Below are 207,485 nucleotides of genomic sequence, written 5' to 3'. Positions count from 1 at the left end.
TTTCACCCAGTGTGAGTGGCATGACTATGGTGGTAAATGCAGGGCCTTGTGAGACACGAAAACTTTGGTGTTAGTCCAGCTCCACAATGTACCATCCTGCTCTTCCATGACTTTGATCTCTTGCTCTTTTGCCTCATCTGATACGACTCCCCATCCTGCCTACATTAGAAAGCTGGAGAAAAATCAAATATCTCATTTGTAAAAACACATGGGAGAAGTACTGCATATTACTAATGTAAGACATAATTTATTAGCTTTTTAACAGATATGTACCCTGAAACTTTGCTGGAACACTAGACCCTCATTCATTAGTATCATATTATATATACCAGGGATGCCAAAAAATGTATACAAGTGGACACTTTGGTCAATGTTCGCCATACTCAGAAGTGTCTAGATGCTGATGGTAACCACTTTGAGCACCTCTTGCAACTGCAGAAGTCAAATGTGACTTGTATTCATCTTTTGTTATCCGTATGTATTGAGTATTACAATTTTAATACAGTTTTCCTTTCTTAAAATGTGTAAATGTGTGTGTATATATATATATATATATATATATATATATATATATATATATATATATGTATGTGTGTGTGTGTATATATATATATATAGGCACCATATATACATATATGTGTGTGTATGTGTGTATATATATGTATTTTCTCCATTTTGCATTATACAATTGAGATAAGTATCTTATGGAAGTTTATGCAATTTGAACCTAGGTCTCTTTTTGTGTGTACTCTCCATTCCACCAACCTGTTTTGTCCATATTTTTTTTCCTTCATCCAACATACCTTAGTTGAGTGAAAAGTGGTGTGCCACCCAAGGTCTGCTTGCATCCTGAAAGCAAGAACTTATGTTACTCAGCATTTTATCCAGGCATGTATCACAGAATGGAGCACATAACAGTCATCAATAAATTTTTAGTGAAGGCAGAAATGAAGGCTCTTGGCATTTAGAAATCCATGATCTAGCTGAGGAAACAGAAATATACAAATAAACAGTACGTCCTTGGGATGTCCTAATAGGTAACACCTATTGGAATGAAACAGCCTGAAGCCAAACATGTCTGGCTTTTGCAGAGAATTCCTAGTGAGAGCCTGACTGCTGTCCCACATCTGCCCATGTGGACGTGGTGCTCCAGCCAGCATTGCTCCCCGTGACAGGATGGCCCTGCCTCTCCAATTCTCTTACACATTTCTCTCAAGGCTCTTGTATCGGGTTCCTGGGGCTGCTGTAATAAATTACCACAATCTTAGTGGTTTAAACCAATAGAAATGTACTATTTCACCGTTCTGGCATTTAGAAGTCCAAAATCAAGGTCCTCAGCATCAAGGCAGGGCCTTATTCCCTCTGAAGGCTCTAGGGAATAATCAGGATTAGGTAACGTAGAGCTTGATGGGTCCAGTGGCTGTTGGCTCCTGGTGTTTCTTGGCTTGTGGCCACACTACTCTCTTCTCTGCCTCCATCTTCACATTACCTTCTCCTCTTCTCTATGTGTCTCTTATAAAGACGTTTGTCACTGACTTTAGGGCTCACCTGATAATCCAGGATGATCTCATCTTGAGATCCTTAGCTCAATTATATCTGCAAAGACCCCTTCTGCAGATAAGGTCACGATCGCAGGTTCTAGAGATTGGGAAATGGCCATATCTTTTCAGGGACCATTGTTTAACCCCTTACCAAACTTTGGCCAATTTCTCTAGGGAATTCTTCTAAGATGAAACAAAACTAAGCTTGAGACTCTCTCCCTTGTTCACTCGAGGCATTCCCAAAAATGACTCTGACAGCTTCACGAATTTTATCTGGCTTCATTTTCTTTCTTAGCAACAACAAAATGGTGATGTTTACATTGTACAACAAAACATCATGTAAGGATTACTGTTTATTTCAATGACTTCACATATTTTTTTTTGCACATCACTTCTCTAGCAGTTCCATTTTTTCCCCTCCAGGAATATGAGAATGAGATGAAGGTAAAATTTTTTTCCCCACCTACTGTACCCTCTTTTGATGCCACCCTATGTTTAATAGCCCCTGATATAATGTAGGGAGCAATCCATGGCACTAAAACAATATTATGGAATTTCACACCAGTGCCAAACTTAGACGTAAACTATGACTGTCGATATACAGATTTGTCTTATTCCAATGCCCCATCTCGTTCCCTTGGAACACAGGAATAACCTGTGTGAGAATGGAAGGTTAGTTTCTAGTCTGTCCTGTTACTAACTAAGCCCCTTAGTTCCGTGATCTTGGGTATTCTAGTTATTATTGATGCATAACAAATCACTATAAAACTTAGTGGCTTAAAGCAACCAATTTACTTAGCTGAAATTTTGTGGGTCAGGAATTTGAGAAGAGTTTTGGCTGGACAGTTCTCACTTGAGGTCTCTTCTGTCATTGAACTCAGATATTGACTGGGATTAGACTCATCTAATGGCTCAGCTGAGCTGGATGTGCATGATGCCTCACTCTGGAAGTTAATGCTAGCTGTCAGCTGAGACCTCTGCTGGGGCTATCATCTAGAACACCTGCACATGAACTTTCCAGCTGGCTGTGTCAGGGCAATAGAGTTCCTGTAAGACAGCTGACTTCCTCTAGGGAGAGCATACCAAGAGAACCAGGCAGAGACTGCATGGACATTTATGAGAGTCTTGAAAGTCAGATAACATCACTTCTCCCATATTCTACTTAACCAAGCATTTGCAAGTCATTCAAATTCAAAGCAAGAGGACATGGTCTTCCACCTCTAAATGGGAAGAGTGACAGGGTTTGTGGTAGTACTTTAAAACCACCACAAACACTTTACAATATGTGGGTCTCTGTCTTTCATCTGTAAAATGGTACTACATCATTTCCAAGACTCCACTAGTACTTAAAGACCTTGAAATACTTTCCTTTAATTATTTTCATTTATTCCCATCAGTGTTGATATGCTATTTCCTTTCTTTTATATTATAAAGTGGTTGCATCACCTAAAATTAGGGGAAAAATCAACAGAGAAAAAGGTTTCCACTTCAATATGCTTCCAATTCTTTTATACGTCTTTAGAGCTGTTTTCTATGCGTATGTGTTTATGTGTAGTGTTTATGTGTCTGTGTGTGTGAGTGTGATGATCTCGCCAGTTCACCATTTTGGAATCTTTTTCTCAGAATTAAAAGAGCCAGAAAGACATTCTGGAATCTTGTTTAAGAGGCATCAGTTGTCATTATAACTAAACATGCTATGTAGCTGTAAAATTTAATATTCTAATTAAATTGTCGTGGTGATAGTCCTCAGATTACAAAACTCAGGTGTGCAAGAAATGTCGCATCTTATTTTTCTATAAACCTATTTAATTTTGATTCTGAACCCCTATCCTGCTGGGCTGGGGGAAAATTCAGTCCTTATTATTGGGACCACCTTCCCCACTAACTCCTGAGGTTTTACCATTGTTCCAGGTTTTGTACAGTGAGAACAAGGTGCCAGGGGTTGGGGAGTTCTGGTGCTAGGTCTCAGTGAGGCCTGATCCCCCTGAGTGGCCCATTATCCCACTTGCTAGATTTGTTCAGGTCTGCCTCTCCTCTGCTTCCTTGCTGTGCTGGGGACTTGGTATTATTCTTGGGAGAATCTGGGTGCCACAGGTCTAGCTTTGCTTCCAGGTATACCAGGGGCTATTCCCTTAAAATACACCATGCCCTCAGATCCCTGTCTGGGAGCAATAAGCAGGGACCCTCCTCTCTAGAGACCTCCACAAATGTCGCTCCTTCAGGTCTGAGAAAGTCTCTACCTCCCACCTTTTCCTTTGCCCAAGCTCTGCTCCTGTCCTTTTCTCAACAGTTTTGTTAGCCTATCAATTTGGAGCCTGAATTATTAGCAACCAAATAACTAGTTCATTTAATCTTCAAACCTTCCCTGGAGAGGGAAATATGTGCATTCCCTCTTTCTATTGTTTCAAAGAAAGGGAAGGAGAACCAATTGATTATTGTTCTATAATAAGAGCGAATGTTCACATCCTGCCACAAAATAATTCATCAGGCTTATTTATATGCATTGCATACCCTCCAGTATAATAAAGGGAATCATACTTCCATCTGATAGTTTTCCTGAGTCTGTGTTCAACCATTTCCTAAATCTCCTGGGTCTCATGGGAGAACAGCTTCTTTCACAGCTGAAGACACTAAGGAAATACCCAAAAGAGAACAAAATGGAGGACACAAGGTATTGCCTTCATTAAGAGCTTTTTCTTGCACTGCTTGTGCCAACAGCAGAAACATTCCTTGCAGTAATCATGACTTAGTATAGTCCCTAGGGGAGCCCTAGTGAAGAAGCAATCTAACAAAACCAGTTCTGTTCCAAAAGTAGGGTCTCTTCCCCTGACCAGAAAGAGCTAGAGAAAACATACTGCTTCCTCGGTTTTGGAAGATATTTTCAGCTGTTTCCATTCCATCCCAGACAAGTTCAAGCGTGGAGCTGGAGAATCTGAAAGGAGTTCAGCTAAATACCACCACTATTATCATTCTAGGTATCCTGTGTCTACTCTCCAACTTGAAGGGCTCCTGAGTGCCCTGGGAAATTGAATTATTTGAGGTCACACAAGACCTCAAATAATGAATTGTAGTCTGTACTTCACTTTCAAATAGTTTAGCATATATGTTTAACATATGTATATGTGTATGGTGACTTTAATATACATTGCTAAAATGGATAGCTGCTCCAATATAGAACAATGTTCCACGGATGGTGAGTTCATATATAATCAAAAGTCACACTCCAGTGACCTTTATTACAAGTATTTCACCTACCTTTATTTATCAATAGGAGAGATTTTGTTTATTATATGTGTTCAATCGTGAAATTGCTGGGTTCAAGACATGTGAATAGGCTAGAAATATTATGAAGATTCTATCTTCACATGAACAGAATCAAGCTGATCCAGAAGTATGGATTTTTCAGAATGGTATTTTAGGTCTACTCCTAAAACAGTGTCTAGGTGCTGATTTGAAAGATTCTGATTGTCTGATTTCAACTGTAAATTTGCTACAATTCCCACCTCTAGAATATTGCTGATTTTGTCTCAAATATGAAATATGGTGACATCACCTAAGGAGAGATTTGGGACTTCTTCAAAGTTATGGGATAGTGTGTGTGATTGCTTTTGTGCAATCTGAGAATTGCTTTCATTCAAACCTGCTGGTGAGGTTCTTGGGGAGAACTGTAGTCTTAACCTGCTTCTCATAATTGGAAGCTACTGATTCCCAAAAGAGTCTGATAAATAAGATGAGCAATCTTGACTTAGATTAATTCACAACAGATGAGGTCTGAGACAAGTCTCTTGGGACACTGGGGGCACTCCCTGTTGAAATTCGGTGTGCAATAAGCTCCTATGGATGGGAGCTTCTCGCCATGCTTAATGTGAGACTATTGATGTACTTTCTTGGCACAGAAGACATGTGATGCTCACTTGAGTAGATCCTGGAATTCAAGAGTTTCTGAATTAGTATACACATTGTTCCCATGGGCTGTTAATTTCACTCTACTGGGGGCTGGGTGTTCTCTGGATTATGATTTAGCTTAAGCCTGCGTGGTTCCTCCAAGTCTATAGCACACTGGTCCCCAGACCGATGGACATCTTCCCTCATTGTAGTCCCTTTATCTCCCTTCCACTGGGGAATTTTGACTAGATAGTGGTGTGGACAAAGGAGCCTTGCTCTGATATGACCTGTCTTCCTCCTTGCTTTGAGTTCACTGCAAGCTTTTGTAATTCAAAATGGCCCTTTCTTCTCAGTTTAACAAACCTATCTAGAAATCAACATGCCCCACTAGATCATTCCCCATGATCTAGCTTCAATGGACAAATGAAGAAATATCATGAATAAGAAACTTACTGATACACACACACACACACACACATACACACACACACACATATCTCAAAATTTTTAAAATCAATAATACAGAAATGATTAATTACTCAGAGGATAATCATGTAGACAAGTTATACAGACTACTGTGTGTGATCTAATATTAAGTTGAAAAGCATCATGGAAAACATATAATTTTTACCCTGTTTTAAAAATATTTTGCCTTACACATGTATCTATGCTCATTAATTTATTAATATCATTCCAACATTAATCTGTTCAATTGTTTCCCATTTTCCAGCATTATGAATATTGCTGCAATGAATATATATAAATTGGTATTTGTACATTTTGTATTTCCTTAAAACAGATTACAAGAAGTTATGAATATTTTTATGGTTCTTGTCATCGTTGGCCAAATGATTTCCCAGAAGGATTATCTAGTTTTCTTCCCACAAACAATTCATGAGAACATGTATTTCATAGCACATTCACCAACTTGAATATTACCACTCTTTGTTAATTTAATATTCCACAATTATACATCATTATTGTTACTACTTGAATTTATTTTAGTCATAAAAGGTTGAACTTTTTCATATATTTGTTTAGCTATTGTAGTATTATTGCATAAAATCATTTAGATAAATGCCTATTTATCTATTACACCTAAATGATTTTATGAATTATATATTTGCCACAAACACTTTTCCAGCTTTTATTTGCCTTTTCATTTTGTTAATGTGTACTTAATACATCCAGATTTTAAAATATGTATGGAATCAAATTATTTCCTTATGAATTCTCCTATTGCATTCATATTTAGAAAATAACTGTCTTTTTAAAGATCCAATAAATGATTCTATTTCCTTAAAGATTTTCTGTGGCATTATTTTTATGAGTTAATTGTATGTATGTTCTCTCTAGAATGTATTCAGGCATATGGCATGGACTTGAGGAAAGATCGTTTATATGTTTTCTAATTGCTAAACAGATGCCCCTGCATCATTTAATGTGGGCATGAGGGTCAGAAATTTTCATGTATGATTGACTTGTGTCACTTCTTTAAGGACGCAGTAGATTTGTCCCTGAAATAGAAACTACTTCTGAACTATTTTGCTCCATTATCCAGATTTCAGTATAAGTCTGCTATAGATAATGTTACTGCCAATTAATGTTTATAATTGTCACATCCAGATTTTTTAAAATGTTATAGTTTTTTGGTGTTGCTGTTGACTTATTTTCTCATGTTTTTTTGTTGCTGTTCTCATCCTAAATTATTTTATTATGAAAAGGGTTAAAAATCCAGCACATATCCAGGCCTATACCATATATCCAGAGTAAATAGATGTGTGTCATCATATTTGATTCAGAAATTAGCTTTTCATTTAACAAGAAATAACACATCACAAACATATCATCACCATCTGTGGCACTGTACTGAGTCCCTAGTCCCTGTCCTACTGACTTTCCCAAAGTCCACACCTCTCATAGCTTAAATGTGAATCCTTCCCATTTATACGTGTACCTACAATCTAGGGTGTTATCTTTTGTGTGTGTTCTTTTTAATTTACGTAAGTGGAACTCTGTACATATTGCTCTAACCCCCACTTTTTTTTTTACTTAAGATTGTTTTTGAGATCCATCTATGTTGACGCATATCTACCTTATATATTCGTTTTAACTGCTGTGCAGTGTTTATCAAATGTTCAAGTAATCCAACAAAAAGGCCATTAGACTGACGTGGCCCCAATGCTTTGGTAGCCCACTAGATCTAAAATATGCTTGACTCTTATCATCCCGAGCAGCGATCGCTGAGTGCTCTTTCCTTATTTTCAGAATTTAATGGTTATTTTTATGGACAAGACAAAGAAGGGATTTCAGGGACAATTACTCTTAAAATTAGGGAAAGGCTTTAGCACTCAGTGAAGCTCACAATGGGTCCAAAGTCATCCAAATATACAGCTCCGGCTGTGAATTCAGCAATCTCTTTGTTGAACATTCATTGGATCTTTTCTTATTTGAAAATAAGAACCAAAGGCAATCCATTCAGATAGGATTAGGTCCAACACTGGAAGCCATTCAGTTATTATTACAGCAGGCAGCACCGCACAATACTCAGCTAACGTGGAATTGGAGATCAGTAACAGTGGCACAAATGTCAATCATGGGCTTCTAATTACCAACCACGTTTTAGAAGACAGCAGTTGGCATAGGGGCTGGTAACCCAGTTTTTCTTCAGTTTTTGTATGCAATGGTAATTTTATGATTGTTGGCATATTTCAGTATTCTGAATTGTATTACATTCCTCTTATTGCAAGCTACTTGCTTATCCAAAGTCAGATTCACCTACCTGCCTGCCAAGCTAGCTCCCCTTCAAATTTTTCTGGTAATGCCCATCATTTTTCCCTTTACTCAAAATTAGAGACTTGCGTCAATCTTCCACAAATGCTGTCACTCCTAGTAGCAGTGCACCCTGACTTTGGCGCTTTAGAAGAGAGCAGCCCACACAGACATCACCTACCTTAACCTGCTGCCTAGCAAAGATGAAACGCAAACATCAGCTAATATTCAGGTCAGTTACCTTGGTACCAACTTGATCACATTTAGAAGTCAAGTGTTTGCAGCTCTAAGATAGTAGAGAATTCCAAGCAGATCCTTATAATTTGCACACCAGATGAGGAGGAATATGTGTGCTCTTGCCTAGCAGACCAGTGTGTCTCTATAATACGAATGTAAAACCTCCCTGGAAGCCATGCAGGTTGGGTTGTGTAGCTCTGCCTTAAGGATGTGAGAAATACCAACATTTATGCACAAGCTGCAGGGTATCAGTCGTTAAAGAGTAAGTTGGAGCTGCTGGTCCCTGGATGACAAAATTCCCCTATATAGACACAAGTCTGAGAAACCTTAGGGAAACACAGTGTTTGGGTTCTTGAACCTTGGGCTTAATCATTCAACTAAAAACTCAACTCGCATGGTGAGTTAAGCATGATATGGAGGACATCTTTCTAGATTTAGCATAGGTTTTTAAATCTGACAATAGTGTCCTGTTCCAAGAGCAGCAAGGGAAGGAGCTAATGAAGTGTCCTCAAGTGTACATTGCTCACCCCTGTCCCCACCTAGGCCACCAGCACAAAGGGATTCCACCTGCAGAGAGAAGAGCTGTGTTTCCATTATGGCTTAATAGCTTTCTCATCCCTTGTTCTCCAGCAGAGTATGGCTTACCCAGACACCTCAAAGCCTTCAAATAGCAGAATAAAAATTGTTTAGAGCTCACCAGCCACATGAACCGCAGTCTGCAGAGTTCTACACTGTCATCGGCTATCAGTAGGAATGGCAGAATGTGTCAAATGGGAGTGTTCTAGGCAGTGTTAGTGAAAAGCTAACCAACCCATAACTTGTGATGACTTAAGGTTAGGTTATGGCTCTAGCCTTACACTCTCCTGAGGGAATACTTAGAAATCAAAATCATACTCATCCAAAGAAGAAATGTTTTTCTGCGAGAAGTCAAATCTAAATTCATTGTTAAGAGGAAAGTTTTCTTTTTCTTCAAGGCCACATTTATTAACCAGAACATTTAACATCACAGTTTGTAGCATGTGTTTTAAGATTAAAGGTTACTTGGGCGTTTTCTCTAAGGCATGGGTTAGTGGTTTTACATTTCTGTATCTAAGTGTTCCCCTAAATAAAGACGTTCTCTCCAAAGGCAAATGACTGTACCTACCTGCCAACCTTCCTTACTTTCACAATTATTTATTGAGTGATTATTATGTGCTAAGTCTCTAGGGGATGTTACATCTGAATTTAAATAATGCACAGAGATATATAATTGCAAATAGTGATATATATTTTTTTAAGAAAATGACAGAGAGCTTATATTGGTGCAGATCTCCTTTTGGCAAGATGAAGGGCAGGCATAGAAGGCATCCCTAAGGAACTGAGAATCAAATGGAAATCTGAATTGTAGCAGAAATGTAATTAGGGGGAAAGAGCATTCTAGGAAGAGGGACTACTACATCCAAAGGTTCCGACATGCAGGGTTAAGAGGAGGGTGGGATCTGAAAGAAGACTCATTTTTCTGGCCCTCAGCAGGAGGAGACAGCACAACAGAAATCTAAACTGTGTGCAAGTTGGAAGGATGCTGGGCCCTGGCAGCCCCTTGCAGAATTTGATCTTTATCCTGAGAATTGAAATCACTTGCCTCTGTGTAGCGTAACTATCAGGACTGAGATCACTGAACATCAACATGATTTAACTGTTTGTTTCAGGAGATTCTAGCTCAGAAAGTTAAGATTGTAAATCAATGAACACCTTTACTGTTTGCTTTAGCACATTCTTACCAACGAATTTATCCAGACAAACACTTGACTCATCTCTCCCACCAGGACAAAAGAGTGCTCACCTACAGAAACAGCTTGCTTATCGCACAACGGTTCATTCATCAGGATTTGAGTCAAGACTCTCACCTTGTGTGCCCACCAATCCGAAACTATTACTTGATGGACTATGTCCCAGTCAGCTGGCCTTGAGAGACCCACCTTAACCCACTGGGGCACAGACCTGAAGCCTGTAAACATCCTCCTCCAACTTCCCCCTTCTGCGACACCACTAAGGGCCTTCCCAGGTGGTGCGCTTCCAGGACTCAGGGCTAATTCACTTAGCTTTGCTTGACCAACAGGCTTTCTGATGGTTGTTTGAAGAGTTCTCAGTTGTCAATCCTAATAGTAAATAGGAAGTCATTGAAAGTTTTTAAGAAAGTGAGAGATAGGATCAGTTTTGTGTTTTAATGTGGTGACAGTTTGGGGAGTAGATTGGATGAAGCCCAGAATCAGTGTGTGGGTGCAGTCAGGGTGTGTCACGCAAGGTCTCATGCAGGGTCTCTGGTCCCGCTCCCCACATAAGAACGCAGGACATGGTGAAGCCAAAAAGGAACACCCATGGAGCTATAGGTAGGGGAGTTATATCACTATAGTCTCGCTGGCAGCTGGGTTGGAGAAACAGGAAACAGAAGCCACATGATCCGCAACCCTCACTCCACTGCTTGCTAGCTCAGCCACCATCTTCTTGCTAGCCCCCATTTTTCTGCTAGCGTAGCCACGGCAGTTATATTAGTGCCCAGTGGCTCACAGGTTACAGCTGACGGCCAACTAGCCACAGCTGATGGCCATCCAATCTCAGTTGATGACCACTTACTTCCTGAGCCAGCACCTTTCCACGTGAGGCCAAGAGCCTAGAAACTGCACTCCTGGTTCTGTCCGCACAGGGTGCTATTGCTGTAGTCCAGAGGAGAGGTGATAGAAGCTTGGAATTTAGTCATGACAATGGAAATGGGACAAATGGATGGATTAGAGATGCGTTTTGGAGGTAAATCCAACAAGGCCTGCCAGCAGATTGGATAGCGGGGGAGAGAGGGAGACAAAGGTGTCAAGTACAAATTACGTGTATAAATTTGGGTTTGCTAAACTGGACAGGAAATGGCATCATTCACTGGGGGGGAAACATGAATAAAGAACAAGGTTTGAGAAGGGAGGTGGGGTTGGGAAAATCATGGGTTAATTTTGGACATGCTGTATTTGAGGTGTCCTTGAGATCCCCGAATGGAGTTGTCAAGTACGCATTTGCACATGTGGCTGTAGAACTCAGAAAGATTGGAAACAAAGCAATGGCCACATACTCAGAAAATAATGATTCTCACCTCCACTATGGTCCCTGTTAAAATTTCTTATTATTTCAACTCAAAGGCTCTCTATAATGCTGCCCTCCAACTTCTTATCTGACAAAAAGCAGATAAGAAAATTCCTATATTCTGGTTTTGAGAAATGGGCCATGACTGTATAATCCAGGGGTGCCAAACTGCAGCTCGCGGGACACCTGCGGTCCGCAATCCATTTTTAATTGGCCTGCAGCAAATTCCAAAAATATATTTAGTTTACTTAAATAAACCAGGTGAGGCAATACGTACTTCACCTCGAGTGAGTGGCCTGGCCGTTTGTGTATTTTACCGCATATGGCCCTTGGTGAAAACTGTTGAAAAAAGTTTGGACACCCCTGGCCTAATTATTGCCCTCTGAGACCCACCTGGTTCTTGCTACTTTTGTTTGCTAAGTCACTATGGGATGCCAGACATAGTTAGATTGCTAGGATTAGTCCAAGATGACTCTTTTCTCTCCATATAGTTAAAGAAAAGTGAAGAATTTTAGGTGAATTTAGATTTGACTCTTGGATCCAGCACTCACTAGTTTGATAATCTTGGGGAATTTTCTTATTAAACTATGTGAACCTCAGGTTCCTCAATTGTAAAATGAGCATAGTAATAACTTCTACCTGTTGGGGTTTTGTGAGATGTAAATAAGATGATGTAAATGTACCAACTGGTGCAGTACTTGGCATGTAGTATGGACTCAGTCAACGTCAGCTATTATTACAATCATCCTCGGTTTTCTGCATTAGAGGATCCTCAAAGATGTGGAATGTGGCCATAGGAATCATCAGAACTGTAGGACTAATGAAACAGGAAACGTATATTATTTTTCTACTTTTGGCTATACTCCATAGATCCCCATTCCCTGCCCTCTCCCCCACCCTCCAGGTCTTTATTTCAATGGTATGTGTATCCAATGCTTCATATGTTGTCTTCCTTCCAGTTAGGAAGGAAGTGGAAAACAGAATGAGGACTGAGAGCTCTCGTTTTTCTCCACCTGTGACTCCATTTTAACCTGGGGTTTCCTTTGTGCTGTTAGATGAGTTTTCTCTGAAGAGCAAGTCAAGAGTCCCCTTACTGTAGTCCTTCCACTAGACTGTAGTCCCTAAGGCCAGGAACTTTCTGAAAAGGAGGATTTTTTATGCATCCAGTTGGATTAAGCAAGTTTAATCCAATTTTCCTTGAGTTAAACTGTATAAAATCAATCCTGTACAAATTGGAACAAATCAAACCAGTTCTAAATGGTTGAAATGAATTTCCACAAGATCAAGGTAGCTCAAATGGAATGTGATTGAAGCAGAGAGACATAAAATTGCTTCAATATGTAACTAGGCCAGTTCAAATTATGTTAGGTAAGTTCAGACCAGTTTGAGGTAAGAGGACTCAAACTGGTCCTGAAGAGGTTAAATTTAATGTAAATTTTTTCCCTTTCAAAATTGGCTCTAATTGAGTTAAGGGGACTGAGACATTTTAAGTTGCATCAATCAATTTCTTGTTGGATCAGATAAATGTGAATGGGGCAAAACTAACTGCTCAGCTTGAACCAGATCAACTTGAACTAAACTGGATTCCAAGCAGTTTAAAAATGGAATCAAACTTTATCAATCTAGGTTAATTTCTGAGCTACCTGGAAAAAAAAATTGCTTTAAGAATTGGTGCCACCCAATGCATGTGTCACAGTGGCAAAGACTACAAGTTACCTGCCATCATACATTCTCATATTTTTCTTTATTACTAACAGACCTGCTTATATGGTCATGAACATTGATATATGCAGTTAAATAAATACATAAATATAAATAAATAAATAAATAAATAAATAAATAAATAAATAAATAAATATTTAAAAACTACATTTCTCAGTCTCCCCTGAAAAGAAGTGTGGCAAATAACGGGTTGGTGAATGGGCTTCTGGGAAAGTTCTTTCCTATTTCTTGATGCCTGAAGTGTGGAGGAGATGGTTAGAATCACAGTGCCAAATTGAAACCATGAGTGACACTTGATTATTGCATCCCTTTCTAAGGATGGCAGTGTAAAAATACAGAAGGATCTGGGTTCCTGACAACACGATGGATGTACTATCGATCCATTTGTTACAAAAGTCATCAGTGCCCCTCCCAAATCTCAACACTCACCAAACCTGCTGAAGGCTTTAGTGGAAAGTGCTTACTCTATCTGAAGGCTTCCTGGGCCATGGAAGTGTGGTCAGGATTATCAGGCAGCTAATAATTGTCCTTCGGCCAGTCCTCAACCAGTTAATTCACCAATGGATTACTATCTCATTTTCCTCACCCCGCTGTTGGGTAATCTGTCAGTTATGTTCTACACCCTTTCCAAGAGATCGTGGGCAGGATCCAGCCTCAATTGTCCATAGCATTAATTTGCTCATTAATGTTCATCATGCTGGTTTCCTTCCTTTCTCTGTCTCACTTTACTCCTCGAACAATGTTTCCTGAGATTACCAAGTAAATAGGCTGCTTGCTCTCAAATCCTTGTCTATATCTGCCTACAGGGTAACTGGATGTAAAACATCATCTCTAGATGGTGTATCTTGGAACTTCTTTTGAATAAAGAACCATAAATTACTGTAATGAAACCACGATTATTTGGGTTTTCTGTTATATGCATTAAACCTCATTCTCTCTGCTCCAATTAGCAATGTGATACTTCCTTAAGCTTAAATCCCTTTATGTTATTGGATCTTTTTCAGTAAAGAACTATTGTTGAATACCAAAAGCCAGAAGAGGAATTTAAAAGTCTTTTGGTTGAATGAAGTCTGGTGGCTACTAGAAGAAATATTGAAAATGGTATTCTAAATGCTTATTTTTAACAAACAATTCCCACAAATAAATGGCTTGTACATTGCCAATTCTAAAGTAAATTTCAGTTCTTACTTGAACCATCCCCAGCATTTAACATGATTGGTCAGTCCCGCCTTCCTAAAAAATGTTCTTGACTTGGCCTATGGCAGCTACTCTCTCAGCTCTTTCTCTTTCTCATTGGCTGCTCCTTTTCAGTCTTCTTTGCTGGTTCCTTTTCATCTTGATCTGGTATCCCAGGGCTCAATTCTTGGCCGGCTTCTCCTTGATGTCTACAAATACTCTCTAGACGATAGCATCCAATCCCATAATTTGAAATAAAATCCCTATTACGATGGCTTTTAAATTTATATCTTTGGCCCCAAGTTCCTCCCTGAAGTTGAGACTCATAAGCAATTACTTACAGCATATCTGGTTGACTTATAGACAGGTCAAATTTACCTGACCAAAACCATGTAAAACTACTCTTCTGCACTCCTCATCTCAGTAGATGGCAATTCCTTTCTTATCACTGCCCAGGCTCAGAGTATATGAAACTATTATTAATTCCTCATTTCTCTCTGAATCGTGCACTCCATTAGCCAACCCTATCAACCTACCTTTAAATGCCTCCAGAATCAGACCTCTTTATACCACTTCCTTCACTACGACATTAGTATCAACTATCATGATTTCTTGTTTGAACTGTTGCTATTGCCTATTTGACAACCTAGAGTCTACTCTAGCCAACATACACCCTATTCTCCAAACAGAAATCAGAGTGAGCCTTTGAAAGTATAAGTTGACTCACTCAATACCCTATTCATATTTTCTAATGTGTTTCCATTTAACTCAAAGTCTCCACCTACAGGGCCCAGTGTACTGACTCCCAGATATTTCTTTGACTTCCTTATCTACCACTCACCCCATCATTCCCTCTTCTCGAGTCATGCTTACCTCCACGTTGGTCCTTGGAAGTACCGTGATTACAGCTCTTCAGGCCTTTAACTTACCATGCCCTCCATCCGGAACACCCTCTCCCCAGATATCCTCATGGTTCTCTCCCTCATTTCCTTAGTCTCCACTCAAATGGTACCTTACAGAGAGACCCTGACTAACCAACTTTTCTTCAACAGCACACCTCACTCTCACTTTCATACTATATCCCTTTACTCCCTTTAATTTTCTTCAAAATACGTATTACCACCTGATTTGTTGATTGTCTGCTCCAACTAGGTTGAAAGATTCAGAAGAGCAGGGATTTTTTCTATTTTATTTCCTGCGTATCCCCAGAACCTAGATGACTGTCTGTAACATATAGTAGGCACAACTATCAATGTATTTAATGAGTAAATGAATTATAATTAACCTTTTATCAAAAAAATTATTCTTGACCAGTCAATATCTGATTGGGTATGGTATATCTTGACATTTTAAGAAAAAAAGAATGAGATTTTCAAAGTATCTGGTAGCAGTTGTTTTTTTATTGATCAAGAAACTTTCATCTCTCAAAAAAAAGGCACAACTGAAAGTGAGCTGTGGCTATTGAGTTGTCCATGGCTTGCCTAGTAGATGAAGAAAGACTAAACAAGAGGCAAATCCATACTATAGGCAAATCCATACTATAACTGCTTTTTCCATTTTATTCAAGGTGTTTACTAAAAAAACAGCTGGTAACCTGATCTCTCAATTATTTAGCTAAAATGCCAACCACACCCAATTCACCTAAAATGTATTGATTGGTACAGTTCAGTAAAGAGGAGATAACAGGAAAAGAAAACACTCATTGTGTGCTAATATTGTTTTTTATTTTATGAAACCAAAATTATTGCAAACATCACTTTCAAGAACATTTTAGAAAGACATTAAGACAAAAAGGCAATGAGAAATACAACACACACACACACACACACACAAATACCTATTACCAGAAACTGAAGTAATTCAGAGAAAGATTAAAATGTTCTTTGACCAATGGAGATATTAAGAAATCGCACACTCAAAATGAAAATATGGCTAAAGAGCATACATCTACTTTTTACTCTTCAAAATTTAAACAACACAAGTTAATGATGAAGTATTAAACAATTATTGAATGAGCTAAGTCTAATACTTGAACACTCTTCAATAATTTGCCTTCCAAGTCAGAGCTCTAATTACACTCATAAGTATACCTTGTTGAACTCTGAACCCACAACTCTCAATTATGTTTATTTCTTAGTCAAATAAGATTCTCTTAGAAATCACAACCAGGATCAGAGACAGAATTACAATCATCTACTCCAAGGCGAAATGGAGGAGGTGTTTGCACCGAAAGGCCTCTAATTCCCAGATTCTCTGCCCAATATAAACTACTTAATAGTCTACACTGAAATTTCAAATCTTGAGAAAGGGAATGTTGTATCACCTTGGACTTCATTCTGGTTATTTCCTACAAGCAGAGAGCAAGCTAAGCAATGGGCCTTTCAAGCTAAAAGAGGTGCATCGTTAGAGACGTATATGTCTAATGTCTTTGCCCAACTAATGACATGATAATTTTGAGAAGTAAATTAGGACTATTGCTTTGATTGAAAGGGCCATGCTACAAAGTGTCTGACTTTTATCTTATCTCTAAATAATTTAGAGTAGATAATGGTTAATTTTAACTTTCGAGAATAATCATTTATCTTGCATAAAAGATACATCTTTATAAAGTAAACATCTTATATAGCTTCTCTTTTAAAAAACAGCTTTGATACACTCCTGATGTCCCTAAACATTTGTGCTACCAATGCTACAGCTATATCTTCAAAGACTGGCTCAGGGACCACTGAAAACACAGGCCCCACATGATACTTAAACTCTCCTCCATTCCCTGTCCCAGGGGCAACCCTTGATAAAAACCCATTTTTCACTCCCTCTTTTATAGAAACAGTAGTGTGTAGGCAGCTAAAGAATCCTCAACACTATTCACTTAGCGTTTTGGTTTTGTGGGGCCTGGATGGGACGTCTTTCCTATTTCTCACCAGAAGAGCTGCAATTCCCTATGTGTCCCCAGATGCCCTGGATCTGTAACCCTCCCCACGACAGGACCCGTGACTCTGGGGGACCAAAAGCCACAGCTACATGTCTCTACCTAGGAGGTCTATCTCATCCAGCAGGAAGTCCATATCCTCACGGCAAACTTGAGGGCTGATGACCACCTGGCGGAAGAAGTTGACCTTCCCCCGGTGGGGCTGGTAGCCCAGCATCAGGCTCCCCTTCTTCATCATCCTCTCCTTAATGGCGGGGGCCACCTGCATGGGTGAGAGGATGCGTGGAGGTGAACGACCAGAACAGCGAGGAATTACAACTCATTTTACCCAGTCATTTGATATGTACTGGGTGCCCACCGGCGCGGCTCCATTCCTGTGAATACAACAAGGTCAACATTAATAATAATAATCTATTGAAAACTTATGACATATGAGGACTGATTCAAGTACCTTAGATAAAATATGAATTCATTTAATCTTCACAATAACCCCAAGAGGGAGATACTATTAAAATGCCCATTTATCGATAAGGAAATTGAGGGGCATGGCGATTATATGAATAGCCTGAGGTTTTGTGTTCAGTAAGTGGGACAGCCAAGATTTAAAACCAGGCAGTTTCCCCCAAGCACACACTCTGAAACCTGAACCGTCATGCAATGCTGCCTCATTAAAAATAAATCAGGTGTCCTCTGGGGTCACACTCTCAAGTGGTATATTCCCAAATTTGTCTGAACTAAAAAAATACTCCGGTTCAAGTATCGTGAAAAACAACAACAACAACAAAAACCTCCATAAATGAGGGAAAATACCACAAAATAACAGCCTTGTATTGATAGTCTACCAAAAAAAACACTAATACAGGTATTATGTGCAGTTCTATTTTGAAGACTAACAGTTTATTAGTTTATTAATAGGACATATGTGAAATATAAATACTCTGTCTGTTATTAAGAGGTGTAATGTTACTCCTAAAATTAGGGAGCCCGTATTTTAAAGATTTCCAGCTAACGTGAGAAGAATGGCCCTGATAATCCAAATGCACACATTTTTCTGAAAGTTTAATGTTCAAAGAAATTAGTCTAGTTTAAGAACCACATGAAAAAATGAGTCAATTTTCAAATCAGTAGTGTGACCACCCAAGAACTAGGTTATAAACTTAAAAAAAAAAAAAAAAAAAGAATGAAGAGAGCACTCTTCCTGGCTTGGAAACGCAAGCAAAGTTTTTTCCATTTTCATTTTAACTCTTTAAAAATTTCTGAGCATGTCCTACTGAATTATGTGGAAAGGAAATATAATGCGTTTCTGTCTTCGTCTTCTCAGAAAGATGAGATTTAGCTAACCCAGAAAGAAGAAATGCATACATAAGTAACACCAGGCACAAACGTGCTTTAAAATTCCTTAAGTGACAGGCGTAAACGTCAGTCAGTTCCCATGAGCCTCTTCCTGAGTGTGATCACCCCACACCGCTCTAGTTTTTAAACATACCTATGTTTTGTCAGATACCCCCTGAAGACATGCCAAACTACTTCATTTGACATTCAACATAATGTTGATGTATTCCAAAGCTCATGGAAAAGTTGGGGGTTTTAGACCTCTGGAGATAAGATGTGTTGGACTCAGCAACAGCTTTCTCAAGGGATGTTCAAGGATAATTTGAACTAAGTACATTTTTCCTTCTGTGCTAATTTTGGAACATAAATCTTGCAGAACGTGGAGGCTATGCCTACAACAGCAGAACAAACACAGATTGAATAGAATCTATTGCCATTGGAGCAAAGGGATGGAGTTCTCTCCGAGTATAATCAGACATGAAAAGACATGAGCATAAAAGAAAAATAAAATGTAGAAAAGAAGATGAAGTCAGAGGTCAAGTTGGGGGAAAAATGTGAACCAAGTTCTATAAATATCTGGAAATGTGTCAGACATTTTATTCTGAGCTGTTTAGAGATTAAAAAAACGCCATCTCCAATCTCCTTGCAAAATTTAGCGACACCTATTCAGTGGATGCTGCCAGCTGGTAGCTAGCAGGTGACTCTCTACTGTGCCTATGCATATCTGTTTGAAACTCTTGAATTTGAATGCTCCAAGCATCAGCTGAGCTTTCTTCCAAAGCCCTTTCTGCAAGTATCACTGGTTATTACAATTATAAAATTTAGTGAAATAATCTGTAAGCTAATGGAAGGTGAGTGCAAAAAAAGAGAGTGGTTTCCATAAAAACTAAGTTGAATCCTTTGGAACGACTAGATAAAGGGGAACTGCTAACCACTGCTGCAAGTTAGGAGTGGTAAGAGACCTGCAAAAGTTTTAAGACAAAACCTTGAAAGTCCAAACTGGTTCTGCACACAGATGGCTACCCAGGGCCTGCTCATTCACCCACTTAAAGAAAGTGAGCTGGATAGGACCCACGACCCCTGAGGAGTGTGGTTTATGCAAGCACAGCGGAGGCTTTCTCTCTAATCATTAGACCTCTCTACTCAAGAAAAGCCTCACTTGCTTTTGGAAAATATTTGGAAATCTTCACTTGATGGGAAAAAAACCTTTCCATCAGAAGGTGGGGAAATAAAGGCACATAGATGTGTTTTAAGTGAAAATGTTTAATTTAAATATGCATCACATGTTTCTCTAGGACCATTTGCTTTAACTGATCAATCCTTATCACTTTAGGTAGGAGGGCTTCTAGAGTGGATGTGGATACAAATGGATGTATGTGTGTGCACGTATGTGTGTGTGCACGTGTATATGAGCACGTATGTGTACGCAGGTTCACATATGTGTATATGCCTGTGTGTGCATAACCACATGTGATTTAAACTTCAAACCACCATTTATCGTTTACTGCTCTTAAAATCCTCCTATTTGGTCACAGAGCAATGCAGCACCGTGGTATAACTTAGGCTCATGGCAAAGGCACATTTTTTTAAATTCAAAGAACAAGAAGTCTATTGATGTAAACTGAAGGAATGAGAGAAAAACAATAGCGCCAGTCCTGGGCCTGGTTCACCTGGGACAAATGTCTGGCCAGGAGAGTCACATACTATCAGTGTTAGAGCTTACAGACTGTGGTTCTGTAATTTTTTTTTTTTTTTAAATCAACAATCCTTTCATATTTATCTTCATCCTCTTCTAGGTACCCAGGGCATAACTGGCTCTGGCTTATAGCCAATTTTAAATTTAAAACAGGTATGCTCTTGGCTCAAACCTAATTTGCATTGTCTGTTTCTGTTTACTTTTCAATATCTCTATTGTTCGCCGAAAATGGTATTTTATGCCTTACTTTTGGAGAGCATTAGAATTTTGATTCCAGCTTATAAGGTGTCAGAGGCTCACATGAGGCAATTTTCAAAATAAATCTCTTAGGTTTGCTTTTCTTGTAAGCAAACCAAAAAATACTTTCTAATGTGAATAAAAACGGTAAAAGAGGGCCCCTAAATATTTCAATATAGAGATATTTTTGGCCTTTACAGTCTTCCTCTTGTGTGAGGCCTAAGAATGTGCTTCCATGGACAGAACAATGAATGGCATAAAAACCAAACTTTTAAGCCAAATTTTGTCACTGACTCTCAAAACTTTTAAATAAATGACTAAATATCTATGAGACTCAGAGAACCAACTAAGTGAGGGTTTGTTGAACAATACAGCACACATTTTGTTTATGTATATAAGAGTCTTACGAATATAAGTGTAATTCCTAGAGGTATTTTACTCGGAGGTGAGAAGGGAAGGCCTATGAATAATTCATAGGGGTAAAAAGCCTAAACAACACCAAGGCTGACATTCATTGGATCTCTGTCACAAATTATAACTGTAGTGGTAGTTGTTATTAACAAATATTTAATCAACTCTTTACAGTTTGCAATGTGCCTTCCAATGTCTGATTCCCATGAACTCAAATTAAAGCTTATTTGAAAGAAACCCACGTTTTTGCAATTTAGGGACCAAGAATGTTCTCATTACCAGCCAGCTTATCACCTTTGAACTTAAAAAATCAACGATTTCCCATTTATAAAGGTCCAGGCACAATCCCGTGCTAGGTAACTTGAATAGATTCTCTTTTGCTGATCACAGCAGAGAACAGTCCTAATCTGACAGGATGGAATATTCACAGGGGAAAGAAAATATGCAGAAACTAAATGTGAGTATCCAAATAGCGTCCTTAAATGGAGCATGCATGAAGGAAAGCAATTTGGCAGGAGTGAGATTTCTTTCCAGCTCTCAATTATTTTACTGCTGGTTTTCCTTCAAATTGTAAATCAAGTTCTTTTCTCATACCTCAGTGCACTGTTCCCTGCATCTTAAGTGGAGGAGGATCCTGACATTTCTGTTTGGTTGCACAGGAACTTAATCAACACGTTTCTGTAGGATTGCTGCTTTTCCGCCTTCAGTAATGCTCCAGCAATGATTTAGTCATTTAAACAGAATTTTGTTGTCACACCCCTAAAGCACTAAGTAGCATTTGATATTTAAAAGTTGCTTCAACCCAGGGGGAAAAAAATAAAACAACTCTTTCATTCTGGCCAAGTGCAGTAATTTGATAACAAGTAACTGACCAGGGACCATCATAGCCTCTTATTAAAATAAAATTGTAATGTTCACAACATGACATTTCTTTTCAAAAATGTGTTACATACTTAATATTAACAGCAACACATTTCTTTTGATATATAAAGTGTTTTCTCAAATTAGCCAAGGCATTACGTACATCGTTTTGTAAAATACAATAAACATGAATTACTAAATGAGATTGAGTTACTAAATAAAAGAGAAATAAAAGACATTAAAAAATACGAGCCCGATTTTGTTCTTTTATTTTTAAATTCAACAGTAAAGTGACTCTGTTGTTATAAAAGTTTCTAAATAGCAACTCTTGCTGTCCATGCTTTTCTTATTTTCTTACTGCAGAATGGTATGGCCCAGTTTATGGATCTGTATGGGCCTGGAGACCACACTTGGAGGAGTGATGCTCTCTTTTAACTGCCTTGGCTCCCTGTGGGTGTATATTATTTGAGTCATGAATCTTGTTACTTTGCATACTTATTTCTGCTTATTGGCATGGTCTCCATTCCATTTTGAACGGTGTTTTGTACCGCACCACACCCCTGTGCCAGAGTTTACCGAAACGTTTCCCAATGGTTAAATCTTGGAACTGCTTCAGTTATGGTGGCATTTCAGGGAATCCATGGACCCAGTCATGAAACTTCTAAATCAGTTCTTCAAAGTCTAGTTCAGAGGTGATAACAGTAAATGATTCAAAATGTCCGAAACTTCGGGATCTTTATACAACTTTTCCCATCATTTGCTATGAGGGTGAAACAGTCACATTTTTCATCTGTAAACACGAGGCAGCATAATATCCAGGGTGGCTGAGAATACAATCCCATAATTAAAGGAGGTGTTGCTTTTGTAGCAAATACGAGGGAAAGGACTACATAAATTTCCACCATGACTTTAGACAGCAATACCATTCAGAGCTTCTAATAAATCCAGAGAGATTTGTGTTTTACTAAATTCTCCTCTAAACCATAAACCATGCTCCTCAAACTACAGATTTGAGAGTTGTCCTCTCAATTTCAGTTTCATTAATCTACATGCCATTTTCTCCAAGGAAGCAATGATTCTTTGAGGAGTAGGAGGCTAAACTCATAACGATTTGCAAATCTTGTGGGTAGAACATGGGGTGGGCAGGCAGAGAAAAAACTGAAGAATAAATTATGAGAGTTCGATTACAATTAACATTTTTCTCTAAGATTATCTTGCCCAAAAGAGAGTTGTATCAAATGTGGAAAATTACGTACAATATTTTTTCTCCCTATAAAAAGTCACTTGAAAGAGTTTTTAATTACCCCATATCTACACTAAACTTCATACATATTTGGCCTCTTCGGTATTCTCCAAAAGTTTATAGCCATACCAAAGCTATTCATTGCAATACATGGTTAAGCAAATAAACACTGAGAAAGCAGTATAGTGGGGGCTAATTCAGCTGCTATAATTGAATGTTAGTTGTTCTACATCTGAGGTGGCAAACTTTATTTTTCTATAAAGCATCAGGTAATAAATATTTTAAACTTTGTAAGTCCTACAATCTCTCTTGCAAATACTCAAGTCTGCCACTATAATAAGAAAGCAGCCCTAGACAATATATAATCGATTAAGCATGGCTGTGTTCTAATAAAATTTTTAGGGACGATGACATTTCATATCATGTGATTTTCACATGTCATAAATGTTATACTGCTTTTGATTATTTTTGATTCACTTAAAAATGTTAAGGCCATTTATAGCTCCTAGGCTACACATGAATAGGTGAGAAACCAGAGTTTGCTTTGGATACCATATACTCACTCCCTGGTCAAGATGAAAAAAATATGTTGTGATATGTAAAATGCACCCACTTAAAGGAAAAAGTACATAGAAAATTATGTTCATTGGGCTTCTTTCAGAAATTCTGCATTAAGCCAAGAAATGATAAAGGCCTTTTTGACTCTTTTTCTTCAGCAGAGCATGAAACTAGAGCCACAGATGGGTGGGCGGGGTTGCCGCTATGACTTTCTTTCAGCACAGTTATTCTCTTGAACAATCACAAAAAGTAACTTGCTTTATATTCTTTCTTCCGAAATCAACTGGGTTCCAATAAGCCCCACCCTCCATGTTAACTTGAGGAGGGGTCTCCTGAGTAGGATATTAAAATCTAGCTCGTGGAAAGAGTTAGCATGAAGTGTTCACATTTTACACCTGGCACCCAACCCAAAACTGTTTTCTGAGACATAAAATACTACATAACTCATTTCCTCATTAAGTCATTTTTTTTTTTTTTGTAAAGTTTGGGAACCTCTCAGATGTTCTGGGGTCAGATAGAGATGCAATGTGAATCGAGGTGGGGGTCAGAATTCAGGGCATAAACAGCATCAAGGAACAGAACCTAAATGGAAGGATTCCAGTCCAAGAGCACAATTAGCATGTCTAAACCAGTCAGAGACCTTAGATGGGGCTTTCCACATTCCTTCCTTCCTCTGAGACAGGTACAGTTCAGTGCAGTAGCAGTCTAGGAAGCAAACAGAGTTTCCCCTGCCTCAGTGAGCTCAGGAGACAGTCCACACAATTAACCATCTGAGAAAAGCTACCCTGGAAAAAATGCCCAGATCTGCAGATATAGAGAAAAAAAGATGTAATTCCTTTATTTGTTCATTAATTCCCCTGATATTTATCTGTATAAATAAAACATCATGATGGTCCTTTCATGAGCCAGTGAATGGAAGGTCATCAGAATACTCATGCTGGATCATAAAGTCTAAACAAAGATTTACATCTTTTTCCTTTTAGCATCAAAGTTTAAAGAAAGTATATCCTCCAGTGGAAAAGTGTATTTCATCAATTTCTGATCATGAAAGAGCTCAATAATATGACACATAATGGGGATTTCCTAAAACTTAAATGGACATTTTTATCTTTAAACCAGGTATCTGGGTTTCCTGTAACTGCACATAAGAAGTGGCTTTTCCATTACACATATAACTCAGAAGATGGAGAGCTGAAGTGGGTTTTGAATTCAGCTAAATGCATACCCTCCAGTTTATAACCTCTGTGTTACCCAGGGTGGTGGTTGTTAAATGAACAGCTGTTGAAATAAAGTATTCCGTATGGTCTAAACATACTATAGTCCAAAGGAGAATGATTTTTTTTTCAGTCATATATAAAAAATTCTTTGTGGTAATGGTTAGCTTCACATCTTTAAAATGTAGTAAATGGAATCACTCGACACAAATGAAACAGTTGTCACCTTACTATACAGAAACCTTTCCTTTGTATTTCCAAATACGTTTGAATAATTTGTCTCATGCCAAATGTGACATTCTATATAGAATAGGCATTTGGCCTCCCAACACAGTTTTATTTCGTCTAAAATTGTTATGAGGTCACAGAACAATTTTTAAATTTTTTTGGTTATGCCTGAATATATAGGCAGTCTCCACCTCTTATCAAGGAAGAAAGCAGTACCCTCCAGACAATGCTACGGCCCTTCCACATTTTTTAGAGTGTTTGGCAGTATAAAAGGGGGAAACTATAGCCTTCTTCATGTACGTCCTGGTACCTTCTAAATCGCTGCTTTTATTTATTTTATTTTTTCTTCCCGATTGTGTCTTAGGTAAAATGATCCTATTTCTCTGTCATTTCATCAAGTTACACATTTTCCTTTTGGAATAGGAAATAGCTAAAGAATGCTGTCTTTTGTGGATAATGACAAGTGCACTAGAGGCTGATTTTCTCATTGCTTTGCATAACAGGGATCATATTATACAATTTAATGCATTACCTTCTGGGGCAAATATTTGTTGATGCAGGATTTAGAATATTTTCTTAAAATCCAAAATAAAATTAAATTATTAAATATGTTGTTTCTCTTACTTTTTTTAAAGTAAGTATTTTGGTCATATAGCCCTAATAACAAAAGAGATGCAAATGTTTATAACAACTTTATTCAAAAACAACACAGATGCCCTTCAGCTACTGAGTGGATAAATAAATGGAGGTACATCTCTACCATGGAATATTACTCAGCAATAAAAAGGGATTAAACTATTGGCGCAACATGGATGAATCTCCAATATATTATGCCAAGTGCAAGAAGCCCAACGCAAAAGGCTGCTTACCATATGATTCCATGCATGTGGCATTCTGGAAAAGACAAAACAACATGCATGGAGAACAGATCAGAGGGTGCCAGGGTTTAGGGCTTGAGGAGAGGATTCGACTACAAAGAAGCAGCCTGTGGTCACTGTTAGAGGTGATGGAACTGTGCCATGTGTTACTGCGGCGGTGAATTCATGACCATTGAACCCTAAATTCTGTCCAAGGCTGGGCCTTTACCTGATTTTTCTCTGTAGTCCTTAGAGCCTGATAGAAAGCCTTGCCAGTAGCTAATGCTATGCACTTGTCAAAACTCACAGAACTTAAGAGGTGGCTTTTACTTCTATATGAATTTTAAAGTGAACAGATGAATTGATTTAAAAAATCAAAAGAGGTCCTGAGAGAACATGAGAGCAGATGAATAACTGGAGCTCCTAGTGCCCAGTTTCCTTATCTCTAGGCAGGAGATAATGATAATAGTACATTACTTCTTCATAAGATGGATAAAATATAGACTATGATATTGGAGGTGCAGCATGTAATGCTGTGGACAGATAGGACATTATGGAGATTATTCTTATTCAAGAGAAGTCTAGAGCACAAACTCTAGAAAGGACATGGAGCTCTGAACTGGGATGTTTCTTTCTAGTTCTGCCACGAATTGCATGTCCTTAAGCAAAACACTTAATTTCTCTGTAGGTCTGAAATGATAAGGGTCCACCCTTAGGTGCAAAGAATGATGGTATTTTGGACACGGTGACACTTGAAGTTTTTCTTCATGGTGGGAGTGTGGACCAATGGAAACTGTACCCCTCAAGGCTTTTTGGAGGCTCTACAACACATCAGATCAAATATTCAAATGCACCTACCATACATATTAAATGTAATTCACATGTAATTGTAGAAGATTTCTGTTGAACTATGGTGACTAAGTTAATATAATCTTTCATTATGTTTGATTTTGCTGTATTTCTTTTATATTTCAGAGCCATTTTTTAAAACTAGCAAATATTTTTATATGCCCCTATTCAATTCCTATGACCCCCGTGCTTATTTTTCCTGATAGCTAAATAAAATAGCTTGCTTTATACTAGTGACCAAATATCCAATTTCCTCAGGACAGACTAAATTTATACCTGCAATTATCAATAGAACCCTTTCTCTCTATTATAAGTGAATTTAGATGTTAAGTTATATAGTTTAGACTAACCAGATATAGACCAACAAACCAGGGCACCAACTCCTGAAATTCTATGTGACTTTGGGCAAATATTTAACTCCTCTGGGACTAACATTCCTCTTCTATTAAGAATGGATAATCCCTTGTAGGATTGTTATGTGGACTAAATCAAATAATATATATGTATGCAGCAAGCATAGCATTTGGCATCTGCTAGGTACCTAATAATATGAACTGGTATTACTAATTTCTTAAAACAAATTTGTTTTTAATCAATTTACCCCTGGTCTTTTATTACACTACTCATTATTATCTCTTGAGACATGAGCATTTGAAAGTGTTGTGAAAACATGACTTGTGATTTATTCTTTCTCTCAAAAGCATCTAAACTGTATTTAGATAATTCTAGCAGCTTTAGAAATCAAATCTTGTACCTCATGTATGCCACTTCTCTATTAATCTTCTATTTAAGTTCCAAGCTTTTCCCAACATTGACAAAGTAAACTTGTTTTCCCTTTAAAATGTAAGACAATTGTTGATCATCTTGGCAGTTTGGTGGGGGGCAGGGGCCAGAGGAGGGGAGTGAAGCTTTCTATTGAAATATATTGTGTGCAGGGGCGAGTTTCTACTGTATTCTAGAAATGTCTGTGTTGTGTGTTTTGTAAGTGTAAGTATTTTCCAGAATACAGAAATATTTTATAATTAAAAATTCACTTCTTTGGATATGTGAAAAGTCATATACTGAAAAAGTCATTTCTCCCAATATTCATGAGCTTGTGACCAAAACTGTACGATCTCTTTGTGCTATTCTGGCACTTACAGTTTTATCAAAGGAACCCTGTCGAGCAGTATTAGGTGCTTCCCAAAAGTGCCTGAAGATGCGAATCTCCAGCATCCACTAGAGTGAACCTCAGTGGGATAGTGCTGGTGGTCTATATATTTTTACCAGACACCTCACGTTCTTGTTTTCATTATGCAAGTTTAGGAACATGGAGAACGACAGCCTCTTAATGACAACTTTGAAAGGGGTCATGGTGGGGTGGGAGATGAGGGGTGTTTTAGACAGGAAACACAATTTCAAGAGAAGATTGGGAATCTCCCTTTCTCAAACCGCTTATGTCAATGTTACAATAAAGTAAACAGTGACCTTCAAAGAAGTTGCTGGACAACTTTTCTGTTAATCATAAAACCTGATAAAATGTTCACAACACTGAACCATGGCTCAGGGAACAATAAAACTCTTTGCTTTGATTGCCTGAAGAATCAATTTGCCTCTTTCGATATATTTTCCACCATCCCTTACCTGTTCAATTTGTCTCTTACTCCTTTGCAAAATTCTCAGTCATTTCCCCTGATATATGCCCCCTATAATTTAGAGGTGAGGCTGCATTGGTATAAGTCTCCCATGCTTAAATCATATAAACTTGGTGGTCTATAGCCCATGAAATCATATGTATCTAAGAGATCACTTCAGCTTGATAGATCATAGGGAAATAGACTGCACTTTGACTGGACATACCTTTTCTCAAGTACAGATATTCCCCCTTATTTTCCTCCAGAATATATCTCAAAACCAGACACGCACAAAATAGAACAGTGCTTCAACATAATAGAGCTTCCCTGTTTTACCCTTTCCAATGCAGAAGAGCAAAGCCACAAAAACAGAGTTTAAAATTCCAGAAAGACTAAAGAACAACAGCTTCACATTTGGTGTTTACAACGTAGAAATGACGATGACAGCAATTCCAATAAACCTAATGTCGGTCATATATTCAAGGCAGCCGAAATGAACAGTCATAAAAACACACCAAACTGAACTGAACGCTTTAGCTGAAGAATGGACACAATAAACATTTTACACACTCTATAAAGCAAAAATTTAATACTCAATTGTGTCACAGCAGCCATCTCTGCTAATAGCATCTCACTAACTGTTGTGGGCCAACTCCCAAATTTTAGCCCCCCTTGAGAGATTCCTACCTTGTTCCTTTAAGGGAAAATTATTTGAAAATTCTCAGCCGGGGTGGCACCGACCCTCCAGGGGCATTTGAAAAGGAGTCTAAGCATTCTGGATTGTTACAATGATTACAGGGGGGTTTATGCATTCGTGCGTGAAGATCAAATGTGCCAAACACTTCACAACGCTTACACTAAACATGCCCAAGAAAGACTCATGTTGCCCAAAATGCTACGGTGGCCCTGTTGAGAAACACCAGTCAGGAGCCCCATGTGCTCCAGGCATGTGGTCTACACCTCGCCTTGACACCTCTGGATCCTTTCAGTGTCTCTCACAAGTTATCAACCTTGCATTGCTGACTAAATTGATGGGTCCGCAAAGTAAATGGGACCTGTAGAGACAAGAAGTATTTATACTTTTTTTGTTGTTTCTCTTAGATTCTTTTTGTTCTTTTATTTGTATTTTTTATTTTCCCAGCTTTATTGAGGTATGATTGACCAATAAAAATTGTACATATTTACAGTGTACAATGTGATGTCTTGATATATGTATGAGGTCTGACAATTAAGTTCGCAAACTTGTTGCAATGATGTTGCTAACCTTTTTTGATATCAGAGGGATTATTCATTAGGAATTTGTACCAAATGGACAAACAGTTAACCAAGTTTACTATTTGGAAGTGCTGAAAAGGCTGCGTGAAAAAGTTAGACGACCTGAACTTTTCGCCAACAATTCATGGCTCTTGCATCACGACAATGCACCAGCTCACATGACACTGTCTGTGAGGGAGTTTTTAGCCAGTAAACAAATAACTGTATTGGAACGCCCTCCCTACTCACCTGATCTGGCCCCCAGTGACTTCTTTCTTTACCTGAAGAGAAAGGAAATATTGAAAGAAGACATTTGGATGACATTCAGGACATCAAGGGTAATACAACGACAGCTCTGATGGCTATTCCAGAAAGAGTCCCAAATTGCTTTGAAGGGTGGACTAGGCGCTGGCGTCGGTGCATAGCTTCCCAAGGGGAGTACTTCAAAGGTGACCATAGTCATATTCAGCAGTGAGGTGTGTAGCACTTTTTCTAGGATGAGTTTGCGAACTTAATTGTCCAACCTCATATACATTATGAAATGCTTACTCAAAGACCCTTAATGTGTTCAAAGAGTATCACTCAGTCCAAAGGAGAAAATGGGACAATCTCAGGCTTCTCTCCAGGTCCTCTGGACTGTGGTCCAGTGTTTCTAACTACACATCCGGACATTTCAGCAAGGACTCGATTTGGAGGCCCTCAGGTTGGTCCCAGCACAACTGCCGACTATGGTGTGGGTCCGGTTCCCTAGAGTTTAGCCACACAGACACTGCACTCACATCTCACCCACACCCTCAGTGACATAAGAAGCACCTGAAAAGCATTCTCAAGATGATGAAAATTCTGATTTCTTTTCCCACAGGTTTTCTCAGGGTAACTTTCCCGGAGAATACTATCCTCTTTCAATATTTGGCAACGGACAATTAGAAGCTGAAATTCTGTCTTTGGACTCATTCCATGCCAACAAGTCTCTAACAGCCAGTGAGGCTGTTTGGGGCATAAATGCGAACCCCCGATAGCGGCACAGGCACAGATGTGGGAGGCGGTCCCAGTGTTGGCACAGCAATAATTTTAAGGTGCAGAACCTGTGTATTAGATTTGGGAGGCTTGGCTTTCTGAGTAGCAGAATTATTGGTTTTTAGCGTCCATTCTGGGGCCTGACAAGGCAAGGAGTAACAAAGGAAATAATCCCACAGTTCATGCTGCTACATCCTGACAACATCTTTCTCTGCCAATGCATTTGAATTATGCCTCCGTGAGAGTTCCACCAGCCTAACCCCACCCTCCTGCAATCATCTACCTGCAAACTCCTACCTGCATCTTTGCCTTGTTTATAGTTTTTTTTTTTTGCATTGATTATTTGTTTCCAGAGTAAACTGAAGTCCAAATTGTCTTTTTGACCTTTGTGGGTTGAATACAGATGTCCATTGTGCATCCAAGGGTTAGCTGCACATATAGGATATACTCCCACTTTTCCCTATGACTTTTGTTTTACGTCTCAATTTATAAGTAGTTCTCATATCACTGCATGTCTTTATGCAGCTCTAGTGCATCCTAAAATGCCTGGTGTTTCAACCACAGAGGCCAAAGCCTGAACTCTTAAAGTCACGTTTCATGTACCTTACGTTACTTTTTTTTTTTAACTGAGTCAAAGAGGCCTACCATGAGGATATTTAAAAATAATTATTGTTCCTGTATTACTCATAAAAATACTGAGAAAATGTTAAGTGTTAGGTGTTCCTCGTTGAAATCTGTATAAATACTCATAAAGGGTTTTTACAATTAATGCTGTAAATAGTAAGCAACAGCTTTTAACACCAACCCAGACAGTTTACTTCAGTAACAAAATGCTTTAGGTTGCATGTTTTGAGTAATGTAACAAAAGTGAATTATATACTCTTCCTTATGGAGCATGCTCAACACTTTTTTTACCTAGTGCCTAAAACTGGAAGTTGCTTTTGCCTCAAAGGCATGGTGTCCCAACTGTGTTCCGGGGGCTACAGGCTACAGAGTGTTGCAGTGGGGAGAGGGGTTGCCACAGGGGGCACAAAGGAGGCCAAGGGGACAGGGCCCTATTTGGCCTAAACCAAGCTCCACTTCACTACCCTATATATTGGAGTTCTATGTAAGAGTTTGACAATAAGGACTCTGCCATTTAAAAGACCAATTGTGAATTAGATTGAAAATGTATTTATTATTATTAGTCAAGATCTATCATCTTGGAATATCTGAAAGATAGCCCTCAAGATGCTGATTAAGGCAATTGTTCCTATGTGCCCCGTCTAAGGGAAGAAAGGGGCTCTTGGAGTCTGCCATTTTTGAACAAGTTGGGGCAAGGGGTTACAGAAAAGCATGCTGCTTTGCTAAAACCATGCTTCTTTTGCTTAAGAGTTAAGAATAAGTCATAAAGTCAAATTACGTTCAAGTATAATAATAATAAATAGCCATTTTGCATAATTGAATCTCAAGTCTGTCTCCAGTACAGCTGCGTAACAAAGCCATATGGACTTCCAATCAAAGGGCTCCTTTGCTTTTCTTAGGCAATCATTGTTCCATTCCTGTGCTCTTACACCAAGTCCCCAGGGTTCCAACTTAGCCACTGGCCATTTGAAAGTCTTCCTTTTGTGAACTGTTTGTTTACGTTGTCCATTTTGGGAGATCATCTTTTTCTTACTGATTTAGAAGAACACTTTATTATTAAGAACATTAGCCATCTGACTACTTTACATGTTGCAAGTTATTTATCTGCTCTTAATTTTGTTTCTAGTTATTTCATGTACAGTTTTACTATTTATATAATCAGACTTATCAATCATATATGTATATTTTTTTTTCCAATATCGGTGTTATACTTACAAAGCCTTATCCACATAAAGATTAAATAATCATTTGTTTTCTTCTGATTTGATTTTGACACAAAACTTTTAATCCATTTTAACATTCCATTTGAATCGTGCATAAATTAGAGACATATTCCTCATACTCCCACATTCAACTCAGTAGTCTTAACACTTTTGATGGAATAAGCCTCTTTCCCCAGCATGTATTGGGAACAGGTATGATTCCTATGAATACTTGGATCTCAGATATCTATCCTGTAAAATTGATATGTCTATTCTTAGAGTAATCCAAGCTGTTTATTTATTGAAATCTATAAGATAACAAAGGAATCCCTTTGTTAATAATCATCCTTTTCAAAATCTTTTTATCTATTATTACTCACGTCTTCTCTTAAGTGATATCTAGAAACACTTTGAAAAGTTAAAAAAAAAAAACCCTTCTGTTCATATGATTAGAATTATATTAGGCCTATATATTAATTAGGGAAAACTGGTCTTTTCATCTATAGAATTATGGTGGCTTTCAATTTCTAAATGAAGTGGTTTTAAAAAATACAGCTGCACATTCTTTGGCACTCCCTCAAAGAGATTTCCTGAACTGGCAGGTTAGTTAGCAGTAGGATGCAGGGGAGGCTGCCTGGCCTCCATGGCGAGGTCAGGAGAGGTGGGGAGCAGTGGCCAGCTGTTCCTTAGGACTCTCACTTTATGAAGTCCAACTACCCTGAGCCCACCATGCTATATATTAAACCCCAGGCCATCTGGAGAGGCCTCATGTGGGTGCTGTGGTTTATTGTCCCAGCCAAGGGCCAACATCAATCATAAAACATGTGAGTGAAGATGCTTCCAGAAGATTCCAGCCACAGCCATTGACTCACCCTCAGCTATTTTAGTCTTCCCAGATGAGGCTCCAGACATCCCCTTCCCTCTGTGCTCTGTCTGAATTTCTAACCCACAGAGTCCATGAACATAATAAAAAGGCTCTTTAAAGCTGCTACATTTGGAATAATTTGCAAAACAGAAATTGTTACTGGAACATTAATTTTTTGTGTGTGGCCTTAAAATTTTTATAGTTTTCTTCTATAGGTTCTATGCTGAAGTTAACTCTTAGTTATTTAATATATATTTTGCCCTTGTGGTGATGAAATTATTCTGACTGAAAAGCTGCCTTCTGACATCAATTTCAATTTTCTAGCTCCTAGTTTCTTAGTCTTTATGTAAGAAAAAAAAAACTTTCTTCGATATTCCGCTTTGTACACCTGCTATAACAAATTTCTAGATGATTTTAATTTGATGTCCTTGGGTTTTACAGATACATAATCACACAATCTAAAATGAATGCATTTGGGTCTTGTCCTTTTAAATATTTAAAGCTAATGTCCCTTTCTGGTCACTGCATTGGCTGGCACTTACAGAACACCATAAACTCACAGCAGTGAGAGCAGGCGTTCATAATTTGTTACTGAGTTTAACGAGAAGGAGTTTCATGTTTAATATATATATTCATCGAATATATCACATAAGCAAACAAAAGAATATACCCACAAGGTAACCTCTATGCGTTATCATTAATTTTGAGGGCCATTTGACATGCGTATGTATTTTTTTAATATCTAAGTTTTTTTTTTTCTTTCTTCCTCCATTTTAAGTGGGAGAAATAATTCTGGATTCCTTTCTTGATTTACTTCTTCAGAGACAGGTAGAAAGTGATGAAAATGTTTTTTAAAACTTGCTCTTGCTTTGGGTTTTGAAATGAGGAAGTTCTGTTGAATGGAGCACTAAAAATGGAAGGTGCACCAGCACCGAGCAGCTACCCTGGCTGACTCATCCATCTCCCTGACAGTATTTAGGAGCCCAAAAATGCTCCATACATTATGTTTTTCAACCTGTGCAAGTGGATTATTGTGCGGCTTCCTGAAATAATCCTCTCATCTTTTAACACAGTTCTGACCCAGTTTGGGGAAATATCTTTAATATCTTGTTCTGCTTCACCGACCTCCAGGCAGAAGAGCCAAAGAATATCTGCATTTAACAGACACCTTTCATCTTCAGCCTCACAAAAGGGTTAGCTTTCTGTAAAAAGGAAATTGAAACTTGTATCACCAGGCAGCTTTTCAGGTGATTTTACTTTCTGCTTTAGAACCCTGGCAAATAGAAGGTACGGATCTGGAGTAAATGAAGTGCCTCAGAATAGTGTGTAAATCACAAGCTGCTGACGGGACCTGCTTTTACCTCACCACTGATTATTTGTCAAGTCATAGGCACTCACCCCAGAAAGAAAAACAGAAACACATGTGTGGACGATGAGGTAAGGCTGGGTTGCCAGAACAAAACACAGAACAATAACCCACCCAGAAGAGGAGCAGGATAGTGAAGTGCTTACGGAAAGCAGTAACGCAGAGATTTTATGACACGTTCTGGTTACCTAAGAGATGGTTAGGAGGATGGAGGTTTCCTAGTTGGCAGATGGAGGATTGATTATGATGGCCTATAATAGATTTTACTATTGTTCTCAATTATTCAAATGTCCTTGCTGTAAGAGCATGCATCCTTGCCTTTGCCTGGTAACCTGTAGTGCCTCTGTATAGCAGGATTCTACATCACCGTCCTATGGTCATGTGACCAGTTCTGAGCGGAAACTTTAAGAGCTGCTGTGTGTGTGTGTGTGTTTCCACCAGCCTTTCTCTCTTTTGCCTTTGCTGTGAGGATGGCATGTCCCAGAGGGGCACCTCCTTCAGCTTGGATGCGGGGATGAAGACCATAGGGCAGAGTAGAGCTGCCACTGACCCACAAAAGCCATGAAATGTGATCAAGAAATAAAGCTTTATCATAAACCACTGAGATTGGGAGGATGGGGGCATTGCTCATCTGTTGCTGGAGCATAACTAAGTGAGACCTAATGAATATGACTCAAACTAAAGTGTATTCGTTTAGCTCTAGGATGAGTCCCACTTTAGAGAAACCCAGGTCACTCCTGTTTGTTTGGAAGTTTGGCTCTAGCTAATCTTCCTTGCGTTAGTCATGGGAGACTAAAGCACTCAACCCTGAGGATACCATGTACTTGGATTTCCATAGGCAAAGTCAAGGCAACAACTTGATGATTCTAAGTTATTAGCCAATGAGTATCTACCATCATAAAAGCCGTTTAGTCGTATACAGAGAGAGTATCAATCTACAGCACAGGACTTGGCAAACTTTTTCTGTAAAGGGCCATATAGTAAATACTTTAGTCTTTGAACACCATACAGTTTCTGTTGCAACTACTTCGGTTGTAAGTGAAAGCAACCACAGAGAATAGAAAACACATGAGTGTGGCTGTGTTCCAATAAAACCTTATTTACGAAACTAGGCAATGAGCTTGAAACTTGTATCACAACGAAAATGAAACTTGTATCACAATGAGCTGGATTTGGTCCACAGGCTGACCTCTGCTATAGCATAAGAAAACTTAAACACACACACAAAGAAAAAAAAAAAATCCTGAAACAAGCCTAATGTTTTACAACCATATTATATTGTTTTAACATTAAAAACTACACAGTGGCCACTGAAAGAGATGGATAATTCCTTGTTTTTCCCCATATATAAAATAGAGATAATAAAAGCTACTTCCTAAGGTTTTTGCAGGAATTAATTAAAATGAAATATAAATTGCCAGTGAGTAAGCACTCAAGGAATTTCATTTCCTCTCATATTTCTTTGTCCTGCTACACAAGACTCAGCGTGGATTCTCAATGAAGGCCTATTTAATGCATGCCAAGTTCATTAATGAGGTCAAACAGCAATGAGGCAAAGCAGAGAATTCTTGAAATCAACATTTGCTGATCAATTGGTTTGATAAGACAAACTTATGATAACTAAGAATAAATATTAATATATGTCATGAATTACATATCTATTAATTAGGTTCCTAATTATATGGACCTGACATGGAAATGCTTTATTTACAATTCAGGGGTATATTTTGGATGATGGATAATAATTCTGTGTTCTACATCAAAGTCATGAAATTCCCAAAGTCTTGCATTAGAACTCTGTCCTACATGGACAAAGGATAGAAAACAAAGTCTCAGTGCTATCTGTTAAATTAAACAGAAGTCAATTTTGTGAATTATTGAACTCAGACTGGGAGGTCAAGTTTTCTTTCAAAAAGCAATGAATCTCAGTCTGTGCTCTATGTTCTGTTAAATGTCTCCTGTCATAAATAATGAGTGTGACACGTGCTCAAGGAGCCCTTGGACAATATTCACCATAGGCCATAGTGATAATTGTTGAGAAAACTGCACCACCTTTTTCTCCCTGTAAATTTAAATGCCACCAGAGGAAATTATATTTAATTTTCCAAACCATTTTCTGCCTAATTTAACATCTTAAATTTATCTTCCAGTCCTCCTCTTGGAGTTCATCCTGTCCTGAAATACTAAATTACCCTCCACTTCATTCTTTCCATTTCCTCTACTACCAAAATAATGACCAATTCATTAACAACCACTTAAAGTTTTGTGTTTTTGTTTGTTTTTGTTTTTTCCCCACTAGATGGATAAGCTGAGATGCATCACAAAGTTCCCTCACAAGACACCAAGGCAGGTACGAATACCTTCCTCCTGTAAAAATAAAGGTAGAAATATTCTTCTGTCAAATGTGGGTGTGTGCTTAAGGAGACCTCTTCCTTATTCACAGAGTAGGGGAGATTTTTAAGGCAAGTAGAATTGCTCTGAGGTGATAGATAGTATCGGTGTGTGCTTGAGTAAACATGTGGGGAAAGGAGTATGGAACACAGAAGTGCCTTAATATTCATTTAATCCTGATGTTAACATAACTCAAGTACAGTGGTAAGTGAAGACAGTAGCCTTTACACTTGCCTCACACTGTCTAGGGCTTCTGGAATGTGGACAAATTGCCTTAGAATCATCTGGGGTTTCTTGTTAAAATGACAGATTTTAGGGTACCACTCACTGTAGACCTACTAAACCTCCATGTAGGAAGTTGAGCCTGGAAACATGATTTTTAACAAAATCCCCCTATGATTCTAAATGATTCTAATGTGAAGCCAAGTATGGGAATCTCTTCATTAAAGGAATATTAAGATCACAAGAGATGCCAATATTCTTCACCATCAGTATTTTCATGGCGGCATGGAAAATAGCACCAGGGTATATCTCATTGGTCAATAAGGTGACAGGTGGGCTAAGAGTTCTTGTGAGAAGCTTCTTTCTCTTTCTACTTCGTACTTTTTTCTCAACTGAGAAAAGTATCTAAACCTGGGTCCTTAGACTTCTCAAACTCAGGAACATGAACAGATAAAAATGAGGTCTGATTTTGGTAAGGGAAAAACAGTAGTCACTCAAATAATTGTCAATAAAAATTGCCACTAAAATATTTGGAAAAAAAAACGAACCAGATACATTGCATGTATGGAATCATTTTCTATAAAATCGGTGTTGCATTTCGGTGTTTCTGAGGGCCAGCAATGAAAGGGAATGAAAATGACGTATTGTGAGTTTGCAAGGATGCTGAAAAATCCCCCAATGAAAAAAATGCAGTTTAGGACAGGAACTTTCTCCATTCTTCATCCTCACAGGCACTTTTGGTACGTTGTAAAATTATGGCAGCTATATAGGGATTTTTCTATAACATGGCATCTTTCAGGTTCCTGCCTTTTTCTCTGCTCCTCAGATGATTTTCATTATCACAGGCCAGAACTAAGCCTTGCACATGAAACATATCATCCGATCAGTCAATTTGAATCTGGCTCTGCTCTGTTTATGTTGACAGCCAAATGATCATGAGTAGAATCAGGCCATTGTTCCCTCTCAGAGATTTGAGCACCCAACTCACGGGTTGTCTGAAAGTTCTTTTTCTCCTGAAGCTGCCTCCAGACCTCAAACATGTCATGAAAAAATGCAATCTCCTTGGCTACTGACGATAATGAATTAACTGCATATATAGCTGTCAAAATGGTGGTATGTTTAGCTATGTGAATAATCTATCAGGGTGAAGAGGAGAAAGTGAGAGAACTGTGAAATTAAGTACAATGTGAAACTAAATACACTCGATAATTGTGGTAAAGGGTAAATTTTATCTACTCATATATCTCTTTGGACAGTTTTACAGAGTCCTCAACTCTAGTTTCTTTTTGAAATATAATCTCCAGTATCTTTTGTGAACCAAACGCATTTTTCAGTATTTTAAAACAACGACATTAATGTATCATTTCCTGCGTAATGAAGACTCTAGACATGGCCATATCTAAGGGAACATGGACTGAAGGTTTACATAAGCAGGCACAGGGTGTATACATTTCCACTGGTCTACCATAGTCTGTAAATATTTTCTATTCATTACTCGTCTGTCCATCCCACTCCCTGAACCTGGATTTCAGTTTCTGCCAGGATTGTGGCCTGTGGTTTGAACTGACTGTCTTCAGCAGGAAGTTAAAATAAATTTGTACCCAATTCGATTCACAGCACCAGCTAGTTCACTGGGGCCACTAATGATGGGTCTAGCAAAGCTGCCTGCCAATCACGCAGAAATGCTTCCTGTCAAAATCACTCCCAAAATATTGACAAGTGTGGCCGGCAAAAAAAGTTCAACAATAGGCAGACCTAATCACTCAGTGGATAGTGAAAGTGTCAGTCAGTCTTGAAGTCAGAGGAAGGTAGGTGAGTCACAGACGGCTTTGTGTTTCCCCCACTTTTTTCTGGACCAAAACAATGGAATAGAGACTATGGATTGATATGGAACACCATCTAGTGAAGGATTTTAGGAAGTGCATGAACATAGAAAAATTCCCAAGTCAAATTCTGATTCAATTGATTAAAGGCTTTCTTTCCGACTATTTTAAATGGTTCTGAAATAAATGATGGTGTGATTTTTGTAAAAGCTGGGTCAAAAGCAAAACAGAATGACTGGGTATATACTCCAGCAAAAATCAAGTGGCACATTACCTTGTGTGCCACTTGGGATAGAATGGCCAGGTAGCGTCTTCTAGCAGTATTCTCCCACTGACAACAGTAAGAATGTAAGAAAGCCTCCATGCAATCAGCCCAATCAACAGTCTGCATCTATCAGAAAGTCAGAATCTGGAAATGGCACGAAAGGGTTTGGGGAGAATGATGCAAGGGCACCAGAGTTTTCAGACATGCATCTCTTAGCCATGGTGTTTTCAGTTAAACAGTATAAGTGTCAGAGGTCTCAGCTACCAACAAATTAAAATTTTTTTCTGGATCTCAATAGCTTTTATTGCCATAAAATCAGTACCAACAATAACTATCTCACAGTGTGCTGCACAGAAAAAGTGCTCAATAATATAACATTGTTTAATAACTCGTAGTGACAGCTAGAACTTTTAACCTGGGAAGAAAGTTGAATATAATTCAAGTATTAAATTTTGAATTCTTCGATATAAAACTGTTATTTATTTGTTTGTTCATTTGTTCATTTCTTTTGAACTTCTCAACTCTACCTTTCAGTGTTACACCCCTTGGTATGTTGATTTATGTGCTCTTGGCATTGAATAAACGTTATGTGACTATCTCTAAACTTACAGTGGTGGGGGAAAAGAAAGAGAGCACAACAAAGACCCCAAGCCCAACCTTGTGGTGCTTTTACTATAATTAACTACCAATAGTTTCTAACAAATCTTCATTCATCTTATTCTGACTTTCAGAAAACCTCACTGCGCCATCTGGATGGGATGTTTACTTTGTCCTTTCTAGCTATCACACAGCGAGTTTGCCATCACGGTTTCTATGAAGAACTGATTCTAGCTACTCTACATAGAAACAAATGCTGTATTTGTGTTGCTTATGTTGCTGGGTAGTCCTTTTTAGATGAAGAAAAAAGCCTCCATCAGATCTCCAAGTATTAATTTGCAGCCACTAGAAAGACAGTGACTTTCCATCATCCCTGTGATCTTCTCTCTCTCATCAGAAGAAAAGAAGACCACACAGCATGGTGGGTGGCTCTTTCACTTTCTCTTTCTGACTCTTCCATTGCTTGACAAATGGCTAATTAGCTATTATTATCTAAATCCAGCCATGCACTGACTAACCCATGCTTATTTTTAGGAACAGGTAACTCTTAGGACATTTCTCCAAGAAGCCAACACTTTCAAGCAACTGGACTTACTTTGAACTTAGAGAATAGTTTTCAACCATTTCAACTGTGCTATTGATCACATGAGGTGAACGCTGCTGTCAAGTGTCATCCAACGGAAGCAGCATGTCGAACCTTAGTAACAGTGTGTGACCAATTTCAACTTGTTCAGTGCAGTCAGTCAGGTATAAGCTACAGTTGAGAAAAGGTGTGTTTTAACGTGTGCCATAAATCATCCTCCATCATGACAACGTTCCATGTCACATATCGCTTCTGGTACAGCAATTTCTGTCAAATAAAAACATTATGGTGTGTGCTCATCTACCTTATTTACCAGATCTGGCACTACGTAACTTCTGGCTCTTCCTCAAAGTCCAAACGACCATGAAATATAAATGTTTTGGAACGATTCAGGACATTGAGGCAGCCATGACAGTGTGACTAAAGACACTCATAAAAGAGCCCTTCCAAAATTGCTTCAGAAAGTGGCAAGAATGATGGGATAAGTGTGTTCAAAGCGAGGGGGAGTATTTTGAGGGGGATTAATGGCAATTAATGTCTTTTACTGTAATGAAATTTTTTTAACTTAAACATTCACCGTATGTTTTGATCACACCTCATATATATTTGCGATCCTTTAACTAACAGAGAGGGAAGGTTTCTACCTGGCAATAAATCCTCAGTCTGTTAGACATTACTTGAGAAGCACCTGCAGGCAGGCAGAATGGTAGGACGCCTCTACTTAGTGGTTTAGAACTCCACAGTCCATTGTCACTTGCTCTAGGTCAGCACCTTACACAAACATGCCATGGAGGCACTCTAATGAGGAATGACTAGGAAAAACCTATCACCTCTCAGAGAGGGGTAAGGAAACATGAAAACAACTATCATATGAAACGAAAGTGTTAAATGCCATAACTGAAGAACAAGATGTGACAGGGATGTAAGACATGGCATTGCATAGCCAACGATCAGGAATGGAGGAAAAGAATGCTTTGGGTGGGAGATCTTGGACTTTAGATAAGGGTCCAGAGACATTGCTGGCACACAATGAGTTGTGTGGCATGTAGGCAAGTTACTATTAATCAAGTTGAAGCACAATAATTTGCAAGTACGTCCTCCTCCTTCTCCTCCTCTTTCTTCTTCAAAGTGGAGAGTCCATATAACTTCTGTCTCACGCTTGCTCTGACACACTTTTATGAACAAGAAAGAAAGAGTTAAAATCACAGTCAGAATAGCACGTCACTAGGGATGCTGGTTTGCTCAGAGGAATCCTGATTTATGTGTGCTTTTCTGGTGTAGTTATTAATAGCATTCACTTCACTTTCAAGTGTTCTGAGTTGGGCAATGCATTTTCTGGTCACTAGACACATAGACCAGTCTGTCTTATGAATGCGATGAACGTGGCATCTGCTGGCATCACTAGCACTGTCGGTCTCTGTTTGGGTTTTGAAAATGCGAGGTCTACAGAGAGACCCAACAACATTTCAAAGGGGAAGCTGTATGAAATCTCATAGTAACTATTGAGAGGGTATTGATTTATGTTTTCAAATGATGGAAAAGTTCACTGGATAAAAACCCCCATCTCTTCCTTCCATTCCCCCTGACACCAATCTTTTGCCACAGCTGTTACAACTAATTGCCAATGTTAACAACACACACACACACACACACACACAATGCATATATGTATTTTTTGTGCAATTTCATATTATGTGATTTAAATTAGTATCCTCTTCGAACTCATTTATTTTCAGCTTGATTCCGAAGAAGGGCTAATTCATTTGCCTGACTTAAGAGAGCTCATTTTTTATTTACAGTGAGCATCAATGAGGCCCTGGTGGAGCCTGTAATAAATAGAACATTATATTTTTTACATATTTTGGGAAGACCCAGGACATCATCTGCACCACAAGGTCAACTTTTGTAGCAAATGTAAGAAAACGTGTGTTTTGGTGGAGAAAGAGGTAAAGAGCTATTTCTTAGGCAAACTGAATACACGAGGCAGAACAGAAAAAAAAGCCCTCCAGGTTTTGAATGGAGGTATCTGTGGAAAATAGGCTAATATAAAAATTGAAAGAGAAATTATTTGAGGGACTGCTTATCTTCCCCCCCTCCCCAATCTATTTTTACTACAGTTGTGTCCCACGGGCATGGACATATGTACGAAGAAACTCAATTAGATTTCTGTTGCACTGGCGCCCCCCAACGGTCTCACCATTTCACTGCTCAGAGTTTTAGAGGAAAGCCCTTTGAAAACTTGTTCACAGGCTGGTGTAGGATTAAATGGCAAGGCTAAGCCTAGTTTCCCTCTTAACTCCCAACCAACTTCGTCCCCCTCTCTTTCCAACAAGTGAATGGCAAAGGGTAATGAGGCCAAGGATGAAACAACAACAATAAAACAACAAAAAGACTCGCTGTGGCTCTCTGAATAAGATAGGCTGAGATTCTGAAATTAAACCCAGCAGGCAGAAAGCTCGCACAGGCCTCCAGGCCCGTCTGCTGAATCCTCTTTCATTAAAGCGTTGTGATGGTTTCTCACTCCACACACACAAAGGGACCTGCCTGAGTGCTTCACTGAGAAACTGGAGCCAAAGATCCACGCTGATGCGGTGCTGCTTATCGGGCTTTCTCAGATAATTTTAGGGTTATTACCAACAGCTCTTTCTCCTTTTAAATGTTCACAAACTGATTACTAGCACAGGCTGACATAAGACAAAACTTAACTTTCTTTCATTTCAGATCTGGTAAGGCCTACCTCTGCCTATCTGACAGTTACAGGGTGTGATTTGAGCACAAAATCCATTTACGTGGGGAGCTTTGCATGGAAACGTAGAAATCTGTGGTGCAAGATGACAGGATAACAGTGGAGTCTGTGCCACAGCCAGCCTCAGCTTTTAGATAACGCCCTGTATCTATTACTATAGTTACTGTGAATTTATGACAGCCTGGGAGATGAGGACGACACGGGACACTACCTGGTTCTTTAAACCCCCAGAACCACTCAGAAACACAGTCTCAAGAAGTTATAAGTGACTCTTTCCTTATCCTTTCTCTATTAACCACTTCCCCTTAAACGTCTGATAGCTGCAAGAAAATGATGTTTGGGGCACACTCCACAGTGGGATGACAGCATCGGAAGGGCAGCATGAAAGTTCTAGAAGAAACTTCCCTTACCTCTTAGTTCATTTGTGGGTTTCTAGAAAGTGTTGGAACCCAAAGATTTGTTTGCTAACTTTTGAAAGATGTTAATGACATTTTGAAACAACTCAAATGTTGGGAGATTGGTGTTTGCTCTATTTAAGTTAATAGAATAATTCTTTCTTAAAGTCTCAAAAAGTAAGTGCTAAAAAAGGTAAATTAAAATCAAATTAGGATAAGAGGGTGACAACAAACTGGTAGGGTCCTTGAACTCAGCTGAAAAGGGAGACTCTTCATTCTCACTAGTTCAGGACACTCCATCACAGTACATGCCAAAGGATTTATGTTTTAAGTACATTCAGATTCTTAAAGGAGAGTCACAGTAGACACCTTCTTAAACCAACTTCTCTTTAAAAACAACTGTTACTGACAATAGACTAATGCAATGTTTTCTCTTATTGGCGAGACAGTGATGTACTGCCTCTGTGATATCAATCTGCTAAGTAATCTTGTGAAATATTAACCATATTCCAAAGCCCCACCCATGATTGCATGCAAGTGGAAGGAAATTGCCTTCAGATGTATGAGTGGAGACAGTTACAATTTACATTACATGCTGTATACATTACAGCATTTTTTTTCTCTGACATTTATTCCTTTGATTTAGAAGTCCTTCCTCAAAAGCAGCTTCCTAATTCCAAATATATCTTTAAAAACACCAGTGACAGGTTGGCATACAGTATGCATTTTGCTTACTTATCTTAATTAATGGCGAGGTTGTTTATTGTTCATTTTTATAGTTTCTTAATTTTAATTTTTAGGGAAATCAGAGTATGATACTCTTTCAGGTAGTCATTTTTTAAATCTAAAAATAAACCAAATTACTTCTGTTAAAGGTGTGTGGTTTCTTATAGAAGAGTGATTAATGAGAAACCCTTTTCCCCACCCACCGTTGAGTTCATCCAACAAAACAATCAAAGACCAACAGACCTTAAAGAATATCTTGTCATTCCTTCTCCTGAGCAGTACTTAAATACAACCTCTTAACCCCATGTTTAACTGTGGGGTGAGGCTTACAGGAGGTCCCAACTGATACTTGGTAATAACTTGAGGAAACCAATGTGAATCTAGTAGCCCAAATTAAAACTACCATAAAAAACACACAATGAAAACCTCATTTGCTTAACTATTAAACCTATAAGGGCATGGGTTCCTCTGAAAGCTTTAGCTAAGTCATAAATTGCAAGAAAATAGGCTAAATTTCCTGGTACATTTTAAACCACTTATGAGATCCCTCACTCAGCACCTTATGAGATCCCTCACTCAGCACCCTGCGACAAAGGTAACTGGAACATTGAGTAATCAGAGAAGAGGAAGCAATTGTTTAAAATGACATCAGCGTTCTATTAGGAGCACACTAAAAGTCATGGCCATCCACAGAATATCCCCAGAGGGGCTGAGGGTCACGTGCACCACCAACTTTATTCTCTATGTTCCACCTTCCAGTGATAAATTCGAGTAGTGACACACAGGCTCCTGCAAAAAAGCATCTGATTGATATGTGGCCTCTAGATGAGTAAAGACAGTTTAAATAAAAAGAGAAAAGGAGGTATATTGGTTTGCATTTGAAGTATGACTCCATCCATCCTTTTTCTCTTTCTCCATGGGTTGCAAGTCCAGGGTAGTATATGGGGCAGGATGTCCACCATTTATTTTTATCAAGACATGCAAGCCTTTTGGGGAGTCAACTATAATTTTCCCCAACTGGTGAAATGAAAGTTATCAAGTAATATTATCGGACAAATTCCTTCAGTAAAGGAAAATGGAGTATGCTGCAGCTACATTTTGAGAGTCCATTCAGCCACAGTGATAAGCACTATAAAGCCCAAGACCTACAGGGATACGGAGGAGGCCAGCTCCATAGGCATGCCAGTGACAAACTGAATCTACAGCCGCCTGGGAGCACCAAGATCATGGAGTCCAGCTTCTGCAGCTCTGCTGACAGATGATAAAGAGTGTATTATCTCAATGGCTACACATTTAAGCTTCATGGAGTGGAAGATATTTGACGGTAAATAAGCCAAGAATATGAAATTAGAAGGAAAAAAAAACCAGCCTGTGAAATTATACTACAGACATAAAATCTCGACTGCCTAAGAGCTCCAGTTTTTTAAAAGCCATGGTTGACAGAGCAAATTAAGCAGTGAGATGTTTACCATGTTTAACGGAGATAAACTGGCACATGTAGAAGGTGTAATAACCCAGCATGTTTTCCTAAAAATGAATCTTAACTCTGTGCTATAAGGGGGCAACTCTGCAGGGCACTGGTTTGTTTTCTTTCTTTTTTTTTCTCTCTTTCTAAAATGTAGTCTCTCATGCGCTTAAGAAGAATTTAAATTTTTTTTTGAGTAACTAATAAGATGGTCCAATATGGAAAGAACAAGAGACTTCTGCTGACAAAAGGTGAACCACTTTAGCACTAAAGCATCTCTGAAGAGGATTTCCTGGATGAAGAATACTGTTTGAGCTAGCGAAATATCAAGAAGATTTGAATTTCGACCAAAGACTAACATTTACCTTACTGTAAATTATATCCTAACTAGATTTGTCTTGTACATAATAGGAGATAACTATTTATTGACTTGATGGTATATACAGAGATATTTACATGATAAAACCATCAGCCCAATTTATAAGGAAACTGGATGTTTCTTTCTTGGTATTAAACAGCAACAATAAAAGAGCTCAGTTCCAATTTAACTCTTGGAAGAAGATAACCACTCCAAATAATTTAAAATTTCTACATAGTAAAACTTGGAATAAGTCAAAAATTTCTCTAAGCCAACACTAGAGTAAATAGTGTTACTCACACATTAAAAAACACATTAAGCTAAAGTCTAGGGGAAGATCCCTCTTCTCCTTAGGGCATTTCTTGGGTCTGTCCTAGAAGCGCTACCTTATTCGCAGTACTGTTAAGACAGGTAATTGTCAGGTGTTTTTGTTAGGGTGTGGCAGTTGTAGGAAATATATACTTGTTGAATGATGGTAATGTTACAGTGACTTACAAGTTTATCTGTATATATGGATTTATATGCACATATATACACATACACATGTACATATATGTGTTTATATAGTATATTTATGTTTTTCTGTATCCCCCATTAGACTCTAAGCTCACTGAGGACAGAAAGCCCTCTTAGAACAGTGCCCAATGTATTAAAAAGGCTCAATAAATATTTGTTAAATGAGTGAAATCAAAACTGAATGTCCAGAAACATATGTTATGATAGAAAATTATTTAAATATGTGCCAAAATACTCCCTCTTTTCCTACTAAAAGAGTGTGGAAATAATCATCAGTATATCCAACATTCATATATATATATATAGTCCCAAGTCAGCCTTAAATGGTGGGTTCCTTTCTTGAGTCACTGCTGCATCACTGGTAGACTTCCACGAGGCTTCTCCTGCAGGTATATGAAGACCTCAGTTTCTAGGTCATCCACAGAGTCATCTTACCTAGGCCCACCAGCAGAGACCAGAACTGTATAGGAGACACTTGCCCTTCCAGGAGCAGGAGAGAGCATCATGAAATGCCTTGGCAGCATGGAACCAGCAGCAGCAGAGACAAAATGACTCACTGCTCATTTGACACACAGGATCCAGCTACATAAAGAAGCATTTCTTTTCCCTCTGTCCTTTGATGTACTCCTCTTTCATGGACCATGAAAACAACATGGAACTTGCTGACAATAAGAATAAAATTTAAATCCTGGCTCCACTGAAACTCTACATAATTGACTGATCTGGAACTCAGTTTCCTCATACGTAAGACGGGAAGGATAACAAGAATGAAACTGACCTGCTGAGATTCTTAGGAAATTCAGGTGAGATTGCAGATGTGGACACATTTGTCAAGCCATAAAATACTCTGTAATATATAAAGGTGTGAAGACAGTTGTCTTTGTGGTAGAATGTGTGCAAATACATTACCAATTTTCTATCCCTCTACTGTTTGTTGCAATGTGACTTTGATTGTGGTAGAATCTTTGAATCTATTCCTCTACCATATCTCTACTCCAATCTGGCAAGTTTTGCGATTTGCTCTGGTTGGTAAAAAAATGGGATAAGTGATAGTATGCTAGTAATAATGCACAGCCTCAAGAAGACTCGTAAACTTCCATTTACTCTCTTGGAACCCGACCACTGCCCAGAGAAAGAGCCCAGAAGACTTTGATGGACGATAAGAGATCATTTGAAGGAGAGCTCAGCTGTACCAGCTGAGGCCATCCTACTCCAGTGTACAGAAGCAATCACAGCCACAATCAGTAGACCTGTCTACCTGAACCATAGCTGACTTCAGGTGTAAGAGGGAGTTCAGCCAAGAGCAGCAGAACCACCTAGATGATCTGTAAATTCATCAGGCATAATCAAAGCTTATTGTGTAAAACCCCTGGATTTGGGGGTTGTTTGTTACATAGCAATAGCTAACTGATACAGCATTATATAGGCATACTTTGGAGATATCACAGGTTTGGTTCCAGACCACCACAATCAAGAGAATATTGCAACAAAGGGAGTCACACTAACTTTTTGGTTTCCCAGTACATATAAAAGTTATGCTTAAACTATACCGTAGTCTACTAAATGTGCAATTATTTCAGGTCTAAAAAAAGGAGATACCTTAATTAAAAAATACTTTATTGATATAAAGTGATAACCATCATCTGAGCCTTTTGGAAAAAGGGTGTCAATAGACTTGCTTGACTCAGGGTTACCACAAACCTTCCATTTGTAAAAAATAAAATATCTGTGAAGTGCAATAAAGTGAGGTGTGATAAAATGAGGTACGCCTGTAGGCTCCTACCAAGGTCCTGAGGAACATGTCCAGAAAAGAGGGCTAACGTGGTCATAAAATGTGTGAGTCTTGCGAATCAATAACAACTGTATGTTTCAGCTTTTCCCTTCCACTTCCTTCAGCATTTCCAGGGTGGTTTTAGCCACAATTCCTGGCTGACCTCAGGACTAAGGCTGAGAGCTTCTGATCTCAGCAGAAAGATGGCCCTGAGCTCAAAGAACACCATGTGAACAGCTGTGCTTCTGCTTCCAACATGTGATCTAAAAAGAAACTAAGAAATGGCCTCCTACATCCTATCAAATCCCTCTTTAAGTATGTGGCCTCAATAAAGAGCCAAATATGCAAGCAGGTTTCTTTTTAAATATAGCTTCTGAAATCAACTTACCCAGTCTGACATTTAAAAACCAGCTGATACAGGAAAGCGGGAAGGGATTAGTTAGCAAAAGTGGAAAAGGAATAGATCAGAGGCTAGAGCATCAGAAGCCTATAAAAACCATAAATGCTCAGGAAAATCTGCATTTAAAGTGGAAAGGTAATTAAAAAAGAAATGAAAGGTAACCCATCAAATTCTGCTTTATGACCATGTATATCCTTGCTCACGGAGCTCTGGCCACGTACAAACAAGGGTAATGTGATCCTATTAGAGAATATTCTGAGGATAATTACTGGCCCATGGATAAATATTTCCCTTTATTTCTGCCTTGTTTGCATTTTGTTTATTTCCCAGGGTTTAACCTCTCCTGCAGAGTATGCATAAACACGGATGGGGGCCTAGAATTCCAGTCATTCAAATATTTCTCATAATTATTAGATCAGATTCACAAAGTTATGAGAACTTGAAGGAATTCTACAACTCCTATAAACATATTCCTACCCTTTAAGGATGTAAACTATACCTTTTGTATATGCAGCCTTCCTTCTTTCTTCTTTGTTATCAGAATACACCAGCAGCAAAGCTGCCCAAACTACCAGCAGACCAGCAAAAACTGAGAAAAACATCTGCGCTCAAGACAAGAAGGCAAGGTACCCATCAACAATGACTGCAGATAACATTTATTGAGTATCTTACTATGTACTGAGCGCCATGGTGTTCATTCATTAGCTCAGATTTGTCTTCTCAATAATTCCATGAGTCAGATGTTATTAAACCCATTTTTCAGATGAGACTTGGCAAGATACAATAATTTGTCCCTAAAGTTTCATAGCTAGTTATTGACAAAGCCAAGAAGACACCAAAGAACTCTCCACAACCAGTTGAACCTCAAGCTTTGGCTCCACCCAAGCCATCTTTGAAAGTACACCTACACAGCATGTTACAATCTGCCAAGTGTTGTCACTTGCATGAACCAAATGTTTCATAATTCTGAGTGAACCCCTTTACTTGGAAATGCTTTGTCCAACTCCCTCCAGAGCTCCTCCTAAACTGAAGATTTTTCTCTAGGCCACTCTCCCAGCTCTGCCTTTTGTCATATCACTGTTACTTACTTCACCTTTCATCCTTTTTTCTCCCTTCCCTTTATCAAAAACCACACTGCCTGGGCTTAAGAACTTCAGGGTCAGACTGGCTGTGCAACTAACTAACTAACTAACTAACTAACTAACTAACTAACTAACTAACTAACATGAGATGTTGGGCAAGTAACTTATCCTCCCGGAGGGTAATAACAGAATCTACTTCATAGAGAAGATTAAATGGGATTATGTGTCCTGGGCTTAGTTATCACAGTGAAGATAACATAGTAAATGCTCAAAAAGTGTTATGGGAAAATAAGTACAGGCCTTCCACAAACATACAGATTTGATGGAGGGAGAAAGTTAAAGCTATTCCTAGATTCTCATTACTGAGAAAAAGATGTCCACAGTGAAACCACTAAAGAGGACTCCACTATAGATCCAAAAAGCAAGCCTTCTTTGTCTTTGTTTGCACTTTACAATTTATAAACAGAATCCTATGCCATCCTTGCCATAAGGCAGCACTTTTTAAGACGTGGTACAAATACCACCCTCTCCAGGAAGTCTTCCCTGTGCTTCCTTTAGAAAACGTTGGGGATTGATTCAGCATAAATCTAACTTCTTTCTAAATAAAGCCCCTTCCTACATTGCAGAGGTTTGTACATTTCCAAGACTCCCTTGCAGCTAAGGTGTCTGGGAGTTAGAGAATGTGATTAAGAGTTGTTAGCCAATCAGATGCACTTACATAAGCCATAATTTCAGAATTGACTTCAGTGAGAGAAGAGGCATAATGATAGAAATCCATTTTTGCTTGGCAGATCATGATGGAGGCAGTTAGTTCTAATGCTGGCATCTTTTGTGGCACACTTACAAATTTAACAGGCCACTTCAGACTGGCACAGGTGCAGCAGCCCCCTGGACAGCCCAGTTCTGGGGCACGGCTTTGAAACATCTCTCTTTTTAGCCCTCCAATGACTATGTAAGTCTATACTTCTCCACAAATCCCTTTCTTTTTAAATTTACCAGAGTATATTCTATTTGCTACACTTGATCCCTAAGCAATCACTTAGAAGAGGAATTTTTCTTGGTCTCTTTTCTGTGTCCATACTATGTTCCTGCCCCTAATTCTTGTTACACTTGGCTTTTCATTGTAATGACTTTTTAATATATCTGTCTCTTCTTCAAATTGAAAGATACTTGATAGAAGATGTTATGTCATATTTATCCTTGATTTTCCCTGTAGTGCTTCAAAGTCCTTGGCACAAAGCATATGCTGAATCAAAGTGAGACAGGTTCCTACAGTTAACACAGTGGCAGACAAAAAAAACTGATTGTGAATTATCACTAGGTTTTATTGTTCCATATTCTGTATCTTGTTAAATTATGTCTAAATTTTGCTAGCTTTAAAAGTAACCATCTTTGTTTGTGGTAAATTAGATAACTTCAGAAATATGCATTTTCACCTCTTCACTTCCATGGGGGTAATACTTCCTTGCTCCATTGATATTGATTTTGGCCATATGGCTTCATTTGGGGAGGAGTATAGTCTCCACCATCTTTTAATGTTGGGTTCAGTTATGTGATTTCCTTTGGCCAATCACATCATGATATGACAGAAACTCTTGAAATACTCTTGTGCAGTTGGGCTTGTGCTCATGGCTCTCTGTCATTGCCATCAAAACATGCCCCAGACAGTCCACTGCCTCAAGGAAGAGGATAAGGGACTCATGGAGCAGAGCCATGTCCAGTTGAGTCCAGCCTAAATTAGCCACACAACATCTCCCACTTCCCCTGCTCATCTACAGATGCTTACTGTTTTATATCGCTGAGATTTTATGGTTGTTCATTACACAGTATTATTGTAGCCATAAATCATGTTCCTAGAAAGGCAAACAAGGAAATTCTTCCTTTCAAAAAAGATTGGATGTATTAGAAAGAGAAGGTGCATCTTGTATGAAGTTCAATACTTCCCTCTAACACGTCCCTTCCCTTCACACCCATCTTCCTCATTGAGACTCATTTCCTTCATCGCCATAACCATATACATTGGTAGGGCTCTAGCTATTTTCTCACTTTACCTTCCTGCCCCACTCTTCTTGTGCTTTATCAATAGATGTTACATGGGAACTTTGCTTCTCTTCATTAAGTCCTCTTCTCTCCTTTAACTATCATTTTCAGGGACTTGTATCACTCTCTGTGGAAAACTCCCAAGCTCTATCCCCACCCAGTCCTGAAGTTTTCCTTAGGTCACAGCCACTGAGTTCCAGCTGCCACCCGACTGCCTCCAGCTGGCATTCCTCCTAATATCTCTCACATGGTACTCCCAAATCCACGCCAGCAACTTCTTCAAAGGCAGTCTTCTGTTTCCTCTTTCTTCTATTGACCCTCTCCCAGGTCATCCATACACAAAAGTCTTAGTATTAGTAGTTATCTGCCTCTCACCAAACCAAACTACAAATTTAATAACTGCCAAATACCTAACAGGTAAATTAGATGTGGGTTTGATAAGCCCTCAAGGGAGTTTTGTAGGTTCGTGGAGTTTGTAAGTAAAGGAATACTATCTGGAATAATTCCATAAAGCAAAGAGTGACTTTGGTAAGGGGACTTTGCCCTGGAATGTGTTTTCTATTTTCAGGATTTCTACTATTGATATTTTTCTTGAATTAAAGGCAGGGTTGTGATGGACAGAAGGTGGACCTTCACCTATACTAATAAAACAAAGAAGTGGGAATCACTGAGTCCTTTGCTTGGGGAGAAAGGACATAGGGAAATGGAAGCCATTTTCACTATCAAAATTAAAGGCTAATAGCCTGTGTTGCCCTAGTCAAAAATCAATAGCAAATAAAAAATGTAAGCAATATTAACCCCGACTGGCAAAACAGGGATTAAATTTTATTACGCAGAACAAAGACCATAAAAATTTTGCAACTAGATTTCTTTTTTTCATTTAAAAAGGATATCACACTATCAGTTTTTACACAGGCATTTAACAAAGGACCTCTGAAGAGATCTCATATTGTATGCCTGATTAATCATTTTATAAAGCTCCAGCTTTCTTTCAAATCTGGCTGAATTTCTATCTCATTGTACATTATTGACAGATGTTCTATAACAGATAGCAATGAAAATTCTGAGCAAAGCCTCCCGGGAGAGACAGTTGGAGCCTATCAGAGCACCTTACCAAGTTGCTGAGTTAAATTTGACTCAGAGAATATTTATTTGATGAATTCTAAGAATGCATGCTGACTATGTTTACCAAGTATCTGTGGGGTTTACTGACAAAACAAGTGGCTGATACATCTTCCACGCACCCAGTGTCAGGAGCACACACACACACTTTCACATTCCATTAACTGCAGAATCTATAGTTTTATCTTTATTTTTACTGCATGGTATATTTTAGCTCTTGCTCTAGCTAAGTCTTTTTGTGCAGATGGAAAGTTGGTAAGCTTCCTTCCTGACTGTAGTTGACCCTTGTTCTTTACCCCAAAAAGTCTTTGAGCCTAGACTAAACTTCATCCATTTGAAAATGTCAATGCGTAGCAAACCATAGTGATATAAAAGGGGACTGGAATGAGATTTTCAGAGGTGTGTACAGCAGGGAGAAGGGTAGGCAAAGCGAAAATGATTTTACTGGACCAGCATTAAGCCAAAAAATCATACTGAAATACTTATTTCTACACTGTCCCCACAATAGAGCCTGCACTCACACACCAATTAGGGTAAAGCCTAAGGTTAATGTTTTTAAGTCAGCATTGAAACAATACAAGACATCAACATGTTGTATTTTACACAGATATAACATGAAATTTATATATGTGTACATACACATGCATATACATGTATATGTATGTAATATTTGTGGCCATGGAAGAAATAACATTCTAAGATAAGGGAGTATCTGGAACTAAGATACAAAAGAGAGAAGAAGCCTTGAGCACAGAGCTCTTGGCGATCTGAAAGAAGCTCACATGGCCTGGACAGGTGAAAGATGTGGCTGAAGGAGGGGAGAAAGCCTGAGTTATCAGATGCCTTGACTGCACTGCTTAGGGAATCATATCTTATGGAGAAGGCAATGGGAAGGTCTTTAAACCGTAGAACAAAATGATTCAACAGCTGCTTATACATGGCCCTCGCACCCTGTGAACAGAGAGGCTTGGAATAGAGGCAATGCTAGAGGCAAGTGTAGTAGTTTGAGACAGTTAGAAGCAGTACTCTAGATAAGACAAGAGGAGTGAGGACATGCGTTTCTTTTTTTTTATTATTAGTTGCAGGTGCACAAAACAATGTAATAGTTAGACATTTATCATTTATATCCCTCACACTGTGTCAATCCCCCTCCCCCCATCCACTATCCCTCTGACGTCACACAGAGCCATTACATTTCCACTGTCTCTATTCCTAGTGCTGGTCTCCGTTTCTTGTAACTAATATATATATATATATATATATATATATATATATATATATATATAAACTTGTAGTTGGCATTCATTATTGTTCAGCTTCAGCTTCAGGTGTACAGTGCAGTGATCAGGCATCTACATCTTCCCTGAGGTGGTCTCCCTAATGAGACAAGTGTCCATCAGATACCCTACAGAATCTTTACAATATTATTGATTACATTCCCTATTACACAGCCATAAAGAAGAATGAAATCTTACCATTTGCAACAACATGGATGGACCCAGAGAACATTATGTTAAGTGAAATAAGTCAGACAGAGAAAGACAAATACCATATGATCTCACTTACATGTGGAATCTAAAGAAAAGAATAAATGAATGAACTAATCAGAAACAGTCTCAGAGACATAGAGGAAAAACTGAGGGTTGCTAGATGGGAGTGGGTGTGGGATTAAGGCGGAAGGTGAGGGGATTAGAAAGCACAGTCAGTAACCATAAGAAGGACATGTATTTAAAATAGCTTCCTTTCCACCAAGTACTTTAATAGAAGGTTCCTTTGGAAAGCAATATTCAAAGTTTTCATGTGATTTTTCTGAATTGCACAATACGAAAAAAGTATACAAAGCATATCTGAGTTCTATAGTTCTAAACTGACATCTGAAATCAGAGACTAGAAATTTAACAATAATATATTACAAGCTTATAAACTTTTTATTCAACATATTTTCTAGCCTCTGACTTCCATTAAAAATCTGTGTGTGTATAAATATATGTATACACACATTCAAATTATGTATGCATTATATGTGTGTATGTGTGTTTATATGTAGATATACATATATAATCTCTAGTCAGCTTTGGACCAGAAATTTTTTAATTATGTAACAAAGTTAATATACCTATAAAATGAAGACATGGGCAGGTATCAGAAAATACCTTTTCTGAAATGATATCGAATATGGTTATCTATATGGAGAAAACATGGCTTTATAAATAAGTTCAATAATACAAAAGACTATTTTTCCACTGATTTTTTTTTCCTTTGTAAAAAAAGAACCAAAATTTCATAGGGTATTCCTCTTTAATTTTAAGTTTCTGAATGAGGATACCAGGCAATAAAATATTTTATTAAATACTAATATTACAATAATAGCATAAAAATGTTAATATAACAAGAATTTTACAAAGATATAAATTTATATTTAATACATAAGTGTGTATATTGTATTGATATTTAACATATTCATATTTATCTTTAATAAAGTAATCAGTGAAGCTATTTTATATTTAAACACCGTACCAAAAAATAAATAAAACTGCCTTTAAAATGTTTTAAACTTAGTTCTTTTAAATAATAATTGAGGATATGAAGGGGGGAAGAAAATCTCTTAATCGAGTTATAATATGAGATTTTTAGATCCAACACATTTTCTCTGTTTAAACTATAAGAAGATACACGATAGAAACTAGTTTCTAAAATGTGGTCTGATAGATTCTGGTATTTAGAGTATAACAGAAATCATAACTCAGTTCTGCATTACTTCTGTTAGACCACACTTAACAATGTACGCGTGTAAGGAAAATAAAACTGCAGAACCACTGATTTATAAACTGAAAACAAAACTGAGCTTTCTTTTTTAAAAACTGAGAGTAATTCAGTTTTAATTATATATTTTATCTTTCCTGTTATCTTTCCTGAAACTCCAGTCTCTATACTTTTTCTAAGCCCTTTGATCAACATTTTATCAGAGAAATGACTCAACAAAAGGGATGCACCAAGAAGAGTATTTGGCACATAGTAGGTTCTCTCTCTCTCTCTCTCTCTCTCTCTCTCTCTCTCTCTCTATATATATATATATATATATATATATATATATATATATATATACATATATATGTGTGTGTGTGTGTGTGTGTGTGTATGTTGTTTTTTTTTAATGACTAGACAGATTCAAACGAGAATTCTGACTCCCTGATTGACTTTACACTCACGCATCGTTAACTCATATGACAGACATGAGTAGGAACCAATTCACCAGCTGCAATAGTCTGGTCCCCCTTAGTATCACCTGGATAACTGGCTCACCCCCACCCCCAGGTTGTAGACTGAAAGACAGTCTCCATTCTCAACTAGGCAGGTGATAGCACAATTGACTATAGCAAGCACTGCAAGCACAGCATTGAAATTATTCCTACTCCTCCAAACAATGAGCTGCTATCATTCCTAGGACACCCTAGATAGGGAATCACTTTCCTAAGAAGGAGAGCATGATTCAGATAGATACTAGTAGGAAAAATCTGAACTAGAATGAAGGGAGGTTTCGCCATTTAAAGTCAGACTTACAAATTTTGACAATTTAATTTTTTTCTGCTTTCTGAACTGATGATGCTCGACCAACAGAATATAACACCAACTCTGCAAGATTTACACAGAGACAGAGGAGGTGGCCTCCTCCACAACAAAATTAGAAGAGCAATTAAAAAGTTCACCTCCCCTAAAACATCTTCCTTAAGTTGCGCCCCGACACAGATGAACATTCACAAGATGTGATGGCTCTCAGTCCTTCCTGCACAACAAAACAGGCTGCACAGCAGAAGACAGATCAAAAAGATGATCCCAGGGGCTTCAGTCCAAACTAACCCAATCACACTTTCAAAATGAGCAGGCATATATATATTTGATTTGTCTGAGAATATCTTATTACTCTTAAATAATGTTTCTGCCATAACATTTCAGATTGATGATTGTGTTTCCTCATAATTTTAGAGATACTATTCAAGACTTTTAACCTTTATTTTTGCATTTAAGAACACTTTTTTATCATTCCTACAATCTGGTATTTACTTCTTGCCTTCAAGCTTTTTTTTTTTTTTTTTTAGTGTTCTATGCTTTTCCTATTAGGAGTGGATTCTATTTTATTTACTATCCTTGGGATCCATTATGTTTTATAAATCCAAGAACTCATGCTTTTCATTAATGCTAGAAAAGTGTGTGTCTTTTTCTTTTTTGCTCCAATTCTCTGAACAGTCATATTTAAAAAAACAAAACAAAAACTTCTATGGGTGAGTTAATGAGCAAAGAAGACAACAACTACGTCTCTAGGAAATCCCTATTAACGTGTAAGTCACCCAAAGGATAACACGTCAGCTCATGCCTTTATGTATTGATTCATTTGTTCAGCAGACATTTATTATGCATCTGCCGAGTGATAGTAACAACGTGAGAAAATGCAAAGAAGTAAGAATTCTAACAACCACCCTCATTATTAAACACTCTCAGTACAGTGTCAGGGCTGGTTTCATGGGTGTACAATCGGTGCAGGGGCACAGGGGGCCTGAGCCCCATGTTGCCTTCAATTTTCTGCTATCACTACCTTGAAATTCTTGATAATTTTGGAACAAGGGGCTCTGCATTTTCATTTTGCACTGGGCTCTGCACTAGCCAGGCTTGGAATATCAAAGCTCCAGATGGCTAACCCCAGTGGGAAACACTACCCCACTTTGTTCATCTCCCCTTCCACCAACAGTATCATTAATACACATGAGTGAATCTTGGTTGATAACAGGGGGATTTCAATGCATCATCCTGGTGATAAAATTTATCAGCTATTTCCTCCTACGGGTAATTCTCCTTGTTTGAGCCTCTCTTCTCTGCTTGGCGCTATCTCTTCTATCCCTCCCCCCAAAATGTTGCTATTTTACAGTAACTGCAACACAGGGTAACAAAGCTGTCACAGGAGTATATGGAAAGGGTACTCATACTCAAGTATCAGGAAATGCTTCCTGGGTAAGTTGAGGGGTTGACAGCCCAATGTTAAGGTAGAGTCAGATACAAGAAGTCCCTCTACACTGGGTGAAAAGCTGTAAGTGGCTTAGAGAAGACTGGATCATAGCCATATTCCTTCATTGGAGGAAACAAGTACTTATCTCTGGGGCCTCGAGGAGGAGACTGCATGTGAGCTAAGCCACAAAGAATGCAGAGGTGGAAGAACATAGAAGCAAGACATCAGAGACAAAGGGAGCAATGTGAGAAAATGCAAGACGGTAAGAACACCAATGTCCATCTCCATGATTCAACACTGAGCACAAGGGTTGGCTTCAAGGGTGTGTGACCTGTGGAGTCACCCAAGGCCCCACACTTAGGAGGGTTCCATGCTTGGCTTAATGCTCTGCTGTCACTGTCTTGAAATTCTTGATAATCATTTCTGAAATAGGGGCCCCCAATTTTTATTTTGCACTGGACTCTGCAAATTATGAAGCTGGTCCTACTTAGTAGCACGGTGTAAAATGGCTTACTTACATGCACTATCCATTTAATCTATAAAAAGGAATTATTATAATGATGCTTTGCAAATCTGTAACATAGCATTATTACTGTGATTTTATTGAGAAAACTGAGGCACGGGTGGTAATGTACTTTCCAAGCTATACACCACAAAGAAGTGATGAAGCCAGGATTTGAACCTGAGTCTTTCTGTCAAGTTGATGTGTTTAAAAACGGTGGTAGGCTGACTTTCCAAGTAAAGACAGGAGCAGGTGGCTCAGTTGGCTGGAGTGTAGGGGACATGAGGAGGATTGGAAGGTGACAGAGTAAGAAGGTTGAAATAAATTGGATCACTGCAGTCCCTGAATGATTATATACTCTTTTATTTGGGACAAAGGGAAACATGAAGTGACATGATCAGGGTTATAGTAGAAAGTTTATTATTGTAATAGTGTATACGGTTATTTGTAGGGGGACAAACAAAAAGGCATGAAGAAGACATTTGAGGTTCACATAGTCCTTCAAACATGGGGTAACAGGACTAATAATAATGGCAGCTAATGTTTAACGAGAATTTACTCTGTGTCAAATGCCGTACCTGAATTACACTATGCAATCCTTATCAAATCCCTTTAAGGTAGGTACTTTTTATTATCCCCATATTATTGATAAAACAGAGGAGGCAAAGGGGAGTTTAAATAACTTGGCCGTGGTTACACAGCCAGTGAGCTGCAAAGGTGTCATTTGGTTAACTTCCATGTCCAGTGATTTAAACTCCAACAAATATCCTAGCCAGATATCTTTTTAAATAAAAAAAAAAATTCTGAAATACATATGAAAATTTTTTAATATAATATTAAACAGCACTGTTTTAAGAAAAGAATTAGGAAGGTAGAATTTTAGCAGCTTTGAGTATCAATTATAAAGCAATAACATTTAAGATCTTTTGTTCCTGGCACAAAAACAAAAACCCAGATCAATAGAACAGACTGGAAAATCCATAAATAGAATAAAGCATTTTTAAAAATGTAACACATGATAAACAAGCTTCCCAGAATAAAAAGCGTTAGGAAGAATTACTTGGTAAATCAAATTGGAATAACTGGATAATAATTTGGGGAACCGATCAGGTAAGATATATACTTTTATACTATACACAAAAATAACCTCCATATGGATTAAGGAGTTAAATACAAAAAAAGTGAATGACAGAAAAACAGCAGGAGGTGGAATAGAATATTTATCAGATTTATGAAAGACCAGTAACTTCAGCTCTGAAGCAGTGGAATAAATCATGAAGGAAAAGACTGACAGATTTGAATACATAAAAAATTTAAAACTTCTGTACAATGAAAAAACAGCAAGGCTAAAATAAAAAGGACATTATACTGAGGGCAATATTTGCATTCCGTCTGACAAAGAGGGCTTTAAAACTCAGACTATATATAACCTCATTCAAATTTATAAGGCAAACATCAGATCTCAAAATATAAATATGTAAGATATGGAAAAAAACAATGAATACATAAGCGGAGCAAAATCAGTACAGAAAAAAAAGAAGAAAATTGTTCAGCCCACCAATAATTAAGACAACAAAAATAAAGCATTTTTTCACCTTTGTAAGATTTTTCACCTTTCTAACTAATATTTGCCCCAAACTGGCAACACCCAATATTGCCACAGTTGGATCAAAACCTGTATCCTCATTCCTTACTGGTGGCACTGTAAATGGATACAACCTTCTTAAAAATCAGTACCACGACACATAGCCAGAGTCAGTCTCTAAACCACATTGATTTTCATAATCTGCAATCACACACTGAGCAATTTATCTTCTAGATATCCTAAAAGCAAAGGGGGGGTACGATATAGTCATCTCTTGTTGTTTATAATGGGAGAAATCTGGAAACATGAGTGCCTGAAATTAAGGGAATGGTTTTATAAGCCATGACACAGACTGATATATAGGGGAAGACATTTGAAGCTTTTCTTTTCAGAAGTTAAGTCCAAAGGGATGAAGACAGAGACAGGTAGCTTGAAGTGAAGCAATATTAAGAAAGAAAAAAAAATCACAAAATATTTCCTTTACGGTTATCAGAGCCTGGGTGTGTTTAGCACTTGAGGGGAGCAATATATTAAGGGAGAAAAAATGAAAATGTGTGTGTAAGAGAGAGAGAGAGAAGAAAGAAAAGCGGAGAGGGTAGGGGGGAAGGGAAGGAGAGGGAAGAGAGCGGTCAGCTTGCAGACATGATGAAGTCCCAGGCAGGACACTCAAAGGTAAACACGGAAGAGACTGCTGTGGAAATGAGGAAATGCCTCCCCCCTCTGGAGTAAAGATGAAGAAAGAGAAACAGAAACACGCCGGGAGTGAAGATGAGGGTCGATTCGATCTTTTGAGTATTTCTTACTCAGAGGTGAGCCTTTCTTTGTTTGGCAGAATCCGGGTGCCCTGACACCAGGAATCCTATAACATTTTATAAGTGTATCTAGTGTGTCACATCCCAGGTAGGAAAGGAAAAATGAGCAAAAGTGCCACCAGGGGGCAGATTTGGTACTGGCAAAGGGACTTTAAAGATATGAGGAAAAAAAAACAAAAAGAAAAAAACCCTCAAAGTATTTTCCTTCAATACAAAGTCCATTCTTTGTTTTGCAGCAATAAATACTGCATCGAGTCCAGAGCAATTTCCTTAATGCTTGTGTTATGGATATGAATTTTGCTCCATAAACTCAGGTGTGTAAGAAAGGATAAGTACTTTGTATGCTTTAAATACAATTAAATCTAGCCTTAAGCCACTGTTCCTACTAGACCAGGTTAAAATCTCAGTGATTGTTATAGCTCCCACAGCCCCAGAGGGTCCCACGGAGGTGCTGCGAGTCTTAGCCCGTGCTAATAGTGAGGTCCAATATATGAAATGCTCGTGATCCCTTGCTATGCTGCGACTGTGCTGTGTCCTTCCCTGGTAACAGTGGGCAGATTCCAACATCTGGAACACACACACACACACACACACACACACACACACACACCCCTTCTTAGGGCACTCAAAGAAGGGAAGCTGGGAATCATCCCTATCTGTGGAACTCGCCTCCTGCACCCCTCTTTCAGCTCTCTCTCCCCTGTGCCTCCTGTGCCTGCCTCTCTGCTTTCAAAATCTTCACCTTCCTCAATGGGTCTCATCATTGGCCAGAGGAGGTTTTCCGAAGATGTAGGAAGACAGATGTCCTCAAGAAACATGCTCAAGACAGACCCGGAGCCCAGAGGCCCTGTCTTGTTCTCGGGATGAGGAAAGGAGAAAACCTAACGACAGAATACACTCATATATCCTAACTGTGTAGCCACATTTGCCACAAGATTGTAGTTCTTAAAATCCCATTTACAAGTCTGGCAGAATGTGACAGTGAGTTTCCTTTTTCTGGTAGATGACCGAGGCATCCCTCCAAGTTGATGATGGGCCAGGGAATGACCATCAGGTTAGCTGCCATGGAGGAACAAAGACAGAGAAGGGACACACCCTCACCTCAAAGAGCTTCCAGTGACACATGCACAGAAACAGGTAATGGTGGCCTGGTGAATTTAGGTAAGCATGGCAAACTAAAAGCCTGAAGGCCAGATCCCACTGACAAATGTACGCTCGAATCAGTCCATCTAGCATCTCTTAGAAAATAAGACCTGAGCACCCAGATCTGCATTCCCACATGGCCGCCATCATCAGGAGCTAAGCAGAGGCTACTCCCTTTAGCTCGGCCGCTGCTCTCCAGTTTACCACTGTCCTCCATTGTGTGGTGCCCAGTCTACTTCCCTCATTCATGCTCCTTGTCTAGCTTCTATAGCTATTTGGGTTTGCAACCCCTGACCGAGTAAACAAAATAATAGTCAGGACACAGTGGTTAAGTGTTCCATAAAAATTAATTGAACTTCTGCCTTTCCTCAATGCGCACCCTGGCATATCTGGAAATTCAAAATTATTTCAGAAGGACCTTAAGATGTGAGCAAAGACTAAAGAAACTGGCATATTTAAGTGCGATCCACTCAGTTCATTTGCAAATGTTATAGACAAGGCCAGCTGTACTCCTGGCATCGAGCTCAGTATACTGATGCTTGTGTGCTGAACAATAAACACAAAGAGATATTTGTGAAATAGATATGATGAAACGCAGTTCTGTTCTTTGGCCTCATTTTCCATCACTGCTATCCAGAGTTCCCCATGGATCAGCCAGTCACCAGTGGACAAGTGTACACTGGTGTAATTGAGCTGCAAGAAGCTCACACATGGACAATCCAATTCAGAACTAGTGTTGCCCTGACTTTGGGCCTATGAGCTCAGCCTCAGCCTACAGAGACACCCAGCTTCGTTTTGCTCAATGTTAATTTTCAACACATAGGCCAAGCGCAGAATGCTTTCACAGCAAATTAGAAAAGTCCAACAGAAACAAGAGGAGGGAGTCTGTTAAACTTAGGAGAGAAAAATAAAGGAAAGAAAAAGTTATTTTTTAGCAAGGACATCTGTAGTCGTATGGTTTTCCTGGTGAGTTCAAGTTTCCACCCATGAAAATCCCTCTCTATGCTCCTGAAAATAATTTTTAAAACCCAAAAACCTATATAAGTCAATCAACTAATTAATAACAGCAATTTAAACATTCTATTCTATGCATTGAAAGGTATTGTTTCATAAAACCCATGTTTTTCCATTGTGCGTGTATATCCAACAAGAATGTTGTTGGAATCTTTGGCTGGTTGAAACTTTATACATTCAATGGAGTAAAGCTCTTTGGAAAGACTATGACTAAACAGTTAGGGAAGAGAGATGAGCGCAAAATCATAAAATGTTCAGAATATCCCCTGTCCTTCAGCAGAGGGACACCCCAGCTTCCCGGTTGATTTCTGAAGAAGGCCATACCAATATGGGATGGATGTAGGTGGCTCCTTGATCCTTATTCACTGAATGACACAAGAAGAAACTGATTACAACTAGTAGTATGTACCTGACAAATTGTAGATAATAATAACACTGCCTGAGGGAATACATAAAATAACAGCATTTTATCGCAGGTCTTTAATAGTTTGGGGAAAGAGAACACGGTAGCTACAAGACATAGAAAATTCACTAGCTATGCATTTTTGAAATCTACATCCCAACCACTATCAGAGGAGAACCTCTCAAGTCACATTCAGACATATTTTATTTAGAAAGCACTTCTATATTTGATTTTCCTTAAACACAAATTTTAAAGAAAGTGCAGCTTTAAAATGAGTGATATGTGCTAGGAAATAGGATTTTTGGAGAATATATTATCAATTTTATATCATGGGGTTAAAAAAGAAGCTCATCTTTGAAAATTAAACAAAACAAAACACACTGTTGCACCTTTAAAAAAATGGGTGTTTTTAGTTCATAATCCAAAAGTGAATGATTGGATATACCAACGGCACAGATGGTGATGGAAAGAAAATTAGAATCAGAATCCTTAAGAATATACAGAAGCTCTCCAAATGTGTATGAGTTCTTATGCACATTTGTGAACACACACATACATGACTGGAGCACAGCAACTGGCATTGAAGCCCCACCTACAATCCCAGGAAATGGTCTGTTTGGATGTCTCCCTTGTGAGGCTCCCGTGAAAGCACATCACCCTGCCCAGTTTATGCAGTCTCATCTTCAAGTGCTGTTAATCAGAAACCTGCCAAGGAGAATACTAAATTCTCCCTAAAGATATCTTGAGTACCATATCAAGTTATATGTCAAATAAGCAATAAAACAACAAGTCCATCAACTAGGTTCTAAAAGATTTATCCCTCTTCTTCTATTGAGGAGAATGGAGCCTGTTATAAATGACTAACATTAATCACAAATCTGCAGGTCAGCAAATAAAAAAAATTTTTTTTTTGAAATGACCATGACTAAGTACAGAAAGACAACTTGTTAATTACTTTTAAGAATGTAAATTGGCAAAATGTAGAGTGATTTATGAAATGTCAACAAAAGAGGAAATCTCCTTCAGAACACTGAGTAATGACGAGACAAAAGAAACTGATGAAATTTTCAATTACATTCCCTGGGTCTTACGCTTTCCAGTTTATCTCTGCAGTCTATCCCCAAGTTCCTCACACTCCATATATGATCACTGGGGTGAGACGTTAGAAGAAAAACACATAAACTAATTGTAGGCGGTTCTTTAGAGAGCAAATTATAACTCTACCACAATGCTGGAAGCATCAGGGAGCCCTGGGAAGCCTGTTTGACGATCTCACTATAGACCACGAGTGGCAATGTCTCTGATCTTAAAATCAGTGCAGATAGTGTGGAAATTTGAGTAAGGAAAGACGAAGAGAAAAATGGGAGGGAAGACAAATTATATACTCTGTCTGGAAACAAGTCATGAGAGAAAATAGTTTGCAAGCTAATTGATTGAATAGTTATAATCATGATCTCCAAACAAAACTATCCCTTGTAGTATAGGAAGAAAATATTAAAACATCTCCTAATAGCGAAACAATTTTAAATTCATTCTTAGCAATACTTATATTGTGTCTTTTTAAATATACATACTATATTTATAAAGTAATGCATATAGATAATTTCAAAACAATAAGCATATATTGGGGTAAGTGCTCAATTATTTTTTCGATTTTTTTTTTTTTTTTTTAACTGTTAGGAGTGCGTGGTCAAATCCTGGATAGCCTTTGTCTCGAAAAGCACTCAAAGAAACCTATGGCTTCTATAGGTCAATAACTCTATATTTTGGTTTATTATTGTTGTTGTTGCTATTTTCACAAAGCAATATCCATTAATTGTAAAATGAAATTAGAGAAAACTATAAAGGAAAGGATGAATCACCTATAACTCTACTATATTTTGGTACCAATTGTTTGTTGCTTATCTAACCATGCATACATTTTATATGTATATAAGTACATGTAAACATATACTTTTTCAAAATTATCAAACTATAGTGACTGTTTTATAACTCATTTTTAATTAATAGTAATAAATTGTGAATATGTTTTTTTGGAACAGAATTTTAATTACCTATACATTAGAAATTTGCATTGAATTACATACTAAAATTTAACCATTTCTCGTAGTTGAATATTTAGGTTCTTTTAAATTTTTTGCTATTTTAAATAATGGCTATGAACTTCTAAGTGGCTTTTCTGCCACCACAATTCTATAACTATTTCAAAGGATACATTTCTGTAAGTGGAATCGCTGGAAGAAAGTATGTGCCAAATTAAGATATTTAATATGTTTTATAACATTGGTCTTCATACAATTTGTACAAATTATTGTGCCCATCAGCAGTTATGAGTCCCATGATATTCTCTAGGTATTAACAGTAAAACCACAGTAATTTGCTGATTTGATTAGTGAAAGCTATCCATTACCGAGTTACTAACCAGTTTCCTAACTAGTTGGAAAACTGGTGAAACTCCTCTGGCTCAGTTTACTCATGCAGGAGTCTCAATCCTGGACGCCACAACAGACTGAGTTGGAAATACCTGAGGATCAGACATGGGGGCCTTTGGATGCCAAGAAGATGGGACTAGATTTTATCCTGTAGATCAGTCATTCCCCAGGGAATGGAACTATCCTCCTAGGGAGTATATTTTGGAACTGTGAGTGGATATTTTTGTTTTCACAATGTCTGGGGGTTGCTATTGGTATTTAGTGGGTGGGGACCCGAGATGCTAGCTGCCATGCAATGTACAGAGCAGTGTTGAGCGATGAAGAATTCTGTTCATGCTTTGCACAATTTTCAAATGTCCTACTGGAAATGCATGAGGGGAGAAGCCCGAATACAATTATCCAAGCCTACAACATAACTCTATTTTACAATGCAATAGTCTGTGCCAGTTTTTAATAAATATTGTTTTCTGCTACCATGTAAACCAAGGGGACAATGTCCTACAAATTCAGAGTTTTACCAAGGGTCGTGCACCATTTTTAAAAATTACATTATTAATACCACACTATTCCTGTTAGTTGTATCACCACAATCACCTACTCAGAACAGTCTGCATTTGTATGTGGTTTATATTCACTGTGATTCTAAGAGTATGTGTGAGGATCTTATCACTTCCTTATGTCTTCTAATATTGTCATGCCCAAGCATTTATGTAATGAAATACATTTCATTATTATAAACTGATTTATTTCTTCTTATTATTACATGTAAGACCTTCTATTGCCTTTCACAAAATTACATGTAGGTAGGTCATTGTTTCTATTGGTTTCATTTTAAGAAAAGAAACATTAAGAATATTTATTGTAAACAATGGTCATTGGGTCTCTACAGTTGAAAACTGCTGCTGCAGAGAACAGGAAGCTCTTCAGAAGCTTCCAGCAGGACAGTGACGTGATAAAGCAGAGCAGGAGGTATGAGTGTGCAGAAAGTAAGAAAAGCAATGGGAAAAGGAGATGGTAGGAGGCAGAGACCAGAAAAGAGGCAAATACAAGCTGGGTAGGGAAATAATGAAGACCTAGAATACTGCTTCCCTGAAAGAATCAGAAAGAAGAGCCTTTTATGGAGGACATCTTAAAAAGAGAAGTCGTTGGAACCCAGTGATTGAATATAGTGTCACAGAGTGACTGTCACAGTGTTATTAGAATGCAGAGTGACTGTGTTCTCAAAAATAGTCTCACACATGTGCATTCACATTTGTAAGCTCATACACACACACACACACACACACACACACACACACACACACACCTGTACACATACACACACTTACATACTCTGAAACTCCGGATTCATTACCAAATAATCCCTCTCCCCTTTTGCTATCAAAGGGAAGACTTATCACACCACTGATTCTGAAATCTGACAGCTCAACCTGACAGTAGGCTGAATTGAAGGGGCAAAGCCTTATTTGGTTTATTTATGTGTTTGTGATTCTTCATCCAAGATAAACCCGGAAATAAATTTCGAGTGTGCTCAAGCACTCTCCAGGTTGTAAATCATATATTGCATTCTCATACTATAGTCAGCACAAAACCACATAGATCAACAATAGATATATACATATACCTCCCTTTCTTGCCAAATTCATGCACACACACCCACACAAAGAGAGAGAATAAAAGGAAACTAAGAATATGATAACCAATGATAATTTGTCTGCAGTGTACATGTTTACTAACCAGAAGCAACCATAACAATAAAAATAGAATAATATTAGGTTGGACAAAGGAACCATGGCTGCAAATGGCAGAAAAGCATTTCCAAAATGAAGGGCTAGAGAATCATGGATATTAACCATAGGAGAACAAATGCTGGCAAACACTGGGGATATAAGAGAATGTCTTGATTTACATTCAATTTTCAGTTAAGAATAAAAATGCATTATATACTGAATTATCTGCTGTTAGCTTCTATACACATTCTCAATTTTGAATTTTCTGATAATAGATAATGTAAATAATTTCTTTTTTTTAATTATAGATTTTGGGCACAATGTGATATATAAATATTTCTTTAAATAATGGAATTGTGAGTCGAATGTATCTCCGAACATAATGGAACTATTTAGTTATCCTGACCTGTGTCTGTGTAACAGCACTGAGTCAGTAAAACACAAGTATTGCATTCTTGGTTGCTTTTCTTAACAATTGAAACATGAGAAAAATGGCCACCATTTCCTTCTCAACTATAAGCAATTATTCTCCCACTATACAAAAAAATGTCAGTCGTATTCCATCAAAGTGGAAAATGTCCCTAGAAACCTCACCATTAAATTCTCACATTGTCCACTTCTTGTTTCTTTTTTATGGGTTACTTACCACCTGAAATGTATTCTTCAGCGCTTTCCTATTTGCAGTGTGTGACAACAATGCAAGACAAATCCCAAGAACTATGCTAACTGCCGAAAATGGGTAATGAAGGGCGTCTGTAGTCAAAGGCACAGGTAGCAGCATCCACTTCTCCCCATCCCTGCTGCCTGATCTCAGGTCTGACAAGACCGGGAATATTCATACAGTTAGTGAGTATTATGCTACAATGCAGGAAGTTTAAATAGCCATATATAAACAGAAAATCACCTAAGGCTAAAAGGAGATGCTACAGGTGAGGTTATAGGTGGCTGCAGCTTAAAGGCCATGGTCTTTCCTCTTCAGCTTAATTAGGCACAGACCCCAAGCTCCTCGTCATGGAAGACTATGACCCCATGACCCACCCTCTGCCGGCTGCGCTCATCTCACCTCCCACCACTGCCCCTTTGTAACCCTTGTGGGCTTCAAGTCACAGCCGCCTCTCTTAAGACTCTGGGTCATCCTGTGGTATTTCTTCCTGGCATCCACTTCTTTACAATTGTGCCCTGACTGGAATCTACTTGCTGCTCAAGACTCTGCTCTACTAATGTCACACAGCGAGGTAGCTATCCTTTCTCTCCGCTTTCACTGCAAACAGGGTTTATCTCCATCTAGGCACCTATTAGCTACCTTGTGATTGTCTTTTTACTCATTGGTCCTCCTGAATATGAGCTTTGTAATGGCAGGAACTGAGTCTTTTTGATGTTTGTGTCCCTGGTGCACAGTACAGTGAGCATTCATTAAATGTTTGTCACTCGCCTAACTGGGAAGTTTTTCTTTTTCTTCTAAAGGGCAAGTCCAAAGGCTCTGCCTATAGAAGCTGTTAAAACTACCATTGATTTTCCCACGGAGGGTAGGGAGGGGTTTGTAAGTCAAAGCTTCTTCTAGCCAGAGTCATGGAGCTAGTGTGTTTGACAGGGAAGATCACCTAACATGATGGTACCAACTGTAGTGAGCTCTCACTCTAGGTGTCATGGCCACAGAATCCTCAGGGGACTCCCACTGGTCCACTTCAATATACACTATGTCCAAGCAGCAGTGGCGTGAGATCAAGTAGTGTTGGCCCATGAGACTTCATAGCACCTGGAAATCTGGGTTACAGGCAGGATTTAACTGGCAGGGCCATGCTAAGAGAGGAACAGGTGAGACACATGGCGTCCCTACAGCCTGGGGCTTCCCCTCACTCTGGACTGTCAGCCCACACCAGCTCTGTGTGGAGACACTTTTGTGCACATTTTGTTCAATGATCAGTTGAAATCCACTGCTGGCATCACTTTTCTTTTTTATCACATAAGCCCCGTGGGCATACGATGTAAGGCCTTTCTTTGTTGGTAGAAAGAACAGAAGGTCTCGCACTCACAAAAGATACCAGATTTAGACTTTTCATATTATCTCCAAGTGAGGTGACACAAACAGTCATAGACATGCACTAGCATAGTTGAAAGAAGAAGCAGTTCATTGAGCAACTTCAATCTGTGTCCAATTACCGGATCACACCTTCAGACGTGCACTACAAATTAGAACCTTTGATGAATTTTATATCTTGCCAATAGCATAATTAGCTTGAATTTGTATGTGTCATATGTTAACTTGTTAAATGTAAACAATGTTCGCAACGGTTCGGCATGTCATTAGTGTTTAATAGACTCGGAACCACCTTTTTAATTCTTCAAGTTCCTGCAAGTACAGAATCTATAATAGGATCAGTAAACAACGGCAATGACTCTTTTTCATCAAAATGAAAAATACAATTTACTTATCACTTACCAAATTAAGTTTTTCCCAGAACTCAGGTCCTTCTTTCATCTCTCTGAGGCTTGGTGGAACGTACCAAAAGCAAATATTGGCATATTCAGGCTGAGGATTAAGAAAATTTGAAAATTGTTTTGTTAACCTAAGGTTAATCTTAGAATGCAATTAAGCTCTTAGCTAGTGTCTTTGAGTTATCATGTGTGTATTATGTCGATAAAAAATCAAAATCTTATAGACGTCCATTCTGCTTTACTTCTGATAACAGCCTACTGGGAATTTTTCTGCTCTGTCGGGTGCACCCTCTAGGTAAGGCATGAGCACATGATTAAGAATAAACATAATAAAGTTTGAAGCTGACTCAACTCAGTTCTGACTGTAGGCACCCGATACACATATGCCCAGAAATGCCCTGGTTCCTCCCTCTGCAACCCAAATCGTTAAGTTCTTATACCCCATATCCTTCCAATAAAGCCCTCTCTACTTAAGGTAGCCAACATGGTCTTCTATTACCTGCTACACCTGACAAATGCAAAATCCCTGATTACTTGTGAGTTGATAACATCTGACATACTTGGGTTTCACTTAACCAGCCCTGTCATGACCTTCGCCAATACAGCTTTGGGGAAAAAGAAAAAGAAAAAACACCAACAACAAAACAACCCTGCATCTGGACTCCCAGCTCTCAAATGTCAGTATCAGTCTCAATATCAGTAAGGATGTGGATCAGGAAGGGGTCTTGCTAAAAATGCACATTGTCAGCCTCTGTGTTTAGAATGCCCAGTCTGATTAAGTCCACCATACAAAAGTCTGGAGAACTGGCATTTTAAGAAGCATCCCAGATGAATCTGAGGTGGATAGTACAAGGTCTATGTTTGAGAAACTCTGATCTAAAGTGGTCATAGCCCAGTTACCTTCTCCAGTCATCTGTTTTTTTTTTCTATCAGACATAATTTGGTTAAATATGTGACAACATTCCAGAGCAGGCTTTAGTCCAGCCATTGTCATACAGACAAGATCTTTTCTACCACACCCTTCATCCTCACTGGACAAAAACATAAGGCATGCCTAAGGCAATCACAAGACTTGTACTCGAGGACCAGGTGATTTGGGACATTATGTTGAGGGTTCCCAAATTATATACACAGAATTGCATTCAGAAGAGGTTCTGAGTCATGCCCACCAACTCAGCACCTTCTTCATTTTATTCTTGGCACTGACAGTGTTTGAAACGATTTCCACTTCTCCTCGATAAACACAATTTATAGTTAATAACCAATGTTATAATAGTTCTCAATAACCATCAGAGTTATGTGCCAAGGTCTAGAAATTTTCAAAGTATTTCAGAAAGAGGAAACAGATACCATCTCATATCTTAAAACCAAGACTTGTACTATATAGAGTTCTGATTTTAGTGGATTTTAAATCACAAGTGAATGCCCAGAAATGCTCCCAGCTCAGCAAGATAAGTTCTTGATCTGTTCATCCTTTCACCTTTGAAATTTGTAACATTCTTATTGGATTTGACAAAAAAAAAAAAAAAAAGAGCTACAAATTTTCAAAATATAAAACAGTTCAGTGTAGTTCAAAGTATAAAGTAGCACTATGTAATTCAACTCAAATTTCACAAATATTGATCAGAGACTACAACAGCCTTTACAAATCTACACAATTTATACATGGATTCCTGATTTATAATTGATTTGGCTTCTTTAGAGTATACTGGCCTTCCAAATTCTTTAATCATTTAATGTGAATAAAATATTTTCAAATAAAGTAAATGTGGTTCATTAGAAAGTAGAAGAAAAATATAGTTATTGCCGGTCACCAGATTCTAGGAATTCATGTCTTTATATCAACAAAGATATTTTTCTGGATACCATTTATTTCCATTATCAATTTATTGCCTCTCAGCTCCAAAGCCACCCCTTCTCTCTGTGCTGCAATAATGGAGGTGGCCTCTATAAATATTTATCCTTACCATGTGGTCCTATCTTAGACTTTATCAGCAGAGGGTTCTGAGGGACTCTGAGATGGAAGAGGTAACTCTTCCTGGTTCTGGTGTGCTCATCTCATGGGGTCTCCTACAGAGTGTGTGATTCTTTTCAGCAGTATTGGTGACAGCAGCAAATGGCTCCCTGACAGTTTCCCTCAATTCCACCTCCTTGGGTGGCTTCACAGCAGACTGGCAGCAGGTGGGAACCCGTGAATGACTTTTCCTGGCATACTCCCTTCAGGTGGTTTCATAGGAAAGTGCTTCCGTTGAAGCACCTTGCCTTGGATGGCTTCCTGGCCCCACTGTGGGTAGCTTGAGTAAGTTGCAAAGTATGGCACTGCCCTGAAAACAGCTTCCTCCAGCACTTCCAAGGTGGATTCCTAGAGAATCCTATTGGTGTGATAAGTCAGTGAATCTTCTCTACCATCTGGTGAACCGTTCTGTGCCCTCTCCAACCAACTTTGGATCTCAGCCCTGGGAGGGCATGGCCTCTGGCTTGGGTGCTCCATCTCATTTCTAGAAGTGGTAGTTGCTCTCTATATCTACCATTCCTGTATTTTTTTACAGCTCTCCTTCATTCCTATGAGGCAATCTACCTTAACTCCAATCTCATTAATAACTTTTTAAAAATATGCAACAATTCACAAATTTGTGTCATCCTTGCGCAGGGGCCAAGCTAATCTTCTCTGTATTGTTCCAATTTTACTATATGTGCTGCCTAAGCGAGCACAATAATTCTTTATATTGTACTTTCCCCCTTCAAATTACTGAGCAGTTTTTGTCTTTTTATTGGACCATGACTAACACATCATTAAATTAGTTATTCTTTTTCATTTGCATGGCAACATTATGAATCACTTTGCAACAGTTTCATCTGCTGCCAGATCTGCTCTATATTTTATGTTAGGACCTAGACCTTTCAAATCATCTTTTATATTTGCTTCCTTTAGTAAGTTTCTGTTTAGATATTTCAGAAGTGACATATCTGTGATTTCTTTTAGAATGGTATGGCTTCAGTGCTATATTTGAAAACTTATGAAGGAAGCCCTTTTGACACTCATTTCATTCTTAGGAACGTATTTAGTTTATGTTCTCCAGCACCATATAATTGAGAAGGCATAAAAGGGAATCCAAGTGTCTAGACCAAACAGATGATAGTGAAGGGTACAAAAAAACCTATAGTAGTAAAAGCATTGTCATAATCTTTAAAAGTTCATGGAGAGGGAGAGAAGTGCCACTAAATAAAACATGGATATATTCTATTCTGATTTTCAAAGAGGAAAAAAAAATAGATATAGTTCAAGAAATAAAGCAGGTGTTTTGGGGTAAATTCCAGCAAGGATTTTTGAGCAAATGATGTGAGACCCCTTGAGGGTAAAAGTCAGTGGTCACCCTCATGTAGGAGCCTGCATTCTCTAAAACTGAGTCATAGCAAAAGAAATTCAACTCCTTTGTTTACAATGTCATTAAATCACAATAATAGTAATGACACACAAACTGGCACTATACAGTTTTATATGTATAAATGCAGAATCTAGCATACAGATGGAAACAATCATGTAAATGGAGAATGGAGAAAGGGGGGATGGTGGATTTTAATTGACTTCAAACTCCTAAGTTTTAAAAATCTCATTCGACTACTGAAAAATTTCAGAGGCAGCACTGAGTAGCACGAAAAGCCTGAGTTTTGTAGTTACACAGACGTGGTTTAAATCCCAGTGTCACCAGGTCTCTGTTTAGGTAAGTGTCAAGCCCTCTATGCTACAGCTTCCTATTCTAGAAAATGGAGATAATATTGCTGCCCCCACAGAGTCATTTTTATGCATAAAGAGATCATTGATTTGCAATATTTAGTGTAATATCTGGCATACAGCAGGCATTCTATTAGTGTAGTGAATATTATTTGGGGCTATTTTGATAGAGACAACCTTTCCAAGCAAAATAAACAGCCACACTAAAATCTGTGACACACATTTCTGTGTTAATTTCTGCATACCATATTTGAAGGGGAACGTTAAAAAAAATAGAGCATGTCCAAAAATAGGGCAAGCAAAACATTCAGTTTAATACACATATTTTAATATGTTCCAGACATTGGAAGAGACATTGGGATGAGAAAAATGACATACACTTACATATGCATACCTCCAGGAATTCAGAAACTAGAAATGGCACTGATACAGGCAGTTCAACTGCAATGGACTGAGCATTACAAAAGAAGAAATTTCCCACAATCCAAGAAATATTCCTGGCAAAAGGAATGATGTACAGGTAGAAGCCAGTGTATTTAGGAGGAAGGAGAATACTTGGAATGAATGGGTGACAAGGTGAACTGAAGAGAGGTGATGCTGGAAATGAAGACAGGGGTCACTTCATGAAGGGCTCCCTTATAAACCATGTTTGGGGGTTCGGGCTTCATCCTAGAGGCTATGTGGAGTCACTGGAGGGTTTAAATCTAGAGAACAGACTTCATTTTAGAAAGGCCACCATGTGGAGATGGGCTGGAGAGGTCTAAGAGTGGAGAGTGGAAGAAGATGAGTTAGAAGAGAGACAGGAGCCTGAACTAAGGTCATGGCTTCAGGAGTGGAGAAGGTACACAAGATACAGGTAGCTGATGGGAAATGGAGACAGTAAAGAAAACGTTAAGATTTTAGTTTGGATGGATCATATTTCTAATGACTACGTGAAGAATATAGCATTTTGGTAAGAAAAATAGCTACACTTCAGATTTGGAAATGCTGAATTTGAGGTGCCTGTAGGGGTCTGATTGAAAATTTTAGGACACATTTATACACAAAGGACTACAGTTTAGGAAACAAGTGAAAAATGGAGACATTATTGAGGCTATTGATAATCAACTCTAGATAAAAATATTTCAGGGAGAGTCTATGAAGACATGAAGGGCCAAATACAAAAGAGTGGAGAAGAACATGTAAGGGGGTACCCAGATGAAGAGAGCTTCGCACAGAGAATGAGAAGAAAAAGTCACATGGAAAGGAGTAAAACTGGGAGAGAAAGTCAAAGAAACCAACACAGGAGAGCACTTCAAGGTGGAGGGAGTGGATAATGGCATAAAATGCTGCAGAAGGACAGACGAAGAATCAAGGTTGTGCATTGGATTTAGCAATTAGAAGGTTGTTGTGATCTAATAAAATATATAGAAAGATAGCTATAAATTGCAATGTGCTTGATACATATTAATAGTCGGTTCAATAAGTATTAGAATATGAATAATTAGAGTTCTCTGGAAGTGGAATAAACTGAATTCTCTGATACAGGAAGTGTTCGGGCAGAGGTCGACCTCCGGTTACAGATATTGTCAAGAGAGGTTTCATGCATTGAGCAGAAAGTTAACTAAATATCCTTGAAAAGCTTTTGTAACTCAGAAAGTCTATGAAACCTAACTGACTCTAATGTAGAACTCAGGAAAAGAAAAGCAAAAAGTTGAATAATTAGGATTCTCCCAAAAGATCAAAATAAAATATATGAATCATAGTATAAAAATGAACATACCTCTAGGAAAACATCTATTAGATCTGAGCTCCATCCAAAACAGGAAAATAGAGATATGATTTTCATGGGCCTATGAATAATTCATTTGAACTGATAACTTTCAATCATCTTCAAGAAGATATGCATTATTTTTTGTTCTTTTCAGGAAAGGATATTCACGGACTGACACTCTGCTTTGTTGCGTTCCTTTACTGTTTGCAATGTTCTACTTAACGCTCTCACTGCTATCTGTTAAACAGTGATAATACATACAGGAGCCCTGCCTTATTCATGGTCCACTTTCTGCAGTTTCAGTAACCCATGGTCAACTGCATTCTGATTCCAGCAATGAACAATTCGTAAGTTTTCAATTGCAAACCATTCTGAGTAGAGTGAAGAAATCTCATACCATCGCGCTCAGTCCTGCCCAGGATGTGAATCATCCCTTTGTCCAGTGTCTCCATGTTGAATACATCGCCCATCCATTAGCCACTTAGTGGCGGTTTCAGTTATCACACTATGGTCATAGGACTGCAGTGTTTATGTTCAAGTCACCCTTATTTTACTTAATAATGGTCCCCAAATGAAAGAGGAATGATGCTGGCAATTGGGATATACTAAAGAGAAGCTGTAAAGTGCTTCCTTTAAGTGAACAGGTGAAAGTTCTTGACTTAATAAGGAAAGAAAATCAATTGTATTCTGAGGCGACTAAGCCCTACAGTAAGAACGAATCTTCTGTCCATAAAATTATGAAAAAACAGAAATGTATGCTAGTTGTGCTGAGAGAGACCACGTTCATATAACTTTTAGTACAGCATATTGTTATAATTGTTCTATTTTATTATTAGTTATTGTTGTTAATCTCTTACTGTGCCTAATTTATAAATTAAAATTTATTACAGGTATGTATGTATAGGAAGAAACATAGTATATATAGGGTTCGGTACTATCCGCAGTTCAGGCATCCACTGGGGGTCTTGGAACATATGTCCTGTGGATAAGAAAGTACTACTGTATATATAATTATAGACTTTGGTTTTTCCTGAACTGAAAGAATTGCAGTTTCACAAACCTGAGCTTCAAACAAATCTTTGTATCTCTTGAGCATGCATTAGGGATATATTTAATCAATTGAAAGAAAGCATTTGTTATAACAAAAAGAGGCTAATCAACCTGACACTTATATGTGAAATTCAAGGTCTAAATTTACTCTATTTCTCCAAAGGGAATACAGAGAACAGTGGGGGAAAAAAAATCCTTATATGTAGGAATTCTGGAAAGCCACCTTTGCTGCTTTTGAGCCGTGTGGTTCCCACAGATGAAATATCCGTGCAGAAGACCACCTAATGATTAAAACCTACCTGAACTTCCATTACAAGGATGTGAATGTTTGCAGTCCCCTAAAAATGACGGTAAGAGGTTCCTGCCTCAATTTTTAAGGCTTTAGGAAGAATATATAAATAACGTTTAAATCAACTGATCTTTTTTCTTACCACCTTTTCTCTTAGCTCTATCAAAAAACTGTCATTCTCAGGTGTCCAGCACTTTCCATAAGCACTTTAGCTCCCATAGCCAGAGAAATAATGAAGGCAATTCAAACTTACAAAAATAAAGGGGTGACGCAACCTCAAGAAAATAAAGATGGCAACTCAGACTCAAGAAAATGAAAAAGGTGACTCAAAGTCAAAGTCAAGCCAGTTACAGAAATGTTGTTTCACCTCTACATGTTTACAGATGCATCTCTAAAAAATACAGACATTTTCTTACATAATCATAATGCCGTATCATCCCTAAGAAAATTATTAATAATTCCTTCAGATTATACAGTAACCAGTTCATATTAGAAATTCTCCAACTGTTTTAAAATTAATTTTTTACAACTGGCTTGTTCAAATTAGGATCCCAACAGCTTCATGTGTTGCATTTTGTTGTTATGCCTCTTTTGTCTCTTTGAACCTAAAGTAACGATTACCATCTTCTCCTTTATTTTTCTTCATGTCGCTAACCTGTTGAATAAATCAGATCAGCTGTCCTGTAAAATGTCACACATTCAAAATCTGTCTTCTTGCTTCTTTGAAATGTTACCAGAAAGTCATTTAAATATGGATTCTTTTGCTTTCTTTACAAGTTCCTTTACATCCCTATTTGTCATGAACTTGGGACTCCTTTGTAACTAGTAGTGGAAGCCAAAGTCGGAATTCGCTGGAGCAGGGTTTCCCAAACTTGTCTGAGGATCTGGACTACTACAACAGTCTCCCAGTTTCTCATTTATTCTTTCCTTGTCCTCCCTTTATCACCATCCCCACCCCATTCCTCTCTTCCCATGACATCCCGCATAATCTTTTAAATTGGAAATCAGTCTCCTGTCTGCTTAAAATTTTTCTAATGATTACAACTGGAATACAAGCCAACTGCTATTACTGATCTGGTCTCTGCCCACCTCTTCAACTTCTTAACTATTGCAACCTACCTACCTTCCTTTGGTTCCTCAAACACATAGAATTCTTTTCAGCTTTAATCCTTTTTTTTTTTTTTTTTTTTTTTTTTTTTAAGATTTTATTGGGGAAGGGGAACAGGACTTTATTGGGGAACAGTGTGTTACTTCCAGGACTTTTTCCAAGTCAAGTTGTTGTCCTTTCAATCTTAGTTGTGGAGGGCGCAGCTCAGCTTCAAGTTGTTGTCCTTTCAATCTTAGTTGTGGAGGGCGCAGCTCAGCTCCAGGTCCAGTTGCAGGGGGCACAGCCCACCATCCCTTGCAGGAGTCGAGGAATGGAACCGGCAACCTTGTGGTTGAGAGCCCACTGGCCCATGTGGAAATCTAACCAGCAGCCTTCGGAGTTAGGCACACAGAGCTCCAACTGCCTGAGCCACCGGGCCGGCCCTCAGCTTTAATCTTTTGCCGTTGTTTATAGATTCTACCTAGAAGCTCCTCCCGTAGCCATCTGCATGACACACTGTTCACCATTATTCATGTCTCAGCTCAAAGATAAACTACTTGGACTACTCAGACCAAACAAGCCATCCCCCATCCACATCCTGTTTTAGCATTTCACCCTAGTTACTTCCATGATAGGGCTGACGAGGTCTGTCACTTTCTAATCATTAATATGTATACTAATTAATATGTATGTCTCTCATGAACTTGTTTGTTTTCTTAAGACTTTTCACTACCTGGTGTTTCCTATGAATTAATTTGCTTATTTATTGCTTGTCATTTTTCATTTGAATGTAAGCGCCATGAGAGCAGGGAACTTCCCTGTCTTGTATTTCCAGTGCCTAGAACTGTGCCTGGCACACAGCAACTGCTCAATAGAACTTGCTAAATAGATGAATATCAAAAAAACAGCCAGATTGCTTACATACAGGACAGGCTCTTAGGCTGCAATCTCGAGATGCTTTTTACATTAGGTTAAACATTGCTATTGAGTATATGCTATAAGAAGATCTAAGAGAAACTCATAGTTTGTTTTTCTTTAAAGTCAGAATTAATAACCGTCTTCCTATTTTCTAACCATATATTTGAGGAAATAAAATATTCTTTATCTATGTAACCACCTATTTCTTATGTATACCAAACAATCCAACAACAAAATGATTTTTTTTCCCATTGCTCCAAAGCTAATATGCTCTCATTATTTTATAAAAAGAGACAGCTATATGCATTATTGTACATTCACTTAATTGATTTTTCACATGCAGGCACCACTATAGCACAGTTGAATATTTGCAGTACAATCATTATGCAATTTATATCTCAAGATAGAGGTCATAATTTATTCAGTATTATCCTTGGTAATTATTATTGAGCACTTTAATTTTCAATACTTAAAGGCAAGTGTGTTCTCTGAATCCAACAAAGGAAAAATACTCACTAATAGAGTAAATTAACATAATGGACTCTATGAATTAAGCTAATGACTTGTTTCTAAGTCTGCAACACAAAAACCAATGAAATATAATAGATTAGAAAATCACCGCCTTCACCACTACTGACTGACAAAATCACAAGCACAATTCCGCAATTACTTACTTCCATCAGTAACTTGAATCCTTCTCTTTTCTTGATTTCTTCTACCAGGTACCTAAGAAAAAGAAAAAGCCACAATAGTATTTATAAGCTGCAATCTAAAAATTCCAAGAACATGACTGACATACAACAAAACTGTTATTTCTGTTACAGAGACATGGCTTAGAAATACAAGGCTTAGAAATAAGTAAGGGTACAAATATAGGCAATAGGTATGGATTTACTCACAGACAGATACTCCCGAACCTTCTGTAATTCCCTGGGGCCCAAATAAATATATATATATATATATTTTTTAATTAAAATGTATTGGGGTGACAATAGTCAACAAAACTACATAGGGCTCAAGTGTACAATTCTAATAATATATCATCCATATGTTGCATTGTGTGTTCACCACCCAGAGTCAGTTCTCCTTCCATCACCATATGTTTCTTTTGATGAGATGATATCTATCTCACACGTTAGCATCAAACTTTAACCCCATTATAAAAGCCACACAAAGTAGATTGGATATACATCTCTGACCATGTGGGCTTTACCTTCTTATTCTTGATGGGGCTTGAGTTTAGGTACTTCCATTACCTAGCTGGCTTGGAGGGAAAATTTTTAATGAGTAGCCCTGCTTGTAAGTTCATCCAAGATCAAGGAGGCTCAGTGTCATTGTTTCAAAGGCCAGGACAGAGGGAAGGAGAACTTATTATTGGTATCATGTTAAAGTAAATAGGTTGTAGCCATTGATAGAATGCCTGTGAAGTCATCTTGAATCGCAGGGAAAACAGAACGATCACGCCATAAGCAAAGGGCACAGATACATAAGATAAGCAATATGATCAAGAAAAGACTAAAATTACATTGAGAATGTAGAATAAATTAACACTGGCACCTTTCCCCCAGGCTTGATTATTGTCTATATAAAAAGAGAAGCTCTCTGAAATGGTTGACGTTGAAAACTAACGATTTGACCATGAATGAGCCTTGAAAAGTTCATAACATTTGACCTAATATTTCATATTTTGGGGTCAAATGTAAGGAAGTGATTGTGCTACTGACAAAAATATACTTGCTAGGGTATTTACTTTGATTTTCTAAGTAATAGCAAAAAAAAAAAAAAATAGAGGAAGGAAGGAAGGAAAAGAAGGAAGTGAACATCACTTCCAGCAATGAGGACTGGCTTTAAAAACTATGGTCCAGTCATACAGAATTATGGTCTAACCATATAGAATATGATCATGTCACTAAATTATGTATGTTTAATTAATATTTAAGGACAACAAAAAAGGCTCTTCTTGGGCCTCAATTCCCTTATCTGTAAAACTGAAATAACATAATCTGCTTTTCCAATATCAAAAGGTCGTTGTAAAAAAATTATGAGGTATAGAATCTGTGAAAATGGGGGAAGGGGTTATCATTATGTTCATTTGCTAAAGGCCATTCTAGAATGTGAATATGGACTATACCCGTTCATGGAACTCAGTTCTTTTTTCCCAAACATATTTATATAGTTTTTTCACAAAAGCCTAAATATTGATGTTGAGCATATATATCATCTTTGAATTATACAAAATCTTATAAAAATTCTATCATTATAACTAGATAATATAGAGCTTTTGTTTTGAGCAATAATACTGTGACGAGAAACACATACAAACACACGCAAAGTATTTTAGTCTACATACTCCTTTTCCTGACTATTTTTTCAGGAGCTGTTATGTAGCTGTAAAATTTTGAAACGTTAGCACACTGACTAACTTTTGGAAAAAGAAATTCCAGTGGTTAATAAATATCAGAAAAGATGCTCAAGATCTCTGGTAATCAAGGAAGCGTAAATTAAAACAATACTAAACCATGTTGCTCATGTGATACGGTAAACAAATTTGAAAGGAGACAACACCTAGAACTAGTAAAAATGTGACAGAAAGCTGCTACAAACCTTTTAAAATTAATGATAATCATATCTCCTGAGGCAGCAAATCACTTTTGAGATGCTGACCTACCAGGAAAAATATCATCACTAGTAAAGACATATGTGTGTGTGTGTATGTGTGTGTGTGCGTGTGTGTGTACATGCGAGTATGTATATATACACATATATATGCATATATGTGTATATATGTACACAAACGCATACATATATATGTATAGACACGTTATTGTACCTAAGTCGATGTGTGCATGTGTGTGTGTATAGAAAATAGCTAGAAACAAGATTATTATCCAGAAATTGGCAAATGATAAAATAAAATACATTATAACAACACAATGTTATGTGATGCAGCTATTGGATTATATCTACCAGATTAAAACACAGGGATGCCTATGATATATTAATAAAAGGTAAAAAGCAAAGTAAAGTATGTACTGAGCAATATGGATGATAGGATTCTACCTTTTAAGAAATTATATTAAAAAAATGAAGGCAAAAGTAATCCCTAGCCACAATTTTATGTGATCACGGCGTAAAGTACAGAAGAATACATAACAAATTGTTAATGCCCACCTAAGGAAGGAAAAGACAAGATGCAAAGGTGAGGTAGAGATTATTCACTCTTTTTTAATATTTCTTTGCAAAGTTTCATAGATGCGGATACCTGTGCAATTTTTGAACAGGATTTTAATAAAAGATAAAATGTAAAGCACAAAACAAAATAAATAGACATATACAATCTCTATCTACACACAAAAATCTTGTGGACCATCTTTTTCTCACCTTCTCAAGCAGAAATGTCTAGGCAAGCTGTTAACTCAAAAGCCACTTCCATGATTTCATCCTGAAGAGGCCAAACTAATCCTGGACACCCTAAGGCTATGGGTCTCTAGAAAATAAAGCTTTGCATCTCCAGAAATCCTGGGAATGACTCCAGAAGGTTCTAGTTATGTAGCTAATCAACTTTGTCACTAGGCCTCCCTGAGCTGGCCTCAGTCTCCTCATGCACGTAATGAAGATGTGAAACTAGACTGGTCAAATCCTTTCCGAACAGGTTATGACTGTATGAAACTTACGCACACGACCTATCCTCTCAATTTAAAATATTTCTGTCTAACTGGCTACAGCTGCTCCTGGGAGAATGGCATCCTAAACCAGCTGAATCATTTCAGTTTAAACTCTGCTTTTGCTAACCATGCAGACCTGGGCTTTGTTTCAGGGGCAATGTCCTCACTGCAATCACTCTGAGAGCCTGTAAAGCCCAGGGTATCACTCCAACAGAGTCGAGGCTACTAGAGGTGATTTGGGTGAAGACTGACTATTATAACAACAATAAAGGCTTCTGCCAGAGTTCCCAAACCATGCTCCATGATATACAGCCTCAGTAGTTTTCCCACATAAAAGGGTTACCTTGCCAAATAAATTTGAGCCATGCTGGGCATATCAGTTAGATTGCTGTTGTCTAGAGTGAGAAGTATACTCAGCTTAATGAATAAGAACGTTCGTTTATTGAGCTGGTTAGATGGTTTAATACTGTCATCAAAAACTAGGCATTGTCCATCTTTTCAGCCTCCCATATGCTCAGTGTTAGTGAATTCTCTCATGTCAACATGTCTCCCACAGCCCCACACATCACATCCTTACATAACAGCGTCTCAACAAGAAAGAGAGGAAGCTGGAGCAGAAGCATTTTCTCTTCATTTCTCTCTATTTAGGTAAGAATATTTTCCCAGGAAGCTTTCACAGGATTCTTCCTATATCGTATTGACTAAAGTTGAGTCATATATCCACTCCTTAACTAATTGTTGGCACTGGGGATTAGGTTGGACCAATGTCCCCAGCTAGAATATCGCTACCTAAACAAAATCAAGGTTCTGTTGGCAAGGAAATAGGGAGAATGGCTGTTGGGGGAACAATTAACAGTGTCTGCATACTGGTTAAGGCAAAGTTAAAAATGTTTTTCTATCACAAGCCCCTCAGAGCCTTTAATGTGCTAATGAACGTTGAATCTCCAAGAGAGGAATACTATAGTATAGTTATCATTTCCCAAGCATATTTGACTATGAAAACATTTTTTGGAAGAACATTTATTACAATTTTCTGGAAGTCTATTATCCTATAGAGCGTAATTTCAGAAATGCTAATTTAGAAGGGCCCCTTCTATAGGGTACCTTACCCTCTTCTTAAATAAATGCTTAAATGAAATGAGCTTGGGGAGGAAACAAAATAAAGTTTGAATCACTTCTGCCTACATTCATAGGGATGATTTATTCTTTACAACTTTTCTTTTTCAATATATGGAAACAGCCTAAAGATAAAATACATTAAAAAACAAAACAAAACAAAAAAAACTATTCTTATCTGATGCCAGACAGAAAAAGATGTACATCGAGTTTTGGGACATAATATAAGAACCAAAAACCACTTGTACCAAAAGGCATACAGGTAAATAGGTTCAGAAAGCAACGAAAGCTTCACAAAACTCATCATTCTCCTTCCCACTAATCTTAGCAAAAAAAGAGAAAAACAAACAAACAAACATTAGCAAGCATTTTCACCAATCCTACTGGGTAAAACAACTCGTTATATTAAGATTCTGGCTTGATTTTGAGGCATATATTAATGACAGTCTTGCTCTAACACACTTTATCCTCATTTGCTTACAAGTGTGCTTCCAACGTTAGAGACCCTCAACTCTCTGACTTGTTAAATGAGTTTATTTAATATTTTTCTTGTCACTTGTCCTCTTGCAGGACCTTCTTTCCTTTCTGGAAACAGCCCTTCCAGTCCCTTTCCCAATTCACCAGCCACTTAGTGTCTCCTGGAGGACTCTGGACCAAGTTTCTCTCCCAGTCTCATCTCCTTATTTGAAATTTGTTCTGAAGCATGGAGCCTCGGAGGACTCCTGGGGGTTATTTCCCATCTGCTTTCTGTATGCTCTGCATATATTAAGACATACTGCACGGCTGTGTGAGTCATCATGGACATTCTCCTGCAATTGTGATTTTTTAAAAAATTACCAATATGAAAAATTGAGAACGTTGGCTCTGCCATAGTCTTCTAGACTCTCTCCCTTTTGTCACCTAGAGAAATACACTAGCACAAAAGTGCTATTGTGTAACTGCTCACCTTTTCCATGCTAACAATATACCCCTCAGTATTCATGCAAGTCGATGAAATGAATTCCATCAGAGAGATTACAGAGATTGTGTGTCAAGGGAATAAATAAATGATACACTGGAGAGTTAATAAAGCACCAGAATGGGAGTTCATGAGCTGTTTGTTTTGTTGAAAAGACTTATACACATGACTCTTCTGGATTTGCTCTAAAAATTACCCCTTAGTGAATATCTATTTAACCTGAGTGTCATAACAAAGGCCTAGAAGATGCCCTCATTAACAGGCAGCCCTGGGTTTTGTGAAACATTTTCTACTTTCCTAGTCAGAAATCAGAGATATACAATTGCCTGCCTTGTGCTGGAGGTGGCAGTTTTAAAATCTCAACCCTCTAGGTTTCAATTAGCCTTAAAATTGCATATTGCTTTAGGTTCCCAATGCCAGGGTTTTCAAACAACCAGAGGAGAATACCAGTATTTAGTCATTAATATTTCTTGAAAGAAATGTGCTCTTGTCAACTGGAATGACAAGGGTCAAATGGAAATTCGGACAGCCTTCAAGATCTTCCAAGTAATATGTTTTTCCTTCTTGCTGGATTTCTGACAACTTATAAAATAGGATCATTGTCCTCTTGCAAATGGCTGTTCTTGCTTTCCCAAAGTAAGAGGGAGCGAGCTGTCTGATCAGCGTGATGGCAATCCACTGGTACGTCAAAATTTGGTCCTTAAATTTCAAAACTAAGCTCCATTTTGATTCAGGAACATGGAAACATTATTTCTATGGAGTCAGTGTAATCCTTACTGCAATATGCCAGGGGAAGAGCTGCACAGCGTTTCCAGTATTTAAGAGACCTGACCTAGGGCCTAAGTGTCTTCCTGGAGCACTCTGGATATCTTAGCTACGCGAGGCTGCTAATGATAGATGTGCAGTTCCTACAATAACACAATCTTCATTTGCAGCTTTACTTTGCTAGAGTTCTTATCTACTGAAGGACGTTATACTTTCTGGAAATAAAACAGTATTACTCAGAAATTACAGAAATTATGCCAGGTAGAACCTTCTGCCCACAGATGAGAATCCCTTTTATTGGCTCACTCTAAAGCAAGTGGTCTAGGGTCAGTGGGTGTGATGGGAAATGACATTTTAACTCTCATCAGTCAGTGGTTTGAACTGATCATACTGGCTCACATCATCAATGACGTTCTAGAGCTAGATTTTACTGGCTAGTAAAAGCCAATTGTTAAGTATGCAGGAATTTTGCCAACCACAACTGTTGATAGCTTGCAATTTTCCACGATGGGAATTTACACCATGGAAGTTAGCAGATATTACAAATTGGGTCTTATTTTTCCCCTCCTGAGAGCCAGTTTCAGTATACCCCTCATGAGCTCAAGCAAAGAGAATAGCTCCCGGAATTGAGAAAATGTTCCATATTTCCCAAAGAGCAGAACCAGAAACCAATCAGCCAATTTGAAAGGAAATAAAATCATGAAAATAAAGACCTTATGTTGTTAACTTAATAATTTTAATCCTAGTGAAACTTTCACCAAGTTTATAATTTCACATTCATTTCAAGTGACGTGTGTAAAAGGACTGTTTCTGCTTGGTATTGGGGTGGAAGAACAGGAAGACTTTTGTTCACCCTAGGAATACAATGTCAGATATCAAGAATGTGCAAAGTTAAGGGGAAAAAAAAAACACACAAAAAAACAAAAAACAAACAAACAACAACAACAAAAAAAACTGTTATGAGGAACAGCATGAAGGAGGAGGGATTATTTTTCAAATATTTAAATATAAGTCACAGAGTCTGCAGAGTGCTCACTGAAATGTTAATTCTATTCAATCCAACTAGACAAACATTTATAAACAATCAGTGTTGTTGAATTGAATTGAAATGTTAACAGTTATTCTCCTATGATATTTCTCTGAAAAAAATTAGAAAACATCCTTTGACTATGAATTAAATTCCACCCTGAGATGAATGTTAACTTTATAATAAATAAATAGGATTATCAAATATTTATATCTAGTCTGTTTCAAGATACCTGTCATAGAATTACTTAGCAGCTTAGGTGAAATAATGAAGAGATTCTACCACGCTTAAATAGTATTGGAAAATACACAGAGGTGAACAGAGCTTTCTGAACTTTTAATTTAATGAGCAACTATGGATATTTATGGTACATAGTTTTATTTTTTCACCACCGGATAGTTATCGCCCTACTTCTGACAAAGGCATTTTAATTCTACTTCTACTAAAGGCACACTCCTCACCTAGTTTCAGTATATAATCTATAGGGAATTGACAGTCTCCCTAGTGCCAAAGGAGGTCATGTGACTCAGCATGACCAATAAGAGTATCACATTTCCCTGGCAACAATGGCTGACTCAGAGATGGACATTTGCCTCATCCAGAAATAATTGAAACTTTCTTTGGGATAGTTGAGAGAGGAGCACTCTCTTCTTTTGACCTTGAACTTGAGCCTGGAAGGACATAGATCTGAAACTCCTGGGAGCTACCTTCCTACATAAGAATAAACTCAACATGAAGGAGAGCAGAGCTGATAGATGGAGAGAGATTGAGGCCTCGTAATATTGTTTAAGCCCGTAGAATAAGCCATTCCAGAAGTCATCACTACACTAGCTTAGAAGTAACATGAGATGATAAATGATCTTTCTTTGTTTATAATACCTTGGGTGAAGGTTTCTGTGGCTCACCATCAAGAGTCCTGATACAATATTTACAGATTTTCCAAACTATTTCTTAAGCCATAATCACCGAAAACTGCTAACTTAACAGTCTTCTGATAGTGCCAAAGCCGTTTCTTTCCCTGTCTTTACATCCAAGCCCTTTGCTGTGTAACTTTGGAGTTCTTCCTGAAAAATGGCAGAATGTACTTCCTGCCTCTTGACAGAGCTTGGCCATGGGATTTGCTTTGGCCATTGGAATGCTAGTAGATATGATGCAATCAGAACGTTAAATTGGGCTTGCCTTATTGGGCTTCTGTCAGCACCATTACAAGAACACACTCCACTAGCCTGCGGGTCCAAAGAAGATGCAAGGCATGTGGCGAGTAGACACAGACCCTTCCCTCCACCCACAGCCACCATAGTATAAGATAAAGCCACTCCACCCAACTTACAGACCTCTTAGAATAAATAATTGTTTTAAGACACCAGCTTTTCAGACAGTCTGGAGTGATGCGAAGATCATCACTGTTGCATAGGGTCACACAGAGCATCACCCTTACCACTCTCAGTATACACAAAAGAAATAGTTTTAAATCTCTAAGGAGACACTTCAGGTTTTTGCAAGTGAAATGTGAACAGGAAGTGAAGGAGAGAAGATCCAAACCAGAGATCACAAACCCTGATGCCTGCAGTGGCCAAGCAAGTGAAACACTAATAACTTAAACTCATATAGCATGTAGCATGGGTCAGGCCCTATTCTGAGTGTTTACGAATATCAATTCATTTAATCTACATAACAATTATTTGAGTTAGATGCTGTTGTTATCTCTCCTTTACTGGGATGAAACCGGGCTAGAGAAATGTTAAGAAACTTGCCCAATTGCATAGCTTGTAAATGGTAGAGTTACGTTAGAGTCCACACCTCTATGCTATAGTAAAATAGTCCAGATAAAAACCAGAAGGAAGTGGAGGGGTCTGTGCTTCTCTGGAGAGTCAAGCGTCAAGATCAGCGGCCTGTCACCGCGTGTGACGATAGAGAGCATTCTGATCTTTCCACACAATCTAGACTTTTGACAAATCTCTCTATTTTCAAATATTTTAAATGTTTAAATATTTTATATTTTTTTAACACCACAAAGGTTAACCCTATGCAGCTCAGGCCCAAGAAATCACATTTAAAACTAAATGTGGTCACAGGTGCCCATTGCACCCACTGATCCAAGCTTAGCAGCAGAGTCCTGTTAAGGCAGCAAATGTCCAGCACCTGTGTTTCAAGAGCTCTTCTAATGTCTTTGAGAGTGGTTTCAAAAGCTTTGTCTTTAAGGTACAACAAGACAAGTAACATGGCGCTGCTATATTACCTTTACCTTTGTGCCTTTGTACCAGCCCCACATTCTCCAGACCTACTCTTTGGGTCTTTGAACTCACCATGATCTCTCTCATATCTGGAGATTTGGGTCTGGTGTTCCCTCTGCCTGGATAATTCTTCTCTCCTTTTTTTATTGGCTCTTAGTTGAATGTCACTTCCCCCAGGAAGCCTCTGCCCATGCCCTTCAAGAATGTGCTAGAGAACCCTTCTGAATGGTCTGAGGCACCATGTACCTCCCCTTCCCAAAACGTAGGTCCACCTGTATTTTGTCTGCTCTGGCACCTGAATGTATCTCTTATTAGGCTAGGACCCTGAAGAGCTTTATTTACAGTTCCTCATACATAATAGATACTAGAAAAACAGTTATCAGATGCAAGAAGGAATGCACAAATGAAAGAACATGTACAGACCATGCAAATGTTACTTTCTTTGAGTCTATTGCAGACATACATGAACACACACACACACACACACACACACACACACACACACGTACCTAGATAAAGCAAGAGCACGATTAACTCTTTCTTCAAGGCCTAATGTGCCCAGAGCCTTCCAAGTCATCCAGAACTTGAATGCATCAGCTCTCCTGCTACATTGGATAGACTTGTCTCCTGTGTCATAGCTGACATCATAGAATTTATCCTGCTGAAAGAGGTAAGATGCCTTGGCAGAGTAGCATTTCTTAAGAAGATCCTTTTGGGAAAAAAAAGAAAAAAGAAAGAAGAAAGAAAGATCATAAGACTGTCCATTTTTAAAATACACTCGATTTTGAAAACACACCCACAAATATTACCTATATAATATTCTAGTACTTTGTGCCAATGGTGTTTGGTCTCATTCTATGACTGCCCTACATCAGAAGCAATAGGTATGCATTAACTTGGAGACACAGATTATCCATTGTGTTTCTAAAAAAGAAAAACACCCCTCAGAGTTGAGAACGCTAAGTCCATCCTCAACCATTTCACTGATGAATACCGAGAAGCTTCGAGACATCAAGGTGGGCCAGTTTCTCAAGATGAAACAAATTGTCTATAACTCACTCAGCCTTCAGAATGCTAAATAAATAAATAAATAAATAAATAAATAACCTAACATATTGTATATACTTTATACAATTTCACAGGCAAAAAAACCGTAAGCTTTTAAAACCTTTTCAATTCATATCCATATTGAAAAGGCCAGAAGTGACAATAACTCAGATATAAAAAATCTGAGTAAAACTATGGAAGAGTTAAACAAGTACCAACAAGTTTTAACCACCACAATATCAGCTACAACTCCAAAGACTTTTTTGAGTTGGTCTCAGATTAGTTTTATTTGCAACCAAATTCAATTTGCATTTACTGACTGGTGACTTCTCACCAAGCAGTGGACGAAAATTCACCCTGTTTATTACCATTCTAGAGTCTTTGAACTCAAGTTATTAGAGTTTAAGCCCTGTTGCCCTCGATGTCATTTCATGTCTACAAAATCCCAGATTTTCTAACCTGTCCTTCATAAGCCTCATAATTCCCTGAGCATCTTCATTCCCAGAAAATACCTATTAGAACTATCTGCCCCAGCAGCATAACCAAGCTACTCAATGTGCCTTAACCACTAGATCATGCCCCACCTGTATCTTTGCTCCCACCATTTACTCTACTTTGTCTCTATTTTAATATAATATTTGACACATTCAAAAGAATATATCAGCATATTTATAAGTTTCGCAGTTTACTAACACCAAATATAGTCTTCCCTCTATAACTAGGTCTGCCTTTCCTTTGGGTCTCGTCTCAACTTTTGCTTCCCTTCCAAGTTCTTTATCTGCCCATCCCTTTGGACACATATTTTCCTTTTATATTTGGCTGCATTTGTTGGCTTTGCTCCTGCACTGCCCCTACTCAATGAGCAGTCTGCATGTATTCTCTCCTCGTGTGGCCAAGTAGGTTCTCGAGGGAAGGAATCATTTCCTATTCATGTCCACATCCACGGAGCTTAACACTATATTGGGCACAGAGGACCCTCATGAAACAATTCAGTGATGATGACTCTTCCCATATTCCATATTCCTCTCACATTCCTCTGACATACAGTATGATCAGAATAAACACATGTCCCAAATGAAACATCAAAACAAAGCTCCAGGAAAATAACTAAACAAAATAGAAACAACCAATCTTCCAGATGTGGAGTTCAAAACCCTGGTTTTTAAGGATGCTCAATGATCTCAGTGAGAACTTCATAAAGACGGAAATAGAAAACATAAAAATGAACCAGTTATAAATAAAGAATACAATAACTGAAATGAAGAATACACTAGAAGGAATCAACAGTAGATTAGATGAAGCAGAGGGTTGAATCAGCAATTTGGAAGATAAGGTAGCAGAAAACAATCAGAACAGCAAAAAGAAAAAACAATCCAAAAAAATGAGGAGAGTTTAAGGGGCCTCTGGAACAACATCAAGTGTACCAGCATTCACATCATAGAGGTACCATAAGGAGAAGAAAGAGAGCAAGGAATTGAAAATTTATTTGAAGAAATAATGATGGAAAATTTTCCTAACTTGGCAAAGGAAATAGACATAGAAGCCCAAGAAGCACAGAGAGTCCCAAACAAGATGAACCCAAACATGACCACACCAACATACATTGTAATTAAAATGCCAAAGGTTATAGACAAGGAGAGAATCTTAAAAGCAGCAAGAGAAAAGCAGTTAGTTACCTCAAAGGGAGCACCGATAAGACTGTCAGCTGATTTCTCAATAGAAACTTTATAGGCCATAAGGGATGGGCATGAAATATTCAAAGGGATAAAAATCAAGGATCTACAACCAAGATTACTCAACCCAGCAAGGCTATCATTTAGCATTGAAGGGCAGATAAGGAGCTTCCCAAACAAGAAAAAGCTAATGGAGTTCATCACCACCAAACCAGTATTAGAAGAAATGTTAGAGGGGCTTCATTAAGGAGAATAGGAAGAAGAATAAAATAGATCAAAATATGAACAATCTAATGTCAATAACTACATATCTATCAACAATTATTGTAAATGAATTAAATGTTCCAATCAAAAGACATAGCGTGGTTGAATGGATAAGAAAACAAGACCCTTACTTATGCTGCTTACAAGAGACTCACTTCAGATGTTAAGACACACACAGACTGAAAGTAAAGAGATGGAAAACCATATTTCATGAAAATGGAAATGAAAAAAACAAACAAACAAAAACTGGGATAGCAATACTTATACCAGACAAAATAGACTTTAAAACAAAGACAATAACAAGAGACAAAGAAGGACCCAGTAATTCCACTTCTGGGTATTTATCTGAAGAAACCCAAAACACTAATTCAAAAAGATATATGCATCCATATGTTCACTGAAGCATTATTTACAACAGCCAAGATACGGAAGCAATCTGAGTGCCCATCAATAGATGAATGGATAAAGAAGAAGTGGTACATATATATAATGGAACATTACTCAGCTATAAAAAAAAATGAAACCTTGCCATATCTAACAACATGGATGGACCAGGAAGGTATTTATGCTGAGTGAAATAAGTCAGAAAAAGACAAATGTCATATGATTTCACTTACATGTGTAATCTAAAAAACAAAATAAATGAACAAACAAAACAGACTCATAGATACATAGAAAATTTTGATGGCTGCAAGATGGGAGAGGTGTTGGGGAGATGGGTGAACTGGGGTAAGGGATTAAGAGGTACAAATTGGTTGTTACAAATAGTCATGTGGATGGAGGGTATTGCATAAAGAAGATAGCAATATTGTAATAACTATGTATGGTGTCAGACGGGTACTAGATTTATTGGGGTGATCACTTCATAAGTTATATGAATGTCTAATCACTATGTTGTATACCTAAAACTAATATAATACTGTATGTCACTGTAATTGAAAAATTAAAAAGTGAAAGTGAAGAAAATAAGAATAAAAAGAAATCTCAAGATATCACATTCCAAACAAAAGTATGTATTTGCTGTCTTAATAGTAATATTGTCTTGTGTGAACATTAATCTAGATATGTGTTCCATTACCATAAATCATGATTTTATATTATGCAAAAAGTTATATACCAACTATACCCAAGAACTATCACTCATGCAGTAGCCAAAATAAACTGAGTATAATATAATAATTAAAGGAAAATCAGCAAGCCTTCAGTCTGACTCTGATGGATATTAATGGTGGACATTGGGGAAAAGTAGATTGCTCTGACCTGAATATTAAGGTAGAAAAGGCCCCTTACTCTTAAAGCTACTTTAATTCTATCAGCAATTTCTCAGCTCTGATCGCAGATGCCACCACTGTATCTCTCTACCCTCAAATGTCAGGAAATTTGGTTTTTGTTTCCATAGTAACTACAGCCTGACCATACATGATAACATTAAAAGGCCACTCATATATTTTAAGGACAAAGCGCGCGCGCGCGCGCGCGCACACACACACACACACACACACACACACACACACAGAGTAGTATCATGATTGTAAATTTACTTTCATCAACCATGGAAGATTCAAAAACATTCCCAAAGCAGGTGAACTTTGGACATATCTTGGGAAAGTTTTAGTGACTTATGTTGGTGGTTGAAAGGGAGAGGAAGCCCATTCATTATCAGAAGACAAATTGCATCATCCTAGGCAAATGGAAAAGAGGAGGGCCACGAACACATATAGCAGAATGAGTGACTCCTGCAGCAGTGACACTGTTATTTTCATTGCACTGAAAAACCCTCCTGCCTTGGGAAGCTTTCATAAAGAACAATGAGAAGCTTGGAATTTCCATTATTGAAAATGAACTAAAACTTTCCCCAAAAGTGTTTGCTTTGCATTTTGATTTATATTTTTATATTAAAATTGATGTGATGTCTTTAATTTAAGATACACATCAACCAAGGGAAGATGCTCAGATCTCCAGAGAAAACATTTTGGCATAAATGTAGTAAAAGTTAACATATTTACTTTTTAAATGTAAAACACTTAACTAGCCATTATTGTGCTATCAAAGGTCATGTTAATCTTGCTCATCTTTATACACTTAGTCCTAACAGGCCAATAAATATGAGTTATGTGAATTCCAGAGACAAGTGTTCAAGGAGAATACAAAGTGCTTTACACATATTGTGATACCATCTCAAACAGTTTTCAGGAATTAGTAGACGATGTATTAGGACTCTCACAGTGGCAAATGAAAGAAATGCAATCAAAGTAGCCTAGACAAAATGGGGAATTTTCATAGGTCCCTATTTCTAAAACTCCAGACATATAATCTTCAGGCACAGTTGGATCCAGGATTAAATGCGTGATCTGTCTTTTTCCTTTTAGTTCCAATTTCTTGTATATTTGCCTCACTCCCAAAGCAGAAATCTGGTAAGAAGCCTGGGACCTAGAGCTTCTGGTGGGGCATGTGAGCATCTCTGGAGAGAGATGGGAAAGGGAAAAAAGAAGGCCTCTGCCGGTAATGCTACCGAAGCAGCGAGACACCGTTCTGCCCCCATCTCAGACTATTATCTAAACCTCCCGCTGTCTAAACCTAGTGGGAAGTCAATTGGTAAGGGAGCCTGGGAAATGTGTTTTTCAGGAGTCAGGCCCTTTCAGAGGAAGGCTGAAGAAAAAATCATGCAGTAAAGAGAAACAGACATATGACAAGCACACTACATAAGTAGAGAAACCACAACTTTCTTCTTCATTCTTTGTGTTCACAACACCTAACCTAGCACATAATAAAATGGCCAGAGCCAACATTTATAAAGTTCTTACTATGTGCTAGGTACAGTATATGTATAACCTCATTTAAATCTCAAGTTCTATTATTTTTGTCAATGTCATAGTACCTGTGAAGAAACCGTAACACATCAAGATTTGGTAATTATCCAAATCCATGTATCTAGGAAGTGGTAGAGCTGGGTTTCAAACCAAGGCTCAGGGCCTGAACTCTTTACCTGTTATGCTCTACTCTCTCCACAGTGGGTACTTCAATACATGTGGGAGAGAGCGCTCCATAAACACTCATTAAGAGGTTTTGAAGAGGTCGGTGAAAAGGGAAAATGGCAACAGAGAACACAATGAACTGAAGGTCAAAACAACTGACATCCTGTTTCAGGCTCTGACTTTGTTCCTGTAAATGTGACTTCTGGTCTTGTTAGTGGTAATATCTTGTCTATGAAGCATTTTGAGATATTTCTAAATATGTGTGACCCTGGTGATATTTAAGGATATCATTAAAACACATCATGAATCAGTAGGCTGTATATTTTCCTTCTCAAGATTAGTTAAATCATCTTTGATTTCCACAGGCCAGATCAGGTTCTTGTGGGTTCTTTGCCAGGAATCAAATCAGTGACCGTATGGGCCAACTTTAAGTCCTCACTCTTTGCAATCATGTTTTTCAGCTCACCAAACAAAAGCTACCAAGAATTCTTCCCATATGGCTCTTCCCATATTCTGTCCCATATCACCATTATTCACATGCAAGAAATTGTCTAAACTAAATGCATGAGAAAATGGGTATATTAACCTTCTAACCATTCATTCCAAAATTATGTATTGAGGACCTATTTTTTTTTTTTAACAAGCACTATAACGCTAGGAGGTGGGCATGCAACCCCAATGGAAGTACTACCCATCTAGGCTAACATTTGTGGATTGAATTTAGGTTGTGAATGGCAGAAAAGTTTGGTTGTAATCTATAATAGACTCATAAAAGTGAACTTGGAAATGATTATACCTTCTGATATTGGCTTTATTTATTTACTGGGTGAACATTTTGAGAGCCTTAATATATACCAAAAGCTGTGCTATGCACTGGTGCTGTAATGAAAATAAGAAAGTCACTATCCTTAAGAAGTTTAAGTTGAAAATAGGGACAGAAAAACAGACAATTAGAGTATGGCGCTAATACAGGAGAAAGAACGAAGTCTAAGGAGCATAAAGAGGGGTCATCTTTCACTGACTTAGAGCTGCTACAGAGGGCTCTTCAGAAGAAGAAATGTGTCACCGGAAAGCCGAACGATAAGGAGTAGCTAAGTAGAAGAACAAAATTAAATGAAATCAGTATGACTGGGGCTAAAGAATGAGGTAGGGCATAGCCGGGAAGGCTGTGAAGATAAAGAATAGCCAAGATGCCAAGGACGTAAATGCCACAGTAAGAATGACTGTCATGGGATTTCCACAGACTCATAGAGATATTACAACTTCAACGTCATTATTGCTCGGGCAGAAGAAAGTGAGAATTAGCAGATGTGGATTCTGCTTTTGATTTAGTCACTTGCTGTCAGAGCTCAACACAAGCCACTTAACATCTTGGGCTTCATTTTTCGCATCCACTTAATGGAGACAGTAACACTTGCTCTACCCACCATATGGGAATATTGTGAAACTCTTGTGAAATAATGTTAACTAGGAACACTTCTCAGTGTTTAGCCAAAATCCTCCTGACACTCCTTCTCTCCTACGTATTCCTGAACCTCAACCCCTCACAGCTGTCACCACCCATTCTTCCTTAGATTAACTTCTCTTCCCAGGCAAAGTGCAGAATAGGATGCTAGCTATAGATTTCCTCACTTTTTATGAAATGAACATATTATACTCACCCCCCACCCCTTTTAACGGGATGTATCTGCCAGTAACCCTATAGAAGCGAATACAAGAAATCTTAGAGCGATAAGAAAAATTATCCATGGTCTTCATCCCCCAACTGGAGCCAAGCCTGACCTTGTTTCAGCTATCATACTTGATGGTCTTCTTAGCAGTTGTGGGTCTTTCCAAGTCTCAGCATGGTTTGTATGGAAGACACAAACAGCTGAGTACAAAATGAGAGTGGGTAAGGGCATGCGCTAGGTGGACGAAGGGCTAAGGAGCCATCAATGACTAAGTGTAACTTGTCTAGTTGTCCTCGGTTTCCTCATGCAGACAGTGGGAAATGGAAATGTTGAATGACTGCTAAATAGTTGGTGTGGGGTGGAGGAAATAGAGGTAAGCAAATGACAATAATGTCAGTGTTATTTTCCCCGAAAGGAAATAAATCAGACTCAACCATGGAAAAAGCTGGTGTATTAGGCTGAGCCATGAATAGCCTGGAAAGAAGGAAGGAAGGAAGGAAGGGAGGGAGGAAGGAAGGAAGGAAGGAAGGAAGGAAGGAAGGAAGGAAGGAAGGAAGGAAGGAAGGAAGGAAGGAGTTGAAATTGTTACAATTATCTGGTGTTGCATCCAGCTCAAGAGAAAGATTATTTTTGATGAGTGACCAGAGTTTTTCTTCAAACTCTGCACCAAATCTGAGTTTTTATTTACCTTCCCCTCTGCCATCTGAAAGGCCAGTTGCAGATACATCATGCTTCATTGGCTGTTTCAATGTTTGCAGAGGTTCACATCCTGATTTATAGGCTTTCATTACCAGCTCTGAATCAAGTTTTGTTCAATTGATTCAACTTTCTTTCCTGTGCCATTCAAGCATTTCCCAGTCACTGGTGTCATCTGTAGATCAACCTCTGCCTATGTCTTCAAATACTTCTCCAATTCTTACTCCTTTCCTTTCTCTATCACATCCATCTTCTGGAAGATGGCAGATATAGAAGTCTGCTGATATTTAAGGTACGTGTGCTTGAATTTCTGAAGAACTGGTGAATTGTCTGCCCTGCTGTATTCTATCATGTGGTGACATATTTGAGCTTGTTGCCTTGCCATTTCAACATCTCCTTTGCAAAGTTCACATCAACTTCCCTTGTCTCCAAATATTGCCGTCCCGTTAGCCACTTGCTCAGTGGCCCGCCTGTCTCTCGTTGTTTCCCAAAAGCTTCTGGATGCTGTGTGCTGTTTCCAACAAAAAATGTGATTTCCTCTTCTGCTTCATTCAGTTCGTATATATGCTTTTCAACTACCCAGTACTCTGAAGTATGCTCTTAGAGAAGACAGCATTTCATTCACGATGTTTTGAAAAGGAAGTTTTACATGATATGCCCTTTGGGCTGCAGGTTATTTACTATTATTATTATTTTAATTTCTAAGGTTAGTTTCATAGCTGAGTGCAGTCTCGTTTTACTTCAATGCACTTGACCTATTTTTAAAAACCATCACTCTTCTACTGGGTGCATTGCTCTAAGTTAGCAAACAGATCCTGCAGCCTGTGCCGCTGCTCAGGGTAGAAGTAGCACAAAGGAGCGCCGCCGCATGAACAGTGGGCACACTGTTCAGGTCCCATCCCTGGCGAATCCCTAACTGAGGAAACGTCAGGCCTCTCAAGGCTCCCCTGGCTCACCTGGCTCACCTCCCTTCTCCATTTGTCTCCTTAGCTGCTCCTTCCTCCCAGTCACCCCACAGACACTTCCCAGCAAAACGATGGGAAAAAAACAGCAGCCCTGCAGCGCATGCACAACAGCACTAAACCATGACTACGAGCGGAGAAAAAAGGGGAGGGCCTTGCTCACCCAGGGGGCAGGGCCAGCGAGGCCCGGGAACGCAGAGCTTTCCTGAGAGGGGTTTCCACGTTACCGCCACATGAACTGCTAAAAAATCACAGGGGCCGAACAGTTTTATATGATGTGTGAAAACCACTGGTTATTTGAACACCAGTCTCCACTTCTACTTTCAGAAAGCCTCCAGAAGATTGCAGCATATTTTGCTAATTTCCAGGCCTATGGACCAGATAGGGAGTTTCGGAAAACTAACAGAGTCCTTTAGTGCCAAATCTGAGTACCGATATTTTCTCCTGAAGTGTAAACCTTCCTCACATACCCCTACCTAAGGGTTAGGATGAGCTGAGTTAAAAATAAGGAAACTGAGCTAAAAGATATTTTTAAGAAATGCAACTTAATGAGCTTAAGCAGTGATGGATGGGCACCTATAGGAGAGAGGAATGCTGGGCTCAGTGTCTTAGTATGTAAGTGCTTCTATAAATAGGTAAGAAATATGAGATAGAGTGGAGATCACCGGCACTGCCCCTGCATGCCCTACAAGCATTTAAAAATAGTGCAATTGGGCTTCTCTCTTAGGATGGGGCAGACTTTCCAGTTTTCTTTAGGCAGCTATCAACATACCTTTTCAGTTAAAGACAATCTAAAACAATGCTGTTCAAACCCTAAGTATAACTCACAGTGAGAAATTATTTTTCAATAGTGACAGTCTCCACCCTAATATACATGAAACAGAAACAGAAGTTTAATATTTGAAATGCATACTGATATGTTCTATTCCATTCTGTTCTGACTGTTCATTAAAAAGGAAAATGAAAAGCTGATATGACTTACAATTGACTGTATAACTTAAGACCAATGAGCACAGTGGTTCTTAAACCTTGACAATATTAGAATTATCTGAAGAGGTTTTTTTTAAAAAAAAAATAGCAAAGCACAGTCCTTCCCAGACCGAACAATCAGAATCTCTGGTATGGGGTAAGGGCAGTTTTTGTTTTGTTTTGTTTTGTTTTGTTTTGTTTTGTTTTGTTTTGTTTTAAAGCTTCCTGGGTAATCTTAACGTGCAGCCAGGTTTGAAAACCACTGCTCTGATAGGTCTTGACCTTATGTCGAAAAATCCTGATCTAGAAGTTTCAGTCAGCGTTACATTCACGTTGAGACTAGTTATCTCTGAAGAATCACATTTTTATAAGAGAATATAACCAGGGTAATTACCTGACTTCGTTTTCTGCTATTAGTGTCCATTATCAAACTTTTATTTGTGTATGAACACAAGTGAAGAATGACTTTATTCTATGCACCTAAATAAAGAGGGTATAGGTGGGATATGGATAATACTAGAGTTGTAATCATCTATGAAACATGTCCAAGGCTTGTTACATGGATGTGATGTGAAAAACAAGCCCCATAACCCTAATATGTTCAACTTTTTGATTTGCTATGCTTTTGTGATACAAATCAAAACATCATTTGTTTTTGGAAGTTCAAGCATATCAACACGGATATAAGTAAACTTGGCTCACTCAACTCTAACGGAGGGATTCAGATCTTGCTCTCCCTGCATCACTTCCAACTCTGAGCTTCTATGAGTCTATCTGATATATATTTATTACCACGTATTTTTTTGCAAAAGAGGGTTTAAGGCAGCTTACAAAAATACAATATGGTAGGATGTGGAGAAAAAGGGAGGATGTGGGGGAAAGAAGGACGAGGAACACTGAAGAGATGAGGGTGATGGAGAAGGGAAGGAGGAAGAAAGAGAAGAGAGGAGGTCAGGGCCGAGAACATGCAATGGGGAAATACAGTGAAGACTGGAGTGATATCTGTGCCCAAATGGCATGATGAAAGAGGGTGCAAGGGGATAGATTATTTGCTGATTTCTTGGCACACCTGGTAACGTGTGCACAGAAAAGCATCCAGCAGTCATGGGCTGCTTCTGAGCTCTGAGCATTTACTGTATTACTACATGACTTCGCCTCATCATATCACCATTTCATGCATCTGTAAATTGAAGAGAATGATACTGCATGGGAGCCCACCTCCTGGGGATAAATATTCATGGCACAATGTTTAAATGAAATGTCTGGAAAAAATACTTATTAATACAGAACATATTTCTTCAGTCTAGATGGCTTAGTTGCATCTCTCCCAAATAGGTGGACAGGCGTATGAAAGTGGTGTCTTTCAAACAGGAAAGACACAGGGCAAGTGTGTTGCTTTGGACTGAAGCTAGAAGAGCGATTTCACAACAGGGGCACATTTTAACAAAATCAATCTATGTCTCCAGCTTATTTGATGCTTTTAACAAGGGCCTGGTTCCTTTTCAAATGGAATTTTATACATTCAGTAGCAAGACCACTGGCCTACATTTCTTGGAGTTTGAGCATCCTCCAGAGGTCTGGCCTCTGAGGCTTGGAGTATAGCTAAGAGATTGATTTTTATACAGAGGAAAAATGCTATGCAGGAAGGCAATTTCTGAAATGCAAGTTCTCTGTTCTTCTTTGTATAAATCCCTTTAAATGCTTGTTGGAAATTGTTGATAATACCGTAACCACAGACAACCCTACTTATAACTAGTCTTAAATAATAGTTTAAAATGAATCAGGAAGCACTTAGTAAAACCCCTGAATAGAACCCAAGATGTAGCAGACAAAAGCATTTTGTTCAAAGACTCCTAATAAAATACAGAAATGTACTAAAATGACAAAGAATTTTTCCACTATACTAATGGACATTTGTCCACACAGAAGAATCTGTGCATTCACATGTGGTTCACTCCTCAATTTGGACATAAAAGGAAAAAGGAAATTACATTCACTGAGTGCACACTACGTGGTTGGCAACGTTTGGCACACTTTTGAACATTACCTCATATAATGTTAGAGTAGTTCTTCAAAATAAGAAGTTGTCTCCTTTTTGCAGATAAAATAATTGGGGTTCGGAAAAGTTAAGCAATTTGTCAAAGTCTCACAGGGCCATCCCAAGCAGAGGCAGAATTTGAACACAAAGCTTGCTGGGGTTCAAGGTCCATATGTGGATTAACCCACTGATTAAATCATATTTAATCCCAGAACTTTTAGTTTAGACTGTTGTCCCAGAGACTGGGAAAGGCAAAGACCTCTCCTCTAGATGTTTGAAAGCACGGATGGGCAGACAATTTCTGCAAAAGGGCCAGATAGAAAATATTTTCAGTTTTGTAAGCCATGCAATTTGTGTCACACAACTACTCAGTTCTGGGGTTGTAGCACGAAAAAAGCCATATAGGATACTTAAATGAATAGGCATGGCTGTGTTCCAATAAAGCTTTATTTACAAAAATAGATGTCAAGCTGGATTTAGCCCATGAGCCATAATTTGCAGACTCCTGTGCTAAGACGTATTTATGAGGAGACACACTCAAGAAGAAAACCATTTCCAAATCTATAAAGGCATGAAGAGTTAAACATTTACACAAAGGCTCCAACCCATGGTCTTTCATTTTTATTAAGGCAAAAGCTTTTAATCTTTTTAGACAGTAAATATGCAGCTTCTAAAAGAAAACACTTAATTTGGAAAATAAAGTTGCCACGGTTTATTTTCCTTTTCGGTTTTGAAAAATGCTTTATGTAACTTTCATAGGGAATGGCATTTGATGATCCAGACTTATGCTAGTTTACAATTTCTCATTTCCTTTGTTCCTCCAACACCCCAAGGGGGAAAAGAAACAATTATTCTGTGATGAAACTGGTTAAATCTGGGTTCACTTTCTGCTTTATTTTCAGGTTGCATTTTGTCATTTGTAATGGATTTTTTGCTGAAATAATGTGGCAGGAAGGGATATGAATCTCAAACTGGAAGCTCATTATGTACAAACAGCAAGTCGAAGCTACTCAAAGTCAAAGAGCAAAAAAGCAGGAGAGAAGGAAGAGAGAGGAAGGCAGAAAGAAGGGCTCTCTGGTGGGTTAGAAGCCGAGGGATGAGGTAACTTCTAGGATTCTCTGGCTCAATTTGTCTCTGAGTATGAGCATATTTTCCAAACAAAACTCTTGTTTGATGAACTACAAATTCCCAAAGGAGACATTTAGAACAATCTTAGCTGCAGATCCTGGGAGAGAGTGACTATATCTACAGAACTTGTGTACACCCTGAGCTGAAAGAGGAGAAGTCAATGAGAAAAACCCACTGGCAATGTCCAGGGACCAAACTAAATTAGGAGGAGGTTTACAAGTCAGCCTAACCAGCCTGGCTAGGTCTGCGGAAAAGAGTTAGAATTAGAAAAATCATTAGCAATAGTATTTCATTTTGTGTTGGTTCTAAGAGGGTTTGCCACTCAAATTTTATCTTTCTAAATCATTTTCTATTTCTGTACATCATTGTGACTTTAAAATTCAGAGTGTTAGTTAGGCTATGAGTTTGCTCCATTACCTGTCATCTTGATTTAGGAACCAACGAGCTGTGTGATTAAAAGCATGGATTATGGAGTGAGCCTGATTTGTTCTGAATCCCAGTTCCATCCTTACCAGCTTTGTATCCTTGGGCATGTTATTTATGATTTCTATACTCAGTTTCTTCAATTGTACGGTGGGCAAAGTAATAGTCCCCAATTCAAGAATAGATATGGGGATTAAATGGGTCACTATATTCATCCACTCATTTATCTGTCCATTACACTTGACAAGGCCTGCTTTGGGGATAAGAACAGTTAAGGAGCCTCTGGTTCAGTGTAGATGTCAGACTACTGGTTTGACCCTGCGGGACTTTGTGATATATACTAGATAAATGCTTGGATAGAAAAGTGACCTCTAAAGCAGCCAGGAAAGCAAGAAGACCCACTGGAAAAGTTGACCCCTACACAGAGTTTTATGAGAGAAAAAGTAGGACTTGGGCAGGCAAAGAAGAGAGTGCCTAATTTTCCACACAGAGGCAACAATTTGCCTATAGGAAAATGAATGTACTCCTAATGGGATATCCAAAGCTCTTCATATGCAGCCTGAGGGTGCTCCCTAGCCCCATCTCTAGCACCAGTTCTAGCACCTGGCACGTCACTGCCTGAGCAGTGCCTTGCTCTACCTTCAGATCACACATTCTCAATTTCTGACCATTTAGCACTTGCCAGAAATCAGGGAATAACTATATTATACATCATGGGACAAAGCCTTTACCCCTACTCCTGTCCTCAAATCTAACATTGCTTAGTGTACACTCTAGGAAGACACTATGGGCTGACAGGTACAGGGACCCAGACCCACAGTGACCTAGAATTAACTGTAAATATCTTCATTCTCCCATGCCTCATAAAATCCATGAAATTAGTACAATAATGAGGGATGATATGTCTTCTTTATGGGCTCATCTAGTGTGGCACCAATGGACGACATTATTGGTTCTAAATAATTATGATAAATGCCTTGAATATAAGTGACAACCTTTCTCAAGCAATAGAGCATTGGGTAAAAGAAATCCCCATATAGGGAAAGTTAAACTCCGTGGGCTCACATTAATTCATTGTTAAATTGTAAAGCCAAGTTCAGATTCTAGGGTTTACTTACGACTCCTGGCTCCATGAATTTACACCAATGATGGCTGAGCCATTTCCCCAATCACAATCTTTTTAAATTAAGGAGACATTTGAAAAACTACCTGGAGATTTTCCTCCTGGATTTCAATGCAATGTTACAGGGTCCCCCTTAAGTGAGGGGGACCCTGTAACTTTAATAATTGGGAAGTACAATCTATTATTCGAGAGACTAACCCTGTAATGCTTTCCATTGCTACTTCATAGGCAGAAAACAACCTTTCCCTTATTGTATATAAATTACTGGTTCTCACTCTTTCAAAAGCTATGTATTTCATTGCATTTCACTACATCTCTGGCAAGTTGGATATTGAAATGGCACAAAGATTCTGAATCTTTGTGAAATGGCACAAAGATTCTCTAAATGAATGCATCCATATTTCTCTAACTGGATATCAAGGGTTTCATCTGCACTATGGTTCTATCTAAAACTGGTATTAAAACAGAGCAATAATATGTCGAGATAAGATCCAAAGGACATATAATAGTGACATATGCTACCCTGTCACAAGGGCATAATGAAATGTGCGGGATGACAGTAGTCTTATAAAAGCAAGCTATGAACTTCTTTCTATCAATTGCTTTGGAGCTAGAGGTAGGGAAGATACAACCCGTGTTCCCGGTTCTTTTCAGTTCCTGGACCAGGTTTAAAGCTCAGCAATCCATTAGTAAGTTGTCACAGCAGGAGATGGAAGACGTTTGTAGTCATCACAACTTAGGCTCTTGGCCCAGTTCACAATGACCCTTTACTTCCCTTCTCATTCATAGAGATGCTGACATTACACCACTCCCCGACCCCATTTACCTGGTCTCAGCTGATTGGACCAGAGGTGGAGAAGACAAGGAATTTGGAATCAACACTGACAGATGCTAATTCAGCTTGTGCTTGTCTCTTGCACAAAGATGGACACATCACACTGTGAAATGCTGTATTTTGCCTGTTACATGAACTTAAAAACAAATACAATTATTATGAATTTCAAAATGATATAATTTTGGATGTATAAGAATGACACTTTATTTTCCTATAACTGAAAAAATGTCTGATTCGGAGCTATATTTATTTCTAATGCAAAATGTTTGATCAGTTCACTTCCAGAAAAACTCAGACGAGTGGTTTTCCAGATCATTCAGACATGAAACACGTTTCCTCTGATACTTTCCTGCCTTTTCCTCTTTATTTAACATTACTGGGTCATTCACAAATGCCACTGAGGAGGGTTGCCAGATAGAATACAAAGCATCCTATTAAATTTGAATTACATATGCATTTATAAAACTATTAATTTTAGTATAACTATATCCCACCCAGTATTTTGGATATACTTATATTAAAACAGTATTGTTTATCTGAAATTTGAATTTAACTGAGCATCTTGTATTTCAGTTGCTAAATCTGCCAACCCTATGCTGAAGCTGGAGAGGGAACATTTGCTACTCCAGGGTGATCACCACCATCCCTACGCTGACCACCTGCGCCATGCTTAGCTCATTTCTAGGTGGTCTTTCTGTCCTCCTGCTTACATGTGAAGACCCTGCATGCCCTCTGGCTGTCATTTACATGAGTCATGCTCCTTGCTCTTGCCCCTGTTTCTAGGCTCCCTTGTGTCTTCTCGTTCCTTTTCAGTCGTTTTTGGATGATCTCCCTGCCAACTACTCCGAAGCCTGTGGGAAAACTGGGGGCTGTCTCAGGAACCTTTATGCCTGGTTATAACCCCCCTGCCACCTATTTAATCTCTGCTTTACCATGTTGACATGAGAGAGGGGGGAGGAGAGAGCATTCCCAACTCTCCTAGGCTCACCTAGAACTTGAACCAAGAGATGAAAGAACCTATGTGTTTTACTCTCACAGGGAAGTTCAATTCTTTATCCCCCTGGGTTTACACACTCATATTTAACACTTCATTCTTCTTCAAACACTTTTCTCTCCTTCCCAACCCTGAGGACTCTTTACTTGGAAAAGAAGGTGCAAACTAAAAATGGATTCTGGATGATGAGATATCTTTTCAAAAGTCACTGTTGACTCTAAAAAGTAAAAATGTATCACTCTTGACCTCTGGTTTCATGCTGATCATTAACTGACTACAGTCAAACAGTCCAGAATATCATAACATATCTTAGGCACTTGGAAGGTTAAAATAACTTTAATAAATCACTCTTGACTCAAAGAGTAAATCAAAACTGTTATTACAGATTAATTGGAAAATAATACACATGAGAACACTCCAAAACAAAATTTAGGGAGTTGAGTTGCCTCAACTCAAAAGTGAAATAGCATTCTTACAGAATAAAAATATGAAGAAAGCAGGAGACAAAGAATAACAATTAAATAAATTTCATAAAGATGTGAATTGAAAAGTAAATGCAAGACGTGATTCGAAGAAGATAAACAAATGAAATCAGAGAAAACAGAAACAATATTTTTAAAATGAACTTTTCAGACAAAGATGTAAGACAAAAATGAGATAAAAACAATAAGGGAATGAATATATTCTGCTAATATGTTTAAAATCTCAATTCTATGTATTAAATATATGACAAAATATAAGTTATCAAAATTGACTCAAGGAAATTCTTACTAGTTTATTAAAGATGGGGAAAATGAACACTCAATTAAGGAATTATTGCCCCCAAATTTCTGAGCAAGAGTTTTATGATTGATTTTTCTGAGCATGGCCAAAACCTGATGATCTCTATGCTACAGTAATTATTCTAAAGCAAAGAAGACAGTTTAAAAATAGCACTCAAAATACAATACAACCAAGATAAAACACACACACACACATACACACACACACACACACACACACACACACACACACACACACACACACACTAGGTTGATCACATGTATATAAAGGCAAAAATCTAAATGTACAAATCCATCAATACATTAAAGCAATTTACTGCAATAAAATGAGGTTGACCAGTAATGTAGAAAATATATTAACACATTTAACTTCATTCAAGAAGTAAAATGATAGTTACCTATTAGATAATAAAAAGAAATATGGTAAAATTCTCATTCTTAAATAATTTCTCAAGTGGATTTATAAAGAATGTATATCTTAAGGGAATTTTATTAAACTCACAAAGAAGACAAAAGTGCTTTCTATTTACTATTGTTACTGAACATATTTTTGGGAATTCTATCAGGGCATTATAATTGCAACTGATATGAAGCTTAGGTATTAAGAAGAAAACAAAATTACAGTTATATACAGATAAAATTATATATTGAGAAACTGCAAGAGAATCTTCAAATCTCTCAGAACTTACAAGAAATCCAGTAAAGTAGTTGAATATAAATAAATATTCAATTTAAATTGTCCTTTCTACCAGCATTTGCAGTCAGAAGATTTTAAAAAAGACTACACCTAATATTAACAAATATAAAAATGTATAAATAACTCTAATAAAGCACATGAATGTTCTCTATGAGAAAAAAATCAACAAAGGAACAAGACAAACAAAACAACAAAAACTCATAGTTACAAACAATTGTTTAGTGGTTACCAGAGGGAAAGAGGGGAAGGGATAGGTAAATGAGGGTAAAGGAGGTCAAATATTCGTGTATGGTGATGGAAGGAGAAGTGACTCTGGGTGGTGAACACACAATGTGAAATATACATGATGTATTACAGAATTGTACACTTGAGAACTATGTAATTTTACTAACCATTGTCACCCCAATAAATTTTAATTTAAAAAGTAAAAAAGAAAAAACCAAAGTCGAAAGCTGAAATATTTATAGGTAAAATGACATAATGTCTGTGATTGTTTTTTTTAACTATATAGGGGAGAGTAGGAAAGGATAGATATGAAACTAGATTAGCCATGAATTGATCCTTTTGAAGGCACTTGATGGTCACATAGAAGTTTATCTCTGATCTTGTATATGTTTGAAATTTTCCACAATAAAAAGTTAAAAAGAATATTTGTATGACATAAAAGAGATCTGAAGAAATGAAGAGATATATCATGTTCCTAGATGAAAGGCTGAAATAATGCAAAGATAATAAATCCTCTCAAATTGATTCATAGGTTTAAGAAAACCCTAAGCAAAAGGCCAGTAGAATGTTTTTGTCTTAAAAAAAAAAAATCTTCTGCAATCCATTTGGAAGAATAAGCAGATGAAAATAAATGATTTTGTTAAAAAGAGTTAGGTGAATTCTAGATGAAACATATTTTGATGCTGTAATAATTACAGCAATATGGACTTAGCAAAGTTTGCTCCAATGAATGGGTTACTCTGAAAATGGAATATCAAGTCAGATTCTTGCCTCACTCTTTCTTCCTCTGACTTTTAACTAACATTCCTCCACCTCTTCTCCTCTGGTTTATGCACCGGTAGAATTCTGCAATCCCCCCCCACCTTTCTCAATTTTTTTTTTTTTTTTTTTTAACAAGAAAATCCTTAGAAAATCTCCCATTTTCTCTAGTTGATACATAGGCTTCGTGCAATACTGGGTCTTGTCTGGTCAAATGAGATAACTTATGGAAGTCTGGTTTCACTTGAAAAATTCTGTATGTAGATAAATAGGTACCGTGTGCCACCAAAAGTTGTCAACAGAATAGAAGAATAGATGGCTGAATGAGATTTCCAAATATTAATGATACCAATTGAAGAAGATGCTAACATCAGCAGAATTAGCTTTCTGTCTTTCCAATGAGGTCACTGATTATCTGAGCACTCATGATATAAGAGGTGTCTGGATGGGGTGGGGGAAGAGATACTGTAAATTTTGTATGGAAGAAAGGCTTCGTAAAACATACGTGTAGCTTCATGAATGCAACCTGAACTGGACTCAAGGTGCCAAATAAGCTGCTTCCATAATAATGATGACCATTATTAAAGAAATGAATATGATTAAGTTTCTATAAACCCAAGTACCTCTGTTTCTTAGATCATAAGAAGGGGTAGGAGAGGGTAAAGAAAGGAAAATGCTGGTTGTAGAAGCAAAATATACAAATCTCTATCTATCGGCATAGATATAGTAACATTAATATGTATCAAGAAAATTTTAAATGCTTTAACTCTGGCTGGTGGAGCCAGAACATAGAAAGTAATTTTTATGTTCCTCATTATGCTCTACACTATTGTGATCAATGTTGCTTTAAAAATGGAAAGAAAATACCAATAACTGATATTTTAATATACTCATCTCTGTTATAACTAAGTTTTCTTCAATAGGGTCATTCTCTTACCTAAATTACATTCCCAAACACCTGTTTTTTACTCTATTAGACACAAATTATATTTTAATTATTTTCTTGAAATCTATTTCTCCTACTAGCCATTGATTATATCATACTCAACTAACACCTAGGAGGCTGAACATGTTTCCAGGTTGAATGAAAGATGAATAAATTAATGCACGCTTATCCCCAATCGCTGCACTGAGCACAGCTGATTATTTAAAAGGCCAAACCAAACACACATCAATTCAGTGAAGCACTAGATACATTGGAAATGTTCCTGCTGAAGACAACAAAAAGTACTAGAACAAAACATAAAAAATGCATCTGATTAAAAGCATAGCAGACTTACACAAGAGAGAAATAAGTTAACAGGAGGAACAAGTAGAGGAATGGAGCTCAAGAAGGTAAGCCAGAGATGTTTCTACACCAGGGACATTTTCAGGCCAAGGGAGGAAAGCTAAGACAAGAGTCAGAATGGTGAGAGGTGAGGGAACAGGGATGGTGGCACCACAAGTGGAGACCTGGTATGTCACCAGTGCTTCTCCTCATTAGCAGATATTCCAAGGTCTTCAGGAAACAGAGTTCTAAAGTGTTCAGTATAAACAAGGGCCATCAAGTAACACTTTCTCTTGTTTAAGACTCGAAAGTCTCTACCCGGAAATAGAGGTAAAAGTTATACTTTGGAGATACAGAAAAAACTTGAAGCCTCGGTCTGGATTGCTAATTCCCCATTCCTCCCCCAGATGCCCAGAAGAATGAAAATCAAATCCTCTTTGAAGAGAGATAAATTAATTTCAGGTTTCATAGTATTCCCAAAGGTAATTTTTCAAATAAAATATCCAGTAAACCATCAAAGAGTATAAGGCTAGACACTATGAGAACCAGGAATCACACACACACACACATATACACACACACACACACACACACACACACACACACACACACACAAAATAGGAATAGCACCAGAGGGAATCTATGAGTAGACATTAGAGTTAACAGAGGGAGATTATAAATCTATCTTTAGCATGTTCATGGACATAAAAGCTGATCTTAAAAATATCACCAGGAACTTAAAGACATATTTTTGTGAAAAAGACTCAGCTAAATATTATAAACTGTAAAGACACTAATAAAGAACCCACGGGAGGGTGTTAACAACAGATTAGACATAGCTGAAGAGAGAATTAGTGAATTTTAAGATAATAAAATTATCCACCATGAAGCATGGAAAGACAAAATTATGCAACAAATACAGTAAGAGATAGAAAAAAAAAGTAGGAGGTCTAATATACATTTAATTGAGGTGCCATAAAGAGAGAGAGAAAGGAGACAGAATCATTAATTAAATGGATAGTTTTTAAAACTTATAAAACATATCAATCACAGATTCAAGAAGCCCAATTAAGCCAAGGCAAAATAAACTAACCAAAATCTATATTTAGAACTTTACAGAGAAATAGTAGAAAATTAAGAAAAGTTTGAAAATATTAAGAAGCCAACAAATTAGTCATTTTACCAGCAAAGGAATGACAGTTAAATAGTTAACTTTCTAACACACAACACAAACATGTTAAAGAAAATAAAAAAGAAAAGAAAAAGAAAGCTCTGAAAGAAAATTAGTGACAGAATCTTATCCTTAGAAAAATTGAAGTAAAGGTATTTTTAAAGAAGCGAAATTTAATAGTGTACCCAACTTTTGATCCACTATGAAATTCCTAAATATGATCTTCAACGAAAAGGAAAATCATACCAGATGAAACCTTAGAGATATACCAAGCAGTAAAGCTATGTACACAAACGTATTCATAGGAAATTCTTGTAAAAGCCAAAAATATGCCTATCAATATAAAATAGATAAGCAAATTGTGCTATACTCATATGGAACAGTATAAGACAGTGAAAAGAACTGATCATCAGAATGTGATGAATCTCGTGGACATAAGCTAAGTGTGAGCAAAGCAACAGCAATGCCAAACCAAAAACATTACATCCCGTATGATTGCATTTCTACAAATTTCAAAAAGCAAAAGTAAACTACGTTATTTAAGGATGCATAACAACAAAGCAAAACTAAAACGAAAAGCAAGAAAGTCAATAATAGGAAGCACCACATGGGGAATTTCTGTCCTTTGTTTTAATCTGTGTAGCAATTTCCTGATTATTCCTATTATGGTAATAAGTTAAGATTTTCATTTACATTTTATGGATATTTTTACATTTTTCTTATATTTCATAATAATAAATTGAAAGAAAGACCAACAGCTTCCAAATTCCCAAATAGCCCTCAGAATACACTACCAGAGAAGATATTGAATCCCTTTTGCAAGTAACAAAATTCCCTAACTATGATTTACCATCAGCATCATAAGGGTATAAAGACAGATATGTTTGCTATATGAATGCACATGTGTTTGCATGCATGAGTTATATATGTACCTTAATTATAAAAGATGTGGTGACTATTTTCCAGGTTTCATTTTTCTACTCTGTCCATGCTTAATTTCTGTACAAACTACCATTTAAATAAAATTATTAAAAATATAAATATTGAATGTTAACTGTAATTGAAAAATAAAAAAACTATATAAAATATAGATTTACGACCTCTGGGTTATCTACAAAATTAGAATACTTATCTTATTCACAAAGTGTCAATACTTGTCACAAAGTATTGACACTTGGAAATGCCATAGAAGAAAAACCCTGAAAAAAATTGACTGAAATCTTTTTGGCCTTGAACAGCAAAGCTAGACAACCTAATTAGGAGTGGAAGGGATGTTTTTAGATATCTTCCTTGGAAAACAACAAGTATGACAACTAGAATTGTTCAAAGAAAAACAAACGGAACAATTTATTCCAAGAAGTCAAAAGGGTCCCAAGTGTCATAACAGAAAGTAGAAATAAAAGAGAAAGCCTTGGTTCAGTGAATTAATAGTAAAACAAAAGGTGGAAAACGGCCGATGCTTGGAATCCTTTAAAAAGGCTAAAACCAAATTTTGGTCTACCCACTGAAGCAGGTGCAGCACACTAATTACGGCATGGATTTTTCCATCAGTTTCGTTCTAGGTTTCCTTTTATGCCCTTACCCTTATGTTTCTCATTTTTCTTAGATTTTAACTTATATAATTTTCCTGTTGTTATGGGACCCTAATCAGTTTTGTTACAAGGAAGGATAGAAAAAATTTGATCTGTAAATACAATCCTCTTTCTGGGATATTTTTCAATTGCTAGTTTTTATTGAATCAGAGATGACAAAAAGGACACAAAGGTAGAGTTTCATTTTTTTTCCTTTTCAACCATTTCTTAGAAAATCCAGTCTTCTGTAATGATTGGCAGAGAAGTAAAGGTGGGGGTCTCATAGTGAAATGGGATGGCTGTCATGAAGAATGAATTATTTACCTGGAAAGATATCAGAGAGATTCACACACTCTTAGCGTTCTCCAGAAATAGACAGGCAGAAGATATTAAATCCAATAGTGGACAACACCCCAATTCATCTCAGTCAAACTGATTAAATAAATGTAGCTTAATCAGTAGGACCAAATGGCAGCCACCCAAAGGTTTGAAGGAACTCAAGGATAAAATTGGGAAACCCTTGGCCAAGATGCTGCATCCAACATTACAAGCAGCCATGGCCAGCAAACGAGCAGATTGTGAATGTCATTCTGTTCATTAGAAGGGGTCAAGCGAGGACCCAGGGAACCTTAGAAAAGCAAGTATCTCTTCCGTTTGTCCAGTCTCCAAAAAAGAAGAGCATCATTAGACACTAAAACGAAAATAACTTCCTAGGGGAAAGACAATATGGTTTCTGAAAAAGGAAAGCATGAGTCACTGATGTATTATTGGTCTCTGAGGCACATAGATAAAAGGCCAAATGTTGGTACAGTTTAGAGTAAAGGCTTTTTTAAAAAGTGCCAACATGAAACGGGATATGAAAGGGTAATGGATGTATCAAACCATATGGCTAAGACAATTTCTACACCCTGCAAAAAAAAAAAAAAAATTCTACATACTAGCAAGAAAGGATACTCTTTGAGACTTGAAAGAGATCAGGCTGCGATGATAATAGACACACTACCTCAGACTGCAGGTAACAGATTTAAAACACGTAGCTATTTGATGGTATTGGAAAATGACAGAAAGTAAGTTCACTTCAGGAAACATTTTTATTGAGCATTGCTGAACGTCAGGCTTTGTACTAAGTCGTGGGACTACAGCGATGAATAAGTCCCCTGCTACCCGCCAGTAGTTCACGGTCAACTATATAGATGATTACAAGAAGAGTGGACTGGGTCCTGCATTGGAACTTGTGCCCCTTTGTGACAAGATGGCAACTATTAATTGAAATCAAGTAGTGTAGTAACGATTATGCAATAACACACCCCTTGGAGCCACAGTCCGCAAAGGATTTAATATACTAGGCTATATGGAGCATGGATCTAAAACAAAGTACAAATTCCCTTATTAAAATTAACAACAATTGCAATAACAACAAATAAACCCTAAAGCCCAATTTTATTGTTTTGTTTGGTGGAGAAAAACATAATGGGTTCTTAACACGTGCAACTCTAACACTATTATCTCTTCATGGCGAAGGGAGGCAGACATAATAGGAGTCTTTGTTATGACTAGTAATACTATGTGAGTTTTTTTAATGTGATGCATACATATACCATGCATATGCACAAATTTCCAAAGGTCTCATGAATAGAAATTTAATTTTTATTATAATTTTTAAAAAATGAAAAAAATTAAAGGGCTAATTACCAACCACGAGTTTGATAAGTTCTGCCAGGTTTATGCAATACCTAACCTTGCTGAAAAGTCTAAGGAGAATTTTCTCAGCTCAAGCAAGAGCATCCAAGATATGGAGAAAAAATTTGGCAGTATCAAGCAACAGGAGGTCGATGTCTCTCCTACAAGTCAAATGCGTCTTCTTTCTAATCAGTTTTAAACACATGCCATCCCCTCCCCTGCCATTTTTTTTTTTTCTCCATTAGTTAGGAGGTTGTCATGCCAAAGAAATGTATAATTACCTGTATAGGGGGAGTATGAGTGTTCTCTGAGAGGAAAACATTTTTTTGATGATCAGATTTTTCAGTATTTTCAAACCATCTAATGGCCCTTCCATAGGAACTCCATGAGGAAAAACAAGAGCTAAAAGGGACAGCCTCACAAGAGCAGATAGTTTGTTTTTGCTTCTCAGATAAAAATATTTTCTCTTCTTTCTTTCCTTGTACATATTTTAAAGGGCATTTAATAATTGTCATTCGCAATATCAATCATCATTCCGAACAGCAATTTAAATGGGCTGAGAGATAGCATCTGTCTCAGGTGTGGTATTCCATTGAAATTTCTCTGCCTTCTCCTAGAGGACCACACTGGGAGATGATATTAGTTTTCCTTTTCTTCTTTTCTCTTTCCATTGCAGTGCAGGACCCATAGTACTGAATGAATTTCCTATTCCTCTTCTTCCTGCAACTCCTTTTCCTAAAGAAAGATTGTGACTACCTTCTGAACCTTCTTTAGAATGAAGGTGAAGGAAAAGAACTACAAACTTATCTCTTTTCTCTTCTATCTTATCATTTGAAACCTAGGTAGCCCAGAATTACATGTAAATACCTCTATCCAAAGACGATCCTGGAGAAGGAGGTAAAATGCATCAACAGATAAAATTAGAAGGAAAATGTTTATGTGTGTGTTTAAGTGTGCATGTACAAGTGACTTGCCTATTAAACGGACAGTTAAATGTCCCTGTGATGTCAAAGGGATCCACGTAACACACAGGTGCACACACACACACACACACACACACACACACACTGCTAGTGAGAATTTAAGCAATTTTAAGAAGGAAATTAGGAAACAAGTATAAAAAAGTATCATCAAAGATAGCATAACTCTGCTACTTCTAGGAACTTATTCTAAGGAAAGAATACAGGATATGCACAAATATTTAGCCTCAAAAATGGCAGTCAAATCCGTAATAGGCCCAAATGAAAACAATCTAATTGGTCAGTAATAAGGGGGTGGTCAAGTTAATTATATATATATATCTCAAAACTATACAATACTATGCAGCTATTAAAAACGTATAGCATGCATGTTGACATGGAACAATGTTCACAGAAAAATGTTAAAAGCAAAACATGTTATAATTCTCTTATACTAGGTATGTTTCAATAGGTATCCATTTACATATATATAAGCATAAGAAAATATAGAAAAGGCCATCGTCAGTTATTTGTATTCTATATTTTTTTCTTCATTTTTCTCCAATATCTAACTTTTCTGATTTGTCTATAATGAACATGCATTTCTTCAGAAATAAACAGATAAAAATGGACACAATTAAAAAAATCCATAGTATCAGCACAGTCTTTCAAAAAAAATGTCCCTTAAATTGTCAGTAGATACTAGGTTAAACAGAAAGTCCTTGTGAATTAATATTGGATGATAATGGTAGGTACAAATGAAGAGAGATAATCCATACACAACAAGTCATCTGATTAACATGCTTCATATTCTCATATATCTGTTAGGTTTTTCTTCAACTAAAACTTCTCCTAAGAAACACTAAAAATCAAAAAGCCAATATTGAGATTTTTTTTCATCCATGCAACTGATTCTTCGAATATATTGCCTTTTATTTTAGATCAAAGCATCAAAATTGTCTTTGATCCAAAACAGCCAGGCAGATTCAGCATCTACATCTGAAGTCAACCTATTTATAATCACAGATTTTTTTTTAACATCCCTCATTTTCTTTTTCATTCCCATGATGCAAAGAGGGTTAGTGATAATACACCTTCAAGAACAACAATTCTGCTTTGTTTCTGAAGCAGACTTCTTACTAATACAGGAAATTAAAAATGCAAACACCATAAGCTAGTCAATCAGGAAAGCAGCACTGTGAATGTTACAGCTTTGAGGATACAAATTAGGGAATTAGTTTTTACCTTAACAGAAGTATATTCAGTAAGTAATTTGATTTCTTTTAACTGGAGTTATCCCCTTCCATTAACTGGGGAAGCAAGTCCAAATTAAAATTACTGTTTATCAATTACTGCTGGAGGCATGCTCAAGCCTGCGTGTGGACCTACGCAATAAAGTTCATCAACTATAATTTTAATCACTGTTATCTCAGAGCTCTCAAAAGGAACAATTTGGGGGAGGGGAGAAACTGGAAACTCCTAATTTTTGTTGACAGGAAGGCAGGTATCGCTGAGGATTTTTAATTTGTTTAATCATTAAAATTTTCAGCGAATTTTAGTATTTTCTTGTTCAGTGAATACTGAAGTGTTGGGCACTGGGGATAGGACAGTAAATACAATGACATAGTCGCTATCCTCATACAGCTTAATTCTGGGGGTGGGGGGAAGTGAATACATGAGAAGCCATAATTACAAATCATGATGAAGGTCAGAGAAAGAATAACAGGGAGATGTCAGTTTACCTTGGTGAGTCTGAGAACTCTTCCTTAAGAAGGTGACAATTAAGCCTTGATACAATGGATGACAGTCATTCACATTCCCCATAATATTCTTCTTCAATTTTGTTAGCATCACTCTTTCCTGATTTTCCTACTATCTCCCTGGCCATTCTGATTCAGCTTTAACTGCGAGTTTCTGCTCTTCTATCCAATTTTTAGACTCTGACGTTCTTCAGGGCTAATTTGTACATCCTCTTCTTTTCTCACTCCAAAGTCCCTCCTAAGGCAAATGATTCCATTCCTATGGCCTCAAAACCCATCTACATGTAAACAATTCCTTCATATACACTATTCCAGTTTAGACCTCTTTTTCTAACTTTGGATCCATATGTCAACTGCCAACATGACATCTTCACTTGAATATCTCATATGAATCTCAAATTTAACAGAGCCAATGCTAAAATCAAGATATTTCATGTTCAAATATTCTTGTCCTTTAGCGATCTCCATCCCCTAAACATGATCAGGTATCACTAACCAGGGAATCAACCATGACACCTGCTTCTTCCTCAACTCCCACATACGACTGGCATTTCAGCCCTGCCTTGTTGATAGCTGTACTATATCTTAATTCATCACATAATTCCATCTCCTCTGCCATCAACTCTTGCTTGGATACTATAAGCCTTTACTTACTCTTACGTCCATTTTTTCCCCTTTCCAATTCATTGTCTTAAATGAAAATCCTTTCAGATTACTCCCTAGCTTTAAAATTCTTCCACTATTTTGAAGGTCAAGTCTATAATCATTAATTTTATCTCTAAGATCCCGCATGTTTTATCCAGTGCCTAAACTTTTAGTCTTAGCTTATGCCAGTCTTAGCATTACTTTCTGCATTTCAGCAACAATGGACTTCTTTCAGTTTCTAAAATAAAAAAAGAACCTTTCTTTCTTAAAGACTTTGCACATGCTGTTTCTTCCACCTGAGACATCTCAGATCGCCCTGCTGTATATGCTGAGTAGCATACTGTCCTCTCTATCAGATAGGAGGAATGCATTTGGCTGCAAGTAACAGATTACCCAATGGAAGTAGTTTCAGCGATAAACACATTTAATTACTTGATACCACAAAATGTCTGGAAGTAGGCATTTCCAGGGTTAATACAACATTGTATAATAATTATCCCAGACCAAGACTTTTCTCCTTTCTGCTCTTCTGTTCTGTGCATGTTCACTTTTTGATTTAGGGCCATTGCCTAATGGTCCTTATGGTTACAAGGTAGCTATCAGTGCTCCATGCATCATGCTGTGACACAACTGCATTCACGATAGGAAACGGGGATGAGGGCTCTCCTCTTGTGTGTATCACCTCTAGCAGAGAGTAAAATCTTCCTCAGGAGCCCCCATCACATCCCCCTACATCATATTAGCCAGATCTGTGTCATATGGTGACTCTTAGCTGTAAGGGAGATGAGTATTGGGAGACAGAGAGAAGGAGGTTGGAATGGCTTGAGAATATCTAATCAACAGTGTCCGACACATGCTTTGGAGCACTTATCGAAATAGTAATTAAAGAATTAAATAGGTATATATTTTGTTCATTGTCTCCTCTGTGAGATAATAAACTCTTTCACTATGGGGGATGTATCTGCGTTATAAGCGCAGAATCTGCACAGTGCCTGGCCTACATGGGAAATCAGTTAGTGCTGGTTGAAAGAATGAATAAATGAATATGAAAGAGAACAACAGAGGCAGAAAATAGGTACAAAAGAGACACCAAAACTACCTAAACAAAACTTCTTAAGCTAACTGTCATATCACATATCTCACGGTTCAGCTCTCCATTCCAGTTAATTTGAAAACAGTCTTTCATCAAAAATATGAATGAATGAATTAAAAGGCAATTTTTAAAAGTGCTCAATTCCTTTCATAATGAATGCAATTTTTCTAATCTCTTAAATTTTTCCAAATGAGTAGACATGGGTAGTACTATTATTACTGAGATCCAGAAATGAATTATTTTTCAAAAAACACAATTTTAACTCCTGTTAGATAATCCAGAAAATTTTAAATTGCTTCAAGCATATAAATATAAATGCATTCTTAGCTAAATCCCTCAAATATCATTCAACAAGAGAAATGTATAAAAGCTAGAAAATTATTCAAAGGAGTAGTCATGAAAATTTTGGCCTCAATTTCCCAGTCCTGAGAGCATCACACCAACAGATAAGCATGTCATTCCGATTGGTTCATTAGAGAGAAAGTAGATATAAAATGCCTGGCACATAAAGGATGCTTGACATATTTTTGTTCTTATATCTAGACCAAAGAAAAACCTGGGTTTCCTCCTAACTCTGTCCTGTCTTAAATATGTAACTATGGGCAAGCTGAGTATGTTCTTTGGTTCACAAATGATACAGTACTCTTAAAACTACCTTTGAGTTACAACATGCAGTGACTCTGCAATTTAAAAACTTAAATGAAAAAAACGTTAAATGGCACTGAATATAGTCAGTGGTAGCCAGCCTAAGAAAACATTATGGAATAGATTCATATTCCCAAGAGTGTCACTATCTACAGAGGCACAACCTGTTCATACGGTTTCTGATGGGTGTTTTGTCTGGTCATCTCCAAACACGAAGGGCACTGACATACAAATACCTCACTTTTTTTTTCTTTTTTAAAGAGAGTTGTAACTATCCACATATGCAAGACAGAGTTTCATATGGCGTTCAATTGAAATAAAATTCCTTAAAAAGAGAAAATGACTTTAGCATTTAGCAAAGGGAGTCCCCTAAGGAAAAAAAAAAAAAGTAAACAGATGGCTGAGAAAGATCACCCACATGCTGCACACATTCCTGAGGAGACATTTCTAAGAATGAAGTGGCACTTCCCAGCCTGGGCCACTTCCCACAGGGATCCTTATTTAACTGACAGAAAACACAGAGTTTATACCTCTAGCCAAGAGGAATCTGAGGAACTCTTTTTCCCACTTGCCTCACAGTGATCCAGAGTAGTTTCCAACTCTCCCCAATGTTTCAAAAGAAGCTAAGTACCAACCACTTGAGACCTACAATCCTCTAATAAATCAGTGTTCGATGATTAGCCCTGAACTAACATCTTCCCATAGAAACGGGCTGTTAAGCCCCAGCTAAGCATATTAAGCATTCAATTTAATGTATGACACACATCTGTTCCACTTTCTCAGTGAGCAGAAGTTTCAAACTAACTTAAATCCCAGATTTAATCAAGGAGAAAAAAAATCTTGGCAGTGCTGAAAACTGAGTTTTAAAATATAATCCAAAGGAGGACGAGAGAGACCATCTTGCTGTAACTAATGAGATTATATAATACCTGAATCAAATTCACTCAATTACCTGAGCAAAAACACTAGTTCTTTTATCTGAGCCGATTTAGCTTCCGTTTGATACCATCCACATTTACCAAAGACCTTTATCTATATTTGGCCCAAGGCACAAAAATATAATGATCTGCAAGCACCTGCAATTAACCCACCTCAGCGCCCAAAGGTCATCAAAACAAAAAACAAAAAAACAACTCACAGATTTGTCTTTTACAAGGAGAGCACAGCACTGAATTCCAGCCATTAGCATCTTGTGGGGGTTCCAGGCCACAGAGTCAGCTCTGTTATGTAAAAGGAAGAAAAGACCCAATTAGCTTCTACCGGAGGAAAGCTTGCTGTAATTAGCAGCATACACATTTGGTACTCTACCCAAGGTAGCCCCTCAACAGGAGGCCTTGTTTGAGTAGTTTGGGGTTTTTCTTTCCTTCAAGTAAAACAATTGCTTTGTTTCTCTATTTTCAGAATGTCACTTAGTCCAAAGAGACCCCGTTGCCGAAAGGAAAGGCGCTGTGTGTGGGAAACTACAGTTACCTGTGGATGCCGTGCAGAAGCCTGCGGTGCTTCCTTGACAGCAAAGCTGAGCCGCCCCAAGAAGCCTGTTGAGAAATTTACATAACCAAATGTTATTCCAGTGTCATTGGCTTACCAGCCAGTTATCACAGAAAACCCTGAGTGACAGCATCAATCTTAATACATTGTTGTCAGGAAAGTTCCATCACTGGCTCTACTCAGGCAATCAGAGCCTCCTCACAACAGATGGGCTCCCATGGACTCTTAGGATTTCAATTCACACATCTTAAAGTGTTACATTAACCCGTTGAGTTGCGTGTGGTCAAAAAGAGGTTTAAGGACACAGTGCACACCTTCTCAAGTCTTAGAATCTAAAACAGAACAAAATAAACAAAAGAAAACAGAAATAAACTTATAGATACAGAGAACATTTTGGTGGTTGGCAGATGGGAGGAGGGTTGGGAGGTGGGTGAAAAAGGAGAAGGGATTAAGAAGTACAAATTGGTAGTTACAGAATAGTTACGGGGATGTAAAGGAAATAAAATCAGTAATATAATAAATATGTAGGGTGACAGACGGGCACTAGACTTATTGGGGTGATCACTTCATAAGTTATATAAATGTCTAATCACTATGCTGCACACGTGAAACCATAATGGAAAAATTAAATAATCATTTAAACAAAATAAAATAGACAATGTCCTTATAATGCTGAGATTCTACCGTGCACAAGGTACAAATGCTGATAATGAGACAGGGCTAAGGGCTGGCATTCTGAATAATAAATGTGGCACAGACTTGACAAGGTGCACAGATGGTACTATGGGAACTCATAGTCAACTCACATGCACTAGGTGGAAATGGATCCTATTATTGAAAAAGTAGATCTTTTCAGCCAAACAGCTTTCAGAAATATTTGCAAATCAAAAATGTAACAGTGGGAAAAAGAAAACCCAGGACTTACTGAAGTTACTCAGTGGGGAGATTAAGATGAGCAAAGGGAAAGGAAACAGACACTAACAAGGTAAAAGGCTATCCCTGTCAGTAACTGGAGGAGAGGAAGGAAGAATCGAGATGAGGAATAAGAAAGTCAGTTTGGCCCTTGAAATGGAACAGACTTCTTAGTTTAATTTTAGGGTCGTGAAGGGTGATTACAGCAAGGGAATATGAGGGGGCTGGCTTGGGTTGTGTTGAATGCTCTCCAAGGCTATTTACACCACACAACATTGCATTGAGAATAGAGTTATTATTACTTTTATTTATTTATTTATTTATTTATTTACTTACTTATTTTTTTACAGCAAAGCTAAGGTTCAGAGGTGGTAGGTAAACTGTTCAAGGTCTCACAGGTAATGAAAACCAGATCTGGAAGCCAAAGCTCATTTTTTTTTCATGACAGCATCATAACTTAGGGAAGGTGACCAGTTGGCCAAATGGTAGAGCGTAGCATGTAGAAAGAAGTGGCATGATTATGTATAGCATGAATGTGGAAGGTGAAAGGAATGAGTATCAAAAGCTGAACCCATTGGTGAACAATAAAGAGGGACCTTAAATCCCACTTAAAAACAGCTCTCTCTGTTCAGGGCTGGAATTACTACGGTGAGCGAGTCACCTAGGGTGCACAATTTACAGAGGAACTCACTCTCAAGCGGGGCTCTTGCATGAGCCTAAGAGTGAATGCCTCCTTAATTTGAGCCTTAGGCACCTCACTTGTATCACCTTAGTTCCAGCCCTGCTTCCATGGACTGGAATCTCCAAAAATCCAATGGAATTCCCCAAGGTTTGTGAGCTGAAAGTGATGTGCAGGCAAATCCCGAAGATTCCCAATTACAGGACTGATGACTTGGGGTTGTCAACCAAGTCCCCTTCCTGTTGCATTCTCTTCCCCACTGGCATTCACAATGGACCATGTGTGACTGAGGCTGAGCTACAAAATCCACTGCCTTCAGCATCCAGAGAAACTTTATCCTGGCTTACTAACTGAGGATGCCCAGTTTTGGATTTTGAGATCTTGACCTTCACCAACACGAAGATGACTTACATATTAAGTTCCTTTATTTCCATTACGCACCCTAAACACTAAGTTGTCCATTTTTCTCAATCTTTTTATCCCCAACTTCATTGAGAACCTACCAGTGACAACGAGGGGAAAGATTAATTAGTAAGACTCAGACGTGCCCATTTACTCTTCCTCTTCCCACCTGCCTCACACACTACACTTGCACTTCTTCGTGTCTCCTGCACCACCCCCCTGCCTCCTCTTCTTCTCCCCAAAGTTAACAATATTCCCCCAATCCTACGGAGCTGGATTGAAGTTTTCAAATCACATGACTCCTTCAAGGTATGAGGTTTACAGAGTGATCTGGCAGAGTGAGGAACAGCTCATCCACAAATGTATTCTTCAAAGGAAATGAAAGGAGCAAAGCAACTCCTCTGATGTCAATGCCTGCTTCTATTTGCTTAACTTTCTAAACTCTAACTTTAAAACTTGCAGAAACATCAAATGAATTACCTAAATGATGAAGGAGCTTGGTTTTCCAGCTCAATGAGGACCATCATTTATTGAGCTATTAGGCACCAGTTACCATTTTACTTACATTTCTTCTCTAATTACTTAGTTAATAAATGAATAGTAGAACTAATCCCGAAACAGAGGTGGAGCCAGGCTTGGACTCAAGATCCAGCAGCTGGTGAAGCCCATGATTTTAGACACTATGTTTACTACCTCCTTCACCCCCAACCCCATCCCCGCCCCCAGGACTTGGAATGAACAGTGGTGAGAGACTTTAGGAAGCTTTTCTGGGAGTGTGAAGCTTTGCAGCAGCCACAGCCTCTGCTTTGGAGAAGAGCTGGACCAGCCTGACATCCTAGTCTGAGGCAGAGGCTGGAATAATATTTGCTCTCATGGAGGAACAATAGCAGTGGCGGCAAAAAATTGCCAAAACTAAAGTTTTTCTTATTTATTTATTTAAAATGCATTGTTATTAACCAAATTTAAGACACTATCCAATGTAAGAGTCACCATTTTTTTGTGTGCCACTAAGAAAGAAAATAACATCCCCAACATACCAATCTCAGAGATGGTAAAAATGTTTAAAAAAAAAGGTGTACTTGTATCTTAAAGTTAATAATAAGTTATGATATATATGCAAGGTGACTTGGTATTTTGGAAAACCCAAAAAAATAAGCAATCATATATGCATTTCTAAAAAGAAATAAAGACCAGTTTTGAATGTATTAAATGATCTTTAAAATATTCTTTAGAAAATTTCCAACAGGTCAAAGTAATTAGTGCAATTTTGTTAATTTTTTGTCTTTAAAATTAATAAACTATGTATGACGTAAAAAGTTTCTTCAAGGTAAGCTACATGCTCTGTATAAAATTTTATCAACAGATTCGATGCCTGCAATTTAAAGGATGGGTGAACACTGTCTCTGTGTTAGAGCTAATTTCTTTAATAGGTCAGCAATGCTGTTGCTGTCCAGTTTAATCTAATACAGGCTTTCACTATATGCCTACTATATGTGAGTAGAACAATTTGTGTGTCTTACATATTTCCTTATAGAAGTGTTTTCTTCAAAAATTTGATCTTTAATTTTTAGAAAACCTAGAGGTTTGTATTCATATGTACAAATCACAATTCTCTAAGGCCCATAAATCTCTTAATATCATTTCCAGTTCAGAAATTGCTGTAGTTACTGTTTTATGTAAATGATATAATCCATATTTGACGTTTCTCTTATGAGAGTAGAATTTTTAAGTGCTGATGTCATTTTATTTTTTCTCCTTATTTCCACAATCACAGAAGTACTCACTTTATATTGTCTTTTAGGACATAACGTCTTATTATGCTTTAAAGTCTATGAAATCAATAAGATATAAGTTGAAATGCAAACAGATACAAATATTACAATTCCATTGAAAGATGTCACAAATAATCTATCCACTGGCATATGAAAAGGGCCTATAACTCTAGTGAGTTTATATTACTGCTGCTTTTACCAAACATTAGCATACATTTAATGAAAGCTTTGAGTTGCTGAAAACTTCTCTCCAAATCATATCATAGACGTTTTCCTTTGAAAGAATAAAATCATCCCAACTATAAAATTATGTATAGGTATATCTTCCGAATGCTCAGTTACCTTCTGTTCAGTAAGTCAAAAATATCACCCTCTCTTTTTCTCTGATAAGGAGGCTATGAAACACTCGCTCACCAGAGGAGAGTTCCCTAAAGACTCACCAACATGTTCAATAGTCCTTTCTATTGGGTGGAATCAAACTAATTAGAGAGAGAGAGAATGAAAAAGAAAAAAGAAAACCAAAATGGTCAATAAGTATTTATAACTGGCTGAACTCAACTTTTTAACGCTAGATAAATAGAATTTTAAGAGTTACCTTTAATTAAGGAAAATTTATTATGAACAACCCCAGGACTTACAAAATTAATTTTAAAAAAGCCAATCCTTCAAGTTAGAAAATTATAAAAAATATAAGTGATCCCAATCCCTCTCAAATAATTGTCTATAATAGATCTAGATAAAACCTGCTTTAATTAGAAGCATAAAATTATGTAGTTCAGCTTTTCATATTTTCTGGCTGATTGGAACCACATAATTTTAAAGCTAGAAGATACTTTACAGACCACATAAGCCATTTCCTCACAAATGAAGAAACCAAAGCCCAGACGGCTGACGTCACAATAATGAAGAGGCCAATAGAATAAAAAAATCAAAGCTTCTTGACTCCATAGTCCAAAATGTGTCCCTTCCACCATGCTGCCTCAATGACAGTAGATTCAAGGGACCAAGAAAATGGTTCATGGGAGAAGAAGAAATAAAATTGAATCCACAAAATTTACATCAAGTCTTAGAATCTTCTTCTTTATACCTCACACAAAATGACACATTTATGTGCCCTAATTAGAAATACACATTTAAATAAAAGTAGTTGGGGACCTCCCATCACATGTGGTTTCTGAGAATATGAAACACTTCCCACCAAAGCTGCAAAAAGACTAGAGAGTTGAACAGATGTGTACATACAGATGAACTTACATCCACATGAAGCCACAGGCCATGCCTTTCACAGACGTCAGCTATTTCCTCCAGAGGATCAAATGCTCCCAACACAGTTGTACCAGAGGTGGCACAGACAAGAAACGGTGCTGCTCCCTGTGAGAAGGACCCACACATAAGAATTGCCACCATCACCTCTAAATTTGTCCTGTGATAGGTTGGTAAATGTAAAGGTTATATATCCAGAAATTTATTTGGAGAAAATCATTCATTCAGTGAATGTTTTTATACTTCTCCACTATGTAGCCCCTTAGTATAAACAGGTTAAGAAAACAGAAAATTCTATGACACTAGTAGTCCTTTGTCCTAACTCAATACTGGAGGTGCCAAAAAAATGTATACAAGTGGACACTTTGGTCAACAATGCTCAAGCAGGAGTTTGCCATTATCAGAAGTGGCTGGAGGTTGATGGTATCCACTTGGAGCACTTCTTGTAATTGCAGAAGTCAAACGTGACCGGTATTCATCTTTTGTTACTGGTACATATTGAGTATTACAATTTTAATAGGTTTTTTTTCCTTTTTTAAAATGTTTATACATATTTTTTGGCACACTCCATATGTATCCTATTTTTCAGTCTCATTTTCTCTCTGTAATATTTTCTGTTCTTAGATTTCCTAGAGAGAAAGTGAATAACCTCATCCACATTGGCAAACTGGTGCTCTGTATGATTCCAAATTCTTCTTGGGGAGATTCACTGGGGCCTCTAGAGTGCCATCATTGTTACCCTTCTCCAAAACAAAAAGGAATGCGTTCGGCAGACAGACAGTGAATGCCCAGGGACAAACAATGAAGGCCTGTCTGGTTGTCTCCTTGTGAAGTAAGTGCAGTTACAAAACAAAAAAAATGTGCTTAGGCACAAGTCCGGCATCAGAGGGATAAGGTAATCTCACTGGGATACACTCTCCAAAACAGGAGCTGCAATAGAAAACTGGTTAGAATGTGCAGGAAGAGGGAATCTGTATGACTCCTACCAAGAGTCTTCCTCCTCATACAGCTCATGGCTGCATCTTGCAGAGTGGACAGGTGCCAGAGGGAAATGGAGAGAAAAGGGAGAGGGTGGGAACACATGCAGAGATGAATGGTAATTCCAGCCAAGGTAACTGGGCCCCGTAAGAGACTTTACAGCAACCAGGAGAGGAGAGTCCATGAGGTGGAATAGATCCATCCCAGCAGGTCAGCAGAGATGCGTGGCTGGCTGTGGAAGTGCGCGGAGGGAGGAGTGTGGGAAGCAATGAAGCCTAAGATTCTAGAGCACCTGAGGAATAAGTGACAAGAATATTTACCGCCTCTGAAATTCATTTTTACCTCCATTTAGGAGAGAGTCATTTTTTCCCCCTCAGTTTTATCATGAAGTGCAGTTGTTCTTGCAAAATACGTTTATGTCCCATTTTAATGCCATGGGTTGTTTCACTAGAACCAGACTCACTCCAGTTTAGCTGAGCACAGACAGAAACATTATTTCTCAATGGAAACGGGGGCAGAGCATGGACATGTGGTCCACATCTCAAATCTGAGATGCACATGAATCAAAGTGATGGTACGCAATGAATGCAGTTGCCATTTGGGTAGATGGTTGTGACACATGGAATCTAGTGCACCCAAACTTCTTAAAGTGGGGCCAGCAGATGACAGAGCCCTCGGGGAACCATGGGTTTGAAGATTTCTTCTCTGTGCTCACCAACCAACAGATTCTATTTTATCATCTCAGTGACTTAAAGGAAATGAGACCAGATTTACATCAATCATTAAAAGCAATAGAAAAAGTAATTTACTAAAACCATTTAAGGTGTCTTTAAGGGTTGAGCTTTTCCTCATAAACTATATGACATTCTGACAGCTGTGAGAAAACACCTATGCAAGCTATTCTAGCTTATTAATGACTTTTCCTCACCTGTTTAACAATCTAGCTATAAATATCAGGCTCAGAAATTAAACTTTTGCAACCTGGATTTAACCTTCCAGATTTTTTTTCCTTTCACATCTCATGTGATTAATAAGAAAATCCAGTGGAAACGGCATTGATGGTGTCCTGTCAATGAGCTGTATTCCCTAAGAAAGTTTGCAATTTCAAGCAGTCATACACAAAAACACTTCCAAATATTCAGTAGTTGTACTCGTTTTATCTTTTCAGAAGCATTTTAGAGCCTCGGATGCCTCTGTGGTCTTCAGTATCTTTGTAATGACATCAAGTAAAGGTCACTGCTTAAAAGATTTTTAATGGATTGTGGTTGGCCAGGGAATCGAATCCCAGCAGAAAAAAAAAAAAAAAAAAGTTGATGTACTATTTCCTACATCTGAAACAAACCAAGTTAAAAGCTTGAAACAAAACAACTAGGTCTGAAGCTACTGAGAAAAATAAACTAGTCATCAGTTATTATCTCAGAATGGATGTGAGGTTTGTCCTTGGTGAATCCAGGCTCCAGTTTTAACTGACTTGAAAGAAAACTGAGCAAACGTAACAACTCTCACTCCGTTGCCTTACTTTTAAATGTGCCTACAGCAATTTTTTCTTTTTAAAAACTTCTCTTTTCAAGTTCTCAACTTTAGAATATGTCCGTTTCATGTACTCTCATTGTTAAAACAAACAAACATTTACACAGTGAATATAATAATGACTGCAGTGGGATAAAACCCATTAAATACGCTAGAACATGAATTCTTAATGACACTAGAAAAGAAAAAAAAAGTTTTGACTGTCTTTAGGGGATGCTAGGCAATTAACTCATTATTATGAAAATTAGAAAAATAAGGGGGCAAAAGAAAGCATTTATCCTACTCTGCCTGTGCAAACTGTTTTCTTAGAGAAACCAAATAGGGATGAGAGAACATTTTTCTTTAGAGTAGTATGCCCACCAATACATGAATGAGGAATGAGAGAATAAATTGGAACATCACCTGATGAAATCATGGTTCTAGACAATGATTATTAATGGCAGCAAAATCCATGAGGTGAGATGCTGAAGCAGAATTCTTTAACAGATGGACTGACAAAACCAGAACCTGCCAATCAATGTTATCACAGAAAGAGATATGAATGTCTCCTGATGAAAGGAGAGACTTTACCCATGAGTTCTTCCTCGTGAAAATTCCAATCTGAATCTGAGTGTCAAGCTCTAACTGCCACATTACAGGAAATAAAGAGAACAGATGGGTGGTGCAGAGGCAGGGGGAATTTAGATTCTCAAATTCTTGATGTAATCTACAAAGTCCATAATGTGGAAAACTACCAGAACAAAGGACTTGGTTTCTTCAACAGATCAATTTCAGGAGGAAACAAAAAAACAAAAAACGAAAAACAAAAAAACAACAAAAAGAGGAGGAGGAAAGGAAGCTATAAGCTAGAAAAGATTTATGTGATTATGTGATGAATCAACCTAATGTAACATACAGACCTTGTATGAAAGCTTATTTGAATAAGCCAACATTTTTTTAAAGGCAATGGGAGAAATTTTAATATTGAGTGGATATTCGATGATATTAAGAAAATATTTCTTATAATGGTATTACTTTAAAAAAAGAGAATACATATCTTTTACATATATACTGAATTGTTTATAGATCAAATAATACGATGAGTGGGATTTCCTTCAAACTAATCTAGTGGTAGTGGGAAGGAACAGGGTGTACATGAAACAGAATGGAGCATAAGCTAATGATTGTTGAAATTGAATGCTGGGTATATGGATGCTCATTATATTAGTTTTGTATTTATTTGAAATTTTCCATAAGGAAAAGTTCAAAATTCAAGAAAGAAGGGGAAAGAGAAAGAGAGTGGGAGGGAGACAGGGATGGAAGGAAGGAGGGAGAGAGAGTCAGAGAGAGAGAGAGAAGAAAGAAAAAGGGGAAAAAGAGAGAGGGAGGAATCAAGCAAGCAAGCAAGCAATCAAATGAACCACACAAAAAGCATAATCAATATTTCCCACAAACAATCATTAATGAAATTAAGAAAGTTCTTTTTGATAGTAACTTCCACAGAAAGATAAAACTAGATTTAAAAAAGATAAAACTAGAATTCGGTATCTGTAGTGCAGAGCAGAACAAACAAGTTGTAATGTAGAATTTTACCCCAGAGTCAAAGAAATCTGATAATCTGTACCACCAGACAATGATCAAATCCACTTGTTATTGGAATGTTTTTAAAAAAATAAAGACAAATGTAGATCTAAGGACACACCTGAAGCCAATAAATCTGCAATAAAGGCAAACATTTTTAAATACAGAATTTTAAACCAAATACAATAATGTAGCATGCCGTAGGATGCTCAAAACTTAAAAAAATAGAAATAAAAGAAATCCATCTTTCTAAGATTGTGAAATTCTATGAGGAAAGAGATACTTACATCCCAGCTCAGAAGCTGGGCTTTTGGTTTTCCAGCAGTCACACTTGACTTTGTCACTATTTATTGGAAAGTTGTGGGAGAATAGTCTGAAGCTCCTTTAGCAAAGAGAACTGTGGTGGGATTGGTGGGAAACAGTTGAGTAGGTACGCCTAACCCAGCAAGCTTTGGGTCCAAGAAACAAGATGGGTGGCACCAAGACAATGACACACCTAAAAAGCAGGTGTCAGGGCCAGCATTAGTTGGAGTACAGCAGGTGATCGGGGCCATGTTTGCTTTCCCCAGAAACAGATGTGTCAGCTTTCATACATTCTGGCAGCTAAGAAAGAGGGACCATTTTGCCAGACCTGAACTATTAGACCCAGACCCAATACAGGGTGATGGTATGGATGGACGTCAGGTAGGAGCAAACTGGGAGGATAGGTTGGTCAAGAACTCAGGAATCATTCTGAAGGCAACCCAGAGACAACGGTTTGGCCTACAGAATTCTGAGTCGGCAGTTATGTAGGAGAGTGGTTGCAGGGTCCCTGCTAGAGAGGCTGGGTTCACCTTTTAAGGCTAATTCTAGACAAGAATCCTGAATACAGTGGTGTCAGTGTTTTAACAGGCTCCGGCCAAATGGGATGAGAACATCTGAGAAACTCCACAGAACATGAAGAGCCAAGTACCTGGAAATAGGGCATCTGTAAATGAGTTACCTGATTTTAATTCTAACATCCTCTTCTCTGTCCCACACATAGATATGGGCCTGGCTGCTTGCATTCCCTCCCTGGCATCCTCTCCCTCACAGTCAGACACAGGCACACATTTTCTTTCCCCCTTTTTCTCTTTCCCCTCTCACCTCTGTTCTGGCTTGCCAGACTTGCTTCTCCAGTTCCTCAGGTATCATTTTACCCCTAAGAGACACAGATTTAACACATTCAGTTGTGCTTAGTAGTGGACAGATATTGGTACTTCTCTTTAAAAAGTATGAATTTCCCCCTCCACCCACCAGGCTTCTGAATCCTTTCCCCATTACCTTCCATCTGTTTCCACAAAGCAAACATTCTCAGTACCAATTCCAAGAAAGGATGCTGCCTTCTTCATGGAGTAATGACACTAAATTAAAAGGGACAAGGGGGAAGAGAGAGACATGGATATGTAGCATGAAAAAACTATTGCTTATCATCTAAATGGCTGCCATAGGGATGAACCCAATCTTTGGAACACTAGTGCATAAAAAAAAAGAGAAAGTAGTAACTTAATTGAGCTCCTTAGTGGTTCAGAACATTGACTTTGGTTGGGGTCTGAGAAACCAGGATTTAATTCCAAGTTTTCCAAGTTACAGTTATGGGACCTCGAGCAAATAATATACAGTCTCCAAGCCTCAATTTGTTGATCTATAAAGTGGGCATGTAGATGCCTACCCCATGTTTGTCACAGAATTAAATGGGTTAATAGCACAAGCCTGGCTTATGGAAAACACTTCGTCCCTGGAGGCTGTTGTTTACATAACATGGAAGAACGTCTCCCTTGGTCCACAGCTAACTCAAAATCCTCTAAGGACTGAGTAAGACTCTGTCTCATAAATTGTATCATGGACCACAGATGAATTTCATTATTTTCAAGAGCAAAAAATGGGTTAGAAATTCTGATCAGACACTTTGACCAATCCTGTTTAATACTGAATGTAAGACTGAAATCAGACACACAGCAATGTGGCTAAAATCATAATAACAAAAGCAATAATACTTTATAAACACAATACTTCCTGCAGCCTGGCATGAATGAGGCTAATGGCTCTGGAATTAGGTCTGGTCTATTTCTTATTGGAAATAGTATGTGTTTAAGATTGTTGGGCCTTTTCCCCCCACTACATAAAGTCTATAAAGTAATTAGCATTCAAACATTGGAGATGTCAGTCTTTACACATTAGTGTGGACAGGTGGTCAATTAATTCTTTCTCATGCCAGAAAAATGAAGGTGCTAAAAGACATTATTGTACTGGAAAAACTGAGTAATTTAATTTGTAGGTATGAATACATTAAAAGAGTAGTCATGCCTTCACACTTAACTTGATATATTCCCTCAAATGTGGTAATTTTTTTTCTTCTTTTGTCAAGAGAGTTTTATTGGAAGCTCTTTTTTTAACTTTGTAAAAATAAATGCAGAAGTAACACCATCAAGAAAAATGAAACCATTCTAAATAATTAATTTCCAAATATCAAATAGAACATGTCCAAAATGCCTGTAAGATGCATTCATTTCAGATTGTTGCAAGAATATATGCATATTGAGGTGAAATAATGTACATGAAAATGTAACTAATTCTCCACTTGACACATTCGCTTTCCAAAGCTAAGGTGACATAGCTAAGGCCAATTATTTCTCACCGGAGATTCTGGCTTTGGCAACCAAACAGCTATTGATTTCATAGTGATAAGTAATAGCCTACCTCACTGCCATCTGTCAATAAAGAAAATCACATTGCTTTGCCCTGAGAAATGGCAAAATATCCCCAACCAACAGATCTGCTAAATAAAACACTGGTAATCAGAGTAAGAATGGCTTCAGTGGAGCTATCTTTGGATACCTCAGGGCAAAGTGTAGTCCAATGTCAATCTCAAATGCATAGGGACAGATTAAAAACAATCTGCAAAACTGAAGTCTAAACATCTGAAAGCATCAGAGGAAGAAAAGAGCCTGGAAGGGGGAAAAAAGAAAGAGGGCAATGCTTCAGACTTGCTGAGGAGTTTCAAGGAAAGGAAAAACCTAGAAGGCTGGAGTTCAGAAGTAACAGCTGCATTTAGAAACAAACAGTGGCCGCTCCCATCATCGACAGAAGATAAATCAGTTGTTCTAAGACCCTATCTCCCCATAGGCTTCATTCGTCTACAGGAGAGGCAAAAATCTCAGCGGTTGTCCATTTCTGTAAAGATAAAACAGTAAGCGCCTACATAAAAGATAGAATGGCACTGACGGTTTCCTTTCTGGGTCCAGCAAGGATTTTTTCTGTGACCTTGGATTTCTTAATGAACCACTGCTTTCCCCTCCCATCGACTGTGTTCTGGACTCTTACAGTGCTTCTAGTGCTCACTAGCTGGATGCTCAAATTGGCTTGGGTGGTGGGGAGAGCAAGGTGTGTGAATGTTACATGTTAGGGAATGAAGAAAAAGGTTGTACAGGGAATTCTCCAAGAACACCAAGCTGGTTCAGTTCTGAAAGAAGCAGAGCCAGAGAGTCTGGGCGGCCTACTCTATGTTCTGACTGACATCCTAAGAGCACCTGCTTCCCTGTGGAGAACACCTGCAATAACATCCAAACCTGGGTCAGTCTCACCTAGAAAGCAGAGCCAGCAATAGGGTGAGGGAATGAGGCACCTCGGGTGCAGCATTTAAGAAGACACGATCTGGAGATGTCCTCATTCACCCCACCCTAGACTCCATCCTGCCAGAGAGGAACTGGGACAATTGATCACTGGCCTAGAAGCAAAAAGAGTTTCTTTTATCCTCTAACTCTTTAGTGGCAGACAGTGATCACTACTTTATACTGATTCCCCAAATTATTTGAATTATGAATTGAGGATTTCTATAAATTCAAGGAATTCATATTTAACTGCTAATCAAGCCACACATTGATTACTTGAATTACTTTATTTTCTCCAAAAATCCCTTTCTCTTTGGTTCCCATTTAGCCTGGAGAGGCTACCTTGGCTATGTTGACAGTATAGGGGTCTCTGGCATGACTTTCCAGGTCTCCATCAACAGCTGAATTATAGTCGAAACCTGAAGTTTGCAAAGGCACTTTCAGGGGTGGGTGCATATATTTTGCATTTGATGGTACCAGGAAGAGATGGAGTAATTACCTGGTTAATCTGGGGCAGCATAAAAACTAGAGCGGTAAGACCACCTAATAAACCATACAGAAATATAACCGCAGGGCCCGTGGGCCAACACCTAAAAGAAAACAAGGGAAGTACAGCGAAAAGATTCACATTCAGGTTTCAGACCATTTAGCAAACACAGCCTCCTTTAATTCTTTATTGTTAACTAAATGATGAATTGATTTGTTATGCTAAGTGGTGAAGGTGGTCATAAAAAGTGAATTAAAATAAAGCAAATGCTATGACATGAGTCTCTTTGGCAAAGCAGGGAAAGGAATGAGCTACCAAGTGGAGTCTGGATGAGGGGGGCGGTGAAAATACAACATCAACGCTACAGTGTATTCAAAGTTACAGAATTTTTCTGTGGAATTCACATGATGTCAAAATTCACTTGTGTAATCCCTAGCCCCAGCGTGATGCTATTAGGTTCAGGTGAGGTCATGATGGTGAGACTCTTGTGGGATGAGTGTCCTTATCAGAAGAGGGAGATAGAGAGATCTCACTCTGACCACAAGCGTGAACAGAGGAAATGCCACGTGAGCACGCAGTGGTCTACAAGCCAGGAAGTGGGCTCTCACAAGACACGGACTCTATCAGCACCTTGATCTTGGACTTCGCAGCCTCCGGAAACTGTGAGAAATAAATGTCTGCTGTTTAAGCCACCCTGTCTGTGATATTTTGTTAGAGCAGCGGGAGCTGATTAAAACGCACATCTAGTTCTGGGTTTTCTGGCTCCAGCTTCTGCTGGCACGTTAGCCAAGGTGTACATTTCACCTTTTTTGCATATGCATATCTCCACTAGAGATTAAAAAGAAATACTTAGTTCTGGTTTCACAACTGTATGAGGTGTCAATTTCTTTCCATTTCCAATTTTCCAGCTACACCTGTGTCACTGTTCTTTCCTAGGCTCAATCTTTATTCCAGGCCTCCATAGAATTTCTTCCCCCTTTCCAGGGCAATTATTCCAGAAAAGCACTTTAGCTAGTTTTAAATCAAGTAAAGAAGGAAAAAAGCAAAAGTAAAATCACTAAGCTGATCGCGGGGACCCTACTTTCCTAGGCACGGATACTGGAATTCAAACAGAGGAGGGACTTTGCATTTCTGATATGCTAGGGTTCCTCAAACTGAAATACCAAGGGTTGGAACCCAGAGAGTAAAACTCTATTCCATAATAATCCCAAATAATCAAGTATTTTTCCCCGTGTCCATATTCCTAAACATTGCTGCAGAAAGAATGTCTCAGGAAGAGGGGCCTCGGGGAGGCTGAGTCAAGAACCTCAGGCAGGTGATTCCTCCCAGTGGCCTCCCAACACCCAATGTCCACTTTGCAGTTGGCGCTAAACTAATCAGAGCAAAGGTCAGACAGGACAGGAGGAAAACATGGGGGTGGCCAGGTTTTCTTCCACTGCTGACCTCTTAGTGAACAATCTGTCCTTTTGCAATAATAAAGTAACTTTCCCTCTTGAAAGTAAATAACAGAGATGGGGAAAGCCCAGCTGGAAATAACAGAGAATTTTTAAATTTTTGTCTGCCTTGTGTGTTTGACAGGAGACCTAGGATTATTTCAGAAGTTAAAGAAGCTAAACTCTTCCTTCCAGGGACATGGGGAAGAAGCAGTAGTGGAATGGACAGAGGTTCCCACTGGAATCACACAAAAATAGAAAAGGAAAAAAATAATCTCTTCTAGGTAAGACTGCACATAAGCTGTTCCATCTATTCTATTCACATTATAGCTGGATCATTTTCCTGCTACTAATAATAATAGCTAATATTTCTATCTATTATGTGCCGGATGCTACTTTACATGCATTAACTTGCTCAATCTTTGCAACAACCCACTAACTGGTGCCGACTAAGCTTCTGTGGCTGCTTACTGCACCCTGTATCCACATCCTTTGCCAGATGGCTTTGCAGCAAATCCCCTTAAGAGTATTTTCCCACTTCTTGGATCTGCGTTCCTAGACATGACTGCTTGCCAAGAAAATGAGGTCGAAAGGACAATGTGCCATTTCTGAGCCTAGAACTCACAAGTCCTCCATGTCTGTTTTTTCTTTGTACCATTGCCATGACAACATACCTGGACTACCCTGCTGGAGGATGAGAGACAACGGAGCAGAGAGGACTTGTTGGTATCATCCCAGCCAAAGCCACTCTTAGATCAGCCATTGGCCAGCCAACCCCCAGACAGCTAAGGCAGCCCAGCAAGAGCAACAGAACTGGCCAGCTATCTCAAGACTTGTAAACAATACTATATGGTTATATTCTATGACACTGGGTTTGGGGATACTTTGTTAGACACAAGAGCTGATATACTTGTTTTTACAAATTAGAAAACTAAGGCACAGAGGAGTTAACCAGCTTACCTAAGATCACTCAGATAGTAAGTAGTAGAGACAGGAAATGAATCTAGGCCGCCTAGTTCAGAATCAATGCATCTATCCACAATCAGAACTCCTACTTTAATGGAGTAAAATGCGATAGGGGATTGTGGCAACATCCAATTGTGTGTGTGTGTGTGTGTGTGTGTGTGTGTGTGTGTGTGTGTGGTGCATTATTACTGAATATCTCCTGTTCCTCTTGAAAAACCCTTGTGTTAGCCATTCAAAGCAATAGATTTTATATGGAAATGTGCAGAAGACATAGCTGAGATGAGTATCAATCATCTAAGTTCTAAGAAATGAGTCCACACTTTCAAATTAAACATTCTCTTTTCCCAAAGAAAATGTTATGGACTATAAATTTTAAATAAAGGTGATGTACAAAATTGGGCGGCCAGCATCAAACTGATCAAAATTTCTTTTGGAATGAAATATGGTGTTAGACTTTGGTATATTAGTCACATACAGAGAGGATAAAAGCACATCAGGAGTCCTGCAAACAAACAAGCTCTCTTAAATAATGCATTCTTAGAAAATCTATATCTGATATCAAAATAATTTTTTACCTCTGCAGATGTGAAAAGGATTAATCTTGGCAACCCAGACAGCCCCTTTTCCTTAATATCAGGACAGTATTTGTATCTAGCTAAATTCATGGCATACATATTGGACACTGAACCACCTGCAAAAACAAAATTGAAATGGCATATTTATAGCATGAAGTTATAGCTCCCTAAGTGCTGACTATAGTGGAAAGTGTAAATGGCTGTGGCTGCTCTAGTCTAATGACAAATCACTGTGAGTCATCTGAACACCTCACCCCCCTACCTCATTACTCTTACACACTTCCGAGTCTCCAATTCCAGCAATTTCCAATCTCAGCAAAGTGAGAAGTTTTGGTCTAGTCTCTCACTCCAGAGTTTTTCCAAACTAAAAGTTTCAATCTATGACCTCTGTTCCTAAGTCTTCATAGTTAATAATATTCTTTCTGTCTGTCATCTGATCAATAAAATGACAAGACATGCTCATCTCTGGCTCCAAAAAAGGATTACAGAATAAACAAAATGAGACTTAGGACCTTCTCAAGTAAAATTGATTTAAAAATTTTTAAAAATTATTATAGCCCTTCCAAATTCCCAACAGGAGATAAATTCATTTGCATTAGGTACAAATCCTAAATTGTAGATATCTCATTTGTTTAGCATCTATGTCACTTATTTCGGGTTTATGCAAAATATTATCACTCTGGAGAAAGGCACAAGCTAGCGACTCCCCAAGTAGCTTTATAATTCTTATTTCTTATTTGTAAGAGACAAGTAGCACTGTTAATATCCAACTTTTTGTAATGTGCAAAGAGCTGTTCCTCACATGACACATGAATACATTTTTAGATGCTTGCAATGGAAGGAAGATGGAAATAACTAATTGTACTTACCTGGATTAAATATTCCATCCCCTTCTTTCCAGCCAATAAATTCAATCATTTTCTTCAGAACTGCTTCTTCCACTAACAGAAACACTGGGGACACCTCATACGTATAACTAGATAGACATAAAAAATACTTCACTTCTATGACTAGAGTCAAACCATCCCTTTGGTGTCCCAAGAAATGCACATAGAGTTTTATTAAACCAGGTGGCTGTTAAAGTGTAGGTAGAAGCTTTGGAAACGTATCCATTGGAAATAGAGAAATATGCAGTCAGCGATCGTGCTAGTTGGGGTTAGGTAAATGCCAATAGCTTGTGGCTTTAGGGATATGCAAGCCACCGCAGCAATCTTAATTTACAGACAAGCTTCAACTCCATTGGGAGAGATAAAGGCAGTACATCTGGATGCTCTGTAGGAGCCAGGAGCAGTGGCCATTTTATTCTTTGGATGCTTTGGATGCTGGCTAAAGAGAAACCACTGTCATGGCAACGAGATTTTATTAGGTTACAACTGTGGGTAACCTAACAGTCAGCTCTAAATGGAAACTACTCATGCTGAATTAGAGCTTCCTTCTCCATACGCCTGTGCTCTGTGTGACATGTCATATTCTGGGACGATTTTACTGCAAAGCACCACCCAGATCCCCTGTGCATGAAGGATTTGGTACTCTGGGCTGGAAGGCTATTGTCAGAGAGCATCACTACCTTAGCCCCTTTAGGAACTGCCTCAGCTGTTGGGAGCCACATTCCCTATGGTCACACCTTCCTGTGTTGGTACACACCTGATGACTGGTGCAGCTGGAGATATAAAGGGCTAGCCGTGTGGGCCCAACTCCAGACCACTATAAAATGCCATTGTAGCTCCAGAGACCTCTGTGTGGGGTCAACTGAGATTGTCATGGAGCCTGCATGGAAACTTGGCTCCTATCTCTATCTCTGCCCATTCCTGCTTCCTTTCCCTCCCGCCACCCATGTTGATCCCAAGGGCATTCCTTAAAAATCATCTTTCTCACTCAATTCCTCTAGAGCAGCTTTCCAGGAAACCCAACCTGGGACAGTTCTTCTTTCTCCAGATAACTTGAGGATGACTGAATATCTATAACCTTCTTCTCTAACAATTACGTGATTACATTAAGTTGTATCTGTATCTCTATGTCCTCTAAATACATAAGCTAAGCAGACATGTAGATTTACAGTCACAGAATTTAATGCAATTATTTTAACATCTGGAAGGGAAACCTTTGGGAAGGAGGGGTAAAAAAAAACCCAGAACACCTACTATGTGTCACCTCCTTATGTGTCAAGCCCTCTACAGATATTATATCATTTTGTACACAGTCTAGGTTCTATTTTCAACCATGCTAGGAAACCAGTTTACATATATCGAAAATGTGAAAAATTGTATGTGTTTATGTGTACCTACAAATATAAGTGAAATACTCACTCACGTTTTTGTAAGAAAATTTAATATGAGCCCTGTCTCTGAAAACTAGCTCAACTGTAAAGCTGGCAATAGGCCAGGAGGTGGAGGAGAGGGCAATATAGAAAACTTTTACTGCTTAGTCACATTTTGAGTGGATTGTTCAGCTTAGCAGTGATTTAATACTTCAAAAACCTCCTAAGATTTCAGTTAAAAGGGGGTCAAATATATGGTGATGGAAGGAGAACTGACTCTGGGTGGTGAACACACAATGCAATATATAGATAATTAGATGATGTACTATAGAAATATACTCTGGAAACCTATTAATTTTACTAACCAAAGTCACCCCAATAAATTTAATACAAATAAAAAACAGAAAGAAAGAACCCAGATGAGAAATTAGAAAACCCAGGACACACAAGGAAAGGTTCACAGAATTGTATAATCTTACTGTCTCTTCTGACTTGTCTACCACTGTAACTCTTCTACGCATTATAACTTGGTATCATCTTGCATTATTCCACCCCAAACTCTCTAACTGAAGTCATCAATGAAATCCATGTTGCTAATCCAGGGAACGCGTTTTAGTCTTTGTCTTTAGTTAAACAGTCAACAACACGTGACTCTGGACACACCCTCCTCCATGGCTTCCATGCTTCCCAGCTTATTTTCTCCTTCTTTTCTCTTTCCATTACAAGCTGATCTTCCTCTTTCTAACTGTTAAATAGTTAAATGCCGAGTCCTAAGCCTTCTTCTCTCCTCACACTATACTCTGTCCCACAGGTAGTGCTTCTGTGTCTCCTGGTTTGTTTTTATTCAAAGTGTCTCCATCTTGCTCATTAAAATTACTTATTGGGCTTTGTAAATATAATCGGTGTCTGAGACACACTCACAGAAATTCAGATTTAATTGGTCTGGGTTGGGACCCATGGCAATATATATATATATATATATATATATATATATATATATATGAAGTTACCAGGTTGATTCTAATGAGCAGAATGGGTTGAAAATCACTGACTTAAGGGCTCTCATCCATGCCACTATTTCAATTACCATCATTCACCCATAACTCCTAAATTTATACTTTTCATACAGATATCAGAATTTTCAATCCCCTATATTTCTTAACTTGGTTGGTATATACTCTTGGATTTCTCAAAGTCATTGCAAACTCAAATGCTCACAATGGAAAACTGAATTCTTACTCTTGTCTTTTTCACCATATACTTCAAAACGGATCCCTTCTTCCAATGCTTCTTATCTCAGTGAGTGTCATGACGATCAACTCAGCTATGAAAGCCAGAAACCCAAGCATCATCTCATTTCCCTCATGGCCTCATTTCCATGATCCAATATATTATCCAGTCATTTCTGTTTTATCTCAGCACATTTTTGTCTCTATTCCTACCATTTCCATTTTAGTCCAAGCTACTATAACGTCTCACCTCACAAAGGAAATGCCCTCCTAATTGATCTCTGTAATCCTCTTTCCACATTTCCAGTGGTCTTTTCAATAAGCACAAGACACCTCATGATTTAGAAACCTTCAATGGCTTTCCATTGTACATAGAATAACTCATAAACAGGGCCCACCAAGTCCTGCATGTCTGGCTCCTATCTATCTTTCCAGTCTTATCCTTCATTACAGTCCCCACAGCTCTCTCAGCTACATCCACACGGACTTTTCAGGTCATAGAAGTGTCATGCTGTCTCCAGACACAGGACCTTTGTACAACCTGTTCTATCTGTTTGGAACTCCTAGTGAGCTTTTATTTACCTTTCAGCTCTTAGCTATAACTTCCTCAGAGAAGATTTCTTAGAGCCCCCTACTAGAAAAAATTGTCCCATTTATATTTATAGTATCATACATCTCTCCTTCACATGAAAATTAGAATTTTAGGTGAATTAGTGTGCATCATTTTGATTAATTTGCATGGACCATCTCTATCTCATTAGATAGTTTGCTTCCCGAAGGCAAAGTCAAAGTTTGTTTTTACTCAAAGTATCTTTCCAGCACTTAACACAGATGTGGCTTTCATGCAGGAATGAATTAAAAGTTGCTAGTCAATTTTCTCACCTGTTAAGTGAAGATAACAATGCCTGCCTTATCCCTTTCACAGTACCACTATCAATTCAAACAGCTCTTTGAATGCTGCTGTCATAAATGCATTATTTATGATGATAGTGCACAAATGAAACCATTAACTAGAAATTCATGACATAAAACTTCATCTACTTAAAAAAACATCTCTAATCCACGTCTAGTGTAAAATTCCAGTAAAATGGTACTTACACACTTGGGTTTAATGCTTCTGTCATAAATCGGGCCACCAAGGAGTAATAATCAAGTCCAGCATACAACTGGTTGAAAAATCTTGGATGGTCTGTAAATTTAAACAGAGTATTCATCTACACAGCAATAAAAAAGAAAAAAAAAACTATCCATACAGCAATAATATAAGTAGATCTTTCAGGCAATAAAGTAGCTAGACACAAAAGAGTACATACTGCTTGATTCCACTTATATGACATTTAATATCAAGCAAAGCTGACGTATAGAGATAGAGGCTAGGATTCTGGGTACTTTGGGGAAGGAGATATTGGTTAGGAAGGGGCTTGAGGAGCCTCTGGGAGTGCTGAGAATAGTCTCTATCTTATCTTCCATACAGGTATGTACAGATTCATCGATCTGAGCCCTTAAGAGTTGTCCATTTTACTGAATGTAAATTATACCTCAATTTTTTTTTTTTTTTAAAAAGAAGCATTCGAAACCTAACCATGCACAAAGGAAACAAATTTAAAAAACCCATCACATAGCTCTTTCTACAGAACAATAATATGTTTCTAAGTAAAACTTGAACAATCTTTTAAGAACTTTGGTTTACCTGCTCCTTTCTTTTAACAACCCTGACCCCCACCAAAACTCTTAAGAAATGGGTACATGTATCAAAGCCTGCTACATTTATCCTCTGAAAATATCGATATTAACTTTCTTAAATTTAAATGCATTTCACTCACCAACAGGGTTCACTTTAGACTACTGACAGTGTGTGGCCTTTTTATTTTTCAGATTGGACCATTTTTCATAATGCAACTGGCGTTATGCAGATGGAGTAAGATTTGATTCATCGTCCAGCTTACATAAACTTTCTGGTTCAACTTTTTGCAAAGACAAGTCTCCTTTAAGACTCAAACAACTTCAGTTCCAACTTCCTATTTTTCTTCCTCCTATAAAAAGTCTCATAAAGGTTCTTGGCTTTACACAGTGTGAATATTCACACCAAACACCAGGCTAACTGGCTTGACATTCTCAATCATAGGCAGCTCAGCATGACCAAGAACAAAGATGCAGGAGGTCTATTTCTAACTCTGAATATTTAGGAACCATTTCAGTTAGTGACTTCTCTTTACAACTTACAGCATTGGGTTTTAGTTTTAGGGTTTTTTTTTGTTTTGTTTTCCTCTTATAACCAGGGGTTCAATGAAAAAAGTCTCAAAAGAAAATGTCTTTTAAAATAAAACATGGAAAACTTCCTCTAATATGGCTAAAGAAACCAGACATTGCTACAACTGATTTTAATCAGATTGTTTTAGTTCTATGTTAATTTACAGTTGATTTCCTTGGGAACACTATGGAAAATATCCAATAAACTGAAAAATCTACTGTATTAAATGTCATTTTCCATTTCTGACATGCACACAATAATAAGATATGTATCTCCGCTTTTGAAATGCTAAGTGGGTTTTTGATACACAAGACTTTCCCAAGGGAATATAAACTCATTATTTTTAGCCAGGATTTTATTATGTACCTTCCACTAAATTTAGTTCAGTGTCAGAATTCACAAAGAATAATGCCTGTGCTATCTTAAGCACTAGATTACCTTTATATCACACTGAGAAATGCATATTTTGGAACGTTATTCTCCTACTTTTGGAACTTGTTCACTGAGTATACAGGAGTATATAGGATATTAACAATCAGTTGGAATAGTACTTAAAACAAGACTGATATCATGTTACTGCATTTATAAAGATCACACTGGTTAAAGCATTACTTCAAAACTATCATAGCAAAACCTTACTGTATATAGTCTTCATTTTTCTTACACCTTCCTAAAGTTTTGTGTTTTTTTTTTGTTTGTTTGTTTTTTGTATTTTGATCATGCTAGATGTCATAAAATAATTTGGTAATTACCAACTGTCAAGAGTTAATAAGTATCTTCCAAATAAATCTATTCTTATTGATATTAAAGATATAATCTTGAACTTTTGTTTTGGTTTTGGTTTTTGGTTTTTGTGTATATTCTAGGACATCGAGATTTAAAATCTCTTACAAATTATGTAATCAAAATATTATTTGACAGTTTGGACCAACATAAGAAATAAGTAGCAATTATAATATATGGTCTTGATTATAAATGGAGAATGGGGATTGCCAAGGAGCAGATAACATATGTGACCATTACCACCAACAATGTTTCTATCAATTTAATTTTGGGTTTTACAACAAATCTGAACTAACGATTAAATGGACAATTTACAAAATATCAGAACCGCTATTTTTTGATCCAGGTTTTTCATCCCATAAACACTGTCATACTCGGCTTTCCCATGAGGTAAGAAAATATCAGAGCTTGACAGAGGTACAGATCAAGGAAATAAAATTCTTACTAGTTTTGACACTGTAACGTATGACATCCTGGCAGAGCTCCAACAGCCTGTGGTGTGGCTCTCCTCTGTCTCTCATCTCCAAATCAAGAAGCTGTTTCAGTTGTTCAGGAGGCCGCCATTCACAAACCTGGAGATTAAACAATGGCACCTTCAACTGAGCACCCATGAAAGAATGTCAGAAGCATGAACCCTACTCTTAAGAAGCTTCCAGACAAGTGGGAGAGACAGAGATTGGGAGGTGCATAGTTCAGCATGAATAGAGCTGTAGTAGAAGTCACTGGAACAAATGAGGGGTCCATCTTAGAATGGAAGGTCAAAGATGTCCTAGAGGAACTGATATCAGAGCTGTTATATAAAATAAGAGTAGAGTGAGCCAAGCGAAGATTAGGGGATGGAGTAATGCAAGGGGCAGTCTAGGTGGAAATAACGGAACTAACAAAGGCTGAAATACACACAAAGGAGTTCATGACACATGGGAAGAATGAAGGCGTTGGTATGGCTGGATCATGGAGTTTGAAGAGGGGAGAGGCTGGAACATCAACTAACTAACTGCCAACTAGTCTCTCTGCTTGTACCCAGGCCCCACACAGTCTACTCTCAACCTAACACAAAGTAGTCCTCTTCAACCTAAGCCATGGCCATTCCTCCATTCAAATATTCCTGGTGGGTCCCCATATCCTTCAAAGTAAAAGCCAAAGTCCTTACAATGGCCTAAAATGATCCTATGTAGTCTGCTTTCCCAGCTGTGTTTCCTTTTTAGTCTCCTCTAGCACTCCTTTCCTCCTGGCTGACTCTGCCCTGCCACCCTGGCCTCCTTGCTGTTTCTGAAACACACCGCACATGCTCCCATCTTAAGGTCTTTGCCCTGGCTCTGCCCTCTTCTTCCAAATAGTCTCATAGCTAACTGTCCTTACTTCTTTCAAAGTGCTACCCAAATGTCACTTTATGTCAGCAATCCTGATTCCCTTATTTAAAATCACAAGCTACACATTACCCCGTCTCTACCAATCTCCCACTAACCTTTTCTACTCTTCATTTTCCATAGCACTTATCACCTTCCAACATTGCTTATGTCCTATATCATTTCCATGAGAGCAGAGACATCAGTCTATTTGCTCACTGGTCCCAAGTGACTAACACAGAGCCTGACACATAAGGGGATGCTCAATAAAGACGTGATGAATTAATGAATAAATAAAGGAATGAATGAATGAAGAAATAAACAAGACACTCATATCATGACGGGCTTTAGGTGGCAAGTTACAGAGTTTGAACTTGGCACAAAGGAAGCCACTGGAATGTTTTGGACAGGGTAATGATATGATCATATTTGTGTTTTGGACAATAGCTTTAATTGCCATATGGAGATTCCAGGTAAAATTAGAAATAAGAGGTTATGGCACTTGGAAATGGATTGCATAGTGAGGAGGAGGGTGAGGGGTGACTGAGGACAATCCCAAGGTCTCTAACTTGCTGGCGTACATGGGTCATCGGTGGTGACGGCACAAGCGTCTGGTGGTGGGTGGGGCGGGGATGATGAGTTTTGAGAATATTTAGTCTAAGGCTTCTCAGGGCATCCAAAAGGGGTGTAGCAGTTGGTCTGAAGCTCTTGTGAAAGATCAGAAAGAGAGCTTCAGGCATATATTACGATAATCCAACATGGTTGACATGGCTCAGACAGAACCTACAGCTAAGAGGAAAAGGGAGCACGCACGTGAGGTTGAGGACATGTCAGAGAGGCACGGAGAATCCTGGAAGAGTTTAGTGCTATTAGCACAAAGCAAAAAGAGTGTTCTAAGAAGGAGGAGATAATCATCACTGGTGAGAAGCCAAATGAGATAAAGATTGAGACGTGCTCATGGGCTTCATCAGCAAGGAGATGTTCTTGGCAAGAGCAGTTTGGCTTAGAGGTGGGAACGGGGGCCAGATTGCCATGAAGTGAGAATGTAGGAGGTGAGGAAATAGAAGGAGGGAGTGAGTGTAGACAGTCTTTAAAAAGTTGGTCTATGGAGGGGAGGAGAGAGACAGAGGAGTATTTGGGAAGTGAGACTAGGAGGTGGGGTGTTGGGGGAAAGCAGGAGGAAACACCAAGTTGTCTAAGAGGTATGAAATTAAACTCTGATGTTAGAACTACAATAGGCAGAGGAAAATTAAAAGTGACTGAAACAATGAAAAGGAAAAACTCTTGATACACACAACAACATGGATGAATCGCATACATTTTGCTGAGGGAAAATAACAAAACACAAAAGGCTACCTGTGATATGAGTCTATCTATCTGACATTCTGGAAAAGATGAAAATACAAGGACAAAAAACAGATCAATTGCTGCCAGGGTCTAGAGGTGAGGAGAGGATTTGACAACAGAGGACCACAGCAAAATTTGGGGGGTGATGGAACCATTCTATATCTCGAGTGTGGTGATGGTTACATGACTTTTCAAAACTCATAGACCGTCACACCAAAAGGACTAAATTTTACTAAATGTAAGTTACAATTTAACTAAAAAAAAAAAGGCGGCTGAGAAGGCATGTCGACCCGAGAGGGCAGTAGAAACAATCACGTCACCAACTGTGGGGGTGTATCTGCAGGTCACCTTCTAATGGTGCGCTGTTGGTTCTCTGACAAGTAAGCTAAGTGAGTGGCATAAAAATGTCACCCCCTCGGTGATACTCAACATAGCTTTCAATCCAACTTCACAAAAGCCTGCACATCTACTGTACTGTGATCAACTTGTGGTTCCTTAACTGAAAACTTAGCATCATAAGCCTCCCCTTCTCATCTAATCTCCCACTGGTTCCCTATACGAACACTTTTTTCTAGGCAAAAAGATCCAAGCCTTACTATGTTAAATACATCTTGCCCTTTTGCAACTCTCTTTCCATTATTTACCTCCCTAATTTCTTTACCACACATGGGCTCACTTCTCTGCACATCAAAATCTTACTTAACTCCACATCAAAGCTTGAAGTGCCCGTTCCTCTGTGAAGTTCCCAAAGCCAGCCAATCACAGAGCATTTATCACGTTCTTACTGGGACCCCCTGTTCTCTTCTCCCATGAACACTTATCCTTCCAATTCGATTATAAATTCAGTTCAGAGCTGAGCCTTTATCTTATTTTCCTTTACATCCCCCAGGGCCAAATATAATGTCTTCCCCAGAGCTAACATTCAGTTAATATTTAATGCCTGAATAAAGGCCAATTAAAAAAAAAATCTTAACCAGAAAAGCAGTGTGCTCCAAAGTAAAGCAGGTACAAAATATTTCACCAGTACAGAAAAGACCAGAAAACATGCAATTATAAATATATAATCAGGAAATATCATGAGTGATTTTTGCCTTGAACATAACTATTCAAACTTCACTGGCCATTTCAATCTATGTTTCTATTAATTTTCCCAAATGCATGTGATCAAGAATTCAGAATTACCACGTCATATTCAAAATGTTTTTTAAAGTGACATTTATCTCTGACTAATAGAATTGGAATAAGAGTCTCCCCTATACATCCGCTTGCTGATAATCCAATTCCAAAATGAAAGGCGATCAATGTGAAAGGGAAATTTAGAGATTTTAAGTGACATATAGAGTAGTAGTTAAAAGCACAGACTGAAGTCAGACTGCCTGAATTTTCCTGCCAGCTCTGATACTTACTAGTAGGTGATCTTGGGCAAACTATTTGTCTTCTTTTTTACCTCGTCTCTAAAATGGAGTTAATAAATATTAGGTTGGTACAAAAGCAACTGCGGTTTAAGAGGTTAAAAATAATTGCAAAACTGCAATTACTTTGGCACCAACCTAACAGTACCTGCTCCTTCGGAGTTTTTAAGGATTAAATGCACAAATATATATGGAGGAGTCCTTAGAACAATACCTGGCACGTTGTAAGTACTCTTAAGAGTAGACATTATTAGTAGTAGTTCCCATATCATTTTGAATCAGATTTGAGCCAGAATTTGAAACTGATAACCAATAATTGGTACCCATCAGAAGTCCGACTTAACCCAAGATTTCTAACCTAAGTTCAGACAAGCTCCTGGTAAGAACCCTCAGATAAATTTTAAACCTTTTCACGCCCTTTTCTACTTTCTGCTTGGTTTTTATTAGCTCCATAAAGAATGGGTACCAAAAAAATGGAGAGCAAAGTGTGTTTTAGAGAGTGTGTAAATCAGATCATCATGTGTATAGTCTATATTATTATTTAGAGCAGAAAGCTTCATCCCTCTGCTTAATGGCCTTGTCTGCATAAGTTCTGGAGTCCCAGCCAATCTCCCAACAAGTGATGGCTGGCAAGTTAGGAGTCAATGCTTCCAGGAAAATAGATGTGGGGTGGGGGTCAGGGGGTAGGTGCAAACACTAGTATGTGGTTAGCCTCTTGAAACAAAGGTATACAGGAAATGAAACTGTGTGCTCCCCATTTCTCTTACATCTAATCATCCAGATTTGAAAAAAAATACACACACACACACACACACACACACACACACACACACGCACATCTTTCCTGTTCCTGGGATTTCTTATAGGTTTGTTATGAGGTTGTAATTTTTTTTTTGTTCGTTTGTTTTGTTTTGTTTTTTTACCTTCTCATTGATATCCGTAGCCTTCAAAACCACTTCTTCCATTATTAGCCTACAGGCCTCTTCAACAAATTTTTCTCCTGCTTTTGCATCTGTTGTGGGACCGTTCAGTATGACCCCATTCACGAGAACAGCACTCTTCCTACTGAGAACCATGTCTTGTTGACTCACATCTCCTGGAAGCACACAAACAAATTGTGTCTGAGAGAGAATCTAATTAGATCACACAGTAAAACACAGGGTCAAAACTGGATCACCATCTCAAATTCAAATGGCATTCTTTCTTTTAATGCATTTACAGAATTGAAGCTGACAGTTTCTTATGGTGCTCAATAGCATGATAGAATTAGGGAAAAAAACTTGTATTTTCCATTCCCACAGCATCTTGTTTAGCATGAGGGCGTGTGGTAGAGCTCAAGGGAGTGTGAAATATAAATTCAACCCATTTTATTCACTCTTGCAAACACCTTTCAAACAAATGTGCAAGGTCTTTGTAAACACAAGCCCATATGTATTACATGAACAGACACTCTCTTGTAATTTTTTAAGTATTGCTATATATTTCCTTTTAATAAGTCATTCCTGAAGAGGAAAAAACAATAGCAACATGTCATTTCTCTTTCCTTTAACATTTAAGCCTATGTTTAAATGGCCCTCTATATTACAGACATTGTTTTTTCCTAAGAGCTCCTCCTTAAATCTACTCAGCCATCTCCTATGGAAAGGAGGATAAAAGAAAGTGACCAGCATGGTGGTTTGTGTAAACCCATATTTAATGTCTTTAAACTTTTCAAACTTACAGTTCAGGCACAGGTGGAAGGATGGAAAAGAACATTTTTTAGGACTGCATAACTGCTGGTCAGTGGCTAGAGGTTCAAAGTCAGCATGAAAGTGTATTATCTGAGAATAAAGGTTATTGCCTACCCCAAACAGCTCTTCACAAAAGTAATTTTGGCAACTTAATCCAGATATTGAACCAATATCTGCTACAGGCTTTGATTCGATTGTATTTTCTTTTTCTAATCAATATCTCTCTGTTCCTTAGAATGTTCATGTTCACTTAGTTGTTAAGATTTACAGAAACAAGTTTTTAAAGTATTTTTCAGCACCACACCTAGCACGGTGCCTTACTTATACTTTGTAAAACAACCTTAAATATGCTGATGGCTCATACATATATCAAATATTGTTATACTTACTGAGGGCTCTAACAGTATCAACATGTATTGTGCTGTTGAGTCCATCTTCTTCTCAAAGTTAAATGTTTTGATAAAATTATGTGGTTTATAAACCCTTTAATTCTATTTCTGGCAAACTCAAATGATGTCGACAAAGGCAGATGAAAATGTCACAGGAAGATTCCTCAACTTGGGAAAGACGGAATCTGCAGCAAAGGATCAATCTTTTATCCTCACACTGAAGGGTAAACCATCCAGAGCGCCAGTGCTGAATTTTAGTTCCATCCTTCACTTTCACTTATCTTTCTCTTGAAAGGGTATGTTTCACATGGTTTGGGGCCAAACAGTGAGGCCCTGGAATTGTGCTTTTAGATGGAAATGCTCTACACATAAAGGGACTTTCCTCCACCCAATTTTTAGGTCCTAAAAATAAATTGGGAAAGAGGGCAATTATTCAGGGAACCCTGGTTATGTCAGGAGGCAGTGCTATTATTAAGCACACAGGAAAAGTTAGGTTTTTTAAATCTCATTAGTAGGATTTCAGGTTTTTATTGCCCAGGGAATAGAAGCCACTCTTTAGCCCTTTCCCATCAGAGTCTCTCTCCCTTCATATTCTCTCTCTCTCTCTCTCTCTCTCTCTCTCTCTCTCTCTCTCACACACACACACACACACACACACTAAAAAATGTCAAACACCCACTTGCAACCAGAATAGCAGTGGAATTAAAATTAAAACCATCTCTGTCTTCACAGCAATCAATTAAAGAAATGCCCATAATTCATACAATTACCTAGAACAAAATAGTATAAAAAATTGAGTGTAGATCACGACTCTTTTCTTGATAGATGTACATTTTATTTCTTTTCTTGATAGATATGTGTTATTTCTATTCCAGAAGTGATAATGTGCCTCTTCTTCCCATGCATTCGCTGAAATTGGGCAAGACCCTCTGCAGATTGAACAGTAGGTCAAGCTGTGACCTGGGGTTGCACACCCAGGACTTCCAATCTAACTGCTAGAGTTTATGGTGATTAATAATGAAGTCTTTCTTTTTTAAAAATTAAAGTTTATTGGGGTGACAATTGTTAGACTAATAAAGTCTTTCAATTGGAGGACTCTTTCATGAAGAATGTATCCAGAATCTGACTGCTTTGTATCACACTGTCCTTTACAACCATCTGATGCTTAGTCCAAACCACCATTAAATGCATAGGTTAGTGCAGTGGCCTCCCAACTAACCCGCAGCCCCCACTCCTACCCTACATGCCATATAATCTATTCTCAACATAGTGGCTCCCGTGTTCCTGGGAAAAGATAAGTCAGATCACAGGAGGACTATTCTGCTCAAACTATCCAGTGGCTACTTATCTCACTAAACCAAAAGTCCCAGTCCTTGTAATGACCTCTAAGGCCCTACATGAGGTCTTTTCCCTATTATCTCTTGGATCTCAAGTCTCATCCTTTATTAAGATCCCGCAAGTTCACCAAAGTGCATCCAGTTTGGCCTCTTCACTCTTCTTTGACTCTTTCCTTGTACATCAGCTTCTCAGCAATGTCTTCCTTGACAACCCTATTTAAAACTGCGACCATCTCTCTCCCCCACCTTCTTTCTCTGCTTAATTTGGCAGAAGAGCAGTGATCACCATGTGACATCCAATATGCATTTATTCCTTTATTCATTTAAACATCTGTCTCTCCAACAGAGGTTAAGCTCTATGAGAGCATGAACTTGTGTCTATTGGTTTCACTTCTGTTTCTGCAGCACCTGAAGGTGCCTGGCTATTTGTAGGAGTTTGATAAATATCTGTTGGCTATTAAATCAAAGAAGCCAACCAGCCCGTGATAATATCCCCCTCCTCTGAGATGCCATCGCAGGTTGCCAGACCTAACTGAGCAGGAGACACCTGAGGCTAGGGAGGGGGCAGACTCAGAACACAATTCATGGGCTATAGAAGAGGGATGGAAAGAAGAACCTGTGGAAAATGGTCCAGTAAGCGAAACTGAGTCCACGTTCTCTGGATTATCAAAGGAAACCGGAGGTGAGAGGCACTGACTTTCCTCTCCTCTTCATTCATTTTGCTGCCGCCAGTCTCTTTCAATGAGATCTCTTTCTCTATTTTGCAGTTAGTTATTTGACTTCTGAAAATCAGTCCATCACCAAGTCTCACTCCAAATGTGAAAGTCAGTCAACCCCTAAACACTCTGACATCTGAATCTATTCCAATTCCTCAACTCTGCATCTTCTAACACTCTACATAAACACAACTTTTGTTTTGTGCAAAGAACTGTACAGCCCTCCCTCACTTCATAAACAATAAAGTCAGCTTCAAATATCATTTCCAGTATCTAGAGGTGGCCTCTTCCTTTGACATAGGTTTAAATAAATTAATACATATAAAGATTTCAAATAGCACCTGGTAGATAATGGGCACTCAATAAATGTTATTAATATTAATATTAGCTAACTCAATCGATATTAGCTAATAGTAGTAGAAAATCAATAATTTTATTAAATACCTAAATGCGTAAGAATAAAGTGCCATTTACACAAGACAGAAAGCTGTGATGGTAAGCTATGCCACTAGAAAGGAAGGTCTCCCCGGAGTTGTCAAATGACCAAGGTAATGAACTCTAGACCAGTGGCTGATGAGTGATCCCCTGTGGAGGAGTGGGGAGAGGTGGCCACAAGTAGGTGATTGCGCCTGTGAAGAGAGTAGAACTTCCTGCCTCCATGTTCAGGACACAAGACCATAGTCAGGCCATTTAGCCCACACTGGGGGGCAGCTGCTCTGACCCCTTACCTTGTCACTTTTCACCTGCACTGTGGTTACTGTGTAGAGGTGTTATTTCTTGCACCAGATCATAAACTTATACAGGGACAGCATCCATGTCTCATTTTTCCGGACATCCCAGAAAACAGTTCAGCAGTTGGTATTAGTAGGCAGGCACTCAACAACTCTCTGGGGACTGACTGCCTGACTAGATAGTTCTCTTGGAAGTTATCTTATCTAACCCTTTCATACAATTCAAAACCCCCTGCAAACCTGATGGCCTAGACCTCAGGAGAGCTAATTTCTAGTCTTACTCGATCACTCCCCAAGTCTCCGATCCTGGCATGATATGACCTTCCTGTGCCTCAGTTTTCTCATCTATAAAATAGGAAACAATCTAAGGAAAGACCTGGGCTGGCTGCCAGAAAACACCTGGGAAGACTGACTAAGATTGAGATTCCTGGGTAGCTATCCAAAAGATTTTGTTCCAAGCTGGGCCCCAGAATCTCAAATTTTAGCAAGCACTGTAACTTACACTAATAGGATGGAAAAATACCACCATGCAGGTGGATTTAGGAATCACCGTTCTGGGTGACCTCTAAGATCATGTTAACGTGTTTTGAATATAAACAAACACATTCTGGATTAAGGTTTAGGGTTACAGCAGAAATTGAGGTATCAGGGAAGACTTCTGAAATAGAAGACATCTTTTCTTTGAATATCTGCAGTAATAAATAATGACAATAATTTTAAAACGTCATCACTTCCTAAAGCAGCAATTCCACTGACAGAGCTGTCAAGCATCTCCTTACACTGACTGCAGATGTGCATTTCCTGTCATATCTATAGGCTTTTACATTAAAGGAGTGGAGAAAGCAAGTCTAATTTCTCTTCCACAGGACTCTAATCCAAATATATGAACACGTCTATGAACTCTCACCTAAATTCTTTTTTTTTTTCCCCAGTTAAAACTGCTCTGATTTCTTCCATGGTTTCTGATGCCCATGGTCACTAGTCTGGATCAGTTTATTTCTAGCTTATAAAATAAGGCATAGTATAGAGCTCCAGGTGTGGTCTCACCAGCTCTAAATATAGTGAGTCTGTATTTCCCATGCTCTGGTCACCATAGCCCATCATTAAGGCTACCATTAGCACCCTGGTTGATTCCAAAGCTTAGCTTTGGAACCGGGCAGATCCTGGCCCAAATTCTAACTGCTACTGTGACCTTTCCCAAGTTACTTAACTTCCACATGATCCAGATTTCTTATCTGGCACATGGGAAAGATAGCCATACTTATGGCACTGAGTGTTTGGGAGGGTTGAATATGGCAATACATTGCAAGCTGCGGAGTAAAGTGCCAGGAACAGAGTAAGAACACAGTAAGTTGTAACTACTGGGTTTCCCTGAAAATAAGACCTAGCTGGACCATCAGCTTTAATGCATCTTTTGGAGCAAACATTAATATAAGACCCAGTCTTACTTTAATATAAGACTGGGTATAATATAACATAACATAACATAATATAAAATAAAATAAAATACCGGGTCTTATATTAATTTTTGCTCCAAAAGACGCATTAGAGCTGATGGTCCAGCTAGGTCTTATTTTCAGGGAAACATGGTATTAAAGTGACTCAGTCTATGTGAACTCTCTTTTGGTGCCTACATTACACTGTTGGCTCAGGTAAATGGTTGAATCAATAGACTTAAGTCTTTGTGATAAAGTCTGCCAGTAAGAGCCAAATTTCCCATCCAAGACTCTTATTGTTAAGAGCAAATTAGCGATAAGAACATAACGCTCGCTTCCAAAGAATAGAAATGAAGACAATGGACCGAAAGTGAATCCAGGCATCTGGTTGGGAGGCCAAGAGACCCTTCAGAAAACTTGTGCCAAAGATGCTGGGGACCCAGGTTAAGCCCGAGGGTCAGAACCTGGAGAGTCAGTAGGCCAGTTCAAGATAGACTTGAGAAGAAAAGCACGGGGAAAGAGGATTGTCTTCATTACCAAATTAATGAGGACCCAATATACGCCAAGCAACCAGCTTGATGCCTGGGGATACAGAAATAAACAACACAGGGCCTCCGTTTTCAAGTTGCTGAAAGTCTAGAAAGAGAATATTTACGAATCCAGGGGGAAGAAAAATAGAGCTGAAAAAAGTTGCAGAGACATCCCTCTGTTCTGCAGTTTTCTAAGTTAAGTGTCTCTTCTAAGCTCAAAAAAGTAGCTACTATTGCCAGAGTCACATATTATTTGCATCCCTTTTAAATTCCACGCACATTTTATTTCTAAGCCATTGTCTTAGAAACAACATGCTGATGAGAGGGTAACTAGGACAACCTACTAGAAAGAAGAAAGAAGACTATGGTAAATATATAAATATTAAGAAATAGCAATAATATAAGGCAGTGGCCAGAGAAGCTCTGAAGGTTTGGGTAATGGCAACCAATACAGGGATTTGGTTTTTGAATATACCATCTTGCCCCCAAAATAAGACTGGGTCTTATATTAATTTTTGTTCTAAAAGACGCATATGTGCTTATGTTCAGGGGATGTCATCCTGAAAACTCATGCTAGGGCTTATATTCCAGTTAGGTCTTATTTTCAGGGAAACACAGTAGCACTACGATTTGAGAGAATCATAGAGCCTACTTAGAGATAGAAGAATTTCCACAGTGCAACACACAAATATGAAGTCACAGATGTAAATGATAAAACTTTGCTTACAACTTTAGTCAGCTAGAGATGAGTACCCAAAGGCAAAATAATAATAATAATAATAATAATAATAATAAATTAAATCATTTGTTTCATCTCATTCATTTTGCGGTTAAAGTCTCTCCTTAGTTGAAATCCACAGTGAGTTGATATGTCTTTTATTTATATTTTCTGACATGTTTATTGAATACAATGTGTGAGACATTGGAGAAGGCACCATGGGAGACTCAAAGATGAATCAGACACACAGATGGTGATCTCAAAATCCAAAAAGGAAAATTAGACACGTTTATGAATACCTAGAATCCCATTCAGAAGGTATTAGGTATGATACTTGAGGTCAGACAAAACATACACTGACGTTCATGAGAAGGGCTTCTGAATGTGAGAAGTAGAAAGTCCTCTTGGATTAGATGGTGGTCAAGACGGCCCATCATTCAGTCATTTAGCAAATATTTATTTAGTGCCTGTGTGTTTAGAATACTCTGTACAGCATTGGAGGCTGAGCAATGAACAAGAAGACACAAATTTACGTTTACTTGGGTTGGATGGGAAATACAGTTAATAAAAAGGCAAACAGATAGATAATCAAAACAATTGCAGACTCTAACAAATGCGCTAAAGGAAATTATCTGAATGACTTGATGTTAGGTTGGTGCAAATGTAATTGCGGTTTTTGCAATTATTTTTAACCTTTTAAACCGCAATTACTTTTCCACTAACCTAATAACATAAGGACAAGGAGTTATTTTAGATCCAGTCAGGGGAAAGCCTTTCTGAAAAAGAGACATTTGAATTGAGATGTGAAAGAGGAGAAGAAGCCAGATGTAAAAAGACGTGGAAAGAGAATAGTCTAAGAAGAAGGAATCAATAAATTGGCTGCTTAAAGAAATAGAAAGAAATCAACGTGGCTCAAGTGTGAGGACAAAGAGAAGGAAGGAATAAAGTGACATTTGGAAAGATACGGAGAAGATCAGAAAAGGTATTTTATTCTAAAAGCAACAGGAAGCCACTGAAAGGTTTTAAACAGAGGGGTAACGTGATCGGGTCTATATTTATAAATGATTCCTCTGATATCATGTGGAAGACGGACTGTCAGAGGGCAGATGTGGAAATAGGGGGACTGCTTAGGAGGCAGCTTTGATCTGGAAGGTAGCAGTGGAGGTGTAGCAAAGTGTTGCAATACGGGAGACATTTTGGTGGTAAAGCCAAGAGGACTTACTGATGAAGTGGATGTAGGGGGTCAAGACAACAAAAGAATATAAGGTGACTCTTGGGTTTGGAGCCTGAGCCACCAGGGGAATGGTGGGGGCCTGTACTAAAATGAGGACACTGGAAAAGGGCAAGCTGAATACGGCGCATGTGCAATGTGGATGGAGAATCAAGATTTTTGGATTGATTGGTAGAAATTGGTTATGATGAGGTAAGAAACAAAGGTCATGGCAAGGATATGCAGGATCAGAAAAATAAGCAACGGGAACGAGGCAGAAAAATGTGTGTCTGTGTTCAGGAATCCTCAAGAACTACTGTTTGTCCATTTTGCAAGGTCTGTAAATGGGAAAAGTGCCTGTTGAAAAGTTGGCATGGAGACTGATCTTGCAGGAACTTGAATAGAGACTGAGGAATTTAGACGGTACTTCATAAGCAATAGGAAGCCATCATGAACTTCTGATGGGGTAGAAAGAGTGCTTTAGAAAGATGAAGTGGGCACTGGTGCAGAGTTCAGATGGGAAATCAAGAATTGGAGTTGAGAAGAGACAATGGCAATTATCCAGGCCAGAGAGAGAGAGATAATAGTCAAGACGCTGGTTTATATGTCTTGTAACATCTCCCTTACAAAAGTTTACAGTAGTGAACTTGAAACTAGGAATCCCATGTCTTTTTAATGAGGCCTGCAACTGCCCATGGGTTGGATAGCTTTCCTATCCTCTAGTAAGCCTGTGTTCTAAAATGATCTTTGGAAGAAAAGGTGACAGACAACATAAGATAGGGAAAAAATCATTTTGTGCAACCATGATAGGCTCCTCCTTTGCAAAGCATGGATGAAAATATAACATTTCTGGGAAGTGACATGTTTCCATCACCCAGGGTTTTATTTTATGAGGTCCTGTTGTGTTAGCATCTGGGATGCCGGTCAAATGATTCAGATTCTGCTGAAACACCTCCTTTAACAAAAGATCTGGGTCCCTAGACATCATCTATTCTCTGAGAAGACACGCTCCTCAGAAGAAAGTCTCTGATGGGTACCACTTCAGTTTGAGTGGATTTGAATGCAGCCGGGCTCTAGGAGAAAACTGGATTTGGCGTACCCACATTGTAAATATGAGCCCTGGGCTGGAGAACTTGGCTGTGAATGATGTGCTTTCATTTGGCTCAGAAAGAGCTACTGCACCTCAGTGCAGTGTGTCCCCAGGAGCTGTGCTCACTGAGTCGTTCTCCGTCCTTAGTCATGGCCCGTTCCTGTTGGCGTTTTCCTCCTCTGCCATCTTGGCTCCTTGTCCTTGCTGACTCTTCATCTTGCTTCTTGTCTACATCTATTTGTAAGACATCAGATTTTACTTGTTGTTTTATCAGTGACTCCTGTGTTTTCCAAGGTTTCAGGCTGAGTAGGCAGAATGCCTGTTCGTAGTTTGCTAGTTTGCTTGGGGCACTTTGGGTCTAACCAGCATCTGAACTGGAACTGCCCTCCTCCCAGGACACAGTCTTGGCAGCACTGTCTGTTAATGTCATCCCCTGTGTGGGGCTCTCAAGTCCCAAGTCGTCCAGACCTCCTGGCTTCGGTCTTTTCCAAGCCCTAATTATTTGGCTCTCTCTCCAATTCTGTGAGTTCTCTAAGATCCTTACAAGAGCCTCCCCTTCTTAGTGAGCAAGAGTCATGTTGTGTTCTATGAAACTAGAGAACCATAACTAATAACCCGAACAACTTGGCTTCTTTAGCCATTTCAACTGAGGAAAGTTAAAACCAACGAGATACACCTTACTAAGTATACTCTCTGGACCCTCTGAGTTTCCCATGTGTTTGTATAGTTCTCCAAAACGTGGAGGCCATCCAGTTATGGTTAGAAAATAAATACAGAATGTTTTCCTCTCTCTTTAAAAAAAAAAATTCCACTTAAACACAAGTCTGGATACTTGAGGTCAATGGGTAGACTACTGTCTCAGCACAAAGAGTCTTGACAATACTGCTTTCAAAAAAGAAATACAAAGCAAGCCATTCGTGTGACTTTATCTTTTCTAGTAGCTCTCTAGTAGTAGTATGGCATAAAACATACAAAAATACAATTGCACTTACAAAACCATAACAACAGTTAACATTCATTAGCTACTTAGAATGGATTAGGTACTGATCTAGGCAACTCATATGAATTACTTTATTTAATCCTCATAACAACCCTATGATGAAGATATCGTTATTAACTCCATTTTGCAGATAGGGAAATTAAAGCCAGGGAGATGGGAATTGCTGAAATCACACACCTAGGACGTGGTAGAATCAGAATTCAAAGTGAGATAGCCTGATTTCAGACATTTTTGTTGATTATTACTACATTTTATCTTTTCACGTAAAATCAAACAAGAAGATATTGCTTCTTGTGTCTCATCAACCGCACTAAATTATTTGAACACATATTTTGTACTCCTAAAGCAATAAGTGATTATCTTGGAATTATATATGAAATTGCAATGTGCTACAATTTAATATATAGTTTTAAAACCAATTTGCTCAAGTGTTGACTTCAGGATTTTAAATGTATTCCACTTAACCAGCAATTTAAATGAAAATTTAAATAAATGCTCTAAATGGTTGCCTCATTTGCATGATCTGTTGACTATCTCTGCTAGGAGTCTCATCTGTGACCGGGGTTGTGCCTCCTAGCCTAGGCTTTGGGCAGATCATCTTATAGATGAATGAGGGCAATTACTCTCCGCTCCTTAGCCCCTCAGCACACAGGCTGTGACATTCGCATGTAGCCACACGCAAATGCAGAAAACTGCACTTAACCAAAACTCTTTTATGGAGTTTATTAAATGTGATTGCAACGGATATACTGAGAAGCTGTTTGGAATAGCAGCGAGACCTCTCCAAGAAGCATCTCGAAGTAAAAATGTTCTAAACTTCCTTCTTAGGAGGGAGGACTCTGTTACTTGCAGGGCAAATGGGACATGCAAATTTGGGGTCAGAAACACATTGCTGAGTGATGTAGAGGTTCCTTTTCATCTCTTATCAAAGAGGTGACATGATCTTCCTCACAAGGTGTCAAAGACAGCGAAGGCAAAAGCTGTCAAATCTCTTGAGCCTCGGATTAGTCGTCACACATCACTTCTGCCCTACTCTGTTGTTCAAAGCAAGTCACAAGCACAACTGGATTCAATGATATAGAAAAAAGCTCACCTCTTGATTACGGAAGGCAACGTCATATTGCAAAGCGTTATGAATACTAGGAGGAAGAATTTTGAAGCCACTTTTGCAATCTATCAGAGTCCACCCTCTGACCACAAATTATTCAGATTCCTCCCATCCACACAATATGCTCATTCCCATCCTAGGACCACTACAGAAACAGACTTGAAGTCCCGGATCTCATGCTTTGTAGCAGGTCACACTTTGGTAACCATATGCGCCTGCATTCCCAGATTGTCCTATAAGCTCTGACTTGTCCATTCTTGCCAGTGCTTCAGGAGGGCTGGTGGGTGACTTTTCTCTGATTTCCAGTTCCCCCTTATGGAATATTCCTTCCTCAGCTCCTCCCACGATTGTGCAGCAGGTTTAATTCCTATAATAAATTCCTTATTCCATAGCGTTCCTTACATAAAATATGTTAGTGTGCTTAACCTTTACCACAGATATGTAGATATATGCATCCCTGTTGTATAGAGGAGCACAGTGTGGCTCAGAGATGTCAGGTCACTTTCCCATGGCTACAGTTAAAAGGTGTCAGAGCTTAGATCTGAACTTAGGTCTATCTGATTACTGGTCCTGTGAATGTAACTCCTATTCCCCATCTTCTGGGAGATAAAGGACAGGAGCAGTGGGAAAAAGACCCTGATAGCATTTGCTTATTTCTATGGTACAAAGACTCCCATCAGACTAATTTCAAAGTATCAAGTTTAAAAATTGGCTTACAATATTTCTGAATATTTAACACTCTCATGAGCTGGTGTGAGGTGGCGTCAGCGTACCACAGGATAGGAAGCAGGGAAAGCAAAAGTTCTTCAATAACGAAAGGTACTAATAGGTAACAAAAATGGGGTCTGGTGGTTCTTCGGGTATCTCACCCAGGTGCAAGCTACCTGATTTCTAAGTGCGAGCACCTTCACCTTTGCCTCTGACCTTTCTATTTTGGCCAAACCTCCTCTGCCTACTTACATGACAAGCCTGAAGCTCTGACAAATTAATCTCCATACCTCAGCCGCCCTCAACCAATAAATTATAGAAATTAATGTATAAACATGCAGCACTCTTGTCCTTTATAACTCTGAGGTGTGTATTCTTCACTAACGTCCTGAATTACCCAACAAAATTATACTTTAGTTATCCACAATGATATCCACCATGCTTTATAATGCATTCTCTACTGGTCTCCCTGGGACGATCTACCATAGTGCTTATACCCAAATCCTTGACTCAGGGTCTGCTTCTGGAAAACTCAAATTGAAACCAATGACTACCATTTGTTGAACGTCTATAAACCAGACAGACATTGTACTAGGTATTTACGTTACTTACTTTTGCACAAATCATCATAAAACCTCATGACACAAGAATCATACCCAATTCTACAAATATGGAAATGGAGATCAGAGAGGTTAGTGAGCTTGATGGCGCTCACGTAGCTGGTATGGTAAATAGCAGAGCTGAAATTCAAACTGTGATTGATGCGACATCGTTTCTCTTTCCACTAAACCGTGCAGCTCTTTCACCAGGGAGACTGGACTAACACACGTGAAACAATAAAAGAACAATTAACTGCTAAGCTGACATATTGTATTGAATAGTTCTGGGCAAAACTGTCATCATATGTATGTTCCACAATTACTTTCTAAAATTCTCTTTTGTTGTGCCATCAACGTGAAAAATAAAGGCCACAGATGAATATTAGAAAATTGAATTTTTCATAGATTTTCTTTCTCTTCTATCATTGCTTCATACAAATTAGGTACTGAAATAAAACTGAGCTGATGGCATAACAGAATATACCGTGATGAAAATACATATGAAGGAAATATGTTCCTTGAATGTATTTTTTTGGCCCACGTAGCATCTGAAAGAACAGATAAGATATGTCATAAAATACCAACTAAGTATCTATTGATTTTGTAAGTCGATACAAAGTATTAGGAGATCAAACAACACAGCATCCAGAGTGCTGAATTGGGAATAGACTTCTCAGCTAAGAAACTCAAACAAAGGGAAACTTAGCAATATATTTAATAGGCAAAAATTGGAGCGTGGAAATTTAAGATTTGTCAATGCTGCAGCTAAATCACCAAAACAGATTTTAATATTTAATGATGGCTTGCTGACATCAAATAATCTAGATAATTGCTCTGCAGTATTTCCCATTGAGAAGCTCCTGAATGCTGAAATTCGTAAGCCCTACACCAAGACATCTCAGATGCTGGTGCAAACAAATATCAAACACAACTTTGATTTACTCAGTCTTTTGCAGAGTTGGTTTCTTCCTTTTAATTACTTGCTCTGACTACATACACAGACAGAGCTCTGAGGAATTTGGGGTGGGGGCATCCTAGCCAGACTCCAACCCTACTTCACTCTGTGGCTGCAGGTAGTATTTAACCTCTCTGGTTCAATGATGCTCTCAGTTAAACGATGCCCTCTGAGATGACTTCCCACTCTGTCAATGATTCCACAGCTAAAGCCCTTTTTTCGATTAAATTCTGATTCATGTAATGAACATGAATCACATTCCAGCATTGCTAAAAGCGGTCCTCATCAATGCTCTGCGGACCTGTGAATTCCCACAATGCTTCAGGACCTGAAGCATGGTGCTGGCTCAGGGCAGGAAATGGTGGAGAAGATGAGCAAGTGGTCATTAGGCCCATCAAGTCTACTTCAGGCACAGCAAAGCTGCTTCATCCCACAAGCCTCTCTGTACTATTGGGCAGGACTGAATAAAGGAACACTTCAGCTTCCAATCACCATATGACTGACTGACATTTGAGCCCCATTGCTTTCCCCTCTTTAAAAAATGGAGAACGTACCTACTTAGCCTCACTACCCATGGGACACGTCATCAGCAGACCTGAGACCCAGCTTTGCCCTTATTTATCTTTGACACCTACACTCCCCAAAGACAGTGCCAGTGTCAATGGCAGTGGCTGAAGCAACCAGTTCCATTTGTTTTAAGGCTATTTGTGGCATCATTATCTTTATGACACTCAGATATGGTGAGAAAATACAGTATCTTTATTTTGGTCCCTAATTAATCTTGTCTTCCCCATGAGTCCCCATTGCTGGAAAGAGGTAACAACATTTACTTTATTTAGTCCAACCTACTTAAAAACACAATAGACAGTTCCTCTGGGCAATGCTCAGTTTTACTGTGTAAAATGTTTGATCTCTCAGATTTCCACTCTCCCTCCTGCCACCCCATCCACACACACACACAAATACTCTCTGTGATGGCTTCTAGGCACACAGGGACAAAAGCACGTGTTACCCAACTTTAAGATGGAGGAAGAATGGTAGGGTCCTTGAATCAGTGTCCGTGAAGAGCTGAATTTTGCCTTTCCCTCTCCATCCAGCTTCAGTGAGCCACCATTTTTGCTTGGAAGAGTGGCCTCCTCCAAGAGAAGTTGGTAGACATCTCTGTTGTTGCTTTCAGTGTTTCCATAAAACTACCATATAAATCACATGCTGCCCCTCCCTGCACCTGGACTCTGATCCCAAATAATGAGAAATCAAGACCATGTCTTTCAGCACTTACTTCTCTCACTTCCATCTTTTTCTCTCCTCATTATCACCTCATGTCCTAAGTGGAGATTTTTCATTAACTTTTCCTACATTATTTTTTTTCCTTTTTTTGACACTCACTTCATGGATAACCTCAAAAGGTGCATAAAGGTATCTTCTCTGTACTATGGATAAAACTCCATGATTTTGTCTTCTATACCTAGTAGATTGTATTAAAGTGGAAAGAAAAAAATTTAAAAAGCTCTGTCTCACAGGTAATAGCCTGGCTTGTAAAACTACCGTTTTGCTATAAAGCTCTTATTTTGACCACTGGAATCTAAACAGGAATCATCTTTCTCTTTGCCTTCTACCTGAAAAGATCACAATCTCTCTCAGGCATATAGCTCCTGGCAAAGAAGAGTAGGTGCTCAGAAAGAGCAGAGAAGCACAGTAATATTTTTTTTTTTTTTTAGTATAATGTGCATGGAACGGCTCTAAAATTGGATTGTGGTGAGGGATACACAATTCTGTAGATTTACAAAAAAATTGATCTGCACATTCAAGCAGGTGGATTTTATGATATGTAAATCGTACTTCACTAGAGCTCTTAAAAAGTCATGTGCAGTGTTAAAAATAAGGGAAGTATAGTTGCTCAGCATCCTGTCAGCTGTACTGCGGGTGTCTTAGTGGTGCTGCCGATGGGAGCAGTTGAAATAGAACAAGGAGAGAATGTGCAAGCATTGTCCTCTCCATAAAGGTTAGAGACCAGTCATACTCTCAGAGCAGTTCAATGAGGAGAAAGCTATGCTTTTCCTTTAAACTGCGTCTTACCTGCTAACTGTTTACATGTGTGTCTCTTGAGCAATAAAATGTTATTGGTGTCTTCAAATCATGAGCATGAACTGGAGTTAATCATGTATATGTTTATATAAAAATAGAGTTTCATTCACATAAACTATATATAGAAGCTTGCTGTCTGGCCACACACAATATCCAGAACACACACAAGACTACAGATGAATGCAAAATAGATAAATAAATAGAACAATGTCAATATAACAGGTACTTATAAACTCATATAGACCTGTTCACACTTCATTCAGAGGTAATCTACTTTACATCATTCCAATTTTTGTGAGATAAAAACCCAAGAAGATGAGACAATAACTGAGTTTGTTAAAAGCAATAAATTGGAGGAAATGTGACAAGTGATGATGAATGATGCTACTAGGATTTATGAGAGCAAACAAAATATAGCTGGCACTCATGGGGGACCGTGATGAGGGACACGGCGACAGTACAGAAGGAGATGCAAGAATTCAAGAACAGCAAGTTGACATCAGTCAGTAAAGAGACAAACAAACAGCTGGGCCCACGGCATCTCTTGAGAAATGTTACAATGTTATTCAGTGCTCCCAATGGCAATGCCAAGATACACAAAAAAAGAGTAACCTCGTTCAGGGAGGCAAGTAAGTTTTTAAATTATTTTATACATTTTCCTATCCTTAAAAGGTTTTTTTTTGTTTATCTGCTCATTAGTTTTTACATTAGGTTTTCTTTTTTATTGTGGAAAAAAAAACAGGTAACATAAAATTTACCATATTAACCATGTTTAAGTTTATACTTCACTATGTTACATATATTCACATTGTTGTGAAACAGATCTACAGAATCTTTTCATCTTGCAAAACTGAAACTCTGTACTCATTAAATATGTACCCTCCTCCCTTTATTCCCCCAGATCCTGGTAACCACCATTCTACTTCTGTTTCTATAAATTTGACTACTCTAGCTACCTCATCTGAGTGGAATCATACAATATTTGTCTTTCTGTGACTGACTTATTTCACTAGATAATGTCCTCCAGGTACATCTATGTTGTAGCATGTAATGGGATTGTTTTATTTGTTGTTGTTTTTTTTTAAGGCTGAATAATATTCCAATGTGTGTATATGCCACATTTTGTTTATCCATTCATCTATTGATGGACACTGGGTTGCCTCCAACTCTTGGCTCTCATGAATAACGCTGGTATGAACTTGAGACCCTGTTTTCAATTCTTCTGGATATTTATCCAGAAGTGGGATTACTGGACTATGTGGTAGTTTTATTTATTTATTTATTCATTCATTCATTCATTTATTTATTTATTTAGTGGGAACTCAATACGTTTCTCATAGCTGTTGCATCATTTCAGAATCCCACCAACAGTGTAAAAGTGTTCCAACTTCTCTACATCATCCTCAATACCTGTTATTTTATGAGGTTATTTGTTGTTTGTTTTGTTTTTTAAATAGTAGCCATATTAATGGATATAAGGTGATAGCTCATTGTGGTTGTGATTTGCATTTGTCTGATGATTAGTGATGTTGAGCATTTGTTCAGACCCTTGTTGGCCATTTGTGTATCATCTTTGAAGAAATGTCTGTTCAAGTTTTTTGGGCATTTTTAACTGAGTTATTTGATTTTTTTTTTGTAGTTGAGTTGTAAACGTTCTTAATATATTCTGGATATTAACTCCTTATCAGATATACGATTTGCAAATATTTTCTCCCATTTCATAGGTTGCCTTTTCACTCTGCTGGTTGTGCCCTTTGATGAACAAAAGGTTTTTAAGTTTGATATATTCTCATTTGTCTATTTTTGCTTTTGTTGCCTGTGCTTTTTGTGTTATATCCAAGAAACCACTGCCAAATAAAATGTCATAAAGATTTCCCTTATGTTTTCTTCTAGGAATTTTATAGTTTGGGTTCTTAAGTTTAGATCTTTAAGTCATTTTGAGTTAATTTCTGTATAGCATGTAAAATAAGGGTGGAACTTCATTCATTTGCATGTGAATATCCAGTTTTCTCAATACCATTTGTTAAAGAGATTATCATTTTCCCATTGAGTGGCCTTGTCACCCTTGTTGGAGATCATTTGGCCACATACATGTGGGTTTATCTCCTGGCTCTCTAACTTATTCTATTGATCTGTTTATCTCTCTTAATATCAGTACCATACTGTTTTGGTTAATGTAGCTTTGCAATATGTTTTGAAATAAGAAAGTGTGAGTACTCTAACTTTGTTCTTTTTCAAAATTGTTTTGGCTATTTGGGGGTCTCTTGAGATTCCATATGAATTTTAGGATAAATTTTTCTACCTCTGTAGAAAATGCTCTTGGAATTTTGATAGGCATTGTGCTGAATCTGTAGCTCACCTTGGGTAGTACAGATGTTTTGACAATATAGTTTTTCAATCCATGAACATGGGATGTCTTTCCATTTATCTGTGTCTTTTTAAAATTTCTTTCAGTAATATTTGTAGTTTTCAGTGTACAAGTCTCTTACCTCCTTGGTTAAGTTTATGTGTAAGTATTCTTTTTAATGCTATTATAAATCTTAAAAGTTTCTTAATACAAATTTTAAGTGTTTGGCTTTTGAAAAGAATAGCAGTGAAACAGTCATCTGTGGAATAGACATCTAGTATCCCTTCAACTCTAAATATCCAATTTGCTCACCCAATTCCAAATGCTTCCATATCTTAGTCTGTAAAATTTTACCATTCACCACCAATAAGGACCAGGAAGGGTACAGCAAAAATACATTCCATGGTTTTCTTTTCAATCTGAGGTCCAACACTTGTTGGGACCCATCGCCAACTTGAAGACCCCCAGACACAAAAATCACAGACAAGCCAATTTTAAGTAAAGCATTTAAGCCACATCTGGGTACTTGGAACAAAGCTCAGCTAGGGCAACGGAATGCCTACTGTGATAATTCCTTTGCATGACAATTTTGTGATGCATTTTTCATAAAATGAGTGTCAGCTGAAAAACCACACGGGGGTGGGGATTTTGCTGTGATTCATCCTATGTGTAAGTTTGCAGTGCCTATTGAATGGATGGTCCTTAAAGCAGTGATGGTAACAGAAGCAGGACCAACTTTAGTTCCCTAAATCCACCAGAGATAGGCTCCGTGCCTGCACAGACTGAGAGAGAAGTTGAGCTCAACCATCATAATTTAATCAGCAGCAGCAGCAGCAAAAAAAAAAAAAATCTATCTATATCCCACACTGTATTTTTCCATTCTATTCTCCATTTGTGTGGTTTGAGTTTTCAGCAGGAAGAATCTTAAAAATTATTGTCCCCTTTTCAGTTACTCTATTAGGACTGATAGAAGTCCATGGTCTCCTTTCCTTATATTACAATACACCTGTTAATTGGTTTGGAGGATTTATTTAAACCAAATCTTATTTTAAACTGTATTCCCCATAGAATGTCATACATATTTACCCATATAATTCAATGTGATAAATATTTATCTAGGAAGGAAGGTAGGAAATATTTATCTTCAATGTGCCAGGTACTTTACATATGATCTCATAAAACCCCATGAGGTTAGCAGTGTTATTTCTTATCACCTCCATTGTACCAGGGAATGAACTGATACTCAGAAAGGGGCCTCAAGGCTTTTACAGTCAGAAACTGAGCTTTAGTCTATCAGGAGCGAAGCTCAACCCTTTTTCTTTCTCCTCACTGCTCTGACAGCAGCCTGCTGTGTGTCCAACAGCAATTTGACCAAGTGAAAACTGGTCAAGATGACCATTTGTTAAAAAATAAATATTTCCAGTCATTGGATTACCAAGGATTGGTCATTCATGCACTCCTGGGCTAATTTTCAACTCTAATCATGCTTTAAGACATTGTTAATCCTTTTCTAGAATTATAGCGTTCTCCCCATTTTATTTTTGCTTCTATACTTTTAATAAATTTTTAGTCAATTATTTTTTCCTCTATCTTGTTTGTGACAAAAGATGTTGAAATAACCTGAGTATTCAGCAATAGTGGGATAATAAGAACACATTTAGATTCCAATGTAAGAATTTGTTTGAATAATAGAAATGGCATTCATGCCTATGTAAGATGATAAAAAGCAAACCATATAAATACAGTTGGGAAGCCTGGCCTAAAATGAATGAGAAAAACATTGAAGCCAAACCAAAGCCCATACCCAACCCTCTTCTCCACCAAATTAATTTTCTTCTTTTTTTTCTATCAAAGCAATGCAGACTCACTACAGAAAATACAAACAGGAAGAAGAACCTAAGGAAAAATTCTATTATCTATCCAATCATACACTACTTTTAATCCCAAAGTATATATACTTTCAGTTCTAGTTCATATGTATAAATGAATTATTGTTTTTCAACAAAATGGGATCTTACTGTACAAACTATTCTGCAATCTACTATAATTTAAGTAACCCAGAATTTATATTTTTCAAATAAACCATATTTCTAAACATTTAATGTACTTCAACATTTTACTATTACTAATGGTAAAGAGAAGAAATACTTGCTTGAAAATTAAATTAAGATATCAAAAATAAAATACAACAAAATATGAAAAATTCTGATACTAGTTCCAAAAAGGCTGAAATATTAAAAATTTGCAACATTGTCCTATAATGCTCCCAAATTACCAATATTTGAACTAATTGGCAAATGAGAGCATCAATTTTTAACCAACTCATTACAATGCTTAATGAAGTTAATGCAGAAATTAAGGCGCTGAATACAAGAAGCTCAATAAAATGCTTTACTGTCTAATAATAAAAAGCCTAATAGATTAAATGATTTCATGCTTTTTCTAGAATTTAAGGACTAGACTAAGAAATGTAGTTTAGACAAGAAGACCGAGAAGGAGGAAAGGCTAAGGTGCTATAAACTGGAGTTCAAAAGAAGGCAGTCCTCAAAAAAATATTCAACCATGAGCATGAAAGCAGCAAACTTCAGTTTGTGATGAATTCCATAGGTCAGATGGCTCAGATTCTTCAACAGATAAATTATAAGAATGGGGGGAAAAGAAAGACAAGAGGGTAAATCTATGAATTAAAATACACATCACATTTTTTCAAACAGGTAAGACTAAATATGTCTAGGAATGCATACTTGGATGGTTAAACTATAAAAAGTGCATGAAAGTAATTGCAATCAAAATCAGAGGAATGGTTACTTATAGGGGAAGGAAGGGGCTATAATCGGAATGAGCACACAGGACATGTGTCCCTAGGATGATGGAAAAAATATATTTCTGCATTTGGGTGGTGGTTTCAAGCATACAAAATCAGAGCTATGTGTTCTATGTAATCAATTCCTCATAATACGAAAATAATTTGAGTGAACACAAAACAGTACCAACCAATCACCATGGAGTTTCAGTCTCAGGAATCATCAGAAGCTCAAGGTGAAGAGAATGTAGGAAGGGGAGAGAAAGGGACAGTGCCACAATCCATGAGTGTCAGGAGCAAATTTAATGGGAGGGGTTCTATCTTTAAGATATTGTCTTTCAGGTATTTTCCCCTTTCCATATCCATTCTACCACAGTGGGATGGCATAGGGGTATCATCCGCAAATCAAGAGATTAGGACTTCTAGAGAAGTACAGCAGGTCTGGATAACAGGGAGGGGATGGGGTATCAGGGACACTTGATGAGATGATCAGAGTGTCTGTGAGTGAAAATCTCAAAAATGAGGTAGAGATTTCCTTCAAGACTGAAAAGGGTTTCCCCACATGGAAGGGAAAGGTAGTGCTGCTGGCAGATCCTGGAAAACGAGGCCAGGGATCCCACTTCTCTGTCAGAAAACGGAAGTAATGAGAAATGAGAAAATGCCCCCGGGGATGGTGTAGAAGCATTACAATTTCTGTGAAGTAGATAAATGTGTAAGGTTAAAGGTTACTCATTCACACATCTATTCCTAAAGAATGGTGGTTTAAAAACAAAACAAAAAACGTCTTGTTCTGGAGCTAATTCTGCAAACAAAGAAAGGATATTCAACAGTAGACACGTGAAAGCACCTTAAGTACAAAACAATTAGAAAACACTTACAAATTAGGTATTCCAATGATCTCACTAACCTCTACAACCAATTTTCGGAATATAGTGATTTTATTTACGGGGATCCTACTACCTGCCAGGCAGTGTATTATTATGCTGTATATTATTCCTAATCCTTACAATAATCCTAAACAGTGGATGTTTTTATCCCTACTTTACAGATGAGGAAACTGAGACTCAGAGTATACATGACGTGTCTAGAGATACACAGTCGGAACAGGCATAAGCCAGAGTATTTCCTATGCATTCTTCTCCTTCTCTGTTCCCACAGTTGGTCACAAGAACAGCTATGGGTCATGGTGTTCCTGTCTGCCTGATCCCATGGCACTGTCTTCTAAAAGGGACCCATCTGCCTTGGCCTTAGAGAACCACGACCTCTGGGATCTGCTCCTAGAGAAGGGCTGTTAGCATGTCCGACAGGACACGCTGCCCTTTTCCCTCAGAAAGGCCAAGCTGCCTTTCATTCCTAGCAACCAGAGGGTTCCTGCCACAGGGCAAAGCACAGGTTCTTACCCTGAGAAAGGGCAGTGTGAGCCTGAGGCCTGCCATTGCTATGGACCTTTAAGTAATGACAGTCTTTCCCCCCATCTTTCCCACCCAAAAGGAAGAGGAAAGAATGCTGCTTAGAGCCACATTCCAGGGTCCTCTCCAGTGTTCTTCCTGTGGCCCCTGCCAAGGCAGGCGACAGATGCTGCTACAGGTCCCTGTGGACATTCACCAATATGGCTCGGCAAGAGACAGCATGAGCCAGGAGTTAGGTGTTAGAGTGGGGGGCTCTGGAGTTACAGCACCTGGGTCCAATGCTCAGTGCTCAGTCACCACTCAGAGCCTCAGTTTTCTAAAAAACAAAACCAAAACAAAACAAAAAAAAACAAGCAGAAACTGCTAGTTCCCCTCTCAATGACTTGTTAGTGATTACTGATTAGGGAGGGTAAGATAAGAGTGCTTGTAGGTCAGCATAACAAATAGTAAGTGTTCAATAAATGATAGCAATTCTATCCTAAATGAGGGAAGATGCACTGGGTGATGAATTTTGCCTGCAGTGGGTTTCATTTAAACGATGATCAAAGGAAGTAAATAAAAAGTGGAAAGGTTACAGAGAGAAAGAAAATGGAAAGATGAAGAAGAAGCAAAAAAATTAGAAATTTTATTCTTGAATTTTATTCCTGAATCCCATGGCACTGTCTTCTAAAAGGGAGCCATCTGGTTTTAATTTTATTACAATATATACCAGCCTTATGATAGAATATTAAAGTCAGTTTTTCAACAGAAAAAAATTTCGGCCTTACTCCATTAAGACTTGAAATTTGCTTCCATTTTAATAGTGTTTCAACAAGAATCAAAGGTGAATAAAATAACAATGACTTTGCAGGGTAAATTATGTGGAAGGTTTGTGCTATTATTTCAAACCACAGGGGAAATATTATTAGAGGGCAAAGAATTCTTTATTTTAGTGGAATCAAACTTCCACTAAGCTTCTCTTGGATGTACTATTGCAAGATCATAAACGATATCAAAGCATGAAGAGTAGAATAAGCACTCCTCTGCAGCGGGACTCCCTATGATGTTATTACATAATGTATAGTATGTAACATATATTCTACAACAGAATTTGTTTAACACAGGCCTATCATTGAACATACTCATCAGTGTCACCTTACATGATCTTGTCATCCAGACTCGGAAATTTACGAAGTCTGACAGATATATATCCTATACTCTTTTAAGATGTCATAGCAAACATGTGGCCCACTTAGGTGTTAACAAAACATGTTATTGCCTTATCACCTGCTCAAGAGTAATAGTAGCCTAGGCCTTCTGGTACCCTCCGGAATTCAGTTTTAAGGTTAAATTCCACACTCCACTATTCATATATAGCAACTATTGAAGTCTTCATAAGGTACAGACACACCCGGTTACAATGACACATGCTTAATTTAGGAAGAACAAGTTTTTTTTGTTTGTTTGTTTGGTTTTTTTTTAAGTTTCTATCAGAGTTCTAAAGGGTATGTGAGTTTAAAACAGAAATTAAGATTCAAAACAAAGTCAGACAGAGAAAGACAAATACCATATGATCTCCCTTATATGTGGAATCTAAAGAAAAGAATAAACAAATGAACTAATCAGAAACAGTCTCAGAGACATAGAGGAAAAACTGAGTTGCTAGATGGGGAGGGTGGGGATAAAAGGGAAGGTGAGGGGATTAGAAAGCATAATCGGTAACCACAAGATTGCCACGGGAATACGAAAGTCAATTTTGGGAATGTTATCAAGAATGTTGTAAAGATTTTGTAGGGTATCCAATGGACACGTGTCCCATTAGGGAGACCACCTCAGGGATGATATAGATGCCTGATCACTGCTCTGTACACCTGAAGCTGAAGCTGAACAATAATGAATGCCAACTACAATTTTATATATATATACACACACACATATGTGTGTGTGTGTGTATGGTTACAGGAAGCAGAGTACAGCAATAGGAATAGAGACAGTGGAAATGTAATGGCTGTATGCGATGTCTGAGGGGTAGTGGATGGGGGCAGGGGGGTCATCACTGTGTGAGGGAGATAAACGATAAATGTCTAACTATTACATTGTTTTGTAAAGCAAACAAAACAGTGCAGGGCTAAGGTAGTTAAATACAATTATCCTGCCCATCATTGCCTCAAATAAAGAAGCCTGACGTATTATGAGGAACTTTTTAAATCAACAATCTAGATTATAGTTCTCAAATAGTCAGATGTCTTAAATTACAGTATCTGCTGACCCTAGGAACACTAAAGTAATAGTTTTACAATAAGCTCCAGTAGTTTAATTAAAAGTGCCAGTTTTTTATGCCATATAATGAAAACAACAGCAATGCAACTTTAAAAAAATATGTATTTTTGGAAAATATCCAGGGCAGTTATAGTGGGAACATTCCCTGGGACGACAAAAGGAATGAAAGAAATATTTCTCGCAGCACAATAGTTCTTGCCTTGCCAACTCCCATGCAAATTCCCTGCTCTGGAAATGACCGATCTGCAGGGACGCTGAGCCAGTGCACCTGACACACCTGTGGCACCCAAGCCCCCAGAGAGTTTCAACTTAAGTCAGCTTCATTAAGCCGTGTTCAGTATGGTCGGAAAGGGTTATTGATGCCAAGAGGACGTATTCCTGGAGGAGCGCTCCTCCTAAAAGATCAACAACTAACTACTTCGTGAAAATGCTTGACCAGCTGTAACAATCACCTTTCAAAGCATGAGTTCTTAACCAGGGGTACACAGGAGGCATCGAAGGAGTCCAGCTTGAAACCCTTCAGCAGACATCCAAACGTATATGTATAGGGAGATTTGGATGGGGAAGGGGTTCAGCGTATTTCATCACACGTTCAAAGCTCTCTGAGACCCTTCCCTCACAAAAGCTGGTGGCCATGGTCTTAGAGTAGGATGAAATAATATCTGAATTATGAAGTCAGTTTGGGGAATGCTGCTGCCACGATGCCTTCTTTAAGCAACTAACATCCTGGCCCCGAACCCGAAGTACGTTACAGCACCATTCACTCTGTAAGATCAAGGCAGCCTCTTTTAAGGCCAGTTTGTAAAGGTTGGAGGTGGGAAGGAGCGGGTGAGGTTGCGCATGTCCCAAAGTACAAGCAAGTCATCTTGGTTTCAGGGAAGGTCCTTCCATGGTGTCTGGGGACACCCGCAGCAGCGCACCAAACAGCTGAAACACTGCACCAAGCAGTATTTTATTTAACAAACCTGCATATGTGCATTATGCTCCAAGTGCGGTTCTCTGCTCTTTATATAAGTTAACGTGTTTAATTCTAAAAGTGGCCCTAAAAGAGGCAGGAAGCGGTGCAAAAATCCCTGAAGAGGGAGGCTGCCTACCCACCCTGGCCGCCTTTCAGGGAAATAACCCTCCTCCTCGTCCTCCCGGGCCAACCAGCACCAGGAAGATTAAAACCCGCGTGGGGGCGGTTAAAGACTAAAAAACGCAGCCGCGCCAGGCTACTCGTTACCGTCCACCGGGTACTCGCGATCCGGGTCGCTGCTCATCTCTGCTCCCAAACTCCGGGCTGCACCGCTGGTTCTGGGCTCCTGCAGTCTAGGCAGCAGCTGCGGTTGCTGGGGCAGCGCCACCCCCCTGGGGACCCACCAGCAGGTGCACCCGGCAGCCACTGAGCACCCGCCACGGGAAAGGGAGGGACCTGTCCGCGCTCTAGGTGCTCCTTTCACGTTGCCATCTGAGGCTCCATTGCCAGCCTCCTGAAGAGGTATTAATACTTGGTATGTGACTGACTGCGTGCCACAGACGTGACCGAGGGCCAGGGTCCCTCTGCTGTCGATGGGAAGGTAATTACCATGGGTAATTTACCTGGGTAGCGATAGTCAGGGAGTGCCCCAGCAGCCCTCCTAGAGGCAAGGCAGGTGAGTGAGCCTTTGGCCCTGATTTTCCCAGCATCCAGCTTTTTGGGGTAACCACCTCGCAGGGTCTGATCTGGCCTGAGAAGCCCTAAGCTAAATATGACGCCTGCTGCGGGCCACCAGCTCACGGAACTTATTTTAGGGCATCTGAGGTGAACGAGGCTCCTACCTATCCATTCAACACCGCCTTGACATTTAAGAGTTCTAAGAGCAAATACCTTCTCCCGATCAGATTTCAGACTTTGCCTCCGCATAATTTCAAGTTTGGAGAAAGGAAAGGGGCAGGCACCTTATTGCAAGGTGGTCATGAGCAAAAGGAGGTGGTGAGGTTGAAAGGAGAAATACTTGTTTGGATTTGAGAGTAAAATTTTCTCAATGCTGTGCTTCTTCCAGCAAGCCCGGGGAAGGTGGGTGTTAGCTGTGTTCCTATTGTAAATTTAAATTTAATCAGCGAGTGCTGCTTTTTGTCATTCCTCCAACAAGCTTTATGTTTAAAGTTAAATTCCCTTAGGAGCTTTTAACCGAGGCTGTTGATATGATAGGAGCAATCAGTGAATGCCACTTCAAAGCACATTTATGACAACTGCATTAGGAAACTTCATTTGTAATCCAGATCCTTCAACAGGTTGGAAGAAAAAAATCCTCGTTTACTTTTGCACAGAGCCTAGTGTCATTCTGTAGCAGGTGAATTATTTCCTCTGGCTAGCATAATTAAAGTCCTGCTATCAGTGAAGATAGTGCAGACCCTTTCTTGCAAATGAGAATTGATTATTCCTAATATACGTACAACTGAAGTTACTTAAAATACTAAAATTAAGACCCGGCAGACAAATTTTATGAAGTTTCTGAGATCCCCCTCCCCGTCTACTCTTTTGTATCCAGTTTCATCAAACAAAGGACTGAGATCTAGTGAAGAAAGCATAAATACGAACTTCAGGAGTTAACCTTTGGTAACTCTATTTAAAAATACTGAAAGTATACGCTCTGGCAAGTTTTTCACTTTTTTTTTTTTTTTTTTTTTTTTAGCATTATAATAAGTGAACCCTCTCTACTCCAGCACAGAACAATGACGAGTGTCAGCTGCCGCTAAATTATATATCTCTCTGTGTGAGACCAACCAGGACCAGCTGGGACACAGTGCATTACAGAAATGTCAATTTATAGACCTGGGCAAGGAACCCTCCTGCGCCCTCCCCTGCCAGCCCCAACCAGGGAATATGCCATTCAAAATTTCTTAGATTGGAAACCAGAAACTGTTCTATGAACTCATCTCTTAGTGGCTTATCTCAACTTCCATATTTATTCCTAAACAAAGGCATTGTATTATATTCTTTCTTGCTTTTATTCTTCAATTACTGGGCACTTCCCCTGTGCCAGTCACCAGGGAATTAAAGAAAAATCTTGCCCTCTGAATACTTTAGTGTAGTTGAGAGAAACAGGCTTAGAGCCACTAACCTGTCTTAGATATTTTACGTTCCGTGAAAGATATGGGGCACTGAGGAGCCACAGCTGAGGGGATGGCTAATTCTATTAGAAGGATTAAAAAATGTTTCCAACTAGAACTGACAATTCTCACTAATGGTAGTTGCTATCATTTTTAAACACATATTATGAACTAGGCCAAATGCTTTTCAGACATTCCCTCCTATAACCTGTAGCAGAATTTTTGTCCCCTTTTTACACATGGACAAATAGAGGCTCAGCTTAAGTTACCTGTCCACAAACACAGAGGGAGGAGTTTCAGACCCATGATTGGAATGTAGGAATCACAAAACTTGTGTCCAGTTTCTACACTGGATGGTACTGATTAGCAAAGACACTTTCCACAATCTGTAGTACGAGCTTTTCACCAAAACTTTTCAGAAAAGTGGGACTTGGGAGAGCATAAGTATTTGAAAAATGAATACAAGCTGATCGTATTAATGGGTTGAGGACATGAGGGAGCATATTAGTTTTCCAACGCAGACGGAACAACATGGGCCAAGTGTTGGCATCTGAACCAGCACCAATAATTGGGTCAGTGTTTCTTGGAAGGGCTAAAGTGGGAGCTGGGGGTATCCCGAGATAAGGGTAAAGAAGGGAGCAGGCCCCAAGTCCTGAAAGACCTATAAACCATGTTTAGAAGCTTAGACTTTCTCCTGCTGGCAATGAAGACCCAGTGAAGGGTTTTAATCTGGGGACAGGAGAGAGGCAGTAGCATATGGAAGATAGCCGGAGGCAGGGTTGGCCACAGACCCAAGGAGACCAGTCATAATAATTCAGGTGAGAGATGGCAAGTGCTGCCACCAGGGCAGGGACAGTAAGAACTGAGAGGAGAGACAGACAGGAGACAGTAAATGGGGAGTGTGTAAAAGCTGTGTGTGACCAGGGGCCCATCTGCCTCTTCCAGTGCAGAAGCCACAACACAGAGTATCAGGCACTGAATAGAGTTGTTAAATGGAAGCATCAATGGGACTCATGTTGTGACTACATTTGGAAATGGTAGAAGAATGTCTAACAAGGTAGAAGGATGTCTAACAGGGTATCCCTTCCCTTACTGTTTTCCAGAACGCTCCAATCATTAGACTCACCTAGGGCACTTACTAAAAGTATAGATTCCTAGTACCTGCTCTCCAATTCCCAGGTCTCTGTGGGAACCTGAAATCTATATTTTTAACAAGCACTATTGATAAGTAGTGAGAAACTAATTATTAATTTGGAAAAACCTGCTAAATTGATTAAAATACTGTTAGCCAAGAAGGACAAAGGGTGCTGTGTGTCAGTGAGGTACCGTGATGGGATCTGTATTCCTTCTTCTCCTCCTTTTAGAGACATACCTAGGCATTCACATTTGTCTACGAGAGGACTTGCATCACGGTTACTTATGTCATTTAAATAAATCAACATCTATGTTGTAAACAGTGTGGTTTCCACTTTCTATTAGGATCCCTGGATAATACGCTAAATTTTCTGGAAATCCCACCATTGGCTCACACTTGGGGTTTGACTAGACAGGTGGTGGCTCGACCTCTGGAATGTTACTTCTTGGAGTGTGATCTGCAGGCCAGTACCAGTCTGGGAAGTGCTCATAACTGGTCCGCGGAAAGGTAAAGATCGAAAAGGAGGGAGTCACTTAGAAACTGGAAGAGAAACAAACTCGGCACTATTGCCATCATGGGTCTGGTGACTGTGGAGGTGGCTGTCCTGTGCATCGTATGATGTTTAGCAGTTTCCCTGGCATCTACCCACTAGATGCCAGCAGCAAGTTCCTCCCAGTTTTGATAACCAAGACTATCTCCAGACATTGACAAATGTCCCCATGACACAAAATGTTGCCGGTTGAGAATCACGGCTTTACAGCAATTTGATAGACGAATTTTAGGTCTGTTGTCTCCAATAATATACAAATATAATTGGGGCTTACATTGTTATGCCTCTTTATTCCATTTTTTTTCTAGTAATTTGTTATTGTCCTATTTTACAGTTAATGTATGACGGATTTTTAAAAAACGGTCCTTCCCCACAGATAGCTTAAAATACACTGATACAGGTCACTGTTGAAATACACAGTGGTCCTTAGAAGAAACGATACAACCTTGAGCTATCCTAAATCTCTCTGCCATAATAACCAAAACATGACAAGGTGACTTATTAAGAAATTAACTAGCCTTTTTTTTTTTCTTTTTTTGGTTTTGCTCCTGCATGCAGACCACCATGGAAAAGCTGACAGCACTCCCATCATTGCTACAAAGAAAAAGCAGCCAGAACTAGGTTTTCCATCCTCCAGTGAGAGTAAGCAGCTCTCTTGTATTTCCCAGGACAGGTGAGAATTTGCTGGGGAGGGGGTGGGCCAACACAGAGACAAACCCTAAAATTCTTGTGGCACAAAGGCCTAGGTCAGAGGATACAAACTGCCTAGCCACCGGCTGAATTTGGCTACAAACAGGTTTCATTTGGCTCCCACATTGATTTTTTTTTTTAATCAATTACCAAACTATTTTTCATATTCCTAGCATCTCCTGAAAAATCTGAACCTTTTGGCCAAGTGGGCCTGCCTTCCCTCATGGTGTCAATCAGCCAAAACTGAAAGCTGCGACTGTCCTTAGCCTTCTTCTTCTGTCCCCTGACACAACTCACTTTCTGGAACATGCAGGCATATGGTTAGTGCCTGGCCAAAGCCCATAAAGCAACTAATCTGGATATTTGGAGAAATGAAGAGGACAGAGAATTTGACTTTTGAGGGCAGAAGAACATGGGGCCAGGGACTCCCCAATCCTAGTGGAGGGTAGGTCAGAGGTCAAATGGTTGCAGTAACTAGGTTGTGGGCCATGGAGAGAGGCAGGTTTCAGAAGGGGCTGGCAGGGTGGGCACTTGTATATGTGGGTACAGATCGCGTATGCCTGATCTTCCTGATATTCCACTGGAAGCTAACTTCCCACGGTGATTCTCATCTGCCAGGGCAGTGATGACCCTCATAAGCCAGTGGTCAAGACCTCTGCCATCACCGAGGACTTGGTCTTATAAGACATAAGAATCCCCTACTAGAGAATGCCTGACCAACCTGGCCAGTGAGTGCTCGAGCCAAACTTAATGGACCTTAGGAAAATAAGTCACTGTGACCTTGATTGCACTCTGAGTGCCAGGGAGCCACTGCCGTCTGATAGAGAAACACTTAGTGAGTCTCTATTGTGCACAGTCTCTGAGGCTCCAAAGACAGATCAGGCCAATCAGTGGTCTTTGCTCTGTGATGTTCTGAGCTGAGGGATGGAGACAGACGTGTAAAAAGATAATTAGGACACTTTATGTGAGTGCTATTTCACAGGGGTGAATCAGCTCCTGGAGCAGCCAAAGCGTAAGTAACTTAGCCTCTGCTTGGAGAAACTGAGGGTTCCCAGAGGAGGTGGCTTAGAAAATAAGGCAGAGTTTACCAGATGAAGAAAAGAAAAAAAGTCATGAGCCAGAGGAACTGGCTTGAGCAAATCGAGAAGGCTGGAGGCTCTCTGAAATGAGCTGCAGTTTCCGGTGGCAAGAACAGAGGAGTGAAGCTGAATAATAATGAATGTCAACTATATTTTATACACATACACACACACACACGCACACACACGCACACACGCACGCACACACAAGAAGTGGAATACAGCATTAGAAATAGAGACAGTGGAAATGTAACGGCTGTATGCAATGTCAGAAGGGTAGTAGATTGGGGGAGGGGGGTTATCACTTTGTCAGGGGTATAAATGATAAATGTCTATTACATTGTTTTGTACACCTGAAACTGAAAGAAAGAAAAAAAAGAACAGAGGAGTGAAGGGAATGGTGGGGATCAGGGAAGAGGGTTGGGATATTCAGACTTGAGCTTGCAGGTTGAATATTGACTCAACAGAGGTATGACATTATCAACTTTGTTTCTATGGAAGTCAAATCTCGTGATACATTAAAGATGGACTAGGCAAGAACTGAAAAGAGACAGCCCAGTTCTGAGGCTGTTTGTAAACCTGAGCCAAGTAAGGGAGTGGGGAGGCATTTCCTAGAAAGCTCAAGACTTGCATTAAATGTGGGCGTGAGACAGAAGGATTTGAGGGTGACTCAGCTTTATGACTTGGGAGACTGGATAGATGATAAAACTATCAGCAGAAATGCAAAATAAAGAGCTAGGAGGATACATAAATAATGAGTGGTTTGGGACACATTTGAAACAACTGTGGGGCCTTCAAGTAGATTTATCCAAAAGATGCTTAAAAGTAAGGTACTAGAATTTCAAAGAGAATGAGAACGAGACAGGACAGAGATTTCACAAATGGTTGATGAAGCCACATGGAAGGCTGATACTCCCAGAATATGGAGAAAAGAAAACCCAGGAAAGAATCTTGGGGAGCCCTTGAATTTAAGAAGCAAACAGAGGAGAAATCCAGCAATAAGAGAAAGGAAAGACAATTGGAAAAGTGGAAAAGTAAAGACTAGAGCAATAGAGACCTAGAGAGAAGAGGAGAGCCTAGAAGTGGGCAGGTCTGCTGTGCTCTGCAGAGGACATGGTGGAAAACAACCAGAATGTGCCATAAAGAGGTCGTAGGAGACTTGGTTAGAGCCACATCAAGGAGACGGGGGGATGGTGGTGGCCTGAGCCAGAATGTGGTAGACTGAGGAGTGAACTAAAGGTCTGTGGAAATAGAGATGGCAAAGGTGGACTATGAATTTTAAAAGTTTGACGTCAACGCTAAGGAGACAGTTAACCTAGAAGCATGAGGTCACCTGTGGTTGTGGTGTTTCAGTTTTGTCTTGTGTTTTAGACTGGGGATGTCTTGAGCATATTTGGCGGGAGAGGGAAGGACCTAGAGAAGAGAAAGGCTGATAACACAGGAGAGAGGGAATTCTGGATCACGCTCCAAGGGAGGTCGTCATCTGGGGTTGAGGGAAAGACCACAGCCATTTTTAGAGTGATGGGAAGGAAGTTGACTTGAGGGGATGTCTCATGAAAAACCTAGTCTTTGAAGGTGTGGCCCCACAGTATAGGGGAGAGCTCCCCTGGAGAAGCATGTTAAGCTTCAGGAGGCTGACAGGGCCTTCCCCAGGACCCACCAAATCAGAATCTCTGGGAGATGGACCCCAGAACCTGAATTTTAAACCAGCATCTCTGGAAACCAGCATCTATGAGAAAGGCTATGAAATAATAGTAAAGAATGACCTCTGAGGCCAAATTGCCTGAGTTCAACTTTTATCTCTCACCAAACAGGTATATGATTGTGGGAAATCTGTTAAATCGCTCTGTGCCTCAGTTTCCCCTTCTGAAAAATGGGGGTGATAGTACCTCCATCACAGAGGGTACTGGTGAGGAGTGAGTTGACTTATGGAAAGCACTTACAATAGTGCCTAGAATGTAGGAAACGTACAAGAAATATAAACATTTATTGTTTTTATTCCACACCTTCCGCCACAATAGTTCTTGGTTTATTGTTTGCCCACAAATCACCTGGGGTAGCTTGTTAAAATACCAGATCCATTACTGAAACTCCAGAATTCTGATGGAGTTGGTCTGAGGTGGCGCCCTAAAGCCTGCATTTTAGACAAGCACCTCTTTTTCCTGGGTAATTGTGGTGTAAATGGGCACCAGGAAAACGCTTCCAGAATCATTGTTCTGTAGGATTAAGCCCACCAGGCTGGCTGTGCCTTGTTCCCACACAGGGGAGAGTCAAGATGGACAATATGCCTGAGGCTCTCACAAGGGTATCCAATGAGAAGGAAAAGGGTTGCCAATTAGAGCTAATTGTGAAGATTTTTAAAACAACTTTTGCTTTAAAAAACCATTGACCCTCAAACTATTTTCACCCAAATGAGTCATTTGTCTGCCTTAATTGCTACTGGTGTTTTCTTGGGGGTGGAGAAGTAAGCACTTTGAAAAGAGATATACCCCGTTTCCCTGAAAAGAAGACCTAGCCAGACAATCAGCCCTAATGTGTCTTATTTTACTATAAGACCGGGTCTTATCTAACATTATAATATAATATAATATAATATAATATAATATAATATAATATAATATAATATAATATAATATAATATAATATAATATAATACCGGGTCTTATATTAATTTTTGCTCCAAAAGACGCATTAGGGCTGATTGTCTGCCTAGGTCTTATTTTCGGGGAAACACAGTATGTACACAATGTGATATACAGATGATGTATTATAGAAATGTACACTTAAAACCTAAGTAATTTTACTAGCCATTGTCACCCCAATATATTTTATTAAAAGAGAGAGAGAGAGAGATGTATATGTAGGAATTAACTTTCAGAGACATGAGGCATTTTTTTGATGTATTTATAGCACAGTCCTTTCTGTGAATGCTGCTTTCAAACCTGACATTATAAAAAATAAGAACTGTAAGAAATGTAAATGGGTTCAGCAAACCAAACAGTTTCTTCCAATTGGGTAGTGGTTTTATAATTTCAACTTGAATACTCAGCACAAGGGATGGTTATTTATTTTCCTAAATAAAAGTAATAGAAAAATGATTGGAGGTGAAATTAGATTCCTCCTGGCAACTGTATGTAAAGAAGGATAATTGAAAAAGAGAAGCCAGGTGTCAGGTCTCCTGTGTGCAATGCAAATGAAGCTAACTTGCTCAGTTTTTTTTTTTTTTTTCTTGTTTTTTTTTTTGTTTTTTTTTTCCTGGGCAACTTTTAGTTAACTTCCTGTGAGAGCTGGCTTTCACGTTGTTCCTGGGAGACAAGAGGGCATCCTCGGTCCTCCTGCTGAGAGAAAGCAGTGGCCTAGAGGGTCAACTTCTGCTCTTCCCCAACCCATAGGAGATTCATAATTATTCATCAGGGTTCTTTGAATTTTTGATTAAAAACATTTTAGCTTTGCTGCTGAAGAGGCTTCCACAATCATTGACCTGAGGTTGCAAATGGGCTGTCTGAAGGCACAGCTGTCCACAGAGGTGTTTTCCTTGCCCTGTATTGTGTTCTTAAAATTTCTAAATAGTTGCCAGATTTTTTTTTTTTAATGGAGAGAGTTCACATTAAATTCAGATTTCAAGCTCTTAAAACACACACACACAAAATACAGGGTTATGACCCATATTCCTGCATGAGTACCATGAGGAGCCAAACACTCAGGGCTCCATTTACATAGGAAATGTGTTCTCTGAATTAACTGCTCTGGGTCTCAATGTCCTCATCTGAAAAACAGGGATGATAATTATGCCTGGCTTATAAACTTAAGACACTCAGTGCCTGGCACATAAAAAGTGTCACAGTCTCCACCCAGCCCAGTTTATTAAAATTCCTATCAGGCTCCTCGTTTGCATTTGCATTCCTGATCCTTTCTGTAAGCCACACAAAAGACAGTAGATCCAGAAACTTCTGGAAAGCAAAGGAAATTGAAGGGAGCTAGTATCTTCCTGCCCCAAACTACTGGCTCTGGGTAATTTACGATCCCAGGAGGACCAACACTTATCCGCTGAGGAAAAGACATGAAAAAGCCAAATGTGTAATGCATGACAGACCTCAGAATACTTTCCTTGTTAAAGTTTGCAGCGCCAGTTTGAAGCTTTTGGATTTCTCCCTTTTTTTATTCTCTGTCCCTTCACCTGTAGTTGCGAGTAGTAAAAACCCTTAGAAAACCTCAAACAATTTTGGATGTGTTTAAGAGGGAATAAACAAAAGGTTCAAGACAAGATCGTTCCCATGAAAAACTAGTAAGAACAGCCATGTGGGAAAAGCTGGGGCCTGAGCAACCAACTGCAGGGAGAAAGGTCTGCACCAGCTGGGGTGGTGCTGCATTTCACCAAGGACTGACCTATCTTACTGTGCTGGGTATCTTCCATTTATCTTCCCCTCTTCACCTTTCCTGACCCTGTTCTGTGTCCCAGGGAGGCTGACCTGTGAGGACTGTCTCATTGGGCTTCCCGGTTGTCTGGTGTCCACTTGGATTCAGCCAATGAAGGGCTTTGGCAGGAGATCAGAGAGAGAGGGCAAATGTGAGTTTCCTGTGCTCCCTCCCTATTGATTTACTGCAGGCTGGTTGTCTCCCCACCAATGAATGACTCATGTGTCTCCTGCCACATGGCCCTCTCCCAACAGCTATTCTCTCTGAGTTCCAGTAACTGCTTTCCTGCTTTGCCTCTTCAGGCAGGTCAAGGGATGACAAAGGGTGCCCACTATTGCCAGCCCTCGGATACCACACCATCCTTCACTGGTTTCCCTAACATCTGCTGGCACCACTGAGAACAGTCCCTTTATTAAAGTCTCAGTTGCTCGAGAGTGAATGTGGTGTTGGCTTCTGGCCAAGACCCAGACTGGTAAACTCACCTACTTTATGGTACCCATTACCACTTATATCTTGCTTTAAAGAACAGGCCTTTCAAATTTTTCTGAAGCCTGTCCCTTTGGGTAAGTTATTGGATTTGATTCCATCATTATCTGATAAGAAATGCTCAGTCAGTGGTAAGGGGTAAATTAAGTAATGTGTTAATGAAAATATTTAATGTTAGTGGTAAAATTTTTTAAAGTAATTAATATTAATTGATATGAACTTTTGCCTACTATTACCCCGAAGTACTAAGAAAAAAGAAATGCTCCATCAATGGAGGAATGGATACGGAAAATCTGATATATGTACCCAATGGATTATTCAGCTTTAAAAATTATCCAGCCGTTTGCCATTTGCAACAACGTGGATGGACCTTGGGATCATTATGCCAAGTGAAATAAGTCAGACAGAAAAAGATAAATACCGTATGATCTCACTTATATGTGGAATCAAAAACGATAAAACAGAAAACAACAAACAAAATAAAACTCAAGTTCATGGATACAGAGAACAGATTGGTGGTTGCCTGAGGTAGGGGGGTTAGGGTGGGTGAAATGGGTGACATAAAATGAGCACGTCATGGGGATGTTATATACAGCATCCTGATGATGGTTAATAATAGTGTATTGCATATTTGAGGGCAGCTGGGAGACGGGATCTTGAAGGTTCTCAACATAACAGAACTATTTTTGTAACTGTGTGGTGACAGATGTTGGGTGGACTACTGAGGTGATCGCTTTGCAATATATACAAATGTTGAATTATTATGTTGTACACCTGAAACTAATACAATGTTCTGTGTCAGTTATACCTCAGTAAGAACAGAAAAAAGAAAAAAGAATGCCTCAGTGGATGTGCTTGCACCACAATCCTGTCTTGGGCCACAAGGAGTCTCCCTGCCCTTCCTCACTTCACCCCCCACTTTGGACCATGGAGCTCACAGGTTTGGGTTTTCAAGTATAAGGGAGAGTTTCTGCATAACTGAAGGTGAAGGAAAGTCTACATAGGAGAGAATGAACTTGCTAGTGAAGGAGCAGAGTTGCCTTGTCCACCTGGTAGCCACAGGCCACATGTGGCCACTGAGCAGGTGAAATGTGGCAGTGCAGAGTGGAGATAGCTGTCCAAGGTATGCCTGTATCGAATTCTCTGCTTCAGGAAAGTCAGCTGTGCTTTGCACCCTGTAAAATCATTAATCAAAGAAGGACAAGAACAGGCACAGTATTTAATGAAGAGGCAGAAATGCGAGGGAGGCAAGAGCAAATAATGTGCTAAGGTAGGAAAGTAAATACGTCAAGGGGAAAGACACCTAATGGGAGGAAGGAGAATTCTGGAAACTGTGGCTGAGAAACAGCTTAGGAATTAAATCAACACTTAGTCACCCCGCCTAATTATTGTGACATATAGAAGGTACTTAACACTCAGAATTTTTTTAAAAAATCAAGTTTTGCATTTTGTAAATTCCTCTTGAATTAGGTGGGATCACACAACTGAGAGCTCGTCTAATTCAACTGAGGTTCAGGGCGGTGAAGTGACAAAGTCACACAGTTAATGAGAGTCAGGACACAAATTAGAATCCAGATCTTTGAACTCTTGATTACTTTTTGGCTTTTTTCTTTCTCTCAAACAGATTAAGACAGACAAAGAGCCAGGAGCAGACATCCACCTACAGCACCTCACAGTTCTAGAAAACCAGCAAGGCTCACGCCTTAGCTACAGAGTATGGAGTTCCATTTCCATGTTTGTTGTTATCATTAAGTACCTTATACATACAAACTGGATTACTAGAATCAGATTCTCTATCAGTTCGTTTGTCCCCACAGTAATTTGCAATCACAGCCAGTTCCCTGTGGGAATGTCAGGGGTGTCAATGGAGCGCTATGGGAAAGGTAGCGAGCTGAGCTGTCACCTGCAGGTCAGACATTGGCAGTAATCTGTTATGAGAGCAGTGACTGTCTCAGGCTCAGCAACAGCTGTGCAGACTCGTGGCCCAAGAGGAACTCTCGTGTTCCATGAGCTGTGGCACTTTCTTGCCCATCCCCAAGCATCCACCGTCTACCTTTAGGAAGTTTCCCACTTTGCCCCTGCCTGTTTGTCTGTGCTTCTCCATGGTTGCTGAGTCTGCAGTCACACAAAATCAAAAACTGTGCAAACAAACATGCAAATCCTTTCTAAACACCAAAAAAATGTTTTTAAAAAAACAAAAACAGGCTACCTAGAGAGGAAAAAAAAAAACCTCACAAACATATATAACAAAATAACATCAAGTGGACAAAATGTAAGTAAGGGTGACCTTAAAACACTGTAACATTAATATAGATCCTATGGGACTTATTAGTCTTGACACCTGAATCGTTGAAAATACACCTTCCCAGGCACATGTGAAAAAAAATGATTGGCATGTTAGTTTACAAATAAACCACAATAAATTCTACGAAGCAGAAAGACTCTGAACATTCTCTAAGCTCATTGCAGTAACACTAGAAATAAATTGTAACAATGAAATAGGAGAACAAAGCAGATACTTCACCCTGGAAATGGAAAATCTCTATAAACTCCTGCACTACAAATCAAAATTAGGAATTTCTAAATAAAATAATGATACGGAAAACACTAGCTAGATAGTGCTAAGTGAAGATGACAGTAATAATCACAGCAATGATAATACTTTATTTATTTACTTTTTATTGACTACTTGGTGTTTCATATGTAAACCAGAAGTGTTTCCATATATTTAATTTAGTTCCATACATTCATACACGTAATTACAAAGAAATGTGTATTAGTGGCCATGTATTGGTTGGCTTGGGGGTGCCATAACAAGCTACCACAAGACAAGAAAAATTGATTGCCTCACTATTACGGAGGCTGGAAGTCTGAGATCAAGGTGTCGGCAGGGTTGACTTCTTGTGCGGCCCCTTTCCTTAGCTTGGAGGTGAATATCTCCTTCCCCTGTCTTCACATGGTCTTTCCTGTGTGTGTGTCTGTCCTGCTTTCCTCTTCTTAGTAAGTTAGACTGGGTTAGGGTCCACCCATATGAGCTCACTGAACCTTAGTGACCTCTCGAAAAGCTCCATCTCCAAATATAGTTACATTCTTAATACTGGTGGTTAGGGCTTCAATACGTGAATATTTTTGGAGGGATACTATTCAGCCCATTAAATATCATAAACACTTTTTCGTTTGGTCTTTCCTTTCTTGCTTTGTCCTTTTTTCTTAATTCCCTACTTTGTTTTTCATGACCCTGTCCTCACCTAGCTCTCTCCTCCCCCCAGGTAATTTATGTATGCATATTCTAATTTCTATGTTATTTTTCCAACTCATATTGATTAGAAACACACATACACATCAATTTATATGCATGCATATATACATATAGAAGGGCTTTTGAAATGTACCAAAAATGACATGTATTATTCATCCCTGTCTGCACTTGATTTTTTTTCTTCAACCGTACTTCATAAAAACATCTCCCTGAAAAACTCTCATTCACTCTGAGGGCTGCCCAATATTCCAGGGTGTAAATGTTCCTAGTCGTTCATATCTTCCCCTGGTCGTTTTATGGGAACTAGAAATAATGCTGTGCAAACACCTGAGGACACATGTCCCTGTGCGCTGGTGCTTTTATTTCAATGGCATAGAGTCTAGAAGTGGGGTTTCTGGTTTGAAGTACACACATATTTTTAGTTTCAGTAGATGCTGTACATTGGTTCCCAAAGTGGCTATAATACTTCACATTCCCATGAGGCAGGGCCATTATCTCCCTCTTAAAGTCCAGGAAGCTCAAGTGCAGAGAAGGTCAGTAATGTGCTCAAGCTCACCAGTGACAGAGCTGAAAACCAAACTACACCTGCCTGGCTTCCAAGCCAGTGCATTTTCCACCCTAATACGCAGCCTCCCAAAGTGATTGGCACCTGTCCATCAGCAACCAGGTATGTGCATTTCAGGGCAGAGAGCTGTTTTTCTCTTGATCCTCCTGTCCACTCAGCTGGCAGTGCCCTCACTGTGGCCTAGCAGGTCACTGCTGCTGGGCTTGTACTATTTGCAACATATAATAGCCCTCTCATAAAAGCATAACGGTGCACAATTTGTAAGAACAATGATGCTCCAGGAGCAGAAGTGCCTACTAGAGCTTGATGTCACTAAATTTTATCTGAGAGGTCGCAAGAGATTTCTGTAATAGTACAAAGAGAAATATGGGACTCTTTTACCCGCTTACACACATTATCCAAGTAAATTCACTATGAAAGGAGAGGGGGCAAGAAAGGCACGTACTGGAGTCAGTTTGGTTACCATATCTGTACTCCTTTAGTTATTATTTTTGTAAATAACAAATGTGCCATTCACTAAGACCTGCGTACTAGATTTTGGGGAGAAGACAGAGAGAGCAAGAGCGAGAGAGAGAATGAATGCATTAATTTTAAAAACAAACAAGCTGAAGCATCTGTCTGTACGTGTCTTTAGTGGAGGTCATTTCGGGAATCCAATTAAGCCTCTGGGCATGTACACTGGGAAAGGTTAGCTATAATAATTCAAACAGCATCGTTGTAACTACACCCTTTTCAAATAAATTTGAGAAAAAACAAGCAAGTTTCTGTTTAGACCATAGCAGGGGAAATCAGCATGGCGTTTGAATCCTTTCATGGTGTACAGGAAAGAAGTTCCCCCTATTTGTGAGTTCCTGGCAGGAGAGAAGTGAATAATAGCATTTACTTTCCCTTTGGAAAAATGTAATAGTGAGTGGTCATGTTGACATGGCAATAGTCAAATGGGGCCAAACCATAAAACTGAAAAGGTCTAATTTACACTTGACCATGAACATCTGAGCAATGGGAATTTCTGGGTCTCTGTGGCAGACGGGAAACTTGTAGAAAAATAAAAAGCAGAAAATATCAGAATGATCCCATTCTGCATGATAGGACAATATTGTGTCATCCCTCTAACCTGTAACATTCTTTTAAACAGCTTTTTTTAAATAACGGAGCTTTTGATTTTCCTTTAATAACTGTTACAGTCATTGAAACAAATGCGTTAGGTTGAATTTAAAAATACCCAAGAAATGGAGATTAGGAAAAACAAAATACAGAATCTATCCTTGTATTTTGAGTTTACGGGTAGTCTTTTTCAATTAGTTCCATATTTGCTTCATTTTATGCCACTACTTGTGTAGCTTTCTACATGGCTAATGATACCAGTGACAAATATGTGTATAGTATTTCAACTTTTCCTAAGAGCAGTCTTTTTACAACTTCCCAAGAGGGTATACCAAGTAAGTGTAATGACCCCCCCACACACACACTTTCACATGTACAGATCCATTAAGTCACACCTACACGACTTAAGAAGGACCTAAATCTCCAGATGACTAGTCCAAGCACACTTTGCACAAATAGCAACTTAAGAGTCAAAAATCTGCATTTGTCACCATCTGTATGAAATACCCAGGTTCTGAGATGACTATACAACAATTACTAGCGCTGTTTGAGAAAGATCATGAAGTTATCAGTGTCGTGAGAGGTTGGTAATATCTGCCATGGCTGAGGAAAGTGGCAAGTAAATATACATGCTGTGTATTTTCCAACTCTGGAAGCCCCAGGGTCCTTATTCTCCATTTTAACCATAACCTTCACTTGTACCCAATTCCATCAACCCAATCTCATGGTCACTTCCTGGACCATATTTTTCAGGACTGAACCATATCTAATGCCTCCTGTTTTCTAATTTGTGTCTACAACCCCCTCTTCCATCTTCCTCAGTTTTTGCCCCCCTCCACCCTTGTCCTTTCTCTTCAGAAACACCCCCAATTGCTTCACCATTTTCTTGCCAGTCTGCCTGACTCCACAATCCACTAATTCAATTAGCCTTATAAGATACTAAACTCTTTTGCTCCTTTGTCAATTTACTAAACTCTATTTGAACATTTCCTACTGGGAATCAATCCAACCAGTCGTTTGTGTGTGTGTGTGTGTGTGTGTGTTTTTGTTTGTTTGTTTGTTTAAAGCCTGAGCCCTACTGATGTGACTGTCTCCATCTATGTTGCTTTTCATCATGTGAGTGATGCCCCTGGGACTGTACAATGTGGCGGTGCTGTTGGTCAGCGTCTCTTCTCATTCCCATCACTGGTTATGTCCAACCTTCTGAACCAGCCTCACGTTACCAAGCAAAGACCCAATCCCCACACCCATTAAACACAACGACTTCATAGTTCATTGATAATTTGAAATCATGACATAAGGCAGACCTCCATCTCTCAACCCTCACCCTAAAAAACTGCCTACATCTCCTTCCATCCTTCTATCTTTCCTTGCCACCTCCAGGCATGGCCCATCGTGTCTACACCTGTTCCATCCTCCTGTCCAAGTTCAAGAGATCGCCTCTTCTCTGACACATCCTGCTACAAGAATCAATTCCTTTCTTCCTAACTCTTAAATTTCTCCCTTTCTATTGGCCCCCTCCCCTTGACGTACAAACATGTTCAAGTTTCTCATGCTCAAAAACAAAACAGACAATACCCTTGTGTAACAGGTAGTGCGAGCATGCCATCCATATGCCCTTAACTCTTTCCATGTCAGGGGACACCAGCATGACTTCAAACTGCTGAGATCTGCATCTTTTTTGTCCGAGGGCTTTGGCCACCAGAGCCCATCTCTTTTTCTTCGGTAAGCTGCAAAAGTTCCTGGGAATGAATGACCACCCCCTACCTTTTTCACGAGTGATTAATGGCAGTTGGTGCATAAACACTCCCTAACCCATCAGGTGGGATAAACTCTAAGGCATATGTTTAACATGCTTAACCAAGAGCTCTCCCACAGAACTCAACTCCAGTTGTAACTTGCTTCAAAACACATGCTTTTTACATGCTTCCTTCTTTCCTTATCTCACTTTAGTACTTCTCTACAACTAGTTCCTCCCAAATAAACTACTTGTATTTGAACCCATATTTCAAAGTCAGCTTCTGGGGAAACCAAACCAAGACATCCTCCCTTGACCCTCTGTCTATATCTAGGCACCACACACCCTTTCACTCCGTCACTGCTACTGTTCTTAAGAAATAATTATATCATGAAGAAATTACCTTTCCTACTAGTACAGAGAATCAAAAAAGAAAACAAAAATCAGAGGTATGAATTCCTGGACTGCTATCGCAGCTCCGCAACGTCATCCAGGACCCAGGCACCTTCTGTCTCTCTACACAGTCATTACTCCCATGTCCTAGGCACCTTGTGGTCCCCAAACAGCTCAATCACCACTAAGTCTGAGGAAGGAAGAACAGAGATGGATGGACAAAAGGCAAAGGATCCATGGCAGCCTTATTATCAAGGGACTTTCCCCAAAGCACCAGCCAACAATTTATTCTTATATCTTATTTGGCCAGAATTTAGACCACATTTAAGTTCAAAGGAAACTGAAAATGCTTTTGTTTTGTTTAATCTGGGCTTGTGTTTCTTCTAACAATACTGGGGTTCCCTTATAAAAGTAAAAAAAAAAAAAAAAAGATATTGGGTAAAAAAAAAAAAAAAACAGCCCTCTCTACTGTAGGAGTCTATATAACCAGTTGCAATTTCTCAACTACTATCATCTGGTTTCCACCACTCGATAAATAATCTATCTCTAAACAATTACTGTATACCTGTTATATACAACAGACAATTACCAGTCCCTTTCTTATTGACTTCCCTGATTTTTCATTGATTCTCCCTATTTGATTTACCACATTTGTACACATTTCCCTGTACTGAATTGTATTTGAAAGGCCTTATCAAACCTCTCAGCTTTTCAAAGTCAACAGTTTTATTTTAAAGCTAGTTAGGAAGGAGAAAAGAACAAAGATAAAAAGTGAAGAGGATAATGTCACACTCTGTCCAGATCTCCTCAAATCTCTCTCTCTCGCATATATTATTTACTGAATAGGTATGTGCACGGCCCCATACCCATGCAAGGGCACGAATGTGCTTACACGTCCAATAGTTTATTTCTGAGGACTCCTTTCAACCTACTGGGGCCCACTCTGCCTGCATGCAGAGAACTGAAAGTGCTAGAAGAACACGTCTTTCCCCCTGGGTACAAGAGTATAAAAGCTCGAGGTCTCTTGCCTCAGAAAGTGACCACTGAGGTGTGACCCATAACCCAGAGCTCCCAATGGGACCAGGCTCAAGTTACCCTCTTTGGGACTTCACCTAAGATCACACCTCCGCTTGGCTTCCTCCCCATCCCTGCCCTGTTTTCTCATTTCCTTACTGGTCTTCGCTGAGAGCACTTCCTTAATAAATCACTTGCAAATTTCTGGAGAATCAGTGGTAAGACAATTGGGTAATAAATATTTGGTAGACAGAAGAAATTGGATTAAACCTAATAAATCTTTTAAGACATATTGCTGCATTAAGACAGCTTTTGAGGTTTATATATTACCTTTCTAAAAATTAGAATGTTGTTTCTGGAAAGTATTATTTTGTTACAGTTCATAAAGTCTAAGAAATTTAATTGCAACATTTGCTTCAATGCATTGTTTTTCTAACATTTATTCATAAATGTTAGACACAAATCATGTAAATAATTTTAATATAAAACTATGTTCTCTACTCACATTCTTAACTTTATCATTTCACAAGAATTAGTCATTGACGTTATAGAAATTTTATAAGCAGTTTCTGAGAAATCTCTTTGGAGATACAGGAAGACAAAGACATACACGTGTTATCTTTGTGTAAACCCATCCTTTCTATCCTGGGGAAGAAAACACAAATGATGCTGAAATCTCCAATAACTATTCTCCCTTGCATGTGACTATGCCAGTTGTCAATATATTGCCTCTCAGCTCCAAAGTTACCCTTTTTGCCTGCTCCGTGATAAAGGAGGGGGACTTTATGAATAGTTCTCCTGTGACAGCCAGAATAATGTGAAGCCTTGTCAATAGAGGGCACTGAGAGAACACTGGAGAAGGAGGAGGTTTCCGCTTCCTGGTTTTGGTGTGCTCCTCTTATTGTCCTAGTTATTTCCTGCAATGTAGGTGGCTTTTTGTGGCAGTCTTCCCCAGGGCCAGCAGCAAGAGTCACCTACTTATGCTGGAGTTCTGCAGCACCACTGAAGGCGGCTACCCGGTTCCCTGGGCACCACCTCATTTCCTGGCAACTTCCTAATGACAGCTTCTTCCCATCGAGCAAGCAGTATATCAGCATGATTTTAGAGAACAGCCCAGAACAGAATCTTTCTAGCAAATTCATCAGTTATCCCAGCTGGCTTTGCAGAAAGTCAGTGGCACCTAACACTCATCCCTCCTTGGAAGCTTTCTGGTGAGTTTCCTTGGCATCCCGGGAGGTGGGTTCTCTGCCTGGCAGTGGCAGCCTCACCCCACTGACGCTGGGCACCACGATGCAGCCAACTTCTCCACCATCCAGTGGGTTTCCACCACACCCTTTCCAACAAGGCCTGAACCCCAGCCTTGGAAGAATACTCCCCTCCCAAGTTTGTCCCTTCCTTGGGTACCGTCCCTCAGCCATAGGGTATCCTTAAGCGTTTTTTTCCCACCTCTTAGCCAATTCCCTGTTACTCTACTCCCCCCTTAATATTTTTTTAATATAAAACTTTCCTTGTTCTGTCTTCTGATAGGACCCTAATTAAGAGAGTGGCAAAATACCTAAATCTTAAAAATTGAAGTGTGAGTTCTTTGAAGAAGTTTTTTTTGTTTTTTTTTTAAAGAGGTTTTTCAATAGCTTGTGACCTTCAAATCTTTTTTTTTTTTTCCTAAAGTTACTCTTGCACTCTTTAAATGGTTTTCAATTTGAGGCCAAAGAAACCGCCAGCCCTATGAGTGACAGCTCAGATGTTTTTATATTAACCATATGGCTATGTGGCCATAAGGCTATATATGGTTAACATAAAAACGTCTGAGCTGTCACTCTTGGAGTATCAGCACGTTACAAGCAAACATCACATTTAATTCTCAGAAGAGCTCTGCAAGGTTAGCATTCTCATTCCTGCTTTAGAGAGAAGGAAATGAAGAGATGAGAAATCCTTTGCCCAGTGTCACACAGCTGGTATGTGCTCCCATTGAGGCGTAAACCCCTATGTGTGGATCCAAAGCCTCTTTCCTGTCTGCAATGGCATCTCCTGCAGGCACAAGAGAAAACTTTCCAGATCTTTATTCGTTAGTTACTTCCTTCTTTTCCCAGCAGCAGGTGGGTACCTGCTATGTTTTGGGTACTCTGTCTCATGCTAGGTAGAAAAGGACCCACCTCCCTTGCCCTCAAGGGACTTTGATTTTAAAAGCACTTTTCTCAACTCCATGGCCTTGGCTGTTCATTGCATTTTGCCCCTTTTAAAGGACCTTAACTTTCTAACAAGCCTGTGCGTGGGGTGGCATTTTTCCAGAGTTGCTATGCGCCACCTCCAGCTCACATGCTTTGACACTCTGTGATTGGCTTCGTTTCCCTGCTCCCTTTCAGGTCCCTGTGCCTCAGAACTCAGTCTCCTCAGCTCCAGCCTATTCCTTTAAATGCTGATCAGGTAAGGGGGATCGAATATATGGTGATGGAAGGAGAACTGACTCTGGGTGATGAACACACAATGGGATTTATAGATGATGTAATACAGAATTGTACACCTGAAATCTATGTAATTTTACTAACAATTGTCACCCCAATAAATTTAATAAAAAAAAAAAAAATGCTGATCAATTTGGGTCACTTCCCTGTCCTCTGACCTTCACCTTAGCTTCTAAGAGTAAACTCTAGACCTGTTACCAGTGTCCCATGTTCCAGGACCCAGCACCACCACTCCCGAGCCCACCTTCCTGGTCAAACAGGGACATGTAAGTTCTCTAAGTGGGAAATGTCTGTTTCCCCAGATTTGGGGCAGTTCCGTTCTAACTGGGAGATACAAGCAGGCCACCACCCTTATAGAGACAGCTCTTCTGGTTCCCTCCTATTGCCTCAACAGGGCATGTCATCTGTCTTTCTTAAATACCCTTCCTTTCCTCTGTGTGTCTTCTCCTCCTCCCCATAAGGCCACTCTTCACTCGTTACATGGATAGATCCTACTACCCTCCTGTCTTCACCTTTAGCATCAGCTTTTCCTGATACACCCTTCCTGTCGGGCTCAAGGAGATGGGCCTCCACTGTGCTTGGCTTAGCACTGGACTACAGTGGCTGATTCTTTTGTCTCCCTATAGGAACTGGGAGCGTGGGGACTGCAGGAGCCATGTTATATTAGTGTGTGTCCCAGGGCCCAGCGCTGTGCTGCACAGTGGGCACTTAATAAACATTTGGGGAGGGAGGATAGGAGGAAAGAAGGCAGGAATGGAGGGAGAGAGGAAGGGAGGGATAAAAGAAGGGGGAAGAAAGGAAATGTGTCCTCTGTCTCTCTTTTGGCTATTTGTATGACATTATATCATCTGAATGGCATTAAGTTTGTCATCTGACATTTAGAACATCTCCAAAAACACTCTTTTAGGTGGCTCCTGGCTAAGCCTCGGTTCCAGCCAATGACCTCACTCAAACATGGAAGGAATAAGTCCACCACCATGGTCGACAGAATAGAAATGACAACACTAGTTAACACTTAGTGAGTTGTTACGTACCAGGCCCCATGCTAAGCATCCTCTGTGCATTACCTCATTAATCACCATAATTACCCAATGAGTAGACACCATTCCTGTTTCCATATAAGGAAACTGGAGCTTTGCAATGAAGGGACTTGCCAAGGTCACCCTGCTCTGCTCATAAACATCAGTGCTGGGATTCCAAATCAGGCCCTGAGACATTCAAGCTAAACTTCTAACCTTCACATGCCGCTGCATCTCAAAGGAACTTCTGGACCTCTTCATGCCCAAGAGGCACACAAGATAGCAGCATAGATCCTAAAGAGACAGACCTATCAACTTTGATCATTAAAATTTATTTAAAAATCCACAAAACCCAAACAGGTCCACATGTGATAACATTGCCTTATAGAAGCAAAGCAAAAGTCACCCCCAGGACAAAATCTGTTTGCCGATTTGGGAGGGGAAGGAGGGGGAAACAAGAAAGGAAGAAGTGAACGGCATAATTTGCACAACTTCTCACTAAACTGAAATAAAAAATAATAAAATGACCATTGCTCTCAATCGGGAGGCATCAAGAAGACTATCATAAAGAAAAGATTGTAACAGTAAGGCTCTTGGGCAGAATCAATTCCCCAACAACCTGGAGAGATTTTTGTCTCAGGTCATAATGTATGTCCTCCACTAAACCAGTCCCCACACACTAAGTGGGGAAAAAAAACATTAGATGGAGAAGTCGTTTTCAAAAGGAGGGCAATTGAATTTTGAACAGCAATGAAACAAGTTTCACAGGAGTTGGTTTCAAAATTAAATGGCTGGTATGATGTTCACTTTGACTCCTGGTGCATCAAAATATAAAATGCTATTTCATATGCATTTGCACAGCCCATTTCTCTGTAATACTGTGCTGCTCTGATAATCATGTTATGTTAGAAGAAAATAACACACAAAGGCAGGTGGGCCACCTAGGGACCTATCATATGGGAATTTCTGTGACTTGCTTAAAATTATCCCAAGATCAATGCAAAGAGACGTTGTCTTGTATCTCTGCTCTAAACTTTGTCTGGAAACTCCTGGAGAGGCAAGGATGGGAATTTTCAGTTTTGAGTCTACAGCTTCAGAAACCCTCTCACCTGGGTTCTGTGCATATTAAATTTCAGAATGGTTTCCACTCTGAAGTGATTCGTTCTCAGAGCAACTGGTCATTTGTTCGCTGACGGGTCATTTGCTTCAATGCAGGCAGTAGGACATCACAAGAAGTGCTTACTCCCAGGCCCTTGTCCTCAGATAGGATGACACATAAACCATCTATGGTACATTGCTTGCCAAAATGGCCACAATCCTTTTATTCCTCCCTTTGCTGTGGCTTTGCAGCTCCTCCCATGAAGAGACAAAGTTTATTTCACCTCCTTTTGACCTGTGTCTGGCCTTACCAATAAAATATGGTAGAAATGACAGAGTGCTATCTGAGCCTGAGCCTCAAGCACCTTGCTCTCTTCCACTCACTTCCTTGGCCCCTGACTCCACCATGAGAGTAAGCCCAAGCTGACCTGCTGGAGGGCGGGAGACCACGTGGACCCAGGCCAAAGGAGCCCAGTTGTCCCAGTTAGAGAGCCTCCGAGATAAGAGAATGCCCAGCTAACATTAGCAAACTGCCCACCTGGCTTGCAGCTTTTTACAGGGGCAAGGAGTTCTACAAAGACCAGAACTACTGGCTAAGCCTCAATTAAATTGTTGACTCAGAATGAGTTAAATAAATGATTGCTGTGTTAAGCCTCTAAGGCTGGTGATTTTTTCATGCACAATAGGTACCTGACACACCATCTCAGAGTGAATTCTGTTATTGGCGGGAAGCCTGGTAAGTGTCCTGACCCCAATACTAACAGTTGGGAGAGTTCAGGCTATGGGCAGACGAATGATCATAGTCTCAAATTCTCTGGCTCTAGTGCTACAATTGGACCTTCTACAGAACAGAGAATAGAACCAGAGCATGTCCAGATGCAAAACATAAGTCGTAAGCATAGTACCTAAATACCAGATACCAATGACTCTTCCAGAGGGCGTGTGGGGGCTCATGAGTGGAAAGCATGCGGAAGGTGCCAGACGAGGAAAGGCAGGCTTTTCGGTAGCTGCGTCCTGTGCTGGTTGTACGCTCCAGGAGAGCAGACACCATGCTTGGCTCGCTCACCAGCATCTGGCACACAGGAGGAGCTCAAGAAATATTCGTAGAATGAATACGCAGCCTGGCAACTCATACATGTGACTACCTGCCTCTCTGCCTCTGCTGCAGAGTAGACAAAAAGCATGGGGCTTTCTTCCTAGAGAATATATGCCCAAATGATTATAGAATCCACTACTTAAAAAAAAAAAAAAGCAGAAATATTTATATAGTGCTTTCTATAAGTTGGTACTCTTTTAATCACTTAGCAAATAATAATTCATTTAATTCTCTTAACAGCCAGATGAGATAGGCATGAACTTTATCAATATTTTCCCCATGAAACGTTGAGGCATAGAACATTAGATGATTTGCCCAAGGACACACAGCTGGTCAGTAGCAGAACCAGCAGTCTGGCTCGCAAGTCTGTGCTGACATATCCTTAGGCTGCCTGTCTAAAAATCATCACAACTAACACAGTACTTAGATCAACCATTTCTATAGACGAGGACATTTGGGCCCAAGAAACTTACATGACTTTCTCAAAATCACACAATTGGTGGTAGAGTCTGGACCAGAAAACACATCAGTTTGGTATTTTTTTCCTGTATACCACACAGATAAGGTGAAATGTAAATTCAGGGACACCTTTATTTCCAAAGGGGTTCAGAATTTTGAGATATCTTGAGCTCTGAATCTCAAACCCCAGGACTGGCAACTAATAGGAAGAGTGGTAGAGAGGAGAAAGGAAACATGAATGAAACAAGTGACAGACTTCCCGGTCCACAGACATTCAAGTTATGTCACAGTAGAACAGACTCACTGGTAAGTAGCGGTGGGACAGCTGCTGTCCCACTCACAGACTAAATCTACCCGAGATTCCTGAACTTCAAGGACTCCAGTTTTTGTTTAGCGTGTATGTGGAGGAGTCTGGTGGACGAGGAAAGAGCTTCTCAAATATTAGTGTGTCTATGAACCACCGGGGGATCTTCTTAAAATGAAGATTCTGGGTAAGAAGTTCTGGGTGAGGCTGGAGATTTTGCAGTTCTCACAAACTCCTAGGTGATGCCAGCACTGCTTGTCTGTGGGCCACACTTTGAGTAGTAAGGATCTAGAGCCCTTAGCTGAGTTCTTCAAGTAAGATCTAAGGCCCTGATACAAATTCCACTCAAGAATGTGAGACAACCTGAAAGGAAAACCCTAAATTGTGATCAGAGATCATTCAGAGATCCAGGTACATGAGATACATAAATACTGTTACAAATATGCACACATATAAAATAGAGTTCAGGTTTTCAAAAAGGAGAAAATACCCTTAAGGACTGCTAACATTTCAAAAAGAAAGGCAACCAGGCATTCTGTGCCTCGGGATGTGATACAACAGAAGTACCCAACACCATCTCTGGAATCTTTTTGCCAAAAATCATACATGAATCAGAGCAGACCTCTAAATCTAACTACCAGTGTAGAGGAAAATATGAAGGAACAGAGGAACATGTTAAACACCCATGAAGTACAAGAAACCAGTACATGAGAAATTCTGCAGCACAAATGGCCTGATTTCTTCAACAAAATTTATGCAAAGGTAAAACAAGAAGGGAGACACATTGGCCAAATGGAATGTAATAACTTTGTCAGGATCTTGATTCACATAAACCATAAAAAAAAAGTTTATAAAAAAAACAAAACAAAAAAGTTTATGAGACATCTAGAAAATGTTACTACTAACTGGATATTAAGAAATTATCATGTTTTAATGGTAAAATGGCAGTATAGTTATTTTTTAAAGAAACAAACAAACCTGGTTTTGCACATACATACAGAAGTATTTACAATGGTAATCTGATAGCATTCAAAGTAATTCAGAAGTGGTGCAGGGAGGAGTCTATGGGGGTACAGGAAAAATGGATTATCCGGAGAAATAAACCTTGAAGCTGCTGATGGGAATGGCGGAGGGGTGTTATTTGAATAGTTTCTCAGTTTTTCTATGTGTTTAAAGTTTCCCAATACAAGGTTGTAAATAAATATTTAAAGAAAGGAGGAAAGAAAGAGAAAGAAGTGATGGAGAGAAGGAGGAAGAGAGGAAGAAAAAATGAAGGAAGGATAGAAGGAAGGAAGGAAGGAGAGAGAAAGGAAGAGAGAAAGAGAGAAAAGAGAACTATTCAGAGAACACAGTTTCTCATCTAATTACTGTTCAAAATAAGTAGATTCAGCAAACTGGTGATTCTAATTTCAATACCAGGTTAGATTCTAGGACATATTATTGAAATAATGAAAGTCAATCTTGAAAAAAAAGGAAGCTGAGATCACCAGACCCCCCTAAGGGCAGTTGACTCAGACCCTTCCCCTTAGTATTATGCTTCCTGGCAGGCCTGGCAGAGATCCTGGAGCTAGAAGGCCTCTGGATTCAGCACAGCATTTGTCAAAGCCTCTCGATTTTTTTTTAAAAAGTAGAAACTGTGGCTCAGATGATAGCATGGCAAGGTGGATTTACGACTAGTTGAACGTCCATCCCCAAAGGGATGGCTTAGGAGCCCACATCAGGCTGGGGGCAGCTCTTTAGCGGAAAGCTGAAGGACTCCGAGTCAACATGTCGCTGTGTTTTACTGATGATAGATGAAGATACTCAAGATGTCTTGGTCAAATTGAGAGGGACATAAAGTTCAAAGGACTATCTTTGAATATCTTTGATGACAGAATTATTATCTAAAGACATCTCAACATTCTACAACAAAAACCAGTGTTAGCAGGCTGACATTTAATAGTGTCTATTATCAAACACTCAACCAAGAAAGTCAAGATGAGGAAAAGACAAAAGCATGTACTAATAAAAAAGCCTGTGATGAAAAGACGTGTCCGTGGACCAAGTGCACTTAAGGGCACTTGTAAGCCCCAGATGAATGGGACTCTTCCTCTGAATTTTATCAACATCCTGTCCTGGTCTGAGAAGCAATGACTTAAAGATTTTCTCTTACTGTAAATTCCATATGATCGATAATGGAAGAGCTGCCAAAGCTAATTTGATCTGCTAATTTGATTTTAGGGTACATTAAAACAATTACTTTTCCAGAAGAGAAGAGGGAATGGAAACAGTAACTGCATTTACCATTTAGTAAGCATTTACTACAGGGAGGCATCATGCCAGGTATTTTACATACATTAGCTCATTCAATAGCCACCTTGTCCTTTCTAGGTGAGGGCTAAGAACCTCATTACCTAGATGGAGAAACTAGGGTCCAGGGTGGTTCAGTGACTTGGCTGGAGTCATACAGCTAGTGAGCATCAAACCTGGGATGCAAATGGAACCCTTATTGATACGTAGTAACACAAATGCTTGCTCTCAAACTGTCTGGGATGGTCCAACAAAATGCTAAATGTAGGGTTTAGTTCTGGTGGCTGTGCTTTAGGAGAGCATTAGTAAAATTTAGCCTGTGTCCACAACCCAGTGTCATTGGAGAGCCGGTGAAAGCACAATCACATGATATAAGACCCGACGAGAGGAACAGGCAAGTTCGCCTTTCACAGTAGATGCTTAGTAAATGTTTGCTGAAAGGCTGGCTTTCACTTGACTAAAGTTTCATAGTGTCTTGAGGTTTGGTTATCTATTGCTACATAAGAAACCACCCTAAAACACTGGCTTGAAATAATAACAGTCAATGACTATTCTCTCTCCTGGTTCTGGGAGCTGCCTGGGCTTAGCTGAATCATTCTCACTTGGCATCTCTCAAGTGGTGGCAGGTATGTGGCGGTGGGGGCTGGATCATCTCAAAAGCTTCTCGGATCACTTGTCTGGTGCCTGAGTTTAGACACAAAGACCTGGAGGTCCTCAGGCATCTCCCTCTCTCTCTAGGTGGTTTCTCCATGCGGTCGCTCCAGGAAGGCAGCTTCAAGGTAATCGGACTCCATATATGGTGGCTCGGGGCTTGAAAGGTCCAAGTTCCAAGGGAGAGGGAGAGTTCAGTGGCAGCTGTATTGCCTTTTCTAACCTAGCCAGCAAGTCACACAGTGTCACACACTGCGTTCCTATTGTTACAAACCTGCCTATTTTCAAGGGGAGGGTACATACACTCTACCTCTTGAAAGAGGAGAGGAAAGAGTCTGGAAGAGTTTGTTGGACCAGAAATATTGTTGCAGCCATTTTTGTAAAATACAGTTGGTCACATGCACCTAGAGAATTGTTCTATGTGGACAGAGGGTTGGGGTAAGCTAGGTTATGGAAAAAAGTAAAACAGACAGATTTGGATTCAATAAAGGAAGATGTTTTAAAGGTGATGGAGTCTCTTAAGGTAGAATGGATTTTCTGCCACTGAAGTATTGACTGTGAGAACATTTCTAGGGATTGATACAGTAAGGTGTGTGATCCCTCTGGCTGAGTATATCCAGAAATCTGCTAAGAGTACCAACTTAGGAGGCAGTGACTAGAGCAGGAAGCCTTCATAGAGTCAGAAAGGCTAAAGGACTGGGCAAAGCTAAAAGTTAAAATAAATTAAAAAACAACAACAACAACAACAAAAGTTAAGGAGCATGAGGCCCAGGCTGCCAGGAACGGGATTAGTAAGTTTACTGAGTCTAGCAGAGGCTGCAAATGAAAATTCAAGCTGGGGGTTGGAAACAAGACTTTGAAACCAGGGAGGAGCAAATAAGCATAAGTAACGTAGACGTGGATCTAAAGGGTTGGAGAAGTGGTGGAAGGATGGCAGAGATGACCTGAGCAGTAAAGCACACCCTGGAGTGATCAGAGTGTGTTTAACGTGTCAGCTGGGGTGTTAGGCGTCTTGCAGGGGGAGGAGGGACTGCCAGGAAGAGGTGAGTCTGGTCTAGAATAGGACGTAGACAGGAAGATGTAATCGTCACAAGGAGGATTTCGATGAGGATGAACTGTGAGGCGCCTCCTGAAGCTCAGACTATTCAGTGCTCACGGGTGGTAAATCATGGCCAGTCTCCAGACATTAACAAATCAAAAGTGCTACCCATGCTCCTCTGGGTACTATATGAGTCTTGACAAAGTAAGTGTTTTCTGCCCTCTGATAACTTCTAATGAACAACAGTCCCTGCATGCCATCTTCAGGCTGTAATGACACCCGGGCAGGGAATCACAGTTCCATGTCAGCTCACTATATGGTTCTGAAAAAGTTCATTTATTTCATAGTCAAAATTCATGTCTGATGAACAACCCTGCACCAAGGAGTCATAGTATGTCTCCTGCAGGCCTGGTAAATGTCTTTGTTCAAACTGGGTTTAAGTACATAGAAGAGAAATCACAATTGTATTACATTTATCTATCTATCCATCCATCCATCCATCCATCCATCCATCCATCCATCTGTTGATCCATCTAACCAGCTACCTAGCTATCTTTCTGGAAAGTTAGGTACCTTTAGATAAAATAACACAGAGACAAGAAATTGAGATATAACTGGTGATGAGCAAATACAGATCTGAATCAATAAAGGAAACTTCATCCTAGACCCCAAAAGGACAAAGGTGCTAGCTGGCTTTTGTGGCAGGCCAATGAGTCAAGTGTTCAATCGGCCTCATGTGCGGGTGAACAAAATAGGTGGAAGAGATGAAACTGTAGTGATCTTCCAGAGACCCAGCATGACACAGTTTGGCCAACAAGCCAGCAGCCCCATTTTGTACTGAAAGCAATGGGTGGCCACTCTAAATCCTCAGGCCGGGGACCTTCACCATAAGCAATCGGGCTCTGGTTCTTCCATTGTTTATGGAGTGGCCTGCTGTGCTGCATCCTCAGTTACAGAGTACAACAATCTAGGAGCAGATGCATGAATGTAAATCCATATTCAGGTACTGTTAAGTACATGGGCAATACAATTCATGGTTTTATGAATTGGTTAAAACCTCTCGAGCAACACGGCAGCTATCCTTTACTACTTGATGTTCACTTTCCTAGAGAGAGAATGATGCCGTTATGAGGGCAGGTACAAAAAAATCAATGAAATCCTAAGTTGAAACAGTGGCCCACAGTTTCAAAGAAGAGGTGTAGATTGAGAACCAAACGCCCACTGCTGCTTTGAATTACAGAATTTTGTAGTTAGAAGTGGCCTTAGAAATTATCTAAACCAACTTCTCATCTTATAGGTGGGGAAACTGATGTCATAGAGGAAAATTGATGTATCTCTTCGTCATTTCTTCCTACATTAGAGTATTTCTCCAGTGTAAATATTGAAAAAGAATGAGAAAAATAGATTTTGGGCTTGCAGAACGTTATTTTCTGACCCCTGCCATAGAATTTTTGCTGTATCACTTTGTCACCCTTGCAGCACGACCTGATGGGAAGAAAGAAACACTGTGGGTCAAGAATTCTGTGATCTTACCATAGCAACATCTTAACTAACTCTGGAACCTTCTCTCAGGTCCCTTTCTGATTTTCTCTCTTTATCTCAGAACCCATCAGAGTTCAGAGCACGTGGTTAATGCTAAAGAAATATTTGATGAATGAATAAATGCACCTAAGCTCTAAAATGCCATGTTTCTCTACATAGTAATAAGAAAAAAAAAGAAAAAAGAAAAAAAAAAAAAAAAACCCAGAGGACGCCCTCTTGAAAACGGAAGTTGCTTCATCTATCAGAATATAAATATATTCAAATTCCTGGATTTTTGTTACAATAAATGCACAGTAATTTTGCTAGAAATACTTTTTAAAAAAATCAATTTAAGGGTGCCCTGATGCCCCTGAGATGTTCATTCAAATCATTTAATTTAGGAAGATGAGTTCTTCTTGTTTTTCACAGGGAAGTCAAGCCCCCTGGGGCCAGCTTTAAACATAGATCTCCCTTTAAGCTTCTTAGATCCTTGCTGATTCCTGGGAGCTGTTAGAATTGCAGAAGTTCAGGTCGAACCCCAGCGTTTGAATCTGCATTATAACAATGGCTCCAGGTGATTTGTGTGCCGGCTGAGGTTGGAGGAATGCTGCCCTAGATGAGGCCGGCAGGCAGAGATCTTCAGCGAGATGCATCATTCCAGTTTGCAGTGTATAGTTCCCTTTTCCTCCATCAAAGAACCTGCCATGGGCTCCACCCACTTAAACACTCAAGGATAAACACCCAATAAAACAAATTTCAAGGAGCCTTCAGAATATTTCCTTAATTATTACTTTGAACTGTATGAAATCACTGCTACTCAATATTTTCAAACTACAAAAATGGCCATTTCCTCTGTCAATGGAATATCTACCACGTAGTGAGTGTTTGTAATTCACCAGGCTTTGTGTTAAATGCTTTGGCAATGTTTATGCTAATCCACAAAATACTCCATGAGGTAAATAAGTCCATTTTATAGCTGAGGAATTAAAAACTAGAAAGGTCAGGGTCCCAAGGTTACACAGCCAGCAATAAAAAGCTCAGATCTAGGGTGGTAGATGAGGGTAAAGGGGATCAAATATATGGTGATGGAAGGAGAACTGACTCTGGGTGGTGAACACACAATGTGATATATAGATGATGTAAAACAGAATTGTACACCTGAAATCTGTGTAACTTTACTAACAATTGTCACCCCAATAAACTTTAATTAAAACAAACAAAAAGCTCGGATCTATACCCAATCTTAACCCCAAGGCCCAGCATTTCTTAAGATGTGAACCTCAGGTGATCACATGGGAAGTTTGTTAAAATACATATTTCTGGGTATCAGCCCAGACATATTGCATCTTATTCTCTGGTGTTGGGATCTATTAGGTTGGTGCAAAAGTAATTGCGGTTTAAAAGGTGAAAAATAATTGTAAAAACTGCAATTACCATTGCACCAACCTAATAGAAACCTGTATTTCAGTAGTTTGCCTGGGAATTGGGCACGTTGTATTGAGAACAAATTGAATCCCTCTATTTACATACGCTGCTTCCTTTCCAATTAGGTGACAGAAGGCCACTAGCATAAAAATCTAACTCTCCCCAGGGCAGAGTGACTATATATCCAATGTCCCCAGGATAGTCCTGGTTTATGAACATTGCCCTGGTAGGATTACTAAGAGCTCCTCCTTTGAATCTCAGAAGTGTTCTGGTTTGGATGATAAATTATATGGTCACCTGTGTTAGGGAGGAAACTGGGCTGGGTTTCTCCCAAGAAAGCATCAGAGGTTCTACCCCCACTGGGCAGCTCTCTTGAGTTTCTCAGTGAACCAAGCAAGTCTGGATCTACCCCTAGTGCATCCAGTGCCCTGAGCCTCTCTCTCCCTCCCCTTACCCTGACCTCCCCCATCCTGCAGCTCTAGGCCAGCAGTGCAGGCCGGATACCAGTTGCTCCCACGGATTTCACACAGGGATGCCCCAGCTGGCATTCCCTGGTAATTCTCGTTCAAAACCCTTGAGCAGTTTTAATCAAAGCGCTACTGAGAGAATTGTCTCATTTCCGTTTCTCATTCTCCGAGCTAATGGGGTAGCCTTGCCTGAGATGTCTTCTCCATGACTGCAGCAGTTCTGACCCCACTAGGCTACCAGGGCTGATAAAGTCTGACTCTTCTCTGGATCCCAGTGTGTGACACAGGACCAGGCACAGAGAGAAGTTCCAACTGATGCTTCCTGACAGTCTAAATGAACAAATTAATGTAGTTATCAGATTACTGCCCCAGGAGCAGGTTTTGACAAATTGAGGAGAAAGGAGAACAAGAAAACTAGCGGACAGAGAATATAATTATATCAAGGCCTTGAAGGAGCTCAGAAAAGAAAAAAGCTGACAGGGTGTCTGCAAAATCAGGATACAAAAAGCAAACTTATCTTTAAATAATGTTAGCTTCATCTTCAAATAATATGCACAACATATTCTCTTTTAAATTCTAGACATCTTTTCAAGTAAATTGCTCCTAAATTTAAAACAATGGGTCTAATTAAAAATGTACTATTGAGCATCCAAAAAGTCTGCACACAGAGAAAATAGTCTATTCAGTATACCTTTTTCATATTAACATTTTAACCCATTGCTTTAAATTTACAGGGATTTTATCTGCAAAGATGGCTGGAAGTTGAAGAAAATGTAGTTTCTGTACTGCTTACAAATAAGTTTATCTTAATGTGTGGTGGGTAATTTTATGTGTTCACTTGATTAGGACACAGAGTACACAGCTGTTTGGTCAAACTTTATTCTGGGTATAAAGTTTGGTCAAACTTTATTCTGGGTCTGTGAGGGTGTCCTGAATGAGATTAACATTTGAATCTGCAGACTGAGTACAGCAGATTGCCCTCCCTAATGTAGGCGGGAGCCATCCAATCAGTTGATGTCCCAAATGGAACAAAAAGGCTAAGAGGGAATTCCTCCTGTCTGACTGTTTGAGTTGTAACATCAATATTCTCCTGCCCTCAGACTGGAACTTGCTCCATCAGTTTTCCTGTTTCTCAGGTCTTTGGACTTGGGCTGGAATTACACCACTGGCTGTTTTGCTGGTTCAGGTCTCCAGCTTACAGACTACAGATCTTGGGGCATCTCAGCCTTGATAATCACATGAGCTAATTTCTTATTATAAAGTGTACATACATATATAGTCATGCACCTCTGCTTATCCTCAGGTCCAGGGCAGAATTCAGAGTCAGAATAATTCAACTTTCCCTTATGTATGTTCAGCCAATCGATATATTACCAACCCACCCCCAAAATGTTTTAGTGGTCAAGTAAATGGCAGAAATACTAGATAAAGGCAAAAAAAGTTTTGAATCAGAACCTTTAAGATAATTACTTCTGTATGTGTCTCAAAGAGAGCAATATAACATGTAGCCTTTCTCTAATATTTTTAACTACTGATTTTCCCTTTCTCCACCACCCTCTTTTTATTCTTGCAAGGCTTATATTCCAAGAAATACTGTGGGGGAAAACCTCTGCCCAATCCATTCACGGTGGCCAGTTCTGATCATAAACAAGCCAGTGGTAGGCGGGACTTCTGAGGTGCTTTTCATGGATGGT

At 38.8% G+C, this 207,485-nt stretch overlaps 1 protein-coding gene and 1 non-coding gene across 2 annotated transcripts; both read right to left on the bottom strand.

Annotated features, from left to right (window-relative positions):
• Positions 1–16,140: 16,140 nt before the first annotated feature.
• On the bottom strand, positions 16,141–173,903 carry GADL1 (glutamate decarboxylase like 1). The gene is made up of 15 exons (XM_019745229.2): positions 173,683–173,903; positions 148,221–148,393; positions 143,638–143,764; positions 141,257–141,347; positions 137,542–137,648; positions 136,673–136,788; positions 130,885–130,964; positions 130,708–130,762; positions 125,506–125,622; positions 120,469–120,533; positions 120,137–120,218; positions 89,457–89,656; positions 79,857–79,908; positions 70,357–70,446; positions 16,141–17,629 (listed from the first exon to the last, which is right to left on the bottom strand). The coding sequence occupies exons 1-15, from the start codon at positions 173,717–173,719 to the stop codon at positions 17,456–17,458; spliced, it is 1,566 nt and encodes a 521-aa protein (XP_019600788.2). The 5' UTR covers positions 173,720–173,903; the 3' UTR covers positions 16,141–17,455.
• LOC141567399 (U6 spliceosomal RNA) lies at positions 72,960–73,064 on the bottom strand. The gene has a single exon (XR_012489983.1). It is a non-coding gene; the product is annotated as a U6 spliceosomal RNA (small nuclear RNA).
• Positions 173,904–207,485: the final 33,582 nt, after the last annotated feature.

The sequence above is a fragment of the Rhinolophus sinicus genome, linkage group LG10 (genome assembly GCF_036562045.2).
Source record: "Rhinolophus sinicus isolate RSC01 linkage group LG10, ASM3656204v1, whole genome shotgun sequence".
Lineage (NCBI taxonomy): Eukaryota > Metazoa > Chordata > Mammalia > Chiroptera > Rhinolophidae > Rhinolophus > Rhinolophus sinicus.
The sequence above is the reverse complement of the archived record's forward strand: the minus strand, read 5'-3'. Positions and strand labels throughout refer to the sequence as shown.

Coding starts and splice junctions, on each gene's coding strand:
- GADL1 (XM_019745229.2), bottom strand. CDS start 173,719: ATGAGCAGCGACCCGGATCGCGAGTACCCGGTGGACG. Junction 137,649..141,256: donor GAAGCATTAAACCCAAGTGT/GTAAGTACCATT, acceptor ATGTCTATCTAG/TTATACGTATGAGGTGTCCC. Junction 120,534..125,505: donor GCCTGTGGCTTCATGTGGAT/GTAAGTTCATCT, acceptor ATTTCTCAACAG/GCTTCTTGGGGCGGCTCAGC.